This window comes from Dermochelys coriacea, chromosome 14 (assembly GCF_009764565.3).
Source record: "Dermochelys coriacea isolate rDerCor1 chromosome 14, rDerCor1.pri.v4, whole genome shotgun sequence".
NCBI lineage: Eukaryota > Metazoa > Chordata > Testudines > Dermochelyidae > Dermochelys > Dermochelys coriacea.
The window spans coordinates 39,073,668-39,346,336 of record NC_050081.1 but is presented as its reverse complement, the minus strand read 5'-3'; the positions used below and the strand labels follow the sequence as shown (position 1 = coordinate 39,346,336).

The 272,669-nt window shown below is 61.5% G+C and overlaps 12 protein-coding genes, 4 long non-coding RNA genes, 1 other non-coding gene and 1 pseudogene across 28 annotated transcripts in view; 7 read left to right on the top strand and 11 right to left on the bottom strand.

Moving 5' to 3' along the window:
• LOC119842580 (zinc finger protein 664-like) overlaps positions 1-2,279 on the bottom strand; it is a 7,349-nt gene extending 5,070 nt beyond the window's left edge. The window contains exons 1-3 of the mRNA XM_038370931.2: positions 2,057-2,279; positions 1,357-1,464; positions 1-228 (exon numbers count right to left, since the gene is read on the bottom strand). The exon at positions 1-228 is cut by the window's left edge and continues 5,070 nt beyond it. Coding sequence (XP_038226859.2) covers positions 1-228; positions 1,357-1,464; positions 2,057-2,264 — 544 coding nt within the window. The 5' untranslated portion in view covers positions 2,265-2,279. The remainder of the gene's footprint in view (positions 229-1,356; positions 1,465-2,056) is intronic.
• A 5,304-nt stretch (positions 2,280-7,583) lies between these two features.
• Positions 7,584-12,213, bottom strand: LOC119842581 (zinc finger protein 70-like). Its single transcript, XM_038370933.2, has 3 exons — positions 11,979-12,213; positions 11,338-11,445; positions 7,584-9,412 (listed from the first exon to the last, which is right to left on the bottom strand). Exons 1-3 carry the CDS (start codon positions 12,196-12,198, stop codon positions 8,364-8,366), a joined length of 1,377 nt encoding a protein of 458 aa, XP_038226861.2. The 5' UTR covers positions 12,199-12,213; the 3' UTR covers positions 7,584-8,363.
• A 2,757-nt stretch (positions 12,214-14,970) lies between these two features.
• Positions 14,971-21,924, bottom strand: LOC122456690. Its single transcript, XR_006275689.1, has 3 exons — positions 21,464-21,924; positions 15,721-15,722; positions 14,971-14,982 (listed from the first exon to the last, which is right to left on the bottom strand). It is a non-coding gene; the product is annotated as an uncharacterized LOC122456690 (long non-coding RNA).
• On the top strand, positions 20,995-21,158 carry LOC119843426. The gene has a single exon (XR_005288951.1). It is a non-coding gene; the product is annotated as a U1 spliceosomal RNA (small nuclear RNA).
• Positions 21,925-24,379: 2,455 nt separating the features above from the next.
• On the top strand, positions 24,380-25,067 carry LOC122456681 (SMH class II histocompatibility antigen, beta-1 chain-like). Its single transcript, XM_043497261.1, has 2 exons — positions 24,380-24,642; positions 24,833-25,067. The coding sequence occupies exons 1-2, from the start codon at positions 24,564-24,566 to the stop codon at positions 25,000-25,002; spliced, it is 249 nt and encodes an 82-aa protein (XP_043353196.1). The 5' UTR covers positions 24,380-24,563; the 3' UTR covers positions 25,003-25,067.
• An 8,522-nt stretch (positions 25,068-33,589) lies between these two features.
• Positions 33,590-59,137, top strand: LOC119842582 (antigen-presenting glycoprotein CD1d-like). 5 transcript variants are annotated; one of them, XM_043497223.1, is made up of 7 exons: positions 33,592-33,971; positions 34,202-34,468; positions 35,862-36,143; positions 36,488-36,784; positions 37,223-37,226; positions 37,481-37,580; positions 37,658-39,051. In XM_043497223.1, the coding sequence occupies exons 1-7, from the start codon at positions 33,848-33,850 to the stop codon at positions 37,664-37,666; spliced, it is 1,083 nt and encodes a 360-aa protein (XP_043353158.1). In that variant the 5' UTR covers positions 33,592-33,847; the 3' UTR covers positions 37,667-39,051. The 5 variants fall into 5 exon arrangements, with proteins under 5 accessions (XP_043353157.1, XP_043353158.1, XP_038226862.1 ...); XM_043497222.1 differs by having other exon boundaries at positions 33,590-33,971; positions 37,481-37,697; XM_038370934.2 differs by lacking the exon at positions 37,223-37,226.
• On the bottom strand, positions 54,910-76,516 carry LOC122456688. The gene is made up of 3 exons (XR_006275687.1): positions 76,495-76,516; positions 63,365-63,373; positions 54,910-54,990 (listed from the first exon to the last, which is right to left on the bottom strand). It is a non-coding gene; the product is annotated as an uncharacterized LOC122456688 (long non-coding RNA).
• LOC119842586 (antigen-presenting glycoprotein CD1d-like) lies at positions 69,674-73,603 on the top strand. Its single transcript, XM_038370943.2, has 6 exons — positions 69,674-70,041; positions 70,290-70,556; positions 71,156-71,437; positions 71,773-72,069; positions 72,669-72,768; positions 72,846-73,603. The coding sequence occupies exons 1-6, from the start codon at positions 69,918-69,920 to the stop codon at positions 72,883-72,885; spliced, it is 1,110 nt and encodes a 369-aa protein (XP_038226871.1). The 5' UTR covers positions 69,674-69,917; the 3' UTR covers positions 72,886-73,603.
• Positions 76,517-107,522: 31,006 nt separating the features above from the next.
• LOC122456692 lies at positions 107,523-113,598 on the bottom strand. The gene is made up of 3 exons (XR_006275691.1): positions 113,588-113,598; positions 108,183-108,189; positions 107,523-107,653 (listed from the first exon to the last, which is right to left on the bottom strand). It is a non-coding gene; the product is annotated as an uncharacterized LOC122456692 (long non-coding RNA).
• Positions 109,466-132,332, top strand: LOC119842568 (antigen-presenting glycoprotein CD1d-like). Of its 6 annotated transcripts, none has more exons than XR_006275674.1 (7): positions 109,471-109,782; positions 110,029-110,295; positions 110,895-111,176; positions 111,511-111,807; positions 112,199-112,298; positions 119,600-121,503; positions 121,592-121,715. XR_006275674.1 is itself a non-coding variant. In XM_043497205.1 (6 exons), exons 1-6 carry the CDS (start codon positions 109,581-109,583, stop codon positions 121,629-121,631), a joined length of 1,188 nt encoding a protein of 395 aa, XP_043353140.1. In that variant the 5' UTR covers positions 109,475-109,580; the 3' UTR covers positions 121,632-121,750. The 6 variants fall into 6 exon arrangements, 1 of the variants encoding a protein (XP_043353140.1); XR_006275676.1 differs by lacking the exons at positions 119,600-121,503; positions 121,592-121,715 and adding exons at positions 113,311-113,558; positions 115,508-115,568 and having other exon boundaries at positions 109,473-109,782; XR_006275677.1 differs by lacking the exon at positions 119,600-121,503 and adding an exon at positions 132,076-132,332 and having other exon boundaries at positions 109,475-109,782; positions 121,592-121,682.
• On the bottom strand, positions 132,292-138,102 carry LOC119842588 (annotated as a pseudogene).
• Positions 138,103-139,459: 1,357 nt separating this feature from the next.
• Positions 139,460-154,634, top strand: LOC119842564 (zinc finger protein 358-like). The gene is made up of 6 exons (XM_038370887.2): positions 139,460-139,496; positions 139,656-139,761; positions 139,956-140,181; positions 149,089-149,368; positions 150,015-150,122; positions 151,157-154,634. Exons 1-6 carry the CDS (start codon positions 139,460-139,462, stop codon positions 153,343-153,345), a joined length of 2,946 nt encoding a protein of 981 aa, XP_038226815.2. The 3' UTR covers positions 153,346-154,634.
• Positions 154,635-155,063: 429 nt separating this feature from the next.
• On the bottom strand, positions 155,064-159,793 carry LOC119842585 (class I histocompatibility antigen, F10 alpha chain-like). 2 transcript variants are annotated; one of them, XM_038370939.2, is made up of 8 exons: positions 159,567-159,793; positions 159,164-159,433; positions 158,116-158,391; positions 157,496-157,774; positions 156,335-156,451; positions 156,174-156,215; positions 155,679-155,717; positions 155,064-155,422 (listed from the first exon to the last, which is right to left on the bottom strand). In XM_038370939.2, exons 1-7 carry the CDS (start codon positions 159,634-159,636, stop codon positions 155,692-155,694), a joined length of 1,080 nt encoding a protein of 359 aa, XP_038226867.1. In that variant the 5' UTR covers positions 159,637-159,793; the 3' UTR covers positions 155,064-155,422; positions 155,679-155,691. The 2 variants fall into 2 exon arrangements, with proteins under 2 accessions (XP_038226867.1, XP_038226869.1); XM_038370941.2 differs by lacking the exon at positions 156,335-156,451.
• LOC122456689 lies at positions 155,432-175,685 on the bottom strand. Its single transcript, XR_006275688.1, has 3 exons — positions 175,669-175,685; positions 168,236-168,237; positions 155,432-155,575 (listed from the first exon to the last, which is right to left on the bottom strand). It is a non-coding gene; the product is annotated as an uncharacterized LOC122456689 (long non-coding RNA).
• Positions 175,686-181,969: 6,284 nt separating this feature from the next.
• On the top strand, positions 181,970-241,480 carry TNXB (tenascin XB). The gene is made up of 44 exons (XM_043497179.1): positions 181,970-182,429; positions 182,892-183,464; positions 184,661-184,773; positions 185,126-185,279; positions 185,549-185,824; positions 186,566-187,327; positions 188,055-188,387; positions 188,684-188,974; positions 190,026-190,307; positions 192,095-192,388; positions 193,566-193,859; positions 194,786-195,079; positions 196,058-196,351; positions 197,746-198,039; positions 198,720-199,013; positions 201,079-201,372; positions 211,179-211,472; positions 212,140-212,430; positions 213,298-213,591; positions 214,721-215,014; positions 217,902-218,195; positions 219,192-219,485; positions 220,572-220,865; positions 222,550-222,840; positions 223,674-223,958; positions 225,532-225,822; positions 227,523-227,816; positions 228,701-228,994; positions 230,064-230,357; positions 231,500-231,793; positions 232,335-232,622; positions 233,245-233,550; positions 234,288-234,605; positions 235,806-235,928; positions 236,460-236,603; positions 236,996-237,115; positions 237,450-237,593; positions 237,797-237,927; positions 238,169-238,301; positions 238,581-238,732; positions 238,839-238,935; positions 239,857-240,018; positions 240,545-240,708; positions 240,991-241,480. Exons 1-44 carry the CDS (start codon positions 181,985-181,987, stop codon positions 241,069-241,071), a joined length of 11,748 nt encoding a protein of 3,915 aa, XP_043353114.1. The 5' UTR covers positions 181,970-181,984; the 3' UTR covers positions 241,072-241,480.
• Positions 241,481-241,579: 99 nt separating this feature from the next.
• Positions 241,580-248,346, bottom strand: LOC119842680 (steroid 21-hydroxylase). 2 transcript variants are annotated; one of them, XM_038371073.2, is made up of 10 exons: positions 248,249-248,345; positions 247,791-247,880; positions 247,367-247,521; positions 246,673-246,768; positions 245,978-246,085; positions 245,603-245,689; positions 245,183-245,407; positions 244,087-244,256; positions 243,545-243,648; positions 242,913-243,219 (listed from the first exon to the last, which is right to left on the bottom strand). In XM_038371073.2, the coding sequence occupies exons 1-10, from the start codon at positions 248,331-248,333 to the stop codon at positions 242,939-242,941; spliced, it is 1,401 nt and encodes a 466-aa protein (XP_038227001.2). In that variant the 5' UTR covers positions 248,334-248,345; the 3' UTR covers positions 242,913-242,938. The 2 variants fall into 2 exon arrangements, with proteins under 2 accessions (XP_043353149.1, XP_038227001.2); XM_043497214.1 differs by lacking the exon at positions 244,087-244,256 and having other exon boundaries at positions 241,580-243,219; positions 248,249-248,346.
• A 3,550-nt stretch (positions 248,347-251,896) lies between these two features.
• Positions 251,897-254,665, bottom strand: CENPA (centromere protein A). The gene is made up of 6 exons (XM_043497493.1): positions 254,660-254,665; positions 253,910-254,121; positions 253,689-253,810; positions 253,422-253,525; positions 252,891-252,968; positions 251,897-252,662 (listed from the first exon to the last, which is right to left on the bottom strand). Exons 1-6 carry the CDS (start codon positions 254,663-254,665, stop codon positions 252,528-252,530), a joined length of 657 nt encoding a protein of 218 aa, XP_043353428.1. The 3' UTR covers positions 251,897-252,527.
• A 16,009-nt stretch (positions 254,666-270,674) lies between these two features.
• The window catches only part of LOC119842596 (proteasome subunit beta type-7-like), a 10,303-nt gene continuing 8,308 nt past the window's right edge, over positions 270,675-272,669 (bottom strand). The window contains exons 5-9 of the mRNA XM_038370968.2: positions 272,426-272,566; positions 271,894-272,009; positions 271,660-271,718; positions 271,123-271,274; positions 270,675-270,854 (exon numbers count right to left, since the gene is read on the bottom strand). Coding sequence (XP_038226896.1) covers positions 270,743-270,854; positions 271,123-271,274; positions 271,660-271,718; positions 271,894-272,009; positions 272,426-272,566 — 580 coding nt within the window. The 3' untranslated portion in view covers positions 270,675-270,742. The remainder of the gene's footprint in view (positions 270,855-271,122; positions 271,275-271,659; positions 271,719-271,893; positions 272,010-272,425; positions 272,567-272,669) is intronic.

Here is a 272,669-nt window from a genome sequence, read left to right as displayed (position 1 = left end):
CTCCCAGGGAGGCTCTGGGCTGGGCCACAGTCCTGTGGGGGCCCATTAAATACACCCCATACGGCGCGGACTCACCCGGTCTCTCCGCCGCAGCATTGTCCTCCTGACGCTCGCAGGCCGCTCCCCACTGAGGACTCTGGGAACTTCCTGGTAACGTCCCGTACAGTTCTGCTGGCTCCAGACCGTCCTGTTCAGGATTCTCCTCGGTCTCACTCATCAGCCCCTCGGCTGCTGGGAGAGAATCCAGACACGGGTCAGTCTCGACTTGGAAAAGGGGTGGCAAACCAAAGAACATTCCCCTGTGGCTGGGAATCTGTCCCTCAGCGAGAGACCCGAGTCGGGAGCCCCTGCGGGTTCAGCGCTCATTTCAAATCAATGCACCGTCTGGCTGGGGAGATGATTCACAGCTGCTGTGCTGCCTTCCTGAGTCTGCAGACAAGGAGCGCTGGTGTCTGGGCTGCTGCTCCCCAGAACTTCCCCAGCAGCGGAAGCAAAGGGAAATTGGCAAGAATCTGGTCAGTTTCAGGGCTGCGGGTCAGTTTCACTCTGTCCCTGCTGGGAGGCTCTGAACTTGTAGCTATTCACCAGGGGGACAAACAGACAGAGAAACACACTAGGATCTAGGGATGACGGATGGATGGGGGAGGAGCTAGGGATGGGACTAGACAGACGTCTCCCTTCCTGCAGCATGTGGCCATCACATTTCCAGGCAGCATCCTGGCTGCAGGAGCTCCCTGAGGCCCCCACCGGCTTAAATTGTCACAGATTTTAAGAAAGAAAATAATCCATAGCTATAAGGCAGGTCATGGTCATTATCCCCATCTGTACAATGGGGAAATTGAGGCACGGGGAGGGAAAGCGACTGGCTCGAGGTCACCCTGCAGGACAGTGCCCAACCCAGCTCTCCTGACTCGCAGGCCAGAGCTGTATCCACTAGGCCACGCTGCCTCCTGGTGCCTTTGAAGTGAATTTAATAACGGCACAGCCAAAGCGAGCACACGAGCAAACCCCAAGCATCAGGGCACCCGAGCCGTAGGGCGGGGGTCTCTGAGAACAGGCGGCGTGAGCCAGCAGCTGTCCTCTGGTTCGGGACTCTGGGCTCTGTTCCCGGCCCTGCTGCCGGGTGACCCTGCGCAAGTCACGTCTCCTCTCTGGGCCCGTTTCCCCTCCCGCCCTGTGTCCGTCCAGCCTAGTCAGTCTGGGAGCTCTGCAGGGCGGGGCAGCCTCTGGGGGGTCGTACAGCACCCAGCACAGTGGGATCCTGGCCCACGAGCTCTGCTAATGCAAATAGTAATAACGATACCCCATGTTGTAGGGTTTGCCCTGGTTTCCGACTCGGTTTAAGCAATTCCTCACCTGTGCGGGTGTCTCTCGGGGTCTCCTCATCACCCCGGGGACCTGGGACCCACGGCTCTGCCCCTCGCTCCATCTGGGAGGGCACGTCCGGCCAAGGGATGAGAAATCCTGCTCGAGGGATGGGAACAGGCGAGATCAGGCTGGGGACGTAGCCCCATGTTTGTTACATGGAAGGGTCCGTGATTCTAACGGAGCCCCTTTTCGGACTGGTCCAGGGCGCAGGGAGTGGGGTGGAGAGATACAGAGCTCAACCGGTCTGACCCGGGGCATGGGGAGTGGGCAGGATACCGGACGGGATGGGCCCGTGGGGCTGACCCAGGGGGCAGGGAGGGGGCAGGATACCGGGTGGGATGGGCCCGTGGGGCTGACCCGGGGGGCAGGGAGGGGGCAGGATACCGGGTGGGATGGGCCCGTGGGGCTGACCCGGGGGGCAGGGAGGAGGATACCACCCCGGGGGGTACCACAGCCCCTGGGGTCTCGCTGTCCCCGCTACAGACACCCAGGGTGGGGGGGCTGTGGGAGGGCCGGGGGGAGCTGTGGGATGTTCAGATCTTAGTCACCCCCCCTGCCCGGTGCCCATCAGCCGGTGGGGGCTGCTCCTGCCCCAGGGCTGGATGGGGGTCTGTTCCCCCCCCACACTGCCCCCCATCGCCTCCTGCCCGCCCCCTTCCAGCCCCCCCTCTCCACGCGCCCCCCGCACCTGCCGGCCCCGGCTCAGCTGCTCCCCCGGCGGAGCTCGGCGCTGCCCGGCCCAGGGGCGGCTCCAGCCCAGCGCGGCCCCCGGGCTCCCCCCGCCCGGGCCGGGCGCAGCAGCGGGGCCGGGCGCGGATGCAGCCGCGGCGCTGACCCAGGAAGCGCAACCCCCGGGCGGGGGGGCGGGGAGAGCGGCCCCCGGGATGGGGGGGCATGGACCCGCCCCCGGACCCGCCTCTCCCGGGCGGTTCCCACCCTCCCGGAGGGGCCTGGAGACTCCCGGAATCACAGACCGTGTCTGGGGGGGAACCAGCAGGACCAGGGCCAAGCAAATCGCCCGCGCAGCTCTGGCTGCTCCCCGATCCCATGCTGGGCCCCCCAGTCCTGCAACCCCACCCGCTCAGCTCCCCTGCTCCAGGCTGCCTGCCTGGGGGGCAACGTGGGGCTGGACGGGGCACCCAGATACCCCGGCTTTGGGGCGCTCGCCTGGGAGACCCACCTGCAATTTCCAGCTCGCCCCGCGGGGCCTGGGAGAGCTTGGGCCGGGCCCTGGGGTGACACCCCACCCTGCCGCGCAGGGGGGCCAGGATTCATGTATTAGACACTGGGACCTCAGAGCGACCCGCATGACCCCAAAGAGCCGCCGGCGTGTGAACTCCTTGTTTCATTCCCTCGAGTCTCTCCCTAGTTAAGCAGGGTCACAGGGGAGCTATGGGGGGGGGTGATTCTCACAAGAAACATGTTAACAACTTGCAAGTTGATAAGGTCACTGGTTAAGAACACAGGAAAAGCCGGCTGGCGGGTTAATAACCGAGCCGGGTTAATAATTCAATCACGGGGCGTTTTAATACCGGGTGCTGCAAAGAGCCGCAGGAGACGCGGTAAGCAGGCCCTCGGGGCGTGCGAGCTGCAGTCCGAGTATCCCTGCCCCAGAGCCTGCGAGGCTCAGACACGCTGGGAACGGGGGCCGGGAACGTCCCTTGGAGAGACAGAGGCGTTTACACCCGTATCGGACCCCTGCTCCGGCCCAGCCACACCCCTGGATCAGCAGGGGTGTGGGGGAGCAGAGAGGCCACAGGGGAGCCCAGCGGGGGCTGCACAAGGCCCGGCTGGGCCATGGGCCTGGCCTACGTGTGGATCAGGCAGGAGAACTCCCCAGCCCGTGTAGCGGGGCCTGTTATGCAGGGAGCTCCCGGGGGAGGGATCCGTAAGTCAGCCTTAGGGCGAAACCTTCCAGGCCTACGCGGGTCACAGAGCAGAACCAGCAGGTTATACGGTGTCACCGATAAACCCCTCAAGAGCATTTCCTGGGGGGCCCATCGCCCCGTTTACACTCCTGTTCTCTCGGACAAAGGACTCAGGGTGACTGGGAAACGCAAAGCCACTTTAGTCCTCCTGGTTCGGAGCAGGAAAACCCCAAACAGCCCCAGCCCTGAGTGCCAGGGCCCAGTTCCGGATGCTGCATTTCAACCCCGCCCCAGGCCCTTCCCTGCGCCCCGTCCTTCCTTCCTGAACAAGAGAAAACCCGGCTGCCCGTTTTACTAACTGACACTATGGGCCAATTAACCCAGACGCTAGAGAAAGAAACGCAGAGCTGGTCCTAGGGGAGTGACCATGTGCTGGAGGTAGAAAGAAGGGTAGCATGGGGAAAACACTGGGCTATATCTCAGGATGCCTGGGTCCTATTCCTGACTCTGCCACTGAGCTGCTGGCTGACCTTGGGCAAGTTACTCAATCTCTCCGTGCCTCATCTCCCTACTTGCAAATGGGGAGAACTTGTGCTTTGCCTGTTTAGAGTGTAAGCTCCTCGGGACAGGACTGTCTCTTCCACGGGTAGGGCCAGCCGCTGGCACCGGGGGCCCTGGTCCCTAAGACGCTATGGTAACACAATGGCAATTAGCAGAGGCCCTTGACGGCGGAGATCTGATGAGTCTATGTCGTGCCACCTGGAATAGGGCAGCTTCCCTTTAACCAGCCCGTGAGCCTCCCGAAGCGCTCACCGTGCTCTGCGCGTTGGAAGCTGCCAGAACCCAGCCAGGGCCGCGTGTCCGTGTCGTTAACAAACACGGGGGTTTGGGGCCCAGGTTACTCTTGTGTAATGAGTGAATGACACGACGCGCCCAATCAGAGACCCACCCCTGGAGACCCCAGTGCGACCTCGGCTCCCTTCCAATGGGCCTGTCAGACGCCCCGGCCATCTGCACCCTTCTCCCCCCCAGCTTTTCATTTACCATGGGCTCACGCTAGCTTAACCAAAGGAGAGAAACTGCGTAAAGTCACAGCTGTGAACGTACGGAGCCAGCCTGTCCCGGAGCAGCCAAGATGCTGGTGAGCCACTGTCACACCAGCCAGATTGTCCCCGCTAACCAGCATTTACACGCCCAGCTGGCTTGGGCCTGCAGAGATCGGTCAACCGGCGGGGCTGATAGACAGAGGGGCCAGATCCCCAGCCAGTGTGAATCCACCCAGACCCCAAGGGGGTGCAGCCGATTCATGCCAGCCGGGGACCCGGCCCCACCGACCCCACTGGGGCTGCGGCCGATTCACGCCAGCCGGGGACCCAGCCCCACCGACCCCACTGGGGCTGCGGCCGATTCACGCCTGCCAAATCCAGGGCTCTGGGCACCGGGTGGCTCTGCCGGACACCCCAGCCTCAGCAGCTCAGGGATTGACCCCCACTGCTTCCCAGGGAATCAGCCGTGCCCTGGCACACCGGGCTGGTAAAGTCTCTCTGGACAGAACCAGGGTTGGGATAGCAACTTCCAGGCTCTGTCCGACCGCTGGAAATCAGCTGGGTCCTGAGAGCAGAAGAAATGTCTATTTGGAGCCACTTCACCTCCCCGCTGGCACCCCCTGCAGCCAGTGTGGAGGAGGGACTGGTCGGGGCTTTCCCTCCCCTCCCCCTCCCTCCCAGGCTGCTGGAGGGGCCCAAGTGGTGAGGGGGAGCCCTTTGGGGGGCTGGGTAGCCAGGGGGTCAGCAATCACCTAAGGGCACCATGCTCGGACTCCCCGGCGCTTTTGGGGCATTTGTAGGGGCACTGCCCATTGTGGATCCTCTGGTGCCAGCTGAGCCCCAAAACCTGGCCAAAGCTTTTCCGGCAGACTGGGCACTGGGAGGGGCACTCGGCTGTGTGGGTGCGTTGGTGGGTGATGAGGGTGGAGCTGGCCCCAGAGGCCCTCCCGCTGTCAGGACGCTCGCCCGTATGGGTCTGGTGGGGATTGACCCGCTGGGCGCTGTGGCTGAAGCCCTTCGCACACTCGGGACAGCAGTAGGGCGTTTGCCCATGTGGACGCGCTGGTGGGTGACGAGGTGGGAGCTCACCCGGAACCCCTTCCCGCAGGCTGGGCACTTGTAGGGTTTCTCCTCTATGGGCAGGCTCTGGTGCCGGATGAGGTCGGAGCTGTGAGCAAAGCCTTTCCTGCACTCAGGGCACACGTGGGACGCTCCCCTGTGTGGACGTGCTGATGCCTGGTCACAGCTGAGCCCAGGGCAAAGCCTTTCCCGCAGTCGGGGGATTTGTGGGTTCTCTCCCCCGTACCGACGACCTGGTGTCTGAGAAGGTGGGTGCTCTGATGGAAGCTCCTCCCACAGTCCTGGCACCAGCACAGCCTGTCTGCGTTGCACTGACCCTCGGGGCTCCCAGACTCATTCCCTTGGGATTGTCCCGGCACCATCCCACACGGTTCTGCTCGCTCCCAATCCTCCTTCTGGGGATGCCCCTCCTTGCTCTTGCTCGCCGGCCCGTCACCTGCAGGATTCAACGTGTTAAAGCTCCCAGACTGGCTGGGTGGGAAGCAGAATCCAAATGGGGATCCCAGCACCACCTTCCTGAGTCTGCAGCCAGCCCACCTGGTGCCTCTGCATGCTCAGAGCCTCCCCAGCCACAGCAGAGGGAAATGGGCCCAGAACTGGGACACTCACACAGCTGCGTTTGAAATCAGCCAGGTAAAGCACTGGGACGTCTGGCATTTACAGCCTGTTCCACGCATGGCTCTAGCACCATTCCTGGGCTTCTCTCTAGCTGCTACGCGGCTCCCGGCCCCCTCCCGGCTCAGCCCCTTCCCCTGACCTGGCTTGGAGTGCGATTGGGAGTGGGAGCTGATGGGACAGGCAGCCCCTGCTCAGCCAGGAGGAGGGATCCGTGCAATGGGGAGGGGGCTGATGGGAGCTGTACCCCCCAGCTTTGCAGATCCGTCACACCTCTCTCCTGAACTGGGATTGAAACATCCGTCCTGTCTCCTCTGGGCGGGAGTCGCTGTGACTCCCGTGAGCTTGAGCCAGGCCACACACTGCTCTTGGGTTACAGTCATTCCAGTTAGTCAGTGTCCCATGCCATGAGCCTCCCCCATGGGGGAGTTCTTGGTCCCCCGCGTAGGGTGAGGACTGGGGAATTCAGGGACACATCCATGCTGAATTAATCTTTACATAGCAGTGGTAGTCGTTGGACTTTGCCAAAGTCCAAATTTCTTGGTCAAAGTAGAGTCGAGGTCCAGACTCCAGAGACAAGAATAAAAAACAACAATGAAATAAGTCAATAGATTTCAGGGTCCATGAAAACGTGTCTGGTGGTCTGGATTGGGCCTGCGGTCCCTGTTCTAGTGGGACTGACCAGTCAGTGAGATCCTAGGTCAGTGAGAAGCAGATCTCAAGGACGAGGACGGAGTACATGAAGAACTGGGCGGACGGCAGGGACTGGAGAGACATGCGAGAAGGTAGGACAGGAAAGAAGTGACAGTTTGTGTAGCTGTAAATAAGGAAGGGGGCCATGTTTTAATGCCTGGTAATGATAATCATTTCTGCATTTCTTTAAAATTGTTCTGTTTGTGACGTTATGTGTAAACCAGCTAACCAGCAACGGTGCCTTGGGTGACATTAAACAGACTCTGCAGGCGGTCCCAATGACGTTCAGGGTCACAGAGCGAGGAGTGTACAAATGATCAATACCGATATGACTTGTTTAAAACTCACATCGGCTTTCCTGGTAATAAATTAACAAAACCCTGGTTGCAAGAACTACGGGTTTGTATGTTCTGTTAAGTAGATAAAAAGGAGGGATGATTTAATGCTTTTCTGGGATGGGACAGCTAGTTTAAAAGCAACCCCATGTCTTCAAACCACAGATAGAAACCTCTTCGCCCATTCTCCTGATTAGCTGGATTTCTGATGATCCGATCTGGCCCCAGTCCCAGTTCGATCGGATACGCAGGGCTCCGCTGTAACTGTTGTGAATGACCGGGGTATGGGACAGAGCTACACAGACCCTGCAGCCCCCCGAGGGGGGGTCAGGTCATTAGCCCAGGAACCTACAGGGACAATCGGGTTTATAACTTCAGCCTGCCTGGGAAGTAATCACGAAAAGTCAGTCAGGTTATTCTGAATCATGGATGTTACAGACAGGTGCACAAAACCCAGACTGAGCCTGAATTAGTTCAACCGAAAAGGACGATTGATACGGCACTGGGACTGTGTGTGTTAAGGTTTGAACTTAATAGATACGAAAACAGGGGAACGAAGTAACTTACACTAAGTTTGTCCGTATGGAAATAAATTTAATTGGTGAACATAATGATGACGGGCTGGGCTGGGCTGCCCACCACCCCCTTTGTGGGGCCTCAAAGAAAGAGACTTTGGGGGGAAAAACAAAACAACCAGATGGGTCTACTGGAGCGAGTTTCCCCACCCTGGCTGCCACCCCCGTCTCCTGGGATCTTGATCTTGAGAAATGTCGACCCAGCCCAGGCCAGAAAGTGGGACCCAGAGGACACGGCCACCTCCCCCAGCTCCAGCCAAAGCCCAGACAACACCTGGGCTGAACAGGATCGGACGACTGGCTCCAGCCCGTCTCAGCTCCCTTCTCCTGTCCTGTCACGGCCAGCTCTGATGCATCCAGGAGAGGCTCAGACAAAGGGAGTTTCCTCCCCCCAGCGGATGGGAACGGGACCAGGGACGCTGTGACAAGGAAAGCCTGGCTGGCTTCGTACTTCACACTGCAAAGGCTTTACCGGCTTGGACTTTTGTGCTGCGTCATTAAGAAAAGGTTCCCAGGCTACAGGGTTTGCCCTGGCACTGAGCGGGCAGAGGACTCTGCACCCCGACCCCGGCCCTCATTTAACACTGTGTAACGGTGGACAGCGTCTGGGCTACGTTAACCCCTTTGGTCCATTCACTCCGTCCCCCTATGCCGGACTGGCAGGATGGAAGCGCTGATCGGGACTGCCGGGGGCTGCCGAGCCGGAGGAGTCACCGATCGGCCACACCCGATGCCAGCGAGCCAGGCGGCTGGCTAGAGTGCCCTGGAGGGCCAGCCAGGGGGTCAGTCCCCCGCGTGCAGCCGCTGGTGCACCAGCAGGTTGGCTCTCTGGGTGAAGCGCTTGCCACAGCCGGGGCACTGGTGGGGACGCTCGCCCGTGTGGGTGCGCTGGTGGGTCAGCAGGTTGGCGCGCTGGTTGAAGCTCTTGGGGCAGCGGGGGCAGCGGAAGGGGCGCTCGCCCGTGTGCAGCACCTGATGGGTGAGCAGGTTGGAGCTGCGGTTGAAGCTCTTGCCGCACTCCAGGCAGCGGTAGGGCCGCTCGCCCACATGGATGCGCCGGTGCCGGTTGAGGGTGGAGCTCTGGGTGAAGCGCTTGCCGCACTCGGCGCAGGCGAAGGGCCGCTCGGCCGTGTGCACCCGCCGGTGGTTCACCAGCGTGGACCGCACGCTGAAGCGCTCGCCGCAGTCCGGGCACTGGTGGGGGCGTTCGCCCGTGTGGGTGCGCCGGTGCTGCGCCACGTCCGAGTTGGTGCGGAAGCCCTTGCCGCAGTCGGGGCACTTGCAGGGGCGCTCGGCGGTGTGGGTGCGCTGGTGGGCTAGGCGGTGCGAGCTGCGCCGGAAGCGCTTGCCACACTCGGGGCACGGGTAGGGGGCTTCAGCCGTGTGGCTGCGCTGGTGGATGATGAGCTCCGAGCTCTGCCGGAAGCGCTTGCCGCACTCGGCGCAGTGGAAGGGCTCTTCGCCCGTGTGGAGCCGGCGGTGGGTCACCAGGTCTGAGTTCTGCCGGTAGCTCTTCCCGCAGTCTGCGCACTGGTAGGGCCGCTCCCCTGTGTGCACCGTCTGGTGCCGGATGAAGTGCGAGCTCTGCGTGAAGCTTTTCCCGCACTCCGGGCAGGTGTAGAGTCTCCCTGGCCGGGCCGTGGCTTCGCTGAGGTCCATTGTGTCACCCCCGAGGGGAGCAGATTCACCCCCACTCTCCTCCGCGGGGTTCCCCTCCTGTCCCTCGGAGGCTTTCCCCGGCTCCAGACTCCAGGAAATGTCCCCTCCAGATCCTCCTGGCAACGTCTCATTCACCACCCCTGGCTGGGTCACCTCCTCCTCGTTCCCATGCGCTGGAAGAAAGAGAGAATCCAGACACCCGTCACTCCCTGCGCTGGACTCCTCAGGTAAGGGGAACAAACCCAAGGTGTAAAAAATCCCCTGGCTGCTGTGACCGCCCCTGGTGGGAGCAGAGGCCCCAAGCCGGGAACTCCCACAAGATTCAAGCTCTCATTTGTGGCCCTTCTTGTTGGGAGGCTGATTTTGTAGGGAGCCAGGTGAGGCCTCACTGCCTTCCTGAGTCTGGAGACAGGCAGCTCTGGTGCTGCTCAGAGATCCCCCGCCAGCAGGAAATTGAGAAGACACTGGACATTTTCAGGGCTGCTGTGACACTGACAAGAGTCAGGTGGATTTCACTCTGGCAGCGCTGCAGGGGCTCTGAGCACCAACGGTGGGAGCACTTGGGGCTACTCCCAGTGCAGGGCAGGGGGTAGCCTGGATACACTAGGATCCGGGGTGGATGGACAGATAGTGCAGGGTCTGGGGCCGAGACTGGTCCTGTCTCCTTTGCCACAGCAAGTGGCCGCCAGGTTCCCCACACCCCTGACGGGAGCATTGCAGGGAGTCCCAGGTTCAGCTTCTCGCGCAGATGTCAGCGCTTTAGAAATGAACTTAGAAACGACCCTGCAAGTCCCAGGACGTCGGCTGGGCGGGCGTGGGAGCAATCCATGAAAGCGACCGCGCTGCCGGGTACCGGGCACAGCCCGCCAGAGACGCTGGGTGACTAGTCAGTGTCAGCAGGACCCCCACGCGTCACCCCAGGGGAATTACCGATGTGATGGGTGCTGAGGGGCAGTGCGGTCTGGTGGGTCAGACTCACAGAGCTTACGGCCAGAAGGGACCCGGACAAAGATCCCTTTAGTAGCTGCTACTTTCCCCCCCTCCCAGGTACTTAAACACCACAACAAGTCACTCCTCCACCTTTGGAGTCCCGGGCTCTATTCCCGGCTGCATCGCCGGCTGCTACGTCATCTCCCTGGGCTTGTCTTTGCCCCCACACCCCTCCTCTCGCTGGCCTTTCACGCTGCCAGGTCCGCGGGGCAAGGACTGCCTCTCGCTAGCTGTATGTCCAGCTCCGAGCACAATGGGCTCCTGACCTCAGTCCAGGCTAGATGCTCGTCACACATATCGTTATTATTCTTTGTAAGGTACAAAATGAAAAAAGCAAAGAACATAATGAGGTCAAAATCTGGGCGGAGCCCTGGGGAGGACAGGAGGCCTTTGCAGTGATTATATTCCTGCTCTGGGCCTCCGTAGCAGCTGCCCATCTGGAGGTCGCAAAGCACTTTGCAAAGATGGTTCAAGGTGCATGATCTACCTAACAACAGGGAAACCGAGGCACAGAAATGGGAAAGGAGGCATCGGAGCTGGTAACCCAGGTCAAAAGAGCCAACAAAGGTGGTAGATATTGAGATTTTGTGTGTGCGCACACTCACCACCTGAGACACTGTGTGTGGGTCCGTGTCCCCACTGCCTCGTACTATGTACGTAAACACACCTCTGTAACCGTGCGTGTGGAGCGGGACGGCAGCCTGGGGTTTAATCTAATCTGATTAGATGCTTTGCCCTCAATATAGAAGAATTAACACCCCAGCCGCATTTACTCCCCACATCCTGAAATCCCCTCCCTACCCGTGCTGGCTGCAGGGGAACCACCCGGGCGAGAGTCGCTGACGGATCAGTGAAGGAACCACATTTACTAACCGCTGTCCCCGGCAGCACCGTCACTGCGGCCCCTGCTGCCTTGGTGTGTTGTGTGGGTCTCTCACACGGGAGTAGGGCAGAGAAAAACGTTTACACACAAAATGGGGTTGGGAAAAAGGCAGAGGGCTGGGGCAGCACCTGGAAGGCCTGTAAATCCCCTGCTGTTACTGCCCAAGATTTAAAGGCTCCAGGAAGCCAGGGGTGAATTTCCGAGCCCATATAAGCGATTCCTCACCTGTGCGGGCGTCTCTCGGGGTCTCCTCAGCACCCCGGGGGCCTGGGACCCACAGCTCTGCCCCTCGCTCCATCCGGGAGGGCGCGTCCGGCCCAGGGATCAGAAATCCTGCTCGGGGGACGGGGACAGGCGAGATCAGGGCGTGTGACGCGCGGCAGGAGAATATCTGCTACAGGGAACGTCCCATGACTTGAACCCAGCCCTGGCCTGTTCCGGCCCGGGGCACCTGGTCTGACCTGGGGCACAGGGAGGGGCAGGATACCGGGGGAGATGGGCCCGTGGGGCAGACCAGGGATGCAGGGAGGGGGCGAGATGGGCCAGTGGGGGTTACCTAGGGGGGCAGGGAGGGGGATACCACCCCCGGGGGTACCATTGTCCCCACTACAGACACCCAGGGCAGTGGGGGGGCCCGTGGGATGTTCAGATCTTAGTCAGACACACACGGTCAGGCGCTGCCTCCAGTCGGGGCAGAAACACCCCAAGGGACGCTAGTGGGGGCTGCTCCTGCCCCATGGCTGGATGGGGTCTGTGCCCCCCCGCTTCCTCCCTCCCCTTCCAGCCCCCCAACTCCCTCACCGGCCCCACTCTCCCGGTATCCCGCCCGGCCCCGGCCCGCGGTCCCGCCCCGGCCCCCCCCGCACCTGCCGGCCCCGGCTCAGCTGCTCCCCCGGCGGAGCTCGGCGCTGCCCGGCCCAGGGGCGGCTCCAGCCCAGCGCGGCCCCCGGGCTCCCCCCGCCCGGGCCGGGCGCAGCAGCGGGGCCGGGCGCGGATGCAGCCGCGGCGCTGACCCAGGAAGCGCAACCCCCGGGCGGGGGGGCGGGGAGAGCGGCCCCCGGGATGGGGCGGGGGGGAGCAGCCCATGGACCCGCCCCCGCTGCCGGGAGGGGAGCGACGCAGGCAGGGCCCGTCTACACCGCATCGCACACCCGGGGCTGCGGCCCCTGCTAGTGCGCTCGGGGCAGATCTGGGGCCGGGGGCAGGCGGAGATGGGGCCCTTTGTGCAGGGTCTGCGCCCCGCCTGGCCCCCGGGTCTCCCCGTCGCCCGCTGCCCCGGCTCAGGAGTGGGTGTCCCAGAGCCCAGCCACGTTGCCCGGGGAACAGCTGGTGGAACCCGCCCCCCAGGGGAGAGAGACAGGGCTGGCTTGAGGGGGCTGTGGGCCCTGCTTTGCAGGGGGTCCAGGAGGGGGAGCCAGTGTTTGGGGCGGGTAGGGGGAAACAATCTCTCACCCCACAGTCCTGGGCACCCCGAGAGCCCTCGCTCTGCCATTGACTGAAACACCCCTTCCCTCCCTGTAGGCAGCGTCTACACTAGGGCGCAGCCAGGGGAGTGTAGACGTGCCCCAGCCATTGTCTCCTCCTCCCCCACCGGCCAACCAAGCCGTGAGCGGGGACAGGGCGCCTGGCTGCCTGTCCCCCCATCACCACAATCCCCTGGAACCTCCTGGCCCCCACTCACCCCGAGCTCCCAGCTCTGTGGAGGGCTGGGAAGGGTGCTGAAGAGGTGCCAAGGGTGGCTGGGTGGGTGCTAGGGTCCCTGGGTGCGGTACCTGGACCGTGGGCAGAGAGTCTGTCTGTGCAGAACCCTGCTGGGCTGCAGGCGGCTGGGCAGCCCTGGGCATGTCCCGAGCAGGAGACCCCCCCAAGCCAGTGCAGTGGGGTGCGCTGAGCCAGGAAGACCGGGGGAGGCATCAATAACTCAGCCATGGGGCGACACCTTCGGGGCTGTGAACTCATGGTGCCGATGGGGCGCCCGGAGCAGAAAAAACACCAGGGATCCCAACCAGGTCTCTGCCCCCATGGGAGCCCCATTTACACCCGTCGTCTCCAGAGAAAGGCTGTGAAGCCCCTGGAGACACCCATGCTGGGGCAGGGGGTGCTGGGGCCAGGGGTGTCTGGTTCAGTGTCTGCTTTCCCCACCCAGTAGCAGTGGAGCGGGTGTGGAGACCAGCTGGACTAGGGGGCTGCTCTTCCCCCTCGGCCCTCAGCCATGGGGCCTGGCCCGGCTCCAGGCCCAGCCTGGGGGCTTCTCCACCACTTCCCTACACAGCTCAGGCTCTCAGCAATCGCGGGCACCCCCTCCCTCCCCGGGGGGTGTCTGACACGCAGGACAAATCCTTCCGACACTCGTCAGTTATTTCCCGTCTCCCCACAGTGCAGCCAGTTCCCAGCTCCCAGCCTGTGTCCAGCTCTGAGGAGCAAACCCTGCAGAATCCCAGCTCCCGCCCTCTGCCTCTTCCTGCCACCCCCTGGTGACGGCTCTCGTGGCTGTGGGGATCTGGGTCTCATTGTTCCCTCCATCGCTCGACTGTCGATACGAATCCTGGCCCCGACTCAGAGGATCTGTGTGTTTCATACATTTTTATTGCTCATTTTCAGAGTCCCACCTGTTGTCTATTATCTTTACACCAAGACTGGAAGCTGTCTACGGCAGGGACTGTGCGTTTTCTTTGTACAGCGCCTGGCACAGTGGGCTCCGTGACTGGACTGTCTTGATGCTACGGTGATACAGAAATAATCATCGTTTAACCAGCCCTGAACTCGCACAGGCTGACTGAGAACAATGGGGGCAATAGGAGAAATTAGGCAAAGATACCCAAGAGAGATGCGACAGTTGCCGAAATGAACCCACCAGATCACTCGTTGCTGGGTCCTGACAAACCCCAGTGCAGGGAGGAGAGAGGCACCGTCCGCACCATCCAGAGTGAAATCCCAGAGCGGCTCCAGATCTGGAGAACGCACCGTCCCGTTGTCCTGTGATCCCCCTGACCCGGCTTCCCGCAGCGCCTCCTGCTGATTGGTCAGTCAGTCGTTTGACACACTCCCTTCCCCTCTGCGAACAAGCCTCCCCCAGCCGGGGAAAGGCTCAGAAACTTCACCCCGACGGAGACGGGGACTGACGCCTCGATCGTGTTTCCTGCCGCGGCTCTGACTCCACCAAACACTCTTTGCTCCTGGTCACTTTCGTTACCCGATCGCCCTCTCCGTGATGCTCTTACAGCCATGGATCAGTCCTTGGGGAAAGTGCAGACCGGAGAGTTCTGCGAAATGTCGGCCATGTATTAATCGCCTTGGCATTTACAGAACAGCAAGAACCACAGAGCGTCTGAGAGAGCCGCCCGAGTCAGCCAAACAGCCGAGAGCCGCCCGCACCGACCGCCTGGAGGGGACTTCGTTCCAAGGCCTGCGGTGGCCCTTCTCAGGTGCCACGCTGGGGAGCCACGTGCAGCTGGGAGGGAGGTGGGGAAATGTCTCGTGCGTAAGAGCCAGGCCTGGCCCGGGCTCCCTTCTCCCTGTCTCCATGGCTGGGGGCAGGAGCGGGAGCTACCCAGATGGGTTGTTTTCTCCCCATCACTGAGGAGTTGTCGATTGGGGTTGCCCCACCTCTCCTGGGGGTTTGCGGAGCCAGAGGGGCCCCGCTCAGCAAGGGGGTGGTAGCTGCAAGCTCCTGACCCTGCAGCCGGACACTTGAGAGCCGATTGTCACTGGCTGGCCACGGGCCTGGCCTGCTGGGTGTGGGTCCGCTGGTGTTTGGTGAGGGTGGAGCTGCGGCTGAAGCTGGCCCCGCATACCGGGCAGGGGTGGGGCCGCTTGCCCGTGTGCACCCGGCAATGGGTGGCGATGTGGGAGCTGCGGACGAAGCTCTTCCTGCAGTCGGGGCAGGGGTAAGGCCGCTCGCCCGTGTGGACGCTGGTGCCGCGCCAGGCTGGAGCTCTCGCTGAACTCCTTCAGGCAGCGTGGGCACCGGAAGGGGCGCTCGCCCGTGTGCAGCCAGCGGTGGGCCACCAGGTGGGAGCTGCGGGTGAAGCTCTTCTCACAGTTGGGACACTGGTAGGGCCGGTGGGGCTCCCAGGGCGTTGCCAGCTCCGCGCTCTCCACTGGGTGGGCCCGCTGGTGGGCAACGAGGGCCGACCTGGCGCTGAAGCCCTTCCCGTAGACTCGACACTTGTGTGGCTTGTCACACACCAGGGCCGACCTCTGCACGCAGCCCTCCCCACAGCCGGTGGGGCCGCTCCCCTGTGTGCAGCGCCCGGTGCTTGCTGAGGTTGGAGGTCTGGGTGAAGCGCCGCCCGCACTCAGCGCCGGCGAAGGGCCGCTCCCCGGTGTGCACGCGCTGGTGTGTGGCGAGGTGTGAGCTCATGCGGAAGCCCTTCCCACACTCGGGGCAGCGGTGGGGCTGCTCGCCGTGTGGGTGCCCTGGTGGGTGGCCATGGCTGAGGTCTCCCGGAAGCCCTTCCCACACATGCGGCAGGTGTAGGGCTGCTCCCCAGTGTGGAGCCGCCGGTGGGTGGCCCGGCTGAGCCGTTGCGGAAGTGATTGGGGCAGTCGGGGCAGGCGTAGGGCCGGTCCCGCGTGTGGGTCCGCTGGTGCGTCAGCACGTCCGACCGCTGCTTGAAGCATTTCCGGCACACGGGGCGCTGGTGGGGCCGCTTGGCTGTGTGCACCCGCTGGTGCCCGATGGTGGCCGAGCGGGTGCTGAAGCTCTTCGGGCACAGGGGGCACCGGAAGGGCCGCTCGCCCATGTGAACCCTGTGGTACATGACAAGCGCCGAGCTCACCACAAAGCCTCGGCCGCACTCGGGGCAGGTGTAGGGGCGCTCCCCCGTGTGCCTTCGCTGGTGGATGATCAAGGCCCAATTGGGCGCTTAAGCTCTCCCACACTCGGCGCATGTGGTTTCTTTTTCTCCCGCGGGGGCTCCTGGCTGGATTTCTGGTTCACGGGGGGCCATGGCATCTCCCCCCTGCTCAGTAGATTTGCCCCATCTCTCCTCTGGGGGGTTTCCCTGCTCTGGCCTGCTCTGACTCTCCCAGGCCTTTCCCAGGGCAGGACTCTGGGAACCGTTCCCGGGGGATCTGCCCGAAACCGCCCCGCGGGGCTCCACTCGCTCCAGCCCTGCCTGCTGGGGCTTCTCCTCCACGTTCCCACTCGCCAGCCCGTCACCTGCGGGGATAGAGAGAGAACCCAGACCCGGCTCAGCCCCTGTGCTGGGGACCAGGATATGGGGCAACAAACCAAAATAACCACTGAGGAGACCGAAGGTTCGCGAGTCCTCACCCCCCTTCTCCAGAGCAGCAGGAGGGGACCCCCTGGCCTCCAGGGCCCGTCCGAACACTCAGGGGAAGGGAGTGGCTGGTACGAGCCTGGTGTGATGTCTGCTGTCCGGGTGCAACACCCGCTGGGCACAATCCCGACCGCAGGGAGCGGAGCCAGGTCTCAGGGAGCCGCGAGGCCTCTGTGGGAAGCTGTTTCCCTCCCTCCCGGGTTTTCTGGGAATTGGTTTCACTGATTCCTCTCCTCTTAGGGCAGCGCTGGGGATCGTGTGTTCCTCAGAGGTTGGCAGCTCCAGGACCTAGGGCTCGTCCCCTCGCTCTAGCCGGGAGATCACCGCGGGTGTGAAAATCGGGAACCCTGCTCGAGAGAAAGATACCAAGGGAATCGGGGAATGAGGGATCGGGGCAGCGTCAGGGTCCAAGACCAATCCCTGAGTGTCACCCGTGTGCATGCGTGTGTGTGTGTGTGTGTGTGTGTGTGTGTACACAAACTAGTGAACAAAGAACAGGAGGACTTGTGGCACCTTAGAAACTAACACATTTATTTGAGCAGAAGCTTTCCTCATCCGATGAAGTGAGCTGTAGCTCACGAAAGCTTCTGCTCAAATAAATGTGTTAGTCTCTAAGGTGCCACAAGTCCTCCTGTTCTTTTTGTGAATACAGAGTAACACGGCTGCTACTCTGAAACTAGTGAGCACAATCCTTCTGCCCCCCAAAAGCTCTGGGGGTGGGGGTGGATTAGCATCTCCTCTGTGTTTCTGAATCACTTACCCCTGGGAGGGTTTGGGGGAGGTGGGGACAGACTCCCACAAGCTTTGAGGAAGCGAGGGGGCCTGGGAAGGATCCCAGGCAGGAGATGACGGGGGGCACGTTGGACACCCCCAAACCACTAGTGCCCGAGGGGGCAGGAGTCCTTACCCAGTGAGGCCACTGTCTCGTAGTTCTCCCACATGACGCCCCAGTAGAGAGCTCTCTGCCCTGGGCCCTGCAGAACCCATTTGCCTTCGGTGAAATACACAGCCACCTCCTCAAAGGTCACCGGCCCCTGAAAAAACAAGCGCCCCCCACTCAGCACCCGCCGCCCCAGACTGTCCCGCCAGCCCAGACACAGGCAGGGCTGGGAACCCCCCTCACCCCCAGCCCTCGACCGCAGGGGCCTTTCCCCGGGACGATGAATCTGAACAGGGCCTGGTGTGTCCCTCGGGATGTCGCTGGCAGCTGAGAGCTGGCACAGCGGGTTCTGCCTCCTCTTACTGCCCCTGCCCTCCTCCAGGACACCCCCAGCGGCTCCCCGACGCTCCCCTACCTGAGCCGGCTCCGCGGCACCCATGTCTCTTCCCTGGCCCCAGGACACGCCGGAGTGAACCCTGGGCGTTGTTCCACCGCCTGTCGGGGCAAGAAGGGCAGGGAGATTTCAGGGGGGGTTCAGTCTGTTTCACAGCCTGAGCCCCAGTGCCTGGGGCCGCTTCCCGCCCGCCCTATCACGGTCCCCCCCCCCGAGACACTGAATTCCTCGAGCGGGGATGATGAGCCTCGTTCCCCAAGCCAGGGGCCATCACTGAGGCCCAGAATGGCCACCGGGTTCCCCCCCGGGGGCGACGGCGTCTCAGGGCTGGGGACCTTCTTTGGGGACCCTGTGGGCGGAAGGTGGCCGTGGGACAAGTACCGGCTCGCAGAGCAGGGCTGGTACAGGGGATGGGGCTTTGTGTCCACACCCCGCCGGGGGGCGGGGGGAGAGTCTGAGGCCCAAAGGAGCCAGATCATGGGTCTGACCCGCTGTATCGCCCAGGCCAGGAGCCCCACCCCCACCCGAAACCCCGCTACTGCCAACCCCGCTCAGAGACCCACTACTCACAGGGCCGGGGGAGGGACCCATCTGTCGCCACGTTTCGAGGATTCCCCCCCACACTGTGCTTCTTTGTTCACCCTTCCCCCTGCCCCCAGAGAGATCCAGGGGGACACCCCAGGGGTTCATTCCCCCTTCCCCCTCCCCTGCCAAGTTCACCCCACTGTGGCCCCCCCAGCTTCGGCCCTAGAGTCGCTCCCTGCGGCTGCGAGAGCAGCGGCTCCATCGCCCGCGCTGACGCCGGGGAGTGGGGGGGCCAATCCCAGCGGGGGGGGGCAGCGGCTCCATCGCCTGCACTGATGCGGGGGGGGCGAGCCCAGCGGGGGGGCAGTGTCTCCATCACCCGGGCTGATGCCGGGGAGTGGGGGGGCGAGCCCAACGGGAGGGACAGCGGCTCCATCGCCCGCGCTGATGCTGGGGGGGGTGATCCCAGCGGGGGGGGCAGCGGCTCCATCGCCTGCTCTGATGCCAGGGGCTACAGGATGGGGGCGAAGGGCCCCTTTGCTCAGCCCAGTCCCCGGGTCTCTCCATCACTTGCAGCTCCCGGCTCAGCCGCTCCTGTGGGCAGAGCCCGGCGCCGGCTCCAGCCTGGCCCGTGCCCCACGGCTGGGCCCGGGGAGGGGACCGAGGGCTCCGTCCGCCCGGCCCAGACCCGCCGCGATGCAGGAGGCTCTGGCTCCGGAAGCCCAACCCCCGAGCTGCGGAGCCGGGGAAGGAGCCTCTGCCCGGGGCCCGCAGGCTCGGGGGCCGTTGGTGATGCACAGGGACTCTGGCAGGGCTGTGATGTGGCCCCCGCCCCTGCAGCCCGTCTCCTCCCCTGGGGGTCGTATGGGGGGGGGCTCTGGGAAATACTCTATGAGAACTGAAACCCGGGGGGGGCTTGGAGCCGGGGGTTCAAGCCATACCCTGCCCTGCCCACCCAGCTGCCCACGGGCCCAGCGAGCCCCTGCGTGGGCTGGTTGGGGCCTTTCCACCGACAATCCAGGGGGATTTTTAAGCCGTTTCGTTTGTTGGGTTTCATCACTTTACACATCGCACTTGTGGGAGATCGGGGGGGGTTGGACGCTTTCATGGCTGTTCAAACACAGTGGGTGGACACCGCGTGCCAGAACCCACACGGGACTAGCCCCAGATCGAGTGCAGACACGGGCTCGGGCAGCTCCTTTCTTATCTTGCCCGGCTAACGTTTTCATTATTATCGACGGTAACAGGGGGGATCAACGTTTACTGACATTCACCCATAAAACTCTAGTCCCTTCCAAGGCCGGGGACAGGTACCCAGATGCACTGGGGGCCCGGGGCCCCACGCTGCCTGGGGTGGATCACAACGGTTCTGTCCAGGGCCGAAAAATACCAACGATCCTAGGAGCGGCCAGATTGGGTGAGACCAAGGGTCCATCCGGCCCCGTGTCCTGTCTGCCGACACTGGCTGGTGCCAGGCGCCCCGCAGGGAATGAACAGAACAGGGCAGTTCTTGAGGGATCCCTCCCTGGTCGGTCAGTCCCGGCTGCTGGCAGGCAGCACCCAGCAAACGCTATTCTAGCCTATTGTGCCAGGAGATGGGGATCGCTACATACACACGCTGGCACACACACGATGCAGTCTGTGAGGTCACAGGGGCAGGGACCGTCTGCGGGCTCTGTGTCCGTGCAGTGCCCCGTGCCATCGGTCTATCGCCAGGGCCCCGAGGTGCTGCTGCCCTACAAACCCCCACACCAGGCGCTGAGAGCCCCGGTGACATCTCGCCTGCCCTGACCAATGCGCGCTGCATTCAGGGACTGGGCAGCCCCTGGGGTCATTGTGGTGCCGTCTGGCTGGCGCTTTCCCCCTGGGGGCGTCTGTGGGGCCTGGGGCCTGGAGGAAGACGGGGTGAATTGTCCCCGCTGCGTTGGACCCCAGCGATAGCCAGTGAGCTGCCCGGCTGCGAGGAGCACCTTGCCACAAGCTCAGTGTGGCCTTGGCGGTAAGGGCAGGTGCGCAGCTGGCCATGGCTCAGCGACTCGCCTGGGCCCCGCTCGGTGGTTAGTTTCCGGGGGAGCTGTGGGGACCCCTGGAGCAGAATACACTCACACACCGACACACACCCTGACCATCCCGCACGCCAAGGGGCCCCACAGACACTGCCAGAGGGAGAGGGGGCGATATCTGTCACACCCAGGCATGGGGCGGGGGCTGTATAGGGGATGTAGGGTGACCAGATGTTCCGATTTTATAGGGACAGTCCCAATATTTGGGGCTTTTTTTAATATGGGCTCCTATTAGCCCCCACCCCATCCCGATTTTTCACACTTGCTGTCTGGTCACCCTAAGGGGGCTGGGCCCTTCCCACACAGACCCCGCGCGGGTCACTGGGCCCAGCAGGGCTGGACCCTGGGGGCCTGTAAATCGTGCCCCCCATATCACCAGGTGGGGCTACAAGGGCTCCCGCGCCCCCTCTGCCAGCTGCAGCCGCCTGGCCGGGGAGGCCGGGCCAAGCCCCGGGACCTGGCGGGGGCTCGCGGCGCTGAACAGCTGGGGCTGGCCCGGGCTGGGGCGGGGCCGCGTGAGCACGTATGCAGATCTCCGGGCAAGCGGAGCATTGTGGGAGCGAGAGCAAGCTGCCGAGCAGGGCCCCAATTGACCAGGCGGAGCTCGGTGGCGAGAAGGGTCCGAGCCCGGGGCCTGTCGAGGCAGCGCGCGGCAGTCGGGGCAGGTGTGTGCGGGCCGGCGGTCGGTCCGAGTCGGGCCCCACCGTGGGCTGAGTGGCTGGGCGCTGGGCTCTCATACTTACGTGGTAGGGCAGATACTGTGATCAGGGGGGTAGTTTTCCTAGGGCGAGGCTTGTCCATTGCACGGCGGGTGCGCTGGTCCGTGGGGTCTCCCCAAATCCGGAAACACCCCTGCACCCCGTGTGCGTGCGTGGGGGGGGGTACTGCATCTGCGCTCTTGCTGGGCAAAGACGGACGCAGGGTTTCCTGGGGGGCGAGTGGCCTGTAGCTCCGCTTCCCAGAGTACCTGTTGTAGTTTTCACTTTCCCCTCCAAGGTCTCACCCCTTCCTTGTTCTTCTTCACCTCCCCCATTTATCTCCTTATGACAAGTGGGGGGGTGGCCAGCCTGAGAAGGAGCCAGAATTTACCAAGGGTTTCAGAGTAGCAGCCCTGTTAGTAAAAAGAACAGGAGGGCTTGTGGCACCTTAGAGACTAGCACATTTATGTGAGTGTTGCTGGCACAACATGCCCGAGGCAGGCAACAGCTGGATTCGTTGCCCGGTGTGCGTCGCCCAATAATCACAACGGGGTGCAGAAGTAGAAAAGTTTATTTGAAGCTTCAAGCGGAACAGGGAGACAACGATCTCAAATCCTGCACCCCAGTGCGAGCAGTTACACGCATTTTATACATTCATTCTTTAGCCTGCTTATCCAATAGCAAGCTGCCCTGAGTATCCGTACAGCCAGTCCCGTATACTGGCCTGTTCCCCTTTTTCCTCTTATCACCCAGTCCCCCATACATGGGGTTGTTTGTTCAGCTCTAGCGAACATTCCTGTCCTGCTTGGCCTAATCTTGCTCCAGCCAGTCTGTGCCTGCAATACGCTGTTGCAAATTTCTCAGCCTGACGGCTGTGAGTATCCCCAGGCAGAAAAGGAAAGGAGGGGGCCATCTGGGCCTAGAGCGAGGGGCTTCATCGACACTCGTGGTCTTCCATCCCCTTGAGTTACCTCGTGGCCATGCCCGGTGTCCCCAACATGAGCATCAGCTTTCGTGAGCTACAGCTGACCTCTTCGGGTGCAGGCAGTGGCAAATACAGTGGGGAGATTGATATACGCACACAGGGAACAGGAAACAATGGGTGTTGCCAGACACACTGTAAGGAGAGCGATCAGGTAAGGGGAGCTATTACCTTTGTACATTTACCAGTGTACATTGCCAAAGAGCCCCCCACCCGCTCCCTGTTGTGCGGTGCGCAGGACGCTCTGGTTTGGATGGGGGGAAGAGTGAGGGCATGGCAGGCTGGGGGAAGGGGTGGAGTGGGGGCAGAGCAGGGGATTGAGCAGTGAGCACCCCCAGCCCATTGGAAGTTAGTGTCTATAGCTCCAGCCCTGGAGCCGGTGCTTATGAAGGAGCCATGCGGTTGGCCACCCCTGTTTTAAAGTGACGGGCCTCTTCGTGCCACTAGTGCCATGGCACCAGCAAGAACAGCAACCACCCCACACTGCCCGGCTCCGGCTTCCTCCGGCCTCCAATCTGGCCTCGGTGCAGGGTCTGGCAGGGGAGAGGAGGAAGCAGGGTCTGCACTTCCCAGAAGAGGATTGAAGCCAGGGCTCTGGAGGTGGGGGGTGCTCCCTTATGGCCCTAAGGGTGAGTGATGGGGGGAGGGGCAGAGAGGCTGGGGTGGGTCAGGATCTTGGGCAGAAGAAGCGGCACGAGGGTGGGGACTCGGGGAAAGAGGCTGTGCGAGGGAAGGGCCTCAGGGGAAGGGGTGGTGTGGGGGCAGGGATTTAGGAGAAGGGGCAGTGAGAGGGTGGGGCCTCGGGGGAAGGAGTGGTGTGGGGGAGGGGCCTCGGGGGGAATGGCTGGCACAGTAGTGGGGCCTTGGGGGAAGGGGCATGTGATGAAGGGGGTGCCAGGAGGTGTCTGAGGATGGTGCTCTTCAGGGGGAGCAGCCCCTGCGGAGGACAGATGCCTGCCCCCTGCACCGCCCCTTCTCCCGAGTCCCTGCCCCACACCACCCCTTCCACCAAGTCCCCACCCTCCTGCTGCTTCTTTCGCCCAAGAGCCTGCCCCTCCCCCAGTCGCTCACCCTCAGGCCAGAAAATTGGGGGGTTCTCCCCTCCTCACCATAAGGACCCATCCCTCTCTCTGGCCCTGCCCTGTCCCCCTACTCTGGGAAGCGCCTGCCCTGCCTCTCCCCTCAAGACCCCGCACCAGGCCAGGTTGGCAGAGCTGGGCAGTGTGGGGCTGCTGCTGTTCTAGCTGATGCCATGGCAGGAGTGGGACCCCACTTTTAAAAGTGGGAGGGGCAACACCCCCTCCCACTTGTTACCAGCCATAATGCCGAGACTAGAGAGCAGGGAGCGGGTTTCAGGAAAAAGGGCCGTCGCACGGATGGCACCTGGGGAGACTGGGCACAGGGACTTTGGGGAAAAGGGGACACAGCTCCTGCAGGGAGCTGGGTCGGGGCCCGGGGCACCCTGTTTTGGGGACCCCTGATTGTCCACAGGCCCCTTTGGCCCAGCGGTTAATCCCCCCACCCCTGGATGCTGCTGGAGCTCTGCTGGTGCCCGGGGTGGGGGGGCAGATTTCGGGATTCCAGCCGCCATCGGCCCCCAGCCCAGCCGGGCCTGCCCCAGTTCTGTACCGAGGGTCAGACTAGATGGTCACAATGGTCCCTTCTGGCCTGGGGATCTAGGAGTCCGAGAAGGGGGAAGCCCCTTCTGCATCTAGGGCAGGAGCCAGCCTTTCACGGACGGGGCAGCACCTTCATTCCCGGTACTGTCCACTGGGCAGTGCCCTTGCACCATCCGCTGAGGCCTCCCTCTGCCCGGGTCTGTGCCCCTCGCCTGCAAGGCGGCTCTCCAGGGGCCGAGTGGCTCAGGCAGAGACAGCACCAAAAGGGTTAAATGAACCTAACCTGCCTGGCGTCTCCCCTGCTTCCCTTCACATCCTGCCCTGCCTGTGCCTGAGCCTGGGCCAGCTGCGGCTGCTGGGACCCTGTGTCCCCTCCCCACCACACTCAGGGAAGGGGGCAGCCGAGCCCAGCTCTCCCTGGTGATGCTCCCAATGCTGCCTGGCCCTTTGGCTGGGGGTGCCCCCCTGGGTGATGGGCAGTGCCCCATGGGCTGGTGCTCGGAGCTGGGCAGAGAAGTTCACGGTCTGGGTGAGTCTCCCCGTGCCTGTCCCTTTGGAGCAGCCCTGGGGGCTGGCTGGGGCCCTGGGGCTGGGGGTCTGCTAGTGACACTGACGGTGCTGAGAACCCACCTGGCTCATTGCACGGAGCCCCCAAGTGAGCAAAGAGCTGCCGGGCAGAGATCCCCACACTGGGACATCCTCTTCCAAGGAAGGCTGCAAAAATTGGAGCTGGAATCTGTTCTCTGAGTCCTACTGCCATCTCTTACCCCTTTCCCAGCTCTTTCTCTCTCCTGTCCCTTCCAGTTCAGCCCAAGGTGAAAGTTTCCTCCTGAGATTGGGGTTCCTGCCCCTCCCCAACCTGCTGGTTTGCTCGATGATGGGGTTTTCCCCGGAGGGATCGAGATTAAGTGGTTGAAGAACGGGCAGGAGCAGACTGCGGCGCTGGTGTCCACGGAGCTGCTCCAAAACGGAGACTGGACCTTCCAGATCCTGGTGATACTGGAGATGAGCCCCCGGCGCGGGGACATCTACACCTGCCAGGTGGAGCACATCAGCCTGCGGGACCCCCTCACCATGCACTGGGGTAAGAGCCTCTGGGTGTGGGGCAACCCCTGAGCCCGCAGGGGCACCCCTCGCTTTGGGAAGCCTTCAGGGGATGGGCCTGGGTCAGAGCCCCGCCCCGCCCCACCCTTGGGGCAGAGAGCAGGGACATTATTATAAAGGCAAAGAGAGGCTGGGCTCATCCCAAACCACCTGTGCTCTTGTTTTCACAGTGGCGCAGTCTGATTCCGCCAGGAGCAAGATGCTGATGGGGGTCGGGGCCTTCATGCTGGGGCTGATCTTCCTGGCACCAGGACTCCTCACCTTCCTGAAGACTAAGAACAGTGAATGGCTCCAGGATGGGGCCAGCGGCCCAGGAAATGAGTCCCCAGTAGGGCCATGATGCAATGGCACTGGAGGGTTTCACTACAATTTTGACAGGTTTCAGAGTAGCAGCCATGTTAGTCTGTATCTGTAAAAAGAAAAGGAGGACTTGTGGCACCTTAGAGACTAACATATTTATTAGAGCATAAGCTTTCGTGAGCTGGATGCAGTGAGCTGTAGCTCACAAAAGCTTATGCTCTAATAAATTTGTTAGTCTATAAGGTGCCAAAAGTCCTCCTTTTCTTTTTACTAGAATTTTGATTCACCACAATTTACTTTAGCTTCCCCTTCTGGCACAAATAAAGTGTTCTAGTGACCAAGGAACTTCCTGCCCATCTCTCTGCCCACGTCCAGGAAGTGTAGGGCTAATCCCAGCCCCAGACTTCCCATAAACCTAAGTCAGACCCTTCAGATTCTGAGATGCAGTTGTGCCCTCTTGGCCTCCCCTCCACTTCCCCTCTCTAGTCCCACGCACTCCTGGAACATCAGGGAGTTGCAGACACAGTTTGAAGTGCCTGCAAATCAGTCAGTTCCTCTCCAGTGGTGAAAAAAATCCACTTCCCCTTTTAAAAATATGGAGATCAAACTCTCTTGAGAAAATATCAGAGCAGTAGCTGTGTTAGTCTGGATCTGTAAAAGCGGCAGAGTCCTGTAGCACCTTATAGACTAACAGACGTATTGGAGCATGAGCTTTCGTGGGTGCATATCCACTTCCTTGGATGCATGTCACTTGAGAAACGCACCAGAAATCAATGAACTCCTGACCCTGAATTTTGACTTACTTGTGCTACCCTCCAAGCTGTTTCCCTTTTTGCTAAATATGTGAAAAAACATGTAATAACTTGCAGGTCAAAATGCAGACCAGCAGTCTTGCGGGCTGGAGACTCCCCAGAACAGGCCCTAGTTACCAGCAGGTTCAGAGGAGCAGTGCTGGGTACAACACACATACCTTAGACAAAACAGGAGCACAGACATGAGGGAGCCATTTCTTTACTCCAGTTTAGGGGGGCCTTGTTTCTAGCTCACCCCCATCAGCTTCTCTTGCTCTGTCTCTCAGGTGAATAAAACAATCCAGACCGAGTCCTGCCTATAGTCACATTTTGCTTCCACACAGGTTGTGTAAGCCGGGTCTGAATGAGCTCTCCCCTGACACCTGGACTTCAGGACCAGACTGTATTTGCATAAACGCACCTACTCTGTTCTGGCTAGTGTCAAAAAGTAACTAAAATGCTTCCCAGAGGGACAACCTATCCTAAATTCTCAATTACTGAGGGACAATCTACACTCACTGTTATATTTGCTTTCCACAAGCCACTCTTTTCAGGAGTGATGTACCCAAATAGTTGGATGCTAATGTTTAAATGTATTAACCTTAATTTGGGATATTGCAGTTTATGTACCATATGTGTCTTATGACTTTTAAACTAAACTTTGTACATTTGAATAATTTAAGCACTACACCCAGATGTACACACACTCTTTCCTTAACCTGTGCATGAGATAAGTTTAGCATTAGCTTTAATAAAAACAATTAAATTTGAATGCAGGGGTCCTGCAAAGTTGTTATCCATATGGTATAAGTAAAGGGCAGCAGATCTGTCCTTCGCAGACCTTTCTTGAGGGGTTACGCTCCTAGCACTGCACTCGCTAAGCAGGCGCTGGGGGTGCCAAATCCCTGTGGGAAGGGAAAGAGGGTGGGAGAGGCGTTTCTATCCAGTGGGGGGGATTCTGCCTAAGACCATCTCTACACTAGAAATTACTTGGGAATAATTCGCACTCCCAGGGGTGAAGGTAAAATGCACATTTTACTGGTACGGGGCCGCTCTGCCCCCCCGTAAGGGGTGAGGCCTCGGGCGGAAGGGGTGGGGCCGGGGGTCAGACTCTCGCAGCCAGTCAGTCTGTGCTCTCTGGCCCGGGCCGTCCGTGGCTCCCGCAGCGATTTAAAGGGCCCAGGGCTCTGGCCGGTGCAGCCGCAGTAGCGGCCAGAGCCCTGGGCCCTTTTAAATTGTGGGCCTGGGGCAGCTATTTCTTTTGCCCCCCACTGTCAGTGGCCGGGGGGGCAAAAGGGGCCGTACCGGCCCCTGCCCCCCTCTTTTCACCCCTGCACACTCCTGAGCGAGGCAGTTCTAACCGATCCAAGTGTTGATGTAGAGGCGGGGCCGACACACTTACCGCCTCTCGCTGAGGCAGGATTTATTAAGCCAAGGGGAGAGCTCTCTCCCATCGGCTTGGAGCATCTTCGCCTGCTGTAAGTGATCTAGTGTAGACATAGCCTAAGGATTCTACGCACCATTAGACCCTTCTGCTCTCTCTGATCGAAAGGCAGAGCCGATTAGACTCAGTCAAGAGCCCGTTGTTTTGTTCAATGGTCACTGGAGCTCAGATCATTGACAACCAGGTGTAAGCGCTGAGGCCCAGACCTGCTGTGAGACAGCGACTGCTCAGCCCGCACCAGCAATGAGGTTCCCCCGCTAACTGCTGAGACCACTGAGCGCTGGGTTAAGTGGGGTGACCTCAAGCTGTGGCATCACAGAGGCTGCAATAGAGAGGCAGGGCAGTGGCAGCAGAAAACGCAATGGCGCAGGGCAGCAGCCAACTGGGACAGGGCAAACGAGCACGGCGGGGTGCAGAGTGAATGGTGGCGTTCGCTGCTGTATTGCCCTGCCGCGGCAGCAGCAGCTGGGGCATCACTCAACGCGGGTGGGAGATGAACGCACGTGAATGCACCTCCGGACGCTGAGTCTTTCTGGCCAAGGACAGCAGCTGTGAAGGGGGCGCAGCGGAGGCAGGGGGAGTGGCGTCTGAAAGGAAAATTTGTTGTTGGACTTTCCCAGCACAAATGAGGAACTGAGGCAAAGGGCACTGCCCAACTTACTCGGAGGTGGGCGTTTTGCTCATGGGCACATGCTTATGACTAGTGGTTGTGTTTTACCAAATCAATGCCAGGTTCCTTTCCCCTGTGTATTACACGTTTTCTTTGCTAGACCCAGGTCAGGGCTTGCATGTGGGGAAGCGTTGCCTCTTAGAGGCGCGATGGGGGTGGGGGTGGTTAATTTTCTCAGATTACTGGGTTGGGGCTCGAGCTGGTTCTGTGCTGTATTAAGAGGAACCCCTACATGTGGAACCTGGTCGTCTTGCTGCCGACTCCACCTGGCAGAAGGGTTCCCTTTGTACAGCAAGGACATGCAATGAAAAGCCGTCAGAGCCTCCGCTGCAGGGGCTGGCCGGACGGTGTTGCAGCTACATCAGGACACCTGGGTTCTGTCCAGCTCTGCTGCAGTTTCACTGCGTGACCTTGGGCCGGTCACGTCACCTCCCCATTCCCTTCTCTCTGGAACAGGGCTAACGGTATTTGCCTGCTTTGCTGCTGGGTTAACTGCCAGCGCAAACATGAAACCACATAAGGAAATGGTGAGAAACCACAGTGTGCACAGGCCTGGTGCTAACAAGTGACCTCACAGGGGACTCGGGGGCTGCTCCCCAGGCTCTCCTGCTGTCTCGCTGTGCAGGGACCCGCCGTGCCTGCTCCACAGCGGAGATACAGTGAGGGCACGTGGCATCCTCCGGCAGGACGTGTGGGGTCTGTCTGCAGCTGCGACTGCCTGGCCTCCTTCCCTCTTTCACACGGCTCAGTGGGGGTGTCATGAGGGGGGGGGTCACCTCAGGGGGCCCGTGCCCCATGCTGCTGGGGACAACCGTCTGCGCACTCACTCTGGGCTGGAGGAAATAGGGGACCCTGTGAGGGGCAGGGCCCAAAACACAGACCCGCCTTCACCCTAGCAATGGGGTTGAGACAAGAGCCCGAAACCAGAGGATGAATTGGGGGAGATTCACTCTGGAAAATCAGCATCTGCTCCAGGGCCAAGTGGGAGAACCCAAGCCGGAGGCTCCCCCTTCACAGAGACGTCCCCCCGCCCCCAGAGCAGCCGCACCTCACATGGGGTCCCTGCCACCAGGCAGCGATTTTCATCCAGAACCAACCGGGGATGGCATTGCATTTCAATGCTATCATGAGACCAGCGTGAGGCAGCCCAGCACTGAGGAGAAACCCTACAATAAAACCCAAACCTGTCCACAGCCCAGGGCTCCCCATCGACCCTACAATAACACCCCAGCCTGTCCACAGACCAGGGCTCTCCATCGACCCTACAATAACACCCCAGCCCGTCCACAGCCCAGCGCTCTCCAGTGACCCTACAATAACACCCCAGCCCGTCCACAGCCCAGCGCTCCCCAGCGACCCTACAATAACACCCAGCCTGTCCACAGCCCAGGGCTCCCCAGCGACCCTACAATAACACCCCAGCCCATCCATAGACCAGCGCTCCCCAGAGACCCTACAATAACACCCCAACCTGTTCACACCCCAGGGCTCCCCAGCGACCCTACAATAACACCCCAGCCCGTCCACAGCCCAGCGCTCCCCAGAGACCCTACAATAACACCCCAGCCCGTCCACAGCCCAGGGCTCCCCAGAGACCCTACAATAACACCCCAGCCCGTCCACAGAGCAGGGCTCCCCAGCGACCCTACAATAACACCCCAGCCCGTCCACAGCCCAGCGCTCCCCAGTGACCCTACAATAACACCCCAACCTGTTCACAGCCCAGTGCTCCCAAGCGACCCTACAATAACACCCCAGCCCGTCCATAGACCAGCGCTCCCCAGCGACACTACAATAACACCCCAGCCCGTCCATAGACCAGCGCTCCCCAGCGACCCTACAATAACACCCAGCCTGTCCACAGCCCAGGGCTCCCCAGCGACCCTACAATAACACCCCAGCCCGTCCATAGACCAGGGCTCCCCAGCGACCCTACAATAACACCCCAGCCCGTCCACAGCCCAGCGCTCCCCAGCGACCCTACAATAACACCCCAGCCTGTCCACAGCCCAGGGCTCCCCAGAGACCCTACAATAACACCCCAGCCCATCCATAGACCAGCGCTCCCCAGAGACCCTACAATAACACCCCAACCTGTTCACACCCCAGGGCTCCCCAGCGACCCTACAATAACACCCCAGCCCGTCCACAGCCCAGCGCTCCCCAGCGACCCTACAATAACACCCCAGCCCATCCATAGACCAGCGCTCCCCAGAGACCCTACAATAACACCCCAACCTGTTCACACCCCAGGGCTCCCCAGCGACCCTACAATAACACCCCAGCCCGTCCACAGCCCAGCGCTCCCCAGAGACCCTACAATAACACCCCAGCCCGTCCACAGCCCAGGGCTCCCCAGAGACCCTACAATAACACCCCAGCCCGTCCACAGAGCAGGGCTCCCCAGCGACCCTACAATAACACCCCAGCCCGTCCACAGCCCAGCGCTCCCCAGTGACCCTACAATAACACCCCAACCTGTTCACAGCCCAGTGCTCCCAAGCGACCCTACAATAACACCCCAGCCCGTCCATAGACCAGCGCACCCCAACGACCCTACAATAACACCCCAGCCCGGCCACAGCCCAGGGCTCCCTAGCGACCCTACAATAACACCCCAGCTTGTACACAGCCCAGGGCTCCCCAGCGACCCTACAATAACACCCCAGCCCGTCCACAGCCCAGCGCTCCCCAGCGACCCTACAATAACACCCCAGCCTGTCCACAGCCCAGGGCTCTCCAGCGACCCTACAATAACACCCCAGCCCGTCCACAGCCCAGGGCTCCCCAGCGACCCTACAATAACACCCAGCCTGTCCACAGCCCAGGGCTCCCCAGCGACCCTACAATAACACCCCAGCCCGTCCACAGCCCAGCGCTCCCCAGCGACCCTACAATAACACCCCAGCCTGTCCACAGCCCAGGGCTCTCCAGCGACCCTACAATAACACCCCAGCCCGTCCACAGCCCAGCGCTCCCCAGCGACCCTACAATAACACCCCACCCCATCCATAGACCAGCGCTTCCCAGAGACCCTACAATAACACCCCAGCCCGTCCACAGCCTAGGGCTCCCCAGCGACCCTACAATAACACCCCAGCCCGTCCACAGCCCAGCGCTCCCCAGCGAACCTACAATAACACCCCAGCCCGTCCACAGCCCAGCGCTCCCCAGTGACCCTACAATAACACCCCAGCCTGTCCACAGCCCAGGGCTCCCCAGCGACCCTACAATAACATCCCAGACCGTCCATAGACCAGCGCTCCCCAGAGACCCTACAATAACACCCCAACCTGTCCACAGCCCAGGGCTCCCCAGAAACCCTACAATAACACCCCAGCCTGTACACAGCCCAGGGCTCCCCAGAGACCCTACAATAACACCCCAACCTGTCCACAGCCCAGGGCTCCCCAGCGACCCTACAATACCACCCAGCCTGTCCACAGCGCAGGGCTCCCCAGCGACCCTACAATAACACCCCAGCCCCTCCACAGCCCAGGGCTCCCCAGCGACCCTACAATAACACCCCAGCCCGTCCATAGACCAGGGCTCCCCAGCGACCCTACAATAACACCCCAGCCCCTCCACAGCCCAGGGCTCCCCAGCGACCCTACAATAACACCCCAGCCCGTCCACAGCCCGGCGCTCCCCAGCGACCCTACAATAACACCCCAGCCCGTCCACAGCCCAGGGCTCCCTAGCGACCCTACAATAACACCCCAGCTTGTACACAGCCCAGGGCTCCCCAGCGACCCTACAATAACACCGCAGCCCGTCCACAGCCCAGCGCTCCCCAGCGACCCTACAATAACGCCCCAGCCTATCCACAGCCCAGGGCTCCCCAGCGACCCTACAATAACACCCCAGCCTGTCCACAGCCCAGGGCTCTCCAGCGACCCTACAATAACACCCCAGCCCGTCCACAGCCCAGGGCTCCCCAGCGACCCTACAATAACACCCAGCCTGTCCACAGCCCAGGGCTCCCCAGCGACCCTACAATAACACCCCAGCCCGTCCACAGCCCAGCGCTCCCCAGCGACCCTACAATAACACCCCAGCCCGTCCACAGCCCAGCGCTCCCCAGCGACCCTACAATAACACCCCACCCCATCCATAGACCAGCGCTTCCCAGAGACCCTACAATAACACCCCAGCCCGTCCACAGCCCAGCGCTCCCCAGAGACCCTACAATAACACCCCAGCCCGTCCACAGCCCAGGGCTCCCCAGCGACCCTACAATAACACCCCAGCCCGTCCACAGCCCAGGGCTCCCTAGCGACCCTACAATAACACCCCAGCCTGTCCACAGCCCAGGGCTCCCTAGCGACCCTACAATAACACCCCAGCTTGTACACAGCCCAGGGCTCCCCAGCGACCCTACAATAACACCCCAGCCCCTACACAGCCCAGGGCTCACCAGCGACCCTACAATAACACCCCAGCCCGTCCACAGCGCAGCGCTGAGGGGTGACAGTTGGCCCCGCCCCCGGCCTCAGGTGACAGTTGGGCCTTCTCACCTCGCGCTCTCTGGGGCCTTTGATCCTTGAGCCACCTCCCCCGCCGCGCAGTTCCCGCCTTTTTTCGTCCTTCCCTCCTGGCGCTCAGGCTGACTCTTCCTGGCAACTACTGACGCAGATACAGGGCATCGGGTCCTGATTGGCTGACCTTTCTGAGGTGTGAGGGGAATCGCGCTGCCCGGGAGAGGGACGGGGCTGGGAGGAGTATGGGGAGGCGGGGCCCCAGAGTGGGCGTGGCTAGCGAGCTGGAGGAAAGGGCAGAGAGGGGGAGGGGCTAATAGGAAAGAGGCCGGGCAGGGGGCGGGGCTACTGAGAGAGGGGCGGGACTATTGGGAGGGGCAGGCAGCGTGTGACCCCCTCACCCCATCTCCTCTCTTCACCCCAGGGCAGCCACGCCAGCCCCCCTGTGGGAAAAGTGGGGGGATCCCCCTCCACCCCTTCCAAACTTCCCCCCCCACAGGTCCAAGGTTGGGGTGTGGGCCAGGCTGCAGCCATGGGTGGACAGCGCCCCACGGCGCTGGGAGGGGCAGGACACTGACTCAAGCGTTTTTGGTCCCACCACAGATTTGAGCCTTAGGTAGCTGCCTAGTTTCCCTGTGTGTGAATCTGGCCCTACATGCGGTGGGGCACTTTGCCCGGGCAGTCAGGGCTGGCCCCATTGCCCAGGGTGGTACTGGGGGGCTGTGCTTCAGGGACAGGGGGTCAGCAGGGGGCTCTCCTCTGGCAGTCAGGGCTGGCCCCATTGCCCCCAGGTGGTACTGGGGGGTCGTGCTTCAGGGGGTGGGGGTCAGCAGGGGGCTCTCCCCTGGCAGTCAGGGCTGGCCCCATTGCCCCAGGGTAGTACTGGGTGGCTGTGCTTCAGGGGGCGGGGTGGGGGGCAGCAGGGGGCTCTCCCCTGGCAGTCAGGGCTGGCCCCGTTGCCCCCGGGCGGTACTGGGGGTCTGTGCTTCAGGGGGCAGGGTGGGGGGAGCAGGTGGCTCTCCCCTGGCAGTCAGGGCTGGCCCCATTGCCCCAGGGTGGTACTGGGGGGCTGTGCTTCAGGGGATGGGGTGGGGCGGGGGGCAGCAGGGGTCTCTCCCCTGGCAGTCAGGGCTGGCCCCATTGCCCCAGGGTGGTACTGGGGGGCTGTGCTTCAGGGGATGGGGTGGGGCGGGGGGCAGCAGGGGGCTCTCCCCTGGCAGTCAGGGCTGGCCCCATTGCCCCAGGGCGGCACTAAGGGCTGTGCTGGGAGCAGTGGTACCCCATGGTGGAGGAGATGGAGGGGGCGTCACACACACACTGACGCTGGGACAGGGCCTGGTTCTGATCTTGCTGTCGGGGATCCCCCTCCCGCGCTGCCTCGCTCCCCGACTCCCTCTTCCCTGATTGGCTCGGGGCTGGCAGCTGCGGGGACGGAGCTGAGCAGAGACAGAGAAAGAGAGAAGTGGGCAGAGAGGGGTGTGTTCTGGGTAGGAACCTACAGCATGTGGGCGACTCTGGACCCCTTATCCCGCTGCCCTGACACCCGCCACAGCCTGGATCCCCCTTCCCCTGCCAGGATGCTGCTCCCTCTGCTGCTCCTCCCCTGGGCATGGGGGAGCCTGGCCGGTAAGTGGGGACCCCCCTCCCTGCCCTTTTTTCCTACTGGGGTGGATGTGGATGGTGTAATACTAAAACCGGGGTGGGGCAGCACCACGCTGGGCTAGTGACCGTTGCTGGGGGTGAAGGACGGGGAGGCGGGTTAGGGGTCTGCATGGAGATCCTGGAGCCCGGGAGACTCATTAATCTCTCTCCCCACCCACTTTGTTCTCCATTTCTTTCCTGACACCTCCCCCCAGCCTCCCCTTCTCTCCCCACCCTCCGGCTGCTCCAAATCAATGTCTTCCACAACGCCAGCTCCACGGACATGGAGGGGATGGCCCTGCTGAGCGACCTGGAGACCCACTCCATGGATTGCAGCACCTGCAAGATCCGCTTCCTGCAGCCCTGGGCCCAGCAGGGCCTGACCCCGAAGCAGTGGCAGGACCTGGAGCTGCTGATCCATCGCTACCTGTCAGACTTCATCCGTCTGGTGAACAAAGTGGTTAAGGATGAAGGAGAGGGCTGTGAGTATGGAGCGGTCTGAGGACGTCCTCCCACTACCCGCCAGAGAGCTGAGAACTGACACACTCACCACAGCGACTGAGTGTATCCTGGCAGGGTGAATGGAGGGCAAAACAGTCAGTCCCTGGCCCTTAGGCTGATTGAAGCCAACATTCCCTAGAAGGGAAACACCCCGTGTCCCATTCTCCACCCCACTGAGCCAGTCCCCCAGCTTTGGGGCCAGACTGTAGCCTGCGCACCCTAGCGGGGAAAGGCCCCGTGTCCCAGCCCCTGACCCGGCTCGTGGCCACGTGTCCGACCAAAGGCCTTTGTGGAAGGAGCGTGTCGGCTGCTCACGGTGCTACCTGTCCTCCCTGAACGTTGAAAAGTGACACCTCTGCTGCTGCGAACCATGAAACACCCAACCCAGGAGCAGGAAATGCAGAGCTAAGATCGTGCCTCCCCCCAAACCCCCACTGCCCCGGGACGGGGCGTGGGGCAGACCCAGCTCGCCTCTGCTCAGCTGCTCAGCCCAGGGTCTGTGCTGGGTGTTTCGTGCGGGAGCGCTACGGTCCTCAGGGGAGACTTTCTCTCAGGAACCCCTTAACCACCTGCCCCCAAATTAGCACCACAGAGTCTCCCCTGCACCTTGCTGGGGCAGAGCTAGGTTCACGGCAATCTGCCGGGGCATGTGCGTTTCACGACAGCGTGACAGCCGGCCCTGCCCTCACAGCTCACGGGCGCAGGAACCTCTCGGTGACGGGGCTCGGACGGGTCCTCCCGGGGCTCAGAGGTTGCTGCCTCTCCCGCTGAGCGAGGGTCTGACTCGGGGTGTCGCCCTGAGGTGCTGCTGAGGAAACAATCGCTCGCAGAGGTGTGAACTCTCTGTGGGCACAGGTGCGCCACCGCCCGGCGTACCGCTCCACACACACAACCAAGGCCCGGGGACTTGTGTAACGTTGCCTTGGGAAGACAAACGTGTCCTTGCTACCGGTGCGGAGCCGAGCGCAGGGGAGCCCAGGGATGTACGTTTATCAAGGTTCAGGGCCAGTTTTCCTCTGAGCAGCACAAATAATTTATAAATATTAAAACATTTAAAAGTCAGATTATTTGGGCGGGGGTCTGTATCTCCCCCACCCCGTGACCAAGGGACCCCAGATGCCTCAGGCCCCGAAGTCTCACAGCGTACACGTGGACCTTAGAGCACTTTGAAAAATCAGCTTTAAACAGAAACTGCAAGGTACCCTGAACTCCAGCCAGGGCCGCCCCACAATCCTGCCACCATCTTGTGGCCAAACGTCTTCATATCACTTGACGTTAGGTCGTAACCCTGCCCTCCCATCTGTCTATTTCTGCCCTCCCCCCACGGTGACCTCCAGACGCCCGTCCTCATCCCACCTGCCCTTCCTGTTCCAGACCCCTTTGTTACCCAGGTCTCCTTCAGCTGCGAGCTCCACCCCAACGGCACCTTGAGGAGAATCTGTGATGCTGCAGTGAACGGCGAGGACTTCATCAGCTTCGACATGGATACAGGCAAATGGGTCACTCGGCAGGGGGACAAGCTGGGGATCTACGTCCAGGATCTTGTCAACCGGGATAAGAGCCTGTCCACCCTGTTCCCGTTACTCGAGAGAACAATGTGTGTCTATGGGATCAATACCTTTGCCCAGTACGGCAAAGAGTCTCTGGAGAGGCAAGGTGAGGCTGGTCACCACTCCCTGCTCACTGAGATGCAGCCACCTCTGGGGTGGGGCACAGGGGCTGTTTATCCAGGGACCCCTTGCCTGGTGTACAAATGCAGCTATAGCTAGGGTGGAGCACAGTAACCATTTCACAGCCGCACTGCACAACAGTTTAGGACAGGAAGTGAAGGGGGATTCCCTCACCACTTGTAACTGCAGGGGGCAGAATTGGGGTCTGGCCAGGACAGTGGGGCCAACGCCTGACCCTGGGGGATGGAGCTGGGCTTGGCTAGTGAGTTCCTGAGGCTCAGACTGAATCGTCCCCTCTCTCCCACCCCGTTTCTCTCCCCCCTGTCTCAGAGCGGCCGGTCGCCGTGGTATTTGCCCAAGAGCCTCCCCCAGCCGGGACCCCCGCGCCGTTACTGCTGGTTTGCCGGGTCACCGGTTTCTACCCCCGGCCCATCCGCGTGGCCTGGCTGCAGGACGGGGAGGAGGTGGTGCCGGGCGGGCGGCTGAACTCCAGCGGGATCCTGCCCAACGCGGACCTGACCTACCAGCTGCGCAGCTCCCTGGCCGTGGAGCCGGGCGATGGGCACAGCTACGCCTGCCGGGTGGAGCACAGCAGCCTGGGGGGCCAGAGCCTGCTGATCCCCTGGGGTAGGTGCACGTCCCCACGGGCTGGGCGGTGCGGTCATGGTCTCTGGGGGCTTTTTCTGCATGTCCTGAGTGGGATGGGGGTGGGTCCAGACAGCAGGATTGGGGCGCAGGGAGGCAGAGGGGTGAGTGAGGGTTGTGGGGATGGACCAGGGGGAGCAGGATGGAGGAGCTGAGGGGGGATGGGAGAGGACTGGGATGGAAGGAGCAGGGTGGGGGCTGAGGGGAGCACAAATGGGGTGGGCGAAGAAGTCTGTGTGGAGCCAGGAGGGGCAGGGTTGGGGAGGGTTTGGGGTGGTTGGGGAGAGAGGCAGGGGTCTGTAGGGGGTCGGACAGAGGGGAGCAGGACTGGAGCAGAGGAAGGCTGAGGGGGTGGGACTGTGGGGGGAGCAGGTGGGACAGTGGGGGAAGCTGAGGGAACAGGGCTGGGTGGGGCCTGAGAGCAGTGGGTCGGAGGTGGGGAAATTGGGAGGGACTGCAGGGGAGACTAAGGGAACAGGGTCCATATTCCTGTGTCCATTCCCAGTGGGTCAGGGGTGGGGGCAGCAGAGGGGACTGCGGGGGAGGCTGAGGGAACACGGTCGGGGGGCTAAGGGCAGTGGGTCGGGTGAGATGATTGGGGGGTGAATTGCGGGAGAGGCAGAGTGAACAGGGCCCATACTCCTGTCCCTGTTCCCAGCATGGCACCCCGTTTTACAGGACACAGCAGGCGCTGGGGCCCCGGCCTGGTCGTGGGCATCACCCTGGGGGCATTGGTCGTAGCCGCCGTGGCCGTGGTGCTGTGGAGGAGCAGACGCAGGTGAGTCCTCTCCCTCTCAGGGGTGGGGGTGGGACTATTACACCCCGTAACCCATCCCCTCTGCTCTCTCCTTCCAGGGGCTATGAGGACGTTAGACCAGGGGAGTCCAGGGCCTGAGCGGCCGGCACTGGCCCAGGAGTGGGGATCGGCCCCTCTCCTGGGGACATGGACCTTGGGGCTGGATCCGTGCCCAGCTCCATAGCTGAGGGCCCTGAGGGTTGATCTGGTTTGGAGTGCTGAGAGATCGGGGCCCGGGCTGTGGGGTTGGGATTTTCCTTCCTCTGGGATGTTCAGGGCATGTTGGGCATTTGGGAGCTGCCAAAAGAACGGGAATTTTCTGAAATATTTTGAACAACTACTGTGTGTGCCTCCGTTAGCCCTACGTGCTGCATGGTTAAGTAGGTGGCAGGGAAAGGTTGTTTACTCTGCAGCGACCCAGGTGTGACAGATGCCAGCTGTGGGGCCTGTTAGCTGGCTGCACCATAGCACAGACAGCCCTTGGTTAGCGCAGAGAGCAGAGTTGCAGCCTGGTCAGCCCCAAGCCCACAGTCCTTTGACCCCTCCTTTGTCCCAGCTCAGGAGAGAGCCTCAGCTTCCAGCCCCCCCTCCACACCCCCGACCTGGCCCCTCCTCAGCCCTTTGTTCCCCCACTGGGCACACCCAGATGGCAGGGCAGTGCTCCCTTTGGGTGCACAAGTCTCTCTGTGTCCTAGGATTTTATGTAGTACTTTGTAGTAGTAGGATTTTATAGTTGTACTTTGTATAATTTAGAATGAAGGATAAAGAATAATAATGTAGCATGTATTAAATGTATTGATGTATGATTTCACCATATTCTGCCAGCCACCCTTTCTGAAAGCAGGAAGGAATGGCCTCGTGTGCCATTGGTAAAGATGCATCAGCCAGAATCTTGTGTCTGAAGCTGATTTTAAGGCAGTGCAGACCTTTAGGGTCACCACTTTGTTGCAGGTTTAGCATTTTGAAATAAGTAAAAGAATGTAATGATTGTTTTCTCTTGCATTGCAATTTGATGTTCCTGTTCAAATGCTCTGTGTAAATCAATCCTGTTTTGTGTGTGAATGAGGAATGTGTGTGTAAGAAGATAAGTGGATAAAGGACAAGATAAAGGATAAGAAGAACAATTTAAGAAAACAAGCACTCGTCAAACAACAATTGATTACAGCATGACTGTGCAGAACTTGTTGGTCCCAATGAAGGAAGATCGCTATATAACAGGCTGTCTTGCCATGAAACTTTGGGTTCGTCCTGCCAAGACTTTCCTGGAGCATCATCTCATGACCGATGGAACCTGGCTCCTCCCTACCCGTAATCAACCTAGCTGGTCACTAGATTAATCCGGACTCTAGACTGGTAACTGGCAGGACCGTGTGTGTGTGTGTGTGTGTGTGTGATTGAATGCATATGCTAATTGTTGTATCTCCAATAAACAAGGCGTATTGCCTTTTTCCCTGAAAAAGAGCCCGTGTGCTTCTTATAGGCAAAGCATCCCACCCAGGGAGCTCACAGCGCGAAGCAGGGTATTGACGCTCCGAGACTCCGTTCCAGGAGGTAGTGAAGTCACCTCACTTGCCCTAGTCAGAGAGTGAGACACTAAGTGGGTCTGGCGCCCTGAAGGGGCCCTCCCAGGGACTGTGGGTCCTCCCAGAGCACTGGACCTGTGGATTTGTGACGGGGCGCCATGGGATCGCTGGGATCCAGGAGCCGCATGGAGCTGGCGCTGGCCTGTGCCATTCAATGAACCCTTCAGGGAGGGGCTGCCCAGCGGGCCCCCCCGGGGGCTGTAGAAGCCAGGGCCTGGGTGCAGGGGTCAGACACTGCTACATACACAAAGGCGGTGGGTGCGGGTGGGGGCATGGGAACCAGGAGGGCCCTGGCAGGGTGTTCAGGCTGAGCTGGGGTGCCCGGGAAGCAAGTGCGTTGCCCGTGGGCCATAGGCCCAGCTACCCACAGGGAGCCCTGACAACTGCGGCCCGCGGGGCGCCGGGGAGGCGGCTCGAAGTCGCTGGCTGGGCTGGGCTGAGAGCTCCTGGGGGCAGGGCCCCTCCAGAGCTGGGTGTGAGGGACCCGGGCTCTGGGGGGTAGGTTCTGTCTTTTTGTTCTGCATCTGTGCAGCACCGAGCCCAAGGGGGTCCTGGGCATGACAGGCTCCTCGGCCCTGCGGTAATACAGCAATAATAATAGTCCTGGCTGGGGAGGGGAAGTGGATTCAAGCCGGGGGGGGGGGGTGGAGAGTTAGTCAGGACTCCTGGGTTCTATCAGCTCATGGAGGGGGGTCTAGTTGATTAGAGCAGGGGGCTGGAAGCCAGGACTCCTGGGTTCTATCCCAGCTCTGGGAGGGGAGTGGGGGCTAGAGGGTTAGAGCGGGGGGGGGCTGCATTGACTAGTCTGTTACCAGATAGAACAGCAGCCCAGAGCCACGCTGAGAGAAGATGGACAAATACCTGGCCACACACCTGCCGCTTTGGGCATGGCTACACAGCAGGATCTAGAGTGGTGCAGAACTGCCAGCAGCCCAGTGTGGGGCAAGGAATAGAACACGGGGCCATTACCCTCCTGGGGTGCCAGCTCCGATCTGCTGCTAGTGGGCTGGGGCGGAATGGGAATTTTCTGTAATATTTTGTATGAATACTGTGTGCGCCTCAGTTTCCCCTCTATGGTGCATTGTTGCTAGGTGGGGGGAAAATGGCTGTTTACTCTTTGTAAAGGCCAAACGGCCCCATAGACTTCCTGCCTCTCAGCAAGGGAGCTGCGCCCCATTCCCCAGCCAAGAACACGGCCTGAGGAGGGGCCAGGTGGGGGGTGAGCTCACCCGGGAACTAGAGACAAGGAGGGGGACAGGGGACAAAGAGGCCCAGAGCGGGAGCCAAGGGGTCCACTCTGCTGTACCCCAGTTCCCTGTGCTGGCCTGAGGGCTTCCTATGCCATGTGCTAGTCACCTAATAAACCCGCCTGCTTTGACAAGGCTGCCTGAGTCCCTGCACATGCTGGGGGGGCCATCGCCCCCTTTGGGGTACATGTCTCCCAGAGGTGTCCAGCCCAGGGGGACTTGCTGAAGGACGCTCACAGTGTGAGGTTGGGGTGCTAAGGGCTCCGAGGTTTGATCCAAGGAGGTAGGGAAGCCATGTGGCTTCCCCTGAAGACAGAGTGGGACCTGGGGGCTGAGGGGGGGTCTGACACTCCAAGCAGGTCCCCCAGACCCTGGGCCAAGGCACCAAACCTGGGGAGCTGTCTCAGAGGGGTCCAGAGAGGAGACAACCCAGGAGCTCAGGGGCTGGCGTCTGAACCTGGATCCCAGGGTTCAATTCCTGGCTCTGCCAGTGACTTCATGTGTGACCCTGGGCCAGTCCCTGAATTCTCTGGGCCTCCCTCCCCAGCTGGGCCATGGGGACAATGGCCTTGCCCTGAGGAAGGGCGGGGGGCGGATGCGGCAGAGAGAGGGAGGGTCTCAGAGACTTGGAGGCCTGAAAAGCCCCTTACGGAGATTGATGGTGGGACCATCTGGGAGGCCAAACTGTGCCTGATCCATGGAGACTGAGCCCCCTGCTCTGGTGGGGTGCCTGGGGGTCAAGGCTCAGGCCCATGGAAGTGGGAGCTCAGATCTTTTCCCTGGGACGCCAGCCCTGAACCTTTCACTGGGATTAAATTTACAGAGACAAAGCCGAGTGATCCTCCCCCCCCCAGACCCCCACGGCCTGCCCCCCCCCAGCAGCAAGGGGTTTGGGGCAGGAGGCCAAGCAGATGGAGCAGCCCAGACACTTTGCTGTGTGTCCTGTTAGGGGGCGGCTGGCCCCTGGGCTGGCCACGCTCTCCAGCGTCATCCCTGGGCGAGTCCTGCAGCCCGACCCCAGACCGTAGGAGGGAGAAGTATGGAGCTGAGCCCTGCTGGGGCCGGCTCTGCCTGGCGACTGATGATGCTGCCCAAACCCGATGCTGCCTGGCCCCTGGGCTGAGGGTGCCCATCCCCAGAGCGATGGGCGTAGTCCCGGGGCTGGTGCTCGGAGCTGCCAACTCCACATGGCAGGAAGTCGCCAGAGGCACCCTGAAAAGTCACTAGATGTCGCTATTTAAGTGTTCAAAACGGCATCAAAAATGTCACTAAACAAAATGTCCGCAGAGTTCAGCGGAGAATTAGCAGAGTGTCTATGTCTGGGGCAGAGGACACCCTGCTGCTCAACAAGAAAGCCACAGCAATGCTGGGCACTCCCTGCAAGGGGTTAATTCCCTTGCCCCGGTTTCCCCGCAGTGAATCTCATGCAGAAGCTAAGGTCCCTTTGCAGCTCACTGCTCTGGATGTTTGCTACCAGGCCAGCAGCCATTGGCGTTGTCTAGAAACGCGCAGATCCCATCTCATCCCTTCCCTCCCTCCAAACCTCCTCCCCCCCCAGACTGCTGAACCCCAGGCAGACGAAACGCGTGCACCGGCCGACGGAGAGAATAGACGTGAAGTGCAGAGACTGCAGAGCCAGTGCTTGCAGCAAAGCCCCTAGCGATTGCAGGCACGGTTTGGGGGGGTTGCTGGCTGGGAGCTGAGCCCTAGGATTTAGGGGAGGCATGAGCCGCGGGTGGGATTTGATCAGCACAAAGAATAAACTTTTCTATGGCTGGAGAGACCAAACTGCCCCTTTTGGGCAGCACGGAGCGATTTCCACAGGAGCCTTTTCTCAAGGTTCCTCTGCGTGGGACAGCTCATCCCCGCTGGGGCCAAGGGAACCTGGGCCGCGCTACCAGGGAGCAGAGCCCCGAAGGGAGGGCTGGAGGGGCAGCCAAATGCCAGGTTAAGAAATAGGGGGACCCCAGCCCTGCCCCATGTAACCAGGACAGCCAGAAACCCTTTGCCAGCCCTCTACCAGCTGAGAGACGCCCATGGAGCCAGTCACTGATAACAACATAAAGTCAGCTGCCAAGCCTATCCGGCCAGAAGGGAGTGCCCAGCATGGCTGCGCCTTTCTGTTAGCAGCCGCGCGTGTCCTCGGCCGGGCAGGGGAGCGCAGAAGCTAGTCCTGGGGGCAGGCCCAGCAGAGACCCGAGACGCACCCAACAAGACAAGCCGGCTTGCCACTCCTTGGAGGGGGATTTGGATCAGGTAACATTTCAGTGGCCAAAGGCTCGAAGATCTGTTGACAAATGGTTTTTCCTGCCTCACCCTCGCCCAGGGAGCGGCGCCCGCCCTAGTCACCAATGCTTTTTACTAAGCAGAAAATCATAACTTTTCCCCCTAAGGGTAGCTGTGTCCTCCCCTCTTCCAGCCTCCCCTCGCCCTTAGCTTCGGCTTTCCACCCCTCTCCCCACCCCAAGGAATTGAGGCTGAGCCCCACTTTTTTGGCCCCCAGGAGCTGGAGTCACAGCCAGCCCCGGCCGTCCAGCCCCAGAAGCCCGGGAATGTGTTTCCTTCCGAGGCCATGCCCGAGGGAGATGCAGTGACAGCGCCTCGGTTGCCACAGGGCAATGGATTTCATGATCACGATTGAGCTGCTTGGGAATGATTTAGTGACGAGACAACTTGGCGACGCCTGTCTCTATCAGCGTAATTGGCAGGGAAAGTCGCTAGCTCGGTCCCGTGTCACCTTGACACTTAATTCCTCACTAGAGAAACCAGAAAGTCACTAAATCTAGTGACAAAATCGCTAAGTTGACAACAGGGTTTACAGAAGAGCCCAACACACGAGGACGAATTTGGGGGAGATTCTCTCTGGAAAAGCAGCGTCTCCTCCAGGGCCAAATGGGGGAAACCAAGCAGGGGGCTCCCCCTGCACAGTGAGGTCCCCCCGACACCCAGAACAGCTACACCTCACATGAGGTCCCACCCACCAGGTGGCAATTTGCACCTGGAACCAACCGGGGACGGTCATTGCATGTCACTGTTATCATGAGACCAGCATGAGGCAGCCCAGCACTGAGGAGAAACCCTACAATAACACCCCAACCTGTCCACAGCCCAGGGCTCCCCATCGACCCTACAATAACACCCAAACCTGTCCACAGCCCAGGGCTCCCCATCGACCCTACAATAACACCCCAACCTGTCCACAGCCCAGGGCTCCCCATCGACCCTACAATAACACCCCAACCTGTCCACAGCCCAGGGCTCCCCATCGACCCTACAATAACACCCCAGCCCGTCCACAGCCCAGCACTCCCCAGCGACCCTACAATAAAACCCCAGCCCGTACACAACCCAGCGCTCCCCAGTGACCCTACAATAACACCCCAGCCCGTCCACAGCCCAGGGCTCCCCAGCGACCCTACAATAACACCCCAGGCTCTCCACAGCCCAGGGCTCCCCAGCGACCCTACAATAACACCCCAGGCTCTCCACAGCCCAGGGCTTCCCAGCAACCCTACAATAACACCCCAGGCTCTCCACAGCCCAGGGCTCCCCAGCGACCCTACAATAACACCCCAGCCCGTCCACAGCACAGCGCTCCCCAGCGACCCTACAATAACACCCCAGCCTGTCCACAGCCCAGTGCTCCCCAGCGACCCTACAATAACACCCCATCCCGTCCACAACCCAGCGCTCCCCTGCGACGCTACAATAACACCCCAGCCCGTCCATAGACCAGCGCTCCCCAGCGATCCTACAATAACACCCCAGACCGTCCACAGCCCAGGGCTCCCCAGCGACCCTACAATAACACCCCAGCCTGTCCAGAGCCCAGGGCTCCCCAGCGAACCTACAATAACACCCCAGCCCGTCCACAGCCCAGGGCTCCCCAGAGACCCTACAATAACACCCCAGCCCGTCCACAGCCCAGGGCTCCCCAGCGACCCTACAATAACACCCCAGCCCGTCCACAGCCCAGGGCTCCCCAGCGACCCTACAGTAACACCCCAGCCCGTCCACAGCCCGGCGCTCCCCAGCGACCCTACAATAACACCCCAGCCCGTCCACAGCCCAGGGCTCCCCAGCGACCCTACAATAACACCCCAGCCCGTCCACAACCCAGCGCTCCCCAGCGACCCTACAATAACACCCCAGCCCGTCCACAGCCCAGGGCTCCCCAGCGACCCTACAATAACAACCCAGCCCATCCACAGCCCAGAGCTCCCCAGCGACCCTACAATATCACCCCAGCCCGTCCACAGCCCAGCGCTCCCCAGCGACCTTACAATAACACCCCAGCCCGTCCACAGCCCAGCGCTCCCCAGCGACCCTACAATAACACGCCAGCCCATCCACAGCCTAGCGCTCCCCAGCGACCCTACAATAACACCCCAGCCCGTCCACAGCCCAGGGCTCCCCAGCGACCCTACCCTACAATAACACCCCAGCCCGTCCACAGCCCAGGGCTCCCCAGCGACCCTACAATAACACCCCAGCCCGTCCACAGCCCAGGGCTCCCCAGCGACCCTACAATAACACCCCAGCCCGTCCACAGCCCAGGGCTCCCCAGAGACCCTACAATAACACCCCAGCCCGTCCCAGCCCAGGGCTCCCCAGCGACCCTACAGTAACACCCCCGCCCATCCACAGCCCAGGGCTCCCCAGCGACCCTACAATAACACCCCAGCCCGTCCCAGCCCAGGGCTCCCCAGCGACCCTACAATAACACCCCAGCCCGTCCACAGCCCAGGGCTCCCCAGTGACCCTACAGTAACACCCCAGCCCGTCCACAGCCCAGGGCTCCCCAGCGACCCTACAATAACACCCCAGCCCGTCCACAACCCAGCGCTCCCCAGCGACCCTACAATAACACCCCAGCCCGTCCACAGCCCAGGGCTCCCCAGCGACCCTACAATAACAACCCAGCCCGTCCACAGCCCAGCGCTCCCCAGCGACCTTACAATAACACCCCAGCCCGTCCACAGCCCAGCGCTTCCCAGCGACCCTACAATAACACGCCAGCCCATCCACAGCCTAGCGCTCCCCAGCGACCCTACAATAACACCCCAGCCCGTCCACAGCCCAGGGCTCCCCAGCGACCCTACAATAACACCCCAGCCCGTCCACAGCCCAGCGCTCCCCAGCGACCCTACAATAACACCCCAGCCCGTCCACAGCCCAGGGCTCCCCAGTGACCCTACAATAACACCCCAGGCTCTCCACAGCCCAGGGCTCCCCAGCGACCCTACAATAACACCCCAGCCCGTCCACAGCCCAGGGCTCCCCAGCGACCCTACAATAACACCCCAGCCCGTCCACAGCCCAGCGCTCCCCAGTGACCCTACAATAACACGCCAGCCCATCCACAGCCTAGCGCTCCCCAGCGACCCTACAATAACACCCCAGCCCGTCCACAGCCCAGGGCTCCCCAGCGACCCTACAATAACACCCCAGCCCGTCCACAGCCCAGGGCTCCCCAGCGACCCTACAATAACACCCCAGCCCGTCCACAGCCCAGCGCTCCCCAGCGACCCTACAATAACACCCCAGCCCGTCCACAGCCCAGGGCTCCCCAGTGACCCTACAATAACACCCCAGCCCGTCCACAGCCCAGGGCTCCCCAGCGACCCTACAATAACACCCCAGCCCGTCCACAGCCCAGGGCTCCCCAGAGACCCTACAATAACACCCCAGCCCGTCGCAGCCCAGGGCTCCCCAGCGACCCTACAGTAACACCCCCGCCCGTACACAGCCCAGCGCTCCCCAGCGACCCTACAATAACACCCCAGCCCGTCCACAGCCCAGAGCTCCCCAGCGACCCTACAATAACACCCCAGCCCGTCCACAGCCCAGGGCTCCCCAGAGACCCTACAATAACACCCCAGCCCGTCCCAGCCCAGGGCTCCCCAGCGACCCTATAATAACACCCCAGCCCGTCCACAGCCCAGGGCTCCCCAGCGACCCTACAATAACACCCCAGCCCGTCCACAGCCCAGCGCTCCCCAGCGACCCTACAATAACACCCCAGCCCGTACACAGCCCAGCGCTCCCCAGCGACCCTACAATAACACCCCAGCCCGTCCACAGCCCAGCGCTCCCCAGCGACCCTACAATAACACCCCAGCCCGTCCACAGCCCAGGGCTCCCCAGCGACCCTACAATAACACCCCAGCCCGTCCACAGCCCAGCGCTCCCCAGCGACCCTACAATAACACCCCAGCCCGTCCACAGCCCAGCGCTCCCCTGCGACCCTACAATAACACCCCAGCCCGTCCACAGCCCAGGGCTCCCCAGCGACCCTACAATAACACCCCAGCCCGTCCGCAGCGCAGGGCTCAGGGTGACGGCCGGGACCCTGCCCCTCTGGTGACAATTGGCCCCGCCCACTCCTTCAGGTGACCGTTGGCTCCTCCCCCTCCCACTCCTTTTGGGCTCCTTCCCCCCTTTTCCCTCGCACCCTCGGGCCGCCCCTGCTGAATCTGCCCGGTAATGAGTGACGCTACCACCCGGCGATGCCTTCTGATTGGCTGGGCCAGCGGAGGGGGCGAGGGAAAGGGCGGAGCCCAGGAGTGGCAGAGCTGTGGGAGGAGGAGGCGGGGCCACAGCAAGGGAGGGGCTCATGAGTGGGAGGGACTAAGAGGAAAGAGGGCCAGGAGAAGGAGGGGCTATGAGGAGGGGGCGGGGCCATTTGGAGGGTGGGGCATGGGGCAGCTTGCGGGGGTGGGTTCTGCCCTCCCCTCTCTGGTCGTCCCCCATCCCTGGGTCCTTTCGTCCCTCAGGTCCAGCCCATCTGGCCCCCTGTGGGGTGACGGGGATGGACTCCCTCTCCCCCCCATCTCCCCTCCCAGGTTCGGGGTGCAGGGGCTGAGTCTGCTGCTGTGGGCTGGGGGGCCCCTTGGTGGGGTGAGGAGCAGGATGTTGGCCTAGAATTTTAGGTCCCCCCCTGAATTCCAGCCCTGGGTAACTGCCTAGTTTGCCTGAAGTGAATTTGGCTCTGAGCTGGGGGTGCTTTTCCCTGGAGTCAGGGCTGGCCCCATTGCCCTAGGGTGGTACTGGGGGCCTGTGCTTCAGGGGGCGGGGTGGGGGGCAGCAGGGGTCTCCCCCCTGGCAGTCAGGGCTGGCCCCATTGCCCCAGGGTGGTACTGGGGGGCTGTGCTTCAGGGTGCAGGGCGGGGGGCAGCAGGGGTCTCCCCCTGGCAGTCAGGGCTGGCCCCATTGCCCCCGGGCGGTACTTGGGGGCTGTGCTTCAGGGGGCGGGGGTCAGCAGGGGGCTCTCCCCTAGCAGTCAGGGCTGGCCCCATTGCCCCTGGGCGGTACTGGGGGGCTGTGCTTTAGGGGGTGGGGTGGGGTGGGGGGCAGCAGGGGGCTCTCCCCTGGCAGTCAGGGCTGGCCCCGTTGCCCCCGGGCGGTACTGGGGGTCTGTGCTTCAGGGGGCAGGGTGGGGGGAGCAGGTGGCTCTCCCCTGGCAGTCAGGGCTGGCCCCATTGCCCCAGGGTGGTACTGGGGGGCTGTGCTTCAGGGGATGGGGTGGGGCGGGGGGCAGCAGGGGTCTCTCCCCTGGCAGTCAGGGCTGGCCCCATTGCCCCAGGGTGGTACTGGGGGGCTGTGCTTCAGGGGATGGGGTGGGGCGGGGGGCAGCAGGGGGCTCTCCCCTGGCAGTCAGGGCTGGCCCCATTGCCCCAGGGCGGCACTAAGGGCTGTGCTGGGAGCAGTGGTACCCCATGGTGGAGGAGATGGAGGGGGCGTCACACACACACTGACGCTGGGACAGGGCCTGGTTCTGATCTTGCTGTCGGGGATCCCCCTCCCGTGCTGCCTCGCTCCCCGACTCCCTCTTCCCTGATTGGCTCGGGGCTGGCAGCTGCGGGGACGGAGCTGAGCAGAGACAGAGAAAGAGAGAAGTGGGAAGAGAGGGGTGTGTTCTGGGTAGGAACCTACAGCATGTGGGCGACTCTGGACCCCTTATCCCGCTGCCCTGACACCCGCCACAGCCTGGATCCCCCTTCCCCTGCCAGGATGCTGCTCCCTCTGCTGCTCCTCCCCTGGGCATGGGGGACCCTGGCTGGTAAGTGGGGACCCCCCTCCCTGCCCTTTTTTCCTACTGGGGTGGATGTGGATGGTGTAATACTAAAACCGGGGTGGGGCAGCACCACGCTGGGCTAGTGACCGTTGCTGGGGGTGAAGGACGGGGAGGCGGGTTAGGGGTCTGCATGGAGATCCTGGAGCCCGGGTGACTCATTAATCTCTCTCCCCACTTCATCCTTACAGTGACCAGAATAGCTCAGCAGCAGGCAATGGGCTGTGAGTATGGAGCGGGCTGAGGGGATCCCTCCCCACACCTTGTGGGGGGGGGTGCTGAGAACTGACACACTCAACACAGCCACTGAGTGTGTCGGTGGCGTAAAGACAGCCAGTCCCTGGCCCTTAGGCTGATTGGAGCCGGCAGCCCCCAGAGGGGAAAGGCCCCGCATCCTGCTCCCTGAGCCGAGGCTCCTGGTCTTTCCTGACATGGAGCCTGACCCTTTGAAAGCAGGTCATTTGGGCGGGGGTCTGTATCTCAGGAACCCCGTGACCAAGGGACCCCAAATTTGCACCACAGCCTCTGCCTCAGGCCCCGATGAATTGCAGCGATTTTCGAGGCAATCTGACTGCACATGAGCCTCAGAGCACTTCGAACAATCAATTTTAAATAGAAATGGCAACCTACCCGTAACTCCAGCCAGGGCCGCCCCACAATCCTGCCACCATCTTGTGGCCAAACATCCTCATGGCACCTATCACGCACCTTTATTCCCCCGTCTCCCTATTTCTGCCCCACCCCCCGGGTTACCTCCAGACACCCCTCCTCATCCCCCCGCCCCTCCTGCTCCAGACCCTTTTGTTACTCAGGCCTCCCTCTGCTGCGAGCTGCACCCCAACGTCACCTCGAGGGGATTGTATGACGCTGCGGGGAACGGCGAGGGCATCATGAGCTTTGAGGTGGACATGGGCACCTGGGCCGCTCGTTCGGAGGATAAGCTGGCGCTCCACACCCGGGACCTTCTCAACTGGGATAAGAGCGCGTCCGCCAGGCTTCAGGGTTTTTTTAGAATAACTTGCATCTATCTGCTCAGGACGTTTGTCGTGAATCGGAAAGAGTCTCTGGAGAGGCAAGGTGAGGCTGGTCACCATTCCCTGCTCGCTGAGATGCAGCCACCTCTGGGGCCAAGTGCGGGGCTGTATATCCAGGGACCCCTTGCCTGGTGTACAAATGCAGCTATAGCTAGGGTGGAGCACAGTAGCCATTTCATAGCCACACTGCACAGCAGTTTAGGACAGGAAGTGAAGGGGGATTCCCTCACCATTGGTAACCGCAGGGGGCAGAATTGGGGCCTGGCTAGGACGGCGGGGCCAACACCTGATGCCGGGGATGGAGCTGGGCTTGGCTAGTGAGTCCCTGAGGCTCAGACTGAATCCTCCCCTCTCCCCCTCCCCATCTTTCTCCCCCCGTCTCAGAGCGGCTGGTCGCCGTGGTGTTTGCCCGAGCGCCTCCCCCAGCCGGGACCCCCGCGCCGTTACTGCTGGTTTGCCGGGTCACCGGTTTCTACCCCCGGCCCATCCGCGTGGCCTGGCTGCAGGACGGGGAGGAGGTGGTGCCGGGCGGGCGGCTGAACTCCAGTGGGATCCTGCCCAACGCGGACCTGACCTACCAGCTGCGCAGCTCCCTGGCCGTGGAGCCGGGCAACAGGCACAGCTACGCCTGCCGGGTGGAGCACAGCAGCCTGGGGGGCCAGAGCCTGCTGATCCCCTGGGGTAGGTGCACGTCCCCAAGGGGTGGCTGGTGCAGTCATGGTCTCTGGGGGCTTTTCCTGCACGTCCTGAGTGGGACGGGGGTGGGTCTGGGCAGCAGGATTGGGGTGGAGGGAGGTAGAAGGGGAGAGTGGGGGGATGGACCAGGGGGAAGAGGATGGAGGAGCTGAGGGGAATGGGACAGGACTGGGGTGCAGGAGCAGGGTGGGGGCTGAGGGGAGCGCGAATGGGACAGGGTGGAGTGGGCCCGTTCCCACTGCGTCACCCTCTGTATTTTACAGAGCAGAGCATGTGCTGGGGCCCCGGCCTGGCCGTGGGCATCACCCTGGGGGTTCTGGTCGTAGCCGCCGTGGCCGTGGTGCTGAGGTGGAGCAGACGCAGGTGAGTCCTCTCCCTCTTGGAGGTGGGGGTGGAGGTTGGGGAGCTGTTACTCCCCATAACCCATCCCCTCTGCTCTCTCCTTCCGGAGTCTACCAGGATGTTAGACCAGGGGAGTCCAGGCCATGAGCGGCCGGCATTGGCCCGTCTCCTGGGGACATGGACCTTGGGGCTGGATCCATGCCTGGCTCCAGAGCTGTGGGCCCCGAGGGCAGGATTGGATTGGGGCCCTGGGAGATCGGGGCCTGGGTGGGGGGTGGGATTCTTCTCCCTCAGGGACGTTAGACACATGGGGAAGCCGTGGGATCGCTGGGATCCAGGAGCCGCATGGAGCCGGCGCTGGCCTGTGCCATTCAATGAACCCTTCAGGGAGGGGCTGCCCAGTGGGTCCCACTGGGGCCTGTAGAAGCCAGGGCCTGGGTGCAGGGGTCAGACACGGCTACATACACAAAGGCGGTGGGCGTGGGTGGGGCATGGGAACCTGGCAGGGTGTTCAGGCTGGGCTGGGGTGCCCAGGTAGCAAGCGGGTTCCCCGTGGGCCATAGGCCCAGCTACCCACAGGGAGCCCCAACAACACTACGGGGCGCCAGGGAGGCGGCTCCAAGTCACTGGCTGGGCTGGGCTGAGAGCTCCTGGGGGCAGGGCCCCTCCCATAGCCTGAGTCAGCTGGCACACGTCAGCTGCAGGTGTCTAATTGCAGTGTAGACATACCCTGCCGGCCCAGGTTACGGTGTATCTAGCACGGGGGGCTCGGGTTCCTCCAGCCCTCTGCCAAGGGGAGCCCAGGCCCAGATTCCCCGCAGCCCACCTGACCACACACCCTGGTGCTGCTGTTCCCGCCCGGAGCCAGTCACCTCCCTTCAGGTAGGTGAGGAGTCCTGGCGCCAGGAAGATCAGCCCCAGCACGAAGCCCCCGACCCCCGTCAGCATCGGGCTCCTGGCAGAGTCAGGCTGCGCCTCTGTGAAAACAGGAGCTCGGGGGGTTCGGCCTCAGCCTGGCCTCCCGTTCCCCTTCTCACGTCCCGGCTCTCTGCCCCAAGGGTGAGGTGTGGCTCTGACCCAGGCCCATCCCCCTAGGGGTGCCCCTGCAGGCTCAGGGGTTGCCCCACACCCAGAGGCTCTTACCCCAGTGCACGGTAAGGGGGTCCCACAGGCTGATGTGCTCCACCTGGCAGGTGTAGACGTCCCCGCGCCAGGGGCTCATCTCCAGCATCACCAGGATCTGGAAGGTCCAGTCTCCGTTCTGGAGCAGCTCCGTGGACACCAGCTCCGCAGTCTGCTCCTGCCCGTTCTTCAGCCACTTGATCTTGATCCCCCCTGGGGTAAAACCCCATCGCGGAGCAAACCAGCAGGTTGGGGTGGGGCTGGGACCCCAATTTCGTGGGGGAAACTTTCACCTTGGGCTCAACTGGGGGGTCAGGGAAGGGTGGGAAAGGGCCAGAGACAGAATGGGGTCCTGCTCTCATCCCTGTGGCCCCCCCCATACCCTGGTGTGGAGACAGGGCCTACACCGGGGGGCAGGAGCAGGAAGAGTTTGGTGGCTCAAGAAGCTTGGCTCCTAGCCCCCCTGCTCTAACCCACTCGCCCCAACTCCCCTCCAAGAGCTGGGATAGGACCCAGGAGTCCTGACTCCCAGCCCCCTTGCTCTAACCCACTCGCCCCAACTCCCTTCCCAGAGCTGGGATAGGACCCAGGAGTCCTGACTCCCAGCCCCCTTGCTCTAACCCACTCGCCCCAACTCCCTTCCCAGAGCTGGGATAGGACCCAGGAGTCCTGGCTCTCAGTCCCCATTGCTGTAAGGTCTGAGGCCATTTTCTGCAGCCACATTAGCACAGCAGCAGCCATGAGCCAAAAAGCAGAAAGTCAGGTCCTCACATTCCTTCTACAATATGTCAAAACTATGAAATATCAGGTGGCTAAGAAGGCTCCTGTACTACCATCATCACCAGACACAGAAACAGATCTTAAGATGGTTCAAGAAAACTTTGTTTGATGGCATCTGTCTGGCAAGAACTCGCGTATCAACGATTGTGGTTGTGAGATCTCTACCTCTTTCTTGTTGTGCCTGTATGGTCCCCACTTCCTGTTGTTTATCTGTCTGGTCTCTGTCTGGTTCAGTAATTGTTCCTGTCTGCTGCATAACTAATTTGGCAAGGTTTAAATCAGCTAAGGCAGTGGGGTATGTCTGGGTAAAGAATTGTTTTGCAATATGTTAGGATTGGTCAAAGAATTATTTTGTAAGACTTGAGTATAAGGGTAGGTTAAGGTCTAGCTCAGCAGGACTCAAGTTTCACTATAGAAACTGGGGTCAAAATTGGAAGTTCTTTGCAACCAACTCCAGGCCATGGCCCGAGATCAGAGCTGCCAGACCTCAACACCCTGCCCATGGCCGTTCCCCAGGGGGGTGCAGGGCCTGGGACACCCCCCGCCTGCCGTGCCTCCACTCCACCCCTTCCCCCAAACCTCCACCCCTGCTCTGCCCTTCCCCCACTCCACCCCAATTCAATCAACACTGGTTCTCCACGGGTAAGATAACTCCCTTCTCTTCATGTGTCAGTATATTTATCCCTGCATCTGTCATTTTCACTCCATGCATCTGAAGAAGGGGTTTTTTTTTACCCACGAAAGCTTATGCCCAAATAAATCTGTTAGTCTTTAAGGTGCCACCGGACTCCTGGTTATTCCAGAGACAGACTCAGAGGGCATTACAGGATGGAGGCGGCCCAGTGTGACACAGCAAGGGTCTTTTTAGTAGCTGGAGGAAAGAATAAAAGGGAAAGGGACATCACCACTTGGCCTCTCTTCCCCGTCTCAATACCTGGAAGATTGTTTAGAAGACAAAGACTTTGACTGGGGAGACTGGTCCTAGGTGGAGAAGGAAATTCTCCCCGCGTAATAAGAACTGTAAAGTGCCGGAAACAGCCAGTTAGGTGAGAAACTGCTTGATTCAAACCTTGCTTAGTCTGTAGAATTTAGACTACAAGTTGGTTTTTATTTCTTATGTAACCAACTTTGATCCCTATCTCCACTTATAATCCCTTACAATCTAGCTTTCTGTGGTTAATAAATCTGGTTTATATTTTACCTAAACCAGTGCAGTTTTGGTGGAAGTGCTCAGAGAATCTCAGCTCAGGTTAACAAGGGGTGTCGCATGTTCACTACCCTTTGTCAAAGTGGCGGACTAATTAACGATGTTGCACTGTCCAAGGGATCCTTGAGCCATGTCAGACGGTATAGTTCTGGGGTGCAAGGCTGGAGGGATTGGCTGGTGCCTCTCTGTGTGTGACGCTTGAGTGGCTCAGGGAGCATTCATGCAATTTAGCTGGGTGTAGGGTGTACGGCTTCACATGCTGAGCACCTGGAGGGGTTTGCTGCTTATCACTGACCTAGCTCTGTGAGAGACAGCCCAGGCTGGAGAGTGAAGGGGGCACAGTGGTCCCACAGTTCCAGGTTGTCCCCAGGGATGGCTTGAATCCAGGCCATTAAGTACCTACAGGGGAAACAGATATTTGATAATGGTTCTCCTCAATGTGCCAGACAAAGGCATAACATGATCCAGTGGCTGGAAGTTGAAGATAAGGTGTAAATGTTTAACAGGGTAAATAACCAGTGGAACAAGTTCCCCAGGGCTGTGGTGGATTTCCCACCCCAGCGATGTTTAACTCACGACTGGCTGTTGTTTTCCGAGATCTGCTCTAGGAATTATCGTGGGGCCGGTCTCTGGCCTGCGCTGTACCGAGGGTCAGACTAGATGGTCACAATGGTCCCTTCCGGCCTGGGGATCTAGGAGTCCGAGAAGGGGGAAGCCCCTTCTGCATCTAGGGCAGGAGCCAGCCTTTCACGGACGGGGCAGCACCTTCATTCCCGGTACTGTCCACTGGGCAGTGCCCTTGCACCATCCGCTGAGGCCTCCCTCTGCCCGGGTCTGTGCCCCTCGCCTGCAAGGCGGCTCTCCAGGGGCCGAGTGGCTCAGGCAGAGACAGCACCAAAAGGGTTAAATGAACCTAACCTGCCTGGCGTCTCCCCTGCTTCCCTTCACATCCTGCCCTGCCTGTGCCTGAGCCTGGGCCAGCTGCGGCTGCTGGGACCCTGTGTCCCCTCCCCTCCCCACTACACTCAGGGAAGGGGGCAGCCGAGCCCAGCTCTCCCTGGTGATGCTCCCAATGCTGCCTGGCCTTTTGGCTGGGGGTGCCCCCCTGGGTGATGGGCAGTGCCCCATGGGCTGGTGCTCGGAGCTGGGCAGAGAAGTTCACGGTCTGGGTGAGTCTCCCCGTGCCTGTCCCTTTGGAGCAGCCCTGGGGGCTGGCTGGGGCCCTGGGGCTGGGGGTCTGCTAGTGACACTGATGGTGCTGAGAACCCACCTGGCTCATTGCACGGAGCCCCCAGGTGAGCAAAGAGCTGCTCATGAAAGCTTATGCTCAAATAAATTTGTTAGTCCCTAAGGTGCCACAAGTCCTCCTTTTCTTCTTTCAACATCTTGTGTGGGTGGTGGGCAGGCAGGGGAATTGAATCCTCAATCTCTGGATCCTCAAGTGGGAGCTTCTGCTGCCTGAGCCAAGAGAGCCATCTCTGTCAGGCACTAGATGGGACTGGAGAGCCACAATGCTCACGTGGGTTACATGGAGTTAATGTTGTAGGGCTCCCCACTCCATTATCCAAGCCATTAATGAAGCTATTGACTAGTACTGGACCCAGGGCTGACCCCTGGGGCCCCCACTAGATCCACCCTCCCGCTTGGACAGCAAACAACTGTGAACTGCTTTCTGAGGACGGTCTTTCAAACGGTTGTGCACCCACATGACTGTCATGTCATCTAGCCCACATTTCCCTGGTTGGCGTACGAGAACGTCCTGCGGGACTGTGTCTAAAGCCTGACTGAAATCAAGATCCATCATGTCTACTGCTTCCCGCCTGTCCACCAGGCCAGTTACCCAGTCCAAGAAGGAAATTAAGTTGGTTTGGCAAGATTTGTTCTTGACAAATCCAAGCTGGCTAATCCTTATAATTCTATTATCCCCCAGCTTACAAACTGATTGCTTAATAATTTGTTCCAGTATCTTTCCAGGTACCAAAGTTAAGAGGACTGGTCTATAATTCCCCAGGTCCCCTTTGTTCCCGTTTATAAAGACAGGTGCTAGGTTTGCCCTTTCCCTGTCCTGCGGGACCTCACCCTACCTCCATGAGCTCTCAAAGATCATTGCTATTGGTTCTGAGATTGCTTCAGATAGCTTCTTAAGTATCCCATGGGGAATTTCATCAGGACCTTCTGACTTGAATACATCCAACTTGTCTAAATATTCTTTAGCCTGTTCTTTCGTCTTGTGTTCCTTCCCCCTTGTTGTTAATATTGTGTGGAGGATCTGGTCACCGTTAACTTATTTAGTGAAGACTGAAGCAAAATAGGCATTAAACACCTCAGCCTTCTTGATGTTGTTAGGTATTCGCTCTCCTTCCCCACTAAGTAGAGGACCTCCACTTTGCTTTGTCTTTCTCTTGCTCCTAATGTATTTAAAGAACCTCTCCTTATTGCCTTTTATGTCCCTTGCTAGGTGTAACTCATTTTGTGCCTTGGCCTTTCTGATTTTATCCCTATGTGCTTGTGCTGTTCTTTTGTGCTCCTCCTTAGCAATTTGTCCATCTTTCCACTTTCTGTAGGATTCCTTTTTGATTTCCAGGTGATTAGAGAGTTCCTGATGGAGCCATGTTGGCCTCTGTGATGAAGTGGGAATTTTCTGTGATCTATGTTATGAACCCTAGGCCTGCCTCAGTCTCCCTCTGTACATCACATTGATAGGGTCAGCACTGCTCCTGGACCAGCACAGGAGACAGAAGATGTGTGTGTCACCTCGCTGTCTGTCGGAATGACTACAGTCATCAGAAAAAGTGGCTGAAACAGACCCAAACCAAAAGAAGATGCAGCTAGACAAAGACATGCCCTAGAGACTCAACAATCAAGACCAAAGAGCAGGAATCCCCAGCAGGTGGAACTGGGAATGCTGGAGAAGGTGTCAGGTGACTGGAAGAAGGGGGGGCTCGGGAGCTCAGCCCTGGGGAGAGCGCGAGAAAGGGAGTCCATTACAGCTTGGCTGGCTCCTCAGGGCGCTGCCTTGGCCAGGGTGCACGACAGCGTCATTCTGACCCTCTTTGCTAACCTAAGGACTTTCGGGTTCTGTAGGCCGGGGGACCCTTGTTCCCTTGGAAATGAGAAATGGTTCCCTTGTTTTGAAAAGACCTCCTCTGTCACTGCAAATTCTCCCTGACAGCATGGAGCCCAGAACAACAGCACAAGCCTCCCGCACGGGTCTGGCTGGGCTGGATTGGTTGCGGGGAGCCATGGCGAGAGACAGGGTTTGCTGGTGCCAAAGGCCCAGTGTCAGAGTCCTGGAGGCCCCGGGCCTGCCCCTATGGAACTGTGTGGGTCCTTGGGGCCCAGCACACTAAGGGGTCGTTCCGGTTACAGGCTGGGCATAGACCAGACCCTGTGACTCTGTGACAGACTCTATCTTTTCTTTCCATTGGGATAGTTTGCAGTTGTGCCTTGAATACTGTCTTCTTGAGACTGCCAGCTCTTCTGAACTCCTTTTTTCCTTAGATTTTCTTCCCCTGTGGCCTAACCTACTAGCGCTCTGATTTGGCTGAAGTCTGATTTTTTGAAGTCCACTGTCCGAGACCTGCTGCTCTCACTCCTTTCTTTCCCGAGAATCATGAAGTCTCTCATGTCATGATCACATTAGTCATGTTGCCTAGAAGTTGCACACAATTCCATGATAACACTTAAACCACTGCATTTGGAATACAATGGACTCCTAAAATATTTAATTCAATAAGGTTTCACTTAATTGAATAAGGTTTATCCAGGACATTGCAAGATATTGTCATATCTGTCCTAGTAGGTATCCCCAGACAGGGACAATGCGGGAATACCAAAGGTTAACAATGATATTTTTGCCAGGGTCTGTGATGATCTCCTCATGCTCTGGGGTGAAGGAAGATTGTAAAAATTGGAGCTGGAACCTGGTCTCTTTGAGTCTTGCTCTGTCTTTAACTCCTTTCCCATCTCTCTCTCTCTCTCTCTCTCTCCCCCTGCTTCTCCCAATTCAGTCCAAGGTGAAAGTTTCCCCCATGAAATCGAGGTCCCAACCCATTGCAACCTGCTGGTTTGCTCTGTGACAGGGTTTTACCCCTCGGGGATTGAGATCAAGTGGCTGAAGGACGGGCAGGAGCAGACGGCCGGGGTGGTGTCCACGGAGCTGCTCCAGAACGGAGACTGGACCTTCCAGATCCTGCTGATGCTGGAGATGAGCCCCTGGCGCAGTGATGTCTACACCTGCTAGGTGGAGCACGTCAGCCTGCGGGACCCCCTCAGCGTGAACTGGGGTAAGAGCCTCTGGGTGTGGGGCAACCCCTGAGCCCCGCAAAGGCATCCTTCGCTCTGTGGAGTCCCCAGGGGATGGGCCTGGGTCAGAGGCCTGCCCCACCCCTGCGGGCAGAGAGCGCAAGGGGAAGGAGAGGCTGAGCTCAGCCTAAACCAGCTGTGCTCTTGTTTCCACACAGGCACTGGCTGACTCTGCTGGGGCAAGATGCTGGCTGGGGTCGGGGGCTTCCTGCTGGGTTTGGTCTTTGTGGTCCTGGGGTTGCTCGTCTACCTGAGGAATAAGAAAGGTGACTGGCTCAGGGATGGGGCTGGCAGCCCCAGGAATTGAGTCCCCAGTGGGGCCATGATGCAGTGGCACTGGAGGGTTTCACTAGAATTTTGATTCACCATACTTTGCTTTAATTTTCTCTTCAAGCTCAAATCCAGTTTTCTAGTGACCCAGGAACTTCCTGCCCATCTCTCTGCCCACATCCAGGAAGTGCAGGGCTAATCCCAGCCCCTGGCTTCCTATAAACCTAAGTCAGACCCTTCAGATTCTGAGATGCAGTTGTGCCCTCCTGGCCTCCCCTCCACTTCCCCTCTCTAGTCCCACGCACTCCTGGAACATCAGGGAGTTGCAGACACAGTTTGAAGTGCCTGCAAATCAGTCAGTTCCTCTCTAGTTATGAAACTAATCCACTTCCCCTTTTAAAAATATGGAGACCAAACTCACTTGAGAAACACACCAGAAATGGATGAACTCCTGACCCTGAATTCTGAGACTTATTTATGCTACCCTCCGAGCTGCTTCCCTTTTCGCCTAAACGTGTGAAAGAACATGTAATAACTTGCAGGTCAAAACGCTGACTGCGTGATGCCCGTGTTTCCCTTACCTGTGCTTGCTCACTCACTCTCTAATTATTTTCCCAGGTCGGTTGACATGAGCAACAACGTCCCATTCAGACTCACACTCCACTTCCCACATTTTCCTGGGGCCTTTGTTCTAAAGGCGAATCTTTTTGAAAGCACAAAAGTCTCCCCTTAAATCAAACGAAGAGACTGTGGAGGGGCTTGTGATGAAGTGGGACTGTTCTCAATGTTTTCTCTGAATATTGTGGGGGTGCCTCAGTTTCCCCTAATAAATTTGTTAGTCTCTAAGGTGCCACAAGTCCTCCTTTTCTTTTTGCAAATACAGACTAACATGGCTGCTACTCTGAAAAAAGTTTCCTCTATGCAGTTCTTAAGTATCTAGGTGGTGGGATAAGGGGATATGATCATTGCAGAGCCCTAGAGGGCAGGTGGGTGCAGGGGTCTGGACACAGAGAATGGCCGACACCCTGTTTCCTGGCACCTGATGGCCTGGGCCCTTCCCCCCTGCAAGGTGAGAGCTAAAGGGTTGGAGAACAAAGGAATCCGGTGCCCTCCCAGCCCGGGAAAGGGACAAAGCCCAGAGGAGGAGGAGCGGGAGAGAGTTTCACTTTGGGGCTGGCTGGGGACGAGGAGTGAAGGGCAGACGGGGTTGTCTGGCTCACTGCCCCCCAAAATGGACCCGTCTGAGGGGTCCAGTTCTCTGCACCTACAAGCTCTGTGTTAGACCCTGTTCCTGTCGTCTAATAAACCTTCTGTTTTACTGACTGGCTGAGAGTCCTGTCTGACTGTGGAGTTGGGGGGCAGGACCCTCTGGCTTCCCCAGGACCCCCCTGGGCGGACTCGCTGTGGGAAGCGCACGGAGGGGCAGAGGATGCTGAATGCTCCGAGGTCAGACCCGGGAAGGGGGAAGCCGGGTGAGCTGTGTGTCCTGCAGACAGGCTGCTCCCAGAGAGGAGACTTCCCCAGAGTCCTGCCTGGCTTCGTGGGGAGCAGCTCCAGAGCATCGCCCAGGGCCTCTGTGACTGGGCTGGAGCTGGATTTTGACTCTACATTGGTCTCGGCTAGCCTCAGTGCCAGGTGGTGATACCTCTCTCCTTGCAGGGCTCCTGAATCTGATCCGATCCCAGAGAATGTAGAAGCTGGGAGCCCAGGAGCCTACTTCTGCACTGCTGATCGAGGCCTGGTGCCCTCTGGTTGAATGTCCGTTTCTGTCATTGTCTCCTCCCTGGGCTCTCTCCACCCTCCTGTGTTGCTCCCATCGGGGGGAGTCCTTGCTTTCCCTCGTGCACACGTCCCGAGTTAACGGTCTCCTGGCCCCCTGCCCAGCCCCACAGTCACTCTTGCTGATGTCGCTGCCCTTGGGGGAACCTGTCTGGGATGGCCCCAGGTCCCTGCACAGAACAATCATGCTAGCAGATACGTGACCATAGTGAAATGTGCAAAATTTCGGCAGACTCTAAGACCTTAACATTGGGGTACAGACCAGAAAGTATAAAGCAAAGTCTAAACCCAGAAAAGAGCAACTGCAGCCAGCAGGACAGGAGAGATTGAGACAGGGACACTTTCTAGCCAATGTCCTACACACAAGGAAACATGAGAAAAATATTTCCTCCAGTTATCGGGAAACATAAAAGTCTTCTCCTCATAAAGTGATGATGACAATGCATGCATGACCTGGAGAGAAAGGAGATAATAGGAATTGACATGTATCAACCTGCCACCCAGTCAGGAATGGACAGCGAGGGTAAATAGACACAAGGGATCACACCCCAGACTCAGCGTGTGAGTCGTCCCCTGAGGGCTCTGGCTTTCCCTTACACTCAGGCAACGCAGGGACAACTGGTCACAGCTGTAGCTATACATAAAAACTATGTTCTTAAAGTAGAGAACAGGCAGGTCACTTGAAGTTTAAAACATGTTTCTGTGCAAGCAGGGGTTAGGAGATGTTTATCCTCTGGCCATTGTGTATTGTGCCTCTCATAATGTAAGTCTATTTGCATAGGGAGCTACCAGCTAATCCAGACCACAAAATCAACAAGGGATCCCCAAATCTACAGGAAGGAACACACAGTGGGAGGGTGTCCAGTTTATGAATAAAGCTTAATTGACTATTTAATATATCTGGGGGTGCAAAAAGACACACAGTATCCTTCACAGAGGCAAGAAGTTAAGAGTGTGGCTTGTTTCCTGAGAAAGATATCAGGTGCCTGGAAGACACTGCTGACATTTTGGAAAAGCTAAGCTTCATTAGATACATAGAAAAGTATCTTGGTAATTAAATTTAGTCTCTAGAATGTGTGTTATGATTTTATTTTATATGTAGCCATTTGTTTTCAATCATTCTACTTGTTTCTTCTCGAATCTCTAACCTTTGTTAAATAAACGAACATTTCTTTTCACTATAGTCAGGGCTGGGGAATGCCGGTCTCTCCGCAGAGCCTGTGCAGGCTGTGAGGGCAGGGCTTGTGTTGCTGTGGCTGGTGGCTAATCTTAACCCTAATCACTAGCCTCATGTCTGGTAAAAAGAAAAGGAGTACTTGTGGCACCTTAGAGACTAACAAATTTATTAGAGCATAAGCTTTCGTGAGCTACAGCTCACTTCATCGGATGCATTTGGTCATGTCTGGTGACTCATACTTACAGGGCCCCGGGGGTGCCTTTGTGAGACTGTGGGGGAAGCGGCAAAGAGGCCGTTTTCTGTTATAACTGCTGCACTGCCTAATACACCAGCTCCCCAACAAACCTGCTTGCTCAGAGCTCATTGCGGCCAGGGGGAACTGGCAGGGAAAAGGCTGGGGCCTCTAGTTCCTGTGGCCCCTGGCTGCAGGGAGCAGGATGAGCAGATCAGCAGTCTTGGGGCCGGGGACTCCCCAGACACAGGCCCTAGTTTCCAGCAGGCGGAGGAGCTGGGCGGGTGGCTGGGTACAACACAGATTTCTTGGAAGAAAACAGGAGAGCAGATACAAGGGAGCCACTTCTCTGCTCTGGTTTAGGAATCCTTGTTCCTAGCTCACCCCTGCCAGCTTCTCTGGCTCTCTAACAGGAACATGGCTGGGAGGGTCACTGCCGATGTCAACCACCACTTACTGGTACCTCCATCCATGGAATAAAACAATTCAGACAGAGTCCTGCCTATAGTCACATTTTGCTTCCACACAGTTTGTACAGCAAGGACATGCAATGAAAAGCCGTCAGAGCCTCCGCTGCAGGGGCTGGCCGGACGGTGTTGCAGCTACATCAGGACACCTGGGTTCTGTCCAGCTCTGCTGCAGTTTCACTGCGTGACCTTGGGCCGGTCACGTCACCTCCCCATTCCCTTCTCTCTGGAACAGGGCTAACGGTATTTGCCTGCTTTGCTGCTGGGTTAACTGCCAGCGCAAACATGAAACCACATAAGGAAATGGTGAGAAACCACAGTGTGCACAGGCCTGGTGCTAACAAGTGACCTCACAGGGGACTCGGGGGCTGCTCCCCAGGCTCTCCTGCTGTCTCGCTGTGCAGGGACCCGCCGTGCCTGCTCCACAGCGGAGATACAGTGAGGGCACGTGGCATCCTCCGGCAGGACGTGTGGGGTCTGTCTGCAGCTGCGACTGCCTGGCCTCCTTCCCTCTTTCACACGGCTCAGTGGGGGTGTGATGAAGGAGGGGGTCACCTCAGGGGGCCCGTGCCCCCTGCTGCTGGGGACAACCGTCTGCGCACTCACTCTGGGCTGGAGGAAATAGGGGACCCTGTGAGGGACAGGGCCCAAAACACAGACCCGCCTTCACCCTAGCAATGGGGTTGAGACAAGAGCCCGAAACCAGAGGATGAATTGGGGGAGATTCACTCTGGAAAATCAGCATCTGCTCCAGGGCCAAGTGGGAGAACCCAAGCCGGGGGCTCCCCCTTCACAGAGAGGTCCCCCCGCCCCCAGAGCAGCCACACCTCACATGGGGTCCCTGCCACCAGGCAGCGATTTTCATCCAGAACCAACCGGGGATGGCATTGCATTTCAATGCTATCATGAGACCAGCGTGAGGCAGCCCAGCACTGAGGAGAAACCCTACAATAAAACCCAAACCTGTCCACAGCCCAGGGCTCCCCATCGACCCTACAATAACACCCCAACCTGTCCACAGCCCAGGGCTCTCCATCGACCCTACAATAACACCCAAGCCCGTCCACAGCCCAGCGCTCTCCAGCAACCCTACAATAACACCCCAGCCCGTCCACAGACCAGGGCTCTCCATCGACCCTACAATAACACCCCAGCTCGTCCACAGCCCGGCGCTCCCCAGCGACCCTACAATAACATCCCAGCCCGTCCACAGCGGAGGGCTCCCCAGAGACCCTACAATAACACCCCAGCCCGTCCACAGCCCAGCGCTCCCCAGAGACCCTACAATAACACCCCAGCCCGTCCACAGCCCAGGGCTCCCCAGCGACCCTACAATAACACCCCAGCCCGTCCACAGCCCGGCGCTCCCCAGCGACCCTACAATAACATCCCAGCCCGTCCACAGCGGAGGGCTCCCCAGAGACCCTACAATAACACCCCAGCCCGTCCACAGCCCAGCGCTCCCCAGAGACCCTACAATAACACCCCAGCCCGTCCACAGCCCAGGGCTCCCCAGCGACCCTACAATCATGGGAGACTTTAACTTCCCAGATATAGACTGGAGGACCAGTGCTAGTAATAATAATAGGGCTCAGATTTTCCTAGATGCAATAGCGATAGATTCCTTCATCAAGTAGTTGCTGAACCGACTAGAGGGGATGCCATTTTAGATTTAATTTTGGTGAGTAGCGAGGACCTCATAGAAGAAATGGTTGTAGGGGACAATCTTGGCTCAAGTGATCATGAGCTAATTCAGTTCAAACTAAATGGAAGGATTAACAAAAATAAATCTGCAACTAGGGTTTTTGATTTCAAAAGGGCTGACTTTCAAAAATTAAGGAAATTAGTTAGGGAAGTGGATTGGACTGAAGAACTTATGGATCTAAAGGTAGAGGAGGCCTGGGATTACTTTAAATCAAAACTGCAGAAGCTATCGGAAGCCTGTATCCCAAGAAAGGGGAAAAAATTCATAGGAAGGAGTTGTAGACCAAGCTGGATGAGCAAGCATCTTAGAGAGGTGATTATGAAGAAGCAGAAAGCATACAGGGAGTGGAAGATGGGAGGGATCCGCAAGGAAAGCTACCTAACTGAGGTCAGAAGATGTAGGGATAAAGTGAGAGAGGCTAAAAGTCGAGTAGAGTTGGACCTTGCAAAGGGAATTAAAACCAATGGTAAAAGGTTCTATAGCCATATAAATAAGAAGAAAACTAAGAAGGAAGAAGTGGGGCCGCTTAACACTGAGGATGGAGCGGAGGTTAAAGATAATCTAGGCATGGCCCAATATCTAAACAAATACTTTGCCTCAGTCTTTAATAAGGCTAAAGAGGATCTTGGGGATAAAGGTAGCATGACAAATGGGAATGAGGATATGGAGGTAGATATTACCATATCAGAGGTAGAAGCGAAACTGAAACAGCTTAATGGGACTAAATCGGGGGGCCCAGATAATCTTCATCCAAGAATATTAAAGGAATTGGCACCTGAAATTGCAAGCCCATTAGCAAGAATTTTTAATGAATCTGTAAACTCAGGAATAGTACCGAATGATTGGAGAATTGCTAATATAGTTCCTATTTTTAAGAAAGGAAAAAAAAGTGATCCGGGTAACTACAGGCCAGTTAGTTTGACATGTGTAGTATGCAGTATGTAGGTCCTGGAAAAAATGTTGAAGGAGAAATTAGTTAAGGACATTGAAGTCAATGGTAAATGGGACAAAATACAACATGGTTTTACAAAAGGTAGATCGTGCCAAACCAACCTAATCTCCTTTTTTGAAAAAGTAACAGATTTTTTAGATAAAGGAAATGCAGTGGATCTAATTTACCTAGATTTCAGTAAGGCATTTGATACCGTGCCACATGGGGAATTATTAGTTAAACTGGAGAAGATGGGGATCAATATGAACATCAAAAGGTGGATAAGGAATTGGTTAAAGGGGAGACTGCAACGGGTCCTACTGAAAGGCGAACTGTCAGGTTGGAGGGAGGTTACCAGTGGAGTTCCTCAGGGATCGGTTTTGGGACCAATCTTATTTAATCTTTTTATTACTGACCTTGGCACAAAAAGTGGGAGTGTGCTAATAAAGTTTGCAGATGATACAAAGCTGGGAGGTATTGCCAATTCGGAGAAGGATCGGGATATTATACAGGAGGATCTGGATGACCTTGTAAACTGGAGTAATAGTAATAAGATGAAATGTAATAGTGAGAAGTGTAAGGTTATGCATTTAGGGATTAATAACAAGAATTTTAGTTATAAGTTGGGGACGCATCAATTAGAAGTAACGGAAGAGGAGAAGGACCTTGGAGTATTGGTTGATCATAGGATAACTATGAGCTGCCAATGTGATATGGCTGTGAAAAAAGCTAATGCGGTTTTGGGATGCATCAGGAGAGGCATTTCCAGTAGGGATAAGGAGGTTTTAGTACCGTTATACAAGGCACTGGTGAGACCTCACCTAGAATACTGTGTGCAGTTCTGGTCTCCCATGTTTAAAAAGGATGAATTCAAACTGGAGCAGGTACAGAGAAGGGCTACTAGATGATCCGAGAAATGGAAAACTTGTCTTATGAAAGGAGACTTAAGGAGCTTGGCTTGTTTAGCCTAACTAAAAGAAGGTTGAGGGGAGATATGATTGCTCTCTATAAATATATCAGAGGGATAAATACAGGAGAGGGAGAGGAATTATTTCAGCTCAGCACCAATGTGGACACAAGAACAAATGGGTATAAACTGGCCACCAGGAAGTTTAGACTTGAAATCAGATGAAGGTTTCTAACCATCAGAGGAGTGAAGTTTTGGAATAGCCTTCCAAGGGAAGCAGTGGGGACAAAAGATCTATCTGGTTTTAAGATTCTACTCGATAAGTTTATGGAGGAGATGGTATGATGGGATTTTGGTAAGTAATTGATCTTTAAATATTCAGGGTAAATAGGCCAAATCCCCTGAGATGGGATATTAGATGGATGGGATCTGATTTACTATAGAAAATTCTTTCCTGGGTATCTGGCTGGTGAATCTTGCCCATGTGCTCAGGGTTCAGCTGATCGCCATATTTGGGGTCGGGAAGGAATTTTCCTCCAGGGCAGTTTGGAGAGGCCCTGGAGGGTTTTTTTGTTTGTTTTGTATTGTTTTGTTTTGTTTTTTGCCTTCCTCTGTAGCATGGGGCATGGTTGACTGGAGGGAGGCTTCTCTGCTCCTTGAAGTTTTGAACCATGATTTAAGGACTTCAATAGCTCAGACATGGGTGAGGTTTTTCATAGGAGTGGGTGGGTGACATTCTGTGGCCTGCGCGGTGCAGGAGGTCGGACTAGATGATCAGAATGGTCCCTTCTGACCTTAGTATCTATGAATCTATGAATAACACCCCAGCCTGTCCACAGCCCAGGGCTCCCCAGAGACCCTACAATAACACCCCAACCTGTTCACAGCCCAGAGCTCCCCAGCGACCCTACAATAACAACCCAGCATGTCTACACACCCATCGCTCCTGAGCAACCCTACAATAACAAAGTAGCCTGTCCACAGCCCAGCACTCCCCAGCAACCCTACAATAACAACCCAGTCTGTCTACAGCCCAGCACTCCCCAGCGACCCTACAATAACAAAGCAGAAAGTCCACAGACCAAGAAGTCAGGGTGACTGTGATGTTGCACTCCATATGTTTATGGAAATATGCTTATGAGTGTGAATATGACAAAACTGGAATATGCTTCATGCAAAAGGTCTCTTGTAAGGTATCATAACAAAGGTTATAAACTACTGAATATATTCCTCCTATTTGTATGCATGTATCATTCTTGTATCTGAAGTTAGAAATATGAAGTATAACTCTGAGGTCCTATTGTAATTGTGCAAAGTGTGGGCCATTAATGGGGGTTTCGAATCTTGATGGCTCCCACTGACTAGGACAATTGGTTGTAAATGGTTTATTTACCTGCAAGCCTTCCTGTGGAGGTGTGGGCCAACCCAGGAAGAATGGAGACTAGGGGTCTCACAGTGACATGTGATCATGACACCTGGTACTGGAATCCATCTTAAGTCTGGTACTTTTCCATTTAGAACAAGGGGTGGGGACCCAGAGAGACAAAAGATTCCCGCTGTGGCCAAAGCTATAAAAGGGGGTCGAGCAGGACAAAAGGGGATGCCAGTCATGAGAAAACCCCTGCTTACCACCTGAGATGTCTGCTGGATCTAACAAAGACTGTACCGGGGAAAGGATTGGGCCCAGACTAGGAAGGAGTCTGGTCTGTGAAAAAGCTTACTGGAACAGCTCTGAAGGTGAGATATTACCAGTAATCAGTTTCTTAATGTATTAGGCTTAGACTTGCTTGTTTGGTTTTATTTTGATTTGTGACTTATTTTATTCTGTCTGTTATTACTTGAAACCACTTAAATCCTACTTTTTATACTTAATAAAATCACCTTTATTTATTAATAAACCCAGAATACGTGATGAACACCTGGGGGGGCAAACCGCTGGGCATCTCTCTCTATCAGTGTTACAGAGGGTGGACAATTCATGAGTTTAACCTGTATGAGCTTTACCCAGAGTAAAACGGAGTCACTGGGAGGTGGGGGTCTGGGTGCTGGAGACAGGTGACCAGCTGAGTGGTTTTCCATGACATCTGCCGCTTTGGGGCATGGTTCAGCCCCTGGGTCTGTGTTTGCAGCAGGCTGGCGTGTCTGGCTCAACAAGGCAGGGATCTGGAGTCCCAGGCTGGCAGGGAAAACAGGCTTAGAGGTACTTTCAGCATGTCAGGTGACAGTCCCAAGGGGATCTCTGTGACCCAACCCGTCACAGGGACATTTGCTGGGTTCCCCTCAGGTGACTGTTGCCCCCTCCCCCTCCTGCCCCTCAGATGACAGCTGGCCCCTCCCGCATCACACTCTCAGGGGCTGTTGACGCCTCCTGCCACATCTCCGCCAGTTTCCCACCTTTTTCCCTAGAACTGCCTCCCAGCTGACTCTGCCCGGCAACTAGTGATGCTGATAGGCAGCAGCACCTTCCGATTGGCTGGTCCACCAGCATGTGACAAAGGGAGGAGCCCGGGGGCCTGGGAGGAGAACAGAGGAGAATGGGGCACAGAGTGGGAGGGGCTAAAGGAAGGGAGGGGGAAGGGCTTTTGGGAGGGGGACATCAGGGAGGGGGAGGGGATGTTGGTATGGAGGGGGCAGGTTAGGGGGGCTCTGCCCCTGTCATTCAGGTTCAGCCAGAGGTGCCATTTAGGGGCCGGGGACTCCTGTGCCCCCCCCGAGTTTTGTACAGGGGGTCCCCTCGGGGCACACGTCTTAACCCCCTCACCGCAGTATCAGAGCACCTCCTAGTGTCTAACCTATGTCCCCTCCCAACCCCTCGGGGAGGTTGGGCCGTGTGCTTATCCCCATTGTACAGGTGGGGCACTGAGGCCCACACAGACTAAGGGCCAGATTTTCAAAGCTATTTCCACACCTAGTGGGATTTTCAAAAGCGCCTAGAAGGTCAGGTTCTTTGTCAGCTCCACGAGATGCCGAGCTGCATCTTTGGGTACCTCAAAAGCCGTGGAGCTCTGTCCCGAAGGCGCCGGCCTGCCATCAGACAGGAAGCGCACGGGGGTAGCAGGATGAAGCCAGCAGTCTCAGGGCGTCTCTCTCTCTGCTGCGTGCTGCACAGAACAGTGGCATCTCACAGATGGGAGCCAAACCCGGAAGGCCACTTCTGGGAGACGGTTGGGAAGGAGGTCGTGCAGCACAGAGATCAGCTCTGAGATGTATTGAATTGGCTTTCTCTGTAAGGAAGTAGAGACAGTGCTCCTGTCGGCTAATTTCTAAGTTGTTATCTGTTTCAGGTGCCTAAGGAGCCCCGGGAATCACAGTTAAAATTTGTCGTTCCCCTCCCCATCAAAATCTGAACTGGTGCCCCTAGGTTCAGCCCGGCTGCCCCCAGTGGGAGGAGCCAGCCCCAGCCCCACACTACAGGACGACCCCTGTCGGGTGAGTGGGGGCAGGCTCGCTCCCCCACCCCAAGCCTACCCTCTGCGCCGGAGTAGGTTTGGGGTGCGGTACCGGGGCTGAGGGTGCTGCTGTAGGCGGAGCCCGTGGGCGGGGTGAGGAGCAGGATGCTGGCCATGAATCTGAGCCCTGGGTACCTGCCTTGTCTGTCTGTGGGTGAATCTGGCTCTGACTGGGGGGGCGCTGTCCCCTGGCAGTCAGGGCTGGCCCCACTGCCCCAGGGCGGCGCTAGGGGCTTTACTGCAGGCAGCGGGGTGGGGGGCTGCAGGGGGCTCTCCCCTGGCAGTCAGGGCTGGCCCCATTGCCCCAGGGCAGTACTGGGAGGCTGTGCTTCAAGAGGCAGGGCGGGGGGCTGCAGGGGGCTCTCCCCGACAGTCAGGGCTGACCCCACTGCCCCAGGGCAGCGCTAGGGGCTGTACTGAAGGCAGCGGGGTGGGGGGAAGCAGGGGGCTCTCCCCTGGCAGTCAGGGCTGGCCCCACTGCCCCAGGGCGGTGCTAGGGGTTGTACTGCAGGCAGTGGGGTGGGAGGCAGCAGGGGGCTCTCCCCTGACAACCAGGGCTGGCCCCACTGCCCCAGGGTGGTGTTAGGGGCTGTACTGCAGGCAGCAGGGTGGGGGGCAGCAGGGGACTCTCCCCTGGCAGTCAGGGCTGGCGCCATTGCCCCAAGGCGGTACTGGGGGGCTGTACTGTAGGGGGCGGGGCGAGGGATAGCAGGGGGCTCTCCCCTGGCAGTCAGGGCTGGCCCCATTGCCCCAGGGCGGCACTAAGGGCTGTGCTGGGAGCAGTGGTACCCCATGGTGGAGGAGATGGAGGGGGCGTCACACACACACTGACGCTGGGACAGGGCCTGGTTCTGATCTTGCTGTCGGGGATCCCCCTCCCGCGCTGCCTCGCTCCCCGACTCCCTCTTCCCTGATTGGCTCGGGGCTGGCAGCTGCGGGGACGGAGCTGAGCAGAGACAGAGAAAGAGAGAAGTGGGCAGAGAGGGGTGTGTTCTGGGTAGGAACCTACAGCATGTGGGCGACTCTGGACCCCTTATCCCGCTGCCCTGACACCCGCCACAGCCTGGATCCCCCTTCCCCTGCCAGGATGCTGCTCCCTCTGCTGCTCCTCCCCTGGGCATGGGGGACCCTGGCTGGTAAGTGGGGACCCCCCTCCCTGCCCTTTTTTCCTACTGGGGTGGATGTGGATGGTGTAATACTAAAACCGGGGTGGGGCAGCACCACGCTGGGCTAGTGACCCTTGCTGGGGGAGTAGGAGGAGCGGGGAGGTGGGTTAGGTTCAGCAGGGAGACCCTGTAACGAAGGAGTTAAAGGAGACTGAGGCTCATTAATCTCTCTCCCCACCCACTTTGTTCTCCATTTCTTTCCTGACACCTCCCCCCAGCCTCCCCTTCTCTCCCCACCCTCCGGCTGCTCCAAATCATCGTCTTCCACAACGCCAGCTCCACGGACATGGAGGGGATGGCCCTGCTGAGCGACCTGGAGACCCACTCCATGGATTGCAGCACCTGCAAGATCCGCTTCCTGCAGCCCTGGGCCCAGCAGGGCCTGACCCCGAAGCAGTGGCAGGACCTGGAGCTGCTGATCCATCGCTACCTGTTCAACTTCAACCGTACTGTGAACAGAATAGCTCAGCAGCACGGAATGGGCTGTGAGTATGGAGCGGGGTGCTGGGAACTGACACACTCGCCACAGCCACGGAGTGTGTCATTGGGGGCAAGACAGCCAGTCCCTGGCCCTTTGGCTGATTGGAGCTGGCGGCCCCCGGAGGGGAAACACCCGTGTCCCATTCTCCACCCCAGAGTCAGCCAGCTAGGTCTGGGGCCAGATTGTAGCCTGAACTTCCCAGAGGGGAAAGGCCCCACGCCCCACTCCCTGAGCCGAGGCTCCTGGTCTTTCCTGACATGTAGCCTGACCCTTTGAAAGCAGGTCATTTGGGCCGGGGTCTGTATCTCAGGAACCCCGTGACCAAGGGACCCCAAATTTGCACCACAAACTCTGCCTCAGGCCCCGATATAACGTAGCGATTTTCGAGCCAATCTGACTCTGCACGTGAAAAATGAGCTTTAAACAGAAACTGCACCTTACCCTTAACTCCAGCCAGGGCTGCGCCACAATCCCGCCTCCGTCGTGTGGCCCAACATCCTCATGGCCCCTGACATTATGTCTTTACTCCCCCATCTCTCAACTGCTGCCCCCTCCTGGGACCTCCGCACGCCCCTCCTCATCCCCCTGCCCTTCCTGTTCCAGACCCCTTTGTTACCCAGGGCTCCCTCGGCTGCGAGCTGCACCCTAACGGCACCTCGAGGGGATTCTATGATGCCGGAGTGAACGGCGAGGACTTCATCAGCTTTGATGCGGACGCAGGCACCTGGCTTGCTCGGCACGGGGACAAGCTGGCGCTCTACACCCAGGACCTTCTCAACCTGGATAAGGGCACAGCCATCACGCTTCAGTTTCTCATGAGAACGACGTGTGTCAATCAGATCAAGAGCTTTGTCCAGCATGGGAAAGAGTCTCTGGAGAGGCAAGGTGAGGCTGGACACCACTCGCTGCCATGCAGCCACCTCTGGGTTGGAGCAGGGGGCCGTTTATCCAGGGACCCCTTGCCTGGTGTACAAATGCAGCTATAGCTAGGGTGGAGCACAGTAGCCATTTCATAGCCACACTGCACAGCAGTTTAGGACAGGAAGTGAAGGGGGATTCCCTCACCACTGGTAACCGCAGGGGGCAGAATTGGGGCCTGGCCAGGACAGCGGGGCCAACACCTGATGCCGGGGATGGAGCTGGGCTTGGCTAGTGAGTTCCTGAGGCTCAGACTGAATCGTCCCCTCTCTCCCACCCCGTTTCTCTCCCCCCTGTCTCAGAGCGGCCGGTCGCCGTGGTATTTGCCCAAGAGCCTCCCCCAGCCGGGACCCCCGCGCCGTTACTGCTGGTTTGCCGGGTCACCGGTTTCTACCCCCGGCCCATCCGCGTGGCCTGGCTGCAGGACGGGGAGGAGGTGGTGCCGGGCGGGCGGCTGAACTCCAGTGGGATCCTGCCCAACGCGGACCTGACCTACCAGCTGCGCAGCTCCCTGGCCGTGGAGCCGGGCGACGGGCACAGCTACGCCTGCCAGGTGGAGCACAGCAGCCTGGGGGGCCAGAGCCTGCTGATCCCCTGGGGTAGGTGCACGTCCCCAGGGGGTGGGTAGTGCGGTTGTGGTCTCTGGGGGCTTTTCCTGCACGTCCTGAGTGGGACGTGGTGGGTCCAGGCAGTGGGATTGGGGCGCAGGGAAGCAGAGCAGGTGGGTGGGGGGTGGGGAGATGGATCATGGGGAGCAGGATGGAGAAGCTGAGGGGAAGAGGACAGGACTGGGATGGGGGAGCAGAACTTCAGGGGGTGGGAAGGTGGGGGGAGAAAGGAGTGGGACTGCGGGGGAGACAGAGGGAACAGGGTGGGGGGCTGAGGGCAATGGGTCAGGGATGGGGGGAGCAAGGGGGATTTCAGGGGAGGCTGAGGGAACAGGGTGGGGGGCTAAGGGCAGTGCATTGCGGGGGGAGCAGGGGGGATTACAGGGGAGGCTGAGGGAACAGGGTGGGGGGCTGAGGGCAGTGCATTGTGGGGGGAGCAGGGGGGATTACAGGGGAGACTGAGGGAACAGGGTGGGGGGCTGAGGGCAGTGGGTTGGCATGGGGGGAGCAGGGGGGACTGCGGGAGAGGTGGCGGAAACAGGGCCCATACTCCTGTCCCTGTTCCCAGCACGGCACCCCCTGTTTTACAGGGCACAGCAGGCGCTGGGGCCCCGGCCTGGCCGTGAGCATCACCCTGGGGGTTCTGGCCGTAGCCGCCATGGCCGTGGTGCTGTGGTGGAGCAGACGCAGGTGAGTCCTCTCCCTCTTGGAGGTGGGGGTGGGACTGTTACACCCCGTAACCCATCCCCTCTGCTCTCTCCTTCCAGGGGTTACGAGGACGTTAGACCAGGGGAGTCCAGGCCTTGAGCGGCCGGCACCGGCCCAGGCCTGGGCATTGGCCCGTCTCCCAGGGACATGGACCTTGGGGCTGGATCCATGCCTGGCTCCAGAGCTGTGGGCCCCAAGGGCAGGATTGGATCGGGGCCCTGGGAGATCGGGGCCCTGGGTGGGGGTTGGGATTCTCCTCCCTCTGGGACGTTCAGGGGATGTTGGACACTTGGGGCAGCAGTGGGATCGCTGGGATCCAGGAGCCGCATGGAGCTGGCGCTGGCCTGTGCCATTCAATGAACCCTTCAGGGAGGGGCTGCCCAGCGGGCCCCCCCGGGGGCTGTAGAAGCCAGGGCCTGGGTGCAGGGGTCAGACACTGCTACATACACAAAGGCGGTGGGTGCGGGTGGGGGCATGGGAACCAGGAGGGCCCTGGCAGGGTGTTCAGGCTGAGCTGGGGTGCCCGGGAAGCAAGTGCGTTGCCCGTGGGCCATAGGCCCAGCTACCCACAGGGAGCCCTGACAACTGCGGCCCGCGGGGCGCCGGGGAGGCGGCTCGAAGTCGCTGGCTGGGCTGGGCTGAGAGCTCCTGGGGGCAGGGCCCCTCCAGAGCTGGGTGTGAGGGACCCGGGCTCTGGGGGGTAGGTTCTGTCTTTTTGTTCTGCATCTGTGCAGCACCGAGCCCAAGGGGGTCCTGGGCATGACAGGCTCCTCGGCCCTGCGGTAATACAGCAATAATAATAGTCCTGGCTGGGGAGGGGAAGTGGATTCAAGCCGGGGGGGGGTGGAGAGTTAGTCAGGACTCCTGGGTTCTATCAGCTCATGGAGGGGGGTCTAGTTGATTAGAGCAGGGGGCTGGAAGCCAGGACTCCTGGGTTCTATCCCAGCTCTGGGAGGGGAGTGGGGGCTAGAGGGTTAGAGTGGGGGTGGGGGGCTGCATTGACTAGTCTGTTACCAGATAGAACAGCAGCCCAGAGCCACGCTGAGAGAAGATGGACAAATACCGTTCCTGCGGTAATACAGCAATAATAATAGTCCTGGCCGGGGAGGGGAAGTTGGCTCGAATGGTGGGAGTGGGGCCTGTTCAGGACTCCTGGGTTCTATCCTGGGCTCTGGGACGGGAGTGGGGTCTCGTGAGTTCGAGTGGGGGGCAGGCTAGTCAGGACTTCTGGGTTCTATCCCAGTCTGGGAGGGGGCTGGGATCCCGTGGGTTAGGACAGGGGGGCTGGGAGCCAGGACTCCTGGGTTCTGACCCCAGTGTAGGAGGGGAGTGGGATGTAGCTGGTTAGAGCAGTGGTGAGTGCGCTGACCAGCCTGTTACCAGGTAGAACAGCTGCCCAGAGCCACACCAAGAGATGGGCAAATTCCCATCCAGACACCCGCAGCTGCGGGCTCTGTCTGCATGGCAGGGCCGAGTGGTGTGGCTCCACCGGCAGCCCAGTGTGGACGCAGCGTGGCTAGGAGGGGTTTATCCCCAGTGTGGGGACAGCACCTCCCCGCACGGCCCTTGCCTGGTCCACACATGCCCTGCTCTGCAGACCGACTGTGTGCACATGGGGGGCTTGGCGACTTAGGTGCCGACTCCATGGGTGCTCCAGGGCACCCACTGGCGGCTCCCCGCCCTGCCCCCCCACCCCAGCTCGCCTCCGCTTAGCCTCCGCTCCCTCCTCTGAGGGCGCCCCTGCGTCCTGCTTCTCCCCCCTCCCTCCCGGTGCTTGCAAGCACTGGAAGGGACGGGGGAGGAGGAGGAACAGGATATGCTTGGGGAAGAGGCGGGGCCAGGGCATAGATTTGGGGAGGGGTCTAATAGGGGCAGGGAGGGGGCAGAGTCAGGGCTAGGGGGGTGCGAGCTCCCACCCGGTGCCAACAAAAGTTGGTGCCTGGGCTTGGCAACACAACTTTGTGCTGAGGTGTGGGGTCACACCCCTGACCCACAGAGCTCTGCACTTGGGGGTGGGAGTGTCACTTCTATCCTACAGAGCTCTGCTGGGATAAGCATTAAGTGTAGATCAGGCCACAGGCAAGGTTCAGGGGGCCATCCATGGGAGACCAGGATGTGGGGTCGTTACTCTCCAGGGCACTCTGTGACGAAGTGGGAACGTTCTTAATGTTTTTTCTGAATACTGAGTGGGTGCCTCAGTTTCCCCTATGCATTTCCTAAGTATCTAGGTGGTGCGCTAAGGGGGTGGGTTGGTGGCAGAGCCCTAGAGGGCCAGTGGGATGGTGTCTGCACAGAGACTGGCCGACACCCCGTCTCCTGCCAGTGACGCCTGGGCCCCTCCCCGGCAAGGTGCCAGCTGAAGGGGCTGGAGAACAGAGAGATCAGGCGACCTCCTGGCCCAGAAAAAAGACAAAGGCCAGAGGAGGGGCTGGAGGGAGTTTCAGTTTGGGGCTGGGGAAACGGAGGGAGGCCCAGCACTGGGGTCTAGGTTCCCCCCCCAAGACGGACCTGACTGAGGGGTCCTGTTCTCTGCACCTACAGGCTCTGTTTTCAACCATGTTCCTGGCGTCTAATAAACTTCTGTTTTACTGGCTGGCTGAGAGTCCCCGGCAATCGCAGGAAGTGGGGGGAGCAGGGCCCTGACTTCCCCACACTCCATGACAGGCTCCAGCTCTAATGCAGCCCCAGGGTGGGGGGACTGGCAGCTCAGCGGGGTGAGGGATGGGACATGCGGCCTTTCCTATTAGGGTACACTGGCTCCAATCCAGCCCCAGGGCAGGGGAGGGACTGGCCTGGCTGAGGGAGGTGGGCAATGGGACACGGGGCCTTTACCCTCCTGCGGTGCCAGCTCCGCTCTGATGTTAGTGACCAGAATTCCTCCCCACGGGACCTGGTCTGTGCCCTTAATATGTAGCGTTGCTCCGTGTTCCCTGCCCAAACCCGGCCTCCCCCAATGGCACCACCTTCCCCCCTCCATCTAACTCGCTGGATGTTCACACTGCGCACGTCAGGATGGGATGGGAGGTGGAGGGTGGGACGGAGTGGGAATTTTCTGTAATATTTTGTATGACTACTGTGTGTGCCTCAGTTTCCCCTCTATGCTGCATTGTTCGCTAGGTGGGGGGAAATGGCTGTTTACTCTTTGCAGAGCCCAGCGAGGCAGGTGTGGCTGGTGCCCAGCTGTCTCGGCTTTGGGGCCCAGGTCCATGTAGCAAAGCCAAACACAGCAACATTTGCCACCTAGCACCCCACAAATGACCCTGAGCGTGTTGACTTCTTGCCTCTCAGCAAGGGAGCTGCGCCCCATTCCCCAGCCAAGAACACGGCCTGAGGAGGGGCCAGGTGGGGGGTGAGCTCACCCGGGAACTAGAGACAAGGAGGGGGACAGGGGACAAAGAGGCCCAGAGCGGGACGGCCATGGGGCCATTGCAGGCGCTGGGCGAGTCCTGCAGCCTGACCGCAGTCTGTCCCCTAGCAGGGAGAAGTATGGAAACGAGCCTTCCGGGCTGGTGCTCGGAGCTGGACAGAGAAGGTCTCAGGCTGGGGGGTCCCGACGAGTTTCCAGATCTCTCCCTCCTGAGCAGCGATGGGGGCTGGTTGGATCCTGGGGACCGGGAGCCGCTGGGCTGGGGCTCTGCTGGTGACACTGACGGTGCTGAGAACCCACCTGGCTCATTGCTCACTGCGGCCCTGTGCAGAGACCCCGACCCCTGGGGAGCCCCATCCTGGGTGGCTGCTGGGCGTATCAGGGGATCGGACCCCACAGGCCATTGGGGGCCCCATTCTGGGTCGGTGCTAGGCGTATTGGGAGGTGCTGGATCCCACACAACCTGGGGAGCCCAGTTCCAGCAGCTGCTGGGTGTAACGGCAGAGGAGGTGGCGGGACCCCTCACGCTGCTGGGACCCCCGTTCGGAACAGGCGCTGAGTGTATTGGAGGGATCAGGCCCCGAAGCCCCAAGGAGCCCAGTCCCAGCAGCCGCTAGGTGTAATGGGGGAAGAGTGGGTTGGACCCACATGCCGCTGGGGGCTCCATGGTGGGAAGACGTTGAGTATATCAGGGGGATTGGACCCCACAAGCATTGGGCACCCTCTCTCTGCCTTTCCCTGTGTGCCCTCTACTTGGGGTCCCACCTGCCCCCAACTCTCCTCGTCTCCCCCATTCTCTCCCCGATGTCCCCTCCATCCGTGGGAGCTCAGTGTTACTGTCATTCTCCTACCCCACCCCTCACCCCACATCTCCCTGCTCTCTCCTTGGGCTGCCCCACATCCTGGGAGGGTGCCTGGGGGGTAGAGCTTTCCTTGCCGCTCTCGGGGCCCCTGGCTGTTCCCCACCTGGCCGCTGAGCTAAAAGTCCCAGGACAGGAGGGTCCTTGAGCTAAAGGGTCTCCCCTCCCCTAAGCATTTCCTGTGTCAGCACAACGCTGTCCACAGCCCAGCGCTCCCCAGCGACCCTACAATAACACCCCAGCCCGTCCACAGCCCAGGGCTCCCCAGCAACCCTACAATAACACCCCAGCCCGTCCACAGCCCAGGGCTCCCCAGCAACCCTACAATAACACCCCAGCCTGTCCACAGCCCAGGGCTCCCCAGCGACCCTACAATAACACCCCAGCCCGTCCACAGCCCAGGGCTCCCCAGCAACCCTACAATAACACCCCAGCCTGTCCACAGCCCAGGGCTCCCCAGCGACCCTACAATAACACCCCAGCCCGTCCACAGCCCAGGGCTCCCCAGCAACCCTACAATAACACCCCAGCCTGTCCACAGCCCAGCGCTCCCCAGCGACCCTACAATAACACCCCAGCCCGTCCACAGCCCAGGGCTCCCCAGCAACCCTACAATAACACCCCAGCCTGTCCACAGCCCAGGGCTCCCCAGCGACCCTACAATAACACCCCAGCCCGTCCACAGCGCAGGGCTCCCCAGCAACCCTACAGTAACACCCCAGCCCGTCCACAGCCCAGGGCTCCCCAGCGACCCTACAGTAACACCCCAGCCCGTCCACAGCGCATGGCTCCCCAGCGACCCTACAATAACACCCCACCCTGTCCACAGCCCAGCGCTCCCCAGCGACCCTACAATAACACCCCACCCTGTCCACAGCCCAGCGCTCCCCAGCGACCCTACAATAACACCCCAGCCCGTCCACAGCGCAGGGCTCCCCAGCGACCCTACAATAACACCCAAGCCCGTCCACAGCCCAGGGCTCCCCAGCGACCCTACAATAACACCCCAACCTGTGCACAGCCCGGTGCTCCCCAGCAACCCTAAAATAACACCGAGCCTGTCCACAGCGCAGGGCTCCCCAGAAACCCTACAATAACACCCCAGCCCGTCCACAGCCCACCGCTCCCCAGCGACCCAACAATAACACCCCAGCCCGTCCACAGCCCAGCGCTCCCCAGCGACCCTACAATAACACCCCAGCCCGTCCACAGCCCAGCGCTCCCCAGCGACCCTACAATAACACCCCAGCCCGTCCACAGCCCAGAGCTCCCCAGCGACCCTACAATAACACCCCAGCCCGTCCACAGCGCAGGGCTCCCCAGCGACCCTACAATAACACCCAGCCCGTGCACAGCCAGGGCTCCCCAGCGACCCTACAATAACACCCAGCCTCTCCACAGCCCAGGGCTCCCCAGAGACCCTACAATAACACCCCAGCCCGTCCACAGCCCAGCGCTCCCCAGCGACCCTACAATAACACCCCAGCCCGTCCACAGCGCAGGGCTCCCCAGCGACCCTACAATAACACCCAGCCCGTGCACAGCCAGGGCTCCCCAGCGACCCTACAATAACACCCAGCCTGTCCACAGCCTAGGGCTCCCCAGAGACGCTACAATAACACCCCAGGCCGTCCACAGCCCAGGGCTCCCCAGCGACCCTACAATAACACCCCAACCTGTGCACAGCCCAGGGCTCCCCAGCGACCCTACAATAACACCGAGCCTGTCCACAGCGCAGGGCTCCCCAGAAACCCTACAATAACACCCCAGCCCGTCCACAGCCCAGGGCTCCCCAGAGACCCTACAATAACACCCCAGCCCGTCCACAGCGCAGGGCTCCCCAGAGACCCTACAATAAAACCCCAGCTCGTCCACAGCCCAGGGCTCCCCAGCGACCCTACAATAACACCCCAGCCCGTCCACAGCGCAGGGCTCCCCAGTGACCCTACAATAACGCCCCAGCCCGTCCAGAGCCCAGGGCTCTCCAGCGACCCTACAATAACACCCCAACCTGTGCACAGCCCAGGGCTCCCCAGAGACCCTACAATAACACCCCAGCCTCTCCACAGCCCAGCGCTCCCCAGCGACCCTACAATAACACCCCAACCTGTGCACAGCCCAGGGCTCCCCAGCGACCCTACAATAACACCCCAGATCGTTCACAGCCCAGGGCTCCCCAGCAACCCTACAATAACACCCCAGCCCGTCCACAGCCCAGGGCTCCCCAGAGACCCTACAATAACACCCCAGCCCGTCCACAGCGCAGGGCTCCCCAGAGACCCTACAATAACACCCCAGCTCGTCCACAGCCCAGGGCTCCCCAGCGACCCTACAATAACACCCCAGCCCGTCCACAGTGCAGGGCTCCCCAGCGACCCTACAATAACACCCCAGCCCGTCCACAGCCCAGCGCTCCCCAGCGACCCTACAATAACACCCCAGCCCGTCCACAGCCCAGCGCTCCCCAGCGACCCCACAATAACACCCCAGCCCGTCCACAGCCCAGCGCTCCCCAGCGACCCTACAATAACACCCCAGCCCGTCCACAGCCCAGCGCTCCCCTGCGACCCTACAATAACACCCCAGCCCGTCCACAGCCCAGCGCTCCCCTGCGACCCTACAATAACACCCCAGCCTATCCACAGCCCAGGGCTCCCCAGCGACCCTACAATAACACCCCAGCCCGTCCACAGCCCAGCGATCCCCAGCGACCCTACAATAACACCCCAGCCCGTCCACAGGCCAGGGCTCCCCAGCGACCCTACAATAACACCCCAGCCCGTCCACAGCCCAGGGCTCCCCAGCGACCCTACAATAACACCCCAACCTGTGCACAGCCCGGCGCTCCCCAGCGACCCTACAATAACACACCAGCCCGTCCACAGCGCAGGGCTCCCCAGCGACCCTACAATAACACCCCAGCCCGTCCACAGCGCAGGGCTCCCCAGCGACCCTACAATAACACCCCAGGCCGTCCACAGCCCAGGGCTCCCCAGCGACCCTACAATAACACCCCAACCTGTGCACAGCCCAGGGCTCCCCAGCGACCCTACAATAACACCGAGCCTGTCCACAGCCCAGGGCTCCCCAGAGACCCTACAATAACACCCCAGCCCGTCCACAGCCCAGGGCTCCCCAGCAACCCTACAATAACACCCCAGCCCGTCCACAGCCCAGGGCTCCCCAGCAACCCTACAATAACACCCCAGCCTGTCCACAGCCCAGGGCTCCCCAGCGACCCTACAATAACACCCCAGCCCGTCCACAGCGCAGGGCTCCCCAGCAACCCTACAGTAACACCCCAGCCCGTCCACAGCCCAGGGCTCCCCAGCGACCCTACAGTAACACCCCAGCCCGTCCACAGCGCATGGCTCCCCAGCGACCCTACAATAACACCCCACCCTGTCCACAGCCCAGCGCTCCCCAGCGACCCTACAATAACACCCCACCCTGTCCACAGCCCAGCGCTCCCCAGCGACCCTACAATAACACCCCAGCCCGTCCACAGCGCAGGGCTCCCCAGCGACCCTACAATAACACCCAAGCCCGTCCACAGCCCAGGGCTCCCCAGCGACCCTACAATAACACCCCAACCTGTGCACAGCCCGGTGCTCCCCAGCAACCCTAAAATAACACCGAGCCTGTCCACAGCGCAGGGCTCCCCAGAAACCCTACAATAACACCCCAGCCCGTCCACAGCCCACCGCTCCCCAGCGACCCAACAATAACACCCCAGCCCGTCCACAGCCCAGCGCTCCCCAGCGACCCTACAATAACACCCCAGCCCGTCCACAGCCCAGCGCTCCCCAGCGACCCTACAATAACACCCCAGCCCGTCCACAGCCCAGAGCTCCCCAGCGACCCTACAATAACACCCCAGCCCGTCCACAGCGCAGGGCTCCCCAGCGACCCTACAATAACACCCAGCCCGTGCACAGCCAGGGCTCCCCAGCGACCCTACAATAACACCCAGCCCGTCCACAGCCCAGGGCTCCCCAGCGACCCTACAATAACACCCCAACCTGTGCACAGCCCGGCGCTCCCCAGCGACCCTACAATAACACACCAGCCCGTCCACAGCGCAGGGCTCCCCAGCGACCCTACAATAACACCCCAGCCCGTCCACAGCGCAGGGCTCCCCAGCGACCCTACAATAACACCCCAGGCCGTCCACAGCCCAGGGCTCCCCAGCGACCCTACAATAACACCCCAACCTGTGCACAGCCCAGGGCTCCCCAGCGACCCTACAATAACACCGAGCCTGTCCACAGCGCAGGGCTCCCCAGAAACCCTACAATAACACCCCAGCCCGTCCACAGCCCAGGGCTCCCCAGAGACCCTACAATAACACCCCAGCCCGTCCACAGCGCAGGGCTCCCCAGAGACCCTACAATAACACCCCAGCTCGTCCACAGCCCAGGGCTCCCCAGCGACCCTACAATAACACCCCAGCCCGTCCAGAGCGCAGGGCTCCCCAGCGACCCTACAATAACACCCCAGCCCGTCCACAGCCCAGCGCTCCCCAGCGACCCCACAATAACACCCCAGCCCATCCACAGCCCAGCGCTCCCCAACGACCCTACAATAACACCCCAGCCTGTCCACAGCCCAGCGCTCCCCAGCGACCCTACAATAACACCCCAGCCCGTCCACAGCCCAGCACTCCCCTGCGACCCTACAATAACACCCCAGCCCGTCCACAGCCCAGCGCTCCCCTGCGACCCTACAATAACACCCCAGCCTATCCACAGCCCAGGGCTCCCCAGCGACCCTACAATAACACCCCAGCCCGTCCACAGCCCAGCGATCCCCAGCGACCCTACAATAACACCCCAGCCCGTCCACAGCCCAGCGATCCCCAGCGACCCTACAATAACACCCCAGCCCGTCCACAGCCCAGCACTCCCCTGCGACCCTACAATAACACCCCAGCCCGTCCACAGCCCAGCGCTCCCCTGCGACCCTACAATAACACCCCAGCCTATCCACAGCCCAGGGCTCCCCAGCGACCCTACAATAACACCCCAGCCCGTCCACAGCCCAGCGATCCCCAGCGACCCTACAATAACACCCCAGCCCGTCCACAGCCCAGGGCTCCCCAGCGACCCTACAATAACACCCCAGCCCGTCCACAGCCCAGCGATCCCCAGCGACCCTACAATAACACCCCAGCCCGTCCGCAGCGCAGGGCTCCCCAGCGACCCTACAATAACACCCCAGCCCGTCGACAGCCCAGGGCTCCCCAGCGACCCTACAATAACACCCCAGCCCGTCCACAGCGCAGGGCTCCCCAGCGACCCTACAATAACACCCCAGCCCGTCCACAGCCTAGCGCTCCCCAGCGACCCTACAATAACACCCCAGCCCGTTCACAGCCCAGCGATCCCCAGCGACCCTACAATAACACCCCAGCCCGTCCACAGCCCAGCATTCCCCTGCGACCCTACAATAACACCCCAACCCGTCTGCAGCCCAGGGCTCCCCAGCGACCCTACAATAACACCCCAACCCGTCCACAGCCAGGGCTCCCCAGCGACCCTACAATAACACCCAGCCTCTCCACAGCCCAGGGCTCCCCTGCGACCCTACAATAACACCCCAGCCCGTCTGCAGCGCAGGGCTCCCCAGCGACCCTACAATAACACCCCAGCCCGTCCACAGCCCAGCTCTCCCCTGCGACCCTACAATAACACCCCAGCCCGTCCGCAGCCCAGCGCTCCCCAGCGACCCTACAATAACACCCCAGCCCGTCCACAGCCCAGCTCTCCCCTGCGACCCTACAATAACACCCCAGCCCGTCCACAGCCCAGCGCTCCCCAGCGACCCTACAATAACACCCCAACCCGTCCACAGCCCAGCGCTCCCCAGCGACCCTACAATAACACCCCAACCCGTCCACAGCCCAGCGCTCCCCAGCGACCCTACAATAACACCCCAACCCGTCCACAGCCCAGCGCTCCCCAGCGACCCTACAATAACACCCCAGCCCGTCCACAGCCCAGGGCTCCCCAGCGACCCTACAATAACACCCCAGCCCGTCCACAGCCCAGCGCTCCCCAGCGACCCTACAATAACACCTCAACCCGTCCACAGCCCAGAGCTCCCCAGCGACCCTACAATAACACCCCAATCCGTCCACAGCCCAGAGCTCCCCAGCGACCCTACAATAACACCCCAGCCCGTCCACAGCCCAGCGCTCCCCAGCGACCCTACAATAACACCCCAGCCCGTCCCAGCCCAGGGCTCCCCAGCGACCCTACAATAACACCCCAGCCCGTCCGCAGCCCAGCGCTCCCCAGCGACCCTACAATAACACCCCAGCCCGTCCCAGCCCAGGGCTCCCCAGCGACCCTACAATAACACCCCAGCCCGTCCCAGCCCAGGGCTCCCCAGCGACCCTACAATAACACCCAGCCCGTGCACAGCCAGGGCTCCCCAGCGACCCTACAATAACACCCAGCCCGTCCACAGCCCAGGGCTCCCCAGCGACCCTACAATAACACCCCAACCTGTGCACAGCCCGGCGCTCCCCAGCGACCCTACAATAACACACCAGCCCGTCCACAGCGCAGGGCTCCCCAGCGACCCTACAATAACACCCCAGCCCGTCCACAGCGCAGGGCTCCCCAGCGACCCTACAATAACACCCCAACCTGTGCACAGCCCAGGGCTCCCCAGCGACCCTACAATAACACCGAGCCTGTCCACAGCGCAGGGCTCCCCAGAAACCCTACAATAACACCCCAGCCCGTCCACAGCCCAGGGCTCCCCAGAGACCCTACAATAACACCCCAGCCCGTCCACAGCGCAGGGCTCCCCAGAGACCCTACAATAACACCCCAGCTCGTCCACAGCCCAGGGCTCCCCAGCGACCCTACAATAACACCCCAGCCCGTCCAGAGCGCAGGGCTCCCCAGCGACCCTACAATAACACCCCAGCCCGTCCACAGCCCAGCGCTCCCCAGCGACCCCACAATAACACCCCAGCCCATCCACAGCCCAGCGCTCCCCAACGACCCTACAATAACACCCCAGCCTGTCCACAGCCCAGCGCTCCCCAGCGACCCTACAATAACACCCCAGCCCGTCCACAGCCCAGCACTCCCCTGCGACCCTACAATAACACCCCAGCCCGTCCACAGCCCAGCGCTCCCCTGCGACCCTACAATAACACCCCAGCCTATCCACAGCCCAGGGCTCCCCAGCGACCCTACAATAACACCCCAGCCCGTCCACAGCCCAGCGATCCCCAGCGACCCTACAATAACACCCCAGCCCGTCCACAGCCCAGCGATCCCCAGCGACCCTACAATAACACCCCAGCCCGTCCACAGCCCAGCACTCCCCTGCGACCCTACAATAACACCCCAGCCCGTCCACAGCCCAGCGCTCCCCTGCGACCCTACAATAACACCCCAGCCTATCCACAGCCCAGGGCTCCCCAGCGACCCTACAATAACACCCCAGCCCGTCCACAGCCCAGCGATCCCCAGCGACCCTACAATAACACCCCAGCCCGTCCACAGCCAGGGCTCCCCAGCGACCCTACAATAACACCCCAGCCCGTCCGCAGCGCAGGGCTCCCCAGCGACCCTACAATAACACCCCAGCCCGTCGACAGCCCAGGGCTCCCCAGCGACCCTACAATAACACCCCAGCCCGTCCACAGCGCAGGGCTCCCCAGCGACCCTACAATAACACCCCAGCCCGTCCACAGGCTAGCGCTCCCCAGCGACCCTACAATAACACCCCAGCCCGTTCACAGCCCAGCGATCCCCAGCGACCCTACAATAACACCCCAGCCCGTCCACAGCCCAGCATTCCCCTGCGACCCTACAATAACACCCCAACCCGTCTGCAGCCCAGGGCTCCCCAGCGACCCTACAATAACACCCCAACCCGTCCACAGCCAGGGCTCCCCAGCGACCCTACAATAACACCCAGCCTCTCCACAGCCCAGGGCTCCCCTGCGACCCTACAATAACACCCCAGCCCGTCCGCAGCCCAGCGCTCCCCAGCGACCCTACAATAACACCCCAGCCCGTCCACAGCCCAGCTCTCCCCTGCGACCCTACAATAACACCCCAGCCCGTCCGCAGCCCAGCGCTCCCCAGCGACCCTACAATAACACCCCAGCCCGTCCCAGCCCAGGGCTCCCCAGCGACCCTACAATAACACCCCAGCCCGTCCACAGCCCAGGGCTCCCCAGCGACCCTACAATAACAAAGGAGCTATGTCTACACAGCCCGAGCAGGGTGACGGTTGGCCCCTCCCCTTTCGCGCTCTCAGGGGCCGTTTGACGCCTCGCGGCACCACCCCTCCCGTTTCCCGCCTGTTTTCTTCGCTCCCTCGTGCAGCCTGCACTGACTCTGCCCGGCAACTATGATGTTGACACACGACGGCGCCTCCCATTGGCTGTCCTTCTGGAGGGGGCGAGGCCAAGAGAGCAGCGCTGGGCGGGGATTGAGGAGGCTGCAGGACACTGGCCACGAATCTGGGCCCTGGGCACGTGCCTCGTCTGCCTGAGAGTCAATCTGGCCCAGGGGGCTCTGCCCGGGCAGTCGGCTCTGGCCCCATTGCCCCAGGGCGGCGCTAGGGGCTGTACTGCAGAGAGAGGGGTGGGGGGCAGCAGGGGGCTCTGCCCGGGCAGTCGGGGCTGCCCCATTGCCCCAGGGCGGCACTAGGGGCTGTACTGCAGAGAGCGGGACGGGGGGCAGCAGGGGGCTCTGCCCGGGCAGTCGGGTCTGGCCCCATTGCCCCAGGGCGGCGCTAGGGGCTGTACTGCAGAGAGAGGGGTGGGGGGCAGCAGGGGGCTCTGCCCGGGCAGTCGGGTCTGGCCCCATTGCCCCAGGGCGGTGCTAGGGGCTGTACTGCAGAGAGAGGGGTGGGGGGCAGCAGGGGGCTCTGCCCGGGCAGTCGGGTCTGGCCCCATTGCCCCAGGGCGGCGCTAGGGGCTGTACTGCAGAGAGAGGGGTGGGGGGCAGCAGGGGGCTCTGCCCAGGGAGTCGGGGCTGCCCCATTGCCCCAGGGTGGCACTAGGGGCTGTACTGCAGAGAGCGGGACGGGGGGCAGCAGGGGGCTCTCCCCAGGCAGTCGGGTCTGGCCCCATTGCCCCAGGGCGGTGCTAGGGGCTGTACTGCAGAGAGCAGGACGGGGGGCAGCAGGGGGCTCTGCCTGGGCAGTCGGGTCTGGCCCCATTGCCCCAGGGCGGCGCTAGGGGCTGTAGTGCAGGGAGAGGGGTGGGGGGCAGCAGGGGGCTCTGCCCGGGCAGTCGGGTCTGGCCCCATTGCCCCAGGGCGGCGCTAGGGGCTGTACTGCAGGGAGAGGGGTGGGGGGCAGCAGGGGGCTCTGCCCAGGCAGTCGGGTATGGCCCCATTGCCCCAGGGCGGTGCTAGGGGCTGTACTGCAGGGAGAGGGGTGGGGGGCAGCAGGGGGCTCTGCCCGGGCAGTCGGGTCTGGCCCCATTGCCCCAGGGCGGCGCTAGGGGCTGTACTGCAGAGAGAGGGGTGGGGGGCAGCAGGGGGCTCTGCCCGGGCAGTCGGGGCTGCCCCATTGCCCCAGGGCGGCACTAGGGGCTGTACTGCAGAGAGCGGGACGGGGGGCAGCAGGGGGCTCTGCCCGGGCAGTCGGGTCTGGCCCCATTGCCCCAGGGCGGCACTAGGGGCTGTACTGCAGAGAGCGCGACGGGGGGCAGCAGGGGGCTCTGCCCGGGCAGTCGGGTCTGGCCCCATTGCCCCAGGGCGGCGCTAGGGGCTGTACTGCAGAGAGAGGGGTGGGGGGCAGCAGGGGGCTCTGCCCGGGCAGTCGGGGCTGCCCCATTGCCCCAGGGCGGCACTAGGGGCTGTACTGCAGAGAGCGGGACGGGGGGCAGCAGGGGGCTCTGCCCGGGCAGTCGGGTCTGGCCCCATTGCCCCAGGGCGGCGCTAGGGGCTGTACTGCAGAGAGAGGGGTGGGGGGCAGCAGGGGGCTCTGCCCGGGCAGTCGGGGCTGCCCCATTGCCCCAGGGCGGCACTAGGGGCTGTACTGCAGAGAGCGGGACGGGGGGCAGCAGGGGGCTCTGCCCGGGCAGTCGGGTCTGGCCCCATTGCCCCAGGGCGGCACTAGGGGCTGTACTGCAGAGAGCGCGACGGGGGGCAGCAGGGGGCTCTGCCCGGGCAGTCGGGTCTGGCCCCATTGCCCCAGGGCGGCGCTAGGGGCTGTACTGCAGAGAGAGGGGGGGGGGGCAGCAGGGGGCTCTGCCCGGGCAGTCGGGGCTGCCCCATTGCCCCAGGGCGGCACTAGGGGCTGTACTGCAGAGAGCGGGACGGGGGGCAGCAGGGGGCTCTGCCCGGGCAGTCGGGTCTGGCCCCATTGCCCCAGGGCGGCGCTAGGGGCTGTACTGCAGAGAGAGGGGTGGGGGGCAGCAGGGGGCTCTGCCCAGGGAGTCGGGGCTGCCCCATTGCCCCAGGGTGGCACTAGGGGCTGTACTGCAGAGAGCGGGACGGGGGGCAGCAGGGGGCTCTCCCCAGGCAGTCGGGTCTGGCCCCATTGCCCCAGGGCGGTGCTAGGGGCTGTACTGCAGAGAGCAGGACGGGGGGCAGCAGGGGGCTCTGCCTGGGCAGTCGGGTCTGGCCCCATTGCCCCAGGGCGGCGCTAGGGGCTGTAGTGCAGGGAGAGGGGTGGGGGGCAGCAGGGGGCTCTGCCCGGGCAGTCGGGTCTGGCCCCATTGCCCCAGGGCGGCGCTAGGGGCTGTACTGCAGGGAGAGGGGTGGGGGGCAGCAGGGGGCTCTGCCCGGGCAGTCGGGTCTGGCCCCATTGCCCCAGGGCGGCGCTAGGGGCTGTACTGCAGGGAGAGGGGTGGGGGGCAGCAGGGGGCTCTGCCCAGGCAGTCGGGTATGGCCCCATTGCCCCAGGGCGGTGCTAGGGGCTGTACTGCAGGGAGAGGGGTGGGGGGCAGCAGGGGGCTCTGCCCGGGCAGTCGGGTCTGGCCCCATTGCCCCAGGGCGGCGCTAGGGGCTGTAGTGCAGGGAGAGGGGTGGGGGGCAGCAGGGGGCTCTGCCCGGGCAGTCGGGTCTGGCCCCATTGCCCCAGGGCGGCGCTAGGGGCTGTACTGCAGAGAGCGGGACGGGGGGCAGCAGGGGGCTCTGCCCGGGCAGTCGGGTCTGGCCCCATTGCCCCAGGGCGGTGCTAGGGGCTGTACTGCAGAGAGAGGGGTGGGGGGCAGCAGGGGGCTCTGCCCGGGCAGTCGGGTCTGGCCCCATTGCCCCAGGGCGGCGCTAGGGGCTGTACTGCAGGGAGAGGGGTGGGGGGCAGCAGGGGGCTCTGCCCAGGCAGTCGGGTATGGCCCCATTGCCCCAGGGCGGTGCTAGGGGCTGTACTGCAGGGAGAGGGGTGGGGGGCAGCAGGGGGCTCTGCCCAGGCAGTCGGGTATGGCCCCATTGCCCCAGGGCGGTGCTAGGGGCTGTACTGCAGGGAGAGGGGTGGGGGGCAGCAGGGGGCTCTGCCCGGGCAGTCGGGTCTGGCCCCATTGCCCCAGGGCGGCGCTAGGGGCTGTACTGCAGGGAGAGGGGTGGGGGGCAGCAGGGGGCTCTCCCCAGGCAGTGGGCTCACCATCCGTCCCGTGTGCGCCATGACAGTGGCTTTTTAAAGCTCTGGGCTGGGGGTCCCAGAGGAGGCCTTTGTCCCGCAGTGGGGAGGCTGGGCTGGGGCAGGGTGTGGGGGGGAACCAGCGTCCTAGAATGGGGGGATCCCGCGACTGGCAGCTGGGGCCATAGAGCTGAGCAGAAACAGACAGAGAGAGAAGTTGGCAGAGGGGCGTGTGGGGTGTGCTGCGAGTGTCATGGAGTCACCGGGGCGATGCTCTGCAACAGGGGTGGCCAGCCTGAGCCTGAGAAGGGGCCAGAATTTACCAACGTACATTGCCAAAGAGCCACGGTAACACGTCAGTAGCCCCCTGCCGGCAGGCCCCACCAATCAGCACCTACTCCCCCTGCCAACTGCCCACCGCAATCAGCTGTTTCACCTGTGCAGGAGGCTATGGGGGGGAGCGGGCAGGAGCGAGGGCATGGCAGGGGAAGGGGCAGGAGCCTGGGGGGAAGGGGTGGAGTGGGGGCAGAGCAGGGGGTTGAGCAGTGAGCACCCCCAGCACATTGGAAGTTAGCGTCTATAGCTCCAGCCCCGGAATCGGTGCCTAGGTAAGGAGCCACATGTTAACCTCTGAGGAGCCGCATGCGGCTCCAGAGCCACAGGTTGGCCACCCCTGCTCGGGAACTGCTCCCTATGAAGCCGGACAGGACTCTGGGGGAGCCTCCCTCTCGGAGCCGACTGTCCCCAATGCAAGACGCTCCCCCAGCTTCCCCCTTCCTGGGTCTGACCTTGGAGCATTCAGCATCCTCTGCCCCTCCGTGCGCTTCCCACAGCGAGTCCACCCGGGCGGGGTCCTGGGGCAGCCAGGGGTCCTGCCCCCCAACTCCACAGTCAGACGTGACTCTCAGCCCGCCGGGGAAACAGAAGGTTTATTAGTCGACAGAAACACAGCATAGGGCAGAACTTGTTAACACAGAAATCAGTGGTTGGTTTCTTTCAACCAAGTCCACCTTGAGTGGAGGGGAACCCAGAGCCAGGGCTCTGTTCCTCCCCCTGCACCCCAAGCCAGCAGAGACTGACTCACTTCCAGCTGCCTGGCCCCTGCCCGGCCATTGCTCCTCCTCTGTCCTTTTTCCCACTTCCCAGGCCAAGAGTCCCCTGGTTGCATCCCCCTCCTGGGTCTCAGGTTATGAAGGGGCAGCTATAGTATCCCTGCAGGTAGTAGGAGCAGCCCCTGCAAGTCACACCCCCTTGTTCCCACTACCTAGAGATTGGTGTGATACACAGGGAAACTGAGGCACACACAAAAAGAAAAGGAGTACTTGTGGCACCTTAGAGACTAACAAATTTATAAAAAATTCCACTCTATACGGCTAAATTCAGTGCCTTGCATAATGACAGGTTTCAGAGTAGCAAAATTTGTTAGTCTCTAAGGTGCCACAAGTACTCCTTTTCTTTTTGCGAATACAGACTAACACGGCTGCTACTCTGAAACCTGAGGCACACACAACTTTCATGCAAAACAGTTTTCAGAGTAGCAACCGTAAGACTCACATAGGATCACATACAACATAACAAGGGGAAATTTCCACTTTGTCACACAGAGGAACTGAAAGCTGTGGAGGAACTGAAAGCACATGGGGATCCTGGGTCCCTTGTCTCGCTGCCCTGACACCTGCCAGAGACCAGATCCCCCTTCTTTTGCCAGGATGCCGCTTTGTCTGCTGCTCCTCCCCTGGCATGGGGGGCCCTGGCCAGTAAGTGCAGACTCCCCCCTGCCGTTTTGCTACCAGGGATGCGTGGGAATGGTGTAATCCTAGAGTCAGGGTGGGGAAGTACCATGCTGGGCTAGTGACCCTTGCTGGGGGAGTGGGACAGGGGAGGCAGGTTAGTGATCAGCAGGGAGACCTCCTAGTGCAGGATTGTTTACGGGGCAGAGACTCATTCAGCTCTCTCCGCACCTGCTCCGTCCTCCCCTTTCCTTCCCACCCCCCCACCCCAGCCTTCCTGCCTCTCCCCACAGCATCTCTCACACTCCAGCTGCTCCAAATCAATGTCTTCCACAACGCCAGCTCCACGGACATGGAGGGGATGGCCCTGCTGGGCGACCTGGAGACCCACTCCATGGATTGCAGCACCTGCGAGATCCGCTGCCTGCAGCCCTGGGCCCAGCAGGGCCTGACCCCGAAGCAGTGGCAGGACCTGGAGCTGCTGATCCATCGCTACCTGTTCAACTTCAACCGTACTGTGAACAGAATAGCTCAGCAGCACGGAATGGGCTGTGAGTATGGAGCGGGGTGCTGGGAACTGACACACTCGCCACAGCCACGGAGTGTGTCATTGGGGGCAAGACAGCCAGTCCCTGGCCCTTTGGCTGATTGGAGCTGGCGGCCCCCGGAGGGGAAACACCCGTGTCCCATTCTCCACCCCAGAGTCAGCCAGCCAGGTCTGGGGCCAGATTGTAGCCTGAACTTCCCAGAGGGGAAAGGCCCCACGCCCCACTCCCTGAGCCGAGGCTCCTGGTCTTTCCTGACATGTAGCCTGACCCTTTGAAAGCAGGTCATTTGGGCCGGGGTCTGTATCTCAGGAACCCCGTGACCAAGGGACCCCAAATTTGCACCACAACCCCTGCCTCAGACCCCGATGTAATGTAGTGAATTTTGAGCCAATCTGACTATGCACATGAAAAATCAGCTTTAAAGAGTGTGACAAAGTTGCAATTTTCCCTTATGTTGTATGTTAGTCTTACTGTTTTTCATGAATGCTGTGTGTGCCTCAGTTTCCCTGTGTATTGCACCAATGTCTAGATGGTGGGAATAAGGGTGTGTGACTTTTGCGGGGGCTGCTCCAGCTGCCTGCAGGGATGCTATGGCCACCCCTTCGTAACCTGAGACCCAGGAGGGGGTTACGACCAGGTGACTTTTGGCCCGGGAAGCTAGAAGGCCGGAGGAGGACAAAGGCCTGAGGAGGAGCAACGGGCAGGGCAGGGCAGGGGCCAGGAAGCTGGAAGCAAGTCAGTCAGCTGGCTTGGGGTGCAGGGGGAGGGCCAGAGCCCTGGCTCTTGGCTCCCCTACCCCCAAGATGGAGTTGGCTAAAAGTCACTGATTTCTGTGCTAACAGGCTCTGGCCTACGCTGTGTTTCTGTCGACTGATAAACCTTCTGTTTCCCTGGCTGGCTGAGAGTCACGTCTGACTGCGGAGTTGGGGGGCAGGACCCTCTGGCTCCCCCAGGAGCCCTGCCCGGGGCGACTCGCTGAAGGAAGCGCATGGTGTGGAAGGGGATACTGAATGATCCCCGGTCAGACCCAGGAAGCCCCAGGAAGCTTACACCCTGTGTAAGCTTTTTGCCTTGGAGACAGTCTGCTCAGAGAGAGGAGATATACTCCCCCAGAGTCCTGGCTGGCTTCATATGGAGCAGTTCCAGAGAATCGCGCGGGGACTCCGTGACAACTAGTGGCAGAGGTGGGATAAACTGCACCCCGTGGACAGAGCATCCTGCAGTAAGTGACTGAGGAGCAGGAAAACGAAGGGGGATTAGCGAGAGACAGGAGTGCTGGAGGCGCCGAGAAGTGCTGTTCCAGGAGGCGGAGGAGCCTATGGCTCAACCCCGAGAGAGAGCGGACCCCTGAGAAGGGCTGTTGCACTGAAGCAGTTCCTCCCAGGGATCGTGGGGAGCGGAGAGAGCTCAGGCCTGTGAGTCCATGACCACGTGGGAACAGCGTGGAGATGGCCTATCACCATCTTCTTAAGAACGACATTGTAGAGCTGTGGAGAGAGAGGGCTGCACATTGGAAAGCTCACCAAGGCACAGCTGATTGCTCAGTTGGAAGAGGAGGATCGTTCTAAGGAGCCGCTGGTTCCTGACCAAGCTGGGGCTGTGAGAGGCTGGGAGCAGCCATGTGTCCCGGAGACCTGTGTCCCTGACTAGCCGGGGTCTCCACCGGGTTCCGTCGGTGGATCAGAGACGGATGGAATTGGAGCCGAGATCGAAGGAGTCAGAGGACCATGAGAGACAGGGAAGGTATGAAGCAGAACAGCAGGAGAGACAGCAGCAGCATGAACTGGCGATGGTTGAGCTGAGAGGTAGAAGGACCATCCGGGATGAGTGGGGATGGACCCCAGGGTGCCAGTTCTGCAGGGAACCTCGACACTAAAATGCTGCCCCAGGTTAAGGAGGGGGAGATATAGATGCCTGTCTCACGGTCTTTGGGAAGGCTGGCAATTGGAACCAGGCTGGCCTGTTACCTGCACACATTAGGGCACCCCACCTTTTCCCAGTCCGTAGGGTTCCAGGCGTAACCCAGTTAATTTAGGCACTCCCACCTTTTCCTAATTCATAGGGCTCCAGGTGAAAAGCACCTACCCTTACCCAATCCATAGGGCTCAGGACCACCCGTACCCAATTTTTAGGGCTCTGGGTGTAACTAACCTGGTCAATGTAAGTACCCACACCCTTTCCCAATATGTAGGGTGTATCCTACTTCTTCAGCTGTGCAGGGCCTTTTACCAGTGAAAGAGCCTTACACAGTAATACCCTGATCCTCTAGTTATTAACAATCACCAAAACCAGACAGCACACGCTACACATTCAGTGCTCACTACTCCCAATAAGACAGATGAACTTTTCCTGGCTGGCCGGTCAGGATCAGGTCCATCTGGGGGACTCCAGTTTCTGCATGGGACATGGGCAGGGTGTTGAGGTCTGACAGCTCTGATCTTTGGGGCTGTGTCCTGGAGTTAATTCCCAAAGAACTTCCTTTTGGACCCCAGTTTATATAGTGACATTTGAGTCCTTTTTAGCTATACCTTAACCAATCGTTATACTAAAATTTTACTAAACAATCCTAACCTAGTGTAACAAAATTCTTTAACCAACCATAGCCCACCACCTTAATTAATTTATGCCTAGCAAAATTAATTATGTAACAGACAGAAACAATTAAAGAACCAAGAGAGACCATACACATAAACAATAAGGAAGTGGGGACTATAATGACAAAACAATAAAGAAATAAGGATTTCACAACCACAGCTATTGATAAGTGATTTTTTGACAGACAGATGCTATCGAGCTAAGTTTTCTTTAACTATCTTTAGATCTGAATGATCTGCATCCGATGAAGTGAGCTGTAGCTCACGAAAGCTTATGCTCTAATAAATTTGTTAGTCTCTAAGGTGCCACAAGTACTCCTTTTCTTTTTATCTTAAGATCTGTTTCTTTATCTGGTGATAGTGGGGGCCATTAGGACGGGGTCTCCTTCTTAACAGCCCGATATTACATTGTTTTAATGTAATTTAGATGGAATGTGAGGATGTGACTTCCTGCTTCTCAGCTAATGGCTGCTGCTCGGCTGCTCTTTTAATCTAACTGCAGCTGAAGGCCTTAGGTTTTAGGCCGTACAATATGGCTGCAGACAAAGGGCTTATCCTTACAGGCCCTGCGGAAAGGCTCCGGTGTCTAGCCCCCTTCCTGGGTCCCAAGGCCATAGAGCTGTTTAGCCAGATGGGCGGGGGGCTGACTGGCTCTTACTCCTGGCCTCAGCATAAATGTCTGTGTGGAGTCTCCTGGACTCAGGCCCCTTGGACCCCCAGTGGGAGTGGAAGGTGATGGTCAAAGGGGAGACATTCCTGGGGTGGCGAGATCCTGGGACAGAGAGACCTGTTGTCAGGCCCTTGGTGGTGCAGCCTCAGATGCTGAAGGGCTGGGTGAGCTGGGTGAGGGTCCCAGGGATGAAGCCCCACACCCTGCCTATGGCCCAGATCCCTGAGCAGATACAGGAGGGAGTCGGGCTGGCTGGTCGTTGGGGTTCTCCAGGATACCGGCTGTGAGGTCCTGTTGGGGGATGACTGTGTCTCTTTGGGATAGGATCCAGGCCCTGCTCCTGTAATGGCCAAGGATTTGAATTTGAATCCAGGAAATCAATCGGCTGAGAGTGAAGGGGTCAATGAAAATGCAAATTACCTGGCTGGCAGGGGGCAGGAGTTGCTAAGCTCCGGATACCTGCCTGTCTGTAACCAGAGCCCTGGGGCTGGGTGGGACAGAGAGATGGTCCCCACCCCCTTGCACATGGGGAAGGTGGCTCACGCTGGCTCTGATGCTGTGAGCAAAGCAGCGGGCTTACTGCCTGCTCTCACTGGGACAGCCTGGGCAAAGCTGAGCCCAGGAGGATTAGAGACCCCAGCTGAGTTTGGGGAACCACAGTCAGGGCGGGACAGCTGCCAACCAGGGCTGCCTTGTCCAGATGCGCAAAAGGCCCGAGACAAGGGTAAACAGCCTTGGGACACCTGCCTGTCATAGAGGAGCCTTTTCAGAAGGTGGCCCTGGACTTGGTGAGGGACAGATGGGAGGGGAAGGCCTACCCCGATGGAGAACAGTGGTGCAGTATGTACTGACTTTCCAGGAGAAGCTCACTGAGCTCATGGGTACAGCCAGGGAGAACCTAGCCAGGGCCCAAGGGAGGCAGAAGGTCTGGTATGACCGCTCAGCCTACGGCACCGGGGACCAGGTGAGGGTTCTCATCCCGGTGAGGAAGAATAAGCCGCAACCTGCCTGGGACAGGCCCTTCAAGGTCATCCAGCAGCTGAATGAGGAGAACGATGTGGTGGAACTGCCTAGCCGGGCTCACAGCCACCGAGGGGACCAGATCAACATGGTGGAGCTGTATTGTGATAGAGAGAGGCTGGTCCTGGCCGTGTGTGGCCAGTGGGGAGAAGGGGGAAGATCCCCTGGTGGGTCTCCTCCTTGAGACAGGTTTCAGAGTAGCAGCCATGTTACTCTGTATTCACAAAAAGAACAGGAGGACTTGTGGCACCTTAGAGACTAACAAATGTATTAGAGCATAAGCTTTCGTGAGCTACAGCTCACTTCATCGGATGCATTCAGTGGAAAATGCAGTGGGGAGATTTATATACATAGAGAACATGAAACAATGGGTGTTACCATACACACTGTAAGGAGAGTGATCACTTAAGGTGAGCTATTACCAGCAGGAGCCGGGGGGGGGGGACCTTCTGCAGTGATAATCAAGGTGGACCATTTCCAGCAGTTGACAAGAACGTCTGAGGAACAGTGGGGGTGGGGAGGGGGAATAAACATGGGGAAATAGTTTTACTTTGTGTAATGACCCATCCACTCCCATCATAGGGCCTAATCACATCAGCCACACTATCAGAGGCTTGATCACCTGCACATCTACCAATGTGATCTATGCCATCATGTGCCAGCAATGCCCCTCTGCCATTTACATTGGTCAAACTGGACAGTCTCTACGTAAAAGAATAAATGGACGCAAATCAGACGTCAAGAATTATAACATTCAAAAACCAGTCGGAGAACACTTCAATCTCTCTGGTCACTCGATTACAGACCTGAGAGTGGCTATCCTTCAACAAAAAAGCTTCAAAACCAGACTCCAACGAGAGACTGCTGAATTGGAATTAATTTGCAAACTGCATACAATTAACTTAGGCTTGAATAGAGACTGGGAATGGATGAGTCATTACACAAAGTAAAACTATTTCCCCATGGTATTTCCCCCTCCCCACCCCCACTGTTCCTCAGACATTCTTGTCAACTGCTGGAAATGGCCCACCTTGCTTTTCACCATGAAAGGTTTTCCTCCTCCCCACCCCCTTGCTGGTGATGGCTCATCTTAAGTGATCACTCTCCTTACAGCGTGTATGGTAACACCCATTGTTTCATGTTCTCTGTGTGTGTATATAAATCTCCCCACTCTATTTTCCACTACATGCATCCAGTGAAGTGAGCTTTAGCTCACGAAAGCTTATGCTCTAATAAATTTGTTAGTCTCTAAGGTTTCAGAGTAGTAGTCGTGTTATTCTGTATTTGCAAAAAGAAAAGGAGTCTCTAAGGTGCCACAAGTACTCCTTTTCTTTTTCCCCGAGACAGGAGCCAGCCCCTTGCCAGAATCAATCCCCCTCTCTGACCAGCTCATCCCTGCCCAGCAGGCAGAGATCGGCGAGATGCTGCATTCGTACCCGCAGCTGTTTTCCAACCGGCTTGGGCTCACTAACCCGGCTGTCCACTGGGTGGAGATGGGAGCTGGCCCTCCCATCAGGTGTTCCCCATTCAGAGTAATGGGGAACACTGCCCAGCCCTGGAGGGAGAGGTCAGAGACATGCTGCCATCCCCCAGCCCCGTGGCCTCTCCGGTGCTCCCAAGGAAAGACCGGTTGATCCAATTCTGTGTGGAGGTATCGGAAGCTCAGTGCCACCAGCATCTCTGTTGCCTGCCCATACCTAGGCCTGATGAGATTCTAGACAAGTTGGGGGGACTTGGTACCCCATGAGCAGGGATCTCACCAAAGGCTGCTGGCAGGTGTCTTTGGATCCAGATGCCAGATTGAAACCTGCTTTTGTCACCCCTTTGGGGCTGTACAAGTCCCTGGTCCTACCTTTTGGCCGCAAGGGGGTGCTGGTCACCTACCAGTGTCAGGTGGATCAGGTACTGAGGGGGATGGAGAATTTTACCCTAGCCGACATTGATGATATTTGTGCCATTCACCAGACCTGGGAAGACCAGGTGTCCCAGGTGAAGAGGGGGCTGGGTCACCTCCAGGATGCAGGGCTGACTGTAAAAGCTGGGACGTGCAAGGTGGGGATGGCAGAGGTATCATACCTGGGCCACAAGGTGGGGAGCAGTTGCCTAAAGCCGGAGCCAGCCAAGGTGGGGGCGATCAGAGACTGGCCTGCTCCCAGACTAAGAAACAGGCCCAGGCCTTTATTGGGGTGGCGGGGCACTACCAGAGGGTTGTGCCCCACTTTAACTCTGTGTCGGCTCCAATCACAGAGCTATGCAAGAAGGGGAAGCCAGACAAGCTGGTCTGGACTGGGCAGTGCCAGAGGGCTCTCTGCACACTGAAGGAGGATCTGGTCAAGGACCCAGTGCTGGGAAACCCAGACTTTGACAAGCCCTTTATGGTGTTCACCAATACCCCACACACAGGGCTGGGTGCGGTGCCGAGGTAGGCCAAGGCAATGGGGGAGAAACACCCCATCATATCCCTGAGCAGGAAGCTGCTGCCCCCGGGAGCAGAGCTATGCGGCCATAGAGAAGGAACGTCTGTCCCTAGGTGGGCTCTTAACAGCCTGCAGCCGGATCTATTTGGGGCCACTTCACTGTGTACACGGACCACTCGCCCTGCCACAGCTGAACCAGATGAGAGGGGCCAATGCCAAGCTCTTGAGGTGGAGTCTGTCCTTCCAGGATTATGAGGTGGGGGTGGTGCTTTGTCCCGGAGAGGGAGGCCTGAACTTCCTCAGGTCACTGGCTAAGGTGACCTTGCTCAGTTCGATCTCCAAGCCGGGAGAGATGTGACTGTGACATTCTGCGTGTAATATAATATCTCATTGACAGGTGACAGGGCCAGAAAGATTTAATTAACTCACAGACTGAGTGACCCATGGCCGAACTTTAAAGACTGGTTAGGAAGATCTGTAAATGAAGAGAGCTGTGAAATGCAGCCGGCATTGTTAGAGAGAGAAGGGGAGATGTTTGCTCAGGTCTTGTGATGTAAGCAAACAAGTCTTGTCTATTGCTATGGCTTTGATCCAAAGATCAAAAAGGAGTTTTAGTATTTAGGAAGGTTTCAGAGTAGCAGGCGTGTTAGTCTGTATTCGCAAAAAGAAAAGGAGGACTTGTGGCACCTTAGAGACTAACACATTTATTTGAGCATCAGCTTTCGTGAGCTACAGCTCACTTCATCGGATGCATTTGGCGGAAAAAGAAGACACTGGAGGGAACTAGTAATATTGTCTGTGTCTCTTGGAAGGTTGTGATAACCTGTGTCTGAACTGTTTAATGGATAAATTACCCTGGGCTAATTGCCAGGATATTTGGGAGAAGGAAATTTAAGCCTATTATTTTCTCAGCCAAAAGGCTGCAGGAAATGTATAAAGACCCTGGGACACAATCCTTCTTCATCTCAGATCTGCTTTGGGGTTCAAGAAGGGGAAACCCAGAGCCATAAGGATTGAAATCCCCAGTCACTGACTGGAGTCACCCTGAACATGGACATTGGTCTATAACCTGTGGACTGTTTCTAGACTCCACATTCTACGGGCCATTACCCTCAGATCCCACTGAGGGTTACCAAAAGAAACTACACCATCTGCTCAAGAAACTCCCTGAGAAAGCACAGGAACAGAGCTGTGCAGACACATGCCTAGAACCCCGACCAGGGGTATTCTATCTGCTACCCAAGATCCATAAACCTGGAAATCCTGGACGCCCCATCATCTCAGGCATTGGCACCCTGACAGCAGGATTGTCTGGCTATGCGGACTCTCTCCTCAGGCCCTACACTCCCAGCACTCCCAGCTATCTTCGAGACACCACTGACTTCCTGAGGAAACCACAATCCATCAGTGATCTTCCTAAAAACACCATCCTGACCACTATGGATGTAGAAGCCTCTACACCAACACTCCACACAAAGATGGACTACAAGCCGTCAGGAACAGTATCCCCGATACTGTCACGGCTAACCTGGTGGCTGAACTTTGTGACTTTGTTCTCACCCATAACTATTTCACATTTGGGGCAATGTAAACCTTCAAATCAGTGGCACTGCGATGGTTACTCGCATGGCCCCACAACATGCCAACATTTTTATGGCTGACTTAGAACAACACTCCCTCAGCTCTCATCCCCTAATGCCCCTACTCTACTTGCGCTACATTGATGACATCTTCATCATCTGGACTCATGGAAAAGAAGCTCTTGAGGAATTCCACCATGATTTCAACAATTTCCATCCCACCATCAACCTCAGCCTAGACCAATCCACACAAGCGGTCCATTTCCTGGACACTACAGTGCTAATAAGCGATGGTCACATAAACACCACCCTATACCGGAAACCTACTGACTGCTATTCCTACCTACATGCCTCTAGCTTTCATCCAGATCACACCACACGATCCATTGTCTACAGCCAAGCTCTACGATATAACCGCATTTGCTCCAACCCCTCAGATAGAGACAAACACCTACAAGATCTCTATCAATTATTCTTAAAACTACAATACCCACCTGCTGAAGTGAAGAAACAGATTGACAGAGCTAGAAGAGTACCCAGAAGTCACCTACTACAGGACAGGCCCAACAAAGAAAATAACAGAACGCCACTAGCCATCACCTTCAGCCCCCAACTAAAACCTCTCCAACGCATCATCAAGGATCTACAACCTATCCTGAAAAAAGATCCCTCACTCTCACAGATCTTGGGAGACAGGCCAGTCCTTGCTTACAGACAGCCCCCCAATCTGAAGAAAATACTCACCAGCAACCACCCACCACACAACAAAAACACTAACCCAGGAACCTGTCCTTGCAACAAAGCCTGATGCCAACGGTGTCCACATATTTATTCAAGTGACACCATCATAAGACCTAATCACATCAGCCATGCCATCAGGGGCTCGTTCACCTGCACATCTACCAATGTGAAATATGCCATCATGTGCCAGCAATGCCCCTCTGCCATGTACATTGGCCAAATCGGACAATCTCTATGCAAAAGAATAAATGGACACAAATCTGACATCAGGAATCATAACATTCAAAAACCAGTAGGAGAACACTTCGACCTCTCTGGCCACTCAGTAAAAGATTTAAGGGTGGCAATTTTGCAACAGAAAAGCTTCAAAAACAGACTCCAACGAGAAACTGCTGAGCTTGAATTAATATGCAAACTAGATACCATTAACTTGGGTTTGAATAGAGACTGGGAGTGGCTGGGTCATTACACATATTGAATCTAATAAATTTGTTAGTCTCTAAGGTGCCACAAGTCCTCCTTTTCTTTTTGTGAATACAGACTAACACGGCTGCTACTCTGAAACCTATCATATTGAATCTATTTCCTTAAGTATTCTCACACCTTCTTGTCAACTGTCTAAATGGGCCATCTTGATGATCACTACAAAAGTTTTTTTCTTCTGCTGATAATAGCTCATCTTAACTAATTAGCCTCTCACAGTTTGTATGGTAAGGCGTGTGGCTGATCCTTTGGGTTTGGATGGACCTTTTCTTTTCTATGACGAGATAAGATTTTCAGTAACCATCATCACATCTGACAGGTGTGTCTGGATGGTGGCCTGAGGCCGGGTCCTTTAAGGGAACTGCATTGTTTGGACTCCTGAGTACCCAGGGAGGTGCTATAGAAGCTGTTTTGGCCTGGCTGGGTAAATCTCAGTAGTGGAATATCCACCAGCGTTTGGGGTTTGTCTGCCCCGTTCTGCTTGCAGTTCACCCTGACTGAATGATCTCAGCTGCCTCCCACGGGCAGCACCGTCCCAGTGACAAAGTGGGGATTTCCCATTGTTATGTTGTATGTGAGCATAGGGAGTCTTACTGTTTTGCATGAAAGCTGTGTGTGCCTCAGTTTCCCTGTGTATTGCACCAATGTCTAGATGGTGGGAACAAGGGGATGTGACTTTTGCGGGGGCTGCTCCAACTGTCTGCAGGGATGCTGTGGCCGCCCCTTCGTAACCTGAGATCCAGGAGGGGGATGCGACCAGGTAACTCTTGGCCTGGGAAGCAGAACAAAGGCGGGAGGAGCAACAGGCAGGGCAGGGGCCAGACAGCTGGAAGCGAGTCAGACTTGGCTGGCTTGGGGCGCAGGGGGAGGGCCAGAGCCCTGGTTCTGGGTTCCCCTCCACTCAAGGTGGACTTGGCTGAAAGTCACTGATTTCTGTTTCAGAGTAGCAGCCGTGTTAGTCTGTATTCACAAAAAGAAAAGGAGGACTTGTGGCACCGATGAAGTGAGCTGTAGCTCACGAAAGCTTATGCTCAAATAAATTTGTTAGTCTCTAAGGTGCCACAAGTCCTCCTTTTCTTTTTACTGATTTCTGTGCTAACAAGTTCTGTCGTCTAATAAACCTTCTGTTTCCCTGGCGGGCTGAGAGTCCCGTCTGACTGCGGAGTTGGGGGCAGGACCCTCTGGCTGCCCCAGGACCCCGCCTGGGTGGACTCGCTGTGGGAAGCGCACGGAGGGGCAGGGGATGCTGGATGCTCCGAGGTCAGCCCCAGGAAGGGGGGAGCCGGGTGAGCTGTGTGTCCTGCAGACAGGCTGCTCCCAGAGAGGAGACTTCCCCAGAGTCCTACCTGGCTTCGTAGGGAGCAGCTCCAGAGCATCGCCCGGGGACTTCGTGACAACTTCACAGCCGATATCCTGGAGAACCCCAAGGACCAGCCAGCCCGGCCCCTCCTGGGTCTACCCAGGGATCTGGGCCATAGGCAGGGCGAGGGGCTTCATCGCTGGGACAGTAGTATAGCTGGGTGGGGAGCGGGGCAGCGGCCGCTCTCCCGGCGAGCACAAGTGGCACCTTTTTAATTTTTTGGCGTCTTTTTAATTTTTACTCACCCGGCGGCGCTCCGGGTCTTCGGCATCGGGTCCTTCACTCGCTCCGGGTCTTGGGCGGCACCTTGGCGTTGGGTCCTTTGCTCGCTCCGGGTCTTGGGCGGCACCTCGGCGTCGGGTCCTTTGCTCGCTCCGGGTCTTGGGCGGCACCTCGGCGTCGGGTCCTTCGCTCGCTCCGGGTCTTGAAGGACCCGATGCCAAAGTGCCTCCAAAGACCCGAAGCGCTGCCGGGTGAGTACAAGTGGGTGGCACCTTTTTTTATCTCCACTCCCCCTGCTCTCTCCACCTCGCCACGCCACTGCCCTGGGACCCTCACCCAGCTCACCCAGCCCCTTAGCATCTGGGGAGGCTGCACCATCTGGGGCCTGACAACAGGTCTCTCTGTCCCTGGATCTCGCCACCTTAGGAATGTCTCCCCCTTGACCATCACCTTCCGCTCCCACCGGGGGTCCGCGGGGCCTGAGCCCAGGAGACTCCATGCAGACGTATATGCTGGGGCCAGGAGTGAGAGCCAGTCAGCCCCCCACTCATCTGGCTAAACTGCTCTATGGGCCTTGGGATCCAGGAAGGGGGCTAGACACTGGAGCCTTTCCGCAGGGCCGGCCTGGTTCCAGTCGCCAGCCTTCCCAACGGCCGTGAGACAGGCCTCTATATCTCCCCCCTCCTGAACCTGGGGCAGCAATCTAGTGTCGAGGGCCCCTGTGGAATTGGCACCCCGAGGTCCATCCCCACTCACCCCTGGGCGAGTCTGTCATGGACGCACAGGTTGTGCCCACTCTTGGTCCGTACGGTCCCTGGGGGGAACCCCCTTCAGTGTGACAGCCCTTCTCGGGGGTCTTCTCTCTCTCGGGGTTCAGCCCCTCCACCTCCTGGAGCTGCACCGCTCTGAGCCTTAGCCCGCCTGTCTCTGCTGTGGGCCCCCTCAGGGAGTCCCCTCGCTCTGGACCCCCAGGGCCTCCACTCCCAGAGGGAATAATGCCCCCCCGATTCTCTAGACCGGAGCAACTCTCAGCCAGCGTAAAACAGGAGGGTTTATTGACTGTCTGAACCCACCACAGAAAGCTCTCCGGCCTCAGGCTTGGCCTCCCTCAGCCCAGCACATCCCAGTCTCCCCAGCATCCAGGGGGGCTCTGCCTGCTCCCTCCTCCAGTCCTGAGACCCTGCGCTTTGGGCATCCGATATCAGGGGCCCCAACAGCTCGTCCCCTGTTGTTTGTCCCCCATCCCAGGTACACAGGACGCTGGGGCCCTCTCTCCTCCATCCTTTGTTCCCCTCTGGCTGGAACCGGCTGGTCAGGTCACCAGGGTCGGGTCTCTCCGCAGCCCATTGTCCTTCCACTGGCCAGAACCGGCTGACGGCCAAGCTGGGGTGGGCCTCTTAGACTGCAGGTCACCAGTTGTTAGGAAAAAGAACAGGAGGATTTGTGGCACCTTAGAGACTAACAAATTTATTTGAGCATAAGCTTTTGTGAGCTACAGCTCACTTCATCGGATGCATTTTGTTGTTGTTAGGGTTTTCCATCTGCACACCATTGTCTGGGGGTCCTGGCTGCTAGGCGAGGTGACACCTGGTCCTCTGTAACAACAACTCCTCTCCCAACACCTTGTTAAACATGCAGCACACAGGAAAACTGAGGCACACACACGCTATTCATCAAAAATCCCCAACTTCGTCACATCTCTCCCCCCCTTCAAGTCTGAACTGAACGGGGTCAATCCAGCCAGTGACTGGGGAAGTTCAGGCCTCCCTCTCTGGGACAAAGCATCGGCTTTATCATTCGCGCTCCTCTTAACATGGAGCACCCCCATATGATCATCCTGGCGGATCAGACTCTATCCTAGGAGTTTGGCATTAGCCCCTTTCATCCGGTGCAGCCACATCAGGGTGAGTGGTCAGTGTACACCATAAAGCACTGCCCAAATAGATATGGCTGCAGCTTTTAAAGAGCCCATCCCAGGGCCAGACATTACTTTCCTATGGCCACGTAGTTCTGCTCCCAGAGGAGCAGCTTCTTGCTCAGGTATGCGATGCGGGTGTCTCTTCCCCTTCAGACTGGCCTGCATCAGCACCGTGCCCAGCCCTGCATCTGAGGTATGTCAGTGAACACCCAAAAGGGTTTGTCCAAGTCTGGGTTTACCAGCCCCAGCCCCTGGGTTAGAGCCTCCTTCGGCGCACAGAGCACCCCCCTGCACTGCTCGGTCCAGACCCCCTCGTCTGGCTTGCCCAACTTCCCAATCTTCGTAATGGGAGCTAAAGTGGGTACCCTTCAGTGGTACCCGGGCATCCCATTAGAGGCCTGGGCCTGTCTCTTGATTTGAGGAATGGGCCAGTCTCTGGTTACCTTCCCCTTGGCTGGCTCTGGCTTTAGGCCACCACTTCCCACTGTGTGGCCCAGGTACGACACCTCTGCCATCCCCATCTGACCCTTTCTGGCCTCTATCATCCGTCCTGCATCCTGGGGGCCTCCCAGCCTCTGCTTCACTGGGACACACGGTTCTCCCAGGTCGGGCTGAAGGCACAGATATCGTGAACGTACGCCGGGCACAGTCCTCCACTACCCTCAGTAACTGACCCCGGGGCACTGGGGGGGGGGCAGGCGGCCCCTTGAAGGTAGGACCAGGAACTCAGAGCCCTCTAGGGGTGATGAGAGCAGATTTCAATCCGGCAACTGGGTCCAAATTTACCTGCCAGTAGCCCCTGCTGAGATTCACACTAGAGAGGCAACACCCCTCCCCCCCAGGATTTTGTTAGTTCTAGTTATGGGGAGGCATCAAACATGGTGATGGCCTTGAGGTGCCAATAGACCCGTCTTACTTGGGGACCAGCCCCACGGGTGAGTCGAGGAGGCTGGACCACCCCTAACGCCAGCATGTCACTGCCCTCTCTTTCCGGTTCCCGGGCAGTTTTCCCAGTGACTGTGGATGGGGAACACCTCCCGTCCTCACGGACACCTAGATTAGAGAGCCCAGGCCAGCTGGTGCCCGGCTGCGGGTACGAACACAGTCCCTCTGATCTCAGCCGGCGGGCAGGGGTTAGCTGGTCAGGAGAAAGCTTCCCTTTCCCCTGCCCACACACACACCTCACCAACAGTCTCCCTGTCAACATCCAGCTTCATGATGTCGACATGGTACAACTGCCCAATTGGGCATCTCCAGCACCTGCCTCACCTCCGTCAGCTGGCTGCTGATTTCACAGGCCTGTCCCAGACTCCTCTTCTGGTCTCCGATCGGGCACATTGTCATACCAGCCCTTTTGCAGTTCCTGGGTCCCGGCTAGGTTCTTCCTGACCAAACCTGTGAGCTTTCCCCAGAACCATAGTTCAGAATCCACCACTGATTCCCCGTTTGTTTCTCATCAAGTCCCGGGGTCCCCTCCTTCTCCTTCCATACCCCAACTCAAAAGGGTGAACCCCTGGGAATTTCTGGGGCAATAAACGTTCCGCAGCAGCTCTCGCCGGGTGCGCTGAACCCCCTGATGTTTAGAAGAAGGGACATCCCCCCTGGTGATACTTCTGGGGGACCACCAGACCCCCTCTGATCCCCCAAGTTCAGTTTTCCCTCAGGGAGCCCTTTCCTGGTACCGGGTCACTTCTCTCACCTGGATCCTTCCCCAGGATCTTGCAACACCGGGGCTCACAAGCTCCCCACGTCTTCCAGGTGGGATCTTTCTGCGGCCAGGTCTAGAATTCAGCTGCTGGGTTTGGGCCCAACCCTAATTGCTGTGCCTCAGTTTCCCCACCTCAGGACAAGGTCTTAGTCTCAGCCCTGTCCCTGGCAACTCACTTCCCCCCATTGGAGGTTCCATGCACCCCTGCTGGGTGGATTGCCGGTGCCAGGCCAAGTGACCCTCCCTGACCTCAGCCACAGGCAAGGACCAGGGCGCCGTCTGGCCAGTTCTTCAGTCCATCCCCCATCAGCACCTCTGCAGCCCCAACCTCTTTGAGGCCCTCATTCAGATGTATCCTCACTACAGAACCTTAAGTGGGGGTCCGACGACCCCCAGCGCCTGTGTCCAGGTGAGGGTAGGGAGCGAGCCCACTGCTTTGGTTGCCGCATCAGAGCCAGTGGGAGCCACCTCTCCCCTGTGCAGGGCTGCTGTCCCACTCAGCTCCAGGGGCTGGCTACAGACAGGCAGGAAACCAGAGCTTCGCAGTTCTTCCCTTGTGCTACTCGCCGGGGGGAAGGGACCCCCACCCTGCGGCTAGGGCAGTTATGGGCCATTCACATGCTCACTGGCTCCTGCCCTCTCTGCCTGCCGATCTCTGGGTTCACGTTACTGGGGTCCGGATCCTGTCTTAGAGAGACACAGTCACTTCCCAAGAGTACATCAAGGCTGATGTGCTGAAGGACCCCAGCTACCAGCCCTGCACCCCGATCCTTCCTGTGTCTGCACAGGAACACCGGGTGGATGGCAGCCATCCGGGAGCCTCCCCCCAAGTTACACGGCCCCTCCACAGCTGGTGAAGTTGCATCACACCCACAAGAGTCTGGGTCCCAGAATCGCTTCACCCCCTGAATATCTCCCCACTGACCCCCACCTGCCGCTCCCCCTGGGGATCAGAGGGGCCTGAGGCCAGGAGTCACAAGCAGACCTATCTGCTGGGCTTGGAGGGGAAGCCCATCTGCCTTCCCCCTCCCCTGGCCAGCTCTGCCCCAATAGCTGGCTGGGTGAGGGGTTCCCAGCTCACTCTGTCGCCCCTTCGCCCATTAACCCTTCGAGGGCTCTCTTGGGCGAAAATTTCCTGTGTCTTTGGGCAAGACACCACCTTGGGTCCCTTTTGGCCACAGTAATTACATTTCAGGTCCCTCAAGCCCCACAAGGGGGTCGGCCCACCCTGGCCTTCACAGGCACCCCTGAGTTGGGCTTCCTGGAGTCCCACCTTTGAGAGGTCTCTGGGGGACTCCTCTTCTGAGTCCTTGATGGGGGTCTCCCTCCTGCCCCTGATCTGCTGTCCACAAACTCATCTGCCGGTGCCCCCATACTGCACAGATCTTTGGACTTCCAGTCCCCTAACCACATCTTAAGGTCTGGAGGGCAGACGTCATACAGCTGCTCCAACCCCACCAGGTGATACCCGTCCTCTGCGGTCGTGACCCCTGCGCCCTTCCCCCACTTTTGGGAGATATTCCCCCAGCAGGTTGGCGACCTCCTTGTAAGTGACCCCTGGGGTCTTGCGCACACCCCGGAATCGTTTCCTGTACACTTTGGGGGTCAGTTCAAACTTCAGCAGCAAAGCCGGTTTGACCAGGTCAGAGTCCCCCGTCTCAATACCATCCCTCTGGCTGAACCGCTCTATGGCCTTGGGACCCAGCAGGGGGGTCAGACAGTGGAGCCTGTCTGAGGGGTCAGTCGGGTTCAGACCACAGGCCTTCTCAAATGCTGGGAGGCAGGCATCAATATCCCCCCTTCCTTGAATTGGGGCAGCAGGCTTTGGTGTCTAGATTCCCCACAACACTGGCATTTCGGGGCCTTTCCCCACTTACCCCCCTCTTGGCCCGCTGCTCCTCCAGCTCATGTTTTCACTGCTTCGAGTGGTCAGCTCCTTTCACAGCTCCTTCACTCTCAGCTCCAGTTTCCATCTCTTCACATCCACTGGGGGGAACCCAGGTGGGAAGCCCCCCTCGTTGCTGGGGAACTGTGTCCGATGGACCCCCTGCTACTCCCAGGCTCTCTGGGAGTGGGAAGCCCCGCTGGGACCTGGAACTCGCTCCTCGGACCGGTCACTCTCTACCAGCCGGTGAATCAGTTGCTCCTTAGTGAGCCTCCCCACGCTCAGCCCTCTCTCCTTGCACAGACGTGCCAGGTCCCTCGTACGGAGCTGGCAATAGGCCGTTTCCACGATGGTTCCTTCAATTCCCTCGTTTTATCGCTGGCCACCACTCACTGCAAAGGGCCTGCGCTTGTAGCCAACCGTCTACAGGGTGCATCCGCCAACCATCCTCTGCTACCATGTTGTCATGGACTCACAGATCGTGCCCACTCTTGGCCCCGTGTGGTCCCTGGGGGGAACCCCCTTCAGTGCGACAGCCCTTCTCGAGGGTCCACTCTCTCTCGGGGTTGAGCCGTAGGCTCCTCTGCCTTCTGGAACCGCACCTATCGGAGCCTCCAGCACTCCTGTCTCTCGCTAATCCCCCTTCGTTTTACTGCTCCCCAGTCACTTACTGCAGGATGCTCTGTCCACAGGGTGCAGTTTATCCCACCCCTGCCACTAGTTGTCACGGAGTCCCTGGGCGATGCTTGGGAACTGCTCCCTACAAAGCCAGTCAGGACTCTGGGGGAGCCTCCTCTCTGTGAGCAGCCCGTCTGCAGGGCAAGAAGCTCACACAGCTTCCAACTTCCGGGGTCTGACCTCAGAGCATTCAGCATCCCCTGCCCCACCGAACGCTTCCTGCAGCGAGTCCGCGCGGGCAGGGTCCTGGTGGGGCCAGAGGGTCCTGCCCCCCAACTTCACAGTCAGACGTGACTCTCAGCCAGCCGGGGAAACAGAAGGTTTATTAGACGACAGGAACATGGTCTAAACCAGAGCTTGTAGGTGCAGAGAACAGGACCCTCAGCCAGATCCATTTTGGGGGGCAGTGAGCCAGACAATCCCGTCTGCACTTCACTCCTCGTCCCCAGCCAGCCCCAAACTGAAACTCTCTCCAGCCTCTGGGCTTTCCCCTTTCCCAGCCAGGAGGGCACCTGATTCCTTTGTTCTCCAACGCCTTTAGCTCTCACCTTGCAGGGGAAGGGCCAGGCCGTCAGTGGCCAGGAGACAGAGTGTTGGCCATTTATGTATCCTGGCCCTTTGCTCTGCAACAATTACACCCCCTTATCCCACCCCCTAGAGACTTAAGAAATGCATAGGGGAAACTGAGGCACCCCTACAGTATTCAGAGGAAACATTAAGAACAGTCCTGCTTTGTCACACCTAGACACTGGTGCAATTCAAAGGGAAACTGAGGCACACACAGCTTTCATGCAAAACATAAGACTCACATAGGCTCACATACAACATAACAAGGGGAAATCCCCATTTTGTCACAGGAGGCAGCAGGGGGGGTCTCCCCTGGCAGTCAGGGGTGGCCCCATTGCCCCAGGGAAGTATTGGGGGGCTGTACTGCAGGGGGAGGGGTGGGGTGGGGGGCAGCAGGGGGGTCTCCCCAGGCAGTCAGGGCTGGCCCCATTGCCCCAGGGCAGAGCTAGGGGCTGTGCTGCAGGGAGCAGGTGGGGGCCAGCTGGGGTCTCTCCCCAGGCAGTCAGGGCTGGCCCCATTGCCCAAGGACATACTGGGGGGCTGTACTGCAGGGGGAGGGGCGGGGGGCAGCAGGGGGGTCTCCCCAGGCAGTCAGGGCTGGCTCCATTGCCCTAGGGCAGTACTGGGGGGCTGTACTGCAGGGGGAGGGGTGGGGCTGGGGGCAGCGGGGGGGTCTCCCCTGGCAGTAGGCTGACCATCCGTCCCGTTTGCACCGTGACAGTCCCTTTTTAAAGCCCTGGCCTGGGCCTCCAGAAGGAGGCCTTCCTCCCATTTGCGGTGCGGAGCGGGCGAGCAAAGAGCGCAGATGCCAGGCCCCACGTAGGTGCAGGCGGGTGGCAGGGCTGGGGCCAGGTGAGCGGGTGGAGAACCAGCGTTCCAGCATGTGGGGCCCCCGCAGGGATCCAGCAACTGACAACTGCAGGGACGGAGCTGAGCAGAGACAGAGAAAGAGAGAAGTGGGCAGAGAGGCATGTGGGGTGCGGAGGAACTTCCCTGACACTCGCCAGAGCCCGGATCCCCCTTCCCGTGCCAGGATGCTGCTCCCTCTGCTGCTCCTCCCCTGGGCATGGGGGAGCTTGGCCAGTAAGTGGGGACCCCCCTCCCCTGCCGCTTTTGCAGCTGGGAGGTGTGGATGGTGTAATCCCAAGGCTAGGGTAGGGCAGCACCACGCTGGGCTAGTGACCCTTGCTGGGGGAGTAGGAGGAGCGGGGAGGTGGGTTAGGTTCAGCAGGGAGACCCTGTAACGAAGGAGTTAAAGGAGACTGAGGCTCATTAATCTCTCTCCCCACCCACTTTGTTCTCCATTTCTTTCCTGACACCTCCCCCCAGCCTCCCCTTCTCTCCCCACCCTCCGGCTGCTCCAAATCCTCGTCTTCCACAACGCCAGCTCCACGGACATGGAGGGGATGGCCCTGCTGGGCGACCTGGAGACCCACTCCATGGATTGCAGCACCTGCGAGATCCGCTGCCTGCAGCCCTGGGCCCAGCAGGGCCTGACCCCGAAGCAGTGGCAGGACCTGGAGCTGCTGATCCATCGCTACCTGTTCAACTTCAACCGTACTGTGAACAGAATAGCTCAGCAGCACGGAATGGGCTGTGAGTATGGAGCGGGGTGCTGGGAACTGACACACTCGCCACAGCCACGGAGTGTGTCATTGGGGGCAAGACAGCCAGTCCCTGGCCCTTTGGCTGATTGGAGCTGGCGGCCCCCGGAGGGGAAACACCCGTGTCCCATTCTCCACCCCAGAGTCAGCCAGCTAGGTCTGGGGCCAGATTGTAGCCTGAACTTCCCAGAGGGGAAAGGCCCCACGCCCCACTCCCTGAGCCGAGGCTCCTGGTCTTTCCTGACATGTAGCCTGACCCTTTGAAAGCAGGTCATTTGGGCCGGGGTCTGTATCTCAGGAACCCCGTGACCAAGGGACCCCAAATTTGCACCACAACCCCTGCCTCAGGCCCCGATATAACGCAGCGATTTTCGAGCCAATCTGACTCTGCACGTGAAAAATGAGCTTTAAACAGAAACTGCACCTTACCCTTAACTCCAGCCAGGGCTGCGCCACAATCCCGCCTCCGTCGTGTGGCCCAACATCCTCATGGCCCCTGACATTATGTCTTTACTCCCCCATCTCTCAACTGCTGCCCCCTCCTGGGACCTCCGCACGCCCCTCCTCATCCCCCTGCCCTTCCTGTTCCAGACCCCTTTGTTACCCAGGGCTCCCTCGGCTGCGAGCTGCACCCTAACGGCACCTCGAGGGGATTCTATGATGCCGGAGTGAACGGCGAGGACTTCATCAGCTTTGATGCGGACGCAGGCACCTGGCTTGCTCGGCACGGGGACAAGCTGGCGCTCTACACCCAGGACCTTCTCAACCTGGATAAGGGCACAGCCATCACGCTTCAGTTTCTCATGAGAACGACGTGTGTCAATCAGATCAAGAGCTTTGTCCAGCATGGGAAAGAGTCTCTGGAGAGGCAAGGTGAGGCTGGACACCACTCGCTGCCATGCAGCCACCTCTGGGTTGGAGCAGGGGGCCGTTTATCCAGGGACCCCTTGCCTGGTGTACAAATGCAGCTATAGCTAGGGTGGAGCACAGTAGCCATTTCATAGCCGCACTGCACAGCAGTTTAGCACAGGAAGTGAAGGGGGATTCCCTCACCACTGGTAACCGCAGGGGGCAGAATTGGGGTCTGGCCAGGACAGCAGGGCCAACACCTGACGCCGGGGATGGAGCTGGGCTTGGCTAGTGAGTCCCTGAGGCTCAGACTGAATCCTCCCCTCTCCCCCTCCCCATCTTTCTCCCCCCGTCTCAGAGCGGCTGGTCGCCGTGGTGTTTGCCCGAGCGCCTCCCCCAGCCGGGACCCCCGCGCCGTTACTGCTGGTTTGCCGGGTCACCGGTTTCTACCCCCGGCCCATCCGCGTGGCCTGGCTGCAGGACGGGGAGGAGGTGGTGCCGGGCGGGCGGCTGAACTCCAGTGGGATCCTGCCCAACGCGGACCTGACCTACCAGCTGCGCAGCTCCCTGGCCGTGGAGCCGGGCAACAGGCACAGCTACGCCTGCCGGGTGGAGCACAGCAGCCTGGGGGGCCAGAGCCTGCTGATCCCCTGGGGTAGGTGCACGTCCCCAGGGGGTGGGTAGTGCGGTTGTGGTCTCTGGGGGCTTTTCCTGCACGTCCTGAGTGGGACGTGGTGGGTCCAGGCAGTGGGATTGGGGCGTAGGGAAGCAGAGCAGGTGGGTGGGGGGTGGGGAGATGGATCATGGGGAGCAGGATGGAGAAGCTGAGGGGAACGGGACAGGACTGGGATGGGGGAGCAGAACTTCAGGGGGTGGGAAGGTGGGGGAAGAAAGGAGTGGGACTGCGGGGGAGGCAGAGGGAACAGGGTGGGGGGCTGAGGGCAGTGGGTTGGCGTGGGGGGAGCAGGGGGGACTGCGGGAGAGGCGGAGGGAACAGGGCCCATACTCCTGTCCCTGTTCCCAGCATGGCACCCCCTGTTTTACAGGGCAGAGCAGGCGGTGGGGCCCCGGCCTGGCCGTGGGCATCACCCTGGGGGTTCTGGCCGTAGCTGCCGTGGCCGTGGTGCTGTGGAGGAGCAGATGCAGGTGAGTCCTGTTGAGGGGAAAGTTAATATGTGTATTTTGCAGAGCTTATTTTTGCAGAGCTGGCACCCTTTGGCTTCAGCCACTGTCTGTGCAGCACAGACCGCAGCATATTTGGGGAATTGTTTCGGGCCTGGAAACTGTTGTCCTTCCTGTTTTGTGGTATGTGAAGCACGTTGTGTAACAGCATGTTCCGTTTTAATGATAAAGTTGTTGACGTGCTCAGAACACGAGAAAGCACTCGCCGGAGAGTGGCTAAGGATGGGGTGGGGATGAAATTCATTGGTTAGGGGTGCCGATGCACAAGGGCAGCACGCGATGTCAGATGGTATATAAGCTTTGCATAAACTGTATACGGGGTCCCCTCCTGACTAGCGGGAGGGCACCACACTCGAGCGTAATGCATTAAACATTGACTAGAAACTCTGCAGATGTGGACCTGGTTTTTGGTGCCTCAGCCTAAGACTTGGACTGTGCGTGACCGATCAGGTATAATTCGCAACAGTTTTGGCACCCCAGATGTGACTTTAGGCTCGTCACAAAAAGCGTACTGAGGTCGCGCTCCTCCTCTCGGACAGCTCTAGCCGGCAAAGGGTGAATTCACCTTGGAGAATTCCGACGGGAGGGAGCGCAAGGAGTCGCTCGGACGATGAGGTGGCACATCAGGTGTCCCCTCGGTTGCCTGATTATGGGCTCTGGGCAGAGTATCAAGAGGGGGACTCCTTTGGCGGAAATTCTTAAGAATTGGAAGAATATTTCGGGCACCCATGAGTTAAGTAAGAGAAAAGCTATTGTTTTATGTAAGGTAGAATGGCCAATAATTCAAGGCCTTTCTCAGGCATCTATGCAATGGCCACCCGACGGGTCATTTACAGGGGAAACATTGACTGCCTTGAGAAAGAGGCTGGAGGATAAGGCGCCAGCCCAGATGGATTACTGGTATGTATGGGACAATTGGGCTTATGTGCGTGCGAAAGGACGTCCTCTTACCTCTTCTTTTTCTTATCTCTCCCAGGGGTCTTCGGCCCCACCCTATCCTCTGCCTACTTCCTCTCCCTTTCCTCCGGCTTATTCGCAGCCTTCTGATTCATTATGGATCCACCGATTGCTTTACAAGCCCCTCTTATTCAGCAACATCTTGTCTCCCATACGGTGGACGGAGGTGAACAAATTGTTTTCCCCTATGTGCATCGCCCCTTTGGCCCAGGCGACTTGGTAACACGGCAGCAGCAGATGCCTTGTCTGCGTGATGATCCAGAAAAGGTATTGCAAACAATTCGATCTGTGTTTACTGCTTTTAATCCTGCCTGGGGGGATGTTCAGGTAATCTTGGACACACTTTTTACTCCCGATGAAAAGTATTCCATCTTGAATGCCAATAGACGCTGGGCAGGAGAGGATGGTGCTCGTACTGCCTGGCCCCTTGTCGATCCTGGTTGAAACCCTAATGTTTCTGCCCAAATGGACCTCCTGAAAGCGGGCAGGAATGGTCTCTTAGAAGCAATGCGTAAAGCAGGTAGCAAGTCAGCTAATTGGTCTAAGATTCGTGAATGTCAGCAGGAGGTCACTGAGCATCCCTCTGCCTTCCTAGCCCGCTTGTCGAAACGAGTCCGCATATACGGCGGCGGCATCGACCCAGAAGCGGAGATAAACCATCCTATGATGGTTTCTTTTTATGTTAATCAAGCAGCCCCAGACATTAAAAAATATTTCTCTAAACATGTGCCTGATTGGCCAGGAAAACCTCTCCAGGATGTAGTTCGCTTGGCCACTTTCGTGTTTAATGGCAGGGACGAGGAAAAGGCTAAGGAAAAGCATAAACAAAAGAAGGAAGAAGTAAGCATGTTGGCAGCCGCGTTGCAGGTCCCATTTGGAAATCAGAATTGGCGGGAGCATGGCGGGACAAGAGGAAGGGGGCGGGGACGAATAGAGCAAAGAGAAAATTGGGCAAACACGAAATTTGGCAATTGTAACTACTGTAAACAACCAGGACACTGGAAAAGGGAATGTCCCCTCCGTCCAAAGGGGGCTCCTTGGCAGGAGCCAGTGCAAAATGGCCTGTCCGGTTTTCCACAGACTCCTCAAGGGTGTCCTCCCACCAACCCTTTGAATCAAATTGACCCCCGGTGACTGGAGGCGAAGATTTTGGGAACTTTGGGAGAGTTGGAGTGGGACTTGGAAATGCAGTCACAAATTTACCTGAAAATTGGGGAACGTCTAGTGCCTTTCTTGGTGGATACAGGAGCCACCCTTTCCACTATAACGTTTGTGCCAGGGTCTGTGTCTAATACTAAGGTTTGGGTGCAAGGTATAGAAGGAAACCCCTGCCCGGCTCCGTTATCTTACCCTATCCCCATTGAGCTTGGTTCTCTAAAGCTATCCCATAGATTTGTTATAATGCCGGAGGGCCCAGCAAACCTTCTGGGACAGGATGTGCTGGGCAAATTGGGAGCACATATATATTGTGCCCCTGAGGGGCTCCGTCTGACTGTTCCAGATTCGACAGTTGCCTCTCTTATGACGTCAACCACGCCTATTCCCAGTGTACCCTTTGAATTGTCTAGTGTCCCCCATTTTTTATGGAGTACAAATTCCACTGATGTGGGTTTCCTTAAATCTGCTGTTCCGGTGAGCCTAACAACTAAAGACGGGCCGCCCCCTTCCGTGAAGCAGTATCCCTTGCCAAGGGAAGCAGAGGAGAGTATCTCACGTCTTATTGACAGCTACTTGGCACAGGGAATTCTGGTTCCTTGTAGTTCACCCTGTAATACGCCCATCCTCCCAGTAAGAAAACCTAAATCAGGAACCGACGGGCACCCGGTTTATCGATTTGTTCAGGATTTGCGTGCTATTAATGATTACGTTATAGCCCCACATCCAGTTGTTCCTGACCCGAGTACTATTTTGACGTTAATTCCTCACTCGGCCACTTGTTTTACTGTAGTCGACTTGTGTGCCGCGTTCTTTAGTATCCCTTTGCACCCGGATTCCCAATATCTGTTTGCCTTTACCTGAAAAGGTCAGCAATTGACATGGACGCGGCTCCCCCAGGGATTCTCAGGATCCCCTACTATCTTTTCTCAAATACTTACAGCAGATTTGAAGGACATTGTTTTGCCTGGTTCTTCGGTTTTGGTTCAGTATGTAGATGCTAATGCTAATTAAAAGCTAATGTACTCAATGCTTTTTTTGCCTCTGTTTTCACTAACAAGGTCAGCTCCCAGACTGCTGTGCTGGGCAACACAAAACGGGGAAGAGATGGCCAGCCCTCTGTAGAGATAGAGGTGGTTAGGGACTATTTAGAAAAGCTGGACGTGCACAAGTCCATGGGGCCGGACGAATTGCATCCGAGAGTGCTGAAGGAATTGGCGGCTGTGATTGCAGAGCCCTTGGCCATTATCTTTGAAAACTCGTGGCGAACGGGGGAAGTCCCGGATGACTGGAAAAAGGCTAATGTAGTGCCCATCTTTAAAAAAGGGAAGAAGGAGGATCCTGGGAACTACAGGCCGGTCAGCCTCACCTCAGTCCCTGGAAAAATCATGGAGCAGGTCCTCAAAGAATCAATCCTGAAGCACTTAGAGGAGAGGAAAGTGATCAGGAACAGTCAGCATGGATTCACCAAGGGAAGGTCATGCCTGACTAATCTAATCGCCTTTTATGATGAGATTACTGGTTCTGTGGATGAAGGGAAAGCAGTGGATGTATTGTTTCTTGACTTTAGCAAAGCTTTTGACACGGTCTCCCACAGCATTCTTGTCAGCAAGTTAAGGAAGTATGGGCTGGATGAATGCACTATAAAGTGGGTAGAAAGCTGGCTAGATTGTCGGGCTCAACGGGTAGTGATCAATGGCTCCATGTCTAGTTGGCAGCCGGTGTCAAGTGGAGTGCCCCAGGGGTCGGTCCTGGGGCCCGTTTTGTTCAATATCTTCATAAATGATCTGGAGGATGGTGTGGATTGCACTCTCAGCAAATTTGCGGATGATACTAAACTGGGAGGAGTGGTAGATACGCTGGAGGGGAGGGATAGGATACAGAAGGACCTAGACAAATTGGAGGATTGGGCCAAAAGAAATCTAATGAGGTTCAATAAGGATAAATGCAGGGTCCTGCACTTAGGATGGAAGAATCCAATGCACCGCTACAGACTAGGGACCGAATGGCTCGGCAGCAGTTCTGCGGAAAAGGACCTAGGGGTGACAGTGGACGAGAAGCTGGATATGAGTCAGCAGTGTGCCCTTGTTGCCAAGAAGGCCAATGGCATTTTGGGATGTATAAGTAGGGGCATAGCGAGCAGATCGAGGGACGTGATCGTTCCCCTCTATTCGGCACTGGTGAGGCCTCATCTGGAGTACTGTGTCCAGTTTTGGGCCCCACACTACAGGAAGGATGTGGATAAATTGGAAAGAGTACAGCGAAGGGCAACAAAAATGATTAGGGGTCTAGAGCACATGACTTATGAGGAGAGGCTGAGGGAGCTGGGATTGTTTAGTCTGCAGAAGAGAAGAATGAGGGGGGATTTGATAGCTGCTTTCAACTACCTGAAAGGGGGTTTCAAAGAGGATGGCTCTAGACTGTTCTCAATGGTAGCAGATGACAGAACGAGGAGTAATGGTCTCAAGTTGCAATGGGGGAGGTTTAGATTGGATATTAGGAAAAACTTTTTCACTAAGAGGGTGGTGAAACACTGGAATGCGTTACCTAGGGAGGTGGTAGAATCTCCTTCCTTAGAGGTTTTTAAGGTCAGGCTTGACAAAGCCCTGGCTGGGATGATTTAACTGGGACTTGGTCCTGCTTTGAGCAGGGGGTTGGACTAGATGACCTTCTGGGGTCCCTTCCAACCCTGATATTCTATGATTCTATGATTCTATGATTTGTTGATTGCCTCCTTGGACTACAGTGCATGTTTAACTGATTCTGTCGTTTTACTTACTGCACTAGCGAATAAGGGTCATAGTGCGTCCCCATCCAAGTTACAGCTGTGCCTAAATCAGGTAATTTATCTGGGTTTTGTAATTCGGCCTGGAGAGCGTTTATTATCTCCCGATAGAGTACGGGCAATCCAAGATTACCCGCGCCCAACAACAAAAAGGCAGTTGCGGGCTTTCTTAGGGGCTGCCGGCTTTTGTCGACCTTGGATCGTGGGGTTTGGAGAACTGGTAAAACCCCTGGTCCAAGCTACTACGTCATCAACCCTCGACCCGATTTCCTGGACCGTGGAGAGGGAGACTGCCTTTACAGCGGTTAAGAAGGCCTTGGTTACGGCGCCCGCCCTGGGATTCCCGGACTACGGTAAACCATTTTTTCTTTTTAGTCACGAACAACAGGGAGTAGCTAGTGGTGTCCTCTTACAATATCTTGGAGACCGCCCACGCCCCAAAGCTTATTATTCAGTATAACTGGATCCTGTTGTCCGGGGCTCTGTTTCCTGTGTGCGGTCGATTGCCGCAGCGGCAATCATGGTTGAGCGTTCGCAACCTGTAGTTCTGGGACACCCCCTGACTGTTTGGGTCCCCCACGAGGTTAAAATCCTTTTAAAACAGCATTCTACCCAGGCGTTGTCTCCACAACGAGCTCATAAATATGAACTAATTTTGTTAGCTGCTGATAACATCACTCTACGCCGCTGCAACACCCTCAATCCAGCAACCTTGTTACCCCTCCCAGAGGATGGCACCCCTCACCATGTGTGTATGGATGTCGTCGCTCAGGATGGTAAACCCCGCCCGGATCTAACAGATTCTCCTTTAATGGAGTCCGATCTGCTTCTCTTCACAGATGGGTCTTCATATTATTTGGATGGCTGTCGGGTTTCGGGGTATTCAGTGACTTCCCAAACCGATGTTATAGAAGCTGCTCCTTTGCCACCATCATTTAGTGCCCAGGGTGCAGAATTGTATGCGCTCACGAGAGCTTGCTTATTGTCCGCGGGAAAAACTGTTACCATTTACACAGACTCGAGATATGCTTTCGGAGTCTGTCATGCTACAGGTCAGCTTTGAAAACAGCGTGAATTTCTAACTTCCTCAGGTGCAAAAATAGCTAATGGTCCCTTGATCGCCGCGCTACTAGAAGCTATTTTAGCCCCACGCCAGGTGGCAGTGGTACATTGCTATGCGCACAGGCACTCCGATAGTGTTGTTTCTCAAGGTAACACGTTAGCTGACTCAGCCGCAAAAGTGGCAGCCTTACAACCCCTTTTGGTGTCGGTTACCCTCCCCTTGGATGGGTCTTTCCCACCTGCGGATTGGACATTAATGTACACTGATGTATCCTTGGAGGAATTGGGCGAGTGGAAACGTTGGGAAGGTGTTGAGGGCGCTGATAAAATTTGGCAAATCGGGGGCAAACCTATTCTCCCCCGTCGTTATTTACTGGCAGCTGCCCATTATTTTCATTCCCTGGGCCATGCTGGTGTCCAAGGCACAGTGGCTGCCATACTCCAATCCTGGGCGGCACCACACATTTATCCTGCGGTGAAGCGTATTCTTGGATCCTGTTCAACTTGTTTGGCATTCTCTGCTATGACTCGGTCTGACGCCAGTTCGCGGGGGGGGAGACCTTGGGCGAATTTTCCGTTTCAGCATCTGCAAATGGATTATGCAGACATGCCCAAGTGTTCAGGATTCCATCACCTTCTCGTTATAGTGGACCAGCTATCTGGGTGGCCTGAAGCGGTACCAACAAGGAAAGCAGATGCGAGATCTGTAGTTAAGTTTCTAATGAAGGATATTGTACCTAGGTTTGGTGTCCCTGAAGTTATCGACTCAGATCAAGGCTCACACTTTACTGCGAAAATTTTGGAGGAACTGTATAAATGTTTGGGAATCACTAGACAATTACATACTCCGTATCACCCTCAGTCTGCTGGTCAGGTGGAATGCATGAACTGAACAGTAAAGACAATGATAGCAAAATTCTGTAAGAAAACTGGACTTAAATGGCTGGAAATCCTACCAATTGTCTTGTGGCACATAAGGCGGACACCGCGCATGCCCCTGGGCCTGTCCCCATTTGAGGTGTTATTTGGCAGACCCGCTTTAATTCCAGGAACCTACGTTCCAGCACATGCTAGTCTCTTGGATGGTGACGAAACTCTGGCCAAATATGTTGCTAGGTTACAACAGGAACTGATTGATAATCAATTTAAAGGTCAATTGTGTCAAACTGCACCGTTGGGACTGCAGATTCACTCATTTAAGCCAGGGAATTGGGTTATGGTTAAAAAGATTCCCCGCACAGACCCCTTGGAACCTAGGTGGGAGGGGCCATATCAAGTTTTGTTATGTACTTATTCTGCTTTAAAGGTTGCAGGAAAGAGCTCGTGGATCCACCACAACTACGTCAAAGCAGCGACAGCGCCTCCCCAGGACCCGAGTGATCCAGCGTACGAGCCATTCTACGGATGAATATTACAGCCAGCCCATGGACCGAGCCTTCCAATTACTGGGATCTTCGCAGCCCACCAGGACTTCTTGTATTTCTCTTTTGGACTCGTATATTGGGAATGGGGGTTTTCGTATGGTACCGGGGAGGATGTCGTTATTGGTATGGCTGGCCTGGGGGTTCTTCCCCCTATTCCCGAATCCAGTACAAGGGTGGGCGGGTAATAGTTTTTTGAATTTGACTCGGGCTATTACGCAAAATATAAATCAAACACAATGTTGGATATGTATCCATACCCCCACATATATTAGTCAGGGAATTCCATTGGTGGGGGTCCCTATCCCTACTAATGGAACGCATTTGTCTACATTATGGGCTAATACTACCTTTCATTGGAATATCACTATTCAAACATGGTCTATCGACATGGTGGCCCAGGGCAATTATGCAATATGTGTAAAACGCAGGTGGAGAAATAGGAATTTTAAAAATGGGAATTTTGTAGGAACTTTTATGGGGTGCAACCGCACTATAAAAATTAGTTCTGGGGTGGCAACCGTTTCAAATTATTCAAGAGCCCCTTGGCCAGTCCCTGAAGGATCAGGTTGAAATTGGTTATGTAACCACACAGCCTATAAGGTTCTTCCAGTGGGATGGTATGGTACCTGCACCCTAGGAGCAATAATCCCTGCTGTAACAGTTTATCAGAGTCTAACACAAAAAGAAATTCGCAATATAGTATGGAGGAATCGGCAAAGTATCCCTTTAAATCCCCTCATCGAGCGGCCCACGGGTTTTCATTCCTTTGCACGCTGGTTTCTGCCATGGTTAGAAGTAAGTGAGCTAGAAAAAGCTATAGTTAATATTTCTGCTGCCTTAGAGCAGATGGCCAACGCCACTGCGGATGCTTTATCTACCCTCCAAACCGAAGTCACACAATTATCTCAAACAACCTTGCAAAATCGTTTAGCATTAGATTACCTCCTCGCTAACCAGGGTGGGGTATGCGCTCTAGTTAACTCCAGCTGTTGTGTTTTCGTAAATCAACACCATAGGGTAGAGACTGACATCCATATCCTCAAGCAACAGGCGACTTTATTTCATCACATCAGTCTTGATAATACCAGTACTGGATTTCAGGAAGTGTGAAATTGGCTCACATCATGGATGCCGGATCTCGGGGTCTGGGGAAGGCGTGCTCTGTACATATTCATATGGGTTGCTGTTTTCTTTGCCGTGTTATTTGTATGCCTTCAATGCTGTAAAATGTGTTGTTTGCAGTTATTAGTCCTTCATCGTGGTTACTCAGCCCCTATATAGTGTTAACTGACGTACAAAAAAAAAAGTTGTTGAGGGGAAAGTTAATATGTGTATTTTGCAGAGCTTATTTTTGCAGAGCTGGCACCCTTTGGCTCCAGCCACTGTCTGTGCAGCACAGACGGCAGCATATTTGGGGAATTGTTTCGGGCCTGGAAACTGTTGTCCTTCCTGTTTTGTGGTATGTGAAGCACGTTGTGTAACAGCATGTTCCGTTTTAATGATAAAGTTGTTGACGTGCTCAGAACACGAGAAAGCACTCGCCAGAGAGTGGCTAAGGATGGGGTGGGGATGAAATTCATTGGTTAGGGGTGCCGATGCACAAGGGCAGCACGCGATGTCAGATGGTATATAAGCTTTGCATAAACTGTATACGGGGTCCCCTCCTGACTAGCGGGAGGGCACCACGCTCAAGCGTAATGCATTAAACATTGACTAGAAACTCTGCAGATGTGGACCTGGTTTTTGGTGCCTCAGCCTAAGACTTGGACTGTGCGTGACCGATCAGGTATAATTCGCAACAGTCCTCTCCCTCTCAGGGGTGGGGGTGGGACTGTTACACCCTGTAACCCATCCCCTCTGCTCTCTCCTTCCAGGGGCTATGAGGACGTTAGACCAGGGGAGTCCAGGGCCTGAGGGGGCGGCACCAGCCCAGGCGTGGGCATTGGCCCCTCTCCTGGGGACATGGACCTGTGCCATGCTCTAAGCGATTTGTCCTGAATTAACAAATAAACTTGTTAGTCGCTAAGGTGCCACAAGTCCTCCAGTTCTTTTTGTGAATACAGACTAACACGGCTGCTACTCTGAAACTTGTCCTGAATTGACACTCTCCGTTGTGTCCCGCCAAAGGCCGCATTGTTACAATGGCGTAGTCGTGCTAGGATCCACAGAACCAGGTCAGTTAAGCTCTGGATCAGAACCCCACGCTATCCACATTTGAATTTGGGTATTGTTGGTTAAAGATCAGTAACCATAAGCCAGAAGGAAGCTGCTGAAAGAGAGGAAAGGGCTCGTAGGGGGCGTACGGACCTGCTGGCTGCTGAGGAGGGTTCACCAGATGCAACAAGAAACTGCCAGACTTCAGCTCCAAGTCAAAAAAGCAAGGGAACAATAGCAGAAACTATCCCCTTGAAAGTCCAGTTTCTAACAACGTTGGTATGTTGTATTATCCTGAGCAGTTGTCTGTGTTGAACCAGTTTTGCTATGGCCAGGGAGAGGGTGACTCTAACCTGGGAAAGGAGGCAAATAGCTGTTTGTCTGTGAATGAAGTTTCTGAATGTCTGTCTAATGTCTCAGAAGTGAATCTGGAATTAGATCAAGCATGGAAAGATCTCATTGGTCAGGCAAATGTTTCCCAGGAGCAGATTAAAGTGGATGGTCAGGTTGAAGCCCTAACTGAGGAAGGAAAGGGTAGATTTTTGATGGATTGTGGGCAAGTACAGCTTGTAAAAGTGAACCTGAAAAATGTGACTGTGATTTGCTGGAAGTAGCTCCATGTAGTGTGGAGAACAGCAGTTTACATGGTAAGGAAGCTGCCCCACTCTCACAGTATTTGTCTGGAACCAGCCCTGGGTGCCGGGACAAGGGAGAGGAGGACAAGGAAAGTTTGGATGAGCCTAGGCAGCCTTGTGAGCTGATGGCTTTGTCTAGTCAGCAGGGTGGGAAGGCCAGGAGAGTGGAAGATGAGTGTCGCTGTACCTTACCTGTTAGCTGCGTGGAGAACTGTCTTATTGGGATTCGGGAAGTGGGCGGGCGAAGCCCGTCCACCGCTAAAAGATCCCCCCCAGCCTAAAAGGGGGATCCACAGGACCTAGATACCCAAAAAATTCTGGAGGACAACTAATGAAATAACAGGAACAGGAGTGTGGTCAAAGGGTCAAACGAAGGGAACCGGATGGGGACACCGAGCAGAGAACCCCGGACAGCGCCCACTGCTCCTCAAAGGTGTCAAGGGAGTCAGAGGACGCCGCCCAGAGGAACTCTGCCCGGATACGTGAACGGACCGAGGATCAGAAATAGGCCCCACAGTCACAGGAGACTCCATCGGCCAACCTCCTCACTCTGGTTTTATAGATGGCCATTTTAGCTAGGGCCAGGAGGAGGTTGACCAGGAGATCCCGTGACTTTGTGGGGCCACGGATAGGGAGTGCATAGATAAGAAGGTGAGGGGAAAAGTGCAACCAAAAGCGTAATAAAATATTGGTGAGGAGCCGGAATAGGGGCTGCAGCCTGGCACACTCCAGGTAGACATGTGCCAGGGTATCCCTCACACCGCAAAAGGGGCAGGTGTCTGGGATTGAGGTGAACCGCGCCAAGTACACGCCCGTGCTCACGGCTCCGTGAAGGAGCTGCCAACTGACCTCCCCAGCGGGCCTCGGGTCTAAGGCGGAATATAGGCTGGCCCACCGGGGCTCCTCACCCTCCAAAGGTGGCAGGAGGTCCCGCCATTTTGTATTGGGGTGGGACACGAGGGTGCGGGCGTGAAGGGTGTGGAGCACGAGCGTGTAGAGATGTTTTCTTGGCGCGGTTTGAAAGCAGACTGGCTGCATCTCGTGCAGCCGGCTTCCAGTGAAGGGATGAAGGGGTCGGTTGGGTCCACGGGGCAGGGGTCCAATTAAAAGGTCCGGCGGGCCTGGGGTAGCGGGTGGATGGGGCGTGCCCTCGTGCAGGACCCGGTCGAGATAAACCCGAGCAGCGGGCGGCAAAGCGGCCTTCACCTCCTGAAGTATGCGCCGGGGAGTACAAGGTCTGGAAAGCCCCATGCGCTGAGCGAAGGTTAGGGGATCCAGCCAGTCTCCCCGGTCATAGTCCAGGAGGTCTCCGACTCTTGTGACCTCTGCCAGGACCAACCTCTGGCGCACTGAGCAGGACTCCGCCACCTGCACACGGAGCTGGGGGTTGTGTAGCAGGGGCTCCGCGAGGAGATCTGCCCCCTCGGTGGCCGCCACGGACCTGCTCGTTGTAAAGAGTTTCCAGGTCCGGAGGAGGTCCTGGTAGAAGACTGGCAGCCCGGAGAGGTCTCGCGGAAGACGTCTCGGATGGAGATAAAGGAGCTGCCGGTCGTATCAGAGCCCTCGGAAGCGGCGCAGGAAGGCGTGCGCCAGTATGCTCCACGCCGGACTACCTGCACCATAAAGGAGCCTCTGCAGGGTCTGGAGGCGGAAGACATGGACCTGAGTGAGCAGACATTTTAGGCCCAGCCCTCCCTCCTCCACAGGTAGATGGAGAACCCCTGCAGGGACCCAGTGCAGTCCTGACCAAAAGAACTCCAGAATCGATGTCTGGAGGTTGGCCAGGAAACCCGGGGCCGGGACCAGGGTGTGGAGCCGGTACCAGAGCATGGACAGGACTAGTTGATTAAGCACCAGCACTCTCCCTCGAAGGGAGAGACACCGGAGTAGTCCTGTCCATTTTTGGAGCCGCTCTATCACCCTGCCCTCTAAACCGTGCCAGTTCTCCGGCGGAGAGGGATGCGTGGCAGAAAGGTAAACGCCCAGATAGAGCAGCGGACCCGTGCTCCACCGGATGGCCTGAAGCGCGGGTGGGAGGGAGCTCGCCTGCCGCCAGTCCCCTACCACCAAGCCAGAGCTCTTGACCCAGTTGACCCGCGCGGAGGAGGCTGCCGAATAGATGGCCTGGCAAGCCTCCACCCGCGCCAAGTCGCCCGGGTCCTGGACCACGAGGAGCACGTCATCCACGTACACCGACAGGACCAGCCGCAGCTCCGGCTCCCACAGCACCAACCCTGTCAACCTCCTTCGGAGGAGACAGAGGAAGGGCTCGATCACCAGAGCGTACAGCTGGCCCGAGAGGGGCCACCCCTGCCGTACTCCTCGCCCAAAGCTGACCGATTCGGTCAGGGTCCAGTTGAGCCTGACCAAACACTCTGCAAAGGCGTACAGCGCCCGGAGAAAACCCACAAACTGGGGTCCAAAGCCAAACGCTTGCAGAGTGCTCAGGAGATACCTGTGATCCACCCCTGGGTGGAGAAGTGTGAGAGTGAAGGAAACGTGCCTGTGTCTGTCAGGGGTATGGACTTGCCTATGGAGGGAGCTACCCCGGTCTCCAAGCAGTCGTCTGTGAACAGCCCTTTGTGCTGGGACCAGGGGAATGATCCCAAGCTTTGTGTCTGGGAAAGGAGAAAGTGTGTCCGGCTCTGCTTTGTCTGTGGAGCAGACAGAAGGGGCCTTTCAGCCTGGGATGGTGGAGAATAGTGCAGTTGTCTCAGAGTTGGTTCTGGATTCAGCTAAAGCCCAGGAAGGGAATGGTCCTAAGTTTGTGTCTGCTCGGGAGACTGGCCCTGTAACTAGGTCACATCAAGTTAGTGTCCTAGCAAAATCCCAGAGACCAGACAATTCTGGTATTTTGTATTTTGCCTGTTGCTAGTGTGTTGTTGGGAAAGGGTGTAGCAACCCTGTTTGATCAGGGTGAGATCCTAGCCAGGGCACAAGGAGAGCATGAAGGTGATTTGGTTGTGTTACCCACTAACAGTGTGGAAACTTGCAACAAGGAGGAAAGTTGCAGAGGGAAAGAGGGTACTTCTAACCTTTTATCTAGTAAGTCTATGAGCTTGCCTGAAAGGAGGTGGTGTAAAAATCATCTGGATGGGCCAGAGGTGATTCTGGATGTAAGTGAGACCCAGAAAGAGTCTGTTGATGCTCAGAAAAATATTTCTTTAGAGCAAGCCCTAGGTGAAGGGCAGAATTTCTGTGAGGGGTGAATTGTTGCTCAAAGCAGCTCCTAAGGAAAATAATCCTCATGGTACTTTTGCAAACAGTTTGCTGCAGCTGAAGGGTGTGAAAGTGATCTAATCAAGGTTTCAGAGTAGATCTAATCAAGGAAGTGTCAGTTTCTAACAGCGAGAAATGTTCTGTTGTGAATGGATCCACTGACTTTCCTGTTGAAGGATCCAGCGTGGATTGCTTTGAGAAGGTCTCAGATGGAGTGAAAGCTGTTAAGAAAGTTAAACAGCCCTATAACCAAGTGGCCCTGTTTGGGCAGCTTGTTGGGGAGACAAGGTTGTTGAGAGAGGAATGTCTCCATGCTGACTCTGTAAGTGAGTCTGAGTCTCTGGTTCAGAGGGAAGACTGGGTAGCTGCAGAGCAGAACAGCTGGGCAGTTCATCTCTGGAGAGTGCAGGGAAGGGCAGGTAAACTCTCATCTCTAGACACTTGGGATCTGACTTGTAGTCTCTCAGTGGACTTAACAAAAAGAAAAGGAGGACTTGTGGCACCTTAGAGACTAACAAATTTATTAGAGCATAAGCTTTCGTGAGCTACAGCTCACTTCATCGGATGCATCTTTTTGCGAATACAGACTAACACGGCTGCTACTCTGAAACCAGTGGACTTAACGTATGATTCCATGTGGAAGCAGAGGTTGGTAATGGAAGGGCAACAGAACCTTGCATCTAACATGCTAGTGAAAATGGATGGTATCTCTTTAAGACAGAGTCCAGCCTTGGAATTGGTAACAGTCGAGGATCTGAAAACCAGTAAAGAGGCTAGTGGGTGTGTTGATGAACATTATCTGGCTAACAGAGGGAGAAAGACTTGCTAACAGCTGTTAGCACAGAGAGCACACTCAATCAGCCAGTGAATTCTGTTAAGCAAGAGTATCAGGGAGTCCCTGGGCGATGCTCTGGAGCTGCTCCCCACGAAGCCAGGCAGGACTCTGGGGGAGTCTCCTCTCTGGGAGCAGCCTGTCTGCAGGACACACAGCTCCCCCGGCTCCCCCCTTCCTGGGTCTGACCTCGGAGCATCCAGCATCCCCTGCCCCACCGTGCGCTTCCCACAGCCAGTCCGCCCAGGCAGGGTCCTGGGGAAGCCAGAGGGTCCTGCCCCCAAACTCCGCAGTGACACGTGACTCTCAGCCAGCCAGTAAAACGACAGGAACATGGTCTAACACAGAGCTTGTAGGTGCAGAGAACAGGACCCCTCAGCCAGGTCCATTTTGGGGAGCAGTGAGCCAGACAAACCCGTCTGCACTTCACTCCTTGTCCCCAGCCAGCCCCAAACTGAAACTCTCCCCAGCCCCCCCTCCTCTGGGCTTTGTCCCTTTCCCGGGCCAGGAGGGCACCTGATTCCTTTGTTCTCCAACCCTTTAGCTCTCACCTTGCAGGGGGGAAGGGCCCAGGCCATCAGGTGCCAGGAAACAGGGTGTCGGCCATTCTCTGTGTCCAGACCCCTGCACACACCTGCCCTCTAGGGCTCTGCAACAATCATAAAAGGAAAAGGAGGACTTGTGGTACCTTACAGACTAACAAATTTATCTGAGCATAAGCTTTCATGAGCTGTAGCTCACGAAAGCTTATGCTCAAATAAATTTATTAATCATGTTATTGAACATGTTTCAGAGTAGCAGCCGTGTTAGTCTGTATTCGCAAAAAGAAAAGGAGTACGTGTGGCACCTTAGAGACTAACAAATTTATTAGAGCATAAGCTTTCGTGAGCTACAGCTCACTTCATCGGATGCATTTGGTGGAAAAAACAGGAGAGATTTATATATACACACACACAGAGAACATGAAACAATGGGTTTATCATACACACTGTAAGGAGAGTGATCACTTAAGATAAGCCAACACCAGCAGCAGGGGGGGGAAAGGAGGAAAACCTTTCATGGTGACAAGCAAGGTAGGCTAATTCCAGCAGTTAACAAGAATATCAGAGGAACAGTGGGGGGGGGTGGGAGGGAGAAATACCATGGGGAAATAGTTTTACTTTGTGTAATGACACATCCATTCCCAGTCTCTATTCAAGCCTAAGTTAATTGTATCCAGTTTGCAAATTAATTCCAATTCAGCAGTCTCTCCTTGGAGTCTGTTTTTGAAGCTTTTTTGTTGAAGGATAGCCACTCTTAGGTCTGTGATCGAGTGACCAGAGAGATTGAAGTGTTCTCCAACTGGTTTTTGAATGTTATAATTCTTGACGTCTGATTTGTGTCCATTCATTCTTTTACGTAGAAACTGTCCAGTTTGGCCAATGTACATGGCAGAGGGGCATTGCTGGCACATGATGGCATCTATCACATTGGTAGATGCGCAGGTGAACGAGCCTCTGATAGTGTGGCTGATGTGATTAGGCCCTATGATGGTATCCCCTGAATAGATATGTGGACAGAGTTGGCAACGGGCTTTGTTGCAAGGATAGGTTCCTGGGTTAGTGGTTCTGTTGTGTGGTGTGTGGTTGCTGGTGAGTATTTGCTTCAGATTGGGGGGCTGTCTGTAAGCAAGGACTGGTCTGTCTCCCAAGATCTGTGAGAGTGATGGGTCGTCCTTCAGGATGGGTTGTAGATCCTTGATGATGCGTTGGAGAGGTTTTAGTTGGGGGCTGAAGGTGATGGCTAGTGGCGTGCTGTTGTTTTCTTTGTTGGGCCTGTCCTGTAGTAGGTGACTTCTGGGTACTCTTCTGGCTCTGTCAATCTGTTTCTTCACTTCAACAGGTGGGTATTGTAGTTGTAGGAATGCATGATAGAGATCTTGTAGGTGTTTGTCTCTGTCTGAGGGGTTGGAGCAAATGCGGTTATATCGTAGCGCTTGGCTGTAGACAATGGATCGAGTGGTATGATCTGGATGAAAGCTAGAGGCATGTAGGTAGGAATAGCGGTCAGTAGGTTTCCGATATAGGGTGGTGTTTATGTGACCATCGCTTATTAGCACCGTAGTGTCCAGGAAGTGGATCTCTTGTGTGGACTGGTCCAGGCTGAGGTTGATGGTGGGATGGAAATTGTTGAAATCATGGTGGAATTCCTCAAGAGCTTCTTTTCCATGGGTCCAGATGATGAAGATGTCATCAATGTAGCGCAAGTAGAGTAGGGGCATTACGGGACGAGAGCTGAGGAAGCGTTGTTCTAAGTCAGCCATAAAAATGTTGGCATACTGTGGGGCCATGCGGGTACCCATCGCAGTGCCGCTGATTTGAAGGTATACATTGTCCCCAAATGTGAAATAGTTATGGGTCAGGACAAAGTCACAAAGTTCAGCCACCAGGTTAGCCGTGACAGTATCGGGGATACTGTTCCTGACGGCTTGTAGTCCATCTTTGTGTGGAATGTTGGTGTAGAGGCTTCTACATCCATAGTGGCCAGGATGGTGTTTTTAGGAAGATCACCAATGGATTGTAGTTTCCTCAGGAAGTCAGTGGTATCTCGAAGATAGCTGGGAGTGCTGGTAACGAAGGGCCTGAGGAGGGAGTCTACATAGCCAGACAATCCTGCTGTCAGGGTGCCAATGCCTGAGATGATGGGGCGTCCAGGATTTCCAGGTTTATGGATCTTGGGTAGTAGATAGAATACCCCAGGTCAGGGTTCTAGGGGTGTGTCTGTGCGGATTTGTTCTTGTGCTTTTTCAGGGAGTTTCTTGAGCAAATGCTGTAGTTTCTTTTGGTAACTCTCAGTGGGATCAGAGGGTAATGGCTTGTAGAAAGTGGTGTTGGAGAGCTGCCTAGTAGCCTCTTGTTCATACTCCGACCTATTCATGATGACGACAGCACCTCCTTTGTCAGCCTTTTTGATTATGATGTCACCATGAAAGGTTTTCCTCCTTTCCCCCCCCGCTGCTGGTGATGGCTTATCTTAAGTGATCACTCTCCTTACAGTGTGTATGATAAACCCATTGTTTCATGTTCTCTGTGTGTGTGTATATAAATCTCTCCTCTGTTTTTTCCACCAAATGCATCCGATGAAGTGAGCTGTAGCTCACGAAAGCTTATGCTCTAATAAATTTGTTAGTCTCTAAGGTGCCACAAGTACTCCTTTTCTTTTTGCTAATACAGACTAACACGGCTGCTACTCTGAAATCTTCATCTTCTGTAGACGGTTTTATCAGTTCCTCTAATTCTTCGTTAGTCAATGTTTCTCTATGGCTCTCAGTTAATTCTCCAATTTCTTCCTCAAGGATGTCGACAAAGCCATCACCATCCACTTGCCTGGCCACCTGAACAATGCGTTTCACTTCGTCAATGGTCGGGAAACCCTTAAAATCATTCACACATTCTTTCCATAGGTTTTGCCAACATGCATTGACTGTTTCAGGCTTGATTGCAGACATTGCCTGTTTAATATGAGCGATGCAATCGGCAATGCTGAAGGACTTCCTACACTCCATCACATTAAGACTGGGATCAGCATCCATAGCGCTATGTATCCGTGAGAACGTAAGCCTCCTGTACGTGGCCTTGAAACAGCGAATCATGCCTTGGTCGAGAGGTTGGAGGATGGAGGTGGTATTGGAGGCCAGGGGCTTGTCTTTCCGATTTCGAAGTGTAAGAGCGGTTGGGCGTTTTTTTCCAGAAGAGTCCAGTCTCGTCAGCATTAAAAACTTGTTCCGGAAGCTGGCCCTTTTCCTCTGTGATATTCTTTAATTGTTCAGGGTAGGCTTTTGCTGCCTCTTCATTGGCAGATGCAGCTTCACCAGTAGTTTCACCAATAGTCTGCACATTTTTGAGGTTGAAGCGGCTTGTGTTTAGGGGCCTGTGACGTTACTGACATAATCTGGGACCGTATAGATCATCGTTGCAACCAAGCTCCTGTAGTGGCACCAAATCTTATATAAAGGGGGTCAAATAAGATGTCTCAGACAAGGTTATGGTTTGCTGGTTATGATTATGCTTTCTATATGTGTGTATCATTTTTGTAGTTAAAGTTATGAATATTGGCTCTATACTGTCTGTAGTTCAAACTTATGCTATGCTTCTGGGTGACACCCCAGACAAGTTGGTGTCAGCTCTCCCATTAAGGACCATCAGCTATAGAACTGACCCACAGAGAGAAGGCAGACACGCCTCGGGACTCAGCCAGGCAGGCAGGGACCTGCCTATGGACAGAACCCTGAGGTTTTCCAGGCCAGGTGATGGGCAGCTTGTCCTTGGGACACAGAAAGCAGAGGTTACATGGCAAGAGACTATAAAAAGCTGCTGCAGCTCCTCCATCTGGTCTTCAATCCTGCTTCTTACCTCTGGAGGGACGTTGCTACACTGAAGCTTTGAACCAAGGACTGAAAGACCCATCCCAGCTGGGGATGTTCTCCAGAGACTTGATTTGAACCTGCAGTTTATTCCATCACTGCTGCAAGTCTGAACCAAGAACTTGGCCATTACTGTATGTCATTGATTCCATTGAACCAATTCTAGCTCTCATCTAGATCTTTTTCCTTTTATGAATAAATCTTTAGATTTTAGATTCTAAAGGATTGGCCACAGTGTGATTTGTGGGTAAAATCTGATTTGTATATTGACATGGGTCTGGGGCTTGGTCCTTTGGGATCGAATCTTTTTTCTTTTACTGGGATATTGGTTTTCATAACCATTTATCCCCATAACGAGTGGCACTGGTGGTGATACTGGGAAACTGGAGTGTCTAAGGGAATTGCTTGTGTGACTTGTGGTTAGCCAGTGGGGTGAGACCAAAGTCTGCTCTATTTGGCTGGTTTGGTTTGCCTTAGAGGTGGAAAAACCCCAGCCCGGGGCTGTAGCTGCCCTGCTTGAAGCAATTTGTCCTGAATTGGCACTCTCAGTTGGGTCCTGCCAGGGCCATGTTGTACAAAAAATACGTATCTTTAAACACTAGACTCACACTCAGCGTGGCGAGATGCTCACACTATGAGAGGCGCGTGGGAACTGAGGGAACAGCAAATTCACATCTCCCATCTCACGCACACTCGGGGGCATACACTCATTGAGTGGAATGGTGGGCGGAATCGCCCGCACTATTTATCTTATTTTTCTTTTTTTTGCTGAGCGTGTATAGTTAAATTTGCATAAGTTAAATGCGCGTATGATGCGACTCCACTGTATTGGCTCTGTACTGTCTGTAGTTCACACGTGTGCTCTGCTTCTGGGGGACAGCCCAGAGAGCTTGGCGTCAGCACTGCCTAGCCTGCCTAAGGCCCATTAGGGATCATCAGCGACACACCTGACCCACTGCGAGAAGGCAGACACGCCGTGCGGCTCGGGCAGGCAGGCAGGGACCTGCCTATGGACAGGACTCTGAGGCCTCCAAGCCATGTGCTGGGCAGCTGGTGTTTGGGACAAAGGAAGCAGATACTCTTAGTAGTGTCCCATCAGAGGCTGCTTCGTTATAGGACCTTGGGGCTGGAATCTGTGCCTGGCTCCAGAGCTGAGGGCCCCAAGGGCTGCTCTGGATCAAAACGCTGGGAGATCGGGGCCCTGGGTTGAGGGTGGGATTCTCCTCCCTCTGGGACATTCAGGGGATGTTGGACACTTGGGGGAACTGTGGGATCGCTGGGACCCAGGACCCACATGGAGCCGGCGCTGGCCTGTGCCATTCAATGAACCCTTCAGGGAGGGGCTGCCCAGCGGGCCCCACCGGGGGCTGTAGGAGCCAGGGCCTGGGTGCAGGGGTCAGACACTGCTACATACACCAAGCGGTGGGCGCGGTTCCCCGCACTCTGCACTGGGCGCTCGTGGCCAGCCATGGCCTTGGCATCCTTTTCACTCTCCTCTAGGCCCTTCCAGCAGTGCTGGTGCGTCCCAGCTCCCAGCAGGGCAGGTGCCCCTGGGTCTTCTCTGCTGGGGCGTCGCTGCCCGTCCATTAGTGCCCTCGGCACGAACGCCGCTGGGAGCCATTTGCACTGTGACGGGCGTTTCCCAATGGGTCACTTACAGCCCAGATTATGGTGTGTCTAGCACGGGGGGCTCGGGTTCCTCCAGCCCTCTGCCAAGGGGAGCCCAGGCCCAGATTCCCCGCAGCCCACCTGACCACACACCCTGGTGCTGCTGTTCCCGCCCGGAGCCAGTCACCTCCCTTCAGGTAGGTGAGGAGTCCTGGCGCCAGGAAGATCAGCCCCAGCACGAAGCCCCCGACCCCCGTCAGCATCGGGCTCCTGGCAGAGTCAGGCTGCGCCTCTGTGAAAACAGGAGCTCGGGGGGTTCGGCCTCAGCCTGGCCTCCCGTTCCCCTTCTCACGTCCCGGCTCTCTGCCCCAGGGGTGCCCCTGTGGGCTCAGGGGTTGCCCCACACCCAGAGACTCTTACCCCACGCTGCCCATCACCCCAGGGATTGGGCACCCCCAGCCCAGGGGCCAGTGAACATCAGGGCTGGGTAGAGTCAGCAGTCACCAGGCAGAGCTGAGATCAGCTGCCCCCTTCCCAGGAAGTGGGGGGACCCAAGTCCCCGCAGCAGGAGATGGAGCAGATGCACCAAAGCCCCTCTGACCCCAGGAGCGTGTGGGTAAATTTAACCTTTTTGGCCACCCAACCCCCACAAGAGTCACCTTCCAGCCCCGGGGCTCCGAGCTCCTTGCGGGGTTGGTCATTGTCCCATTGCACAGAGGGGCAGCGGGTAGGGGGGCTGTGGGAGGCCCCTCCGAGGAGAGGGGGGCGACATCCTAGAGCGCTGGCCCAGCCTGTCGCTGATGCCGCAGCCCTCGGGGATCCTGCAGGGACTCTGACCTGCAGAGAAAGGAGCGAGGCCCCGGTGGTGGGGGCTGGCTCGAGGGGCAGTGACTTGGGGGGTCCCACTGCCGTCCCTGGAGGTGGGGGCAGAGCAGTAACAACACGGGGTGCAGCTCTGAGCATCGTTTACTATCATGTTACAGACATTCACAGGGGCAACCTCCGGTGGGGTCACTGCACTTCTGCATGGGAATCTTTTCCCCGGGGGCAGCTCAGGGGGCCCCTCACTTGGGGGGTGCTGCGGGGGTCAGGCGCCCCTCCCCGGGGGAGCTGGCACCTGGGATTTGTGTTATAACCAATTGCCCAGATCACACAGCTCCCCCCACAGAGACCCCCAGCGCAGGGCTCCCCGGGCTGCCAGCCCCCGGGTAGGGACTCAGCGGAGCACTGGGCCTGGCATGGAGAGGGGCCTACACGGGGGGCTGGGGCAAGTTCAGTGGAGGATCCTGGTTCCAAGCTCCCCGCACTAACCACTAGACCCAGAGCTGGGGAGAGAACCCAAGAGTCCTGCCTCCCAACCCCCCTGCTCTAACTTACCAGACCCCACTCCACTCCCAGAGCTGGGGAGAGAACCCAGGAGTCCTGGCTCCCAGCCACCCTGCTCTAACCCACCCTCTTGCAGCCCCTCCCTGAGGGCTTTGCCGAGTGACACAGGGCAGTGCTGGCCCCAGTGAGTGCAGTGGCCCTTGGGGACCCTGGATCCCAGCCCCTGCAGCCTTCCCCCCCACCAAGTGCAATGGTCACAGAACAACCTGGGGAGCAGAAACCGCCCCAGCCCCTGGCATATCCCCTTGCACCCAAAGGGTCAATCTCCCAGCGCCCCTCCCCCCCAATCCAGACCCGTCCTCAGGGCCCACAGTTCTGGAGCCAGGCACGGATCCAGCCCCAAGGTCCATGTCCCCAGGAGACGGGCCAATGCCCAGGCCTGGGCCGGTGCCGGCCGCTCAAGGCCTGGACTCCCCTGGTCTAACATCCTGGTAGACTCTGGAAGGAGAGAGCAGAGGGGATGGGTTATGGGGTGTAACAGCTCCCCAACCTCCACCCCCACCTCCAAGAGGGAGAGGACTCACCTGCGTCTGCTCCACCTCAGCACCACAGCCACGGCGGCTACGGCCAGAACCCCCAGGGTGATGCCCACGGCCAGGCCGGGGCCCCAGCGCCTGCTGTGCCGTGTAAAACAGGGGGTGCTGTGCTGGGAACAGGGACAGGAGTATGGGCCCTGTTCCCTCCACCTCTCCCGCAGTCCCCCCTGCTCCCCCCATGCCAACCCACTGCCCTCAGCCCCCCACCCTGTTCCCCCAGCCTCCCCTGTAATCCCCCGTGATCCCCCCGCAATGCACTGCCCTCAGCCCTGCTCTACATGAGCCCTGTTCTCTCATCTGCCTCTGCTGTCCCCCCCCACTGCTCACCCCCACTCCCACCTCCTCTGGCTCCCCGCATGCCAGTCCTGCTCCCTTCTGTCCAACCCCTCCAGACCTCTGCCTCTGTCCCCAGCCCTCCCCAGCCCTGCCCCATTGTCTCCCCCTGCCCCACTCCACACAGCTCCTCCACCCCGTCCCATTCATTCTCCCCTCAGCCCCCACCCTGCTCCTCCTGTTTCAGTCCTGTCTCGTCCCCCTCAGCTCCTCTATCTGGTTCACCCCTCTGCCTCCCTGCGCCCCAATCCCGCTGCCTGGACCCACCCCCGTCCCACTCAGGACATGCAGGAAAAGCCCCCAGAGACCACGACCGCACCACCCACCCCTTGGGGACGTTCACCTACCCCAGGGGATCAGCAGGCTCTGGCCCCCCAGGCTGCTGTGCTCCACCTGGCAGGCGTAGCTGTGCCCGTCGCCCGGCTCCACGGCCAGGGAGCTGCGCAGCTGGTAGGTCAGGTCCGCGTTGGGCAGGATCCCGCTGGAGTTCAGCCGCCCGCCCGGCACCACCTCCTCCCCGTCCTGCAGCCAGGCCACGCGGATGGGCCGGGGGTAGAAACCGGTGACCCGGCAAACCAGCAGTAACGGCGCGGGGGTCCCGGCTGGGGGAGGCGCTCGGGCAAACACCACGGCGACCGGCCGCTCTGAGACAGAGGGAGAGAGACGGGACGGGAGAGAGGGGACGATTCAATTACAATTTGTGATGGAACCCCCTTCACTTCCTGTCCTAAACTGTTGTAGCTGCATCCGTATGCCAGGCAAGAGTTCCCTGTAGAAACAAGCCCAGCATCCCACCCCAGAGGCAGCTGCAATTCTGCGCCCGGTGAGAGATCCCTGTGTATGCAGCCCCTGCATACCAGCCCAGCCTGAACAACATCAGAGCAATTGGGAACTAATCCCCATGCGGGGCTGTGGGCAGAGAAGTGCTGGAGGGATTTTGGGAGTCTGGGGCCCAGCCTCACCTTGCCTCTCCAGAGACTCTCTCCCATGCTGGACCAAGCTCTTGATCCCATTGACACCCTTCATTCTCAGGAGAGACTGAAGCATGGCGGTCGTGCCCCTGTCCTGGCTGAGAAGGTCCCAGATGTCGAGCACCTGCTTGTCCCCCTGCCGAGTGAGCCAGGTGCCTGCACCCGTGTCGAAGCTGATGAAGTCCTTGCCGTTCATCCCAGCGTCACAGAACTGAGTCGAGGAGCCGTTGGGATGGAGTTCGCAGCCAGTGGAGAACTGGGCAACAAAGGGGTCAGGAGCAGGAAGGGCAGGGGGATGAGGAGGGGTGCCCGGAGGGTCACCTGGGGCAGGGGTAGGGGGCAGAAATAGAGAGATGGGGGAATACATAATGTCAGGTGCCATGAGGATGTTGGGCCACACGACGGTGGCGGGACCGTGAGGCGGCCCTGGCTGGAGTTCAGGGCACGTTGAAGTTTCTGTTTAAAGCTGATTTTTCACATGCATAGTCAGACTGGCTCGAAAATCACTGCGAGATGTCGGGGCCTGATGCAGAGTTTGTGGTGCTAATTTGGGGTCCCTTGGTCATGGGTTCCTGAGATACAGACCCCCCACCCAAATGACCTGCTTTTTAAATCTTTTTAAAGAGTTTTTTTGCAAGTTATTTGTGCTGCTCAGAGGAAAACTGGCCCTGAACCTTGATAAACGTACATCCCTGGGCTCCCCTGCGCTCGGCTCCGCACCGGTAGCAAGGACACGTTTGTCTTCCCAAGGCAACGTTACACAAGTCCCCGGGCCTTGGTTGTGTGTGTGGAGCGGTACGCCGGGCGGTGGCGCACCTGTGCCCACAGAGAGTTCACACCTCTGCGAGCGATTGTTTCCTCAGCAGCACCTCAGGGCGACACCCCGAGTCAGACCCTCGCTCAGCGGGAGAGGCAGCAACCTCTGAGCCCCGGGAGGACCCGTCCGAGCCCCGTCACCGAGAGGTTCCTGCGCCCGTGAGCTGTGAGGGCAGGGCCGGCTGTCACGCTGTCGTGAAACGCACATGCCCCGGCAGATTGCCGTGAACCTAGCTCTGCCCCAGCAAGGTGCAGGGGAGACTCTGTGGTGCTAATTTGGGGGCAGGTGGTTAAGGGGTTCCTGAGAGAAAGTCTCCCCTGAGGACCGTAGCGCTCCCGCACGAAACACCCAGCACAGACCCTGGGCTGAGCAGCTGAGCAGAGGCGAGCTGGGTCTGCCCCACGCCCCGTCCCGGGGCAGTGGGGGTTTGGGGGGAGGCACGATCTTAGCTCTGCATTTCCTGCTCCTGGGTTGGGTGTTTCATGGTTCGCAGCAGCAGAGGTGTCACTTTTCAACGTTCAGGGAGGACAGGTAGCACCGTGAGCAGCCGACACGCTCCTTCCACAAAGGCCTTTGGTCGGACACGTGGCCACGAGCCGGGTCAGGGGCTGGGACACGGGGCCTTTCCCCGCTAGGGTGCGCAGGCTACAGTCTGGCCCCAAAGCTGGGGGACTGGCTCAGTGGGGTGGAGAATGGGACACGGGGTGTTTCCCTTCTAGGGAATGTTGGCTTCAATCAGCCTAAGGGCCAGGGACTGACTGTTTTGCCCTCCATTCACCCTGCCAGGATACACTCAGTCGCTGTGGTGAGTGTGTCAGTTCTCAGCTCTCTGGCGGGTAGTGGGAGGACGTCCTCAGACCGCTCCATACTCACAGCCCTCTCCTTCATCCTTAACCACTTTGTTCACCAGACGGATGAAGTCTGACAGGTAGCGATGGATCAGCAGCTCCAGGTCCTGCCACTGCTTCGGGGTCAGGCCCTGCTGGGCCCAGGGCTGCAGGAAGCGGATCTTGCAGGTGCTGCAATCCATGGAGTGGGTCTCCAGGTCGCTCAGCAGGGCCATCCCCTCCATGTCCGTGGAGCTGGCGTTGTGGAAGACATTGATTTGGAGCAGCCGGAGTGTGAGAGATGCTGTGGGGAGAGGCAGGAAGGCTGGGGTGGAGGGGTGGGAAGGAAAGGGGAGGACGGAGCAGGGTGAAGAACAAGATGAATCAGTCCCAGTCTCCTGAGCACCCCTCATCCCTGGCATCAGATATCTCCCTGCCGAACCCATCTCCCCCTGCACCCCACAAGCCCAGCATGGTGCTGCCCCACTCTGACATCCCCTACCCCCAGTAGCGAAAAGGTCCAGGTGGGGGTCCCCACTTACCAGCCAGGGCCCCCCGAGCCCAGGAGAGGAGCAGGGGCAGCAGCATCCTGGCAGGGGATCTGAGCTGCGCCGGCAGCAGGACGAGGGGCTGGGGTCACCCACATGTTCTGGGTTCTGCTCCGGGCCACACGTCTCGGCAAACTTCTGCATTTCTCTGGCTCTGCTCAGATGCGCCCCCCCACCCCAGCCCCGGGCCAGTCAGGGCAGGAGCAGATGGGGGATCCCCCCCTTGCGCCAGGTTTCAGAACCAGGGCCCTGTCCCAGGCTCACCTTAATGACGTGAGAGCAGGAAGGGCGGGGGGCACATTGCTGCTCCCAGCACGGACACCCCAGCACTGTACGGGGCCCAGCACTGACTGAGGGGGAGAGCGCCCCCTACTGAGTCCCTGCCCCACTCCTGAGCGGGCCGTAGCCCTGATCCAGTGGGTCCAGCTTTGGAACAGGCAGTGGGAGGACCCATTGGGGGCCAGATCCCCGAGGGGTCTCACTCTTCCTCCAGGGGAAGCCCCATGGCTTCCCCACTCCCCGAGGCTGGACGTCTGGGCCTGCAGCCCCCCTGGTCTCCGCATGTGCCCCGAGCTCTGAAGCTCTCCCACCTCGCCAGTCCTGGGGAAATGCCGCTCGGCCCCCGCGGGACATGCAGATCTCTGGGGGGCGGTGGGTGTTAGGGGTCCCTATCCGGGCGATTGGATCTGCCATTGTCTTCTCAAGAGCTCCATTGATCTGGGGCCTAAGATCCAGACAGCCAGGGACCATCCCCATCTGTGCCTTAGCCTGCCCCGGGAGCAAACGGTCTCCCCCCCCGGAGACCCGGACCCCTGGCCGCCCCCTTCTCCCCACACACACTGGGATGGGGAGGGCGTGGGGGGATCCCACCGGGTGCCCCGCCCTGTCACTGGTGGTGGCGCCCCCAGACCCCCTCCGCCAGTAACACAGCAGTCACTGTCTACTGGCCATGGCTGGCGTTGGCCCCACCGTTGGCTGGGGGGACCCTGCGGCTCCCACGGGAGTGGGGGGGGCACGGCAGCACGCCCCACCTCCCACTGTCTTGGCGATGCCCATAAGTCACGCCCTGCCCCGAACGTCTCCCCCACTGCGAACCCCAAACCCCACGAGACCCCAACGGGGGGTCAGGGAAGGGGGTGGCGCAGAAGGGAGGGGACTGGGAGAGAGAAGGGGGGAAAGAGCTGGGTGGGTGGAGGGAGGGCAGGGCCCCCAGCCTCCCTCCCTGCTCGTTAGCCCCGCCCTTGCCAATAGCCCCTCCCCTCCCTCTCAATAGCCCCTCCCCCTTTCCAATAGCCCCGCCCCCTCCTTAGCCCTTCCTGCTCCCTCCCCTTATCCGTTCTCATTTGTTGGTTCTTCCTCCCCATAAAAGCCGGACAGCCAATCAAGAAGCGCCGTCCTTCATTGCGTCACTAGTTGCTGGGCAGAGTCAGCCGAACAGGCGCGGGGAGGATGGGGGGAGAGAAAAGGGCGGGAAATGGGCGGTGAGTCGGCGCGAGGCGCCAACGACCCCTGTGAGGGGAGGAGGGGCCAACTGTCACCTGAGGGGAGCATGGGGGAGGGGGAGTCCTCTCCCCCACGCTCCCTCCCACCAGCCCCGCCCACTCCCTGGCCCCTCCTCCTCCTTCCTCTCTCAGAGCCCGCCTCCTCTCTTTCCCCTCCCACCCCCTCAGGCCGGGCGACCAATCAGAAGGTATCACCGCATCCCTCGTCACTAGTTGCCAGGCAGAGCGCCCCTGAGCAGGGGAGCGGGAGGGTTTATTGTAGGGTCGCCCACAGGTAGAGGAAGCTCCAGTGACCCAGAGTGTCCATGAGGCTCATGGCTGCGGCGTGGAGCAGCCAGCCCTGGCCCCCCCCGGGGGGAGTCCGCCCATGGGGAGCACAAACAGGATCTGGTCCGGGAGCTGAGGCCAGCCGATCGGCTCAGGGCTAGCGACCGCCATCTAGTTACACGACATCCCGGGGCACCACAGCAGCCCCGCCGGGGCGTGTCGTTGCCGAAAGGGGAACTACACAGAAAGCAGGGCCCGGGCTAGACGGAAACGGAAAGGTCCAGCCCAAAAGCGAGATGCTGCAAGCTGCACAGAAACTTTCAAAACGCCGGAAGAGCGGCTCCGATTCGACGTGTGCCCCAAAGCAAAACCATACGAAGAGGCCCAAACAGAGCCGCCGTGGCTAGCGGACAAAGTGAAGGAAGCAGTGAGAGGCAAAAAGGCCTCCTGTAAAAGTGGAAGTGAAATCCCAGTGAGGAAAACAGAAAGGAGCATAAACTCTGCCAAGTGAAGTGTAAAAGTATAATTAGGGAGGCCAAAAAAGAATTTGAAGAGCAACTAGCCAAAGACTCAAAAACTAACAGCAAAATTGTTTTAAGTAGGAAGTGAGGCAAACAATCAGTGGGGCCAATGGACAATCGAGGAGCTAAGGGAGCACTCAAGGATGACAAGGCCATTACAGAAAAGCGAAATGAATTCTTTGCATCGGTCTTCACTGCAGAAGATGTGAGGGAGATCCCCACACCTGAGCCATTCTTGTTAGGTGACAAATCTGAGGATCTGTCCCAGATTGGGGTGTCATTAGAGGAGGTTTGGGAACAAAGTGATAAACTAAACAGCAATAAGTCACTAGCACCAGATGTCAAAGTAGCAGCCATGTTAGTCTGTATTCGCAAAAAAGAACAGGAGGACTTGTGGCACCTTAGAGACTAACAAATTTATTTGAGCATAAGCTTTCGTGAGCTACAGCTCACTTCATCAGATGCATCTCTTCACTGTATTTTCCACCAAATGCATCCGATGAAGTGAGCTGTAGCTCACGAAAGCTTATGCTCAAATAAATGCTCCTTTTCTTTTTAGCACCAGGTGGTATCACCCAAGAGTTCTGTAGGAACTCAGATGTGAAATTGCAGAACGACGACACAAAGATGGACTACAAGCCGTCAGGAACAGTATCCCCGATACTGTCACGGCTAACCTGGTGGCTGAACTTTGTGACTTTGTCCTGACCCATAACTATTTCACATTTGGGGACAATGTATACCTTCAAATCAGCGGCACTGCGATGGGTACCCACATGGCCCCACAGTATGCCAACATTTTTATGGCTGACTTAGAACAACGCTTCCTCAGCTCTCGTCCCGTAATGCCCCTACTCTACTTGCGCTACATTGATGACATCTTCATCATCTGGACCCATGGAAAAGAAGCTCTTGAGGAATTCCACCATGATTTCAACAATTTCCATCCCACCATCAACCTCAGCCTGGACCAGTCCACACAAGAGATCCACTTCCTGGACACTACGGTGCTAATAAGCGATGGTCACATAAACACCACCCTATATCGGAAACCTACTGACCGCTATTCCTACCTACATGCCTCTAGCTTTCATCCAGATCATACCACTCGATCCATTGTCTACAGCCAAGCTCTACGATATAACCGCATTTGCTCCAACCCCTCAGACAGAGACAAACACCTACAAGATCTCTATCATGCATTCCTACAACTACAATACCCACCTGCTGAAGTGAAGAAACAGATTGACAGAGCCAGAAGAGTACCCAGAAGTCACCTACTACAGGACAGGCCCAACAAAGAAAATATCAGAATGCCACTAGCCATCACCTTCAGCCCCCAACTAAAACCTCTCCAACGCATCATCAAGGATCTACAACCCATCCTGAAGGACGACCCATCACTCTCACAGATCTTGGGAGACAGGCCAGTCCTTGCTTACAGACAGCCCCCCAATCTGAAGCAAATACTCACCAGCAACTACACACCACACAACAGAACCACTAACCCAGGAACCTATCCTTGCAACAAAGCCCGTTGCCAACTCTGTCCACATATCTATTCAGGGGATACCATCATAGGGCCTAATCACATCAGCCACACTACCAGAGGCTCGTTCACCTGCGCATCTACCAATGTGATCTATGCCATCATGTGCCAGCAATGCCCCTCTGCCATGTACATTGGCCAAACTGGACAGTCTCTACGTAAAAGAATGAATGGACACAAATCAGACGTCAAGAATTATAACATTCAAAAACCAGTTGGAGAACACTTCAATCTCTCTGGTCACTCGATCACAGACCTAAGAGTGGCTATACTTCAACAAAAAAGCTTCAAAAACAGACTCCAACGAGAGACTGCTGAATTGGAATTAATTTGCAAACTGGATACAATTAACTTAGGCTTGAATAGAGACTGGGAATGGATGAGTCATTACACAAAGTAAAACTATTTCCCCATGGTATTTCTCCCTCCCACCCCACCCCCCACTGTTCCTCTGATATTCTTGTTAACTGCTGGAATTAGCCTACCTGCTTGTCACCATGAAAGGTTTTCCTCCTTCCCCCCCCTGCTGTTGGTGATGGCTTATCTTAAGTGATCACTCTCCTTACAGTAAAAAGAAAAGGAGTACTTGTGGCACCTTAAAGACTAACAAATTTATTAGAGCATAAGCTTTCGTGAGCTACAGCTCACTTCATCGGATGAAGTGAGCTGTAGCTCACGAAAGCTTATGCTCTAATAAATTTGTTAGTCTTTAAGGTGCCACAAGTACTCCTTTTCTTTTTGCGAATACAGACTAACACGGCTGCTACTCTGAAACCTCTCCTTACAGTGTGTATGATAAACCCATTGTTTCATGTTCTCTGTGTGTGTGTATATAAATCTCTCCTCTGTTTTTTCCACCAAATGCATCCGATGAAGTGAGCTGTAGCTCACGAAAGCTTATGCTCTAATAAATTTGTTAGTCTCTAAGGTGCCACAAGTACTCCTTTTCTTTTTGCGAATACAGACTAACACGGCTGCTACTCTGAAACCTGTGATAAACCCATTGTTTCATGTTCTCTGTGTGTGTATATAAATCTCTCCTCTGTTTTTTCCACCAAATGCATCCGATGAAGTGAGCTGTAGCTCACGAAAGCTTATGCTCTAATAAATTTGTTAGTCTCTAAGGTGCCACAAGTACTCCTTTTCTTTTTGCGAATACAGACTAACACGGCTGCTACTCTGAAACCTGTGATAAACCCATTGTTTCATGTTCTCTGTGTGTGTATATAAATCTCTCCTCTGTTTTTTCCACCAAATGCATCCGATGAAGTGAGCTGTAGCTCACGAAAGCTTATGCTCTAATAAATTTGTTAGTCTCTAAGGTGCCACAAGTACTCCTTTTCTTTTTGTGGTATGTAGCCTATCGTTTAAATCCGCTTCTGTACCAGATGGTTGGAGAATAGCTAATGTGACACCAATTTTTAAAAAGGCTCCAGAGGTGATCCTGGCAATTACAGGCCAGGAAACCTAACTTCAGTGCTGAGCAACCTAGCTGAAACTTTAGTAAAGAACAGAATTATCAGATACCTAGATGAACACAAGTTGTGTGTTTAAGCAGTTTTTGTAAAGGGAAATCATGCCTCACCAATCTGCTAGAATTCTTTGAGGGGGTCAACAAGCATGTGGACAAGGGGGATCCAGTGGCTATAGTGTACTTAGATTTTCAGAAAGCCTTTGACAACGTCCCTCACCAAAGGCTCTTAAGCAAAGTAAGCTGTCATGGGATAAGAGGGAAGGTTCTCTCATGGATCGGTAACTGGTTAAAAGATAGGAAACAAAGGGTAGGAATAAACGGTCAGTTTTCAGAATGGAGAGAGGTAAATAGTGGTGTCCCCCAGGGGTCTGTATTGGGGTCAGTACCATTCAACATATTCATAAATGATCTGAAAAAAGGGGTAAACAGTGAGGCGGCAAAATTTGCAGACAATACAAAATTACTCAAGATAGTTAAGTCCAAAGCAGACTGCAAAGAATTAAAAAGAGGGGACCTAGTCAAAACTGGGTGACCAGGCAACAAACTGGCAGATGAAATTCAATGTTGATGAATGCAAAGTAATGCACGTTGGAAAACATAATTCCAACCATACATACAAAATGATGGGGTCTAAATTAGCTGTTACCACTCAGGAAGGAGATCTTGGAGTCATTGTGGATAGTTCTCTGGAAACATCCATTCCATGTGCAGCGGCAGCCAAAAAAGCGAACAGAATGTTGGAAATCCTTAAGAAAGGGATAGATAACAAAATAGAAAATATCATACTGCCTCTATATAATTCCATGGTACGCCCACAACTTGCATACTGCATGCAGATCTGGTCGCCCCATCTCAAAAAAGATCTATTGGAATTGTAAAAGGTACAGAAAAGGGCAACAAATGTGATTAGGGGTATGGAACGGCTTCTCTATGAGGCGAGATAGAAAAGACTGGGGCTTTTCAACTTGGGAAAGAGGTGACGAAGGGGGGATATAATAAAGGTCTATAAAATCTTGACTGGTGTGGAGAAAGTGTAAAAGGAAATGTTATTTATTCCTTCACATAACATAAGAACTAGGGGTCAGCCAATGAAATGAATCGGCAGCAGGTTTGAAACAAACAAAAGGAAATATTTCGTCACACAACACAGTTAACCTGTGGAACTCCTTGCCAGAGGATGTTGTGAAGGCCAAGACTATAACAGAGTTCAAAAAAGAACTAGATAAGTTCATGGAGGACAGATCTATCAATGGCTATTAGCTAGGATGAGAAGGGATGTAACCCCATGATCTGGGTGTCCTTAGCCTCTGACTATCAGAAGCTGGGAATGAGTGACAGGGGATGGATCCCTTGGTGATTCCCTGCTCTGTTCATTCCCTCTGGGCACCTGGCACTGGCCAGTGTCGGCAGACAGGATACTGGGCTAGGTGAGTTTCAGAGTAGCAGCCGTGTTAGTCAGTATCCGTCTGACCCAATATCGCCGTTCTTATGCTCTTCAGTTCTCATGTGTGCCAGGGCTGCAGTCACATAGGATTTTTATCGGTCACAGTTTAGCCACCATGTAGGGGGCGGTTGTTCTATGGGGCGGGGACACCTGGTCACTGTTTGGGGAGACATCCCCGAATTGCTCTGTTCCTTTCCCCAGTTCAGCCCCAGAGCGGAAGCTGCTTTTCGGCCCAGATTCATCCCTCGGGGGTCGGGCTCTTTTCTAAACCCCATTGCTGGGGTCAGGGCAGGCCTGGGCGTTGGGCCCTGTCCCCCACAGGGTCCCCTATTTCCTCCACCCCTGAGCAAGTGAGCAGAGGATTGCACGGTCCCCTGGGGTGACCCCTCCCCTTCACGACACCCCCACTGGGCCGTGTGATGGCGGGAAGGGGGCCGGGCAGTGGCTCTGCACAGAGGAAAGGGCCGCAGGCTGGTGGCACAGATCGCCAGTCCTGGACAAACCGTCGTGAACCGTAGGCGTTCGTTGTGGTTACAGGCAGGTGTCTCTGTCGCACCGGGGGACGCTCTGTGACGTTGCCGAGGACGAGACCTGACTGATGGGAGCTCACGGGACCCTTTGAACCCATGGGAGCGTTTTAAAGGGCGGTGGGTTTCCCAGGGGTCCCTAGGGAGAGGTGGAGGTCAACTCCCCCGGGGCAGCAGGAACTCAGCCTGCCCTGCTTCGCAAGCAGGAGGGGACGGTGCTCTGCGGCTCGCCTGGCACTCCAGGGCAGGCTCAGAGACCCAGACTGGCCAGGGGACGGAGACTCGCAGCCCCCAGGGTACGTGCACTGGGCTTGGGACAGCAGAAAACCCCTGGGTGGGGTTCAAAGGACTGTTCCCGGCCAGGGCCTGGGTGGGAGCTGGGGCATCTAGGCCAAAAGCCACGTCCCACATCAGTCATTGTTGGCACAATTGGCTCGTGTGATCCACCACTCAGCGTGTGTGCGTGTGCATGGACGTGTGTGCGTGTGCATGGATGTGTGTGCGCGTGGGTGGGCGTGGGTGTGCGTGGGTGGGCGCGGATGTGTGTGCACACATGGGCATGCAGCTCCCGCTCTGTGCCCGGTGCCCCGCGGCCTTGTCTTCACTGGGACTGCACCCCTGGGCAGTAACTCGAGGTCAGGCCCCATCTCCCCTCTGTAAGGACAAGGCCGGATGGACCCGCGTCCCCTCTCAGCCAGCGGAGCTGCCAGTCCGGTCGCGGCTGGTTTGAGTCCGGCCAGCGGCCTGTCCCGGGGCCGCACAGGGAGCGCGAGCTCTCCGGGCTTTCCACGGCGGCGGTTTATTCAAAAACGCAGCCTCCAAATGGCGCCGGGACGGCTCGCCCAGAGTCCCTGGCATGACTGACGCTGCCTGAGTGCCGAGAGCCTGAGCCCGTCGCTGGGGGGGGCTGCGCCCATTGCTGGGGGGGAGCTGAGCCATCGCTGGGGGGGGCTGCCACCCAGTGCGACCGACACAGGGACCCCGCCTGAGTGTGCCGAGAGCCTGAGCCCGTCGCTGGGGGGGGCTGCGCCCATTGCTGGGGGGGAGCTGAGCCATCGCTGGGGGGGGCTGCCCCCCCAGTGCGACCGACACAGGGACCCCACCTGAGTGTGCCGAGAGCCTGAGCCCGTCGCTGGGGGGGGCTGCGCCCATTGCTGGGGGGGGCTGCCCCCCCAGTGCGACCGACACAGGGACCCCGCCTGAGTGTGCCGAGAGCCTGAGCCCGTCGCTGGGGGGGGCTGTGCCCATTGCTGGGGGGTGGGGGGAGCTGAGCCCAATCCTGGGGGCTGGGGGGAGCTGAGCCCATTGCTGGGGGGGAGCTGAGCCATCGCTGGGGGGGGGCTGCCCCCCCAGTGCGACCGACACAGGGACCCCGCCTGAGTGTGCCGAGAGCCTGAGCCCGTCGCTGGGGGGGGCTGCGCCCATTGCTGGGGGGGAGCTGAGCCATCGCTGGGGGGGGCTGCCACCCAGTGCGACCGACACAGGGACCCCGCCTGAGTGTGCCGAGAGCCTGAGCCCGTCGCTGGGGGGGGCTGCGCCCATTGCTGGGGGGGAGCTGAGCCATCGCTGGGGGGGGCTGCCCCCCCAGTGCGACCGACACAGGGACCCCGCCTGAGTGTGCCGAGAGCCTGAGCCCGTCGCTGGGGGGGGGCTGTGCCCATTGCTGGGGGGTGGGGGGAGCTGAGCCCAATCCTGGGGGGTGGGGGGAGCTGAGCCCATTGCTGGGGGGGGTTGCCCCCCCCAGTGCGACCGACACAGGGACCCCACCTGAGTGTGCCGAGAGCCTGAGCCCGTCGCTGGGGGGGGCTGCGCCCATTGCTGGGTGGGGCTGCCCCCCCAGTGCGACCGACACAGGGACCCCGCCTGAGTGTGCCGAGAGCCTGAGCCCGTCGCTGGGGGGGGCTGTGCCCATTGCTGGGGGGTGGGGGGAGCTGAGCCCAATCCTGGGGGCTGGGGGGAGCTGAGCCCATTGCTGGGGGGGAGCTGAGCCATCGCTGGGGGGGGGGCTGCCCCCCCAGTGCGACCGACACAGGGACCCCGCCTGAGTGTGCCGAGAGCCTGAGCCCGTCGCTGGGGGGGGCTGCGCCCATTGCTGGGGGGGAGCTGAGCCATCGCTGGGGGGGGCTGCCACCCAGTGCGACCGACACAGGGACCCCGCCTGAGTGTGCCGAGAGCCTGAGCCCGTCGCTGGGGGGGGCTGCGCCCATTGCTGGGGGGGAGCTGAGCCATCGCTGGGGGGGGCTGCCACCCAGTGCGACCGACACAGGGACCCCGCCTGAGTGTGCCGAGAGCCTGAGCCCGTCGCTGGGGGGGCTGCGCCCATTGCTGGGGGGGAGCTGAGCCATCGCTGGGGGGGGCTGCCCCCCCAGTGCGACCGACACAGGGACCCCGCCTGAGTGTGCCGAGAGCCTGAGCCCGTCGCTGGGGGGGCTGCGCCCATTGCTGGGGGGTGGGGGGAGCTGAGCCCAATCCTGGGGGGTGGGGGGAGCTGAGCCCATTGCTGGGGGGGGTTGCCCCCCCCAGTGCGACCGACACAGGGACCCCACCTGAGTGTGCCGAGAGCCTGAGCCCGTCGCTGGGGGGGGCTGCGCCCATTGCTGGGGGGGAGCTGAGCCATCGCTGGGGGGGGCTGCCACCCAGTGCGACCGACACAGGGACCCCGCCTGAGTGTGCCGAGAGCCTGAGCCCGTCGCTGGGGGGGGCTGCGCCCATTGCTGGGGGGGAGCTGAGCCATCGCTGGGGGGGGCTGCCCCCCCAGTGCGACCGACACAGGGACCCCGCCTGAGTGTGCCGAGAGCCTGAGCCCGTCGCTGGGGGGGGGGCTGTGCCCATTGCTGGGGGGTGGGGGGAGCTGAGCCCAATCCTGGGGGGTGGGGGGAGCTGAGCCCATTGCTGGGGGGGGTTGCCCCCCCCAGTGCGACCGACACAGGGACCCCACCTGAGTGTGCCGAGAGCCTGAGCCCGTCGCTGGGGGGGGCTGCGCCCATTGCTGGGGGGGAGCTGAGCCATCGCTGGGGGGGGCTGCCCCCCAAGTGCGACCGACACAGGGACCCCGCCTGAGTGTGCCGAGAGCCTGAGCCCGTCGCTGGGGGGGGCTGCGCCCATTGCTGGGGGGGAGCTGAGCCATCGCTGGGGGGGGCTGCCCCCCAAGTGCGACCGACACAGGGACCCCGCCTGAGTGTGCCGAGAGCCTGAGCCCGTCGCTGGGGGGGGGCTGTGCCCATTGCTGGGGGGTGGGGGGAGCTGAGCCCAATCCTGGGGGGTGGGGAGAGCTGAGCCCATTGCTGGGGGGGTTGCCCCCCGCAGTGCGACCGACACAGGGACCCCGCCTGAGTGTGCCGAGAGCCTGAGCCCGTCGCTGGGGGGGGGGCTGCGCCCATTGCTGGGGGGGAGCTGAGCCATCGCTGGGGGGGGCTGCCCCCCCAGTGCGACCGACACAGGGACCCCGCCTGAGTGTGCCGAGAGCCTGAGCCCGTCGCTGGGGGGGGGCTGCGCCCATTGCTGGGGGGGAGCTGAGCCATCGCTGGGGGGGGGCTGCCCCCCAAGTGCGACCGACACAGGGACCCCGCCTGAGTGTGCCGAGAGCCTGAGCCCGTCGCTGGGGGGGGCTGTGCCCATTGCTGGGGGGTGGGGGGAGCTGAGCCCAATCCTGGGGGCTGGGGGGAGCTGAGCCCATTGCTGGGGGGGAGCTGAGCCATCGCTGGGGGGGGCTGCCCCCCCAGTGCGACCGACACAGGGACCCCGCCTGAGTGTGCCGAGAGCCTGAGCCCGTCGCTGGGGGGGCCTGATTTCCCCCCGGGGGGGCGGCTCTGAACGCAGCAGCAGCATTTCCTGCCGGGCCCGGCAGCAGCAGCGCCCCCCCGGGAGAGGCGGGTCCGGGGGCGGGTCCATGCCCCCCCCCATCCCGGGGGCCGCTCTCCCCGCCCCCCCGCCCGGGGGTTGCGCTTCCTGGGTCAGCGCCGCGGCTGCATCCGCGCCCGGCCCCGCTGCTGCGCCCGGCCCGGGCGGGGGGAGCCCGGGGGCCGCGCTGGGCTGGAGCCGCCCCTGGGCCGGGCAGCGCCGAGCTCCGCCGGGGGAGCAGCTGAGCCGGGGCCGGCAGGTGCGGGGGGCGCGTGGAGACGGGGGGCTGGAAGGGGGCGGGCAGGAGGCGATGGGGGGCAGTGCGGGGGGGGCACAGACCCCCATCCAGCCCTGGGGCAGGAGCAGCCCCCACCGGCTGATGGGCACCGGGCAGGGGGGGTGACTAAGATCTGAACATCCCACAGCCCCCCCCGGCCCTCCCACCCTGGGTGTCTGTAGCGGGGACAGTGAGACCCCAGGGGCTGTGGTACCCCCCGGGGTGGTATCCCCCTCCCTGCCCCCCGGGTCAGCCCCACGGGCCCATCCCACGCGGTATCCTGCCCCCTCCCTGCCCCGTGGGTCAGTCCCCTGGACTCATCCCACCTGGTATCCTGCCCCCTCCCTTCCCCCGGGACACCCCCATGAGCCCATCCAGCCCGGTATCCTGCCCACCCCCTGCCCCCTGGGTTATCCGCTTTGGGCCCATCCCGCCCCCTCCCTGCCCCCACTGGTCAGCCCCACGGGCCCATCCCACCCAATATCCTGCTTCTTCCCTGCCCCTGGGGTCAGGCCACGTCCCCTGGAGCAGGCTGGGCCTGGGTTGAAGTCATGGGACGTTCCCTGTAGCAGATATTCTCTTGCTGCGTCGCACGCCCTGATCTCGCCTGTCCCCGTCCCCCGAGCAGGATTTCTGATCCCTGGGCCGGACGCGCCCTCCCGGATGGAGCGAGGGGCAGAGCTGTGGGTCCCAGGCCCCCGGGGTGCTGAGGAGACCCCGAGAGACGCCCACACAGGTGAGGAATCGCTTATATGGGCTCGGAAATTCACCCCTGGCTTCCTGGAGCCTTTAAATCCTGGGCAGTAACAGCAGGGGATTTACAGGCCTTCCAGGTGCTGCCCCGGCCCCCCGCCACGTGTCATGGTTTTACAGCCTCCATTCTGTGCGTGCTCCTCGCTATTTTTAGAGGTCTGTCGTGTCCCTGGATGCCTGCCTGTCTGTCTGTCCATAGACCTCTGTCCCTGGCTGCTGGAGGCTCACGTTTTCAGGCCTAGAAGTGCTGGGATCAGGCCCCACAGACAGCCTGGCTGGGGCCTGACTTGACCAGTGCGTCCGTCTGTCCCACTGCCTAGATCTTACTCTGTGCCTCTGCCCCCGCCAGCCCCAGGGCTGCCCCGGCTGCTGCTCAGAGCTTGCCCAGCAGCGGCAGAGAGAAGCCAGCCTGGCTCAGGTCAGCCTGCCAGCAGCTCCGAAACTGGCTGCTCTGCTCAGTTTCTCTTTGCCCCCTTGGGAGGCTCTGAGCAGCAGCAGAGGCCCCGGATCTACCGTCTGCAGGCTCAGGAAGGCAGCACAGTGCGCCGTCTAAGATGCTAGCGGTGGAATCCTGCGGGGGTTCCTGGCTCAGGATCCTCCCTGAGCAGGCCCCGATTCCCCACGGTGAGGGGATAATTCCTGCTTTGATTGCTCTGGTTTGTTCCCTTTTCCGAGCAGGGGCGGCTCGGGTCTGATTCCGTCTCTCTGCCCCAGGGGGGCGCCAGGTGGTTCACAGGCAGACCTGGGACCGAGCCGAGAACTTTGCAGAAGGGGAAAAAACCCATCGCGCCTGGGAAAACCATGAAATGTGGAGGAAAAGTACTGCACAGTAAGGAGTAAATGAGAGGAAAGGACACGCGGAAGGCTGTGCAGCGCGCACTCGGCAGGGCCGTTAGCCCTGGGTTACCCTGCGGCTTTACAATAAAACCCCAAGCAGAATAAAATAATTAATGAACCCTGCTTGGGGGCGGATTTCCAGCACCATGAGAATACTGACCGTGATCCTTTCCCCCGCAGGTGATGGGCCAGCAAGGGAGGCTGAGGAGGGGGATCCCCAGCCGGAAGGGCACGAGCAAGCAGAGCCACACGGGAAGTTTCCGGGACAACCCCAGGAGAGTGATCCGCCGAGCCCAGGTGCCTGCGAGAGCCAATGGGAAAACCCTGCTGGGGAGAGAGACGCGGACCCAGCTCCCCGCAGGGCAGGTGACAAGGGGCTGAACGAATCCTTGATCCGGGCAGCAGGGACACCCTGCAGCTCTGCCCTGGCACCCCAGCCGGGGATCTGCGCCCCAGCGAGACCTCCCGGGCCCCCGGCACCCGGGCGGCAGTACGCCTGCCCCGAGTGCGGCAAGGCCTTTGGGCAGAGCTCCCACCTGACGCAGCATCTGCGGATCCACACGGGCGAGCGACCCTACGTCTGCCCCGACTGTGGCCGGGCCTTCAGCGCCAGCTCCAACTTCCTGGCGCACCGGCGCACCCACACGGGCGAGAAGCCCTATGACTGCGCCGTGTGCGGGCGCAGCTTCCGTGCCAGCTCCACCCTACAGCGGCACCGGCGGCTGCACACCGGCGAGCGCCCCTACCGCTGCGGGCACTGCGGCCGCACCTTCTCGCAGAGCTCCTCGCTGGCCAAGCACCGGCGGCTGCACACCGGCGAGCGCCCCTACCGCTGCGGCCAGTGCGGGGAGGCCTTCGCCGTGCAGTCGGGGCTGGCCGCCCACCGGAGCCGGCACACGGGCAAGCGCCCCTTCGCCTGCCCCGATTGCGGCAAGGGCTTCCGGCGCAGCTCCGACCTGGTGCAGCACCAGCGCGCCCACACGGGCGAGCGGCCCTTCCGCTGCGGCCAGTGCGGCGCTGGCTTCAACCTGGCCTCCACCCTGGTCAACCACCAGCGTAGCCACACCGGGGAGCGGCCCTACCGCTGCCAGCGCTGCGGGGCCAGCTTCGCCCGCAGCTCCACCCTGGCGCGCCATCAGCGGGGCCACGGGCCCGAGGGCACCGGGCAGGGCGGGAGTCACGAGGCAGAGCCCGCCACCCAGCCCACGCCCCCAGGGGAGGAGCCGGCCCCCCTGTCGGGCCCCCTGAATCAGGGCTCCAGCCCCCTGCTCCAGCAGGACTCCCTGGGTCACAGCTCAGAGGACACCCTCACCCAGCAGGGCCCTCTGGGTAACAGCTCCGATCCTGACCCCCAGCAGGCCCCCACGGGTCATGGGTCAGATCCAGCCCCCCAGCAGGGTCCCCTGAGCCAGGCCTCCATGGGTCATGGGTCAAATTCTACCCCTCACCAAGGTCCCCTGAGCCAGGGCCCCACAGGTCATGGGTCAGATCCTACCCACCAGCAGGGTCCCCTGAGCCAGGCCCCCACGGATCATGGGTCAGATCCTGCCCCCAAGCAGAACCCCCTGTGCCAGGGCACCATGGATCAGAGTCCAGCCCCCCAGCCTGGCACTATGGGTCATGGGTCAGATCCTGCCCCCCAGCAGGGCCCCCCGGCTCGGCCCCCCGCCCTCCAGCCGGGCGAGCGCCCCTACCCGTGCCTGGTGTGTGGGAAGCGGTTCTCCCGCAGCTCCAACCTGGTGGCCCACCAGCGGATCCATGCGGGCGACAAGCCCTTCCGGTGCCCGGAGTGCGGGCGGGGGTTCCTGCGGGGCTCCAACCTGCGGACTCATCGGCGGCTGCACACAGGCGAGCGCCCCTACCCCTGCCCCGAGTGCGGCAAGCGCTTCGGTGACACCTCCGTGTTGGTCAAGCACCAGCGCATCCACACGGGCGAGCGCCCGCACCGCTGCCCCGACTGTCCCCGCCGCTTCAGCCAGGCCTCCGACCTGGTGGCCCACCGGCGGGTGCACACGGGCGAGAAGCCCTACGTCTGCGCCGAGTGCGGGCGCAGCTTCAGCCGCAGCTCCAACCTGCTGACACACCGGCGGCTGCACCGCGGCGAGCGCCCCTACCCCTGCCCCCAGTGCGGCAAGAGCTTCGGCCAGAGCTCGGACCTGCTGCAGCACCAGCGCACCCACACCGGCGAGCGCCCCTTCGCCTGCGCCCAGTGCGGCAAGGCCTTCAGCAAGGGCTCCACCCTCACCGGGCACCAGCGCATCCACACAGGCGAGCGGCCCTTCGCTTGCACCGCCTGCTGCAAGCGCTTCCGGCACAGCTCCCACCTGACTGCCCACCTGCGGGTGCATGCCCGGGCGCGGCCGCTGTGAGCCGGGGACCCTTGGCCTTGCCCCCCGGCCCCCTTCTGACTGCCCACCTGCGGCTGCACACCCGGGCACGGCCGCTGGGAGCTGGGGACCCCCGGCCCTGCCCCCCAGCCCCCTCCTGACTGCCCACCTGCGGCTGCACGCCCGGGCACGGTCGCTGGGAGCCGGGGACCCCCGGCCCTGCCCCCCGGCCCCCTCCTGACTGCCCACCTGCGGCTGCACGCCCAGGCGCGGCTGCTGGGAGCCGGGGACCCCCGGCCCTGCCCCCTGGACCCCTCCTGACTGCCCACCTCTGTGCACATCCGGGAGCGGCTGATGTGAGCCGGGGGAGCCCTGGGGGGTGCCATGTACTGCCCCACAGCCACATCAGAGGGTGCATGCTCAGGAGAGGTAGCCCTGAGACACGACTCCCCCCAGCTCTGCGAGGGGAGTGTGGTCTGGTGGGTTAGAGCCGGGGTGGGGAGCTGGGAGCCAGGACTCCTGGGTTCTCACCCCAGCTCTGCGAAGGGAGTGTGGTTTGGTGGGTTAGTGTGGGGGGATTGGGAGCCAGGATTCCTGGGTTCTCTCCCTGGCTCTGTTTTATATTCTCCAATCTTTGAGTATAGCCTGGATCTTAGGACTGATTTCCCCCTCCTCTCTTGCATTTCCCTCTGCCCCTGAGGACCTGACCCAGGGGGTTTGTCCCTGCTGGGGCTGCCCCCAACCTTGCCTTTGCTGCCTAGGGCTGCTTTTAGAGATCGTAGGCTCCAGGCCGGAGGTGGACACGGGTGCTACGGGCCCAGGGCAGGGCCCTGCTCCTGGAATCAGGTTATCACGGCAGAGTCTCAGCTTGCATTTAACAAACGGTGTCAGCTCTCCTGGATGTGGAGAAAAGCACCCAAGTGGGACCCTGGCGCCTACCTGAGTGTGCAGAGAGCCTGACCCCGGTGCTGCGAGGGGGGGAGCTGCCCTGAGTGTGATGGACGCAGTGACACTGCCTGAGTCTGCACAGAGCCTGAGCCTGTCACTGCGAGGGGCCTGAACTCCTCCGTTCACCCCTGCCCGGGGCACCCAGCGGATGGGGAAGTAGCAGGAACGCGCGGAGGAGGTCCCAGGGGTGGGGAGCAGGGGCCGGCTGGACCGAATGGTTTGCAGAGAGCGGCTGGGTGCGCAGGCCCGTGTGGCGATTTGTGCCCAGCACCACGGCAGCTCGTTCCCCGCCGGGGAGTCCTCGCAAAGGGGGGTTTCCCGCTGCAGGGGGGGATTCTGTTGATTTTCCCCCTTGTGTAAATAAATGTGATGAGCAGAATTCAGCTCCAGAGTCCGGACTCTTGACTGGGGAACATGGAGCCTACCTCGGGCGGGGAAGGGGGCAGGGGCCTCTGCCTCTAGGGGGCGCCAGCTCTCTCCAGCCCCACGGCGGAACTGGCTGGCTCGGGGGGGGGAGCAAGGAATGGGGCACGGGGCCTGTGCCCCCAGGGGGCTCCTCCGGCCCCAGGGCAGGACTGGCTGGCTCGGGGGGGGGGGGCGGGAAATGGGGCAAGGGGCCTGTCCCCTCTAGGGGGCTTTGGCTCCCCTCCAGCCCCAGGGTGGGGACTGGCTGGCTCAGGGGGCAGGGAAGGGGGCACAGGGCCTGTCCCCTGTGGGGTGCTGGTTCTGTGAATCCGCCAGCCCCTTGGGTTTTGCTGCTGCGACTTATTTCCCCGCCAAGCCCTGGCGCTGGGTTGAGGCACCAACGCGGGTGAGGATTACAAACGATTCTTTATGATCCATATTGCAGCAGTGCCCCGGTCTTTGGTGCTCGGTGCTGTACGTCCAGCGAAGGAAAGGGGCGATTTCCCACAGTGCTCCCTGCCTTCCACAGCCATTAGCTTCCTGCCTTGGCATGGCGGCCCTGGGCGGGACAGCGCGGGGGGCACGGAGGAGAGACAGTGAACCCGGAGGTCAGCAGAGTTGGGGGGTGGAAATCAATTGGCAATCAGTGGGGCCCCCAGGTTCTCAAGGTCCAGGCGACATTTCAGAATCAAGTCACGTGTCCAGCCTGGGGACGTGATCTGCCTCAGGCCGCTAGGAACCCAGGCGTCCGGGTGGAAAATCTGGCCTGGGGGAAAACAAGGGAATGAGCGAGAACAGAACGGAGGGTGGAGGGGAAACCTGCTGATGTCGGTAAAGGAATTAGCTGGGGGAAGGGCGGGGGTCACACCCCCATAGAAACCCCACTGGGTAGTGGGAGGGGTGGACTGGTTGTACAGGGCTGGAGTACCCGCTGTGGCCATGGGGTGGCAGATCTGCTCCCCCAGAAATCCCTAGGTGTGGATCGAGGGCTCTGATGGGGGGCAGGGGGTCAATGCACTTACCAGACCCACGGGATCAGCTGTCTTCGGGCACCTCTTCCTCTGGGGGAGGAGAAACGGGGCAGGTTAGTCAGTGCATGGAGGTGGGGGGTGCATCCCCCCCAGCCTGGTGTCAAGGGGGTTTGTGGGGGGGTATGCCCCAAGCAGGAAGGGGGCACAGGGGGCGCTCCCAGGGGTATGTCTCCCATGGGGAAGGGGGTGTGTGGGGGTGGGGCAGGGAAATCCTGGGGTGAAGCCCCAGGGCGAGGGGGCCCCAGGAGGTGTATCACCAACAGGGAGGGGGCAGGGGGAAGCCAGGGGGGTGCTTCTGGAGGGGGTATCCCTGTGGGGAAGGGGAGCCCGGGGGCACACCCCCTTGGGGAGGGACAGGAAGGAGACCCTGGGGGCAGGGCAGGGGGCTCCTGGAGAGGGTATCCTTGTGGGGGGGAGACCCCGGGAGCATATCCCCCCCAGGACCCCTCTCCCTGTGTAAAGGGGATGCCGGGGTGGGTCTCTCACCTGAGACCAGGCCCAGTTTGGACTGTCCCAGCCTCCAGCCAGCTGCAAAGACACAAGTGGTGGGTGAGTTTGGGAGACGAGTTGTGACCATTCTCAGCCCAGCTGAGCCCCCGCCCACCCCAGAGCCGGTGCCCGAGCCCCCTGCCCTGCCCCGCTCTTACCTCGCCTCCTCCACAGCAGCAGCAGCAGCCCCCCGGCCAGGCCTCCCAGCGCCCCCAGAGCCGCCCCGGCCACGGTCCCGGGGGAGATGCCACCTCTGCACGACACGCTCCTGGGGGCTGGGACAGAGCCATGGGGAGAGCGGTTAGAAATTGGGGTGGGAGGCTCCTGTCAGTGGGGGGCTGGCAGGGCTGTGGGGGGAAGGGGGCGCTGGGAGGATCCCGGTGGCAGAGCAGTGTGGGGAAAGGGGTGCTGGGGGGATCCCGGTGGCAGAGCAGTGGGGGGAAAGGGATGCTGGGGGGATCCCGGTGGCAGGGCAATGGGGGGAAGGGGATCCTGGGGGATCCCGGTGGCAGGACAGTGGGGGGAAAGGGGCGCTGGGGGGATCCCAGTGGCAGGGCAGTGGGGGGAAAGGGGTGCTGGGGGGATCCCGGTGGCAGGGCAGTGGGGGGAAAGGGGCGCTGGGGGGGATCCCGGTGGCAGGGCAGTGGGGGGAAGGGGACCCTGGGGGATCCCGGTGGCAGGGCAGTGGGGGGAAAGGGGTGCTGGGGGATCCCAGTGGCAGGGCAGTGGGGGGAAGGGGCGCTGGGGGAAGGGGACAGTGGGGATCGCTGGGGGGATCCCGGTGGCAGGGCAGTGGGGGGAAAGGGGCGCTCGGGGGGCGATCCCGGTGGCAAGGCAGTGGGGGGAAAGGGGCGCTGGGGGGGATCCCGGTGGCAGGGCAGTGGGGGGAAAGGGGCGCTGGGGGGATCCCGGTGGCAGGGCAATGAGGGGAAGGGGACCCTGGGGGATCCCGGTGGCAGGGCAGTGGGGGGAAGGGGACCCTGGGGGATCCCGGTGGCAGGGCAGTGGGGGGAAAGGGGTGCTGGGGGATCCCAGTGGCAGGGCAGTGGGGGGAAGGGCAGTGGGGGGAAAGGGGCGCTGGGGGGATCCCGGTGGCAGGGCAATGGGGGGAAGGGGACCCTGGGGGATCCCGGTGGCAGGGCAGTGGGGGGAAGGGGTGCTGGGGGATCCCAGTGGCAGGGCAGTGCAGGGAAGGGGCGCTGGGGGAAGGGGACAGTGGGGATTGCTGGGGGGATCCCGGTGGCAGGGCAGTGGGGGGAAAGGGGCGCTGGGGGGGATCCCGGTAGCAGGGCTGGGGGGCGCTGGGGCAGGACTCTTACCCCATGTAGTCTCCAGCGGCGTCTCCAGGTCCCCATGCAAGGCCTGGCACCGCACCCCCTGGGCCTGTCCCTTGGGCACCACCAGGCAGCTCCGGCGTTGGTAGCTCCCGTCCCCGCTGGGCAGCCCCGCGCCTGCCTTGGCCCCCGGCAGGGTCGCGTTCCCCCGCAGCCAGGATACCTTGATGTCCCGCGTCGGGAACCCCCAGGCCAGGCACCCGAGAGTCAGCCAGTCCGGGTGCCCGGGGGTCGGGCGGGACCAGGCCTGCAACTGGGGGGCAGCTGGGGGAGAGAGACAGTGAGAGCCCTGCCCCCCTTCTGGGGGGTCACCGCAGCCCCTGATCTGTGGGGTCACCCATCCCCCCTTACCTTGGGGTCACTTCTGCCCCCAGTCTGTGGGGTCACCCCAACCCCTGAGGTCGCCCCTCCTCCAAACCCTGGAGTCACCCCTCCTCCTGGCCCCCTAATCTATGGGGTGATGACCCCTGCCCAGGTAGGCCCTGTTCCATGGGGTGACCCCTCCCCCGGCCCCATTCCAGGGGTGACTGCCCCCCAAGTCCCATTCCATGGGGTGACCCCTCCTCCGGCCCCATTCCATGGGGTGACTGCCCCCCAGCCCCTACCTGCCCTCCTGGCCCAGGCTCGCCGGCTCCACAGGAACCGGCCCAGCCACTCCATGCAGGTGTCCCCCAGGTAGTGGTGCAGCCGCTCCCCGAACTCGGGCTGGGCGTCCCAGCGGCGCCGCGTGGCCTCGGCCCAGGACAGAGCCGCCAGCCAGCGCCGGTTCCCCCGGTCGAACACCACCAAGTCCTGCCCGTCGTAGCCGAACTGGTACCAGCCGCGGACCACGCCCCCGCGCTCCTGCTCGCAGCCCAGCGCCCACTGCAGGGTGTGGCGGCCTGGGGACGGAGCCACGGGTCAGGCCACGGGCCACGGAGAGCTCGGGGGCATGGGGGCCACGGGGGGAGCGATGCGCCGGGCCACGGGCCACAGAGAGCTCGGGGGGGCATGGGGACCACAGGGGGAGCCACGGGTCAGACCACGGGGGGAGCCACACGCCAGGCCATGGGGTCACGGGGGGAGCTATGTGCCGGGCCATGGGCCACAGAGGGCTCGGGGCTGCATGGGGACCATGGGGGGAGCCATGGGGTTGGGGTCCCAGGGATCACAGGGGAAGGCATGGGAAAGGGGGAGAGGTGGGTTGGAGACATGGGGAGGGAGTCGGGGGGGATCAGTGGGGCACTAGGCGGAATGGGGAGACCCATCTGGAAGCTTTGGAGGGCCATGGAGGAGACTCCACTGGGGACACTGGAAGTGGGAGGGATGGGGGGCCTTGGGGACAGGAGGGGTTTCAAGGGAAATGGGGGCACAGGGGGGTGGGAAGTCTTTGGGGGGGCAGAGAGGGGGATCTGGGGCCACAGAGGGGATTTGGGGCAGAGGGGTGAGCAGTTCCGCGTGGCACAGATGTCTCAGGATGGGGGGCACGGGGGGGGTGAGGGGCTGTGGGGGTGGTTGGATCAGGGCGTTGGGGGGCCGGGGGGGTCTCAGGGCGGGAGGTCAGGGCGCGGGGGGTCCAGGGCGGGGCTCAGGGCTGGGGTGCTCAGGGCTGGAAGGTCAGGGCACCGGGGGGGTCTCAGGGCAGGGGGGTCAGGGTGCTGGGGGGGCGCTCACCCTGCGTCTGGTTGGTTCTCTGTTTCAGGGTCTCCACGTTGCGCCGGAACCAGTCCTCCTTGGCGGCCCGTGAGACGCCCCCCTGGCGCCAGTACTCGGCGTCCAGCCCGTCGCCCACCCAGGGCTGGGTGGGCACCTTGGCGCGGGTGGCCCGGTCGTAGCCGTCGATGGGCGCCCCGTCCAGCAGCCCGGCCGCCCCGAACTCCAGCAGCCCCGAGGCGTCGTAGGTGCCCACGTAGTGGTAGGCCAGGCTGTGGGGCCCGTCAGAGGCTGCGCCGGGGCGGGAGAAGGGGTGAGTTTGGGGAGGGAACCACCCCCCCGCCCCCTCCGGCACAGCGCCCCCCACCCTGCCCCCTCCAGCACAGCACCCCCTGCTAAGCCCCCCCCCATACCCGGGACCCACCTGGCTTGGCCAGGCTGAGTAGGGGCCACAACGCCAGCCACACCAGCAGCAGGTGTTTCCGGGTCCCCATCCTTGCGGCAGCGATCAGGGACCCAGTTGTCCGGGAGCAGGGCGGGGCATGAGCCCCCAGCCAGGCGGGGGGATGTGGTGGGGGTGCGTGTCCAGGTAGGGGCAGCTCGGCCCAGCAGGACCCAGCTGAGGTGCCGAGAGTGAAAATGAAAGTGGGTGACGGGCAGGGGAGGAGACTTGGCAGCTCGGATCATTAACCCTACCCTGGCCCTATGCCCGCCTGCAGTGCCAGTGGGGGTTCCCTGGGGTCTGGGCTGCAGGGAGCGGGGCGGGGGGCTGCAGGGGGCTCTCCCCGGCAGTCAGAGCTGGCCCCATTGCCCCAGGGCGGTACTGGGGGGCTGTGCTTCAGGGGGCGGGGCAGGGGGCTGCAGGGGGCTCTCCCCGGGCAGTCAGGGCTGGCCCCATTGCCCCAGGGTGGCACTAGGGGCCGTGCTGCAGGGGGTGGGGCGGGGATGTGACGAAGTGGGGTTTTATTCATCTTGTTATGTTGCATGTGAGTCTTACTGTCCTAGAGTAATACTGTTTGTGCCTCAGTTTCCCTGTGTGCTGCACCAATGCTTCGGGGGTGGGAATTGGGTGTGTGATTTTTGCTGAAGCCCTGGGGCAGGTGAGGCTGCCCAGCTGTTTGCACCTGTGTGTCCTGAGTCCCAGGAGGGGGGGTGCGACCAGGTGACACCTTTTGCTGGAAGCGACACGAAGAGAAGGAGGAGGGGCAAGTAGGGGGTGTTGGAGGTTGGGTCAGTCTGCGTGGGGGGACTGGAGCGGGGAATCCAGGGCGTCTAGCCCAGGACTCCCCAAGATGGGCTTGGCTGAAAGTCACTGATTTCTGTGCTAACAAGTTCTGCCCTATGCTGTGTTTCTGTCGACTAATAAACCTTCTGTTTCCCCGGCGGGCTGAGAGTCCCGTCTGACTGCGGAGTTTGGGGGCAGGACCCTCTGGCCCCCCCAGGACCCCGCCTGGGCGGACTGGCTGTGGGAAGTGCACGGAGAGGCAGAGGATGCTGGATGCTCCGAGGTCAGACCCAGGAAGGGGGGAGCCGGGTGAGCTGTGTGTCCTGCAGACAGGCTGCTCCCAGAGAGGAGACTCCCCCAGAGTCCTGCCTGGCTTTGTGGGGAGCAGCTCCAGAGCATCGCCCCCCTGTGACTCGTGACAAGTCAGGGCTGGCCCCGTTGCCCCAGGGTGGCGCTAGGGGCTGTACTCAGGGAGCGGGGTGGGGGCAGCAGGGGACACTGTGCCCTGGGCTAGGGGGCTGTGTCGTGGGGAGCAGGGGGGTGACTCAGTGGCTGGGCGGTGAGCGCCGGGATGAGCTCAGGGTTGGAAGCGTCAGCAGCCCGTGAACTTTTGCAGCTGGGCCGGGCGATGGATCCCAGATGTGGCCCGGAGCCGGGCGGCGGGGGGGTCGGGGGGAAGGAGACCAGCCCTCGTCCTGGCTCTCCCTCACGCCCCTGGCCTCCTCCACTGCTCCTGCTCCGTCCTCAGCACCAACCCCCAGCCAGGACTCCTGGGTTCTCTCCCAGCTCAGCGAGGGGAGTGGGGCTGGTGGGTTAGAGCAGGGGGGCTGGGAGCCAGGACTCCTGGGTTCTCTCAGGGAGGGGAGTGGGGTCTAGTGGTTAGAGGAGGGGGAGACTGGGAGCCAGGACGCCTGGGTTCGCTCTGCATGGTGCTCTCCTCAGCAGTGCCCCCTACGGGCAGGCTCCCTGCACACAGGGGCTCTTGGCCGGCCGGGCGTCCATCACCCAGGGCTGGGTTCCCTGGCGTGAGCCTGCTGGACCCTGCGGTGTTTGGGTGCAGGGCGGCCCAGCCCCCTCGGCTCCGGCCCCGTGATTTACGGCTGCTTCCCATGGAGACAGAATTCTTTTGCAAGGGAGAAAACAAACACACAGACACGCAAGAAAGCTCCCGGGGGACCCCGCTCCAGCACGTCAGCCTCGGCACCTGCTAGTGCCCGGCTAGACACCCCCACCCCGGGGTCGCTCCCTAGGGCCCCCCAACACGTGTTGACTCACGGTCTGATCAGAGGCTTCATCCTGCAAAACACCCAGATCTGACCCACTAGGCCCCCTCTCTTCCCTGAGGCAGGGAAAGAACCCAGGAGTCTTGGCTCCCAGCCCCCCCTGCTCTAACCCACCACCCCCACTCCCCTACCAGAGCCAGGAGAGAACCCAGGAGTCCGGGCTCCCAGCCCCCGCTGCTCTAACCCACCAGCCCCCACTCCCCTACCAGAGCCAGGAGAGAACCCAGGAGTCCGGGCTCCCAGCCCCCGCTGCTCTAACCCACCAGCCCCCACTCCCCTACCAGAGCCAGGAGAGAACCCAGGAGTCCGGGCTCCCAGCCCCCCCTGCTCTAACCCACCAGCCCCCACTCCCCTCCCAGAGCCAGGAGAGAACCCAGGAGTCCTGGCTCCCAGCCCGCCCTGCTCTGACCCACCAGCCCCCGCTTCCCCCCAGAGCCAGGAGAGAACCCAGGAGTCCGGGCTCCCAGCGCCCCCACCAGGGTAGAACCCAGGAGTCCTGGCTGCCTGGTCCCCGGCTCGGGCTGGATTCGGAGCCAGCCGAATTCTTCCATGTCATTAGAGAAACAACAACAAGGAGGGAGTGACCGTGGGGTGTGGGCCAAGCGTGAGTCACGTTCGCCCCCCTCGCCTCCGTCCATCCGTCCATCCAGTCCAGGCCCCCTGTGGCTGCCAGGCCTCCCACCGGCCCGGAACAGCCTGTGATTCCAGATCTGCCCCCGGGGGCCGCTCGGACGAGCCCTCGGGGGAGGCCAGGGCAGACGCGGGGGCTAGAGAGGGGGGAGGGCTGCATTTCTACCCGCAACCCCTGCAGGAGACGCAAAGCCAGGAGCTGTCCCCTCTAGGGGGCGCTGGCTCCCATCTGCCCCCAGGGCAGGGACTGGCTGGCTTGGGGGGGAGGGGAATGGGGCAGGGGCCTGTCCCCTCTAGGGGGTGCTGGCCCCGATCCAGCCCTGGGGTTGGGGAACGACTGGCTCAGGTGAGGGGGAGTTTCTGTCTGTCTGTCAGTGGCTGGCGGGGTCCCCTCGCTGGCGTGTGTGCAGACGGACGGACGGACTCCTGATGGGGGGCCGTGCTGGGGGCTGCCGGGGGGAGTGGAGAGCGTGACGCCGGGGTGATGACGCAGCAGGGAGTGGGGAGGGTTGACCTGGGGCTGCCCCGGGGGAGTTTTACTGGGACTGGCTGTGTTGGTGCTGGTTGGTGGGGGGGTCTCCGGGGTGACGTCACTTGAGGGACGATACCTGAGCAGGTGACCTGAGCTGCGGGGGGGGCAGGTGACACCTTCTGCCCAGGAAGCTGGACAAAGGCTGGGGGAGGGGGGGGTGGCTGGGGGAGGGGCTGGAGGGGTTCCAGTTTAGAGCTGGTTGGGGAAACGGGGCGGGGGAAGGCCCAGCACCGGGGTCTAGGCTCCCCCCGACAAGACAGGCCTGACTGAGGGGTCCTGTTCTCTGCACCTACAGGCTCAGTTTTCAACCATGTTCCTGTCGTCTAATAAACCTGCTGTTTCCCCGGCTGGCTGAGAGTCCCCGGGAATCGCAGGAAGTGGGGGGTGCACGGCCCTGACTCCCCCACACTCTGTGACACCAGACCCCTGCCTGGCCGCTCCCAGCCAGGCATCCCCTCCCAGCCCCAGATCTCCCTCACACCCCAGGTCAGACCCCTGAGGCTCGCCAGCTCGGCCTCCCGTCCTCCTTTCCCGGGGGCGTTCGCCCGCTCGCTGGGCGCCGGGTCCCGTCTCCAGGTCGCTCGTTTGTTCGCGGCCTTCACTTGGGGGCTCTTCAGTTCGGCCTTTCGCTGGGTCTCCCCTGGGGTGTCCTGCTGCACGTCCCTCTGTCCTCCCTGCCTGGGGCCAGTTTGCTGCTTCCTTCCTTCCCTCCTTCCTTCCTTCCCTCCATCCTTCCCTCTATCCCTCCTTCCCACCTTCCCTTCTTCCTTCCTTCATCCCCCAGCCTGGCGCTGGCTTCCCACTTCCTCCTGCCTTCCTTCCTTCCCTCCATCCTTCCTTCCCACCTTCCCTCCTTAGCCATCCAGCCTGGTGCTGGCTTCCCACTTCCTTTCTTCCTTCCTCCTTCCTTCCCTCCATCCTTTCCTCCTTCCTTCCCTCCATCCTTCCTTCCTTCCTTCCTTTCCTTCCTTCCCTCCATCCTTCCTTCCCACCTTCCCTCCTTAGCCCCCCAGCCTGGTGCTGGCTTCCCGCTTCCTCCTGCCTTCCTTCCTTCCCTCCATCCTTCCTCTGTCTCCCCAGCCTGGGGCTGGCTTCTTCCTTCCTTCCTTCCTTCCTTCCTTCCTCCCTCCTTCCTTCCCACCTTCCCTCCTTCCTTCCTTCCCTCCATCCTTCCTTCCCACCTTCCCTCCTTAGCCATCCAGCCTGGTGCTGGCTTCCCACTTCCTTTCTTCCTTCCTCCTTCCTTCCCTCCATCCTTTCCTCCTTCCTTCCCTCCATCCTTCCTTCCTTCCTTCCTTTCCTTCCTTCCCTCCATCCTTCCTTCCCACCTTCCCTCCTTAGCCCCCCAGCCTGATGCTGGCTTCCCGCTTCCTCCTGCCTTCCTTCCTTCCCTCCATCCTTCCTCTGTCTCCCCAGCCTGGGGCTGGCTTCTTCCTTCCTTCCTTCCTCCCTCCTTCCTTCCCACCTTCCCTCCTTCCTTCCTTCCCTCCATCCTTCCCTCCTTCCCTCCTTAGCCCCCCAGCCCGGTGCTGGCTTCCGCTTCTTTCTTTCTTTCTTTCTTTCTTTCTTTCTTTCTTTCTTTCTTCATCCCCTAGCCTGGTGCTGGCTTCCTGCTTCCTCCTTCATTCCTTCCCTCCATCCTTCCTTCCCTCCATCCCTCCTTCCTTCCTTAGCCCCCCAGCCTGGTGCTGGCTTCCGCTTCTTTCTTTCTTTCTTTCTTTCTTTCTTTCTTTCTTTCTTTCTCCCCTAGCCTGGTGCTGGCTTCCTGCTTCCTCCTTCCTTCCTTCTCTCCTTCCGTCCTTCCTATGTTCCTTCCTTCCTTTCTCCGTCCTCCCAGCCTGGTGCTGGCTTCCCGCTTCCTCCTGCCTTCCTTCCTTCCCTCCATCCTTCCCTCCTTCCTTCCCTCCATCCTTCCCTCCTTCCTTCCTTAGCCCCCCAGCCTGGTGCTGGCTTCCCACTTCCTTCCTTCCTTCCTTCCTTCCCTTCCTCCTTCCTTCCCTCCATCCTTCCTTCCCACCTTCCCTCCTTCCCTCCTTAGCCCCCCAGCCCGGTGCTGGCTTCCACTTCTTTCTTTCTTTCTTTCTTTCTTTCTTTCTTTCTTTCTTTCTTTCTTTCTTTCTTTCTTTCTTCATCCCCTAGCCTGGTGCTGGCTTCCTGCTTCCTCCTTCCTTTCTTCTCTCCTTCCGTCCTTCCTATGTTCCTTCCTTCCTTTCTCCGTCCCCCCAGCCTGGTGCTGGCTTCCCGCTTTCTCCTTCCTTCCTCTTTCTTTCACTGGCTCTTCCCTTGTTTTTTTGTTCCTTCCCTCCCCCCCACCCCCTGCCCCAGAGGTGACCTCACCCTCTTCCCTGTCAATGACTAAACCAGACCTGGGGGCTGACGGCTCGACACCCCCCCTCCTCTCGTGGGACAAGACAATGGAAAATCTGACCCCCCCATCCAGTGGGACCCCTGAGCCAGGAGCCGTGGGATGTCTCAGCCCAGAGCTACTGATGGCTCCGCGCTGCCAGGGCCCGCACCAGCCCCGGGGTCGGGGCCAGGGCCTGGGTGGGCAGCGATTTATTATTCTGTTTATTTCCTCGCTCCCCCGAGTCAGCACCGACCTCACCCTCCTGCACAGGGTCAGGGGGGCCTGTGCGTGTCTGTGGGGGGGAGCCCATGGCTCGTCTGGAAGGGGCTGCGGGTCGGGGCACCGGCAGAGCTGGGGGGGCAGGGCTGGGCTAACAGGGGTGCGGGTCGGGGGTGAGGGGCACCGGCAGAGCTGGGGGGGCAGGGCTGGGCTAACAGGGGTGCGGGTCGGGGCACCAGCAGAGCTGGGAGGGCAGGGCTGGGCTAACAGGGGTGCGGGTCGGGGGTGAGGGGCACCGGCAGAGCTGGGGGGGCAGGGCTGGGCTAACAGGGGTGCGGGTCGGGGGTGAGGGGCACCGGCAGAGCTGGGGGGGCAGGGCTGGGCTAACAGGGGTGCGGGTCGGGGCACCAGCAGAGCTGGGAGGGCAGGGCTGGGCTAACAGGGGTGCGGGTCGGGGGTGAGGGGCACCGGCAGAGCTGGGGGGGCAGGGCTGGGCTAACAGGGGTGCGGGTCGGGGCACCAGCAGAGCTGGGGGGGCAGGGCTGGGCTAACAGGGGTGCGGGTCGGGGGTGAGGGGCACCGGCAGAGCTGGGGGGGCAGGGCTGGGCTAACAGGGGTGCGGGTCGGGGCACCAGCAGAGCTGGGAGGGCAGGGCTGGGTTAACAGGGGTGCGGGTCGGGGGTGAGGGGCACCGGCAGCGCTGGGGGGGCAGGGCTGGGCTAACGGGTGCGGGTCGGGGGTGAGGGACACCGGCAGAGCTGGGAGGGCAGGGCTGGGCTAACAGGGGTGCGGGTCGGGGGTGAGGGGCACCGGCAGCGCTGGGGGGGCAGGGCTGGGCTAACAGGGGTGCAGGTCGGGGGTGAGGGGCACCGGCAGCGCTGGGAGGGCAGGGCTGGGCTAACAGGGGTGCAGGTCGGGGATGAGGGGCACCTGCGTTTTGTGTGTCACACTGATCAGCAAGGCTAACCCGTTGGTGGTGTGTTACACAGACAGACCCAGTCATGGGGGCAGGGGGGCTGTGCACTGGCCCTGAAGGGAGCCCTGGCAGCGGGGGGTCTGTCTCTGCCCGCACACCCCGACTGCTCCCCAAGCCCCCCGCCGGCCGGGTTGCCTCATCGCTCTGCTATGGCATCTGGATGCTCCAACATCTGTAGCTGTGATGCAGATGTTTGGTTGCCCTGGCGACTGCCGGAGGATGGGTAAACAAGTGCGGAAACTTTCCTTCCGTCCTGACCCCCTTCCGTCCCCGTCCAGTGAAAAAACAGCGCGGTGGGGGGGCGCCTGGGTTCTGTCCCAGATCTGGGAGGGGAGTGGGGTCTGGTGGGTTAGAACAGGAGGGGCTGGGAGCCAGGACTCCTGGGTTCTCTCCCCGGCTGTGGGAGGGGAGTGGGGACCAGTGGGTTAGAGTGGGGGGGGCTGGGAGCCAGGATTCCTGTGTTCTCTCCCCAGCTGCGGGAGGGGAGTGGGGACCAGTGGGTTAGAGCCGGGGGGGCGGGCTGGGAGCCCAGACTCCTGGGTTCTCTCCGAGCTCGGGGACACGAGTTGGGGCTGGTGGGTTAGAGCAGGGGGGCTGGGAACCAGGACTCTTGGGGTCTGTTCTCTCTAGGCTGCCTGGCCTGGTGCTGGCATCTCGTCGCTGGCGCCAGGGCCCGCGGCTCCTGAGTTGCCCCGTGTTTGTGCTGATGGCCCCAGGGGCGATGGCCGGAGACGGGCACTTTTTTCCAAGCCGTTCAGTGTCTCGGACAAAGAGCCAGGAAACTGTGAGGTGACTGTGGCTCACTCGCTGCCACACTGGGCAGCGGGGGGAGGGGCAGGGGCCTGGCACAGCCTCCGGCCCTGCCTCAGTTTCTCCGTCTGCAGCATGGGCGTGATCCCGATACGAATGGGACACGGGGCTTTCCCCCTCCATGGGATGCTGGCTCCAATCCGGCCTGGCTGCTGGGAATCTTCCCAGTCCTGTCAAACTAATAATTATTAAATCATTGTGACAGATTTCTTCTGTTTCTTCCTCTGATTTATCAGACAGGGAGCTAGGACTCCTGGGTTCTCTCCCCGGCTCTGGGAAGGCAGTGGGGTCCAGTGGGTTAGAGCAAGGGGGCGGGGCTGGAGTCAGGACTCCTGGGTTCTCTTCCTGGCTCTGGGACAGGAGCAGGGGCTGGTGGATTAGAGCGGGGGGGGGGGGGGACTGGAGCCAGGACTCCTGGGTTCTCTCCCCAGCTGTGGGAGAGAAGTGGGGTCCAGTGGGTTAGAGCGGGGGTGGGGGGGGCTGGAGCCAGGACTCCTGGGTTCTCTTCCTGGCTCTGGGACAGGAGCACGGGCTGGTGGATTAGAGCCGGGTGGGGGGGACTGGAGCCAGGACTCCTGGGTTCTCTCCCTGGCTCTAGGAGGGAAGTGGGGTCCAGTGGGTTAGAGCGGGGGGGTCTGGAGCCAGGACTCCTGGGTTCTCTGAGCTTGGGGGATGGGGTCCATAGGCAGAGAAGGCTCCCAGCCCTACAGGTTCTAGGTGGCAGATGCGTTACCTGACTTGACCTCAGGGTCCTGCCCCTCTTGGCCCATAGAGGGCGCCCCGGGCCTGGGAAGCCTGGTGAGAGCTGGGACCCAGAGAAGTGTGGGGCGATCGCAGGGCAGGGAAATTCTGCACCAGCTTCCCCCCATCCAGCTCCCCTGGTGCCCCACAGCCCCAGCCACCGCCCAGCTCCGCCAGTGCCCCTCACTCCCGACCCGCAGCCCCCTGTTAGCCCAGCCCTGGGTCCCCCCACATGCCAATGCCCCTCACGCCCACCCCACGGCCCCTGCTAGCCCAGCCATGGGCTCCCCCCAGTTCTGCCGGTGCCCTTCACTCCCGACCCGCAGCCACAGCTAGCCGAGCCCTGGGCTCCCCCCCCCACGTTGATGCAGAGACCGATCCTTGTACTTTCTCACACTCTCCCCCCCCCCCCCCGGGAGGCTCGTTAATGTATTTTTATCCATGAGCTCAGCCTGCTGCACGTCCAGCAGCCGCCAGCCCAGCTGGACCCATGTTCCGACCCGGGTGGAGCGGGGGGTGCAGCTCTGACCTCTCTTCCCTGTCCCCACTGATCTCCCAGAGACCCTGCCCCCCCCCGCAGGGGGTTGGGATGTGTCCCCTCCACTGGTTTAAGAAGGCTAAGGTCATTCCCTTCGAGTCCCCCAAATCTCTCCCCCATCCCAGCCCCCAATTCCTCCCCAGCTAAGGCGATGTGGGGGGCGGGGGGGGTCACAGCCACTTTAGTGGGTTTGTTTTTATATCTCTGCTCCCACGCTGGGGGTCTCTGGTCAGGTGACTCATTACAAGGTGTGACAAAGTGGGGAATTTTCTTAGTGTTCTGCAGGAATACGGTGCGTGCCTCAGTTTCCCCGTGTGCTGCGTGTGTAATGATGGGGTGGGGGGGTTGTTGTTGCAGGGGACCAGGTGTGACCTCGTCTGGCACCCGGGATCCCAGACACGGGCCTGGAGATGGGGGATCCAGCAACTGGTGATCGGGAGGCCCCCCTGTCCCCCAGCTCGGGAGCAGCCGGTTCTGGCCAGTGGGAGGACAATGGGCTGAGGTGACCTGGTGACCTGGAATGGAAGACAAAGGGTGGGGGAGGGGATACCGGATGATCAGAGAGGGGGGGCAGCTGGGCTGGGGAGACAGAGCAGCCAGAGCCCCCCCGGGTGCGGGACAGACCTAGATGTGCTGGGCTGAGCAGGGCCGGGCCTGAGGCCGGAGAGTTTCCTGAGCTGGCTTCAGATGCTCACTAAACCCCCCTGTGTGAGGCTGGTGGAGAGTCGCTGCAGGCTGGATATGGGGGTGGGGGGTTGCTCCCTCTGGAGGTGGGGGCCCGGGGGCCCCGAGCAAGAGGACTCCCTGAGGGGCCCCCAGCAGAGCCAGGTGGCGGGAGGCTCAGAGGTGCGGTCCCAGGAGGTGGCAGGGCCCAGGGTTGAACCCCTGAAAGTGAGCGGCCCCATGAGAAGGGCTGGCACCCTGAAGGGGGGGGGTCGTCCCAGGGCTGTCCAGAGTGGAGGCACATGGGGCCTGGGGTCCGGGACATGAGGGTCTCACACTGTTTATATGGGCCCCTCGTCTGTATCTTGGCCCCGCTCGGCTCGTGGCACCCCCTGTTCCTCTCTCATCCTCACGCTTGCTGCCCCAGGTCTTCCCTGCTGTCCTTGGCCCCGGGCCACCCGGCACACAGAGCCCCATGTGTCTGCCCGGCCCAGCCCGGCCAAAGCAAATGCTGCGGAGCCGCGGCCAGATTCCGGGAACCCCTGGCTCCAGGGCTGGGATACGGAGCTGCCGTGGCATCACTGGGGCCTTTCAGCCCTCGTGGGGGGCGCACCCCACAGCGGGCGGGTGGGAGACGGGGACTGGAGTCAAGCAGGCTGGAGGAGATTCCGGTCTCCCAGCCCCCACCCCAACCCTGTTATTACATTGCGGCTGCCTCTGGGTGGGGCATGGCAGCCCCTTAGCCTCCTGGAGCAAAGCTGCTCCCTGCAGCACGGTTCCCCTGCCGAGCCCCCACTTGCAGCACGACTCCCCTTGCCGAGCCCCCCCAATATGACAGCCCCTGCCATGCCCCCCTTGCAGCATGACATCCCCTGCTGAGCCTCACCTCCCCCCACAGCACAAGCCCCCCACTAGCCCAAACCTGTCCACCCCCCAGCTCTGCCGGTGCCCCTCACTCCCAACCCGCAGCCCCCCACTAGCCCAGCCCTGGGCTCCCCCCAGCTCTGCCGGTGCCCCTCACTCCCGACCCGCAGCCCCCCACTAGCCCAACCCTGACCGCCCCCCAGCTCTGCTGGTGCCCCTCACTCCCAACCCGCAGCCTCTGCTAGCCCAGCCCTGGGCTCCCCCCACCTTGCTGGTGCCCCTCACTCCCGACCACTGAACTGTGGTTGGCAGCAAGAATGAAGGAGGCTGTGGGTTGCCGTGGGGGGGTCCTGGGCATTTTCGCTCTGTGGGTTGGCTGAGGTCACTGTGGTCAGGCAGCGGAGGGTAAAACGGCTGAAGCCCGCATCCACCCTGGCTCTGGGAGGACAGGGTCATGGGGCCGTTCACCCCAGGGGGCACCAGCTCCGGTCCAGGTGCAGGATGGGGACTGGCTGGCTCAGGGGGCAGAGAATGGGGCCCCGGGGTCTGTCCCCTCCATGGGGCACTGGCTCCAATTAGTGGAACAAGTTTGCTGGGTCTCCGGTTGGTTTGTAGCCCGGGCTGATGCCCCATTCCCCACCCAGGGCCGAGGCCCCCATGCAGAAGGGTGGGTGGTTTGTAGCCATTCATGCCCTCCCCAGGTTTCCAGACACCTTGGAGGGGGGCTTTGTGTAAGGGGGGACCCCCTGCCCCTCATCAGGCTCCCCCTGCTCCAGAGGGATTGTTGGGGGTCCCTTGGGCTGCTGAGCTGGACTCTGAGACAGGGCAAGGAGGGGCCGTGCAGATGTCGGCTGGGGGGAGACTCCTGCCCTGGGACGAGACGCAGGGGAAGATGGGGGGTGGGAGATGGAGCGAAGGAAGCTGAACACTCAGGGGGCAGCGCCAGGGAGAGATGGAGACTCCTGGACCCGCCGGCCACTCTCCTCGGCCCTGACACCTCCAGCCCCCCGGCCTAGTCTGAGCGGTGACCTGCCCCCTGGTCCCCCTGCCAGACCCCAGATGTTGGGGAGGTGGGAGAAAGGCCCAGGGGTGGGCGTCTCCTGTGTGCAGGAGGGGGCTACTCGCGGCGGCTGGTCCCAGGATATTAGAGAGACCCTGTGGAGGCCAAAATAGCTCGTATCAGACCCACTTGTGCTGGGGGGAGGGGAGGGCCTGGAGCCGCCTGCCTGTGGTCACATCTCCCCCCCAGCCCCCTGCCCGGACTGGGCCCAGCAAGCCAAGGTGGGAAACAGGAGAAGGTGGGGGGGTCCCGGCCCGGCCGAGGGGAGGCTCGGGGCGGGACCGGCCAGCGGGGCGGCCCGTGTCGGGGCGGGGCAGGTTCGGGGGGACGCTGACCCAGTCCGGCCATGACATCACCCCCCCCCCCAGCACAGGGAGCGAGGGGACGAACCGTGTGTGTGAAAGTGAGAGCGGCCAGCCCCGGCCACACCCGCCCCCGCCACCCAGCCCGGCCCGGCCCGGCCCGGCTCCAGGGCGCAGAGCGCAGCGCGGACAAAGCCGAGCGCAGCGCGCAGAGCCCGGAGCCCCCGCCCGGAGCGCGGAGACCCCGGAGCCCCCAGCCCAGAGCGCACAGACCCCGGCCCGGAGCGCAGAGACTCCGGCCCGGAGCCCCCAGCCCGGAGCGCGGAGTCCCCAGCCCGGAGCAGCAGCTTCTCCCCTGCAGCCGCCGCCCCGCTCCCAGGTAGGGCCCCGCGCCCCAAGGGCCGAGCACCGAGGGGGTAGCAGGTGGGGCGGGGGGGGGGGCTGGGATCGCAGGTGGCGGGGGGGGGGTTGCAGGGAGTTTGGAAAGTGCCCGAGCGAGAGGCTCCCCGGCCCCGCAGCAGCTGTGTGTGTGTGTGGGGGGGGGGGATGGATGGGGTGTGGGGAGTGGGGATAGACAGAAATGGATGGACGGAGAGTGGGGCGGGGGGTAGGTGGATACAAAGAGATGGGTGGGTAGAGGGATGGTTGGGGGGATGGATGGAGGATGGAGGGATGGAGGATGGAGATAGGGATGGATGGTGGGATAGAGGGAGGGAGGGAGGGATGGTGGGACAGAGGGATGGATGGAGGATGGAGATAGGGAGGGATGGAGGATGGAGATATGGAGGGATGGTGGGACAAAAGGAGGGATGGAGATATGGAGGGATGGAAGATGGAGGGATGGAGGATGGAGATAGGGATGGATGGTGGGATGGAGGGAGGGAGGGATGGTGGGACAGAGGGATGGATGGAGGATGGAGATAGGGAGGGATGGAGGGAGGGATGGAGATATGGAGGATGGAGGGAGGATGGAGATAGGGAGGGATGGAGGATGGAGATATGGAGGGATGGTGGGACAAAAGGAGGGATGGAGATATGGAGGGATGGAAGATGGAGGGATGGAGGATGGAGATAGGGATGGATGGTGGGATGGAGGGAGGGAGGGATGGTGGGACAGAGGGATGGATGGAGGATGGAGATAGGGAGGGATGGAGGGAGGGATGGAGATATGGAGGATGGAGGGAGGATGGAGATAGGGAGGGATGGAGGATGGAGATATGGAGGGATGGTGGGACAGAAGGAGGGATGGAGATATGGAGGGATGGAGGATGGAGGGATAGAGAATGGAGAGAGGGAAGGATGGAGGGACGGAAGGAGGGATGAAGATATGGAGGGATGGAGATAGGGAGGGATGGAGGTTGGAGATAGGGAGGGATGGAGGATGAAAATAGGAAAGGATGGGGGATGGAGGAACAGGAGGAATGGAGATAGGGAGGGAAGGAGGATGGAGATATGGAGGGATGAATGGAGGGATGGAGATACGGAGGGATGGAGATGGCTGGATCTATTGGTGGAGGGAGGGATGAGGGGTGCATCGATGGGGCCGGTGCTACATGATGAAGCTGGGGGAGCCAGGTGCCACAGGGAATGACCAATTGGTAACCCCTCCCCTCCTCCCAACCCTGACCCCCCCGCCCCATCACCCCACCCTCTGAGCAAAGGCAGATGCTGGGGGGCTAGTCCCCAGCAACCCCCACGGTACCCCACCACACCAAACTCCTGTACCTTTCCCACCCCTGTAGCCCCCACCGCTGGTGCCCCCTCCCTCTCTGTCCTGACAACCCTCCCATCTCAGCACAGCCCTGTCAGTGGCACTGCGCCCCCCAATGTAGAGGTCTGGGGGGGTGAGAATATTGGGGTTGGGAATGGAGAGTGGTAGGGAGGGCAGGGGGAGCCAGAGCCCTGGGGGAGGGGGCTGAGGGCGGGAGGACAGAGGCCTGTGTGTGTCGGGGTTGGGGGAGGGAGGGTGCCCAGGTGGGTTCGTGGGTCCCACAGATGAGCAGAGACCAGTCCGTGAGGCCAAAGACATGGGGGGAGAGGGTGAGGAGTCCCAGGGGGGAAAGGCCCTGTGTCCCCCCACGCCCATCCTGAGCCAGTCCCTGCCCTGGGGCTGGATGGGAGCCAGTGGGAGCCCCCAGGAGGGGACAGACCCCTGCCCCATTCCCACCCCCTGAGCAGCCAGTCCCCCCAACCTCCATCTCCCACCCCTGCAGCCGGGCCAGGCTGGGATCTGGGTGGGACCCTTATCTCCTCACACAGGAATTTCCCCGGCTGTCAGCAACTTGCTGGGGCGGGAGCCAGGCTGGGATCGGAAACTGCCGGGATCTTCTCCAGGTGCTGCCAGGGCCCCACACCCCACAGCACCCCAGGTCTGCCCCCCAGCCTCTCCCCCATGCCACCAGGGGGCTGCAGGAGGGAGGAGACCCAGGGGCAGGGCTGGGACCCCCCATCACAGCAACCCCGAGAGTCCTGGAGGAGAGTGGGGTCTAGTGGGTTAGAGCAGGGGGGCTGGGAGCCAGGACTCCTGGGTTCTTTACCAGCTCAGGGAGGGGAGTGGGGGCTGGTGGGTTAGAGCAGCGGAGGTTGGGAGCCAGGACTCCTGGGTTCTCTCCCAGCTCTGGGAGGGGAGTGGGGTCTAGTGGTTAGAGCGGGGTGGTGGGGCTGGGAGCCAGGACTCCTGGGTTCTCTCCAAGCTCTGCGAGGGGAGTGGGGTCTAGTGGTTAGAGCAGCGGAGGTTGGGAGCCAGGACTCCTGGGTTCTCTCCCAGCTCTGGGAGGGGAGTGGGGTCTAGTGGTTAGAGCGGGGTGGTGGGGCTGGGAGCCAGGACTCCTGGGTTCTCTCCAAGCTCTGGGAGGGGAGTGGGGTCTAGTGGTTAGAGCAGCGGAGGTTGGGAGCCAGGACTCCTGGGTTCTCTCCCAGCTCTGGGAGGGGAGTGGGGTCTATTGGTTAGAGCGGGGGGGGCGGGGCTGGGAGCCAGGACTCCAGGGTTCCGTCCCCATGTTTGGCGGTTGCAGGAACATGAAAGGAGCAGTGAGGGGTGTACAAGGCCCAAGAAGCAGCAGCCCCCGTGGGAGCCCAGGGGAAGTCCGAGCGGTTATGGGAAAGCCGTGAGGATCTAGGGTTGCAGCTGTAAAAATAACAAGCCACAGAGGTTTGTGCAGAGCTCAGGAACGCCGGGCTGGGCGTGAACGGCCACTGGCTTGGCCGCAGAAACCCCACAGCCTGGCCAACAATATTCTCATTATGAGGAGGGGAAACTGAGGCACAGAACAGCACTAGAACCCAGGAGTCTTGGGCTCCCAGCCCCCCACTCCATGCTAATCACTAGACCCCACTCTCCACCCAGGAGTCCAGAACACAAAGGCCACTCTTCTTAAACCAGCTATTTCTTAATAGTGGGGGTTCCCGGGGCATGGGATATCGCAGGGCAGGCAGGGCTGTGTCTCGATGTCGGGGGTTCCAGCGGCTGGGACATGGAGGGGGATGGGGCCATGTCTCAGGGCTGGAGGTCCCGGCAACTGGGACATGGGGGCGCAACAGGGCTGTCTCTTGGGGCTGGTGGTCCTGGGGACTTGGACATGGGGAGGGGACATGGGGGTCCTCGCAGCTGGGACATGGGGGGGATGGGGCCGTGTCCCGTAGCTGGGGGTTCCGGTGGCTGGGACATGGGGAGGGGACAGGACCATGTCCCGGGGCTTGGGGTCCTGGTGCCTGGGACATGGGGAGGGGATGGGGCCCTGTCTCGGGACTGGGGGTCCCGGCAGCTGGGACATGGGGGGGACGGGGCCGTGTCCCAGGGTCGGGGTCCCCACACCTGCAATCCGGCGCTGCTCCGGCCCAGCGTGGGACACGTCTGCTCTCTCTGCTACCCCAGCTCATATCTCTGTCACGGAGTGTGGGGGAGTCCAGGGGCTGCACCCCTCTTCCTGGGATTCACTGTGACTCTCAGCCAGCCAGTAAAAGGGAAGGTTTATTGGACAATAGGAACACAGTCTAATACAGAGCTTGGGGGTACAACCAGGATCCCTCAGTCAAGTCCTTCTGGGGGAGCAGGGAGCTTAGACCCCAGCCCTGGGGTTCCCTGCGTTCCACCACCCAGCCCCAAACAGAAACTAACCCCCCCCAGCAGGCTCCCTGCTGTAGCCTTTGTCCACATTCCCAGGGCAGAGGTGTTACCTCCCCCTCCCCGTCCTGGCTCAGGTGACAGGCTCTCAGGTCTCCCACCCCCAGTGAAACCCCCCTGCCACATTCCCAGGTCAACACTCCCCCCTCCCTGCTGCGTCCCATCTCTCCCCCCTTCGAGACTGAACTGAGCGGGGTCACTCTGACCCGTGACCTGGGGAAGTTCAGGGCCCCCTCTCCGGGACAACGCGTCCGCTATCATGTTGGCACTTCCCTTCAGATGGACCACGTCCATGTCCTAATCCTGCAGGAGCCGGCTCCACCTCAGGAGCTTGACGTTCATAGAATCATAGAATCATAGAATATCAGGGTTGGAAGGGACCCCAGAAGGTCATCTAGTCCAACCCCCTGCTCAAAGCAGGACCAAGTCCCAGTTAAATCATCCCAGCCAGGGCTTTGTCAAGCCTGACCTTAAAAACCTCTAAGGAAGGAGATTCTACCACCTCCCTAGGTAACGCATTCCAGTGTTTCACCACCCTCTTAGTGAAAAAGTTTTTCCTAATATCCAATCTAAACCTCCCCCATTGCAACTTGAGACCATTACTCCTCGTTCTGTCATCTGCTATCACTAAGAACAGTCTAGATCCATCCTCTTTGAAACCCCCTTTCAGGTAGTTGAAAGCAGCTATCAAATCCCCCCTCATTCTTCTCTTCTGCAGACTAAACAATCCCAGCTCCCTCAGCCTCTCCTCATAAGTCATGTGCTCTAGACCCCTAATCATTTTTGTTGCCCTTCGCTGTACTCTTTCCAATTTATCCACATCCTTCTTGTAGTGTGGGGCCCTTTCATCTGGTGCAGCCAGGTCGGGGAGAGTGGTCGGTACACGGTGAAGTGTCGCTCGAAGAGATATGGCTCTAGTTTCTTGAGGGCCCACCCCATGGCCAGACACTCCTTCTCGATGGCCACGTAGTGTTGCTCCCGGGGTAGCAACTTCTTGCTCAGGTACACGATGGGGTGTCTCTCCCCCTTTTCATCCTCTTGCATTAACATCACCCCCAGTCCCATGTCTGAGGTGTCGGTGAACGCCATAAAGGGCTTGTCAAAGTCTGGGTTTGCCAGAACTGGGCCACTGACCAGAGCCTCCTTCAGTGCCCGGAAAGCCTCCTGGCACGGCTCGGTCCAGGCCACCTTGTCTGGCTTCCCCTTCTTGCATAGCTCGGTGATGGGGGTGGCTATGGCACTAAAGTGGGGCACAAACCTTTGGTAGTATCCTGCCAACCCAATAAAGGCTTGGACCTGCTTTTTGGTGTGGGGAGCGGGCCAGTCTCTGATCACCTCCACCTTCGCTGGTTCCGGCTTTAGGCGGCTGCTCCCCACTCGATGGCCCAGGTAGGATACTTCAGCCATCCCCACCTTGCACTTCTCTGCTTTTATGGTCAGCCCAGCCTCCTGGAGTCGGTCCAGCACTTGTCTAACTTGGGACACATGGTCCTCCCAGGTCTGGCTAAAGACACAGATGTCATCAATATACGCCACGGCAAAACTCTCCATCCCCCTCAGTAGCGGATCCACCAGGCGCTGGAAGGTGGCCGGCTCTCCCTTGAGGCTGAAAGGCAGGGTCAGGAACTCAGAGCCCCAGAGGGGTGATAAAGGCCGATTTCAGCCGGGCTTCTGCATCCAGCGGCACTTGCCAGTAGCCCTTTGTAAGGTCCATGGTGGTGAGGTATCGAGCTCCTCCCAGCTTGTCTAGGAGCTCGTCAGGCCTGGGCATGGGGTAGGCATCAGATACAGTGATGGCATTGAGCTTCCGATAGTCCACACAGAACCGGATCGACCCGTCCTTTTTGGGGACCAGCACGACCAGCGAGGCCCAAGGGCTGGCCGATGGCTGGATCACCCCCAAAGCCAGCATGTCCCGGACCTCTCTTTCCAGGCCCTGAGCCGTTTTCCTTGTGACGCGGAAGGGGGAGCATCTTATCGGCGGGCGCGACCCTGTCTGTACCCGGTGGACAGTCAGATTAGTGCGTCCAGGCTGGTTGGAAAACAGCTGTCGGTACGGATGCAGCACCCCCCCGATCTCAGCTTGCTGGGCAGGGGTGAGCTGATCCGAGGGGGGAATTGTTTCCAGGGGGGAACCAGCTCTGGTTCCAGGGAATAGATCTACTAAAGGGCCATCTCCCTGCTCCTCCCAATGTCCACACACGGCCAACACCACATTCCCCCTGGCATAATATGGCTTCATCATATTCACATCGTACACCCGGCGGTGGTGCGCCCGGTTCGACAGCTCCACCTCATAGTTTATCTCATTTAGCTGCTTGACAACCTTGAAAGGGCCCTCCCAGGCGGCCTGTGGTTTGTTCTTTCTCATGGGGATGAGAACCATCACCGGATCCCCGGTGGCGTAGGCGCAGGCCTGCGCCGTGCGGTCATACCAGACCTTCCGCTTCCTCTGGGCTCTGGCCAGATTCTCCGTGGCCAGGCCCATGAGTTCAGCAAGTCTCTCTCGGGAGGTCAGGACATAGTCCACCACTGACTCTCCATCAGGAGTGGCCTTCCCCTCCCATTCGTCTCTCATCAGGTCCAGGGGGCCCCTCACCCTCCTGCCATATAACAGTTCGAAAGGCGAGAACCCGGTAGACTCCTGGGGCACCTCCCTGTACGCGAACAGCAGGTGAGGTAAGTACTTGTCCCAATCCTGCGGGTGCTGGTTCATAAAGGTTTTCAGCATCATCTTTAGCATCCCATTGAACCTCTCCACCAGCCCATTGGACTGGGGGTGATACGCTGAGGCCCAGTTGTGCCGGACCCCACATTTCTGCCACAAGCACTGGAGCAGGGCCAACATGAAGTTGGCCCCTTGGTCTGTCAAGATTTCCTTGGGAATCCCACTCGGCTGAAAGTGGTCAGCAGCGCATCTGCCACGGTGTCTGCTTCAGTGGAAGCTCAGGGCTCTGCCTCGGGGTAGCGGCTGGTGAAATCTACCACCACCAGGATGTATTTCTTCCCCGACCGGGTCGTCTTGCTGAGAGGCCCCGCTATGTCCATGGCCCCCTTCTGGAAAGCTCCTCTATGATGGGCAAAGGTCTCAAAGCCGCTTTCCCCTTGTCCCGGGCCTTCCCCACCCTCTGACAGGGGTCACAGGATCGGCAATACTGCCGTACAGTGGTAAAGACCCCAGGCCAGTAAAAGTTCTGTAGCAGCCTCTGCCGGGTGCCCGGATTCCCTGGTGCCCTGAGAGGGGAATGTCATGGGCCAGGTACAGGAGCTTGCGGCGATACTTCTGGGGTACCACCAGCTGCCTCCTGACCCCACAGGACTCCACTTCCCCTGGGGGAGCCCATTCTCGGTACAGGAACCCCTCCTCCCACAGGAACCTCTCCTGGCAACCTCTCCTCATGGTCCGTCCCACACTGAGGTCGGCCAGGTCCCTGGGCTTCCGCCAGGAGGGATCTTTCTGCAACTCGGCCTGGAACTCAGCGGCTGGGGAAGGGATGGGGCCCGGTTCCCTCTCACTGGCTGGGTCTGAGGCCACAGCCTCTCTGAGCCGTGCCCCTCGGCGCTCCCTCCCCGCCAGGGTAGGGTCCTGCGCCTCTGGTGTGGTACCCTCCCCAAGGTCGGGGCGCAGTGCCCCTCGCCGGCTCTGGCTACGGGTCACAACCAGGGCGGTCTGGGGGTTGCTTGGCCAGTCCTCTAGGTCCCCTCCATCAAAACCTCAATGGGCAAATGGTGGTGCACCCCCACGTCCTTGGGGCCCTCCTTGGCCCCCCATTTCAGGTGTACCCTTGCCACAGGCACCTTGAATGGGGTCCCACCCACCCCCGTCAGGGTCAGGTAGGTGTTGGGCACCACCCGATCTGGGGCCACCACCTTGGGCTGGGCCAGTGTCACCTCCGCGCCCGTATCCCAGTATCCATTGACCTTCCTCCCATCCACCCCCATGGGAACAAGGCCCTCTCTCCGGAGGGACAGCCCCGCATCCACCCTGTAAACCGAGAACCCCGAGTCTGGAGCATCCAGCCCCCCACAGGAGCTGGCCTGGGGTACTCTTCCCTCCTGAGCAGGTGGTAAGCTGGCAGCCCCCCTTGCCTGGGTTGTCTGCCCCTCGTCCAGCTGGGTCCCTACCCAGTTAACCCTGGGTAGGTTGGGTCTGCTCAGTCTGTCCCTGAGCCTGGGGCACTGGGCCCCGTATGTGGCCTCTCTGGCCACAGTGATAGCAGCTCAGGTCACGTTGGTCCCCTCGAGTGGGTCAGAGGGTCCTGATGCCAGGCGTTCCCCTTGGGAGGGGGTTCTCCATATTTCACCACTGGGAAGTCCCATGGTGACTCTCTCTCTGCATCGTGGGGGGCCTGTTCTTTGGGGACTCCTCCCTGCTACCCCTGGACTAACTGTTCACAAACTTGTCAGCCAGATGCCCTGCATGCTGTGGGTTCTCCAGCTTTTTGTCCACCAACCATAGCCTCAGGTCGGAAGGGCACTGTTCATACAGTTGCTCCAGTACAATTAGGTCAAGCAGGTCCTCTTTAGCTTGGACCCCAGCTGCCCACTTGTGGGCATATCCCTGCGTTCGGTTGACCAGTTGTAGGTATGTGACCTCAGGCGTTTTACGCTGACTTTGGAACCTTTTCCGGTACATCTCGGGAGTCAGCCCAAACTCACGGAGCAGGCCCTTTTTGAACAGTTCGTAGTCCCCTGCCTCCGCCCCTGTCATTCGGCTGTACACCACAGTAAGGGGGTGAGAAACTGGAGCCTGTCTGCAGGGTCAACTCTGTGCATCTGGCAGGTATTCTCAAAGGCCATCAGGAAGCCATCTATGTCCTCCCCCTCCTTACGCTGGGCCAGGAAGCACTTATCAAAGCTCCTTGCAGTCTTGGGTCCCCCCTCACTCACCGCAGTAGGGGCCCCACTGCTCCTCAGCCTGGCCGGCTCCAGTTCATGTTGACGGTGCCTCTCCTTCTCCTCCCACTCATGCTGACGTTGCTTTTCATGATCCTCCAGCTCCATCATTTTCATCTCCCTCTCCCATTCCAGCTGCCTCCACTCCAGGGATGGGGAGCTCCGCTGGGAGGATCCCCTGCTGGCTGCCGGGGTCAGAGTGCTCTCGATATTCACTGGGCTTCTCTCAGGGACAGGGATCGGGTTGTCCAAGCCATCCTTCTCCTCCAACTGGGCAATCAGCTGTTCCTTGGTGGACCTCCCAAAGCGCAGCCCCCTCTGCCTGCACAGCTCCCCCAGGTCGCTCTTAAGGCGTTTAGCAAACATCTCCCTGCTGGCCACTCGCAGGCCTGGGCAGCTTTCCACGGTGTCCAGGGAGAACCCCTGGGGTGCCAGTCCTTCTTGAGGTCACCACCTCTTTGCCAGGGTCGAGCTGCAGACTCTTCCACCCCTGGGACCGCTCACTGCAATCCCCCGGGGGACCCTGTTACTGCAAAAGTCCTTCTCTCTGGTCACACACTCCCAGGGGTTAACCGCCCCGTGAAACCGTCTCTCTCTGAATCTTCAGCACGTCTGGTCCCCATCAATCCCCCTTCGTTTTACTGTTCCCCAGTCACTTACTGCAGGAAGCGCCGTTCACGGGGTGCAGTAGATCCCACCACTACCACCAGTTGTCATGGAGTGTGGAGAAGTCTGGGCCCTGCACCCCTCTTTCTGGGATTCACTGTGACTCTCAGCCAGCCAGTAAAAGGGAAGGTTTATTGGACAATAGGAACACAGTCTACAACAGAGCTTGTGGGTACAACCAGCACCCCTCAGTCAAGTCCTTCTGGGGGGCCGGGAGCTTAGACCCCAGCCCTGGGGTTCCCTGCGTTCCACCACCCAGCACCAAACTGAAACCAAAACCCCCCCAGCAGGCTCCCTCCTGCCGCCTTTGTTCACTTTTCCGGGGCAGAGGGGTTACCTCCCGGTCCCCCTCCTGGCTCCGGTGACAGGCTCTCAGGTCTCCCATCCCCTGTGAAACCCCCCTGCCACATTCCCAGGTCAACACTCCCCCTCCCTGCTGCGTCACACTCTCGCTCCCGGCTCCCTGCCAAGCTCCGGCTCTTGGACCGGTCTCCCCCGCCGGCTCCAGACACATTTTTGCAGCATGAATCCAGGTTTTTGTCGCGGGAGCCGGCACCAGGGGGCGTTGGGCTCCCCACACCTGCCCCACAGCCATGCAGCTCTGGCTGGCCGACCTGGGGTCCCAGCACCGGATCCTGCCCCTGCCTCCAGATCACAGGTGGGGTGGGACGGGGACCCTGTCTTGGTGCTGGGGGTCCCGGGGCATGTGAGTTGGAGTGGGGGGGCCTGTCTCGGTGATGGGGGTCCCAGGACTGGATTTGGGTTGCGGTTTGGTTGCGATTTGTTTTTTTCTCCCCCTTTGGCTCCTGGGGCTGTGAAGTTGGTTTCTGGCCGGAGTCTGAATTGGGCGCTACAGAAGAAGGGTCTTGGGGAGGGCCTTGGGGGGGTCCCTGGGGGGGGGTCTCTGTGCCCCCGTCACTAACTGCCTGCCCCTCCCCCACAGGTCTGCGCCCCCTCCAGCTGCGCCATGGGGCCCTGGCTCCTGCTGTTGCTCCTGCTGCTGGTGCAGGGGGCGCCTCCCCCCCCGGGCACAGGGCTCCTGGCCCCCCACCCCCGCCAGGCCCCCGCCAACGCCACCGTCTTCTCCCACATCTACAGTATCCGCCGTGGGGCGGCTGAGGGGGCCAGGGGGGCAGGGCCCGAGTCCCCACAGGAGGTGCTGGCCCCCCCAAGCCAGCAGCAGCCCCCCCGGCTCTACGAGCACACGCTGGAGGGGGACGAGAAGGTGGTCTTCACCCACCGCATCAACCTGCCCCCCCCGGCCTGCGACTGCGAGGGGGGGGGCGACGGCGGGGCCCTGCGGGAGGCACTGAGCCGGCTGCAGGCCCTAGAGACCCAGGTCCAGGCCCTGCAGGAGCAGTGTGGGGCCAAGGGCTGCTGCCCCTCCTCCGCCACCGCCCAGGCCGGCACAGGTGAGGTTGGGGGGCTGATGGAGGATATGGGGGGGCGGGGTGATGGAGAAGGGGGCAAGCGCAGGGACACCAGGAGGGAGGGGCTGATGGGAAGGGGGTGCGGCCATCAGGAGGGGGGGCATGGGGAGGGGGTGGGGACACAAGGAGGAGCAGGGGGAAGAGGCAGGGAGGGAGGGATATTGGGCGGAGTCAGAGGAGGGGGTCGGGTGTCCAAAAGGGGCAGGGCCACTGTGGGATGGGGCGGGGCCATAGAAAGGGGTGGGGACCTGGAGAGGAGTGGAGCAGTGGGAGGGGCAACAGAGGGAGGTGGGGCCAAAGGAGCAGGGAGGGCGTCAAAAAGGGGTGGAGCAAGGAAGATGCTGAGGGGCGGGGCCGAGGCAGGCAGGCAGCGCCCCCCAGTGGGCAGCAGGCGGGTTGCAGTTTCACCCCAGCCGCGTCTCCTTCCCTCCCTCCCCGCCGCAGGCCAGACGGACACCCAGAGCCTCTGCAGCCGGCACGGCACCTTCAACCTGGCCACCTGCGGCTGCGTGTGCCAGCCGGGCTGGGGCGGCCCCACCTGCGCGGAGCCGCAGTGCCCGGGGGGCTGCGGGGGCCGGGGCGAGTGCGTGGCCGGGCGCTGCGTCTGCCCCTCCGGCTTTGCCGGCGCCCGCTGCGAGACGCCCGTCTGCGCCGACGACTGCAACGACCAGGGCCGCTGCGAGGGCGGGCGCTGCGTCTGCTTCCCCGGCTACTCGGGGCCGGCCTGCGAGATGCCCGACTGCCCCGGCGACTGCCACGGGCACGGGCGCTGCCAGGACGGGCGCTGCGTCTGCAGACCCGGCTATGCCGGCCCAGACTGCAGCACCCGGGGCTGCCCCGGCGACTGCAGCGGGCGTGGGCGCTGCCTGAAGAACGGGGCTTGCGCCTGCCGCCGCGGCTACGCCGGGCCCGACTGCAGCCAGCCCGCCTGCCCCGGGGACTGCGGGGGGCACGGGGAGTGCCGGCTCGGGGAGTGCCACTGCCAGGAGGGCTACGCTGGCGAGGACTGCACCATGGGTACGGCCACCCTACCCACAATGCCCTGGGCCGCCCCAACCGCGCTACCCACAATGTCCTGGGCTACCCGAATCGCCCCAACCACCCTACCCACAATGCCCTGGGCCGCCCCGGCCACCCTACCCACAATGCCCTGGGCCGCCCCAACCGCGCTACCCACAATGTCCTGGGCTACCCGAATCGCCCCAACCACCCTACCCACAATACCCTGGGCCGCCCCGGCCACCCTACCCACAATGCCCTGGGCCGCCCCAACCGCGCTACCCACAATGCCCTGGGCCGCCCCAACACGCCTACCCACAATGTCCTGGGCTACCCGAATCGCCCCAACCGCCCTACCCACAATGCCCTGGGCCGCCCCGGCCACCCTACCCACAATGCCCTGGGCCATCACAGCCACCCTACCCACAGTGCCTTGGGCCATCGCAGCCACCCTACCCATAATGCCCTGGGCCACCCCAACCGCCCTACCCACAATCCCCCTCTGTGCCATACTCCTGAACCCACCATCCCCCTCTGTGCCCCACCCCTTACTCACAATCCCCCTCTGTGCCTGCTCCCCACATCCCTGGGCATCCATCCCTGAGGCGGGGTGTGGGGGCCCTGTCCTTGCCCTGCCCCCCATGTGGGGCAGCACTGGGCACCGAGCTGAAGGGCCTTTGTGCTGCTTAATCCTCTCCTGACCCATGGCCAAGGTGTGGGGGGAGCTCTCCCCAGATCTATATGGCAGCTGGTGCCCCCTTGCCCGGGACGTCCCGTCTCAGGGCACAGAGACCCCCTGTTAGGAGCTGCCCATCCCACAGCCGGGCAGGCCAAGATCAGCCTTGGCAGCGCGCCCCCTCCGGCTCCGGTTCCCCCGTAGAATCGGCCCCATTCATCCCGGCCGGGGGGGCGCGGTGCCGGGGGGGGCAGGGATCTGAGCCATGCTTGTTCCCCAAGGTGTTTGCTTTCCATCCCCGCCCAGGACGGGACAGAGATCAAAGACCGTGGCTGGATGGAGAGGGGAGACCCTGGGTGTGGACCAGCAGACAGGGCCTTTTCCCTCTATGGGGCAGGGGCAGGGGGCAGCTGTCTGGGGGGCAGGGGCCTGGGACACAGGGCCTGTCCCCTCTAGGGGGCGCCAGCCCCAGGGTGGGAGTCTGGCTGGCTGGGGACAGGGAAGGGGGTTCGGGGCACTCACCCCTTTCCCCCTGCAGAGATCCCGGCCGTGACGCTACGTGTGGGGCACCGGGACGAGGGCTCCTTCCGCCTGCAATGGACTCGCCCCAAGATCCATGTGGATGGATATGAAATTCACCTCGTTCCCACGGTAATGGGGTCCCAGGAGGGGTGTCAATCATCCCCTCCCCCCACTGCAGGGGAGCTGGTCCCGGATCTGGGCCCTGGAGAGCAGGGGATGTCAGTGGGGGAGGAGGGCGTGTGACCCCCCCAGCCCCCTCCCTGGGGAGCCTCACTTCTGGGAGGGGGCATTGGAAGGAAGGTGGGAAGAGGGGGTGGGGGTGCATGGGGTGGGGGTGCTGGGGAGACCCCCATCCCCTGACCCATCTGACCCCCAGCAGCGCCATGACACTGGTTTGGGGTCCTGGGAGGGGGGAGGTGCCTGAGAGGGCGGGGGGGCTGCATCCCCCAGCCCCTGACCCCCCCTTTCTCTCTCCCCCCAGGGGGACCCCGAGGGCGCCGAGTCCCTGCAGCTGCCTGGCTCGGCCACGTCCTTCGAGCGCTCGGGGCTGGACCCAGGCCAGGAGTTCAGCGTCACCGTCCGAGCCCAGCGGGACCAGCGCCTCGGGCCCCCCGCCACCCAGAGCGTCCGCACCCGTATGTGGTGGGAGGGACACAGCTGGGCGGCTGTTGGGGGGAGCTCTGGGGGGCAGGAGGTTTGGGGGCTGTGATGGGAGCCCAGGGAAGGTGTCAGTGGGGGGCTCTTTGGGATGGGGGCCCAGTGGGGGGAGGGGGCAGTATGGAGGGGGATTCTCTGGACTGGGGGCACAGTGGGGGGAGGGGATGCTGGGGGGAAGTTTAGGAGGCAGGGGGGTTCTCTGGGGAGGGGGCTCCCCTTCCCCACTCTCACCCCTCTCCCCCTCCAGGGATTGATGCGCCCCGCGACCTGCGCCCCACGGGGGCCACGGCCACCTCGCTGAGCCTGCGCTGGGAGCCCCCGGCCGCCGGGCCCGACAGATACACCCTGCGCTATGGCCCGGCGGGGCGGGACAGCACCGAGCCCCCCACCCGCCTGGTCCTGCCCCCCGACCGCACCACCCTCACCCTGACCGGCCTCCGCAGCACCACCCTGTACACCCTCACCCTGACTGCCCACCGCGGCCCAGAGCAGAGCCCTCCCGCCAGCGCCAGCGCCAGCACCGGTGGGTCCCACGGGCCCAGGGAGAGGGGCAGGGGATGGGGAGAGGGGACAGAGAAGGGAAAGAAGGAAATGAGAGAGGAGGACGAGTGAAGGAGGGAAAGCAGCAAGGACTGGAGTGTGGGAGCAGCGCGGACAGACGAGAGCGTCTGTCCGTCCATCCGTCCATCTGTCAATTCGTCCATCCATCCACCCACCCATCCGTCCGTCCCTCCATCCGTCCATCCAACCGTTCATTCACCTGTCCGTCCCTCCATCCATCCAATCGTCCATCGTCTGTCCGTCCGTGTGTCTATAAGGGAGCCAGACGTTTCTCCTTCTCTTCTCCCCACTCTTCTGCTCCAGGTTTTTCTTTCCCTCTCTCCCACAGCGAGTGATTTGTTCAGAGCAGGGCTGCCCGGGAGCCCGGTCGGAGCCAGCGCCTGCCCCTCCACCCCCCCCCACTCACCACCCGTCTACCCCTCCATTTAGGATCCGCAGGTCACGGAGCCAAGCGGCAATGGGGGGGTCGGACTAACCCAGTTCTCTTCCCTTCTCTCCTCTTCGCAGCTAGCTCACAGGCACCGGACGGGGAATTTCCCCTCCAAGGGCAGGGACTGGCTGGCTCAGGGGGGGTGAGGAATGGGTCACGGGCCTTTCCCCTCCAGGGCGCACCGGCTCTGATCCATCCCAGGGCGGGGGACTGGCTGGCTCAGGGGGGCAGGGAATGGGATCCCCTAATTGCACCAATATTTGCTCCTGGCAGCACCGATGCCCACCCTGCCCCTGCCTGGCCGGCCGCACCCAGAGCCCACGCGCCCCCCAGTGCCCCGTCTCCGGCCGCCTGGCCCCGTGGGGAAGCCGGGCCCCCGGCCCACCCCAGCCAACGCCTCCTCGGTCCCCAGCCAGCTCTTCTTCCGGACCATGACGCAGAACCTCACGGCCAAGCTGTCCCGGTACAACGGGACCCTGCTTCAGCGCCTGGAGAGCTACCTCCGCGCCACACGCTACCCGCTCCGCGGCAACCAAACCATCGCCACCGTGGCCAAGGTCATCTACCACTACCTGGTGCAGAGGAAGTCCCTGGAGGAACAGGAGATGGTCTACGTGGGGCTGGGCCAGCATTCGAAGGAGCTCGGGGCCATGGCACCCACTCCAGGGTACCCCATGGAGCAGCCCACAGGGCCCCCTGGCCAATTCCAGAAAGTTGGGGAGGTGGGCAGCATATTCTCAGAGGGCTCCCCCGGCTTGGACACAGGGCCCAGGGGCCACGCCAAGCCGGTGGTGGTGGCCCGCTCCCCTGGCGCCATTGTGGTCTCGCTGGAGGGCATGCGTGGCCACGCGGAGCGCATGGTGGTCCGCTACTGGCGGGTGGGCGACGGAGGAGGAGTGGGGGAGCTGGCGGTTCCCGGTGACGCCAGGGCGATTCGCCTCCACGGCCTGATGCCCGGCACCACCTACCAGGTGGAGATCCACGGCCTGGTCCAGGGGCGGCTGTCCAAGTCTTACTCCTTTGTCACCTCCACAGGTAGTGCTGGGGCGGGGGGTCCGACGCGGGGGCTCACTGCTCTGGCTCAGTAACCTCACCGGCCACGGTGCCGGCCATGCGCCCGCCTTGGCTGTTAACCGATGCCACCCGCTGGCGCTAACCCCCTCGGTTCTGCCCTCCTCTCTCCCGCAGGCTGCTGGCTGCTGCCCACAGGCCTGGCATGGCCATCGGACGGGTCGACTCCACCCTCCCCTTCCTCCATCCCCTTCCCGCCCTCTCTCTCCTCCGGCATTAACCCCACCCTTTCTCCTGCAGCTGGTTTGGCTTCCACCCGCTACCGGCCTCACGCCACGGACTCAATGGGGCACGGGGCCTGTCCCCTCTAAGGGGTGCCGACTCCCATCTGCCCCCAGGGGGAGGACTGGCTGCCTCAGGGGGGTGGGGAATGGGGCACGGGGTCTGTCCCCTTCTGGGGGATGCCGGCTCACATGTGGCCCCAGGGCAAGGACTGGCTGGCTCAGGGGGGTGGGGAATGGGGCACGGGGTCTGTCCCCTTCTGGGGGATGCCGGCTCCCATGTGGCCCCAGGGCAAGGACTGGCTGGCTCAGGGGGGCGGGGAATGGGGCACGGGGTCTGTCCCCTTCTGGGGGACGCCGGCTCCCATCTGGCCCCAGGGCGGGAACTGGCTGGCTCAGGGGGGCGGGGAATGGGGCACGGGGTCTTTCCCCTCTGGGGGGCGCCCTTTCACCCTTTCATGCCCCCCCAGCTCCAGAGGCATCCGGCACCGAGCAGCCCCCAGAGACCCCCATGTCCAGCCTCTCCCGCCCTGGGCCACCTCCAGGGGACCTGGCCGTGACAGACGTCTCCCCCGACCGGTTCCGCGTCACCTGGACGGCCACGACTGGCCCCTTCCAGCACTTCTTGCTGCGGTACCGGGAGCCCGGCTCTGTGGTGCCCCCCGGGCAGACCCAGGTGCCTGGGGGAAAGAGGAGTGTGATCGTCACCCAGCTGAGCCCCGGCACCGAGTACGAGGTGGAGCTGCGGGGGGTGGCACCTGACGGGACCATCTCAGAGCCCATCACCACCAGCGTGTGGACAGGTAACACCCCCGCCCCTTACTCTAGCCAGCCCTCTTCTGCGGGATCCTTCACCTCGTCCTTACAGCGAATCTTTGCAGGGCTATATGGATGCCTTGGAGAACCCAGGAGTCCTGGCTCCTAGGTCCCCCTCCCCACCCTGCTCTACCCACTAGCCCCCAGTCCCCTCTCAGGGCCAGGGAATGAATCCAGGAGTCCTGGCTCCCAGCCCCCTCTGCTCTAACCGTCTGACTCCCCTTCCTGCCCCTCCCAGAGAGCCCAGGCCCCCTGACCGTGGTACACGCTCTCTCTCTTGCAGCACCCCTTGGCAGGGGCCCCGGGCCAAACGAGTTGGGGGTCCTGGGGGTCCGGAACGTGACCAGTGATGGGTTTGGGCTGCAGTGGAGGGCGCGGAAGGGCCTGTTCCAGTCCTTCCTGCTGCGCTATGAAGATGCGTCCGGGCGCATGGGGCCCTGGGAGGCCGAGGTGCCGGCAGACCAGCGGGCGACCCGCGTCGGGGGGTTGCAGCCTGGCGCCGAGTACAATGTCACGCTGTATGGGGTGCACCGTGGCCAGCTCTCACCACCGCTCCGAGCCAGAGTCTGGACAGGTACCGCCAGCCCCTGCACGGCTCATGCCTCAGCTCCCTGCAGCCGGGGCAGCGAAAACTGCCCCTTGCTCTCTGCCCTGCCCACTCTAAGTCCTAACTCGGTACTTGCCCACCAGCCTGCTCTCCTTCCACAGTGTTTGGGGGCAGTGCCCAGGAGTCCTGGCTCCCAGCCCCCCTGCTCTAACCTACTAGCCCCCACTCCCCTCCCAGAGCCGGGCAGAGAACCCAGGAGTCCTGGCTCCCAGCCCTCGTGCTCTAACCCACCAGCCCCAATTCCTGTCCCTGAGCTCAGAGAGAACCCAGGAGTCCTGGCTCCCAGCCCTCCTGCTCTAACCCACCAGCCCCCACTCCTGTCCCAGAGCCGGGCAGAGAACCCAGGAATCCTGGCTCCCAGCCCGCCTGCTCTAACCCACCAGCCCCCGCTCCCCTTCAATGAGGCAAGGAGGGAGCAAGGAGCGGCCCCCGTAGGAAAACAGAAAGAAGGTGGCAGAGAAAGGGAGGTGTGTGCCGATGGGCAGAGGGTGAAATGAAGAAAGGGACAAAGGAAAGAAATAGAAGAAGGGAAACAAGTGAAGGGCGCGGGGGGTGACTGCGGGCAACGGTGACAGTAGGAAACTCGACAGACTAAAGAGAAATGTGCTGAAGAAAAGGAGAGACCTGGCTGACAGCATGGAGGAGAGGAAGAAGGAGACAGCGACAAGGGAGCGTGGCCGGGAACGGCAGGAGGCTGAGGGAGAGACGGGCCGGGACAGGAAGCAAGGCGCAGTGGAGAGTGTGGCAGGGAGAAAGGAAAAGGGACGAGTCACTCACGGCAGCAATGGGAGGGAGAGAACCAAAGCGATGGCATGGGAAAGATGGCAAACAGACGAGGGGCAGATACATGCAGCGATCCCACCCCACTTCCCCCTTCCTCCCGACCTCAGACCCTGGGGATGTTTCGGTGCAATACCACCCCCCACGGCATCTCCGCTACCCTTCCCCCACCCTACACCCTTGGCCCCACCCTGACCCAGAACTGATGGGACCATCCCTCCTGCCCTCTCCCTGCCAGCACCAGCAGAACCTGCCCCCCAGCTCAGCCTGGGAGAGCTCTCGGCCTCTGACGTCACCCACGACTCCACCCTGCTCTCCTGGACTGTCCAGGCCGGGGACTTCGACTCCTTCCTCCTCCAGTACAAGGATGCGGAGGGCAAACCCCAGGCGCTGCCCGTGGACGGGGGATCCCGCACGGTCACCGTCGCCAACCTGGCCCCTTCCCGCCGATACAAGTTCAACCTCTACGGCATCTCTGGCCGCAAGCGCCTCGGCCCCGTCTCCACTGACACTGTCACAGGTCAGTGGCTGGACCCGGGGCACCAGCCCCTTCCCCTCGTGCCCCTTTTGCTTTGCAGTGTGGTGGGGACCCTGACCACTGGGCTGGGACCTTCCCAAGAAGATGCTTCCAAGGAAATGAGAGAGGAGGACAAGATAAGGAGGGAAAGCAGCAAGGACTGGAGTGTGGAAGCAGCGTGGAGGGACGAGAACATCCGTCTGTCCCTCCATCCACCTGTCCATCCATCCATTCATCCACCTGTCCATCCATCCGTCCATCCACAAGTCCATCTGTCCGTCCAGCCATCCGTCCATCCATAACTAGATTGCTGGCCATTCAATGGATAGAGAGAAGAGAGTAGATAGGGATAGACAGACAGACAGCTGGATCAATATGCATTGGACAGGTTGAGCAAATAGAATGATGTGTATGGGAACAGATGGATGGGCAGATAAGTACATGAATGGATGTCTACAGGGGTGGATGGAGGGATGGAGGAGATGGCCATCGATGGATAGATAAAGGAGTGGGGATAGGTGGATGGACTGATGGAAGGGTGGATACATATGGATGGGGTGGATGGAGGGGATGGAAGGACAGAAGGGTGGGTACATATGTATGGATGTGGATGGATAGATGGATTGAAGGGTGGGTACATATCTATTGGAGGGGATGGATGGACGCACAGAGGGAAGGGTGGGTAGATATGTATGGGGATGGATGGAGGGACGGATGGACAGAAGGGTGAGTAGATATGTATGGGAGTGGATAGATGGATGGACGGAAATGTGGGTTTATATGTATAGATGTGGATGGATGGATGGATGGATGGACGGAAGAGTGGTACATATGTATTGGATGGGATGGATGGACAGATGGAAGGGTGGGTAAATATGTATGGGGGAGGATGAATGGAGGGATGGAAGAAAGGGTGGGTATATATGTGTGGGGGAGGATGGACGGAAGGTTGGGTACATATGTATGGGGGAGGATGGATGGAGGGACAGAAGGCAGGGTGGGTAGATATGTATGGGGGAGGATGGATGGAGGGATGGAAGGAAGGGTGAGTAGATATATATGGGGGAGGATGGATGGCGGGACAGAAGGAAGGGTAGGTAGATATGTATGGGGATTGATAGGGAGGATGCATAGAGGGACGGAAGGGTGGGTAGATATGTATGGGGGTGGATGGAGGGATGGACAGATGGAAGGGTGAGTAGATATGTATGGGGCTGGATGGGGGTTTTGGGGGAAGCACGGGTAGATGTGTATGTGTAACCCTTCTGCCAGGTACTTCCAGCAGCCACGAGGGCTGGGTTGGTTGTGGTGATGCATGCATGGACGGGTGGATGGATGGGTGCGTACAGGGATGGATGGAGGAGTGGTTGGGGATGGATGGGTGTGAATGGGGATCTTTCCATTGATGTTGGTGGCTTTGGTTCACCCCCTTCTCTTTCTCTCTCATTTGTTCTTCCTTCCCCCTCTCTCCTCCCGTCTGAGCTCAGTTCTCACCGAGGTTTGTGCCGGTTGATCTGGGCCGACCCCTCCATGGAGGCGGGGTGGCTGCAGAGAACCGAGGGATGTGGGATCCTCTTTGCAGAGATGCCCTGTCCATCTGTCTGTCCCCAGCTCCTCTTCCCAGCAGCAGGATCCAGCTGTGTCCTGGGACTGGTCTCTAGGGCTCCCTGCACCCTCGTCCCACTAATCTTCTCCGCTGATCCCCTTTGGCTAGGAACAACCCGGCCCCACAAGGACCTGGTGAGCTGCCTTCTTCCCCAGCCATGCCCTTATCCACCTCTTTGTTCCAGCCGCGGCGCCGAGGGAGGAGGAACCCACCCCCCAGCCCAGCCTGGGGGAGCTCTCGGCCTCCAACGTCACCCACGACTCCGCCCTGCTCTCCTGGACCGTCCAGGCCGGGGACTTCGACTCTTTCCTCCTCCAGTACAAGGACACGCAAGGCAACCCCCAGGCGCTGCCCGTGGATGGGGGATCCCGCACTGTCACCGTCGCCAAACTGGCCCCCTCCCGCAGATACAAGTTCAACCTTTATGGCATCTCTGGCCGCAAGCGTCTCGGCCCCGTCTCCACCAACACCGTCACAGGTCAGCGGCTGCTCCGGGTGCGCAGCTCCATCCCCTTTGGCCCCCTTTGCTTTCCAGTGTGACGTAGACGCTGAACACTGGGCCAGGACGTTCCCAAGAAGATGCTTCCAAGCCTCCTGCCTCCACTACCAGATTACCAGCCATTCAATGGATAGAGAGGAGAGTGGATAGGCACGGGGGTGACGGATGGATGGCTGGATGGATAGACAGACAGACAGCTGGATCAGTGTGCATGGGACAGGTTGAGTGACTGGAATGATGTGTATGGAAACAGATGGATGAACAGATAAGTACATGAATGGGTATCTACAGGGGTGGATGGAGGGATGGAGGAGATGGTCATTGATGGATAGAGAGAGGAATGGATTTGTATGCGGATGGCTGGATGGATGGGCAGGTGGGCAGATATGTATGGGGATGGATGGATGGACAGACAGACGGAAGGGTGGGTAGAGATGTATGGGGGTAGATGGATGGATGGATGGGTGTGTATATATACATGGGGATGAATGGGTGGGCGGACAGACGGAAGGGTGGGTAGGATATGTATGGGGGTGGATGGAGGGATGGACAGATGGAAGGGTGAGTAGATATGTATGGGGCTGGACGGGGGTTTTGGGGGAAGCACGGGTAGATGTGTATGTGTAACCCTTCCGCCAGGTAGTTCCAGCAGCCACAAGGGCTGGGTTGGTTGTGGTGATGCATGCATGGACAGGTGGATGGATGGGTGTGTACAGGGATGGATGGAGGAGTGGTTGGGGATGGATGGGTGTGAATGGGGATCTTTCCATTGATGTTGTTGGCTTTCGTTCATCCCTTTCTCTTTCTCTCTCATTTGTTCTTCCTTCCCCCTCTCTCCTCCCGTCTGAGCTCAGCTCTCACCGAGGTTTGTGCTGGTTGTTCTGGGTCGACCCCTCCATGGAGGTGGGGTGGCTTCAGGGAACCAAGGGATGTGGGATCCTCTTTGCAGAGATGCCCCGTTCATCTGTCTGTCTCCAGCTCTTCTTCCCAGCAGCAGGATCCAGCTGTGTCCTGGGACTGGTCTCTAGGGCTCTCTGCACCCTCATCTCACTAATCTTCTTTGCTGATCCCCTTGGCTAGGACCAACCTGGCCCCACAAGGACCTGGTGAGCCGCCTTCTTCCCCAGCCATGCCCTTATCCACCTCTTTGTTCCAGCCGCGGCGCCGAGGGAGGAGGAACCCACCCCCCAGCCCAGCCTGGGGGAGCTCTCGGCCTCCAACATCACCCACGACTCTGCCCTGCTCTCCTGGACCGTCCAGGCCGGGGACTTCGACTCTTTCCTCCTCCAGTACAAGGACGCGGAGGGCAACCCCCAGGCGCTGCCCATGGATGGGGGATCTCGCACCGTCACCGTCGCCAACCTGGCCCCTTCTCACAGATACAAGTTCAACCTCTACGGCATCTCTGGCCGCAAGCGCCTCGGCCCCGTCTCCACCGACACCGTCACAGGTCAGCGGCTGCTCTGGGGGTGCAGCTCCCTCCCCTTCGACCCCCTTTGCTTTCCAGTGTGACGTGGACGCCGAACACTGGACCAGGATGTTCCCAAGAAGATGCTTCCAAGCCTCCTGCCTCCACTACCAGTTTATTGGCCATTCAATGGATAGAGAGGAGAGTGCATAGGCACGGGGGTGACGGATGGCTGGATGGCTGGATGGATAGACAGACAGACAGCTGGATCAGTGTGCATGGGACAGGTTGAGTGACTGGAATGATGTGTATGGAAACGGATGAACAGATAAGTACATGAATGGGTTTCTACAGTGGTGGATGGAGGGATGAAGGGGATGGTCATCGATGGGTAGATAGAGGAATGGATTTGTATGGGGATGGCTGGATGGATGGGCAGGTGGGAAGATATGTATGGGGGTGGATGGCTGGATGGACAGACGGAAGGGTGGGTAGATATGTATGGGATGGATCGGTGCGTACAGGAACGGACGGAGGAATGGTTGGGGATGGATAGGTGTCAACGGGGATCTTTCCATTGATGTTGGTGACTTTGGTTCACCCACTTCTCTTTCTCTCTCATTTGTTCTTCCTTCCCCTTCTTTCCTCTCATCTGAGCTCAACTCTCACTGAGGTTTGTGTTGATCGCTCTGGGCCAACCCCTCCGTGGAGGTGGGATGGCTGCAGGGAATCCCGAAAAGTGGGGTCCTTTTTCCACACATGCCCCATCAATCTTTCTGTCCCCATCTCTCCTTTCCAGGAACAGGAGCCAGCTGTGTCCTGGGGACGGCCCTTGGGGTTCCCTGCACCTTGTCCTTGCTAATCCTCTCTACAGATCCCCTCTGGCTAGGAATTACCGAGGGCCTCATGGTCCCAGTGAGCCATTTCCTATCTCATCCAGGTCCTTCACCCCCCTCTCTCTGTTCCAGCTGCAGCGCCGAGGGAGGAGGAACCCGTCCCCCAACCCAACCTGGGGGAGCTCTCGGCCTCCGATGTCACCCACAACTCCATCCTGCTCTCCTGGACCGTCCAGGCCGGGGACTTCGACTCCTTCCTCCTCCAGTACAAGGACGCGGAGGGCAACCCCCAGGCACTGCCCGTGGACGGGGGATCCCGCACAGTCACTGTTGCTAACCTGGCACCTACCCGCAGATACAAGTTCAACCTCTACGGCATCTCCGGCCGCAAGCGCCTCGGCCCCGTCTCCACCAACGCTGTCACAGGTCAGGAGCTGCTCCCAGGGTGCTGGCCCCTTCCCCTCCCGCCCCCTTTGCTTTGCATTGTCAGGGACGCCATCCACTGGGCCAGGCTTCCAAGCCCCCAGCCTCCAGAAGCTGAGTTCCGGTCATTCAATGCCATTTTGTTGCCCAATCACTTAGTTTTGTGAGATCTTTTTGAAGTTCTTCACTGTCTGCTTTGGTGTTAACTATCTTGAGCAGGTTAGTATCATCTGCAAAATTAGCCACCTCACTGTTTACCCCTTTCTCCAGATCATTTATGAATAAGTTGAATAGGTTTGGTCCTAGGACTGGCCCTTGGGGAACAACACTAGTAACCCCTCTCCATTCTGAAAATTGACCATTTATTCCTACCCTTTGTTCTGTCTTTTAAGCAGTTCTCAAGCCATGAAAGCCATCTTCAGCAATAAGGACAGGGTGTGTATGTTGATAGATGGATGGATGGACGGACATATGGTATGGGGGTGGATGGATGAGTTGGTATGTATGGAGATGGAGGGATGGATAGATGGGTGTGTATGCAGATGATGGAGGAGTGGTTGGGGATGATTTTGTGTCAGTGGGGATCTTTCCATTGACGGTGACTTTGGTTCACCCCATTCTCTTTCTCTCTCATTTGTTCTTCCTTCCCTCTTTCTCCTCTTATGTCTCAGCTCAGCTCTCACCGTGGTTTGTGCTGGTTGCTCTCGCCCAACCCCGCCACGGAGGTGGGGTGGCCGCCGGGAACCTAGGAATGTGGGATCATCTTTGCATACATGCCCCGTCCATCTGTCTGTCCCCAAATCTCCTTCCCAGCAGCAGGATCTGGCTGTGTCCTGGGGCTTGTCTGTGGTTTCCCTGCACCTTCCCTCCACTAATCCTCTCTGCAGATCCCATCCAGCTAGGAATAACCCAGCCCCAGAAGGACCCGGAGAGCTGACCCTACCCCGGCTGCACCCTTCACCCCCCCTCTCTCTGTTCCAGCCGTGGCACCACGGGAGGAGGAACCCGCCCCCCAGCCCAGCCTGGGGGAGCTCTCGGCCTCTGACGTCACCCACGACTCCGCCCTGCTCTCCTGGACCGTCCAGGCCGGGACCTTCGACTCCTTCCTTCTCCAGTACAAGGACACAGAGGGCAAACCCCAGGCACTGCCTGTAGATGGGGGATCCCTCACGGTCACCATCACCAACCTGGTCCCTTCCCACAGATATAAGTTCCACCTCTACGGCATCTCTGGCCACAAGCACCTTGGCCCCATCTCCACCGACGCCGTCACAGGTCGGCAGCTGCTCCTGGGGTGCCGGCCCCTTTCTCTCCCGCCCCCTTTGCTTTCCAGTGTCAGAGACACCGTCCACTGGGCCAAGCACTTCCCAGAAAGATACTTCCTATCCTCCAGCCTCCACAAGCAGATTGCCAGCCATTCAATGTGTAGAGAGAGGAGTGTGGATGGGGATGGATGCGTGGATGGATAGACAGACAGCTAGATGGATGTGTATAGGGCAGATTGACTGAATGGATAAGAACATAAGAATGGCCCTACTGGGTCAGACCAAGGTCCATCTAGCCCAGTATCCTGTCCTCTGACAGTGGCCCAGTGCCAAGTGCCCCAGAGGGAATGAACAGAACAGGGAATCATCAAGTGATCCATCCCCTGTCGACCATTCTAGCTTCTGGTAAACAGAGGCTAGGGACACCATCCCTGCCCATCCTGGCTAATAGTCATTGATTGACCTATCCTCCATGAATTAATAGATGTGTATGGGGCGGATGGATGAATTAATAGGTAGATGGATGGCTGTCTATGATGGTGGATAAAGATGGATGGATGGATGGAGGGGATGGTAATGGATGGATAGACAGAGGAATGGATATATAAGGGGATGGACAGATGGGTGGGTGGATGTGTAAGGGGATGGATGGATGGGCAGGTGAATGGATGCATAGGGGAATGGATGGACAGACAGACTGGTGCAGGTGTGTGTATGGCAAGTGATGGATGGATGGATGGATGGATGGATGGATGGATGGATGGATGGACAGAAGGCTGGGTGGATGTGTTTGGTGATGGATGAATGGACGTACAGACTGTAGAGTGGTTGGATGGGTGTTTTGGGGGATCATGGGTACATGTATATTTGTAACTCTGTGGCCAGGTTGCATTATCAGCTATAAGGACAGGGTCGGTAAGGTGATAGATGCATGGATGGATGAACGTATGGTATAGTGATGGACCGATGGATGGATGTGTATGGGGATGGAGGAGTGTCTGGGGCTGGATGGGTGTCATCTATTAACATTGGTGGTTTTGGTTCACCTCCTTTTCTTTCTGTCTCGTTTCTTTTTCCTTCCCTCTGTCTCAAGTCAGCTCTCACCAAGGTTTGTGCCGGTCGCTCTCGGCTGAACCCTCCCACGGAGGTGGGATGGCTGCGGGGAACCTGGGAATGTGGGATCCTCTTTGCAGACATGCCCCATTCCTCTGTCTGTCCCCAGCTCTCCTTCCCAGAAGCAGGATCCGGCTGTGTCCTGGGACAAGTCCTTGGGGCTCCCTGCACACTCCCACCGCTAATCCTCCCTGCAGATTCCCTCTGGCTAGAAATAACCCAGCCCCCCAAGGTCCCAGTGAGCCATCCCCCACCCTGGCTTTCCCCTTCACCCCCCTCTCTCTGTTCCAGCCACGGCGCCGAGGGTGGAGGAACCCGCCCCCCAACCCAGCCTGGGGGAGCTCTCGGCCTCCGATGTCACCCACGACTCCATCCCGCTCTCCTGGACTGTGGAGGAAGGCACCTTCGACTCCTTCCTCCTCCAGTACAAGGATGCGGAGGGCAACCCCCAGGCGCTGCCCGTGGATGGGGGATCTCGCACGGTTACCGTCGGCAACTTGGCCCCCTCCCGCAGATACAAGTTCAACCTCTACGGCATCTCTGGCCGCAAGCGCCTCGGCCCCGTCTCCACCGACGCCGTCACAGGTCAGCAGGGTGACACTGATGCCAACCATGGGGCTGGGACATTTGCAGGAAGATGCTTCCAGGCCTCCAGCCTCCAGAAGTAGCATGCCGGCCATTCAATGAGTAGAGAGGAGTGTGGATGGGGATAGATGGATGGATGGATGTCTATGGGGCAGGTTGAGTGAATGGACAGATGCGTATGGGGACGGATGAATGAATACAAAGGTAGATGAATGGCTGTCCACAGGGGTGGATGGATGGATGGATGGGTGGGTCCGGGGATGGATGGGTGTCAATGGGGATCTTTCCATTAAAGTTGGTGACTTTGGTTCACTCCCTTCTCTTTCTCCCTCATTTGTTCTCCCTTCCCTCTCTCTCCTCCCGTCTCAGCTCAGCTCTCACCATGGTTTGTGCAGGTCACTCTGGGCCGACCCTGTGACAGAGGCGGGATGGCTGTGGGGAACCGGGGAATGTGGGATGCTCTTTGCAGACATGCCCCGTCCGTCTGTCTGTCCCCAGCTCTCCTTCCCAGCAGCAGGATCCGTCACTGTCCTGGGGCCAGTCTGTGGGTTCCCTGCACCCTCCCCGCACTAATCCTCTCTGCAGATCCCCTCTGGCCTAGGAATAATGATGCCCCACAAGGACCCGGCGAGCTGCCTCCCACCCTGGCTGCGCCCTTCACCCCCCTCTCTCTGTTCCAGCCGTGGCTCCGCGGGAGGAGGAACCCGCCCCCCAGCCCAGCCTGGGGGAGCTCTCGGCCTCTGATGTCACCCATGACTCCGCCCTGCTCTCCTGGACCGTCCAGGCTGGGGACTTCGACTCCTTCCTCCTCCAGTACAAGGACGCGAAGGGAAAACCCCAGGCACTGCCCATGGACAGGGGATCCCGCACGGTCACTGTCACAAACCTGGCCCCCTCCCGCCGATACAAGTTCAACCTCTACGGCACCTCCGGCCGCAAGCGCCTTGGCCCCGTCTCCACTGACGCCGTCACAGGTGAGCAGCTGCTCTTGGGGGCGCTGGCGCATTCCCCTCCCTTTGCTTTGTGTGATGTGGACGCCAAACACTGGGCTGGGACATTCACAGGAAGATTCTTCCAAGCCTCCAACCTCCAGAAGCAGACTGCGGGTATTCAGTGGCTAGAGAGAAAAGTGTGGATGGGGATGGATGGATGGATGTCTATAGGGCAGGTTGAGTGAATGGACAGATGTGTATGGGGACAGATGGATGAATACAAAGGTAGATGAATGGCTGTCTACAGGGGTGGATGGATGGATGGAGGGGATGGTCGGATAGATAGAGGAATGGATGTGTAAGGGGATGGACGGGTGGATGGGCTGGTGGGCGGATGTTTATGGGGATGGACGGAGGGACAGGCAGGTGGGCGGATGTGTATGGGGATGGATGTCTGTTTTTGGAGATGCACGCATTGAGGTGTACGTGTATGTACGTGTAACCCTTTTGCCAGGTGATACTGGCAGCCATAAGGACTGTGTTTCATATGGTGATGGATGCATAGATGGTTGGACAGACAGCTGGTATGGTGATAGATGAATGGATGAGTGTTATGGGGATGGATGGGTGTGTGTGTGGAGGAATGGATGGAGTGCTTCGATTTGGTTGGATGGATGGATAGAGGGATTGATGGATGGAGGGGATGGTAATAGATGGATAGAAAGAGAAATGTGGATATGTAGAGAGGGATGGAAGGGTGGGTGGATGTGTTTGTGGATGGATGGATGGACGTACAGATGGTAGGCTGGGTGGATGTGTGTGGCGATGGATGGGTGTTTTAGGGGATTCATTTGTAGATGTGTATGTGTGTCAGGGTTCCTTCCCCATACTGAACTCTAGGGTACAGATGAGGGGACCTGCATGAAAGACCCCCAAAGCTTATTCTTACCAGCTTAGGTTAAAAACTTCCCCAAGGTACAAACTTTGCCTTGTCCTTGAACCCTATGCTGCCACCACCAAGCATGTTAAACAAAGACCAGGGAAAGAGCCCACTTGGAGATGTCTTCCCCCCAAAATATCCCCCCAAGCCCTACACCCCCTTTCCTGGGGAAGGATTGAGAATAATATCCTAACCAATTGATTACAAAATCATCAAAGACCCAAACCCCTGGATCTTGGAACAATGGAAAAATCAGTCAGGTCCTTAAAAGAAGGATTTTATTAAAAAAAAAGAAAGGTAAAAATCATCCCTGTAAAATCAGGATGGAAAATACTTCACAGGATATTCAGATTCAAAACACAGAGGATCCCCCTCTGGGCAAAACCTTAAAGTTACAGAAAACAGGAATAAACCTCCCTCCTAACACAGGGAAAATTCACATTAAACAAAAGATAAAGTAACCCACCTTGCCTGGCTTACCTCTACTGGTTGCAATATTGGAGACTTGGATTAGGGTGGGTTGGAGAAGATGGATTTCTGTCTGGCCTCTCTCAGTCCCAAGAGAGAACAACCCATAAACAAAGAGCACAAACAAAAGCCTCCCCCCCTCCAAGATTTGAAAGTATCTTGTCCCCTTATTAGTCCTTTGGGTCAGGTGCCAGCCAGGTTAGCTGAGCTTCTTAACCCTTTACAGGTAACAGGAGGTTGCCTCTGGCCAGGAGGGATTTTCTAGCACTGTGTACAGAAAGGTGGTTACAGATGTGTATGTGTAACTCTGTGGCTAGGTCACATTGTCAGCAAGAAAGACTGGGTGGGTAAGGTGATAAATGAATGGATGGATGGACGTATGGTATAGTGATGAATGGATGGATGGATGGAGGGATGGGTGCATATGGTGATGGAGAAATGGATGGAGGAACATCTGGGGCTGAATGGGTGTCAGTGGGGATCTTTCCATTGATGGTGGCTTTGGATCACCCCCTTCTCTTTCTCCTTCCCAGCAGCAGGATCTGGCTGTGTCCTAGGGCCTGTCCCTTTGGCTCCTTGCACCCTTCCTCCGCTAATCCTCTCTGCAGATCCCATCTGGCCTAGGAATAACCCCACCCTCCAGGACCCAGTGAGCTGCTCCTGCTGACCCTGCCCTTCACCCCCCTTTCTCTGTTCCAGCCGCAGCACCGCGGAAGGAGGAACCTGCCCCCCAGCCCAGCCTGAGGGAGCTCTCAGCCTCCAATGTCACCCACGACTCCATCCTGCTCTCCTGGACCGTCCAGGCTGGGGACTTTGACTCCTTCCTCCTCCAGTACAAGGACGCGGAGGGCAAACCCCAGGCGCTGCCTGTGGACGGGGCATCCCGCACGGTCACTGTCACCAACCTGGCCCCCTCCTGCAGATACAAGTTCAACCTCTACGGCGTCTCCGGCCACAAGCGCCTCGGCCCCGTCTCCACCGACGCCATCACAGGTCAGCAGCTGGACCTGGGGTACCAGCCCCTTTCCCACCCCCCTTTGCTTTACAGTGTCAGGGACTCTTTCCACTGGGCCAGGACCTTCCCAGGAAGACGCTTCCAAGCCTCCAGCCTCCTCAAGCAGATTGCCGGCCACTCAGTGGGTAGAAGGAAGAGTGTGAATGGGGATGGATGGATAGACAGACAGCTGTATAGATGTGCATGGGGCAGGTTGAGTGAATGGATAGATGTGTATGGGGATGGATGGATGAATTAACAGGATGTCTTTGCGGGTGGATAGAGATGGATGGATGGAGGGGATGGTAATGGATCCATAGAAAGAGGAATGGATATATATGAGGATGGTCAGATAGATGGGGGGTAGGCAGATGTGTAGCTGATGGATGGACAGTCGGACTGGTGGGTAGGTGTGTATGGCGACTGGTGGATGGATGGATGCCTGAGTGGATGTGTATGGGGATGGACAGACGGAGAGACTGGTGGATGGATGTTTATGGGGATCGATGGATGGACGTACAGACATGGTGGATGTGTGTGGGAATGTATGGGTGTTTTGGGAGATTGATTTATAGATGTGTATGTGTAACTCTGTGGCTAGGTCACATTGTCAACAAGAAAGGCTGGGTGGGTATGGTGATAGATGCATGGATGGATGGGTGGATGGTATAGTGATGGATGGAGGGAGGGATCTGTATCACGATGGAGGGATGGATGGAGGAGTGTCTGGGGCTGGATGGGTGTCAATGGGGATCTTTCCATTGATGGTGGTGGTTTTGGTTCACCCCCTTCTCTCTCTCTCATTTGTTCTTCCTTCCCCCCTCTCCTCCCGTCTCAGCTCAACTCTGCCCGTGGTTTGTGCCGGTCACTCTGGGCCGACCCCTCCATGGGGAGGGATGGCTGCGGAGAACCCAGGAATGTGAGATCCTCTTTGCAGACATGCCCCGTTCCTCTGTCTGTCCCCAGCTCTCCTTCCCAGAAGCAGGATCCGGCTGTGTCCTGGGACAAGTCCTTGGGACTCCCTGCACCTTCCCCCCGCTAATCCTCCCTACAGATTCCCTCTGTCTAGAAATAACCCGGCCCCCCAAGGTCCCAGTGAGCCATCCCCCACCCTGGCTTTCCCCTTCACCCCCCTCTCTCTGTTCCAGCCACGGTGCCGAGGGAGGAGGAACCCGCCCCCCAGCCCAGCCTGGGGGAGCTCTCAGCCTCCGATGTCACCCACGACTCCATCCCGCTCTCCTGGACTGTGGAGGAAGGCACCTTCGACTCCTTCCTCCTCCAGTACAAGGATGCGGAGGGCAACCCCCAGGCGCTGCCCGTGGATGGGGGATCTCGCACGGTTACCGTCGGCAACTTGGCCCCCTCCCGCAGATACAAGTTCAACCTCTATGGCATCTCCGGCCGCAAGCGCCTTGGCCCCATCTCCACCGACGCCGTCACAGGTCAGCAGCTGGACCCGGGATACCAGCCCCTTTCCCACCCCCCTTTGCTTTGCAGTGTCAGAAACACTGACCACTGGGCCAAGACCTTCCCAGGAAGACGCTTCCAATCCTCGAGCCTCTGTAAGCAGATTGCCGGCCACTCAATGGGTAGAGAGAGGAGTGTGGATGGGGATGGATGGATAGACAGACAGCTGAATCGATGTGTCTTGGGCAGGTTAACTGAATGGATAGATTTGTATGGGGATGGATGGATGGATGGATGGATGGAGACGATGGTAATGAATGGATAGAGGAATGGGTATATATGGGGATGGACGGTGGATGGATAGACGGTAGGGTAGGTGGATGTGTGTGGGGATGGATAGAGCTTCCAGAGGGCACCAAGGGCTCCTTTGGCATAGATAGCGAGGCGTATGAGGCCATGCCTGTTGAAGTGAAGCTGTTACCCCGGAAGCTCGAATTCTTCTGTGACCCCAGAAGGAGAGAACAGATGCTCCAGCCTGCAGTGCAGTGAGAAGTCACCTCAGAGGGACCAGTCTCATCAGGATCTTTGGGGTCACTCAAGAGAGCACTAAGCTGATTAACCCCATAGAGTCATTAGTTACTTGGCCAGTAAACACACAAGGTATTGGCACTTTGGTGGGAACTGCTAACTTGGCAAGTACCAAAGAGGTAAAAAGTATAAATTTGACTCTGAGATCAAGTTAGTGGTGTCTGTTTTTTTTGTTTTTTGTTTTTGTTTTGTTTTTTTTTTTAAAGAAGCCCTCACTGTTCCACGTACGGTACTACAGGTGAGTGCTGTAATATATGCTACCGTTCTACTGCAAGTGTTTATTAAAGTGAAATGAAAACACACTTCTGTGGGTTTGAGAGTTTAGAGCCACCTTTCTTACCTGTGTTTAGAGCTGCGAATTCTGGGAGTTATGGAAAACTATGAACAAGATGCTGCTAGGGTTAATGGGAGGGGAGTTCATAAAATTCAGGAATTGCCACACAAGAACAGATACATGGGTTAGCTAGTCCAGTCTCCCATCTCCTTTTGTCAGTGATGGATGCTTTGGAGGAAGGCCACAATGTACTTACATAATGGGGGAGGGATAGCTCGGTTTGAGCATTGGCCTGCTAAACCTAGGGTTGTGAGTTCAATCCCTCTGGGGGCCATTTAGGGGCCTGGGGCAAAAATGGGGATTGGTCCTGCTTTGAGCAGGGGGTTGGACTAGATGATCTCCTGAGGTCCCTTCCAACCCTAATATTCTATATGATTCTATAAGGGTGGACGTATAGACGGTAGGGTGGGTGGATGTGTGTGGGGATGGATAGAAGGGTGGACATACAGACGGTAGGGTGGGTGGATGTGTGTGGGGATGGATAGATATTTTGGGGGATTCATGGGGGGAAGTGTGGCCAGGTGGCATTGTGAGCAATGGGACTGGTTGAGTATGATGATAGATGCATAGCTAGATGGATTTATGATATGGTGATCGATGGATGTATAGGTTTGTGTTGGGCTGGATGGGTGTCAGTGAGGATCTTTCCATTGATGGTGGCTTTGGTTCAGCCCCTTCTCTCTTGCTGTCATTTGTTCTTCCTTCCCTCTCTCTCCTCCCGTCTCAGCTCAGCTCTCACCGAGTTTTGTGTCGGTCACTCTGGGCCGACCCCTCACGGAGGTGGGATGGCCACAGGGAACCTTGGAATGCAGGACTCTCTTTGGAGACATACCCCGTGCGTCTGTCTGTCCCCAGGTCTCCTTCCCAGCAGTAGGATCCATCACTGTCCTGGGGCCGGTCCCTGGGGCTCCCTGCCCCCTCCCCTGCTAAGTCTCTCTGCTGATCCCCTCTGGCTGGCAATAACCCACTCCCACAAGGATCCGGCAAGTGTTCCTGCTGGCCATGCCCTTCACCCCCCTCTCTCTGTTCCAGCCAAGGCACCACGGGAGGAGGAACCCACCCCCCAGCCCAGCCTGGGGGAGCTCTCAGCCTCCAGCGTGACCCACGACTCCGCACTGCTCTCCTGGACCGTCCAGGCTGGGGACTTCGACTCCTTCCTCCTCCAGTACAAGGACGCGGAGGGCAAACACCAGGCGCTGCCCATGGACAGGGCATCCCGCACGGTCACTGTCACCAACCTGGCCCCCTCCCGCCGATACAAGTTCAACCTCTACGGCGTCTCCGGCCGCAAGCGCCTCGGCCCCGTCTCCACCGACGCCGTCACAGGTCAGCAGCTGCTCCCGGGAACTGGCTTCCATGACCTGTCTATGGCCATTCAACAGATGGAGAGAGAAAGAGAGAGAGAGAGAGAGAGAAGGTTGTGTGTTCACATAGCTGGACAGAGGGGTGTTGGTTGGTGGATGGATAGAGGTGTGGATGGATGCATATGGATCAGTGGCAGGATGGAAGGACGCGTGGAGATTGATGGCTGTGTATTCTGGGGTGTATGGGGCCGGATAGGTAGATGGGTGGATGGCTGTGTGTTCTGGGGTGTATGGGGACAGATAGGTAGATGTGTGGATATCTGTGTGTTTTGGGGTGTATGGGGACGGATAGGTAGATGGGTGGATGGCTGTGTGTTATGGGGTGTATGGGGACGGATAGGTAGATGGGTGGATGGCTGTGTGTTATGGGGATGGATAGGTAGATGTGTGGATATCTGTGTGTTCTGGGGTGTATGGGGACGGATTGGTAGATGGGTGGATGGCTGTATGTTCTGGGGTGTATGGGGATGGATTGGTAGATGGGTGGATGGCTGTGTGTTATGGGGACGGATAGGTAGATGTGTGGATATCTGTGTGTTTTGGGGTGTATGGGGCCGGATAGGTAGATGGGTGGATGGCTGTGTGTTCTGGGGTGTATGGGGACGGATTGGTAGATGGGTGGATGGCTGTGTGTTCTGGGGTGTATGGGGACGGATAGGTAGATGGGTGGATGGCTGTGTGTTCTGGGGTGTATGGGGACGGATAGGTAGATGGGTGGATGGCTGTGTGTTATGGGGATGGATAGGTAGATGTGTGGATATCTGTGTGTTTTGGGGTGTATGGGGATGGATAGGTAGACGGGGGGATGGCTGTGTGTTATGGGGTGTATGGGGACAGACAGGTAGATGGGTGGATGGCTGTGTGTTATGGGGTGTATGGCGATGGATAGCTAGGCGGGTGGATGGCTGTGTGTTCTGGGGTGTATGGGGACGGACAGGTAGACAGGTGGATGAATCTGCATGCCGATCGATGGCGGGGTGGAAGGACCCTTGGGGATGTACGACATTGATGGTGAGACGCGGGGGATAAATGGAAGGGAATCACTGTCTGTGTGGATGCACAGATCAATGGATGGATGCCTGGCTGCATGTGGATGAGTGCCCACACCCCAGATTCCTCCTTGCCCTAGCGGGTACTCAACCCCCACTCCACCCCTTCCCCCAACCCCCACCCTGCCTTTTCCCACCCGTGTTCTGCCCTGTCCCACCTCTTCCTGCCAGGTCCACCCCCTCCCCTGAGCCTGCCCCGTCCCTGCTGCTCCCCCTCTCACCACCGCCTCTCTACACTGCGGAACAGCTGATCCCACTGGGTGGAAGGCGCTGGGAGGGACGGGAAGGAGCTGGCTGCCGGTGGGTGCTAAGCACCCACTGATTTTTTCCATGGGTGCTCCAGCCCTCTGTGGGGCTGGATGGGTGTCAATGGGGATCTTTCCACTGATGTTCATGGCTTTGGTTCACCCCCTTCTCTCTCTCTCTCATTTGCTCTTCCTTCCCCCTCTCCCCCCCAGCTCAGCTCTCACAATGATTTGTGCCTAGACGACCCCGCTGTAACGAAGGTGCCTGTGGGAGCCAGCTGAGGTCACTCAATCAGGGTGAACTGCAAACAGACTGGGGCAGGCAAACCACAAACACTGGTGGATATTCCACTACCGAGATTTACCCAGCCATGCCAAAGCAGCCTCTGTCTGACCTCCCTAGGTGCCCAGACGTCCAAACAACGCAGTGCCCTTAAAGTGCCCGGCCTCTGGCCTCCGTCCAGACACACATCAAACATATGATGATAAATTCTGAATATCTTATCTCATCATATAAAAGAAAAGGTCCTTCCAATCCCAAAGGATCAGCCACACCCCAAGTCCAATGATATTGAGATCTTACCCAGAATACATGCTTCTAGCCAATTCTTATTAACTAAACTAAAATGTATTTTAAAAAAAAGAGAGGAGTGTTGGTTGAAAGATCAATAACCAGACAGACTTGAGTTCAATTCTTGAGGTCCAGATTCACAGCAGAGATGATTCTGTTTTGGCCAAAAATTCTTTGGACTATAACCTGTGGACTATTTCTAAATGTCCATGTTCAGGGTGACTCCAGTCAGTGACTGGGGATCTCAATCCTTATGGCTCTGGGTTTCCCCTTCTTGAACCCCAAAGCAGATCTGAGATGAAGAAGGATTGTGTCCCAGGGTCTTTATACATTTCCTGCAGCCTTTTGGCTGAGAAAATAATAGGCTTAAATTTCCTTCTCCCAAATATCCTGGCAATTAGCCCAGGGTAATTTATCCATTAAACAGTTCAGACACAGGTTATCACAACCTTCCAAGAGACACAGACAATATTACTAGTTCCCTCCAGTGTCTTCTTTTTCCACCAAATGCATCCGATGAAGTGAGCTGTAGCTCACGAAAGCTGATGCTCTAATAAATTTGTTAGTCTCTAAGGTGCCACAAGTCCTCCTTTTCTTTTTGCGAATACAGACTAACAGGGCTGCTACTCTGAAACCTTCCTAAATACTAAAACTCCTTTTTGATCTTTGGATCAAAGCCATAGCAATAGACAAGACTTGTTTGCTTACATCACAAGACCTGAGCAAACATCTCCCCTTCTCTCTCTAACAATGCCGGCTGCATTTCACAGCTCTCTTCATTTACAGATCTTCCTAACCAGTCTTTAAAGTTCAGCCCTGGGTCAAGTCAGTCTGTGAGTTAATAACTCTTTTTGGCCCTGTGTCACCTTTCAATGAGATATGATATTGCACTCATAACATCACACCCTCTGTGGGGCGAGATGACCCTGGGGAACCCGGGAATGTGGGATCCCCTTTGCAGACATGCCCCGTCCGTCTGTCTGTCCCCAGCTCTCCTTCCCAGCTTCAGGATCCAGCTGTGTCCTGGGGCTGATCACTGGGGCTCCCTGCCCCCTCCCCCACTAATGGTCTCTGCAGATCCCCTCTGGCTCAGAATAACCCGGCCCCACATGAACCTGGAAAGCCGCCCCCAATCCTGGATGTGACCTTCACTTCCCTCTCTCTGTTCCCACCACAGCACGATGGGAGGAGGAACCTGCCCCCCAGCCCAGCCTGGGGGAGCTCTCAGCCTCCAACGTCACCCACGACTCCGCCCTGCTCTCCTGGACCATCCAAGCCGGGACCTTCGACTCCTTCCTCCTCCAGTACAAGGACGCGGAGGGCAAACCCCAGGCACTGCCTGTGGACGGGGGATCCCGCACAGTCACCGTCGCCAACTTGGCCCCCTCCCACAGATACAAGTTCAACCTCTACGGCATCTCCGGCCGCAAGCGCCTCGGCCCCGTCTCCACCGACGCCGTCACAGGTCAGCAGCTGGACCCGGGGGTGCCTCCCCCTTCCCCTCCCGCCCCCTTTGCTTTGCAGTGCGGTGGTAACCCTGACCACAGGGCCAGGACATTCACAGGAAGTTGCTTCCAATCCTCCAGCCTCCACAAACAGATTGCCGCCCATTCAACAGCTGGAGAGAGGAAGATGGATGGATGGAGGAGTTGTGTGGAGGGATGGATGAATGGACAGAGGGGTATGTATTGGATGAATGGATGGAGGGGACAGTTGGATAGATAGAGGAATGGATGCAGATGTAGATGGATGGGGAGACAGGCAGGTGGGCAGAGGTGTATGGGGACAGATGGAGGGACGGGGAGAAGGGTGGGTGGAGGAGTATGGGGATGGACAACTGTTTTGGGAGATCCATACATAGAGGTGTATTTGTATGTACGTGTAACCCTTCTGGCTGGTGATATTGGCAGCAATAATAGCTCTCTTGCATATGGTGATGGATGCAGAGATACTTGGACAGATGGAGGGTTTGGTGATAGATGGACATGTAGCTGTGCATGGGGATGGAGGGACGGATGGATGGTTAGGTGATAGATGGGTATGTAGCTGCGTATGGGGGTGGATGGATGGATGGATGGATGGATGGATGGATGGATGGAGGGTTTGGTGATAGATGGACATGTAGCTGCATATGGGGATGGAAGGATGGATGGATGGACAGATGGAGGGTTAGGTGATAGATGGACATGTAGCTGTGCATGGGGATGGAGGGACGGATGGATGGTTAGGTGATAGATGGGTATGTAGCTGCGTATGGGGGTGGATGGATGGATGGATGGATGGATGGATGGAGGGTTTGGTGATAGATGGACATGTAGCTGCATATGGGGATGGAAGGATGGATGGATGGACAGATGGAGGGTTAGGTGATAGATGGGTATGTAGCTGTGTACGGGGATGGAGGGATGGATGGATAGGTACATGCAGAGGGATGGAAGAAGTGTTCTGGGATGGATGGAGTGATGCGTCTATCTGGGGCTGGATGGGTGTCAATGGGGATCTCTTGACATCGGTGGCTTTGGTTCACTCCCTTCCCTTTCTCTCATTTGTTCTTCTTTCCCTCTCTCTCCTCCCATCTCCGCTCAGCTCTCATCCTGGTTTGTGCCAGTTGCTCTCACCCGACCCCTCCACGGAGGCCGAGTGGTTGCGGGGAACCCGGGAATATGGGATCCTCTCTGCAGACATGCACCATCCGTCTGTTTGTCCCCAGCTCTGCTTCCCAGCAGCAGGATCCGGCTCTGTCCTGGGACCAGTCCCTGGAGCTCCCTGCACCCTCCCCTCACTAATTGTCTCTGCAGGTCCCATCTCACTTGGAATAACTTGGGCCCCCAAGGACCCAGTGAGCTGCCCCCAACCCTGGCTGTGACCTTCTCCCCCCTCTCTTTGTTCCAGCCATGACAGGGGAGGAGGAACCCGCCCCCCAGCCCAGCCTGGGGGAGCTCTCAGCCTCTGATGTCACCCATGACTCCATCCTGCTCTCCTGGACCGTGGAGGGGACCTTTGACTCCTTCCTCCTCCAGTACAAGGACGCGGAGCGTAAACCCCAGGCACTGCCCATGGACGGGGCATCCCGCACAGTCACCGTCGCCAACCTGGCCCCCTACCGCCAATACAAGTTCAACCTCTACGGCATCTCCGGCCGCAAGCGCCTCGGCCCTGTCTCCACTGACAGCATCACAGGTCAGCAGCTGCTCCCGGGGGTGCCATCTCCTTCCCCTCCTGCCCCCTTTGCTTTGCAGTGCGGTGGTGATGCTGGCCCCCAGGCTAGGAACTTCCCAAAAAGATTCTTCCAAGCCTCCAGCCTCCACAACCAGACTACCAGCCATTCAAGGTCTGGAGAGAAGAGAATGGATAGGCCCGGATGGATGGATGGATGGATGGATGGATGGATGGATAAACTGGTGGATCAATGTGCACGGGGCAGGTTGAGTGAATGGATAGATGTGTATGGGGATGGATGGAAGGATGGAATTCGTGGCCACGGACGGATAGACGGAGGAATGGCTGTGGATGGGGATGGATAGACAGATGGGTGGGTGGACGGATGTGCATGGGGATGGAGGGGTATTTTTGGGGATGCATAGGTAGACAAGTTTGTATGTGTAAGCCTTGTGCCAGTTAGTATTGGGAGCCAAAAGGCTGTGTTATGTATGGTGAGGGATGGATGGTTGGAGAGACAGATGGTTTGATGATCGACTAACGGATGGGGGTGTATGGGGAGGGATGGATGGATGTGAGGAGGGATGGATGGAGTGTATGGCAATGGATGGATGGAGTGTACGGGTGTGTACAGGGATGGATAGATAGGTGTATATTGGGAGTGATGGATGGAGGGGTGGGTTTGGCAATGGATGGGAGTCAGTGGGGATCTTTCCATTAATAGTGGTGGCATTGGTTCAACCCGTTCTCTCTCTCATTTCTTCTTCCTTCCCTCTCTGAGGTTTGTTCCTTCCCTCACCGAGGTTTGTGCCGGTCGCTCTGGGCCACCCCTCCACGGAGGTGGGATGGCCGCGGGGAATGTGGGATCCTCTTTGCAGACATGCCCCATTCATCCGTCTGTCCCCAGCTCTCCTTCCCAGCAGCAGGATCCAGTTGTGTCCTATGGCTGGTCCCTGGGACTCCCTTTGCCCTCCCCACAATAATTCCTCTCCTCAGATCCCCTGTGGCTAGGAATAACCTGGGCCTCAAGGACCCAGTGAGCCTCCCCCACCCTGGCTGCGCCCTTCACCCCCCTCTCTCTGTTCCAGCTGCGGCGCCGAGGGAGGAGGAACCCACCCCCCAGCCCAGCCTGGGGGAGCTCTCGGCCTCCAACGTCACCCACAACTCCGCCCTGCTCTCCTGGACCGTCCAGGCCGGGGACTTCGACTCTTTTCTCCTCCAGTACAAGGACGCGGAGGGCAACCCCCAGGCGCTGCCCGTGGACGGGGGATCCCGCACGGTCACCATCACCAACCTGGTCCCCTCCCGCAGATACAAGTTCAACCTCTACGGCATCTCCGGCCGCAAGCGCCTCGGCCCCGTTTCCACCGACACCGTAACAGGTCAGCTGCTGTCCCCGGGGGTGGCGGCCCCTTCCCCTCCTGCCCCCTTTGCTTTACAGCACAGTAACGGTGCTGGCCATTGCAAAGACGTTCTTCTCTTCCATCTTCTCTTCATGGTCTCTCTCCATTGCACAGGAGCTTGGGGAATGCTGCTTGCGGCCCATGTTCCTCTGTCCCGCTTGTCTGAGTCTGCCCCAGTCCCCCTTCCTTGGACTGTCTATGGATCTCTTTATGGTGCCTACACATGACTGTGTACTCCTCCATCCATCTCCAGCATGTAGCCACACCTCCATCCATCCATCCATCCATCCACCCACAGCATCCATCCATCTCCAGCATGTAGCCACACCTCCATCCATCCATCCATTCATCCATCCCCAGCATCCATCCATCGCCAACTTGTAGCCACACCTCCATCCCTCTCCAGCATCCATCCATCCATCCCTCTCATTCAGGATACACTCAGGGTCACCCAGGCCCCCTCTCTAGGTCCCATCTCTCCTTTTTCCTCCCTTGCGACCTCCCCGCTTAACTTTTCACTCCCTGCAGAGTCCCTGGGTAACGGGGCATGAGCCCCAGCATGCCCTGCCCCTGCTCTCTCTGGTTCATTGTCCCCAGTTGGACTCAGCGAGTGACCATGCCCCTCACCCCCCAATCTCTCTTCCAGCCGTGGTGCCGCGGGAGGAGGGTGTCGGGACGCAGCTCCGCCTGGGGGTGCTCTCGGTGGCCAACGCAGCCCACAACTCCCTCGACCTCTCCTGGACCGTGGAGGGGACCTTCGACTCCTTCATCCTCCAGTACCGGGACGCAGAGGGCAACCCCCGGGCGCTGCCCGTGGACGGTGCCCTGCACTCCCTCCACCTCCATGACCTGGCCCCCTCCCACCGATACAAGTTCAACCTCTATGGCGTCTCCGGCCGCAAGCGCCTCGGCCCCGTCTCCACCAATGCCATCACAGGTCAGCGGCTGCGCCCAGATGCCAGGGTCTCCTCGGCCTCTCTGGCTCCTCGAGCGTCACGTCTCTCTCCGGCACCGCTTGTGCCCTTGCTCACCACTACAGCCCACAGCACGGGCGAGCGCCATGTGTCTGTCTGTGCTGAGAGCCACCCGGCCGCCAACCTGTCCCCGGGGTCCCGGGGCTGCATCCTCTCTCCTCCTTCCACGCTCCATCTATCTCCTGTGCCTAGTTCTCTGCCTCCTTCCACCTTCTCTCTCTTTCTGCCTTCAGATTCTCTCAGTGTCAGGCAACTGGCTCTTTCTCCCCCTTCTACCTTCTGTCCATCCAATGCCCTTCTTGTATCTCCTTCACTCTCCTGCTTCTACCTTCCGGCTGGTCTGTGCCTTTCTTTCTGCCTCCCCCTTCTTTCTCTCTTTGTCTGTCATCTCCGAGTCTAGCAATCCTCCCCTTCTCTCCCCTTTCCGTGATCGATCTACTCCTCATTTCTCTTTCTCCTCTGCTTTCACTCTCCAGTTCTCTCCTTTCCTTTCTCTATGCTGTTCAGTCAACGTTCCTTCGCCATCGTTCTTCTGTTTCCTCCCTCTCATGCTTTCATTCTCCCCTTCCCTTCCTGATCTCTCTTGCGCTGTTTCCCCACTTCCCTTGGATTCTTTCCTCTACTTTCCTTCCTCTTTCTTCCTTTGCTGCTTCCCCCCTTTTCTCTTTTCCGTTTCCTCGAACGTTTCCCCTCCTTCCTCATTCATTTTTTCTTTTGGTCGGTTTCGAGTCTATTTTTTTCCTCCACTCTTCTGCTTTCTCTTCCCTCCAATTGTTGCCTTTTATCCCAGACAGTGATCTGCGCCCTTCACCCCCCTCTCTCTGTTCCAGCCGCGGTGCCGCGGGAGGAGGATCCCGCCCTCCAGCCCAACCTGGGGGAGCTCTCAGCCTCCAACATCACCCATGACTCTGCCCTGCTCTCCTGGACCGTCCAGGCCGGGACCTTTGACTCCTTCCTCCTTCAGTACAAGGACGCGGAGGGCAACCCCCAGGTGCTGCCCGTGGATGGGGGATCCCGCATGGTCACCGTCGCCAACCTGGCCCCTTCCCACCGATACAAGTTCAACTTCTACGGCGTCTCTGGTCACAAGCGCCTCGGCCCTGTCTCCACCGACGCCGTCACAGGTCAGCGGCTGCTCCCGGGGCACTGGCTCCTTCCCCTTGTACCCCACTTTGCTTTGCAGTGTGATGGGGCCAGCATTAGCCAGTGCTCCAGGCCCATCGCAGGAAGCCACTTCCAAGCCTCAGATGTCCATGACCAGGCTACTGATCATTCAACAGATGAGAGTGTGGGGGTGGATGGATGGATGGATGGATGGAGGGCTGTATTGGGGAACGGATGGAAAGATGGATGGATGGATGGATGGATGGATGGATGGATGGATGGATGGATGGATGGATGGATGGATGGAGGGGTGTGTGTGGATAGATGGAGGGCTGTATTGGGGAATGGATAGAATGATAGATTGATGGAAGGACAGGTTTGTGTGGATGGATGGATGGATGGATGGATGGATCAGGGAAAAGATGGATGGAGGGGATGTGTGGAATGATGGATGGATGGACGGGTGCGTGTGGATGGATGGAGGGCTGTATCAGAGAATGGATGGATGGATGGATGGATGGATGGAGGGGGGGTGTGGATGGATGGAGGGCTGTATCAGAGAATGGAGGGAAAGATGGATGGGTAGAAGGACGGATGTATTTGACAAGATGGAAGGATGGGTGTGTGGGGGGTGAATAGCTGGTAGGAGGACATGTGGAAAGGGATGGGTAGACATTGGGTATTCATGGAGATGGATGCATATGGATGGGGATGGAGGCGTGTGTATACGGCTGGATGGGTGTCAATGGAGATCTTTCCATTGACATTGGAGGCTTTGGTTCACCCACTTCTCTTTCTCTCTCACTTGTTCTTCCTTCCCCCTCTCCTCCCCTCTCAGCTCAGCTCTGCCCGTGGTTTGTGCTGGTCACTCTGGGCTGATCCCTCCATGGAGGCGCGATGGCTGCGGGGAACCCAGGAACGTGGGATCCTCTTTGCAGACATGCTCGGTCCGTCCATCTGTCCCCAGCTCTCCTTCCCAGCAGCAGGATCCGACTGTGTCCTGGGGCTGGTCTGTGGGGCTCCCTGCACCCCCCTTCCCACTAATCCTCTCTGCTGATCCCCTCTGGCTAGGAATTACCTGGCCCCCAAGGACTCAGTGAGCCGCCCTCTACCCCAGCCATGCCCTTCACCGCCCTCTCTCTGTTTCAGATGCGGTGCCGCGGGAGGAGGTACCCGCCCTCCAGCCCAGCCTGGGGGAGCTCTCAGCATCCAACGTCACCTATAACTCTGCCCTGCTCTCCTGGACCGTCCAGGCTGGGGACTTCGACTCCTTCCTTCTCCAATACAAGGACGCAAAGGGCAAACCCCAGGCACTGCCCGTGGATGGGGGATCCCGCACGGTCACCGTCACCAACTTGACCCCCTCCCGCCGATACAAGTTCAACCTCTACGGCATCTCTGGCCGCAAGCGCCTTGGCCCCGTCTCCACCGACGCTGTCACAGGTCAGCGGCTGCTCCTGGGGTGCCGGTCCCTTCCCCTCCCGCCCCCTTTGCTTTACAGTGTGTGGGGACAAGAGCTGCCAGCCGGGACCCTCCTGGGAAGACACTTTCCAGATTCCAACCTCCACAACCCGTCTACCGGCCATTCAATGGGTGGAGGAGTTTGGATGGGAATGGAGGGGTGGCTTGACAGCTGGATCGATGTGCATGGAGCAGACTGACTGAATGGAGCGATGTGCATGGGGTGCATGGATCAATGAGTGAATAGATAGATGGATTGCTGTCGATTGGGATCAGTGGGGATGGATGGATGGATGGGTAAATGGAGGCTGTTGTCATGGATGGATGAATGGATGTGAATGGGGGTGGATGGCTGTCTATGGGGATTGGTGGGGATGAATGGATGGATGGAGAGGATGGTCATGGATGGATAGATGGATGAATGGATGTCTATGGGGATTGGTGGGGATGGATAGGTACATAGATGGCTATCTGTGGATGGGTGTGGGTGGATGGATAGGTGGATGGATGATTGTCTAAGGGAATGGATGGTGTTGGATGGGGATGGTCATGGATGGATAAATAGATGAATGGGTGTGTATGAAGATGCAGGGCTGGATGGAGGAGTGTCTGGGGCTGGATGGCTTTCTATGGTGATTACTGGGGATGGATGGATAGGTGGATCGGTGGGGATGAATGTATGGATATGTAGATGGGTGGCTGTGGGCATGGATGGGGATGAATGGGATGGACACGGCTGGAAAGATAGATCAATGGGTGTGTATGAGGATGGAGGGATATTTGGAGAAGTGGTTGGGGCTAGACGGGTATGGGCATTTCTGGGGCTGGATGGGTGTAACTGGGGATCTTTCCATTGATGGTGGTGGCTTTGGTTCACCCCTTTCTCTTTCTCTGTCATTTGTTCTTCTTTCCCTCTCTCTCCTCCCCTCTCAGCTCACTGGTTTGTGCTGGTCACTCTGGGCCAACCCTCCATGGAGGCGGGATAGCCGTGGGAACCAAGGTGGGAATGTGGGATCCTCCTTGCAGACATGCCCTGTTCGTCTGTCTGTCCCCAGCTCTCCTTCCCGGAAGCAGGATCCAGCTGTGTCCTGGGGCTGGTCCCTGGGGCTCCCTGCACCTTCTGTCTGCTAACCCTATCCACAGGTCCCCTCTTGTCTGGAATAACACAGCCCCCAAAGGACACAGTGAGCCACCACATATCCTGGCTGCTCCCTTCACCCCCCTCTCTCTGTTCCAGCCGCAGCAATGAGGGAGGAGCCCAGCCTGGGGGAGCTCTCGGCCTCCGACATCACCCACGACTCCGCCTTGCTCTCCTGGACCGTGGAGGGGACCTTCGACTCCTTCCTCCTCCAATACAAGGACGTGGAGGGCAACCCCCAGGCGCTGCCCGTGGATGGGGCATCCCGCACGGTCACCGTCTCCAACCTGGCCCCCTCCCGCCGATACAAGTTCAACCTCTACGGCGTCTCCGGCCGCAAGCGCCTCGGCCCCATCTCCACCGACGCCGTCACAGGTCAGTAGCTGCTCCCGGAGGTGCCGCCACCTTCCCCTCCCGCCCCTTTTGCTTTGCTGCAAGCTGGGACCTTCCTGGGAAGATGCTTCCAAGACTCCAACCTCTGCAACCCGTCTACTGGCCATTCAACAGGTAGAGGACTTTGGATGGGGATGGCTGAGTGGATAGTCAGACGGATTGATGTCCATGGAGCAGACTGAATGAATGGTTCAATATGTATGGGGTTAATGGATCAATGATTGTATGGATAGATGGATGGCTGTCTTTGGGGATGGATGGATGGTGTGGCAAGATGGCCGATGTGTATATGGTGGGTTCTGCGCTTTTCTTGGGGAGGGGCTTAGATGTCACCCCTTGCCTCCTCTTGGGTGCTGAGGGCCCCGCTACTAGCCCGGAAAGGTGGTAGAGGAGGGAAGCGGGGAGGGATATGGGTTTGCTCCTCAATCTGAGTCCCAGCCCCTCTCAACCCCTGCGGGTTTCTTACCCTCATCCCCCTTAGGTGGGGTTACCCTCGGCCCTTAGATGCTGGGTGGGGGAAGGGAATCTCCCTGTCCTGCTGGGCAGGGTCCCCCTTACTTCAGTTCTCAGATCTTCCAAATCTCTCAACACGCCTCCAAGCTCCAGTCCTCTCTCCTTCCTCCTCCTTCTCTGACTGCCTGAAGCAGGGGGGTTTTATTAGGTTCCTGACAGGGTTTAATTGACCACAGGTGCTCCAATTAACCTGTAGCAACTCTCCCTATTCTACAGGGAACCATGCTTTAATTAGCTTATATATTTCCCCTCGACCACTCTACCACTTCTCCCTGGCCCTCCTGTATCACAATAGATAGGTAGATGGATGGCTGTCTAAGGGTATGGATGATGTTTGATGGGAAAGGGGATGGCCATGGATGAATAAATAAATGAATGGGTGTGTATGAGGATGGAGGGATGTTTCGAGGAGTGGTTGGGGATGGATGGGTGTCAATGAGGATCTTTCCATTTACGTTGGAGGCTTTGGTTCACCCCCTTCTCTTTCTCTCTCGTTTGTTCTTCCTTCCCCCTCTCTCCTCCCATCTCAGCTCAGCTCTGCCCGTGGTTTGTGGTTGCTCTGGGCCGACCACTCCATGGAGGCGGGATGGCTGTGGAGAATGTGGAAATGTGGGATCCTCTTTGCAGACATGCCCTGTCCATCTGTCTGTCCCCAGCTCTTCTTCCCAGCAGCAGGATCTGGCTGTGTCCTGGGGCTGATAGCTGGGACTCCCTGCACCCTCCCTCTGCTAATCCTCTCTTCAGATCCCTTCTGCCCAGGAAGGGGACCTGGCAAACCACCCTGCACCCCAGCCACACCCTTCACACACCCCCCATCTGTTCCAGCTGCGGTGCCGCGGGAGGAGGAACCCGCCCCCCAGCCCAACCTGGGGGAGCTCTCGGCCTCCAATGTCACCCATGACTCCATCCCACTCTCCTGGACCGTGGAGGAAGGCACCTTCGACTCCTTCCTCCTCCAGTACAAGGACGCGGAGGGCAAACCGCAGGCACTACCCATGGACGGGGCATCCCGCACAGTCACCGTCGCCAACCTGGCCCCCTCCCGCCGATACAAGTTCAACCTCTACGGCATCTCCGGCCGCAAGCGCCTCGGCCCCGTCTCCACCGACGCCGTCACAGGTCAGCAGCTGCTCCGGGGGTGCAGCTCCGTCCCCTCCCACTCCTTTTGCTTTGCAGTGTGGTGGGGACAGCAGCCACCAGCAGGGACCTTCCTGAGAAGACACTTCCTAGACTCCCACCTCCACGTCCCATCGACTGGCCATTCAACAGACGGAAGCACATGGTTTGGTGGATAGACAGACAGGCAGATGGATTGATGTGTTTGGAGCAGACTGACTGAGTGGATCGATGTCTATGGGGTGCATGAATCAGTGAGTGAATAGACAGATGGATGGCTGTGTATGGGAATGGGTGGGGATGGATGGATGGATAGATAGATCAATTAATTGTTATCTAAGGGTATGGATGGTGATGGTATGGATGGATAAATAGTTGAATGGATGTGTATGAAGATGCAGGGATGGATGGAGAAGTGTCTGGAGCTGGATGCCTGTCTATGGGGATTGGTGGAGATGAATGAATGGATGGATAGGTAGATGGGTGGCTATCTATGGGCATAGATGGGGATGGAGGGGATGGTCATGGATGGACAGATAGATAAATGGGTGCATATGAAGTTGGAGGGATGGAGGCTTGTGTACAGGGCTGGATGGGTGTCAGTTGGGATCTTTCCATTGATTCTGGTGGCTTTGGTTCACCCCCTTCTCTTTCTCCCTCATTTGTTCTTCCTTCCCTCTCTCTCCTCCTGTCTCAGCTCAGCTCTCACCAAGGTTTGTGCTGGTCACTCTGGGCCGACCCCTCCACGGAGGTGTCATGGCTGCGGGGAATGTGGGAATGTGGGATCCTCTTTGCAGACATGCCCTGTCCGTCTGTCCCCAGCTCTGCTTCCCAGCAGCAGGATCCGGCTGTGTCCTGGGCCCAGTCTCTGGTGCTCCCTGCACCCTCCTCCAACCAATCCTCTCTACAGATCCCCTTTGGCTAGGAATTACCCGGCCCCACCAAGGACCTAGCGAGCTGCCCTGCCCGCCACTCTTTACCCCCCTCTTTCTGTTCCAGCCGTGGCACCAAGGGAGGAGGAACCCACCCCCCAGCCCAGCCTGGGGGAGCTCTCGGCCTCCAGCGTGACCCACGACTCCGCCCTGCTCTCCTGGACCATCCAGGCCGGGGACTTCGACTCCTTCCTCCTCCAGTACAAGGATGCGGAGGGCAAACCCCAGGCGCTGCCCATGGACGGGGGATCCCGCACGGTCACCGTCGCCAACCTGGCCCCCTCCCGCCGATACAAGTTCAACCTCTACGGCATCTCCGGCCGCAAGCGCCTCGGCCCCGTCTCCACTGACACTGTCACAGGTCAGCAGCTGCTCCCAGGGGGCCGGCCCCTTCCCCCCCCTTCCCTTTGCTTTGCAGAGTGGTGGGGACAAGAGCTGCCATTTTGGACCTTCCAGGGAAGACACTTCGCAGACTCCAACTTGCACAACCTCTCTACCAGCCATTCAGTGGGTGGAGGAGTTTGGATGGGGATAGATGGGAGGATAGACAGGGAGATGGATCGATGTGCATGGAGCAGACTGAATTAATGGATCGATGTGTATGGGATGCATGGATAAATGAATAGATGGATGACTGTGTATGGGGATGGGTGAAGATGGATGGATGGGAATGGATGGAAATGGATGGATGGGTGAGGATGGGGATGGATGGATAGGTAGATGGAACGATTTCTAAGGGTATAGATGGTGTTGGATGATGATGGTGATGGATGGATAAATAGATAAATTAGTGTGTATGAGGGTGGAGGGATGGATAGAGGAGTGTCGGGGGCTGGATGGCTGTCTATGGGGATTAATGTAAATGGATGGATGATGAATAGCTGGATGGATGAATGAATGGATGGATAGGTAGATGAATGGCTGTCTATGGGCACAGATGGGGATGGAGGGGATGGTCACGGATGGACAGATAGATGAATGGTTGTATATGAGGATGGATGCATGGATGGAGGAGTGTCTGGGGCTGGATAGGAGTGACTGGGGATCTTTCCATTGACGTTGGTGGTTTTGGTTCACCCCCTTCTCTTTCTCTCTCATTTCTTCTTCCTTCCCTCTCTCTCCTCCCACCTCATCTCAGCTCTCACTGAGGTTTGTGCCGGTCGCTCTGGGTCGGCCCCTCGTGGGAAGCGGGATGGCCTTGGGGAACCTGGGACTGTGGGATCCTCCTTGCAGACATGTCACATCTGTCTGTCTGTGTGTCCCCAGCTCTCCTTCCTGGAAGAAGGATCTGGCTGTGTCCTGGGGCCAGTCCCGGGGCTCCCTGAAACCTCCCACCACTAATCCTCTCTTCAGGTCCCATCTCGCTTGGAATAACCCAGCACCCCAAGGACCCAGCGAGCTGCCCCCTACCCTGACCGTACACTTCACCCCCCTCACTCTGTTCTAGCCGTGGCTCCGAGGGAGGAAGAACCCGCCCCCCAGCCCAGCCTGGGGGAGCTCTCGGCCTCTGACGTCACCCACGACTCCGCCCTGCTCTCCTGGACCGTCCAGGCTGGGACCTTCGACTCCTTCCTCCTCCAGTACAAGGACGCGGAGGGCAACCCCCAGGCGCTGCCCGTGGACGGGGGATCCCGCACAGTCACCATCACCAACCTGGTCCCCTCCCGCAGATACAAGTTCAACCTCTACGGCATCTCCGGCCACAAGCGCCTCGGCCCCGTCTCCACCGACACCGTCACAGGTCAGCAGCTGCTCCGGGGGCGCAGCTCCCTCCCCTTCGGCTCCCTTTCCTTTGCAGTGTCAGGGACGCCGACCCCTGGGCCAGGACCTTCCTAGGAAGATACTTTCCAGACTCTGCCTCCATGACCCAGTTACTGGCCATCCATGGATGGAGAGGGGGTCATGCGGGGAAGAATGGGAGGGTGGGTGGATGGATAGAGGGGGGGTCATGCGGGGAAGAATGGGAGGGTGGGTGGATGGATAGAGAGGGGGTCATGCGGGGAAGAATGGGGGGTGGATAGATGGATAGAGAAGGGGGTCATGCGGGGAAGAATGGGGGGTGGATCAATGGATAGAGATGCCAGTTAATAAGAATGGGAAGGATGGATGCAGAGTTGGATTGGTTTGCGTTGGATGTGTATGGGGAAGGATATACAGGTGTCTCCAGGGATGGATGGATGGGTGTGTATGGGGATGGGGGGATGGAGAGATGTTGGGAGGGATGGCTGGAGAAGTGTCTGGGGATGGATAGGTGTCAATGGGTATCTTTCTATTGGTGTTAGTGGCTTTGGGTCACCCCCTTTTTTTTACACCTCTCCCCTTGCTGGAGAATGCCCGATTAAGTAAGCGACAGCCAAGTTGACTTTGTTGATGCCTGTCTGGGGTTGCCAGTGTGTCTTTGCCTCTGAAAAATGGGTTTGTTGGCATTACCTGCAACATGTTTCAATAACAATCATACATTGCTTTACACACAGTGCTGTTATACACATCTTAACAGGACAATGATGTCCAGCAGATTATGAGTTTTCAAATGATACCTCACAAGGCATCCTTTGTACAAAATATATCGTAACTGTATAAAGTGTGAACATGGGGTACAAGGTGTCACAAGAGGGTTACTAACCTCAGCTAGCTCTTTATTCAGGCAGCTCACGGCTAAACGTCCCAGCCCTGTGCTTGTAGACTGATGTCCCAGCATCCCCGCCGCACCCTTCCCTCCTGCAACTGGTCTGAGCCTGCCAGGTTCCACGCAGAGTTACTGGAGGATAAGGCCAAAAGGGACTGTGCTGATTGTCCCGTCTGACCCTTGTACAGCAGGGGCCAGAGAATGTTCCCCAGTTCCCTCTGTACTGAGCCCGGACACTGGGGCTTGGCTAATGCATGTCCCAGCGAGGCAGCTGGGTTGGGTCTGCAGCCGTGCAGAGGTGGAGAGGACATGGCTTCCCTGGGGAGAGCAATTCCCCACACTGGGGAGCGTGGGCCCAATTTCTGAGTGGGGTTCGTCTGCATTTGCTTCCAGCCCCTGGGTCGTGTTCTGCGCGTTTCCGCTGGGTTACAGAGCCTGGCGTTGCCTGGGGGGTTGTCACGGCTTTTCTCCCCGAGGCGTCACAATTTGAGGCAACCCTCAGTCATCTCTCCAAGGGGCTGAACAGCCTGAGCTCTCTGACCGTGGGGGCTGGGGGCCCTTTGGGTTCACGCGCAAGGAGATGTGTCAACCCAGAGCACCTCAGACCAACCCGCCAGACGTCCACGTGGGATGGGATGGGGGTCTTCCCCAATGCTTTGCATCCACAGGCTGTTCCCATCAGTCCCGGTGCCCCCCGACCCCATCACCCAGCTCTCCCTGATGCTTCTGCCCCCTATTTCCCCTCTGCGGCAAGTCCCCAAGGAATTGTTCATTGAATCCACACCCAACTTTGTTCCAGCTGCGGGGCCACGGGAGGAGGAACCCACCCCCCAGCCCAGCCTGGGAGAGCTCTCGGCCTCCAACATCACCCACAACTCCGCCCTGCTCTCCTGGACTGTGGAGGGGACCTTTGACTCCTTCCTCCTCCAGTACAAGGACGTGGAGGGCAAACCCCAGGCGCTGCCCATGGACGGGGGATCCCGCACGGTCACCATCACCAACCTGGTCCCCTCCCGCAGATACAAGTTCAAGCTCTACGGTGTCTCCGCTCGCAAGCGCCTCGGCCCCGTCTCCACCGACGCTGTCACAGGTCAGCGGCTGCTCCCGGGGCACAGGCTCCTTCCCCTCCCGCCCCCTTTGCTTTGCAGTATCAGGACGCCAACCGGACGCCAACCACTGGGACAGGACCTTCTAAGGAAGACACTTCTGAGCCTCAGGCATCTACGACCCTAGCTGCTGACCATTCAGCAGATAGAGAGTCGGATGTGTGCGGATGGATGGATAGAGGGACGTAGCCAGGAATGGAAGAAATGCTTCTTAGATAGATGGATGGGTGTGTTTGAAAGGATGGGTGTGCGGGACAAATGGCTGCATAGAAGGATGTGTGTGAATGGATGGATGGACCTTGGGCATTCATGGGAATGGATGGATGGGAAGGGAATGGCTGGTTGGATAGATGGGTATGTATGGGGATGGAAGCATGGAGGAGTATCTAGGTCTCAATGGGTGTCAATGGGGATTTTTCCATTGATGTTGGAGGCTTAGGTTCACCCCCTTCTCTTTCTCTCTCATTTGTTCTTCCTTCCCCCTCTCTCCTCCCGTCTCAGCTCAGCTCTCACTGAAGTTTGCGCTGGTTGCTCTGGGCCAACCCCTCCACAGAGATGGGATGGCTGCGGGAAACTCGGGAAGGTGGAATCCTCTTTGCAGACATGCTCCGTCCTTCTCTGTCCCCAGCTCTCCTTCCCAGCAGCAGGATCCGTCACTGTCCTGGGGCGGGGCCCTAGGGCTCCCTGCACCCTCCCCTCACTAATTATTTCTGCAGATCCCCTCTGGCTGGGAATAACCTGGCTTCCCAAGGATCCAGTGAGCCGCCCCCCGACCACGGCCACACCCTTCACCCCCCTCTCTCTGTTCCCGCCACAGCGCCAGGGAAAGAGGAACCTGCCTCCCGGCCCAGCCTGGGGGAGCTCTCGGCCTCCGACATCACCCACGACTCCATCCTGCTCTCCTGGACCGTGGAGGGGACCTTTGCCTCCTTCCTCCTCCAGTACAAGGATGCGGAGGGCAAACCCCACGCGCTGCCCGTGGATGGGGGATCTCGCACGGTCACCGTCACCAACCTGGCCCCCTCCCGCAGATACAAGTTCAACCTCTACGGCATCTCCGGACGCAAGCGCCTCGGCCCCGTCTCCACCGACGCCGTCACAGGTCAGCGGCTGCTCCGGGGGTGCCGGCCCCTTCCCCTCCTGCCCCCTTTGCTTTGCAGTGTGTGGGGACAGCAGCTGCCAGTGGGGACCTTCCTGGGAAGATGCTTCCCAGATTCCAACCTCCATGACCTGTCTACCAGCCATTCAACAGATGGAGGAGTGTGGATGCAGGTGAATGGGTGGATTGACAGACAGACAGATAGATCAGTGTGTATGAAGCAGACTGAATGAATAGATAGATGAGTATGGGGTTGATGAATAAATGAATGAATGAATGAAAAGATACATGGATGGCAGTTTATAGGGATCAGTGGGGATGGATGGATGGGGATGGTCATGGATGGATGAAAGTGTATGGGGAGGGAGGGAGGGAGGGATGGATGAGCAGATGAATGGATGTCTACTGGTATGGATGGGAATGGATTGATAGATGAAGGAATGTGGATGGGGATGGATGGACAAGGAGATGGATGGATGTGGATGGGGATGGAGCTGATGGATAGAAGAATGGATGGATGGATGGATAAGGGGATGAATGGATGTGGATAGGGATGGAGCGGGTGGATAGATGAATGGATGGAGATGGTTGGATGGATGTGGATGGGGATGGATACGGATGGAGCAGATGGATAGATGAATAAATGGAGATGGATGGATGGATAAGGGGATGGATGGATGTGGATGGATAGGGATGGATGGATGGATGGATGGATGGATAAGGGGATGAATGGATGTGGATAGGGATGGAGCAGGTGGATAGATGAATGGATGGAGATGGATGGATGGATGGATGGATGGGGATGGATAGGGATGGAACGGATGGATAGATGAATGGATGTGTATGGGGATGGATGGATAAGGAGATGAATAGATGCATATGGAGATGGATGGATGGGGATGGATGGATTGATGGATGGAGTGGATGGATAGATGGATGGATGCCTATGGGGATGGATGGAGTTTACGGAACTGGATGGATGTTTTGGGGGATTCACGGCAGACGTGTGCGTGTCTGGGTAACCCTTCTGCAGGGGGCAGGTACAAGGGCTATGCTGGGTAAGGTCATGGATGCCAGGATAGATGGATGTGACTAGCCATGGATGATGGATGGATGGATGGGGGAGCGTGTGAAGATGGTATGGTCATTTCTGGGGCTGGATAGGTGTCAGTGAGAATGTTTCCACTGGCGTTGGTGGCTTTGATCCACCCCCTTCTCTTTCTCTCTCACTGGTTCTTGCTTCCCCCTCTCTCCTCCTGTCTCAGCTCAGCTCTCACCAATGTTTGTGCTGGTTGCTCTGGGCTGACCCCTCCATGGAAGTGTGATGGCTGTGGAGAGCCCGGGAATGTGGGATCCTCTTTCCAGACATGCCCCGTCCGTCTGTCTCTCCCCATCTCTCCTTCCCAGCAGCACGATCCCGTTCTTTCCTGGGGCTGGTCCCTGGGGCTCCCTGCACCCTCCCCCAACCAATCCTCTCTGCAGATCCCCTCTGGCTGGCAATAGCCTGGCCCCCCAAGGACCTAGGGAGCCTCCCCCCACCCAGGCTCTGCCCTTCATCTCCCTCTCTCTGTTCCAGCCGTGGCACCAAGGGAGGAGGAACCCACCCCCCAGCCCAACCTGGGGGAGCTCTCAGCCTCCGACGTCACCCACGACTCTATCCCGCTCTCCTGGACCGTGGAGGGGACCTTCGACTCCTTCCTCATCCAATACAAGGATGCAGAGGGCAAACCCCAGGCGCTGCCCGTGGACGGGGGATCCCGCACGGTCACCGTCACCAACCTGGCCCCTTCCCGCCGATACAAGTTCAACCTCTACGGCGTCTCCGGCCGCAAGCGCCTTGGCCCCGTCTCCACCGACGCCGTCACAGGTCAGCAGCTGCTCCTGGGGTGCCGGCCCCTTCCCCTCCTGCCTCCTTTGCTTTGCAGAGTGGTGGGGACAAGAGCTGCCATTTGGGACCTTCCAGGGAAGACACTTCGCAGACTCCAACCTCCACAACCTCTCTACCGGCCATTCAATGGGTGGAGGCGTTTGGATGGATGGACAGATGGATCGATGTGCGTGGAGCAGATGGAGTGAATGCGTCACTGTGTATGGGCTGGTGTCCCGGACTCCCAGGTCATGCCCACTCTTGACCCTGTACGGTTCCTGGGGGGAACCCCCTTCAGTGTGACAGCCCTTCTCGGGGGTCCTCTCTCTCTCTCTCGGGGCTCCAACCCCTCCACCTCCTGGTACCGCACCTCTCTGAGCCTTAGCACACCTGTCTCTGCTGTGGGCCCCCTCAGGGAGTCCCCTTGCTCTGGACCCCCAGGGCCTCCACTCCCAGAGGGAATAATGCCCCCCTGTTCTCTAGACCGGAGTGACACTCCACCAGCGTAAAACAGGAGGGTTTATTGAGTGTTGAACCCAGCCCAGGAAACTCTCCAGGCCTCAGGCCTGGCCTCCCTCAGCCCAGCACATCCCAGTCTCCCCTGCATCCAGGGGGGCTCTGCCTGCTCCCTCCTCCCGCCCAAAACCACCCTGCTTCCCAGCTGGGCAGCTGATATCAGCAGCCCCAACAGCTCCTTCCCTGTCCTTTGTCCTCCGTCCTCCATCCCAGGTAAACAGGACTCTGGGGCCCTCTCTCCACCATCCTTTGTTCCCCTCTGGCTGGAACCGGCTGGTCAGGTCACGGGGTCTCTCCTCAGCCCTTTGTCCTCCCACTGGCCAAAACCGGCTGACGGTCAAACTGGGGTGGGCCTCTTAGACTGCAGGTCATCAGTTGTTAGGGTTTCCCATCTCCAGGCCATTGTATGGGGATCCCGGCTGCTAGGTGAGGTGACACCTGGTACTCAGCAACAACCTCTCTCCCACCACCTTGTTAAACATGCAGCATGCAGGGAAACTGAGGCACACACACGCTATTCATGTAAAACACGACAAAAATCCCCAACTTCGTCACAGATGCATGGATGAATGAATGAATAGAGAGATGGACAGCTCTCTATAGAGATTGGTGGGGATGGATGGATGGATGGATAGTTCGGTAGATGGATGGATGTCTAAGAGGATGGATGGATTGGAAGGTGGATGGATTTGGACGGGGATGGATGGATGGAGGGGCTTGTCATGGATGGATGGATGGGGGAGCATATGAAGATGGTGGTACTGACGTTTCTGGGGCTGGATCGGTGTAACTGGGATCTTTCCACTGACGTTGGAGGCTTTGGTTCATCCCCTTCTCTTTCTCTCTCATTTGTTCTTCCTTCCATCTCAGCTCATTGCTCACCAAGGTTTCTGCCGGTTGCTCTAGGCCGACCCCTCCATGGAGGCGGGATGGCCACAGGAACCCAGGTGGGAATGTGGGATCCTCTTTGCAGACATGCCTCATCCATCTGTCTCTCCCCAGCTCTCCTTCCCAGCAGCAGGATCCGTCACTGTCCTGGGGCTGGTCTCTGGGGCACCCTGCAGCCTCCCCACACCAATCCTCTCTGCTGAACTCCTCTAGCTGGCAATAACAAGGCCCCCTAAGGTCCCAGTGGGCCACACTCCACCCTGGCTTCCCCCTTCACTCCCCTCTCTCTGTTCCAGCCGCGGCGCTGAGGGAGGAGGAACCTGCCCCCCAGCCCAGCCTGGGGGAGCTCTCAGCCTCCAACGTCACCCACGACTCTGCCCTGCTCTCCTGGACCATCCAGGCCGGGGACTTCGACTCCTTCCTCCTCCAGTACAAGGACATGGAGGGCAACCCCCAGGCGCTGCCCGTGGATGGGGGATCCCGCACGGTCACCATCACCAACCTGGTCCCCTCCCGCAGATACAAGTTCAACCTCTACGGTGTCTCTGGCCGCAAGCGCCTCGGCCCCGTCTCCACTGACACCGTCACAGGTCAGCGGCTGCGCCAGGGGTGCCGGCTCCTTCCCCTCCTGCCCCCTTTGCTTTGCAGAGTGGTGGGGACAAGAGCTGCCAGCCGGGACCTTTCTGGGAAGACACTTTCCAGACGCCAACCTCCACAATACGTCTACCAGCCATTCAATGGGTGGAGGAGTTTGGATGGGAATGGAGGGGTGGTTTGACAGCTGGATCGATGTGCATGGAGCAGACTGACTGAACGGAGCGATGTGCATGGGGTGCATGGATCAATGAGTGAATAGATAGAGGGATCGTTGTCGATGGGGATTGGTGGGGATGGATGGATGGATACATCAATTGATGGATGTCTATGGGGATGGATGGATGGATGGATGTCTATGGGCCTGGATGGGGATCAAGGAGATAGCCATGGATGGACAGATAGATGAATGGGTGCGTATGAAGATGGAGGGATGTTTGGAGGAGTGGTTGGGGATGGATGGGTATCAATGGGGATTTTTCCATTGATGCTGGAGGCTTTGGTTCACCCCCTTCTCTTTCTCTCTCATTTCTTCTTCCTTCCCTCGCTCTCCTCCCATCTCAGCTCAGCTCTCACTGAGGTTTGTGCCGGCTGCTGTGGGCCGACCCCTCCATGGAGGTGGGATGGCCGCAGGCAACCGGGGAATGTGGGGTCCTCTTTGTAGACATGCTCCGTCCGTCTGTCTGTCCCCAGCTCTCCTTCCCAGCAGCAGGATCCGGCTGTGTCCTGGGAACGGTCCCTGGCGCTCCCTGCACCCTCCCCCCGCTAATCCTCTCTGCAGATCCCCTTTGGCTAGGAATTACCCGCTCCCCCCAAGGACCCAGCAACCCACCTCCACCCGATCCCAGCCTCCCCCTTCACCCCCCTGTCTCTGTTCCAGCCATGGCGCCGCGGGAGAAGGAACCCACCCCCCAGCCCAGCCTGGGGGAGCTCACGGCCTCCAACGTCACCCACGACTCCGCCCTGCTCTCCTGGACCGTCCAGGCCGGAGACTTGGACTCATTCCTCCTCCAGTACAAGGACACAGAGGGCAAACCCCAGGTGCTGCCCGTGGACGGGGCATCCCGCACGGTCACTGTCACTAATCTGGCCCCCTCCCGCAGATACAAGTTCAACCTCTACGGCATCTCCGGCCGCAAGCGCCTCGGCCCCGTCTCCACCGACGCCGTCACAGGTCAGCGGCTGCTCCGGGGGTGCCGGCCCCTTCCCCTCCTGCCCCCTTTGCTTTGCAGCATGGTCGGGTTAACACGTAGCTGGGACATGTGGAGAATGGAGCCAGTTCCCACCTCCCCATGCTCACGGACTCGCCTGACACGTCCATACCCAGCTGGCACCCACAGGCTGGGGGCCCTGAGACGGGCGCTGCCACACGGTGGCTTTGACCATCTCAAACCAGAGTGTCCCCCCCCATAATCCCTAAGGGGGCAGGGTCCTCTCCTGCCTGGCCCCGGCTCGCTGGCCCTTGGGGCTCGCTGGCTCTTGTCCTGGGCCGGGTGGGAGCTCTCCCCAGGGGACACTGGTCACCGCGGGGCTGGAGCTGCCGGGTCAGTGTCACTGGCATCTCGGAGCCACACCAACCCATCCAGGACCTGTGGGGCGCAGCAGGGACCCCTGAGCCGGCCTGTGTCTGCAGCTCCCCAGCCGAGCCCCCCGGGGCAGCGCCCGCCCGTCCCCTTGCTGGCTGGGCCCTGCCCCCGGGCTGCTGGTCCAGGTCACCTGCCCAACGTAGCCACCTCCCTACAGCCCAGCAGGGGCGGCCAGTCCCTCTGTGCCCACCCGACGCCAGGCCGGCTGGGGCTGTGCTCGGGGTTAGCAGCCGCCAGAGCCGTCGTCTGTTTGGCAGGAGACTCAGTCTGGGGCTCCAGAAGCTGGGAAACCCCTCAAGGCGGGGGGGGTCACACAAATCTGCTCCCACCCCTTTCCTGCTACTTCTTTCTCCCTTTCCTACACCCCACCCATCGCTCCTCCCCTCCCCCTGCCTCACGCCTACCCTGCACCAATCTCAGCACCACGAGCCACGTCTCTGCCCCCTTCCCTGGGGAACTCGGTGTCTGAGGGCTTTGCTCCCACTGCACCATCAACGCCACCAGTTCCACCCCACTGGGGCAGCCCTTCTGCCCCGATCCCAGAGCTACACTGCCTGGGTCTGCAGAGAGCCTGAGCCCGTTGCTCTGGGAGGCAGGGGCAGCCTCTATTTGCCTGACCAAGCGTTTCCGCACCCTGTGCCCCTCTCTCTGTTCCAGCCACGGCACCGCAGGAGGAGGGAGCTGGGACACAGCGACGCCTGGGGGAGCTCTCAGCCTCTGGCGTCACCCACGACTCCGCCCTGCTCTCCTGGACCGTCCAGGCCGGGGACTTCGATTCCTTCCTCCTCCAGTACAAGGATGCGGAGGGCAAAGCCCAGGCGCTTCCCGTGGATGGGAGATCCCGCACGGTCACCGTTGCCAACCTGGCCCCTTCCCGCCGATACAAGTTCAACCTCTACGGCATCTCCGGCCGCATGCGCCTCGGCCCCGTCTCCACCGACGCCGTCACAGGTCAGCGGCTGCTTCGGGGGCATAGCTCCGTCCCCTTCAACCCCCTTTGCTTTGCAGTGGGTGGTGACAGCCGCTGCCAGCCGCTTCCCAGACTCCAAGATGCTTCCCAGACTCCAACCTCCACCACCCGTCTCCCAGCCATTCAACAGATAGAGGAGTTTGGATGGGGATGGATGAGTGGATAGACAGACAGATAGATGGATCAATGTGCCTGGATAAATGAATAATAGATGGATGGCTGTGTATGGAAATCGGTGAGGAGGGATGGATGGATGGAGAGGATCTCATGGATGGATAGACTGATTAAGGGATCTGTATGGGGATGAATGGATGGAGGGAGGGGATGGTCATGGATGGATAGATAGACGAATGCATGTCTAAGGGGAGAGATGAATGGATGTGTATGGGGATGGAAGGCTAAGGGGATGGATGGATGGGGATGGAGCGGCTGGATAAGGAGATGGATGGATGGGGATGGATGGATAAGTAGATGAATGGACATGTATGGGGATGAATGTATATGGAGATGGATGGATGCGTATGGGGATGGATGGCGTTTATGAATGGGTGTTTTGGGCGATTCACGGCAGAGGTGTGCGTGTCTGGGTAACCCTTCTGCAGGGGGCAGGTACAAGGGCTATGGTGGGTAAGGTCATGGATACCTGGATAGATGGATGTGACTGGCCATGGATGGATGGTTGGAGGGGAGCGTATGAAGATGGTGATATGGGCGTGTCTGGGGCTGGATGGGTGTCAGTGAGGATTTTTCCATTGACATTGGAGGCTTTAGTTCACCCCCTTCTCTTTCTCTCTCACTTCCTTCCCTCTCTCTTCTCCCATCTCAGCTCAGCTCTCACCGAGGTTTGGGCCGACCCCTCCATGGAGGCGGGATGGCCGCGGGGAACCCAGGAACGTGGGGTCCTCTTTGCAGACATGCCCTGTCCAACTGTCTGTCCCCAGCTCTCCTTCCCAGCAGCAGGGTCTGGCTGTGTCCTGGGGCCAGTCCCCGGGGCTCCCTGCACCCTCCCCCCACTAATCCTCCCTGCAGATCCCCTCTGGCTAAGAATTACCCGCCCCCCCAAGGACCCGGCAAACTGCCCCCAACCCCATCCGCACCCTTCACCCCCCTCTCTCTGTTCCAGCCGCGGTGCCGAGGGAGGAGGAACCTGCCCCCCAGCCCAGCCTGGGGGAGCTCTTGGCCTCCGACATCACCCACGACTCCGCCCTGCTCTCCTGGACCGTCCAGGCCGGGACCTTCGACTCCTTCCTCCTCCAGTACAAGGATGCAGAGGGCAAACCCCAGGTGCTTCCCGTGGACGGGGGATCCCGCACAGTCACCGTCGCCAACCTGGCCCCTTCCCGCCGATACAAGTTCAACCTCTACGGCATCTCCGGCCGCAAGCGCCTCGGCCCCGTCTCCACCGACACCGTCACAGGTCAGCAGCTGCTAGGAGGAGGTTCCCAGCCAGCGCCTGCCTCCTTCCTTCTCCCCCCACCAAGTCTTTCCCAGGACCCCCCTTCACTGCTTTGCTCTTCCCCTGCCTTCCCACTCTCCTGCCTCTCCTGTCCCTGTGCGGCGTTTCCTCCTCCGGGATCCTTCCCTCCTTGTCTCCCTTTGCCCCTTTCTTCTCTTGGACATTTTTTCACTCCTCCTCTCTTCCCACCACTCCTCCAGCTGTCCCCTCCTCTGCCAGGGCCCTTTCCACGTTCCTTCGCTCCCAACCACCCTCTTCCACATCACTTTGCTTGGTGCAATCATGGCACCAGAGGCCACATCCAAGGGATCTTGCCTCTGTCAGTCACTTTGCTCCCCTATTTCCACCCCACAGAGGGGCCACTTGCTCCGGACATCAGAGACGATACTGCCTGAGTTTGCAGAGAGCCTGATCCCATGGCTCCACAGTGGGGGAAGCTGCCTCTGTTTGCCCCGCAGGCTGTTACCTCACCCTTAACTTTCCCCCTCTGTTCCAACCACAGTGCCGCGGGAGGAGGGAGCCAGGATACGGCTCCACCTGGGGCAGCTCTCGGCCTCTGACGTCACCCATGACTCCCTCGATCTGTCCTGGACTGTGGAGGAGGGAACCTTCGACTCCTTCATCCTCCAGTACCGGGACGCAGACGGCAACCCCCAGGCGCTGCCCGTCGACGGGGGATCCCGCACAGTCACCATCGCCAACCTGGCCCCCTCCCGAAGATACAAGTTCAACCTCTACGGCATCTCCGGCCGCAAGCGCCTCGGCCCCATCTCCACCAATGCCGTCACAGGTCAGCACTGGGGAATTCCCCCTCTCAGCTCTCTCCTCCCACCTTTCCCCCCTCGGCAGGTGCATGATGGGATAGAATCGCCCCCTTCTCTCCATCCCTGTGCCTCGTGGGGCAGGGGGAGGGTCCGAGGGACATGCTTTGAGTCGGGAAAATGCCGATTCGCCTCTCGAAGCGCTGGCCAGGAAACAGGCTCGTACGGAGTCTTGGGCTCGGCGAAGGGACCTGGGACCCCTGGTCTGAGCTGCGTAGCCCTGGCCCTCACCCCGGCCTGCATTCGCGCTGGGCAGAACCAGCGGCGAGCTCTTCCAGAAACAGCCCGTGTGGGTTTCACATGAGCCAGGGACGGAGAGTCCGGCCTGGCCCGTGGGGATTGTCTGGCTGGTTAATTCCCCTCCCTGCTTCGGGCCGCCGGCCGCAATCGGCTCTGATCCACCCTCCTGCCAGCGCCATGGCCCGGGGCCGGTTGGGTCTGGTGCGTCCCATCGGCAGCCAGGCCACCTGCAAAGATACTGGCCTTTCGGCCACTTGCCAAAGTTTTGCCGCTTTCAGCCCGATTCCGAACAGGGGTGGGGGCTGGAGACGCGGGGTCCAGGCCGGGTCTGAGCTGCTCCCCTCTCCCCAGGCCGGCAGGAGGAGGAAGACGAGGAGGAGGACGAAGGTGCCACGCAGCCCAAGCTGGGAGAGCTCTCGACCTCCGAGGTCACCAAAGACTCCGTCCGCCTCTCCTGGACCGTCCAGGCTGGGGCCTTCGACTCCTTCCTCCTCCAGTACCGGGACGCGGAGGGCAACCCCCAGGTGCAGCCCGCGGACGGGGCATCCCGCACGCTCGTCGTGTCCGACCTGCTCCCCTCCCGCAAGTACAAGTTCAACCTCTACGGCGTCTCTGGCCCCAAGCGCCTCGGGCCCGTCTCCACCGACGCCGTCACAGGTCAGCGAACCGGGAGGCTGGCCGGCCATGGCCCCTCGACAGCCTGGGGGGTGCCCGGCTGGAACTACCAGCCCCCTTCCTTCCGCAGGTCTTCCCTCTGCAGCCCAGCTGGAGCCCCGGACTCCTGGGTTCTATCCCAGCTCTGGGAGGGGAGTGGGGTCTGGTGGGTTAGAGCAGAGGGGCTGGCAGCCAGGACTCCTGGGTTCTCTCCCCGCTCTGGGAGGGGAGTGGGGTCTGGTGGGTTAGAGCAGAGGGGCTGGCAGCCAGGACTCCTGGGTTCTCTCCCCGCTCTGGGAGGGGAGTGGGGTCTGGTGGGTTAGAGCAGGGGGGATGGGAGCCAAGACACCTGGGTTCTATCCCAGCTCTGCCTCTGACCTTCTGGGTGACCATGTAAAAAACCCCATACCTGCCACTTGCCTCAGTTTCCCCACCTGGGGGGTAACACAGGGGCTAACAATCCCATTGCACCACTGACAAGCCCTTCCTCTTCTGGGCCTCAACCCTGCTCCTGATCCCCCATTCCTCTCCTCTCTCTATTGCCCCCCACAGCAGTTAACCCTTTCCACTCTGCACCGGAGCCCCATGGGACAAAAGTAACTAACCTGCTCCCAGGGCCCCAGGTCAACACCTGGCTCCTGGCCAGGTGCATGATGGGATAGAGTTAACCCCCTCTTGCCTGGCCCCAACCCCCTGTACCATCTCCCCCAGAGACAATTAACCCCCTCCTGCCCCTACAGCCTTCCCGGAAGCCTCCAGTGTGACGGCCGCCTGGCTGGACCAGCTGCTCATCTCCGAGGTGACCCCGACCTCGCTGCGGCTGAGCTGGGACGCGCCCGAGGGCAACTTTGACACCTTCCTCATCCGGTACCGGGACGCGGGCCGGGGGTCCGGGCTGGGGCCGGCGCCCGCCCAGGAGGTGCCAGTGCCAGGGGCCCAGCGCTCGGCCGTGCTGCATGGGCTGCGGCCCGGCACCGAATACAGCCTGGCAGTGTACGGCCTGCAGCAGGGCGAGGAGACGGCCAACATCCGCGGGGCCGCACAAACCAGCAGCCTCGGTACGGCCCCCGCTGCGGCACCGAGCCCAGCTGTCCCCCATCCCAGTACCCCCTGCTGCCCCCTCCCTGCTGCCCCCGCCCCCTCTCCCCATCCCAGCGCCTCTGTAACGAGGCTGGTTCTGGCGGGACCCAACAGAGAGCACCAGTTTAGGACAAACTGCTCAGAGCAAGGCAGTTACAGCCCCAGGCTGGGGTTTCTGTGCACCCCAGCCAAACAGAGAGGGCTTCGGTCTCACCCCACTGGCTAACCACAAGTCACACAAGCAATTCCCTTAGACACCCCAGTTTCCCTGTATCACCACCAGTGCCACTCGTTATGGGGACAAATGGTTATGAAAACCAATACCCCAGTAAAAGAAAAAAGATTCGATCCGAAAGGACCAAGCCCCATACCCAGGTCAATGCACAAATCAGATCTTACCCACAAATCACACTGGCCAACCCTTTCGAATCTAAAATTTAGAGGTTTATTCGTAAAAGAAAAAGACAGCGACGAGCGCAAGAGTTGGTGACATGGAATCAATGACATCCAGTAACGGCCAACGCCGGAGTCCGGTCCTTAGGCCTGTCCCCGCCTGCCTGGCTGGGTCCCACGGCGTGTCTGCCTTCTCGCAGTGGGTCAGGTGTGTCGCCCATGGTCCGTCATGGGCCATCCAGCAGGCTGGGCGGAGCTGACCCCAACTTGTCTGGAGTGTCCCCCAGAAACGGAGCACACGTGTGAACTACAGACAGTACAGAGCCAACACTGATAACGTTAAATACCAAATGAGACCTGCACCCAGGTGGCATAATCCTAACTAGCCACCCTCACCTCCTCATCGACACCTTATCTGACCCCCTTTGTGCAAGATCTGGTGCCACTACAGGACCTTGGTTGCAACCATGTTCTATATGGTCCCAGTTTATGTCAATAACATGACAGCCCCCTGCTGCCCCCTGCCCCATCCCTGGTGAGAGGGGCCGGGGGGTGGGACAGATGGAGTGTGTGGAGCCCGTGACAGAGGGAGGGAGGGACAGGCGGTTGGGTGAGTGCCAGGGGGTGATAGTGGGGGGCACTGACGGGTCTCAGCCCCCCAACCCGGCTGAGGGGGGACGGGGCTCCGCAGGTACTGTCCCCCCAGTGGTCATGCTGGTAAGGGGCCCCCCAGCTGGCTCCGCCTGAAGGCCCATGGGGCCCCTCTGACCCCTATGTCTCCCCAGAGCTGGAGAGCCCCCGGGACCTGCGCTTCAACGACGTCCGTGAAACCTCGGTGGGGGTGACCTGGGGGGCCCCATCCACCCACGTTGACCACTACAAGGTGTCCTTCCAGCTGAGCGACGGGGGTAAGTGCCCCACAGCACCCCCCTGCTCCCCCCACAGCGCCCCAAACCAACTCCCCACAGCATCCCTCGCTTGCCCCCCCACAGCACCCCTCGCTGGCCCCCCACAATGCCCCAAACCAGCTCTCCACAGCGCCCCTCACTGGCCCCCCATAGCACCCCAAACCGGCTCCCCACAGCGTCCCTCACTGGCCCCCCCACAGTGCCCCCTGCTGCACTCCCCAACACCCCAAACCGGCTCCCCACAGCGCCCCTCACTGGCTCCCCACAGTGCCCCAAACCGACTCCCCACAGCGCCCCTTGCTCGCCCCCACAGCGCCCCTTGCTGCTTCCACACCGTGGCCCCCGGCCCTCCCCCGCTGGGCCCTGGAGCTCAGTGACCCCCCCATAGCGCCCCACACTGAGCACCCCACAGTGCTCCCAGAGTCCCAAGAACTGCCTGCAGAACAGCTCCCCATACTGGCCCTGTGCCCCGGCCCCGCCCCCGACACGTGGCCCCGCCCCCAGCGCGCCCTGACCCACCTGTCGCCCCAGGGGAGCCGCAGAGCGTGATGGTCGAGGGCACCCGGCTGCCGACGACGCTCGAGGGGCTGATCCCCGGGGCCAGCTACGAGGTCAGCGTCATGGCCATCCGGGGCTTCGAGGAGAGCGAGCCACTGGTGGGCTACGTCACCACGGGTAAGGGCCGGACGCCTGGGTCCCTCTGCCCCAGGGCCAGCGCTGGACAGTTGGGTCTGCTCCCCTGCCCTGGGGCCAGCACCCCATGCCACCGGCTGGACGCCTGGGTCCCTCTGCCCCAGGGCCAGCGCTGGACACCTGGGTCTGCTCCCCTACCCTGGGGCCAGCACCCCATGCCACCGGCCGGACACCTGGGTCCCCTCCCTTCCCATCCAGGGCACGTGCCACAGCCTGTCACCTGGATCTCTGGGTCCCGTCCCGTTGCCTCCCCACTGGATGCCTGGGCCCCCTCCCTTCCCCGACCCCAGGACGAGTGCCCACCCCTGCCAGCCGGACGCCTGGGTCCCCTCGGCGGGGGCTGCTCTCCCTGACGTTCTGCGCTCTCTCCGCAGTCCCCGACGGCCCCTCGGACCTGCGAGCCGTCAACATCACCAACACCTCGGCCCTGCTGCACTGGCGCCCGCCCCGGGCCCCTGTCCACAGCTACGAGCTGAGCTACGGGCCCCCCGAAGGTGAGCGCGGGGGGAAGGGCGTCACTCCCCTCCCCCGGCCCTCGCTGGCTCCCTGCCCCGGCGGGTGGCTCCGTCCCTGGCGCCCAGGTCCCCGGCGCCCTTCGCCTGCCTGCCCCGGGTCCGGGCGGCCAGCGTGGGCATCTCCAGGGCACTGGGCCATTGGCTCTCTCTGGCCCGCTCGCCCCTCGCCCAGCCCGGCTCCTTCAGCCTCCCCACTCCGGCATTTCATCCAAGGGGGGGTGTTGGGGGCAGCTCAGATGTGGGGATCCCCAGCCCCCCCTCCGGGCCCCTCCCCTCCAGCCTGGCCTCCCCCTCACCCCGGCTCTCCCCGCAGGCCCCTCGGTGACGGTGCGGCTCCCCGGGACCCAGGCCCAGCACCCCCTGTCCGGGCTGCAGCTGGACACCGAGTATCTGGTCAGCATCCATGGGGTGACGGGGGGCAACCGCAGCTCCCCCACCCACGCCACCTTCACCACCGGTACGGGGGGGAGATGCAGGGGGGGCAGGGGGATCACGGGAAGGGGGAAGTAGTGAGGGGAGGGGGGATGTCGATGGGGGAGGAGGGTCGCGGGGAGGGGTGGGGGAAGCAGTGAGGGGAGGGGGGATGTTGGGGTGGAGAAAGGAGTGGGGGTGGCGGGAGGAGGTCGGGGGGGGTCCCTGTTTCACTCTCCCCTCCCCCAGGGCTGGATGCCCCCCGGGACCTGCAAGCCACTGACGTGACCCCCCGCAGCGCCCGGCTCTCCTGGACCCCTCCACGCGTCCCCCCCGCTGGCTACCTGCTCAGCTACGAGACGCCCTCCGGCCAAACGCAGGTATCCGGACCCCCAGCCCCTGCCTGCTCAGCCCCCAGCCCCCCCTACAGCCCCCCCGTTCCCTCCCCAACCCTTGCCACAGCTCCCCCAACACCCCTCCCTGCTCTCCACCCTCTCCCCGCACATCCGCGTCTGTGGAGCCAGAAGTCCCCCCCAGATCGCCCCACAGCCCCAGCACTGCTCCCTGCCCCTCCCCCACTCCCTCCGGCCCATCACCCCCCCTCACTCCCTCTCCCCCCAGGAGATCCCCTTGGGCTCAGATGCTGCCTCCTACCAGCTGAGCAACCTAACCCCGTCGAGCCGCTACCAGGTCCGGGTGCAGGCGATCCGGGGGGGCCTCCCCAGCACCCCCATTGCCACCTCCTTCAACACCGGTGAGCTGCAGGACGCCTGGGTTCTAGCCTGGCTTGGGGGATGAGGGCCTGGGGAGGGGGGGCTAGTGGGTGGTTTCAGCAGGGCGGCTGAGATCCCGGACTCCTGGGTTCTCTCCTGGCTCGGGGAGGGGAGCGGGGGCTGGTGGGTTAGAGCAGGGGGGCTGGGAGCCAGGACGCCTGGGTTCTCTCCCCGGCTCTGGGAGCGGAGTGGGGTCTAGCGGTTGCAGCGGGTGGGGCTGGGATCCTGGACTCCTGGGTTCCATTCTCGCCTCTCCTCAGTCTGGCTGACCTACCCCTTCCCCCGGGACTGCGTGGAGGAGCAGCTGAACGGGCCCGGCCCCTCCCGCGAGGTGACCATCTACCTGGGGGGCGACAGGCAGCGCCCCCTGCAGGTGTACTGCGACATGGAGACCGACGGGGGCGGCTGGCTGGTGAGTGCGGGGCTGGGGCAGCGCGGCCTGCGGGGCGGGGGACACACCCGCCCCATGGAGGCAGTGGGGCCAAGTGTCTGTCTCTGACCCCCCCCGACTCCCCCAGGTGTTCCAGCGCCGCATGAACGGCGAGACGGATTTCTGGCGAGACTGGCAGGACTACGCCCGGGGCTTCGGGAACCTGTCCCGGGAGTTCTGGCTGGGTGAGGGAGAGAACCCAGGCGTCCGGGCGGCCCTGCGATCCCCCCGACCCCTCACTCCCCCCAGAGCCGGGAGAGAACCCGGGCGTCCAGGCGGCCCTGCGATCCCCCCCCGACCCTCCTCCCCCCAGAGCCGGGAGAGAAACCAGGCATCCGGACTGCCCCCTGGCGGAGCAGAGAGAGAACGGAGCAGAGAGAGAACCCAGGCATCCGGGTGGCCCTGCGATCTCCCCCCGACCCTCCTCCCCCCAGAGCCGGGAGAGAACCCAGGCATCCGGGCTACCCCCTGGCAGAGTAGGGAGAGAACCCAGGCATCCGGGCTGCCCTGCGATCCCCCCTGAGGCCCCACTCCCCCCAGAGCCGGGAGAGAACCCGGGCATCCGGGCGGCCCTGCGATCCCCCCCCGACCCTCCTCCCCCCAGAGCCGGGAGAGAAACCAGGCGTCCGGACTGCCCCCTGGCGGAGCAGGGAGAGAACCCAGGCATCCGGGTGGCCCTGCGATCCCCCCCCAACGCTCCTCCCCCCAGAGCCGGGAGAGAACCCAGGCATCCGGGCTACCCCCTGGCAGAGCAGGGAGAGAACCCAGGCATCCGGGTGGCCCTGCGATCTCCCCCTGACCCTCCTCCCCCCAGAGCCGGGAGAGAACCCAGGCATCGATGCTGCCCCCTGGCGGAGCAGGGAGAGAACCCAGGCGTCCGGGCAGCCCTGCGATCCCCCCTCTACTCCCCCCAAAGCCGGGAGAGAACCCAGGCATCCAGGCTGCCCTGCGATCCCCCCTGAGCCCCACTCCCCCCAGAGCCAGGAGAGAACCCAGGCGTCCGGGCTGCCCCCTGGCGGAGCAGGGAGAGAACCCAGGCGTCCGGGGGGCCCTGTGAGCCCCCCTCCCCCCAGAGCCGGGAGAGAACCCAGGTGTCCTGCCCCCAGGTAACGACGCGCTGCACCAGCTGACGGCTGCGGCGGAGCAGGAGCTGTGGGTGGATCTTCGGGCCGGCACCGAGGCTGCCTACGCCCGGTACCAGCGGTTCCGGGTCGACCCCCCCAGCGAGCACTACCGCCTCCACCTGGACGGCTACCGCGGCACGGCCGGTGAGGGCTAAGGGATGGCTGGGGGGACACAGGTGAAAGGGAGGCGAGGGTAGCCAATGGGGAAGAAAGGGGGGATCATGATGGGGGGTGCTGGTGGGGAGGCAGAGGACGAGGATGGATGGGGGACAGCAGGGGGTTGCTATGTCGGGGGTCAGTGGATTGGGGGGTCTGTGTCCTGGGAGGGATGGGGGACAGTGGGAGTTGCTATGTCGGGGGGGTCAGTGGATGGAGGGTCTGTGTCCCGGGGGGCATGGATAGGGGCTGGGGGGTGTCTGTGTCCCAGGGGGGCTACAGGAGCAGTGGGAGTTGCTATGTTGGGAGGTCGGGGGGGGTCTGTGCCCCAGGGGCTCTGGGTGGACAGTGGGGGGGTTGCTATGTTGGGGGGGTCAGTGAATGGGGGTGTCTGTACCCCAGGGGGGCTGGGTGGGGAATGGGGAGGACAGCAGGGGGGTCCAATCCCCAGGAGTGGTTGGGGGAGGGGTGCTGTCCCCCCACAGCCCCCCCTCACCCCCTGCCCTCCTCCCAGGTGATGCGCTGAGCTACCACTCGGGCAGCGTCTTCTCCACCCGGGACCGGGACCCCAACCGGCTGCTGATCCCCTGTGCAGTGTCCTACCGCGGGGCCTGGTGGTACCGCAACTGCCACTACGCCAACCTCAACGGGCTCTACAGCAGCCGCCAGGACCACCAGGTACGGCCCGCCCGGACGCCTGGGTTCTCTCCCCGCTGCGGGGGGCAGGATGCCTGGGTTCTCTCCTGGCTCTGGGGGGGCTGGTGGGGAGAGCAGGGGTGTGGACTGGGAGCCAGGACTCCTGGGTTGGCCCATCCCAGGGCAGGAAATTAACTCCTTCCCATCCAGCAAGTCCAAGCCAGTTGGGAAACTGAGTCATGGATTGCACTTAGCACTATTACAGAAGTTGCTGAGGGGGTCAGTGCTGGGGGGTCTCTCACCCCCCATTTCTGCCCCCCCCAGGGCGTGAACTGGTTTAACTGGAAAGGCTTCGAGTTCTCCATCCCCTTCACCGAGATGAAGCTGCGGCCACGGCGGGGCTGAGCTGGACGGACGGACAGACAGACGCGAGAGGGAGGGAGGGAGGGAGAGCGAGCGAGCGAGCGAGACCGCAGCACTGCCGGGAGCCACCAGGGGGAGCCGGGGCATCACGAGGAGACCCCCCCATGAGGCCCTTCCACCCCCCATGAGACCCCCCTCCCCCACAGAGCCCCCAATGCTTAATTCCCTCCCCTCACCTAGCCCCTCCTACACACCCCGGGGGGGTCCCTGCTTCCCACAGTGAAGGTGGGGGGTCTGTGCAGCAGGCCCAGCCCCAAGGGGCCACCCCAATCCAGCCTGGTGGGGGGGCAGGGCAGATGGAACCCAGGAGTCCTAACCCCCAGCTCCTCTGGGGCTCCCATCACCTCCCCACTTAGAAGCGGGGGCCTGTGGGGAGACAAGGGAGCAAGCAGGGACCCCATCTGTGGTGGAGCAACGGAGATGGATGGACCCAAAGCACCTTTATTCTGACTGAAACGGCCCAGATGGGCGAGGACCTTGGGGAGGGCAGAGTTAAGGGGGTTTGCAGGGAAACCAGGGGGGCAGAGTTAAGGGGGTTTGCAGGGGGCTGTTCAGAGTCTATTGAGTGATATAGTTTATATATTAAAAAAAAACAGCTGAAAATGTTACAAAAACCCCCCAGTGAATGAGAAACTGTTGGGGCCAGGGACAGGTGTGGGGTGGAGGCTCCCCATGACCTGGAGGGATGCAGGAGGGGGGGATATGAGGGGCTTGGAGGGGTCCCTGGGGCACAGAGTACAAGGGGGGTTGGGGGCTCACTGCAGTGGTGGATCAGTGGGGGGTTCAGGATGGCAAGAGGGTCACTTGGAGACCTGGTGTCACTGGCGGGATGGTGGTTGGGGCTGTGGGGAGGTTACTGGGAGTTACGGGGTCACTTGGGGGTTCAGGGAGATGTGACAGGATCCCTGGGGTGCTGTGTGGCACCCCTGGGCCCCCTTCACGCTCCAGCTCACCTCGCTGTGGGGAGGACCCGCCCCAGCCTTTGTACCGGAGGGGAGCCCCCGAGCGCGCGGCGCAAACCCCATTTTAGGGACAATAGAACCCAGGTTTATTAACTCCAGAGCTAGCCGGGAGGTGATTAGCGTGGGAGGCACCGTGGGGCCGAGCTCGTTACCGAAGCGAATGCCCAGTGAGCGCACCGGCTAAAGCTGACACCTCCTCGCGGGCGGGTTTGGCTCAGCTGTTTCCTCCCCCCACGGGATGTTACATTCGTAACCCCCGGGCCTCTCCCTGCAGCCTGGGGCCAGTCTCCTCAGTCAGTGTCTTCATCTTCCCAGCGGCCGTGTGGGGGGGGAGGAGAAAGGCCAACGCAGGAGGCCCCCCCCCGCGTTTCTACCCTCGGCCCCTGTGCTGAAGACACTTGCCCAGACGTGCAGATGGGCTTTGCTGAGTCCCGGGGCCGGGCGATCCCCCGGCATGGCCTTGTGCACCCGGGTCGCAGAGCAGAGCAGCCCCGGTGCATGGGGCTCGGGCAGCCCTCAGGGTCGAGGAGCGCCCGCCTGGGGGGGGCTCACCGCCGGTCCCAGTAACCCCCCCACAGCAGCAGCAGCTCACAACTCCCTGCACCCCAACGTGGCCCACGCTGGAACAGGCCAGCGGGTCTCAGCACCTCACGGGTTTCACACGACACGTCACACGGGGGCTGTGTGTGAGACAGCAGAGCCCCGGGGGAATGATGGATACGGGGGCACAGGGCGCTGCTTTGAGGTGCAGGGTGTCACAGGAGGCTCAGCAGGGGCCCCAGGGGTGGCGGGGGGGTTAAGGGCAGCAATGGGAGCTATGGGTTCACTAGGGGCTCGGGGACGGGCCCCCAGGGCAGGACACGGACCCGGAAGGGCTCCAGGGGGGGCTATGGAGTCACTAGGGGTTCGGGGGGCTCGGGGAGGGGCCCCCGGGACAGGACACGGACGCGGAAGGGTGGGCAGCGCACCACGGTGCCGTACAGGCCCCGCAGGGACGGGAGGGCGCCGGGAGCAGGTGGCTCCAGCCGGAACTCGCGCAGGACGTGCCCGAGGAAGACGAAGATCTCGGCCCGGGCCAGCGTCTCCCCCAGGCAGGCCCGAGCCCCACAGCTGAAGGGCAGCAGGTTGCGCTGGGCCAGCCGGGGGTCGTCCGCCTCCAGAAACCGCTCTGCGGGAGTGGGAGAGAGCCATCAGCCGGGACCCAGGGGTCCGGGCACCGCCCCCCCCCGCCCCCAATGAGAGAGTCGGAGACCCAGTTGTGTGGGGGAAGGTCAGCCCCCAGTGCCAATGAAAGACAAGGACCAGGCATCCAGGTGGGGTCAGCCCCCAGCCCCCCCATGAGAGCCAGGGATCAAGGCATTCGGAAGGAGGGTCGACGCCCAGCCCCCATGAGAATCAGAGATCCAGGCGTTCAGGGGGTGGCTCAGCACCCTGCCCCGTAGCTGGGGGAGGGGCTCAGGAGAAGCTGCGGGGGCAAGGGGGGGGGGCCGTACCTGGCCTGAACTCCAGGGGGTGGCTCCAGGTGCCCTCGTCGTGGTGGGCGGCGAAGAGGTTGGGGATCACGGTGGTGCCCTTGGGGATGGTGAAGCCCGAGAGGCTGCAGGGAGGGGGGAGGTGTCAGATTGGAGAAGGAGCATGTGCCTGGTGTCCCCCCATAGTGCTGTGGGGCAGACCATGGGGCACGGCGGGAGAGGGGTACCTGGTGTCCCCCGTGGTGCTGTGGGGCAGGGTGGGGGATGGGGGCAGGGCAGGGATGGGGGCCGTGGGGCAGGGAGGGGGAGGGGTACCTGGTGTCCCACATGGTGCTGTGGGGCAGGCCGTGGGGCAGGGCGGGGTACCTGGTGTCCCGTGTGGTGCTATGGGGCAGGGTGGGGGATGGGGGCAGGGAAGCCATGGGGCAGGGTAGGGCGGGGAGGGGAGCCTTGGGGCAGGGGAGGGGAGGAGTACCTGGTGTCCCACGTGGTGCTGTGGGGCAGGGCGGGGGAGGGATACCGGTGTCCCCATGGTGCTGTGGGGCAGGGTGGGCGAGGGGTACCTGGTGTCCCGCGTGGTGCTGTGGGGCAGGGCGAGGGGCGCCACGGGGCGCAAGCGGAGCGTCTCGGAGATGGTGGCGCTGAGCAGGGGCAGTCGGTCCCGGTCCCCATAGCTGGGGAGGCGCTCGGGGCCCAGCACCCTCTGCAGCTCCGTGTGGATCCCATCCTGGACCTGTGGGGGGACCCCATGGACGCTCACCCCTCCATAGAGCCCCCCCATAGACACTGACCCCCCCCATCAGGGATCACGCAGTGCTTTATGGGGGGGGAGGATGGTCCTGCCTGCTGTACAAACGGGGAAACTGAGGCAAGGAGCAATGGGACTTGGTTACGGTCACCCACAGAGACCCCCAAACCCCTCCCTCAAGACACCAGCCCCCCAACCACTGAGTCCCTTGTCCACACCCCCAACAAGCCCTGGGGACACCCACGGACAAGCAGGGCAGTCATGGGGCAGGAGTTTGGGAGGGCAGATCGGTGGGGAGGTACTGGGGGTATGAGGGTCGGAGGTACAGGGGTTTGGAGGCGCACATGGGGTGGTACAGTAGGAAGGCCACAGCCCAGGTGAGCAGGGTGGCAGTGGAGGATCAGGGGGTACGGGGAGCTTTGGGAGTATGGGGAGGTTTGGGGGTACAGGGGTTTGGGGCTCACCTGGGCATGGTGCAGCAGGAAGGCCACAGCCCAGGTGAGCAGGGTGGCCGTGGGGGGTCAGGGGGTACAGGGAGGTTTGGGGGTACAGGGGTTTGGGGGTTCAGGGCTCACCTGGGGGTGGTGTAGCAGGAAGGCCACAGCCCAGGTGAGCAGGGTGGCCGTGGGGGGTCAAGGGGTACAGGGAGCTTTGGGGGTATGGGGAGGCATGGGGGTTCGGGGCTCACCTGGGCATGGTGTAGCAGGAAGGCCAGAGCCCAGGTGAGCAGGGTGGCTGTGGGGGGTCAGGGGGTACAGGGAGGTTTGGGGATACAGGGGTTTGGGGGTTCGGGGCTCACCTGGGCGTGGTGTAGCAGGAAGGCCACAGCCCAGGTGAGCAGGGCGGCCGTGGGGGTCAGGAAGTACAGGGAGCTTTGGGGGTATGGGGAGGTTTGGGGGTTCGGGGCTCACCTGGGGGTGGTGCAGCAGGAAGGCCACAGCCCAGGTGAGCAGGGCGGCCGTGGTCTCGGTGCCCCCGATGAAGAGGTCGACGAGCGCCATGTGAACGTGCTCCGGGGTGAGGCCCCCCTCGGCCGTGGGGTCCCCCCCGGCCCCGGCCCCCGCCCCCCGTCGCTCTTCCAGCAGCTGCAGCATGTGATCCACCATGTCCCGGGCGCACTCGGGGCGCAGCGACTCCTGGGGGGACGTGGGGGTGAGGGAAGGGAAGGGAATGGGGACCCCCAAACTCCACACTAGGGACCCTGCACCCCCGCCCCAGAGACCCTGCACCTCGATGCCCAAACCCCGCCCCGCGGACCCTCCACCCTGTACCCCAGAGAACCCGACTCCATACACCACCCCGACTCCCACCCCTGCCCCAGAGACCCCCACCTGGTGCCGCTGGATCTGGGCCCGGACGAAGGCGTCTCGGAACCGCACCTGGAGCAGGAGCCGCCGCAGGGCCCCGCTGGGGAAGACCTGGGGGGACCCCGAGACTGAGATTCCGGCGCCCCCTGCTGGCCCCCCACAGCGCCCCCGCTCCCTTCTGGCCCCCGCGGAAAGCGCCGCCCCACAGCGCCCCCCGCCGGCCCCCACAGCGACACCCCCCTCCCCGCCCCACAGTTCCCCCGCTCCCTACAGCTCCCCCCCTCCACCCCACAGCACAACTCCCCGCCCCACAGCGCCCCCCGCCGGCCCCCACAGCGACACCCCCCTCCCCGCCCCACAGCGCCCCCGTCCCCTGCTGCCCCCCCCCCGCCCCCTCACCCTCAGCAGGGGCAGCGCGTCCAGCGCCCGCACAGCGCCCCGGCCCCACAGCGCCACCAGCTCCGTGATACAGTCGTGGATGTCCTGGATGGCGGCGGCGTCCGGCATCTGCGGGGAGGGAGCGGGACGGAGCCCCCCAAATCCCCCCGGCCCAGGCTGGGCGCCAGGGGGCCCTGCCCCGCCTCCCCGGACGCCTGGGTTCCCTGGGGGTGCGTTCCGTCCTCCGCCTCCCCGGACGCCTGAGTCCCCTAGGGATGCGCTCCGTCCCCCGCCTCCCCGGACGCCTGGGTCCCCGGGGTGCGCTCCGTCCCCCGCCTCCCTGGACGCCTGAGTCCCCTAGGGATGCGCTCCGTACCCCGCCTCCCCGGACGCCTGGGTCCCCGGGGTGCTCTCCGTCCCCCGCCTCCCCGGACGCCTGGGTTCCCTGGGGGTGCGCTCCGTCCCCCGCCTCCCCGGACGCCTGGGTCCCCGGGGTGCGCTCCGTCCCCCGCCTCCCCGGACGCCTGGGTTCCCTGGGGGTGCGCTCCGTCCCCCGCCTCCCCGGACGCCTGGGTCCCCGGGGTGCGCTCCGTCCCCCGCCTCCCCGGACGCCTGGGTTCCCTGGGGGTGCGCTCCGTCCCCCGCCTCCCCGGACGCCTGGGTCCCCGGGGGTGCACTCCCCGTCCCGGACGCCTGGGTCCCCACCCTGGGCTCACCATGGGTCCGAAGGCCATAGCACAGATGGTGCGACAGGTCTGCAGCGAGAAATCTTCGGCCACGTCCACAGCGGCCCCCCCATAGCTACGGAAAACCTGGGGGGCAGAGAGAGGTCAAGGGGGTCCAGCACCCCCCGAGTCCCTGGGTCCAGGACAAGGCGGATCCCCGGGGGGGGACGGGGGGCAGGGGAGATCCGGGTTCCAGGCCCGGGTGGGAAGTGAGATGTCATGGGGGTCCCTGTTGGGGGGTTTCCTTAGGGCGAGTGCCCACGGGAGGGGGAGGGGTGGGGGTTCCCAAGGGTGAAGGGGGTCCCTTTGGGCTGTGGCATTTCCCTGGGGTTAGGCAGGTCCCCGGGGCGGTCCCCGGGATCCCTGGGATGAAGAGGGTCCCTCTGGGGGGTGGACATTCCCTGGGGTTAGAGGAGTCCCTGCGGGGTCCCCTGGGTGGAGGGTCCCCGAGGAGTGTCTGGGATGAAGACGTTCCCTATGGGGAGTGGGAGTTCCCTGGGGTTAGGGGTCCCCGGGGGGCCCCAGGGGTAAGGGGATCCCTGGGATGAAGGGGGATGGGAGTTCCCTGGAGTTAGGCAGAACCCGGGGAGTCCCAGGAGGTAAAGGGGGGTGGGAGTTCCCTGGGGCTGGGGGTCCTGGGGGGCCCTGGGGTTAGGGGGGTCCCCGGGGCGAAGGGGGCCCTCACCTGGCAGAGCGCGGCCGCCTGCACCCCCAGCACTGGGTCCAGCTGGAGGCGCTGGGCGCGGGCCAGGGCGGAGTGAGCCACTTTGCGCTGCAACCGCCAGCCGGGGGTGAAGTCACCCAGGGACAGATCATGGCCCCCCAGGGAGATGAGATCCGCTGCGGGGGGGGGGGGGGAGGGTTAGTGACCGGCTGGGAGAGACACCCCCACCCTCACCCAAGCCCCCGGGACCTATCCCCATCCCGTCCCAGCATTAACTCTGGACCCTACTGATGGCAGGACCCAGGAGAGTCGGAGCTCAGAGAGCTGGAGGAGGGCTGATCCCCCCCAGATAGCTTCATGAACAGCCCCCCAAAGTCCTCTGGCAACACATCCCCCACCGTCATCCCACAGCCCCCAACCCCCTCAGTCCCCAGCCCCCCATTACCAACGAAGCTGGAGGGGCGCCCGGCGAAATCGAACCATTTCTGGGTCAGGGCCTGGCGGATGGAGTCCACGCTGTTCAGCACCACCACGTCTGGGGGCACACACGCCGGGGGGGGTCAGCTGTGGTTTTAACCCTTCCCCCCCCCGCCTCTAGCAGGGACACACAACTGGGGGGAGGCTGGGGTTAATAGGGGGACCCCGGCCAGGTCAGAGCAGGGAGGGAACAAGCTGGGGGCACCCAGCCAGGGCCCGTGGGCAAAAGGGGGAGGCCATGGGGGGAGGGGCCCCTGGGCAGGACACATGGGGGAAGGGGGGCCCAGTGGGGAGAAGGAAGGAGGCGGGGGGGGCCCTGGCCTGGGCACATGGGGAAAGGGGGGGGCCAAGTGGGGGAGGGGCCAGGGCACAGGGGGGAAGGGAGGCCCCAGAGGGTTCCAGCAGGGGGGCCCCAGCCCCGCTCACCCTTGGCCCCGAAGCGGAGCCGGTAGACAGGCCCGTAGCGCCGGGCAAGCTCCAGCAGGTGCAGGGGCAGCTCGGGGTGCAGCATGTGGGGCAGCCCCCCCACCAGGGGCAGGGCCCAGGGGCCGGGCAGGGCACTCAAGCCGCCCCCCCTGCAAGCCCCACGTCGGCCCCCCAGCACGGCCAGGGCCAGCAGCACCAGCAGTAGGAGCAGGGCGGCTGTCAGCATGGCTGGGGCCTCGGGGCGCGGGCGGGATATAAAGCCCCAGAGCCGTTCGTCACGGGGCCTTGGAGAGACAGGCGTGACGCAGGGCGCCCCTCACTCCCGACCCGGCCCCCCAGTGCCCCTCACTCCCGACCCACGGCCCCCCTCACTCCCCACCCGGCCCCCCAGTGCCCCTCACTCCCAACCCCCAGTCCCCCGCTTCGCCGGCACCCCTCACTCCCGACCCCCGGCCCCCCAGTGCCCCTCACTCCCAACCCCCAGTCCCCCTCTTCGCTGGCACCCCTCACTCCCGTCCCACAGCCCCCCCAGTGCCCCTCACTCCCGACCCACGGCCCCCCTCACTCCCCACCCGGCCCCCCTGTGCCCCTCACTCCTGACCCGCAGTCCCCTGCTAGCCCAGCCCTGGGGCTCAGAAGTGACTTCTGGGTAACTTCGTTTTCATTAACTTGAGGTCAGAGCCCGGCAGTGGGCCGGGGTCTGGGGGTCCCACTGACATAATACCGGGCGTGGGTCCCTGGCACTTTACTGTGGAGGGCGTTGAATAGGCAGAAACCAGCCTCTGGGAATTTTGGGAACCCACAAAATCTCTCGCAGGTTTCCTGGTGACCGATTGCTCTGACGGGCGGCACGGCAGGGGTTCGAACCGGAGTCCCGGGGCATGTACATGGCACGAGCAAGATCTGGTTTATTCTGGATCCGTTCACGCCTAGGACCCGTTCCCTGCCCACAGCTGGGCAGCTGCCAGGGGGCTCGCTTGGGCAGGATCGAAAGGATAAAAATGCAAGAAGCAATTTGGGGGGGTGGGTATTGGGGGGCAGGATGGGATTAAATAAACGTCCCCCGCGGCATGGGGCTCTTTCTGGTGTCCCTCGTGTAACCAGCCCCCAGCCCCACCCCAGAGCCAGCCGCGTCCCAGCGCCGGGGACTCCGTGTAACCAGCCCCCAGCCCCACCCCAGAGCCAGCCGCGTCCCGGTGCCGGGGGAGGGGGCTCCATGTAACCAGCCCCCAGCCCCACCCCAGAGCCAGCCGCGTCCCGGCGCCGGGGGAGGGGGCTCCGTGTAACCAGCCCCCAGCCCCACCCCAGAGCCAGCCGCATCCCGGGGCCGGTGCCGGGGACTCCGTGTAACCAGCCCCCAGCCCCACCCCACAGCCAGCCGGGGGAGGGGGCTCTGTAACCAGTCCAGGAAGCCAGTCCCAACCTTGAGGCACTGTCAGCACAAATCATCCTAGCGCGTCACCCTCCACCCTTGACTCTGGGGGACCCCGGTCACCATGGGAACAGCAGGGGGGGTCCCATCCATCAGCAGGTGCTCGGGCGGGGGGGGTCACGGACACACACACCCAGGGGGTTTCAAAATACTTGTTTAAATTGGGAGATAAAGAGGCCCAGAGGCAAAATGGCAGGGACGGGGGTGGGTTCCAGGATCCCCTCCCCCAGCTGCTGCCCCCTCCCTGAGCAGGCTCCCCACCTCCCTCCTACCCAGCCCACCCCACTGCAACAATAAAAAGGGGTAAACAGTGAGGTGACAAAATTTACAGAGGATACAAAACTACTCAGGCTAGTTACATCCCGGGGGACTGCAAAGAGCTGCAACGGGGTCCCCCAAACCCGGGTGACGGGGCAGCTGGAAAACATCATCCCCACTCAACGCATCAAATGACGGGGGCTGAATTAGCAGTTACCCCTCAAGAAAGAGCTTGGAGTCACCGTGGAGAGTTCTCTGAAATCACCCACTCAACGTGCAGCCAAAACCCTGAACAGAAAGCTGGGAACCACTGGAAAGGGACAGAGAATATCCCGCTGCCTCTCCAGAAATCCATGGGACGTGCGCAGCTTGAATACTGCGCGCAGATCTGGTCGCCCCGTCTCCAAAAGGATCTATTGGAATTGGGAAAAGTGCCACAAACGGGCAACAAAAATGATTAGGGGGATGGAGCAGCCGCCCTACGAGGAGAGGTCGATAAGACTTTTTTAATTAATGGGACTTATCAGTTGGAAAAGAGACACCTAAGGGGGGGTAGGATCGAGGCCCATAAAATCATAACGGGTCTGGAGAAAGTCAATAAGGTCACGTTATTGACCCCTTCTCATAACACATGAACTAGGGGGTCACCCAATGAAATGAATCAGCAGCAGGTTTAAAACGAATAAAAGGAAGCTTTTCTTCACACAACGCACGGTCAACCTGTGGAACTCCTTGCCAGAGGATGTTGTGAAGGCCAAGACTATAACATGGTTCAAAAAAGAACTAGATAAGTTCATGGAGGACAGGTCTATCAATGGCTATTAGCCAGGATGGGCAGGGATGGTGTCCCCGGCCTCTGTTTGCCGGAAGCTGGGAATTGCCTCGCTAATTGCCCTGGTCTCTTCATTCCCTCTGGGGCACCTGACACGGGCCACTGTCGGCAGACAGGACACTGGGCTAGATGGGCCTTTGGTCTGACCCAGTCTGGCCATTCTCATGTTCTTATAATTGTGACAAAGTGGGGGATTTTCTTAGTGCTTTGCATGAGCACAGTGTGTGCCTCAGTTTCCCTTCAGTGCTGCATGTGAGGAGGTGGGGGAAGGGGGCTTGTTGGTGCAGAGGGCCAGGCGTGACCTCGCCCAGCAGCTGGGACCGGAGGCCCAGGCCATCTTGGGAGCCAGTGGGGGAACAACCGGCAGGAGAGAGGGGGCCCAGGTAACCTGTTTGCCAGGGGAAGAAGACAAAGGGCGGAGGAGGGGCTGTTGGGGAAGGGGATATAGGGGCTCGGCTGGAAGGAGGGGGCACTGGATAGGGGACAAGGAGCAGCCAGAGCCTCAGGGGACGGGGCCAGACCCGAGCCCCTGGGACCTGCCAGGGCTGGGTCCAGACGCTCACTAACCCCTGTGTGAGGCTGGAGGAGAGTCCCTGCAGGCTGGAGATCGGGGTGTGGCGGGGGGGGGGACATGCAGCAGGGAGGGGGGTGCACTGACCGGGGGATGGCATCTAGTTCTGATGGGCCTGTCTGTGCAGGGGTGGGAGAGAGGGGGTGACTCCACTGGAGGGAGGAGACTGGAGCTGGGGGGGGTTGGACCCAGGTGAAACTGGACAAAGGCTGGGGGAGGAGCTGGGGGGGAGAAGGGAGACTGGGGGGGGGGGGGGTCGGTTTCAGTTTGGGGCTGGGTGGTGGAACTTACTGGCCGGCTGAGAGGCCCGGGGAATCCCAGGAAGAGGGGTGCAGGGCCCAGACTCCCCCACACTCCATGACAGGGGGTGGGGGAACAAGGGGACTCCCTGAGGGGCCCACTGCAGAGCCAGGCAGCTGGAGGCTGAGAGGTGCGGTCCCAGGAGGTGGTGGGGCCCATGGTTTAACCCCCGAGAGAGAGCAGCCCCCCCCGAGAAGGGCTAGCACCCTGAAGGTGGGGTCGCCCCAGGGCCATAGCGAACCAAGAGACAATAGGGACAATTTCAAACCAACTTTATTGACATCACTGCAGCTGCCTTGTACAATACACACAACGTACGGGCCCGGCCCCCCCGATCCAGGGGCCCCCCTCCCCCATAATGGGGGCCTGGGACAGCGCCTGGCTGGGGGGTAAGTGCTAGTCAGAGGAGCCCCACTGGGGGTGAGACACGCCCCCACGCCCTTCGCTGTGGCTCCCTCTCTCCACCGGGGGGGAGGGGGGGTGGCTCTGGGGCAGGAGAGAAGTTAATATCAGAAGTTAAAACCCTGTGCAGCCCCCCACCGCCCGGAGCTGGTAGGCCCAGGACTCCTGGGGTACCCTGGCCCCAGGCTCAGACTGGGGGGACCCTGTGGAGGGGATCAGGGGATTAAAAATAGCAGGGAAAGGGGGGCTCAGATAAAACCTCCCTGGAGGATTGGGGGGCAGAGGGGGGTTGGTGAGATGGAGGCTCAGGGACAGGTTGGGCCCCAGGGAGGTTCTGGGGGGGCCCCGGGGAGGTTTCCAGGTCTGGTCCCTGCTCCACCCAGCCTGTTGTGGACACCACCGATGCGCTGGGGGCTCGCAGGGCGGGTCCAGCTCCCCTCAGCCCAGGCCCTGGGGGCTGCACCGGGGAGACTCGGGGCCCCCCTCAGCCCAAGCCCTCCTGGATGCCGCGGATGCGCCGGGCCAGCTGGATGTCCTTGGGGAAGAGGGTGACGCGCTTGGCGTGGATGGAGCAGAGATACGAGTCCTCCAGCAGCCGCACCAGGAACGCCTCTGCTGCCTGGGGGGGGGAGGGGGAGGTCAGGGGGAGCCCCCACAGCCCCCTGAGGGAGCCCCCACAGCCCCACAAACCATCCCTTCCCCCACAGCCCAAAGCACGCCTCCCCCAGGACACTCCCCGCCTCCCTCCCGCAACTGCTGGGGCAGCCCAATAGACCCCAAGGCCCCCTACCCCAGGGATCCTCCTTCTCCAGCCCATTTCGACCCCCTCTGCCCCCCAGCCCCTCACCTCCTGCAGGGCCAGCAGGGCCATGGCCTGCCAGCGAAAGTCCACGCCCCGGGTGTACATCAGGCAGATCTCCCGCACCTGGGGAACGGGCAGCGGGTGAGACCAGGCTGGCGGAGCCGGGGGGCACGTTGCTGGGCCCATGGGGCAGACCGGGGGGAGGGGAAGGGAGATACTGGGCTGGTTGGGTCCATGGGGCAGAGTGGGGGTGGGGGGGTTGCGGGGTCCATGGGGCAGAGGGGAGCAGTGGGGTCCCAGGGGGCATAGGGTGGCCTGGCGGGGCAGGGGGTCCCGGGGGGGGCTCACCATGCAGGAGAAGGAGGCAGGGGGGTTCCAGGGGGCAGGGGGGACTCCTGGGAGAGCTCGCCACGCGGGAGAAGGAGACGGGGGATGCCAGGCCGGGGGGGCTCGCCACGCGGGAGAAGGGGGCGGGGGGGTCCCGGGGGGGCTCGCCACGCGGGAGAAGGGGGCGGGGGGTCCCGGGGGGGCTCGCCACGCGGCAGAAGGGGGCGGGGGGGTCCCGGGGGGGCTCACCACGCGGGAGAAGGGCAGTTTGCTGATCAGCAGGTTCGTGCTCTTCTGGAATTTGCGGATCTCCAGCAGCGCCCGCTGCCCGGGCCGGTACCGGCGCCGCAGCCCTGGGGGAGCAACGGGGTTAGGGGGGCTGCGGCCAGTTCCGGGGGCAGGGGAGATCCGAGGGGTCCTCAGGGCGGGGATCCCGGCGGGGCGGGGGAGATGGTCCGGGGAGGGGGGGCGGGGATCCGGGCGGGGGCAGAGTGACGTAAGCCCCCAGGCACTTACCGGGCGGGCGGCGGCGCGGGGGGGGGCGGCTCGGGCCGGCGGGGGGAGCGGCGCGGGGGGGCGGCGGCCTTGCGGCGGGAGCCGGGCCGCGGGGGGGAGCCGCGCTGCATGGCGGGTGCGGCCTGGGGGAGAGAGAGGGGGGGTGAGCGGGGAACCCCGGAGTCCGGGCCCCCCCGCCGCGCTGCAGCAATAACGTCACGACCTCCCTCCCCGCGCTGCACCTCAATGACGTCACCCCTCCCCCGCCGATGACGTCACAGCGGCCCCACCAAGCCTCCCGGGCCCCTTCCGGCCTCGGTGACGCCACCAGCGCGCGCTCAACCCCCGCGCTGACGTTCCCGCGGCGGCAGCGACGTAGGCGGCTCCCCGCGTCTGCCCGGGCGGCGGCGGCTCCGAGTCGCTGGGATTCAAACCTCCCGCGGGGCCCCGCCCCCTGGCGTCACTTCCGGCGCGCTCCAACTCCGGCGCCGCCCGCACCGGAAACCCGCGAACGCGGCCGCTCTGCGCCGCCGGCGGACCCGCCTCTATGGTCCCTCTGTCCGCGAGCGCTCACGTGAGTCGAGGGCTCGGCCGGCCGGGGGGCGTCAGAGCCCCCAGCGCGGGACTCGCTGACACGTGACGCGGCGGGCGGGCGGGGGGGGCGGGGTCTGTCGCGAGCCGGACGATGGGGCGGGGTCCACGGCGCGACGACGTCACACACCGTCCGTTGGGCGCGAGCCGGCTCTTGCCCCGCCCCCGGGGTGACCGGGCCCCGCCCACTCCTGTCCCCCTCCCCCCCGGGCGTCACGTGACCGCCCGTCCGACCCTGCGCCGGTCCCCGCCCCGCCCCCCACAGCCCCGCCCCACGGGGTTCAATCAGAGCCCAGAGACCCGCCGAGCTCAGCCGCTTTATTGGGGGGGGGGGGCGGGAGGTTCCGTGCCTGGGGGGGCGGGTCCTCGGGGCCCCCCCGCGCCGGCCGCGCTCAGTCGACGTCCATCGCGGTCACCGTCTCGTCCAGCAGCTGGAGCCGCAGGGGGGCGACGGCTTCGCTCAGCACCGCCGAGGTGCCGGCCCGGTACCGGCCCTGCCTGCGGTGGGGGGGGCGAGTCAGCCAGCGCCCGGCCCGGCCCCCGCACCAGCCCCCCAACTCCCCCCCTCTGCCCCCCCGGCCTCCCGGGTCCCCGCCCCGCCTGCCCCCCCGGCCTCCCGGGTCCCCGCCCCGCCTGCCCCCAACCCCCTCCCGGCCTCCCGGGTCCCCGCCCCGTCTGCCCCCAACCCCCCTCCCGGCCTCCCGGGTCCCCGCCCCGTCTGCCCGCAACCCCGGCTCTGCCCCCCCGGCCTCCCGGGTCCCCGCCCCGCCTGCCCCCAACCCCCCCCCCCCCGCCTCCCGGGTCCCCCCCCCCCCCCGCCCCCAACCCCCCCCCGGCCTCCCGGGTCCCCGCCCCGTCTGCCCCCAACCCCCCTCCCGGCCTCCCGGATCCCCGCCCCGTCTGCCCCCAACCATCCTCCCGGCCTCCCGGATCCCCGCCCCGTCTGCCCCCAACCCCCCCGGCCTCCCGGGTCCCTGCCCCGTCTGCCCGCAACCCCGCCTCTGCCCTCCCGGGTCCCCGCCCCGCCTGCCCCCAACCCCCCCCCCGGCCTCCCGGGTCCCCGCCCCGTCTGCCCCCAACCCCCCTCCCGGCCTCCCGGATCCCCGCCCCGTCTGCCCCCAACATCCTCCCGGCCTCCCGGATCCCCGCCCCGCCTGCCCCCAACCCCCCTCCGGCCTCCCGGTCCCCGCCCCGTCTGCCCCCCACCCCCCTCCCGGCTCCCCCGCTCCGTCTGCCCCCAACCCCGCCCCCGGCCTCCCGGGTCCCCGCCCCGCCTGCCCCCAACCCCCCTCCCGGCCTCCCGGGTCCCCGCCCCGCCTGCCCCCCGGCCTCCCGGGTCCCCGCCCCGCCTGCCCCCAACCCCCCTCCCGGCCTCCCGGGTCCCCGCCCCGTCTGCCCCAACCCCGCCCCGGCCTCCCGGGTCCCCGCCCCGCCTGCCCCCAACCCCCCCCGGCCTCCCGGGTCCCCGCCCCGCCCCCACGGGTTCCAATCAGAGCCCAGAGACCGGCCGAGCTCAGCCGCTTTATTGGGGGGGGGGCGGGAAGTTCCGTGCCTGGGGGGCGGGTCCTCGGGGCCCCCCCGCGCCGGCCGCGCTCAGTCGACGTCCATCGCGGTCACCGTCTCGTCCAGCAGCTGGAGCCGCAGGGGGGCGACGGCTTCGCTCAGCACCGCCGAGGTGCCGGCCCGGTACCGGCCCTGCCTGCGGGGGGGGGGGGCGAGTCAGCCAGCGCCCGGCCCGGCCCCCGCACCAGCCCCCCAACTCCCCCCCTCTGCCCCCCCGGCCTCCCGGGTCCCCGCCCCGCCTGCCCCCAACCCCCCTCCCGGCCTCCCGGGTCCCCGCCCCGTCTGCCCGCAACCCCGGCTCTGCCCCCCCGGCCTCCCGGGTCCCCGCCCCGCCTGCCCCAACCCCCCCCCCCGCCTCCCGGGTCCCCGCCCCGCCTGCCCCCAACCCCCCCCCCGGCCTCCCGGGTCCCCGCCCCGTCTGCCCCCAACCCCCCTCCCGGCCTCCCGGATCCCCGCCCCGTCTGCCCCCCAACCATCCTCCCGGCCTCCCGGATCCCCGCCCCGTCTGCCCCCAACCCCCCCCGGCCTCCCGGGTCCCTGCCCCGTCTGCCCGCAACCCCGCCTCTGCCCTCCCGGGTCCCCGCCCCGCCTGCCCCCAACCCCCCCCCCCGGCCTCCCGGGTCCCCGCCCCGTCTGCCCCCAACCCCCCTCCCGGCCTCCCGGGTCCCCGCCCCGTCTGCCCCCAACCCCCCCCCCGGCCTCCCGGGTCCCCGCCCCCCCCGCCCCCCAACCCCCCCCCCGGCCTCCCGGGTCCCCGCCCCGTCTGCCCCCCACCCCCCTCCCGGGTCCCCGCTCCGTCTGCCCCCAACCCCGCCCCCGGCCTCCCGGGTCCCCGCCCCGCCTGCCCCCAACCCCCCTCCCGGCCTCCCGGGTCCCCGCCCCGCCTGCCCCCCGGCCTCCCGGGTCCCCGCCCCGCCTGCCCCCAACCCCCCTCCCGGCCTCCCGGGTCCCCGCCCCGTCTGCCCCCAACCCCGCCCCCGGCCTCCCGGGTCCCCGCCCCGCCTGCCCCCAACCCCCCCCGGCCTCCCGGGTCCCCGCCCCGCCCCACGGGTTCCAATCAGAGCCCAGAGACCGGCCGAGCTCAGCCGCTTTATTGGGGGGGGGGGGCGGGAAGTTCCGTGCCTGGGGGGGCGGGTCCTCGGGGCCCCCCCGCGCCGGCCGCGCTCAGTCGACGTCCATCGCGGTCACCGTCTCGTCCAGCAGCTGGAGCCGCAGGGGGGCGACGGCTTCGCTCAGCACCGCCGAGGTGCCGGCCCGGTACCGGTACCGGCCCTGCCTGCGGGGGGGGGGGCGAGTCAGCCAGCGCCCGGCCCGGCCCCCGCACCAGCCCCCCAACTCCCCCCCTCTGCCTCCCGGCCTCCCGGGTCCCCGCCCCGCCTGCCCCCCCGGCCTCCCGGGTCCCCGCCCCGCCTGCCCCCAACCCCCTCCCGGCCTCCCGGGTCCCCGCCCCGCCTGCCCCCAACCCCCCCCCCGGCCTCCCGGGTCCCCGGCCCGTCTGCACCCAACCCCCCCTCCCGGTCTCCCGGGTCCCCGCCCCGCCTGCCCCCAACCCCGCCCCCGGCTCCCGGGTCCCCGCCCCGCCTGCCCCCAACCCCGCCCCCGGCCTCCCGGGTCCCCGCCCCGCCTGCCCCCCCGGCCTCCCGGGTCCCCGCCCCGCCTGCCCCCAACCCCCTCCCGGGTCCCCGCCCCGCCTGCCCCCCGGCCTCCCGGGACCCCGCCCCGCCTGCCCCCAACCCCCCTCCCGGCCTCCCGGGTCCCCGCCCCGCCTGCCCCCAACCCCCCTCCTGGCCTCCCGGGTCCCCGCCCCGCCTGCCCCCAACCCCCCCCGGCCTCCCGGGTCCCCGCCCCGCCCCACGGGGTCCAATCAGAGCCCAGAGACCCGCCGAGCTCAGCCGCTTTATTGGGGGGGGGGGGCGGGAGGTTCCGTGCCTGGGGGGGGCGGGTCCTCGGGGCCCCCCCGCGCCGGCCGCGCTCAGTCGACGTCCATCGCGGTCACCGTCTCGTCCAGCAGCTGGAGCCGCAGGGGGGCGACGGCTTCGCTCAGCACCGCCGAGGTGCCGGCCCGGTACCGGCCCTGCCTGCGGTGGGGGGGGCGAGTCAGCCAGCGCCCGGCCCGGCCCCCGCACCAGCCCCCCAACTCCCCCCCTCTGCCCCCCCGGCCTCCCGGGTCCCCGCCCCGCCTGCCCCCCCGGCCTCCCGGGTCCCCGCCCGCCTGCCCCCAACCCCCCCCGGCCTCCCGGGTTCCCGCCCCGTCTGCCCGCAACCCCGGCTCTGCCCCCCCGGCCTCCCGGGTCCCCGCCCCGCCTGCCCCCAACCCCCCCCCCGGCCTCCCGGGTCCCCGCCCCGTCTGCCCCCAACCCCCCTCCCGGCCTCCCGGATCCCCGCCCCGTCTGCCCCCAACCATCCTCCCGGCCTCCCGGATCCCCGCCCCGTCTGCCCCCAACCCCCCCCGGCCTCCCGGGTCCCTGCCCCGTCTGCCCGCAACCCCGCCTCTGCCCTCCCGGGTCCCCGCCCCGCCTGCCCCCAACCCCCCCCCCGGCCTCCCGGGTCCCCGCCCCGTCTGCCCCCAACCCCCCTCCCGGCCTCCCGGGTCCCCGCCCCGTCTGCCCCCAACCCCCCCCCCGGCCTCCCGGGTCCCCGCCCCGCCTGCCCCCAACCCCCCTCCCGGCCTCCCGGGTCCCCGCCCCGCCTGCCCCCAACCCCCCTCCCGGCCTCCCGGGTCCCCGCCCCGTCTGCCCCCCACCCCCCTCCCGGGTCCCCGCTCCGTCTGCCCCCAACCCCGCCCCCGGCCTCCCGGGTCCCCGCCCCGCCTGCCCCCAACCCCCCTCCCGGCCTCCCGGGTCCCCGCCCCCCCCCCCGCCCCCCCGGCCTCCCGGGTCCCCGCCCCGCCTGCCCCCAACCCCCCTCCCGGCCTCCCGGGTCCCCGCCCCGTCTGCCCCCAACCCCCCCCCCGGCCTCCCGGGTCCCCGCCCCGCCTGCCCCCAACCCCCCCCCGGCCTCCCGGGTCCCCGCCCCGCCCCACGGGTTCCAATCAGAGCCCAGAGACCGGCCGAGCTCAGCCGCTTTATTGGGGGGGGGGGCGGGAAGTTCCGTGCCTGGGGGGGCGGGTCCTCGGGGCCCCCCCGCGCCGGCCGCGCTCAGTCGACGTCCATCGCGGTCACCGTCTCGTCCAGCAGCTGGAGCCGCAGGGGGGCGACGGCTTCGCTCAGCACCGCCGAGGTGCCGGCCCGGTACCGGTACCGGCCCTGCCTGCGGGGGAGGGGGCGAGTCAGCCAGCGCCCGGCCCGGCCCCCGCACCAGCCCCCCAACTCCCCCCCTCTGCCTCCCGGCCTCCCGGGTCCCCGCCCCGCCTGCCCCCAACCCCCCTCCCGGCCTCCCGGGTCCCCGCCCCGCCTGCCCCCAACCCCCCCCCGGCCTCCCGGGTCCCCGCCCCGCCTGCCCCCAACCCCGCCCCCGGCCTCCCGGGTCCCCGCCCCGCCTGCCCCCAACCCCGCCCCCGGCCTCCCGGGTCCCCGCCCCGCCTGCCCCCCCGGCCTCCCGGGTCCCCGCCCCGGCTGCCCCCAACCCCCTCCCGGGTCCCCGCCCCGCCTGCCCCCCGGCCTCCCGGGACCCCGCCCCGCCTGCCCCCAACCCCCCTCCCGGCCTCCCGGGTCCCCGCCCCGCCTGCCCCCAACCCCCCTCCTGGCCTCCCGGGTCCCCGCCCCGCCTGCCCCCAACCCCTCCCGGGTCCCCGCCCCGCCCCACGGGGTCCAATCAGAGCCCAGAGACCCGCCGAGCTCAGCCGCTTTATTGGGGGGGGGGGCGGGAGGTTCCGTGCCTGGGGGGGCGGGTCCTCGGGGCCCCCCCGCGCCGGCCGCGCTCAGTCGACGTCCATCGCGGTCACCGTCTCGTCCAGCAGCTGGAGCCGCAGGGGGGCGACGGCTTCGCTCAGCACCGCCGAGGTGCCGGCCCGGTACCGGCCCTGCCTGCGGTGGGGGGGGCGAGTCAGCCAGCGCCCGGCCCGGCCCCCGCACCAGCCCCCCAACTCCCCCCCTCTGCCCCCCCGGCCTCCCGGGTCCCCGCCCCGCCTGCCCCCCCGGCCTCCCGGGTCCCCGCCCCGCCTGCCCCCAACCCCCTCCCGGCCTCCCGGGTTCCCGCCCCGTCTGCCCGCAACCCCGGCTCTGCCCCCCCGGCCTCCCGGGTCCCCGCCCCGCCTGCCCCCCCGGCCTCCCGGGTCCCCGCCCGCCTGCCCCCAACCCCCTCCCGGCCTCCCGGGTCCCCGCCCCGTCTGCCCCCAACCCCCCTCCCGGCCTCCCGGGTCCCCGCCCCGTCTGCCCGCAACCCCGGCTCTGCCCCCCCGGCCTCCCGGGTCCCCGCCCCGCCTGCCCCCAACCCCCCCCCCCGCCTCCCGGGTCCCCGCCCCGTCTGCCCCCAACCCCCCTCCCGGCCTCCCGGATCCCCGCCCCGTCTGCCCCCACCATCCTCCCGGCCTCCCGGATCCCCGCCCCGTCTGCCCCCACCCCCCCCGACCTCCCGGGTCCCTGCCCCGTCTGCCCGCAACCCCGCCTCTGCCCTCCCGGGTCCCCGCCCCGTCTGCCCCCAACCCCCCCTCCCGGCCTCCCGGGTCCCCGCCCCGTCTGCCCCCAACCCCCCTCCCGGCCTCCCGGGTCCCCGCCCCGTCTGCCCCCAACCCCCCCCCCGGCCTCCCGGGTCCCCGCCCCGTCTGCCCCAACCCCCCTCCCGGCCGCCCGGGTCCCCGCCCCGCCTGCCCCCAACCCCCCTCCCGGCCTCCCGGGTCCCCGCCCCGTCTGCCCCCCACCCCCCTCCCGGGTCCCCGCTCCGTCTGCCCCCAACCCCGCCCCCGGCCTCCCGGGTCCCCGCCCCGCCTGCCCCAACCCCCCTCCCGGCCTCCCGGGTCCCCGCCCCGCCTGCCCCCCGGCCTCCCGGGTCCCCGCCCCGCCTGCCCCCAACCCCCTCCCGGCCTCCCGGGTCCCCGCCCCGTCTGCCCCCAACCCCCGCCCCCGGCCTCCCGGGTCCCCGCCCCGCCTGCCCCCAACCCCCCCCGGCCTCCCGGGTCCCCCGCCCCGCCCACGGGTTCCAATCAGAGCCCAGAGACCCGCCGAGCTCAGCCGCTTTATTGGGGGGGGCGGCGGGAGGTTCCGTGCCTGGGGGGGCGGGTCCTCGGGGCCCCCCCGCGCCGGCCGCGCTCAGTCGACGTCCATCGCGGTCACCGTCTCGTCCAGCAGCTGGAGCCGCAGGGGGGCGACGGCTTCGCTCAGCACCGCCGAGGTGCCGGCCCGGTACCGGTACCGGCCCTGCCTGCGGGGGGGGGGCGAGTCAGCCAGCCCCCCGGCCCGGCCCCCGCACCAGCCCCCCAACTCCTCCCCTCTGCCCCCCCGGCCTCCCGGGTCCCCGCCCCGTCTGCCCCCAACCCCCTCCCGGCCTCCCGGGTCCCCGCCCCGTCTGCCCCCAACCGCCCTCCCGGCCTCCCGGGTCCCCGCCCCGTCTGCCCCCAACCCCCCTCCCGGCCTCCCGGATCCCCGCCCCGTCTGCCCCCACCCCCCCCCCCGGCCTCCCGGGTCCCCGCCCCGCCTGCCCCCAACCCCCCTCCCGGGTCCCCGCCCCGTCTGCCCCCAACCCCCCCCCGGCCTCCCGGGTCCCCGCCCCGTCTGCCCCCAACCCCCCTCCCGGGTCCCCGCCCCGCCTGCCCCCCCGGCCTCCCGGGTCCCCGCCCCGCCTGCCCGCAACCCCCTCCCGGGTCCCCGCCCCGCCTACCCCCAACCCCTCCCGGGTCCCCGCCCCGTCTGCCCCCAACCCCGCCTCTGCCCCCCCCGGCCTCCCGGGTCCCCGCCCCGCCTGCCCCCAACCCCCCTCCCGGGTCCCCGCCCCGCCTGCCCCCAACCCCCCCCCGGCCTCCCGGGTCCCCGTCCCGCCCCACGGGGTCCAATCAGAGCCCAGAGACCCGCCGAGCTCAGCGGCTTTATTGGGGGGGGGCGGGAGGTTCCGTGCCTGGGGGGGCGGGTCCTCGGGGCCCCCCCGCGCCGGCCGCGCTCAGTCGACGTCCATCGCGGTCACCGTCTCGTCCAGCAGCTGGAGCCGCAGGGGGGCGACGGCTTCGCTCAGCACCGCCGAGGTGCCGGCCCGGTACCGGAACCGGCCCTGCCTGCGGTGCGGGGGGCGAGTCAGCCAGCGCCCGGCCCGGCCCCCGCACCAGCCCCCCAACTCCCCCCCTCTGCCCCCCGGCCTCCCGGGTCCCCGCCCCGCCTGCCCCCCCGGCCTCCCGGGTCCCCACCCCGCCTGCCCCCCCGGCCTCCCGGGTCCCCGCCCCGTCTGCCCCCAACCCCCCTCCCGGCCTCCCGGATCCCCGCCCCGTCTGCCCCCAACCCCCCCCCGGCCTCCCGGGTCCCCGCCCCGTCTGCCCCCAACCCCCCTCCCGGGTCCCCGCCCCGCCTGCCCCCCCGGCCTCCCGGGTCCCCGCCCCGCCTGCCCGCAACCCCCTCCCGGCCTCCCGGGTCCCCGCCCCGCCTACCCCCAACCCCCCCCGGCCTCCCGGGTCCCCGCCCCGTCTGCCCCCAACCCCGCCTCTGCCCCCCCCGGCCTCCCGGGTCCCCGCCCCACCTGCCCCCAACCCCCCTCCCGGGTCCCCGCCCCGCCTGCCCCCAACCCCCCCCCCGCCTCCCGGGTCCCCGCCCCGCCCCACGGGTTCCAATCAGAGCCCAGAGACCCGCCGAGCTCAGCCGCTTTATTGGGGGGGGGGCGGGAGGTTCCGTGCCTGGGGGGGCGGGTCCTCGGGGCCCCCCCCGCGCCGGCCGCGCTCAGTCGACGTCCATCGCGATCACCGTCTCGTCCAGCAGCTGGAGCCGCAGGGGGGCGACGGCTTCGCTCAGCACCGCCGAGGTGCCGGCCCGGTACCGGTACCGGACCTGCCTGCGGGGGGGGCGGGGCGAGTCAGCCAGCGCCCGGCCCGACCCCCCACCAGCCCCCCAACTCCCCCGCTCTGCCCCCCCGCCTCCCGGGTCCCGCCCCGCCTGCCCCCCGGCCTCCCGGGTCCCCGCCCCGCCTGCCCCCAACCCCCTCCCGGCCTCCCGGGTCCCCGCCCCGTCTGCCCCCAACCCCCCTCCCGGGTCCCCGCCCCGCCTGCCCCCAACCCCCCTCCCGGCCTCCCGGGTCCCCGCCCCGCCTGCCCCCAACCCCCTCCCGGCCTCCCGGGTCCCCGCCCCGCCTGCCCCCAACCCCGCCCCCGGCCTCCCGGGTCCCCGCCCCGCCTGCCCCCAACCCCCCCCCGGCCTCCCGGGTCCCCGCCCCGCCTGCCCCCAACCCCCCTTCCGGCCTCCCGGGTCCCCGGCCCGCCTGCCCCCAACCCCCCTCCCGGCCTCCCGGGTCCCCGCCCCGTCTGCCCGCAACCCCGCCTCTGCCCCCCCGGCCTCCCGGGTCCCCGCCCCGCCTGCCCCCAACCCCCCTCCCGGCCTCCCGGGTGCCCGCCCCGCCTGCCCCCCCCCCCGCCCCGGCCTCCCGGGTCCCCGCCCCGTCTGCCCGCAACCCCGCCTCTGCCCTCCCGGGTCCCCGCCCCGCCTGCCCCCACCCCCCCCCCCGGCCTCCCGGGTCCCCGTCCCGCCCCACGGGGTCCAATCAGAGCCCAGAGACCCGCCGAGCTCAGCCGCTTTATTGGGGGGGGGGCGGGAGGTTCCGTGCCTGGGGGGGGCGGGTCCTCGGGGCCCCCCCGCGCCGGCCGCGCTCAGTCGACGTCCATCGCGGTCACCGTCTCGTCCAGCAGCTGGAGCCGCAGGGGGGCGACGGCTTCGCTCAGCACCGCCGAGGTGCCGGCCCGGTACCGGTACCGGCCCTGCCTGCGGGGGGGGGGGGCGAGTCAGCCAGCCCCCGGCCCGGCCCCCGCACCAGCCCCCCAACTCCCCCCCTCTGCCCCCCCGGCCTCCCGGGTCCCCGCCCCGCCTGCCCCCAACCCCCCACCCGGGTCCCCGCCCCGTCTGCCCCCAACCCCCCTCCCGGCCTCCCGGGTCCCCGCCCCCGCCTGCCCCCAACCCCCTCCCCGGCCTCCCTGGTCCCCGCCCCGCCTGCCCCCCCCCCCGCCCCCGGCCTCCCGGGTCCCCGCCCCGTCTGCCCCCAACCCCCCTCCCGGGTCCCCGCCCCGCCTGCCCCCAACCCCCCTCCCGGCCTCCCGGGTCCCCGGCCCGCCCCGTCTGCCCCCAACCCCGCCTCTTCCCCCCCCGGCCTCCCGGGTCCCCGCCCCGCCTGCCCCCAACCCCCCTCCCGGGTCCCCGCCCCGTCTGCCCCCAACCCCGCCCCCGGCCTCCCGGGTCCCCGCCCCGCCTGCCCCCAACCCCCCTCCCGGCCTCCCGGGTCCCCGCCCCGTCTGCCCCCAACCCCCCTCCCGGCCTCCCGGGTCCCCGCCCCGTCTGCCCGCAACCCCGCCTCTGCCCTCCCGGCCTCCCGGGTCCCCGCCCCGCCTGCCCCCAACCCCGTCCCCGGCCTCCCGGGTCCCCGCCCCGTCTGCCCCCAACCCCCCTCCCGGGTCCCCGCCCCGCCTGCCCCCAACCCCCCCGGCCTCCCGGGTCCCCGTCCCGCCCCACGGGGTCCAATCAGAGCCCAGAGACCCGCCGAGCTCAGCGGCTTTATTGGGGGGGGGCGGGAGGTTCCGTGCCTGGGGGGGCGGGTCCTCGGGGCCCCCCCGCGCCGGCCGCGCTCAGTCGACGTCCATCGCGGTCACCGTCTCGTCCAGCAGCTGGAGCCGCAGGGGGGCGACGGCTTCGCTCAGCACCGCCGAGGTGCCGGCCCGGTACCGGTACCGGCCCTGCCTGCGGGGGGGGGGCGAGTCAGCCAGCCCCCCGCCCGGCCCCCGCACCAGCCCCCCAACTCCCCCCCTCTGCCCCCCCGGCCTCCCGGGTCCCCGCCCCGCCTGCCCCCAACCCCCCCCCCGGCCTCCCGGGTCCCCGCCCCGCCTGCCCCCAACCCCGCCCCCGGCCTCCCGGGTCCCCGCCCCGTCTGCCCCCAACCCCCCTCCCGGGTCCCCGCCCCGCCTGCCCCCAACCCCCCTCCCGGCCTCCCGGGTCCCCGGCCCGCCCCGTCTGCCCCCAACCCCGCCCCTCTGCCCCCCCCCGGCCTCCGGGTCCCCGCCCCCCCTGCCCCCAACCCCCCTCCCGGGTCCCCGCCCCGTCTGCCCCCCCCCCGCCCCCGGCCTCCCGGGTCCCCGCCCCGCCTGCCCCCAACCCCCCTCCCGGCCTCCCGGGTCCCCGCCCCGTCTGCCCCCAACCCCCTCCCGGCCTCCCGGTCCCCGCCCCGTCTGCCCGCAACCCCGCCTCTGCCCTCCCGGCCTCCCGGGTCCCCCGCCCCGCCTGCCCCCAACCCCGCCCCCGGCCTCCCGGTCCCCGCCCCGTCTGCCCCCAACCCCCCTCCCGGGTCCCCGCCCCGCCTGCCCCCAACCCCCCCCAGGCCTCCCGGGTCCCCGCCCCGTCTGCCCCCAACCCCCCTCCCGGCCTCCCGGATCCCCGCCCCGTCTGCCCCCAACCATCCTCCCGGCCTCCCGGATCCCCGCCCCGTCTGCCCCCATCCCCCCCGACCTCCCGGGTCCCTGCCCCGTCTGCCCGCAACCCGCCTCTGCCCTCCCGGGTCCCCGCCCCGCCTGCCCCCAACCCCCCCCCGGCCTCCCGGGTCCCCGCCCCGTCTGCCCCCAACCCCCCTCCCGGCCTCCCGGGTCCCCGCCCCGTCTGCCCCCAACCCCCCCCCGGCCTCCCGGGTCCCCGCCCCGCCTGCCCCCAACCCCCCTCCCGGCCTCCCGGGTCCCCGCCCCGCCTGCCCCCCCCCCCCTCCCGGCCTCCCGGGTCCCCGCCCCGTCTGCCCCCCACCCCCCTCCCGGGTCCCCGCTCCGTCTGCCCCCAACCCCGCCCCCGGCCTCCCGGGTCCCCGCCCCGCCTGCCCCCAACCCCCCTCCCGGCCTCCCGGGTCCCCGCCCCGCCTGCCCCCCGGCCTCCCGGGTCCCCGCCACGCCTGCCCCCAACCCCCCTCCCGGCCTCCCGGGTCCCCGCCCCGTCTGCCCCCAACCCCGCCCCCGGCCTCCCGGGTCCCCGCCCCGCCTGCCCCCAACCCCCCCGGCCTCCCGGGTCCCCGCCCCGCCCCACGGGTTCCAATCAGAGCCCAGAGACCCGCCGAGCTCAGCCGCTTTATTGGGGGGGGCGGCGGGAGGTTCCGTGCCTGGGGGGGCGGGTCCTCGGGGCCCCCCCCGCGCCGGCCGCGCTCAGTCGACGTCCATCGCGGTCACCGTCTCGTCCAGCAGCTGGAGCCGCAGGGGGGCGACGGCTTCGCTCAGCACCGCCGAGGTGCCGGCCCGGTACCGGTACCGGCCCTGCCTGCGGGGGGGGGGCGAGTCAGCCAGCCCCCGGCCCGGCCCCCGCACCAGCCCCCCAACTCCTCCCCTCTGCCCCCCCCGGCCTCCCGGGTCCCCGCCCCGTCTGCCCCCAACCCCCTCCCGGCCTCCCGGGTCCCCGCCCCGTCTGCCCCCAACCGCCCTCCCGGCCTCCCGGGTCCCCGCCCCGTCTGCCCCCAACCCCCCTCCCGGCCTCCCGGATCCCCGCCCCGTCTGCCCCCAACCCCCCCCCGGCCTCCCGGGTCCCCGCCCCGCCTGCCCCCAACCCCCCTCCCGGGTCCCCGCCCCGTCTGCCCCCACCCCCCCCCGGCCTCCCGGGTCCCCGCCCCGTCTGCCCCAACCCCCCTCCCGGGTCCCCGCCCCGCCTGCCCCCCCGGCCTCCCGGGTCCCCGCCCCGCCTGCCCGCAACCCCCTCCCGGCCTCCCGGGTCCCCGCCCCGCCTACCCCCAACCCCTCCCGGGTCCCCGCCCCGTCTGCCCCCAACCCCGCCTCTGCCCCCCCCGGCCTCCCGGGTCCCCGCCCCGCCTGCCCCCAACCCCCCTCCCGGGTCCCCGCCCCGCCTGCCCCCAACCCCCCCCGGCCTCCCGGGTCCCCGTCCCGCCCCACGGGGTCCAATCAGAGCCCAGAGACCCGCCGAGCTCAGCGGCTTTATTGGGGGGGGCGGGAGGTTCCGTGCCTGGGGGGGCGGGTCCTCGGGGCCCCCCCGCGCCGGCCGCGCTCAGTCGACGTCCATCGCGGTCACCGTCTCGTCCAGCAGCTGGAGCCGCAGGGGGGCGACGGCTTCGCTCAGCACCGCCGAGGTGCCGGCCCGGTACCGGAACCGGCCCTGCCTGCGGTGCGGGGGGCGAGTCAGCCAGCGCCCGGCCCGGCCCCCGCACCAGCCCCCCAACTCCCCCCCTCTGCCCCCCCGGCCTCCCGGGTCCCCGCCCCGCCTGCCCCCCCGGCCTCCCGGGTCCCCACCCCGCCTGCCCCCAACCCCCTCCCGGCCTCCCGGGTCCCCGCCCCGTCTGCCCCCAACCCCCCTCCCGGGTCCCCGCCCCGTCTCCCCCAACCCCCCTCCCGGCCTCCCGGGTCCCCGCCCCGTCTGCCCGCAACCCCGCCTCTGCCCCCCCGGCCTCCCGGGTCCCCGCCCCGTCTGCCCCCAACCCCCTCCCGGCCTCCCGGGTCCCCGCCCCGTCTGCCCCCAACCGCCCTCCCGGCCTCCCGGGTCCCCGCCCCGTCTGCCCCCAACCCCGCCTCTGCCCCCCCCGGCCTCCCGGGTCCCCGCCCCGCCTGCCCCCAACCCCCCCCGGCCTCCCGGGTCCCCGCCCCGTCTGCCCCCAACCCCCCTCCCGGCCTCCCGGATCCCCGCCCCGTCTGCCCCAACCCCCCACCCCGGCCTCCCGGGTCCCCGCCCCGTCTGCCCCCAACCCCCCTCCCGGGTCCCCGCCCCGCCTGCCCCCCCGGCCTCCCGGGTCCCGCCCCGCCTGCCCGCAACCCCCTCCCGGCCTCCGGGTCCCCGCCCCGCCTACCCCCAACCCCCCCGGCCTCCCGGGTCCCGCCCCGTCTGCCCCCAACCCCGCCTCTGCCCCCCCCGGCCTCCCGGGTCCCGCCCCACCTGCCCCCAACCCCCTCCCGGGTCCCCGCCCCGCCTGCCCCCAACCCCCCCCCCGCCTCCCGGGTCCCCGCCCCGCCCCACGGGTTCCAATCAGAGCCCAGAGACCCGCCGAGCTCAGCCGCTTTATTGGGGGGGGGGCGGGAGGTTCCGTGCCGGGGGGGGCGGGTCCTCGGGGCCCCCCCGCGCCGGCCGCGCTCAGTCGACGTCCATCGCGATCACCGTCTCGTCCAGCAGCTGGAGCCGCAGGGGGGCGACGGCTTCGCTCAGCACCGCCGAGGTGCCGGCCCGGTACCGGTACCGGACCTGCCTGCGGGGGGGCGGGGCGAGTCAGCCAGCGCCCGGCCCGACCCCCCCACCAGCCCCCCAACTCCCCCGCTCTGCCCCCCCGGCCTCCCGGGTCCCCGCCCCGCCTGCCCCCCCGGCCTCCCGGGTCCCCGCCCCGCCTGCCCCCAACCCCCTCCCGGCCTCCCGGGTCCCCGCCCCGTCTGCCCCCAACCCCCCTCCCGGGTCCCCGCCCCGCCTGCCCCCAACCCCCCTCCCGGCCTCCCGGGTCCCCGCCCCGCCTGCCCCCAACCCCCCCCCGGCCTCCCGGGTCCCCGCCCCGCCTGCCCCCAACCCCGCCCCCGGCCTCCCGGGTCCCCGCCCCGCCTGCCCCCAACCCCCCCCCCGGCCTCCCGGGTCCCCGCCCCGCCTGCCCCCAACCCCCCTTCCGGCCTCCCGGGTCCCCGGCCCGCCTGCCCCCAACCCCCCTCCCGGCCTCCCGGGTCCCCGCCCCGTCTGCCCGCAACCCCGCCTCTGCCCCCCCGGCCTCCCGGGTCCCCGCCCCGCCTGCCCCCAACCCCCCTCCCGGCCTCCCGGGTGCCCGCCCCGCCTGCCCCCAACCCCGCCCCCGGCCTCCCGGGTCCCCGCCCCGTCTGCCCGCAACCCCGCCTCTGCCCTCCCGGGTCCCCGCCCCGCCTGCCCCCAACCCCCCCCGGCCTCCCGGGTCCCCGTCCCGCCCCACGGGGTCCAATCAGAGCCCAGAGACCCGCCGAGCTCAGCCGCTTTATTGGGGGGGGGGCGGGAGGTTCCGTGCCTGGGGGGGCGGGTCCTCGGGGCCCCCCCGCGCCGGCCGCGCTCAGTCGACGTCCATCGCGGTCACCGTCTCGTCCAGCAGCTGGAGCCGCAGGGGGGCGACGGCTTCGCTCAGCACCGCCGAGGTGCCGGCCCGGTCCCGGTACCGGCCCTGCCTGCGGGGGGGGGGCGAGTCAGCCAGCCCCCGGCCCGGCCCCCGCACCAGCCCCCCAACTCCCCCCCTCTGCCCCCCCGGCCTCCCGGGTCCCCGCCCCGCCTGCCCCCAACCCCCCACCCGGGTCCCCGCCCCGTCTGCCCCCAACCCCCCTCCCGGCCTCCCGGGTCCCCGCCCCGCCTGCCCCCAACCCCCTCCCGGCCTCCCGGGTCCCCGCCCCGCCTGCCCCCAACCCCGCCCCCGGCCTCCCGGGTCCCCGCCCGTCTGCCCCAACCCCCCTCCCGGGTCCCCGCCCCCGCCGCCCCCCAACCCCCCTCCCGGCCTCCCGGGTCCCCGGCCCGCCCCGTCTGCCCCCAACCCCGCCTCTTCCCCCCCCGGCCTCCCGGGTCCCCGCCCCGCCCTGCCCCCAACCCCCTCCCGGGTCCCCGCCCCGTCTGCCCCCAACCCCGCCCCCGGCCTCCCGGGTCCCCGCCCCGCCTGCCCCCAACCCCCCTCCCGGCCTCCCGGGTCCCCGCCCCGTCTGCCCCCAACCCCCCTCCCGGCCTCCCGGGTCCCCGCCCCGTCTGCCCGCAACCCCGCCTCTGCCCTCCCGGCCTCCCGGGTCCCCGCCCCGCCTGCCCCCAACCCCGTCCCCGGCCTCCCGGGTCCCCGCCCCGTCTGCCCCCAACCCCCCTCCCGGGTCCCCCCCCCGCCTGCCCCCAACCCCCCCCCGGCCTCCCGGGTCCCCGTCCCGCCCCACGGGGTCCAATCAGAGCCCAGAGACCCGCCGAGCTCAGCGGCTTTATTGGGGGGGGGCGGGAGGTTCCGTGCCTGGGGGGGCGGGTCCTCGGGGCCCCCCCGCGCCGGCCGCGCTCAGTCGACGTCCATCGCGGTCACCGTCTCGTCCAGCAGCTGGAGCCGCAGGGGGGCGACGGCTTCGCTCAGCACCGCCGAGGTGCCGGCCCGGTACCGGTACCGGCCCTGCCTGCGGGGGGGGGGCGAGTCAGCCAGCCCCCGGCCCGGCCCCCGCACCAGCCCCCCAACTCCCCCCCTCTGCCCCCCCGGCCTCCCGGGTCCCCGCCCCGCCTGCCCCCACCCCCCCACCCGGCCTCCCGGGTCCCCGCCCCGTCTGCCCCCAACCCCGCCCCCGGCCTCCCGGGTCCCCGCCCCGTCTGCCCCCAACCCCCCTCCCGGGTCCCCGCCCCGCCTGCCCCCAACCCCCCTCCCGGCCTCCCGGGTCCCCGCCCCGCCCCGTCTGCCCCCAACCCCGCCTCTGCCCCCCCCCGGCCTCCCGGGTCCCCGCCCCGCCTGCCCCCAACCCCCCTCCCGGGTCCCCGCCCCGTCTGCCCCCAACCCCGCCCCCGGCCTCCCGGGTCCCCGCCCCGCCTGCCCCCAACCCCCCTCCCGGCCTCCCGGGTCCCCGCCCCGTCTGCCCCCAACCCCCTCCCGGCCTCCCGGGTCCCCGCCCCGGCTGCCCGCAACCCCGCCTCTGCCCTCCCGGCCTCCCGGGTCCCCGCCCCGCCTGCCCCCAACCCCGCCCCCGGCCTCCCGGGTCCCCGCCCCGTCTGCCCCCAACCCCCCTCCCGGGTCCCCGCCCCGCCTGCCCCCAACCCCCCCCCGGCCTCCCGGGTCCCCGTCCCGCCCCACGGGGTCCAATCAGAGCCCAGAGACCCGCCGAGCTCAGCGGCTTTATTGGGGGGGGGCGGGAGGTTCCGTGCCTGGGGGGGCGGGTCCTCGGGGCCCCCCCGCGCCGGCCGCGCTCAGTCGACGTCCATCGCGGTCACCGTCTCGTCCAGCAGCTGGAGCCGCAGGGGGGCGACGGCTTCGCTCAGCACCGCCGAGGTGCCGGCCCGGTACCGGTACCGGCCCTGCCTGCGGGGGGGGGGGCGAGTCAGCCATCGCCCGGCCCGGCCCCCGCACCAGCCCCCCAACTCCCCCCCTCTGCCCCCCCGGCCTCCCGGGTCCCCGCCCCGCCTGCCCCCAACCCCCCTCCCGGCCTCCCGGGTCCCCGCCCCGCCTGCCCCCAACCCCCCCCCCCCCGGCCTCCCGGGTCCCCGCCCCGTCTGCCCCCAACCCCTCCCCGGCCCCCGGCCTCCCGGGTCCCCCCCGTCCCCCCCTTGGTGATGACAAGGGTTCTCACCTCTGCCCACGGGGGATGGGGGTGCGGAAGGGGCGCAGGGTCTGGGCCCCCCCCTGGGTGATGACACACAGATCCACGTTGCTCCCCGAGCCCAGGTCACTCAGCACCCCGGCCGTGATGGCGTCGGCCAGGAGCTCCTGGGCCTCCACCAGCTGGGGGGAGAGAGGGGTGAGCCCGCCGCCCCGGACGCCTGGCTCCCTGCCAGGAGCCTTGCCCCACACACCCCGTCCGGACGTCTGGGTCTTTGCCCTGCCCCCACACACCCCATCCGGACACCTGGGTCCTTGCCCTGCCCCCACACACCCTTCCAGACACCTGGGTCCTCGATCCACTCCCACACACCTTGCCTGGACTCCTGGGTCCTTGTCCCACCCCCACGCACCCCGCCCGGACGCCTGGGTCCCCACCCCCACATCCTCTGTCTGGGTCCTGGCCCTGCCCCCACCCACCACCACATCCTCTGCCCAGATGCCTGAGTCCTGGCCCTGCCCCACACCCACCCCACCCGGACACCTGGATCCCTGAGGCCCCCCTCACCTCCATGTCTGGTTTGAACCGATCCTCAAGAACTGCAATGGCCGCTGCAGCCCCAGAGCCTGGGCGGGGGGAGGGAGAGGGGTCAGAGCCAGCCCCACAGACTCTCCTGTAGACACCCGCAGCCCCTCCGCTGCCCCAACCCACACAACGCAGCGCCTCCCCTGGTCCTCCCCCACAGACACCTGCCCCTCGCTCCAAAGAGGCCATCCCACCCCCCGCAGCCCCCCCACTCACCCATGGAGGTGAAGGGCAGTTTGCTGGTGGAGCCGTGGGGGTGGACACTGTACAGGTGGGGCCTGGTGGAGTCGACACCCCCCAGAATCAGCGACGCCCCGATGTGACCCTGGTACCTGGGGTGGGGAGGGGACAGGGTCAGAACCTGTGACATCACCCCCACCCCAGTGACATCACACCTGAGCCTGTGAGGTCACAGCCACACTGTCCCTAGCCCTTGCTGAGTTACACCACAATGCCCCACCCCAGGCTGTGATGTCACGCCACGATGCCCCGCCCCATGGGCTGAGGTCACACAGCAATGCCCCGCCCCATGCGATTATGTCAGACTGTGATGTCACGCCGCAATGCCCCGCCCCATGCGCTGATGTCACACTGTGATGTCACACCGCAATGCCCCGCCCCATGTGCTGATGTCACGCTGTGATGTAACACCGCAATGCCCTGCCTCGTGCTGATGTCACGCTGTGATGTCACGCTGCAACGCCCCGCCCCATGCGCTGATGTCACGCCGCGGTGCCCCGCCCCTCACCGGAACAGCATCTGCTTGAGGAAGCGGCAGGCGGTGGCAACCCGGGGTGGCCGGCCGGTGGCCAGCGAATGCAGCTCCATGTTGGACGAAAGCAGCTGGGTCGTCACCTTGGCATCAGCTGCCACCCCCGCCCCACAGCAACTGGGGGGAGAGAGACAGGGCAGCGGGTCGGGAGTCAGGGGCACCGGCAGAGCTGGGGGGGGCAGGGCCGGGCTGGCAGGGGGCTGTGGGTCAGGAGTCGGGC

Bases quoted from the DNA above. Each gene is read 5' to 3' on its own strand.
- LOC119842581 (XM_038370933.2), bottom strand. From the start codon at position 12,198: ATGGGCTGCTCCCCCCCGCCCCATCCCGGGGGCCGCTCTCCCCGCCCC. The intron at 11,446-11,978 runs GTGCGGGGGGGG...TCCCCCGAGCAG, and splicing joins AGCTGAGCCGGGGCCGGCAG to GATTTCTGATCCCTGGGCCG. The intron at 9,413-11,337 runs GTGAGGAATCGC...TCTTTCTTCCAG, and splicing joins CCCGAGAGACGCCCGCACAG to CGCATGGGAACGAGGAGGAG.
- LOC122456681 (XM_043497261.1), top strand. From the start codon at position 24,564: ATGAGCCCCCGGCGCGGGGACATCTACACCTGCCAGGTGGAGCACATC. The intron at 24,643-24,832 runs GTAAGAGCCTCT...TTGTTTTCACAG, and splicing joins CCCCCTCACCATGCACTGGG to TGGCGCAGTCTGATTCCGCC.
- LOC119842585 (XM_038370939.2), bottom strand. From the start codon at position 159,636: ATGGGGACCCGGAAACACCTGCTGCTGGTGTGGCTGGCGTTGTGGCCC. The intron at 158,392-159,163 runs GTGAGCGCCCCC...CTCCGTCCCCAG, and splicing joins GAGAACCAACCAGACGCAGG to GCCGCCACACCCTGCAGTGG. The intron at 156,216-156,334 runs GTAAGAGCGGGG...GTGTCTTTGCAG, and splicing joins GCTGCTGTGGAGGAGGCGAG to CTGGCTGGAGGCTGGGACAG.
- LOC119842568 (XM_043497205.1), top strand. From the start codon at position 109,581: ATGTGGGGCCCCCGCAGGGATCCAGCAACTGACAACTGCAGGGACGGA. The intron at 109,783-110,028 runs GTAAGTGGGGAC...ACCTCCCCCCAG, and splicing joins GGCATGGGGGAGCTTGGCCA to CCTCCCCTTCTCTCCCCACC. The intron at 111,808-112,198 runs GTAGGTGCACGT...CCTGTTTTACAG, and splicing joins GAGCCTGCTGATCCCCTGGG to GGCAGAGCAGGCGGTGGGGC.
- LOC119842564 (XM_038370887.2), top strand. From the start codon at position 139,460: ATGGGCGGTGAGTCGGCGCGAGGCGCCAACGACCCCT. The intron at 140,182-149,088 runs GTGAGAGGCAAA...CTCTGAACGCAG, and splicing joins CGGACAAAGTGAAGGAAGCA to CAGCAGCATTTCCTGCCGGG. The intron at 150,123-151,156 runs GTGAGGAATCGC...TTTCCCCCGCAG, and splicing joins CCCGAGAGACGCCCACACAG to GTGATGGGCCAGCAAGGGAG.
- LOC119842582 (XM_043497222.1), top strand. From the start codon at position 33,848: ATGTGGGCGACTCTGGACCCCTTATCCCGCTGCCCTGACACCCGCCAC. The intron at 33,972-34,201 runs GTAAGTGGGGAC...ACCTCCCCCCAG, and splicing joins GGCATGGGGGAGCCTGGCCG to CCTCCCCTTCTCTCCCCACC. The intron at 36,144-36,487 runs GTGAGGCTGGTC...CCCCTGTCTCAG, and splicing joins AGAGTCTCTGGAGAGGCAAG to AGCGGCCGGTCGCCGTGGTA.
- LOC119842586 (XM_038370943.2), top strand. From the start codon at position 69,918: ATGTGGGCGACTCTGGACCCCTTATCCCGCTGCCCTGACACCCGCCAC. The intron at 72,070-72,668 runs GTAGGTGCACGT...CCTGTTTTACAG, and splicing joins GAGCCTGCTGATCCCCTGGG to GGCACAGCAGGCGCTGGGGC. The intron at 72,769-72,845 runs GTGAGTCCTCTC...CTCTCCTTCCAG, and splicing joins CTGTGGTGGAGCAGACGCAG to GGGTTACGAGGACGTTAGAC.
- CENPA (XM_043497493.1), bottom strand. The intron at 252,969-253,421 runs GTGAGCCCCCCC...CCCGTTCCCCAG, and splicing joins AACTGCCCTTCTCCCGCGTG to GTGCGGGAGATCTGCCTGAT. The intron at 252,663-252,890 runs GTGAGGGGCTGG...TCCCCCCCCCAG, and splicing joins CCCTGCTGGCCCTGCAGGAG to GCAGCAGAGGCGTTCCTGGT.
- TNXB (XM_043497179.1), top strand. From the start codon at position 181,985: ATGGGGCCCTGGCTCCTGCTGTTGCTCCTGCTGCTGGTGCAGGGGGCG. The intron at 190,308-192,094 runs GTCAGTGGCTGG...TCTTTGTTCCAG, and splicing joins CTCCACTGACACTGTCACAG to CCGCGGCGCCGAGGGAGGAG. The intron at 192,389-193,565 runs GTCAGCGGCTGC...TCTTTGTTCCAG, and splicing joins CTCCACCAACACCGTCACAG to CCGCGGCGCCGAGGGAGGAG.
- LOC119842680 (XM_043497214.1), bottom strand. From the start codon at position 248,333: ATGCTGCACCCCGAGCTGCCCCTGCACCTGCTGGAGCTTGCCCGGCGC. The intron at 247,881-248,248 runs GTGAGCGGGGCT...GTGTGCCCCCAG, and splicing joins GCTCCGCTTCGGGGCCAAGG to ACGTGGTGGTGCTGAACAGC. The intron at 245,408-245,602 runs GTGGGGGTCTCT...ACGTCCCCCCAG, and splicing joins CCCAGATCCAGCGGCACCAG to GAGTCGCTGCGCCCCGAGTG.